Below are 288,358 nucleotides of genomic sequence, written 5' to 3'. Positions count from 1 at the left end.
ACCTATCCTACCTATGTATTCGTTTAATGTGACTTTCGTCAAAATATTACACAGGAACATTACGATCTGCCTGATCTTACGATCGGCCTACGACATATACAAGGTAAAAACCTGTGATACGTAAAACACGTAGGTAATCAATCAGTTGATAGATCTATTCACTAATGTGTATTCTAATAACTACCATATTGTAATTCTTACCTATCGAGATTAAATATAAAACTAGGGATGTAACGATACCGATACCGATACCGATATATCGGCCGATATAATCGGCAGGCCGATATATCGGCATCGCCGATTTAAATTCAGCCGATATCACAGTTAGAAAAGCGCGCGAAACGAATGACGCTGCTAATAATTTGAATAAACTTTGTTTCCATAACAAAAAATCTACCTAAAGTGAACTATAATTACCGATTTGGATTTACTTTTGCATTGATTGCTTGATGGTTACCTAAATATACTTTTTTGACATTTAGATTTTATTCTAGAAATTCTAGACTAGTATTTTTTATACAATCTTTTTAATGTTTGACGATCCTTTTGTGAAATTCTTAGTGTTAAATTTGATATGTATAATAATCCAATTTTATTATGGAATAATATTAACATCAATAAATTGCTCTGATAATTAGATTAAGATTAATTACGATTCATAAGAGCTTGTTGCTAGGCCTACATGAATAAAGTATATTTTTGATTTTGATTATATGTTTTCTTTGATTTGGATTTGGCATTTTTCTTTATTAGTTTTACAATTTTTCACACCACAAAATCCAGTGTCTATTATACATAACTAACATAAGTATTTTTTATGCATATTAAGTATATAATTCCTTATTTATTTGATTTATTAACTATGTACACACTGTGCCATTGATATCGGTATCTGTATCGGAATCGCCGATTATTTACTTCAAATATCGGTATCGGTATCGTATCGGCAAAATCATGTATCGTTTAATAAAACATATTGGTAGCGAGTGCTTGTTCGTACTGGAGCACTACCGAGTGTCTCTGAGCGCAACGGACCTTCTTAAGTAATATTACTTAAGAAGATTGTCAGTGGCCCTCCTTGCATACAAACGTATTAGTACCCAGTATTCTCCTTGAAAAAAGTAACGGCATATTTCTCGTTTAATTACCACGCAGGAAATTCTTATTGAGCAAGCAAGTTCTTATTGAAATAGTATCATACGTAAGGTACAGAACTCTCATAATAACAAACATTAAGATTGCTACAAAAAGTGCAAGATCAAAACTCAAGCGTTTACGGTGTCGCTTATGGTACCATGGATTTTAACGCATCGTTTCCCAGTCATCTAAAACGTCAGCAAATAGACTAACGACGACAAAAACCGTCGCCCGATTGTCCATTAACACAACTACTGGTCCCGTCACCACTATAAAACTTTATTTTAGCCTATGAAATACGTTTTAAGGGTCAATTTTCTGTCCGTCAGTGGGAGGTAGGTATACTTGGCCGAAGGTCTTAATGGGGGACGAAGATGTCACAGTGCGGTTTTCAAACCGGGGGTCGGTTTTGAACCCCAGCTCTTAGTTATTGATGAGTATTTGAAATTTATCTACCGTCTGCCAACAACCATGCTCTGCTGATCTGCTGAACAGTGTCATTCTATTTAATAGAGTAAACTTCAAAAATATTTATCATTATTTTTGACTGAAACTAACTTATTCGAGAGTAGGTTAGAAGCATGCGTTACCGCTCGGCTGCCGTTGCTATGTCTGCGTCTATCCCTAATATTTCCGTAAATTCCTCTCGGCAAGTACACAGCGAAGCTAAACAACGCGCTCGAGGCGACGACACCGAGGTAGCGAAGTTGTGGCTAGTTATGGGGCAAAAAGCTATGATAATGACAGAGTCCATTGCGAAGGGCGAGCCGCGCTACGCGTGCCGAATAACGATGTCATATAGACTAGGAAACGCGTAGAGGGACTAGTTATCATAGTTTGTGCAATTGTTATTTAGTGTATCCAACCAGTAGTAGCAGAAAGTTCATAGAAAATATAACCCGTTTTGATTATATGTTATTTGTATTATTTTATTATACCGTTCCACACTAACTATAAGACGTTACCCGACGATATTTACTGGTGTAACGATTTACTGATCATGCTAATAAATATTTTCTAATGGTATAAACTTTACGCAAGAAATTACATAGGAAATTTGATACAATTTGCCTTTGCCGAATCTGTTATCGCTTGACGCGTCTACAGCTCCCTATGGCTACGGCTGTTGTAACACCCCACTCAGCGACCTCCGGCAGCAGTGGAAACACTGGAAACACGTCGACATCGTTCGGGGGCACAATACATGGTATTACCGCTCGCAGACTGATCTCCGCTGCACAGGGCAAAGTACCTATGACTCACGTTAGACCGGGCCGTGTCCGGGCCGGAGCTTCCGGCACATCGTTTTCTATGGGATGCATCACTTGATCGCCTGTTATGTCATAGAAAAGTAAGCGCCAGAAGCTCTGGCCCGATGTAACGTGAGTCATCCTTAATGTGGACGAATGAATAACTTACGTACTCGTACCGAGCGTAACAATAGTTATTTAGGACACAAGTGTGAAAAATAGGAAATTACCAATGTAATGAGTGACATGAATTTTAAATCGACACGAGTTGCGAATTGCCTATTCGCACGTGTATCTTACAACGTTTTACAGTACATAATATGGCCCTTTAAATTTTCGACGTATTAGTTACGTAATGTGCTTAATATAGCACCTGATGTCGTAATGTAGCACCAGATGTACTGTAATAGTACATTACGATACAAGTGCGAAAAGTAGGAAAAATAGGAATTACCTTTTCGCACGTGTATTGATTGTACAACTACAACGTTTTACAGTACATATGGCCCTTAAATTTTTTGACATAGGCACGTATTGTCCTTAATCCCGCCCTAGTCGCACCATATGTACTGTAAAGGTTATATAGTCTCCATAAGATATATCGGAGCGCCTTGGCCGCTCAACGCCGGTTCACAAATATTAATCTGAGCACAGCCTCTATTATCAATTTATCAATATACATTACAAGTGCATGTTCAGATAGTTTTGTGCCCCTTCGGCTCTTCGATATATCTGATGGCGACTGTACACAAACTCACGCGATCTACTACCGAAGTTGAACACGTATTTGGAAATCAGTCCTCGAAAACGGCTCCAACGGTTTCAAAGAAATTTTCAATACCTACTAATAATAAATTCGGCCTAGCTAGGTTTCATTTACAAGTCAAATCGTTTGCCTGACAGGGCAAGAGGATGAAAGAAAATATATATATATGGTTACGAGATATATATATTGGTATAGAGGTACATACTCGTATATGTAAACTACGTTTATTCATATAAACTATTGATTGTTTGATTCTATGTATTTACATAAACTGTTACAGGGCATCCAGCATCTGGCAGTAGCAAAAACAGTATTAACTAATATACCTACAAATGTACTAACATAATTATGTAAGAGTGAGATAGTTTAATTATTCAGATCCGTTCTAGTGGCAGAGTTGGTAGACCGAAGAGTAATGTGTATTACAAAAAGCTTTATACGACACACTCCACACCTGAAAAGTGTAGTAGGGGTATTAATATGCTTAATGACTATTATTAAAATAAATAGATAATGACATTTTACGTCCGTCTACCACAAATTCACGATTATAACTAGGCAGTAAACGAAGAATCGGGCAAACACGTGAAAAGATAATATAATTTTATGTTTCCTCTACCGCTAACGTAATGAAACTATTTTTATTGCAAACAGTAATAATAAATTACACTTTTGATTTATTAGTAATTAATGTTTTTGACTGCCTGCTTGCTGCCCAACTTGGGGATCCAGGAACGTCAAAAGCATGAAGCTTTTGTGCGATATAATCTATTTATAGAGTGTCGAGGAATAACGGCGTTCCGCTTTGAGGTACTTAACATTTTGCTTTCTCTTGTAAAACTTATGCACTCTACGTTTGTTTTACATTAGGTATACAATTACACAATAGTTCCCTGAAATATATTCGTTTAAAATGATATCACTCGTTATATACCGTTGTTTATAGAGTTTTGAATGTTTTCAATTACTTAATTTGAATTTCAATTGTAAGAAGGTTGGTCATATTGATTTTGTTCTGATGGTTAAGTCCTGTAAGCCTAAATATTATTTTGTAGGTATCACGTAAAAAAAAATAGTAGGTACCTAACTGTGTCTGTCAAGATCAATAAAAAGTCGACAATCTGCTGCTGAAAGTGGTCGTGTTTGACGAGAATTGTTAAATGTTTTGCTTAATTCGAATACTTACAAGTGGTATAAATGAAATAACGTCATCCATCATCACTTTAATTAAAACTTTTTATATTATAACACCTTTAATTATCAACTCATCCGAGATTCAGTAGCAGATTATATAACATTTTCGATTGGAAATGGTTCCAATGTTTATAATTAATAAGCAAACGCCATTTGTCACTGTCAATGGGCACCGGAACCAATACAGTTTGTAGTCACAAGATGTAAAGCCGATTCCCTGGAGGGCGACATGTTTATTTTCCACCACTGAAAGCTTTACCGGGAAAGGAGTAAAATGAAAAGTAGACATGGGTCCGATAAATAATTGAAGGCTTCGATAGAGTACCGGGATTCCCAGGTCGAGCCACGCCCGCCAGGATCTTGAGGGAGCTATCCTTCACGCCTCCCCTGCTACTGAATTATTCCGCAATAACACACTTGTTATAGACGTTTCTCGAGGAGTGATACTTTTATGATTTACTCCAACTTTTATTGGCACTTAAAGAAAGTATAGGTACGATTTATTTCCCGTTCAATATAAGCTCCGGACTATATCATTTTTTGATTCTGAACAAAATCTCTTACGCTGTTCGGGGCGCGGGCGTCACACCCCATAGATTTAAGGGCGTTTTGGTATTTGATCGCAATATTTCAGTCATTCCGCGTCGCGTGGGGTTTGTGCGAACTCGAGTACTCATGCGAAATCAATTTAGTTATTTTTTAGTACAGAGAGTACAGATCATATAGGTACGCATTATATTAGATACCTTTATAGACGTTGTTCCAATGTATAGGCGAAGTAGACATACCCACAGGACGAATGGTCACTAGGTTATTACGAACTGAAGGTTTTTATAAAAACGTAGGTACACGTTACACGCTAATATAATGTAAATTTATCTCTACAATAATTCGCATAGAAAAATACCACATATGTATATATAACCGTATTATTATAATGAGTATTATATAGTATTTAAATATAGGTAATCGAAAATATGAAAAGGCTTTAATTTTGTATGTTCCTTTTTTGTTATAGGTACTTACCTACATCCAGGGGGCTTATGATAATTTCACGCGGTGTTAAAGTGACATTTACAATACAATGCAATACAATACCATTCATTTCTCACATATAAGCTTACAGTATATAGTTTACCAATTCGCTTACACGATAAAATAGAAGATAATACCTACACATTAAAAGATTATTATAAATTAAAAGAAGTAAAACTCAAATACACTGAAAACAAAACAAATAGAAATATAAAGCAGATAGGAAAACAAAATAAAAAAAGCGGCATAGCCTAAACAATAGGTAAAATTAAATATTAATTACCATTTTTTTAACTTTTTTAATTTGTTTACTTGCTTCATCAGTATCACAACTAATTGTCTTTACCCATGTTAACCATATAAGCGCAACGTAGTTGTACAAATATGCTTAGTCCACTAAACAGTTTCAAGATAGCCGCTAATACTCGTAAGTAGGGCTCGTTCATTATTGAAAGTTATGTGTTTTAGTTGGATCAATAATGAACAAGCGGTTTTGAAACCTGTGAGGCGAGCTAGCCTTGGAGTAGCGATCGCAGAATCGGGGTTGCGGTGGGGTGCTGCCGTTGACAACGCAAAGTTTACGATTTCCTCGGATGAGCGATAGACTTTATGGTGAATCAATTTTTTTCTTGGCACTAGTTGTCACGGATTTGTTCCCCTGGACATAGAGAAATAAGTGGACTTCCTTGTACCTACGGGATGACAAATCGCTGGCCCAATATTACAGGGTTCTATGTTTCACTTTTATCGAACTGAAATTTGAACATTGTCATAGTGACAATGTTCCAAGTCGAATTGCAACTATCTTGAAAATGTTACATATAACCCTGTAATATTGGGCCAGCGAAATGCTATGATAAGTCACGTGACTATTTCCATGTTACATTATTTAAGTTTCAATCGGCGCTTTCTGTTAAGGACTTATCGAATCTAACTACTACTTTTGGCACATTCAAAATGGTGCAGCCTATTTCCACCGAGATTTGTATCATTTAATGTTTTGGCCGGGCAGATTATCCGATATTAAACAGGCCCGGTGCTGACGCGTATCAATCTGCAGCGCCGGCCGCACTTCCATTTACCACGGTTGTGTTCGGTAATGAATATGCTGATGCATTTTCCGCGTCCAGTCGAGTCCGTCGATTTTAGCCTGCCAATCATAAGCAAAATCTGATAGTTACCTTTACGATAGTATAGGTTTGGTGAACACGCTGATCATACTATCAAAGACACAAAATAAAACCATTAAGGCCACTTGCACCATTCGCTAACCCGGGGCTTACCGGTTAAACCTGGTGTTACCATGGTTACCAATACAATTTGACACTGTGTTAACGGTTTAACCGCTTAATCCCGGGTTCGTGGGATGGTGCAACTGGGTTTTAAAGGTTGTATTTATATCCCAGATATCAAAATGATGGTTTGATACCTCCAAAATTGGTACAAAAGCAGAATGATTGGGCAGTAAATTGGCCAATTTATCGAACTGTTTTTTGTATCTGGAACATTAAAACACGGCTTACCGATTATTAGACGACTAAACAGAAGTTATTATGGTTCACTATAGTGGTTGAAAGTTTGATTGTAGACAATTGATTTTGTAGAGTAGGACCACGCTGAGTTTCATGCCAAGTGCTACGTCAAGTGTGGAGCTTATAGAGATGTGTATGCATTCTTGCTGCCAAGTATGTGCAAAGTTACCGAGGTCAGAGTATAATACGTTTGTAAACAAAAAATAAATTATTTACTAGATTTAGTTCCAATATAAACCAACTTGTACTAAAAATCCTTCGCCATCCGACCGAGTTAAGGGGCAGAGGGCTGTGTGTAGATAGTAGAAGGTTCGCAATCATCGACTATGTTGTCATATTATTAAATCCGGAAAATTATTTAAAGAAGGGAAATTGTGTGTATATTAGTGTATTGATGTATTTATGAATCAGTGCCCATTTATTTCTTAGGCGCTTTGTCACAGATTCGACTTAAGTATGTTTAGTGTACACCCAGCCGCAAATTGCATGCTCACTTTCATGCAATTTTGCAGCTCTGTGTAATTACGTGGAATGTCACATACTTATTTTAATTACACTTACCAACTACCCAACTAGCCACTATAGTGACTCGTTGATACTACTCGTATGTATATTTTACTAACATGAAAACAATCGGTCGATCAACAAATCGTATGTAGATTTATAGACATATCATTCATAAGGGAAACTGCTGCTTACATACACAGTTCACTTTGTTTAGCGTCGAAAATAAAGTACCTAAGCGTGTTTTTGTGTTGTTAGCATATTCCGTGTCATACCGTGATGTATCGTGGCAGGATCCGATCGGAAATTATACGAGTGGGACATTAAATTTCTGTATACAGTGGTTTATTGACGCAGTAATAAAATCGACGTCTCCGAAATGCATGATTCGTACGACAGTCACGCAGTTATGGGGCTAAACGGTGTCTCTGAGAACACATTTCACACTAAAACCTCCGTGGGCTGCCAGCGATCGTAGATACCGCTTTGTTTTATGCCTCTGAATTATCATCGTCTACGGCTTGTTTATAGTCGCGCTGATATTAATATTTCTTTATACCGACGCCGCACGCACTTCTCCCCTGTGTTACACGACCGAGGACTAGATAGATAATGCTAATTCCAATGACTATCTCAATACTAGAGTGGGACATGTGCTTTAAAAACGGGTTAGTTTTTTTGACCAATTAGATTCTTTGTGGCGGTGTCCTTTGTGACAAAAACAAAACGACGCGAGCAAATCCATTAATTAGGAAGAAATACGACACGTTCGATGCCCCATTATAGGCAGCCCTTTGACGCTTGATTAATTCCGACACAAAACTGACCTATTACAGCTAGTCGATAACGATCTTATCGATTCAAAGGACCGCTACCCATCTGCCGTCGGCCGAGACCATAGAATTGCCCAAATTCTTCTTGAGGAAAACAATAACTGAGAGGCGCAAGACGGAACGGGGGCAGTGTCACGTAATAGCTCTGGCTTCCGGTGCGTTTATCAAAAAATTTATTTGGGCATTCCTAGCGCGCCCGGGCCGGCCGTACCGGGATGTCGGCGTTTAATTTATCTATAAACCCTGTGATACATGGCCTTTGGCCGTTAGAGCGCGGCAGATGGCTCGCAATAACCCAACGACCAAACAGCGCGGATCACCAATTAACTGTTACTATACAGCCTACTGTTCTAACGAGTCAAATGAGCTTGCTTGAGGGAAATTCCGAAGGATAGGCTACTAAATGCGTTGTACCTGTGAATAAGAATCACGTAAGCTTATAATCCCATACAAGTATCTATAAACCGCCTTCTTATCGCTAACTTTAATCATGTCAATTAGATACAAACTCAAGTTTGTCTCCCGCTGTACAAGATTGGTATCCGCGACTAACTCTTTTGCAAGGTTAACAGCTTACTGGATTATAAATAGTTGAGGATTTAGTTCACACGTCTTAGAAGTAGCATTTTACAGTCCCCAGTCAAGTAGTTGAAAGCCCTTTAATCGAAACCCAACCCCTCTTAATGGAAGATGTAAAATTAATTGCAGATTTTATTGGACACTGCAGATAAAACAGGTCATGTTCTAATGTAACTTGGTTTTATGTGATAATTGCAAATGACTACGAACTGCATACAAACAAACAAACCTCAATTTTGTTAGTAACCTTCTGAACTGAACCGACTCGTTTCCTGAAACGTCCAACGGCGGTGCGGTTATTTGGCCCGCGTTTCAGACTAAAACCTCGGGTAAAGTTGCCAGCCGGCCTGCAGTTGCAGTCCATCATGTGTATCGGGCTTTAGTGGAAATGTCCAGAGACGATAGACTCCACGCACTTCCGCTATGCCAATGATTTACGCGCGCTCGCCGAGTTTGTGGCGTTCAAATGCGTGTTGTCCGATCCATTGTCCGGGGACGTCCAATATGGAAGGATCATTGCTGAGTTATGTGCAGGGGTCGCGGGAATAGGGTTGCCAAAAATATTTATACGCATTTTTGGCCGTTAGTTCGTTTCTTTTAAATCTATGATAAGGTTGGCGGCGAAAAAGATGGGGACTAAATCTGTCAGGGTTCATGTTTCCTGGGCACATTTTATTGATCAGTTTTGTAATAGAATTTTAGAGCTGTTCACCAGCATTGCCTGAAGAGTGTGAAATCAGATCCTTAAGACGGGGTGAAATTCCGGCGGAACCAGTTTTAAACGAAACTATGGGCTCGAGGGTGTCCTTACTATATACCTATTGATATAGAAGCATACCTGGTTAGCCGTTTATGGATCTCTAAAGTAGGCAGTTGTGACCTTGGTTTGATTAGAAGTTTTAGAGTAAATTAATTAAACTTAACGTAAGCCAAATAGGTATTTACAATTGGCAACCCTAGGGCGTCATAATTTTCGATATCTCGTCATAACGCAAGGGGTTGCTGAGTTCAACGCTTTGTCAACATTTAATCTGATTTCTAAAGGTGACGTCCGAATGTTTCCGATATTTCGGCATTGTTGCCAGATTTGCTTTTTTTGGAATCGAGCATGAATGGGAGAGCCTGTTTGTTTCCATTTGAATGGCACAAGGATGTCTTTAAGCTGATCATTCACGTTTTATTGAATTCAATTATAAGCATGTAAGAATTATGAACAGTTTTGATTTACAAATACTGTAACAAGCATGCTGATCATTCATAGATTTAATAAAGATGCCAAATTTGTATGACGATGTCTTCTAAGCTCTAGTTTAGGAATCTAAATAGATAGTAGGTTAATAAAAACCGTAAAAGTTTCTCCGTTATGAAAAAATGCCTGGATTAATTATAATATTATTAAATATATTCTTTGATTAAATAAATAAAACCAGTTAAAATGAATTGCCTATATACATTAAAACCCGCTTCTAACCGATTTGCAAGACCGAAGTGATCCCATAAGTACTTATTACTCCAATTTTTTGTACGGAGCACAAATTTCCTAATTTATAATTATTTTTCTTCAACTTATATAAATAAAAGTGAGAGATCGAACGCATTACTAAAACAGTGTTGATGAGCGTTCAATTAATTTTTTTTAAACATTGACATTATCACACAAATTGACTAAAATGAATGACGGCATTAGTAAATATTTGTTAACAACGCATTCTTAAGCGTAAAACATTTCACATGTACGAGTATGTGCAGATGCAATCCATTTTAACTCTTTAAAATAAACTCTTCATATCTAATAAACGTCTTAAATCTTGAGAATTATGTATTTACTCACAGTGGGACCTGCAGGAATTTCAGCGTCTCACCGGCTCACTGGCGTCAAGTGTGCCACACGATTATGAGCCTTGTGTTTTTCTCAAAGCTAACCGAAGCATAAGCCACATTTTCACACTACATGAACGGTTACTCACTCGAATATAGCTCCTAAAGCATCAACTTAAAGCATGAGTCATATCAAACTTCGAGTATTAGGACTAATTAAAATTCTCACGCCAACCACTTATGCTGTCATCATCACTATTCCGTCAAGCAACACAATTATTGTTTATTAGTTTATTTTTTATAACAACCACTTGCACAATACAGTTTCGTAGAACGTTTGACATTCTTTACAGAGTCCAGACTCTTGAAAGACGGTAAGTAGATATATTTTTTACAAATTGTACCTACATCGATGAAAAAATACTGAAAAGCACGCCAAACTCTTATTATCTTATACAGTGAAACCTGGTTAATTGGCACCTGGATAAATGGAAAACCTCAATAATTGCAACCAAAAGTCCGGTCCCGGTCCCTTGAGACCAAAAGCCCTCTATAATTGAAATTATGGAACCTCTATAATTGCAATTTAGATTTTTAGGGCTTTTCGTAATTTTGCCTCTGTAATTGACCACATCGCAACTAAAACCTCTATAATTGACACTGTGATAAAAGAATCCGTTATTTCTGCTCTTCTTTTTACCTCTATTATTGAAACTAGTCTTACTTATTACCTCTGTAATTGAAATAAATTAAATAATAGACAGCAGAAACAATATTTCAATAGCAATGATCATTTTATTTATATCTTCATCCAGAATTCAATTTATTTATTGGGTTTTATCGCAGCCTGTAGTAGGTGAAATAGTTTTGATTAAATCAAAAACAAAGTATGCTTTTTACATTCTAGTAAAACTTTCTTCTACAATTCAAGGGAATGTTTTAAATCCAAATGATTAATAAGAAAATAAAGTAGTAATTAATGTAGTGTATATAATAGACCAGAAACCCAGAACGTAAGCGTGTAAATCTACTTTCAATGGTTATTTGCACCTCCATAAAAGAAATTTGTCAGAACGCAACCTCTATTAATGAAAACCTCTATAATTGACACAACGATTTTTTGAACCTCGTTAATTGACACGATATGCTTAAATAAAAAACCTGGTTAATTGACAAAAAATGGCCGGTCCCGTGAGATTGCAATTATCCAGGTTCCACTGTAGTTTCCTCGGATTCGGTTTTATTTTATTGGAATACGGTAAGGTAGGTAATTCCGTTAATTCCAATTTCCAATTAAATAAATTAACATTCCATTAAAATAGGCTTAAGGTTAGACCAAGAAAAGTCTGCACCGATTTTGATAGCCCACGCATTGCAAGTGTTATTTTAAACGTCAAATTCTATGAAATTATGACGTATAAATATCACTTGCACTGCGTGGACTATCAAAACCGCTACAGAAACTTGGTTAACTCTACAATGATCATAGAAAATAGAGCGGCTCGGACAGTGAAAATTAAGGTAAAGATAATAGGCACCCAGCCTAATAAAATTTTGTGTATTTGATGGCATCCCAAAAATGTCGGCCCTCTTATTATGCAAATCGGAACTACCTACCTACCTTTCTTTTCGAACGAAAATACGACGAAACGCGTCGAGAAAAGGTAGGCAGTGCCCTTCGTCATGACGGAGCTAATTAGCTTAGTGATCAAGAAGGTTAATGTGCATATTAGTTCCGTAAAGTGCATTTATAATGCTTTATAGAGCGAGTCCAGTAAAAGGCCGGGCTTTCACAAGGCCCTTTCATATGTTTGGTATGTTACATTTCAAATGGAAAATACGATTATTGTATTAAATACCTGCGATAATAAGAATAGTTCATACATTTCTGTTTATACAAACGGTAAGTTAAGAGGGGGCTAACAGTCGTGCCACAACTTTTGTTCCTTTCTTATTTCCAGGCTGTATGCCTCTTCTTAAGTATCAATTTAAGGTGCATTAGGTTTAGCCAGCACAGTTTTTGAAAAATCGTCGCGCTTTTTAGATCACAATACGGTTGCCAAAAAATTATTAGCAATCTTGAGTCCTTTCTTTAGTAACTTCATCAATTCGAAACCTAATTTCTTGACTTTCGCTCGATAGAAATAAATTACGAACATAGGTCTAAAACGCACCTTAAAAAGTTGTATAAAATTTTGCACAAAAGATACAAATATGAATATTGCTTCTAAAAATTCTAAATATTTTTTATCGAACTCATCGATTACTTTTTTTCTATAACTTACAATTTGTTTTAATTCAAAAACATGATATCGGCGATCCCGAGCACTAACTATGTTTCTTGGAATTTATGTAACAAATTTAATTTGATTTTCCAGCAGCTTCTCAAAGCAGCTGCTTTGTGATGATAAACGGACTATTTCGCAATAAGGCCCTTTGTCCCCTCTGGGGTTTAAGTCAGGTGGCAGTTGCATTCATGAGAATTACCTTGCTTGCGCGAATCCCTCGAATTATGTGGTCATTGCGCCCCAGAGGTGCTACCGCAAAAATCGAAATTCGCAAATTGCGGGCATTTTTCTCTGTCACTCTTATTACGCCTTCATTGGAGTAAAAGAGACAGATGCCCGCAATTTGCGAATTTCGATTTCCGCGGTAGCGCCTCTGGACTCCTTGAAGATTGAACCAGGACAGCGTGCGTTATGCCTTGATCACACTGCACTAGAGGGCACTGTAATCGCTACGCGTGATCAAGGCCTTAAGTTGAGGACATTTTTTAAAGGCCGTGTTTACTTTAAAGTAACTTTTCACTAGTGTTTGGGTTGCAAATCGGGCTTTCTTTTAGGATGCCTAAAATGTGGAAGTCACCAAAAATCAACCTTTAAGTTTCCAAGCAATAAAAAAAACCAATAAACTTACAATACTTATTAAATTTGACTAATTTTGTTGTGAATATTGATTTCATTGTTATAATTAGATTAAATTATTACTCTATTCTCTATACTCGCAACTAGCGCATATATTCTAATCTAAACTAGGTACCTATAATACATATTTACTGTTTTTTTTACCTAAGGACAGAAAAACTATTAATAAATATAATTGTGGACCGCGAAGTACCGTACTACAAGTACTTACCTGCGCCTGTTCTCGAGAATGGTCGTGCCACGCTCTATTGGGATCGATCTAGCATCACTGACAGGACTATTGTCGCCAATAAGCCTGACATCGTGCTGATAGACCGATCGCAGCGCCGGGTCGTGCTCGCCGACGTCACCATCCCCCATGATGAGAATCTCGTGAAGGCCGAGAAGGACAAGTCCAGCAAGTACCTAGACTTAGCTCATGAGATTACCGCCATGTGGGATGTTGACTCGACGATCATTGTTCCGATAGTCGTGTCAGCGAACGGTCTCATAGCGAAGAGTCTCGACCAACACCTAGAGAGACTCTCGCTGGGTGGTTGGATCAAGGGTCAGATGCAGAAGGCGGTAATTTTGGACACGGCGCGTATAGTACGTCGGTTCCTCACTCTGCGGCCCTGACCACCGGCAGCTTGGGCCCTGCCCCGCTGCCGGCGGCACCCTAGGTTAGGTTTTTTTATAATGTGTTTATATGTATTTTTTATTGTTTTGTAAGTGTTTTTATATTTTACTTTTATATTCATATTATAAAAATACCTAACTTAAGACGAAAAATAAATAAAGAGATTACAATATAATAAACGCTGCACCAAAACAAAAGCCACAAAGAACAGAGTCTGAAGGTAATTTTCATGCACGTTTTCCTATTGCTTAGTGGCGCCGGTAGATGTCGCCAGAGTTGCTGTGCACCGGCGCAAGCCTTCTCAAACATTAAAGGGCACGACCACCTTTCACGACTTCTTTGTAAGATTTCCTGATGAGGTTTTTTGTTTATTTTGCTGTAAATAAACAGATTGTTTTCATAAAGTAGGTACATACCTAACACTAGTGACAAAAATATTGATAAGTATTACATTTCGTTATAGGTAGCGATAAGTACAGATGATATCTTAGTAGGTGCAATTTGGAACCGCCAATTGTAAAAAAAAAATTGTGCTCAAAATATATAGTGTATTTTTAGGTATCGTTATTAAACAGTTCATGGTAAATTCTAAAATAAATATATCCTTTGTAAGTAGGTACCTACTATAGGTACCTGATACAATGAGCTGCGAGGTTTACAGTTCATCAAAATACATTATGTCACAAAACGTGTTTATAACAAAAATTAATGAACGGGTTTGAAGAGTTACTGCATGTACTTAATTATATAAATATTTGTAAGATCATAAAATTAAATAAATAAGTTGATTTTCCGGAAATCAATTTTCTGTATTTGTAACTTTCAGTTCAGCAGTATAAGTGGCTGCGTTCGTTGCTTCAGTTAAGACAATGGAATCATGACATAGGCCGCGTAAACGGAAACTGTTTGAATGTCCATTATCCATCGTCCAGGACACATTAAACTCTTATCGTAAAATCAAGACGCTGTGGTTTGTCGTAGATATTATGAAAGGGCGCGCAGTAATCAGCAATTCTTGTTAGTTACGACGTTCGTTTTACGTAAGGGGTGTAGGAAGCATGAAGCAGTCCCCGCTGGAAGGTAGGCGCAAAACACCGAGCATCTCAGCGCCAATTAAATCGGCACAAACATCCTGTAAGCCGAGATTATCGTATCGGAACAGGCATCGGGGCCTACACTTCTCTCACACCGAATAAATTAAATAAAAATCACATATAAAATGTCATAAGGGCACAAGTGTAGATGCAGCACTTTTGAAAGTGTAAGAAATTAATTAGAAATAAATTTTAAAACGAACGGCCTTTATAGGTATACCAATCTATTAAAAAACTGTAATAAATGCATAATATGCATGTAGAATTGATACCTAATAAAGTTTCTTTGTAATAAATTCACATAGAGTTACATATTTATTGATTAATCGCAATACGAATTCATATTAAGTAAGTAGTTACCTGTTTTAATATTAAAGCCTAGTAAAATAAGTTGAGTAGGTGTTTATATGTCGTACCTACACATGTCGTATCGCTATTGTTTATTCCCAGTCGCCATAAAAATTAAATAGATTAAGATAAAGCGGCGCTTAATCCTTTGCTGTTTGAAGTGCAGAAATAAATGAGGAATCGTCGAGAGTGTCGACACGACGGAGTCCTGTGCCACTCATTAACCAGCTCGCCGGAACATAACGCACCGTCGACACACAACGGCACACGGCGACACCCGCCTCGTGCTTTCCACACTATCAACTAACTTATCTTAAACCCTTTTGCTCAGACATAAGGTCCATCGATGGCCAGTTAACTGTGTTGCTGTTATTACACACATGCGACCTTATTCCTCGCAACCAACGATAACGAGACGCCAAGTGGGAATGTCATTATGTAGTTTTATCAAAAACAATACCAGAGGTGCACTAATTATAAATTTATACTCTGACACATGCTGATATATTATTCCTTGGTTCTTAGCATAAAATATTATGATAGATAATAAAATGAGGTAGCATTTGGCGAGGCTTGTAGACGTATAATTAGGATTACTACTTCACTTAAAATGGATAAGTAATACTCGTACTTTTCATAAATTCATTTTTGTACCTAATATTACGCCTACTCTAAACCCCGGTTTATGAAAATTTCTTGATGAACAAAGTCAGTAATTTAAATCACTGGTGTTCAATGTCCCGTTCAATAAAGGAAACCCAGATATGATCTTAGGCTAACGAAAAATATAATGATGAACAAACAACCCAAGTAGGTACCTATGTCACTACTTAAAGAAGACACTAAATGATCTCACGGTAACGATAGTTTCGCATCAAAATTACCACAACCCGGACAAATAGCATGTCGGGCCATGCTCAGTGTAGCGTACTAGGGGAAAGGGGTCGACCGGCTCTCCATACAAACGTATTCCCCGCTTTCCTCTGGATATTGACGTTATGGAAAACATTTTTATAAAATTAGACGTTTAGTTAAAATTACAAAATTAGATGTTTGAGATGTTGTGATATTAGTGAATAGATCCCATACAAATTTTGAAAAGCTCCTAACTCTTATAATAATAAAATGTATGGGAAACCGATTGTTGTTTTTTCCTTTTGGAGCGAATATTTACGAAATTATTGACTTTATCAAAATATGGTTTTCCTAGATTCCTATTATTTTTCGAAAGATCTATCCAACGACATCACACACCACAACGGGAGGGACTGGGACGTCAGAATACACAGGAAATGATATGGAAAATTAAGTAGCTAAAATAAACTTATGATGCTAATAAATAAATAAATAAATATTATGGGACAATCTTAGGTACACAAATCCACCTAGACTCACATGCAGTATCTACCTAAGCTCAATAAGGCTTTTGTTGTGGGTACTAGACGACGATATATATATATGATAGATAAATACTTAAATATATAGAAAACATCCATAACTCAGGAACAAACATTTGTGATGAACACACAAATAGATGTCCTTACCAGAATTTTAACCCGGTACCCCCCCGGTCCCGGTACCGGAACCGACTAAGTTTAATATTGTGTTTAATGAATGTGATAAAAACAGTGGTTTCTATTAATCTCCATCTTTTACGACCGATTCTCAAAACATCGAATGTCATTTTCAAACATATTTATATGCGATTAAGTCCCGATTTGGTGAATAAAACAGAAAATGGAGTTACAATTACAGATATTTTGGAGCATATCGTTCCATCGGATATTTTTGCAGTACGCACTATAATAAAATCCTAATCAAATCAATGAGTCATTATTTCGGGGTCAGTCCGAGCGCTGTTCCGCCGGTGTGAGGATGCAGGGCAAGACAATGATCGTACAAATAGGGGTTAGTCACGCGAGGGTAATCAGCGATCGGCGATGTTTCGTTGCCACAGACATACTTAAGCCGACCACTGACTAACAAACCCCCGCACGATTTCGGCCTGTCAGTTAGAACAAAAATTTGACAGTCGCGAACAACTGACCGGCCAATATCGTCCGGCGGACTGTTAGTCAGTGGTCGGCTTTACATGTGGTTGAAAAGTTGCCCAGCTCTACCACTTAGACGATTGGTGAGGATGTATATATAGTTAAGTACATATATACTTATTAAAATATACCTTATTCGTTGATCGAATTAGTCTTTTTTACTATATAGGTACTATACAGTGGTAATAACTAGTGCCCACGCCAATTCAAGGGATTAGTTGCCAAGCGGACCCCAGGCTCCCATTAGCCGTAGCAAAATGCCGGGACAACGCGAGGAAGATGATGATGAGGTCTAAATACAGTGGAATCTCGAAATCCTCGTTTAACACGAAATACTCGTAAATGAGCGTTTTCCAAAAAAAAATGTAGGTACATTTCATTCATGTCTTCAAAATATTGACTTCTTGGGCTCATTTTACTCAGAATCATTTGTACATTCACACCTCATACTTACATGAAAAAATGTGTCCCAAAATTTTGTATGAAAAATTTTTTTTCCAGTGCGTGGCGTTCATACAAATAAAAAAACTTTTCATACAAATATGTGACGATCTGGAAAGGAAACCTTCAGCATTTCGCGACAAAAAAAATCTTCTACTTTTTCGTAATCAGAACACGATACCTAATGTGCCCTTCAACGGATCCCCACTATTTTTGTTACACTTTGTAGGAAAGCCATCTAAACTAAAAAGGCTGCAACGCGTGGGGAATTTATACGCAAAGTATGTGCATTTACGTAGTCTATTTGATTATGTGTCTGTGCACGCCTCTCGCCTTATTTATGTTACGTCCATATCAGACGACAGTTTTTATTGCCAGCCGGTTATAAATTATAATTCATACCGTGTATGCACAAACCAATACTATTGGTTGTTAATTAAATTTGCGCTTTATTAAGAACGCTGATTTAGATTAAAAGTGTTTAGTTTGCTGAGGTCATTTACTCATGGCTCATGGCCACTGATGGGTAATAAAGGGTACCTACTTTCCTCCTTACCACTCCCTTGGCTGAGGCTCCCCATATTCAGGTAAATTAGTTCATTCGTTCTTGGGGAAAAAACTACATATTTATTATTTATTAAAATATAATATAAAATTCAATCCATATTTCACTTGCTCACGGCATCACGCGTGAATACGAACGGGTGGACCAATTTCGCTAATTCTTTTTTTTTTGTGTTTGTACTCGTAATTTTCAGAAGGTTCCTATGAAAGAAAAAATTAAGACTTTGCAAAAAAAAATTATAGATATTGGTGAAACGAAGTTCGCCGGGTTATCTAGTTCAAATTAAAAATCAGCTTAATTTTACTGTTGGGCTGGGTCTGGGACAGTAAACATGTTAATAAGAATTGTCCATCGGTAGGTTGAAATTTTAACAAGGCACCCAATTTTAATAACCAGTATATTTCTACTAGGATTAGTAATCGGTAACTCGTGGCATTTAGGTAGCACTTAAAAGATTAGTGATGAGCACACATCGGTAACTCGTGGCACTTGACAGTTTCTAATAGACTAGTGATGTGACAATGTTCTTCCTATACGAGTCGAGAAAAAGAAACCACTAAAAAAAGGAATTAATTAAACTAATCTTTTAAGTGCTACCTAAATGCCACGAGTTACTGATGTGTAAGGATTACCCTTCTGTAATGGTGAAAATTTTGTTGTTCGGAACTTTATTTGCAGGTACCTATCTGCCCCCTCTTCTTCTGGGTGCTGAAGAAATTTCCCTCTATAGTCTGTATCTTTAAGTATTTAAATAAAAGTAAACATAATCTACCCTCAAATGGCTCCTTAAGCCAGTTGAGGGTAGATGAAAACATTACATGATCAAATAATGTAGGTTAAAGTCAGGTCGTTCAGTGACTGATCCGGGCGGTTTTGTATTTGGTTGGTTAACCAATAAATGTTATAACTACCCGAAAATGTACAAATTGTTTGTTTACTTTTATTTAAAGATACAGACTATAGGATATCACAGATATCAAAGAAAGATAAACTCTTGCCTGACCGCATGTTGTCTGCCTTTACATTTAATCAATTTTTTATTTTATTTTCTTTTGCATCTATTTACCGAGGTATGCCAATAAAGAGTATTCTAACTAGAGATGGGTCGCGGGTATTTACCCAATTTACCCACCCAGGTAAATACCCGGTAAATACCCATCTACCCGGTATTTACCCGTATCTACCCAAATGGACGGGTAGATTCATTTCTTGTTGCACATGTCGATTTGTGTTAAAGTGGAGATATAAACCGAGTTAATGGCTGTAATTATTGTGTCATTTAAAAAGAAATGGTTTAGTTGCAGTTGCAGTTGTAACTAAGGAATTTTTAGTACAATTTTAATAAATATTAAAAAAGGCCGTCATAAGAGTATTTTTATTAGACTTGAGTAAATTATCGTACTTATACGTTGATAATACACATTCCAACTTCGGTCGGCGGGGGGTGCGGTTGGGGGGAGGGGGGAAAAAAGTGAACTTTTTCATATTTCTTGGAATCTGTCATTAATATCGAAAAGTGTTGTATGTACAAACTAAAGTAGACATAATTTTCTACAAAAAAGGTTATATACATTTTTGTCCTAAAACTAACTGTGTTTGACTTATAAGCTTCACAAGTTGGGATACTGCACAATTTTTTTTTATTATCATTCATAAGTATTCTTTATTTTCATCATTCTAATGTATATTAAAAGCATTTTAAAACATTTCCGGAAGCCAGGGAATGATTTTACACGATTTTCATAATTGGACTGATATGTTAAAATCGAACTTCACCTCATAGCAACCTTTTCGTAATTAGTTTGAACATACATTTTATGTAACATTGTAAAAAAATACTTAAATTAATCTTATTTATACTCACATACCATTAAACACATCAAATTTAGAAGAAAAACGAAAATACCCGCGTATTTACGCGCGGGTAGGTAAATATCGCAGTCCGCTCGGAGTGCTCGTATCGGAGTCCGCTCTCGGGTATTTACCCGGGTAGTTACCCATCTCTAATTCTAACACTTTAAACTCTCGCGTTTTGTACACATATTTAATTACACAAACGCAATTATATCGCGGTAGACCCGTGTGTGTAATTAAACAGTATTCTATCTATTTATCTCTTATTATCTTCTCGAACATCTTAGAAAACTCTTCTTTTGCTTAGGTTAGGAGTTAAGTTTGCTTTGATAAACCTTATCCTCGTAAGGTACTTTAGCAACCTGGATACATCGCTTAGGGTGCCAGCCGTGTGTAATCTATCAGACTGAACTTTATTGTCAAATTATCTAAGACATAGATAACACCGGCCGGTAATAGCCACCCCTAGGACCTAAGGGTGGACTTCCACACTCGTATCAGGGGCCTTTATTCAAACGAGCTAGTGATACAATCCTCTTCATAACTGCATGATAGGCTTTTTCGTCATATTAAGGCAGATATGACAATTTTGACTAGAACCTGTGCAGGGTACCTTTTCACCGAGGAGATAGACAAATCGTGTCTTTTCATTGGTGATCATATTAGAATCGTTCAGACATACCAGAATCGTTAAGATAGTACATGTCTATTCATTTGCGCTCCTACCAGAATCGTACAGACAATACAGTCATGTCTATTATTTACTCGTAATATTTTTCTTATTTACACATGATGCATGTTAATTATAAGATGTAATGTTTTGAAAAGATGTGTCCCGCCGAGTTTGTTGCCGGTCCCATTGGGATATTCTCCTCCAATTGAGGGGGGATTTAAATCTTCTCAAGGCAGTCGAGGCAGAGGTGTAGGGTTGGAGCCGTTGTAGCTTTATTTGACGTTCATAAGCGCATAGTAATATGCCTACTTTCATTTGCGATCCTACGAGAATCGTTTACACAATACATGTCTGTCATGAGAGCTAATAATGAAACAACGGATAATTTCGGTGTCCTCTCACGGTAACCTATCTCGGTATACCTTCATATCGGTTTGAAGCTTGTTCTTCTTACGGTAGGTGAAAAATAGAAAAACTTTCCCCATCTCTCCCCTTTTTGAAATTAATTTAATCTCCTAACCTAATGCAAGTCTGCAAGTGGCTCCCAAAGTCAAAAAATATGTTATAATTAGGCACCTACTTACCTTCATTACCACCTTTATCATAATTCGGGAGAAACAGGCACTGTTCACAGTGGCTTATCAATGTTCACATTGATAAGCCAGTTGCATTGCATCATATTAATTAAGTACATTAATTTGTAACAAAGCTAAAAATATTTACTTTTATGTTAATCTTTTTACGATAAGTTCACACAACCACGGTACCTATGTCTAATTAGCAACCTAAGAAAAGTAGAATAAAAAATAAATAAAAATAAATAATTTAGCCTATATACGTCCCACTGCTGGGCACAGGCCTCCTCTCAAGCATGAGAAAAGTAGAATAACCAAGAAAAATTATCATTACAAAGATATACAGATTTGTATACTAATGGTCTGCGGCTAACCGGGGTAAGCAAGTAATTGCATTATATATGGCTTATGCCTTCCTATTACATTTGTGTGTTAATTACGTAGCCAAACAACTTTATGAGTGCAAGAAGCGTGCAGTAAAATAAGCAAGAGATCAGAGGAATATTATCGTCTCTATTATGGGAGGGGTTATGCATGAGTAAGTTGAGGATGTTCCATAGATGATCAATTGAGCATGCACCCGAAAAGCAGCATCCGTGCGTCGTAGAGTGCACTCAGAACGGCGCCCGCGCCGCGGCCCTCCCACCGGCGATCATTGGCTCTCCGCGCGCCGCCTCCGCTCCTGCGCACTCTACTTCAAAACAACTCCATCCCGTCAATAAACAAGTCTTAAAGTCCATTGTCTCCGCACCATTATGCCGTCACGTCGAGATGTTACGCGTACCCGTCATACATCTAATAGAAATAAAATAACACGACTAGACCTCTCCGTGCCACTCATTTAAGTTTCCGTTCTTAAATAAATAATGCAATTACCAGCTTCTGTGATAGAGATGACTCACGATCTAAAGTATCAATAGTAATTTAACGCTCGAGGGACGCTTAAGTAGCTTCGATGAAACCCGAGTGGCCATTGTCGGTTTGATGAACATTCCGGTTTCACAATGGCGCCGGGAGATTTGGATAATTTTATTTAAACATAGTGCTATACATTGAATGCGCTCGTTAAAGGGATTGACAAGCGGGCTGGGGCGCTGGCTGGCGGGCCGGGTGCTCGTACTCAGAGGCGGCGTGAAATGTGGTGACTGTGGCGCCGCGCGGGGCGGGGGCGGCAGGCGTAGCGCCTCCGCGGGAATAAAACCATCGGCCGCCGCCGACGCCCGCGCTTCCCCAGAGCAAAAAGTCGAAGACGGAACGAGGCGACAACCACAGAGGCTCGCTTCGACGCTGCCGCGGATAAAATCGACATAGAATTAAAGAAAAATACAAAAATCACTCATTGTTCTCATAAAATGAATGTGCCGGGAGTTGAATGTGAGGCTTTTTGTGAAAATATTCTCATACTTTTAAATGGGATCTCGTGTGGCGCCTTCTAATGATTCGTCCTTTTTGCGCCGGCGCGCCGGCCGCGCCCGCGATGCTAGGCTCTGGTGTGTCCGTGCATGTCACCACTTTAGCCTTTTTGCTTACCTGTTCCCGATGTAAATTAAACAGTTTAGGCGGCATTGTTTTCAAAAACGGGTGGAATCGAAAAGGAAATATCTTACGACCGCCCTGCTTGTGCTCATTTAACAGTAGGCAAAGGTACTTTGTTAGTAGGTATCTATACGTACTGTATATACCTGCTATAATAAGTAATTAAAAAAAATTTTTTTATCATTTCTCACGCTCTGAAAGTGTTCATTTTTCTAACAAGTGTGTTCTATTCTTGAAAGTCTCAATTTTACTTTCCCAATAAAACTACAAAGGCATCATTTCATCCCTTGGTTACTATTGAAACGTATATTCCAATCCAACCCCGTAATACATTTTTACCAGTATCCATTGCACGTTTTATTATTGCTGTCATCAACTTATATGCATAGAAACAATTTAATGGAGGGTTATAAGTTATAAGTAATAACTGCTTTTCTGAGCATTTATTTGTTTAGTAAATAGGTACTTACGAGAAACCTTAGAATCATTGAGGTTCAAGATAATAGCTACTCGTAAATCTGTGACCACCGCAACTTCTGATTGAGTCTGACTGACAGTGAAGAACGTCCGAGATTCATACTCATTACTTAGGCACGGACATTGCATTAAGTATTTATTTTATAGGTGATTGAATATGTAGATATTCTTCTTATACACATCGATACTTTTGGGTATTATTCTCGGAGTTTCAGGCGTGGTACGTTACTTTAAATATTTAGGAAGATTCCAAGATAAAACGGGGAACAAGATCTAATGACCTAATGAAGGTGAACGTTGAAGGTAAAATTTCCATTTTCCATATCGTGATTTCTATTTTGTCACCGTTTCCATTAATGAATATCATAAAATGTCAACTAAATAAAACAACAATAAATGTGTGTTTGCTTGACAAGATTTATACCCATGAATCCAGTATAAACATTACACAATGTCCGTCGAGCAGCGGCATAAAATATTAGACTCATCACAGCACGTCATAAAATTCTCACCTGCCTATTTATCCGGCGTACACAAACGTTCATTTGTTTGTATTCCATAAACCCGGCGCAGTGTCGAAAGTCGGAATAAATAATGAAAGGCGTGCGAGAGCGCGAGTCGTGACACCTACTCTTTCACTAATGGACCGGCCGCTAAGGCATTGTGTAGTCTAATCAAGATCGTTCGTTAGCTGCTGCCTTTTTCACTGGTCATATGGGCATACATATCTCATTTATTCTAGACATTGCTAAGTTTGGAGAGCGTATTCAAATTGACATTCATTTTACAGCGGATGGTGTGAACTCAACATGGCTAAGAGTATATTAGGGATAGCACCATTGTTATCCTAGAGAGTAAATCATTTTCTTAACAACAACTTAGAAGTTTAATTTTATTCACATGTTCAAGGGACTGTAGATCTGAGTAAAGGCATATGCTTTTAATTTCAACTCAATACCTCCACGCGTTTCCGAGATAAAGGGTCTTGACAGACAGACGGACGGACAACAAAGTGATCCTATAAGGGTTCCGTTTTTTCCTTTTGAGGTACGGAACCCTAAAACTGAAACAACCTTGAAAAGCAATCGTTAAAATCTATTTAAGGTCAATGTGGCTAATTCCGTCATAGGGACTATTCCGTCCACTAGCGTTTTTCTCGAACAACGAACAAAATTGATAATTTCATCGACAATGCAGCGATTGCTTTTAGTTTCAGCAATCGAAAGCAAATGGTTTTTTTTCTCCTATTGAAAATCAAAGAAATATATGCTCGTGGACGAAATAGGCCCTATGACGGAATTAGCCACATTGACCTTACTTGTCAGATAGTATCACATTTATAAATTGGCAAATCAAAACTTTAAAGGCAAGTTTTTATGGTTAAACAGACCAATAATCAGGGTCCAAGTTGAGGAATTATCTACTCTTTAAGGTAATTTGGTATCTCAAAGTGTGAACATAAATACGTAATAAAATGCAATAGATATGCATAGGTATGGGACGCGTCCTGACGACATCGCTCAGTTTATTTCACAATAACAAAGTTTATTAAATATGTAAGAATATATATTTAGTTTGCAAGGCTGTGCTATGCAGATCTAGGATATCCCACTTGATCTGTGAAGATATCCATAAAAAAGTAAGATCAACATCACTAATCAGTTTGATACGTTTTCAGTTATGGAAAACTAGCTGCTAACTAAATGAATAGAATTGAGTATATATGTAGTAGTTAAACCTTGAATAAGATACGATACCTACGAGTATTAGCAATGAAAGTATAGGTATTTTACGGAAAATATATCAGTATGTAAACAGCTTAAAATTGAATTAAATTGATGACCATTCTCCTTCAAAACATGACAAAGATATATACCTTATAATCATTAGAAAGCGGATATTGTACTCCGGTACGATAGCTCGAGAGGCCACACAAGAAAACAGTAGGATCAGAGTTTTATCTTAAATTGATTGAGTTAATCTCAAAGCGATGCTTTGTCGTTTGTCGTTACGCGCGGGGTCTTTGTTGGGGGTACGAGATAGTGGAACAGTAAGCCATTACCTGCATTTGACTCGCGCGATACTAGTTCCTGTTTAGATAAATACTTCTTATTTATTAGTAGTTTCGTTTTGTAATGCTATTGATTAAGCCTCGCCTAGAACAAACGGAACGGTCGCTGGGTGCCCTCGCCGATGTAATTTCGTTGCGTGACATAGCAAAGTAAGTCAAAGCAAGAGTTCGACTTGTTACCCTAATTTTATTTTACTGTATTTTTGTTTCAGTTTTATGTCTGTGTTGGGTTTCATTTTTTATGATTGCCATAAAACTTGGTCCAATAGCCTGACTAAAGTACTTACCGTGCCTACTTAAGCGAGCGCCTCATTGTAAGTTGCACGTAGTCGTACGCGCGGCGTCGTCGGCAGTTACTCCTCCCTACTTTTAAACTGTTGACGTCTGGAATTTCCCTGACTATAAAATTTAATCAGGTTTTAAAAGACAATCGGGGCCGCTCCTCGTAATTTATTACGCTGGTTAATAAAACGCCGAAAAAATCTAGAAAACTGGATGGATTCTCCCACGGCCGCTTAGGCGGACATTTTATCGTCGAATATTCTACCCCGAAAGTGGCTGTTAAATTTCTTACTGTTGCCATTTTATTACGCTGCCAACTCTGAGCCGAATGTGCGACTAAAAAATGTAAACAAAAAATAGGCGCCACCAAGAGAATCTGGGCTCGATGTACAGCAGTCGAATCCTTAATATCGTGTAGAATATTTTTTATGCGTTTCTTTTGGAGGCCGGGATCTTGTGTTAAAATACACACCTAAGTATCATTAGCTATAAACACAGTTCTTTGTGTCTGCGTTTGGAAGAAATAAGGGCAATAAAGTGGCTCGATTGAGGTACTGAGGGAATATTTGACTAGTATGGAGACGGATTCCGCAAACTTGACGAAATTAGTTATCACCCTTACTCGAACACTTACCTTGACCTTCGTTTTTTGGCATGGGTCACTTAGGAAATATAATCCCAAGAATTCATACAGGCACTAGGTTTTATGAAAGGACTTTCCATCTCAAAGGGGAAACCATGGGATTATTACAGTTTCCTGGCAATGTTTTCTTTCAACGAAAAGCGACTTGAATGATGTTGACGTTTACCGGTTCCAAAACGCTCATTGCTACGAGCCGGGTTTCGAACCTGTGACCCACTGACCTTACCACTTACTTAACATACCTTTATTCACCTCATTAGGTAGGAATTCTAAATGTTGTTTCTAATTATTTATGGGGGTTAAAAAATTAAGTTCCACTCTGAATTCAACAATTTATGAAGTTAACTAAACTTCTTTATTAATACTTACGCTTACCTTGCGTCTTACTTGTGTGTAAAAATACTAAAAAAATGTATAGTGACTTGGAAATAAATATATGTATGTACTAGGTATCGCACAGTTTGTTAACAAACTATTCATTTTATGTACCTAGGTACAGCATAACACGAATTTAGTAATGTCAACATAGCATGGTGCGCGGGAGCACAGTTGCAAGCGAGCCGCCTCCACACAATGTACCCGAGACCCTATGAGCGACAAAGGAGCGCCTACGCAACCGGAAGAATGAATATCTTGTACAGATGGGACATTTCTTCGCAGTAAATAATCATCGATTTCCAGTTTTTTCAATAGAGTGATGCATTGTATGTAAATGACCCCTAGTTTCTAGATACTCTTAAATTAGTCTTTGAAGTTATTTGATGCATGGTTGATATGATTGTTATTGTCGAAATTTTCTGTGTTGTCCAGCCTATAATAATTTATTTTCGAAAATGAATGAAATCGATGAAAACCCTATTGACTGGTTTAAAAAGCTAAAGGGGGTTGTAACACCAATTACTGATGTTTCATGTTCCAAAATGAAATCGTTTTTCAAAGAAAATATATTTTTATGGTGAAGGTGACGGTCGGATTCCGATCGCAGGTGCACTATACTTTGGCAGTATTGCAGTGCGACAAACAAATGAAATGGTGCTTTTTAATAGGTTATTTCATCAGATAGTATCTTCAGGATTGTATGAAAATTTGAAAAGTTATTGAACGGAGAAGCCAAGCATGTGAAGTGATTCAATTTCTTTGGTCGCGATTATAGTCTTATCACTGGCGTGAGTAGATTTCCGCTTCTGAGCGCGCTTAGTCTCACCTCAGTGCCAGTGACCCCCCCGCGCCGCGCCTGTTTTACTCTGGCGCCTTATTATGTTACCTTTGTTTTCAAATTTAATTGGCTCTTCACAGATAACTTATCTTGATAATAAACGGCGACCAATAAACCGGGGGTCGAGAACAGGCAACTGTCCCTCAAGATAAGATTGCCTGAATGACGTTTAATACTAGCTCTTCTCCGGGCATGCGTGCTGTACTGTTAGAAATCAGAGATAATGAAGTATCGATAAGTTCAGTGTCACTGTCATGGTGCGGGGCGACCCAGACCCAGTGTCTGTCGTGCTTTATGTGTAGCGTAGCAGTGTCAGTACTAAACATCGACTGAGAAACTTTTTATTGGATAAACCATTATACTCTATCAGTGAATACATACAGGTTATTAATAGGAATACATACAGGTTATAATAAGGACACAGATTATTTAAATTCACTGTAGGTATTTTGACATCACAATATTTCAGGACATTATTATGCTCTTTATTAAAATACTATTTCGTTTTTAATATTATCATCTTTTCGCTATTCTAATTACTTCTACTGTATTGACTTTGTAATTTTTCTTGTATAGGTACCTACTGTTTTTGACGTACATATTTATTTGATGTTTAATTATTTCTTTTTGACGATAATAATATGTATTCATGTAAATTGACTTAGCTTAGCAATTTGTAATGTACTTAATTTATAATTTATTTCCTGGTGCAAAGGCTGTCCATCGCAATTCAACGGTAACGCAGCGAGTGTGATGGGCACCTTTGCGCCGGGGGTTGCGCGGGGAGGTCTCTTTCAGTTTTTATATTGCGTGTTAATTTTAATTTTATTCTAACTAGCGGTAAGAAAAAAACATAGTTGCCTCCGCTCAGGTAATTTTTATTAGGTAACCTAGCTAGAGCCTAGGCCACCATTAGAAATGAATATCAAATCAAGGTTATCGCTATACTTACTGATTTGTAAATACCATGACTTTGTATACAAACAAAAAATGGTCAATTTCAAAATTCACTTTAATAATTTCAAGTTATGGTATCTTGTAAGTACCTAAATCGTAAATGATGGTTGCTCTAATAAAAATACTTAGATACTTAGCAATTACGCAGCGTATGAAAGATATAACTGAATAAAACGTAAAAACGTAAACGGTAAAAACGGGACCCTAGTACTAAGACTCCACTTCCGTCTGTCTGTCATCAGGCTGTCCAGGCTGTATCTCATGAACCGCTAGCTATCACGGTTCACAGTTGAAATGTTCACAGATTAAATATTTCTGTTGCCGCTATAACAATAAATACTAAAAAGTACGGCACCCTCGGTGGGCGAGTCCGACTCGCACTTGGCCGATTTTTCTTTTAACTGTAGCATTTATTAATAGTACATTATTGTCGAGGCTCGGAAGTAGCTACTTGCAGGCTGAGGATTCGTTTTAAACGGACGACCTTGGGAGTCCGTTTAATTGAATCCGAAGCCAGCAAGTAGCCTTCCAGCCGAGTCATATATAGTGCTTTTCTCAAAAATGGTGCAAGAAATATAAATATCATAGAAATATTTTACAAAAGCAACGTTCTTACGTATATATTTTTACAGAAAAAAGTAGAAACAATTGAAAAAATTTGCTTTGCCGCCTTTTTATTTTTTTATTAAAAAAATTGAAATGTATTTTTCTGCCGAAAATACGCCAACCTATTTGACACAGCTAAATAGTCGCGGTACTAATTATCTGTTTGGCTGTTTAATGGGCCTGTGCCTTCGTTTGATATGGCCATTTCAACTTTTAAAAAGTTTGGAACTCGACAAATAATGGAATTTGTATGCAACATTGCAGTCCCAAAATCGACACTGCAATGTTTTTAACTTTTTAATTTGTGACTGACCATAAACTACGCGCTTCGCGACCTATTTTTTAAACGGCAAAGTCGACTTTGCCGTCCATTTTTGAGAAAATATATTTCTTCTACTAGTCGACTGTAATTCTTGAATTAAGATTTCTTATACCAAACTGCAATTGGGTATTTTTAATGTATTGGGCTCCCAACTCAACTATAATATTCATTTCGATACAGTTTAGTCAACTATAATGAAATTGACCAATCACAGCTCGCCGCGATCAAGAGAACGAAACAAAACCATAGCTCAAATTAACTATTTTAGGTTGTATAGTAGAAACAATTGGTTCATAAGTCAGAAACGCGCATGTGACACCCTAATATAGCAACATCCATAGACTACGATGGCCAAAATCGAGAAACCAACTGTCAAAAATTAAATTAAGCGCGGAGCAAGTACCAGGGCCTCATGAGTTACGAGAAGGTGTCGTTGATCAGCCCGACGTAGGGCGCGGGGCGCGGCGGCCGGGTCGCGTACCAGTATGAAGGTATCGCGGCTGTTCGCGAATCTTAGCTGTATACTTTTGGTTTGGTTTGTTTGTATGATTCGACTAGTTTAAAGTATTATTTTTGTTGACTAGTAGTAAAAGTATTGTATACAATAGTGATATAATCAAGCTTTTCAATCTCGTACCTTACTTAGGCAACTCAGCAAGCTTCGTTGCCTAAACACGGTACTCGGCTGAAAAACTCTCTATTATATCACGATTGTATAAAATACTATTTTGGACTGGATCGAAAGTAAGTGTTCATCAAATTGTTTTAAACTACGTATCCGACCTTAACGCCCAGTGTTTTGCTTAATGAATGAACTCAAATATGTAGAAGATACAAGTTGTCGATTTTCGAAGGGTGGTTGTGCTCATTGACCTTTCACTACCATTGTACTGTGTCAAAATTAGTTATTCCGTCACTAATTAAATATGTATAAACTTGTTATTCGATTATGTAAATCATGTTTTTGAACATACAATCAAAGCTAATTTAAATTGCGGACACCATTGTTTGACAAACCCAAGAATTATTTTTAACAACGAAAGGTTGCAAGTGTCAACTGAATGATGTATTTTTTACACACATTGAACGTGTAGCGACAATCACGTAGGTACATGAACTACATCACATCTAAAACATAGGTAAAAAAAATGTCAGGCGTCGTTAAACGATACGGGGACGTAAAAAATCAACCTTTCTGGCAATTTATGAACGCTTTTAGCAAAAGGTTTGCTGTTTACAAGACGTCTTTTATTTAAATCTTAATTTACGATTTCTCATTTAACAACATAAAGATAAGCCTTCCAGAGACAGCCTCAGTTGACTCCGGATGAAAAAGCGGACCCATTAAAATGGTCTAAACGGGAACTGTACGAGGATCATAGGTATCTAAATTAATCACAGAAGGGTCGCCTTTAACTTTTTTCATACCGTTCCTAGTCCATTCATTCAATGATTTTTCTGATACGGATACGATCGGTCGTAGCTATACGGTATCACTCTACCTTGACGTAAAAAAAACAATATAAATATTTCCGAACGAACCCAAACACATGTCCAGGAGCTTATTTAAAGAAACAATAGGTAGAGACATTCTAACAAAAATTAGCCGAACTGGAGGCAATGGGTGGGAGCCATTGCCTCCAGATGTCTTCATTGCTGTCAGCGGGTTTAGCGACGAAAATTGCAAACCAAGACTTTCGGCAGCGAAATGTGAGCGGTATGTAACATTCATGTTCGCTGCAATCAATCAATCAATCAATTTATTTAATTCAGACCCTGTCCATAGTGTTAGTATACATTCCCTTAATATTATGTTAATTACTTAAACCTATACTAAAATTATAACAAAATTAACAAATTATACTATTTAAATCATAACAACTTATATACTAAGCCTCTGGAACCCATATGCACATCGTCCCAGTGCTTCCAGAAGGCGCAAGCAGGTGACTCTAACACTAGGCGCAAGAGGCTGTTGGAACTGTCACGCACGCGACGCATCAATGAGGCAGTTCTATTGCGTATTATCGCACCGAAGCTGTCAGTGTGCGCCTCCGCGAACATACCGGACGCGCTGCAAAAACGAGGCAGTCCCAACAGCATCCTGAACCCATTGTTGTACTGGACGCGCAGGGCATTGAAGGCTCTTTTAGTATAATTTGTCCACAGGCTGCAGGTGTAAAGGGTCTGGCAAAACGCTTTAAATAGCGTTACTTTGACATTCCCATTACACCGCGCAAACCTGCGAGACAACATATTACAACGCACCGCCAATGCCCTGCGCTCCCTCTCTATGTCTACGTCATCGTGGAGATTATCGGTCACCCAGTGTCCGAGATGCGACCGAGGCGCAGACAGTTAAAAATTGAAGACAACTGTCAAAAAATGGATTCCGGATCCAAAATATCCAAAGATACGTAAATAATACTGGCGTTACCGATATTAATAACAAGGAGATCCGTTGGGCCCCCTCACTTTTAGCATCTCAATACAAAAAGCAATTGCTGAACTAAGTCCCCACTCAATATTTGGTACCTCGATGATGGGACCATTGGAGGTAAACCAGAAGAGGTAAAGCTTATTTTGCTTTCTCGTCTTAATGATTTGGTTTTAGAAGTTAATGCGTCCAAATGCCAGTTTTTCGCTTGCGGGTGGAGTCATCTTCTTTCCTCCCCTCCTTCTCATCGATATTGCCTGGGCTTAAGGAACTTAACTCCAACTCTTTCATCTTGCTCGGAGCCCCTATATTTCCATCTGCAGTTCCCGAGGCTCTGCTAACGCGCAAAGAGCTCTTCCTGCTTGCCGGCGAACGCCTCAAGGACATCAATTCGCGTGTAGCTTTGGTTCTCTTACAAAACTGTTGTGCCATGCCTAAAGTAGATATAACATATCTTATGCGTACGGCCGGCCCCAGTAATACGGTTATTTCTGTTGCTTCGATGCCACCATAAAGTTAACAATAGAGTCCATCGTAAACATCTCGATGAACGAAAACCAACACACAAGCACGTGGCGTGTCACGGTGGCCTTGGTGTGCGTCGTATTCAGGATGTGAGCCTGCCGGCCTTTTTGGTCTCGGGCCATGGGGTGGCAGACCTTATTGCTAATATTGTACCTAAAAATGGCGACAGGGTGTGCATTCCCTATGGCGGACGCCTTAAGGGAATGGTTGCGCATCGACTAGGGAGCGACTGTGCCAGAGAACCCCAAAATACAGCGTGCGTGGGACGACACCCGCTCATTATTGCAATTGACAACATTATTGCGAGTACCACGGAAGTAGACCATGCGAGGCTTCTGGCAGTGTCCCAACCAGAATTAGGGGCATGGCTGCACGCGTTGCCTTTGCCCCAATTGGGCACCTTACTCGACGGCAAGCTGGTTGAAGAGAAAAGCCGTCCTCCAAAAGCATGGATATTTCTTAATCTTAATAGCTTTACTTACGCAACATTCTGGGTACTTATCGCTTCTCCTTGGCGAGAACTGGAGGTATATCACACTTTATTTAGTGATTGAATTTCTCCATGACATGCTCCCAGACTGCAGACTGGTCGACTGTTTGGAATTTCATACGCGATATAATCCGTTTGACCCTTCTTTGCATGGTGGTGGACATTTCCATCATAACATTGTCCTATGAATTAAAGGTAAGTTGGAGGTGATTGATGTTTATTTTTAAGACTGTCAACTTCCGATTTTTTACTTAAATTTATTTATTATAAATTTATTTCAGTATTTTATAAAAATTATATTTGTTTTAAGACGAAAAGTCGGAAAACTTGGCAAATTCCAAAGTTGATGATTTTTAGTATGTGAATTTGGGCGTTTTTTTCGGGGTTTTTTAATTGTTTCATATTTAAAAACAATATACTTATCACAAATAGTGTACCATTCTGATGGTAGTAAGATTTTTCATATAGCTCTTACTGAAAATAACATATTTACATAAATATGAATTAGCATATATTATGCAATTAATATCGCAGTTAATATCGATGTTATATTTTTTTTACAATTTTTCCCAGAATCAGCAAACATTTACGAGACACGTAACTATATTTATTTCGGGCAAAAAGTAAAAATCATGCAAAGAAGGGTTAAATTGTATTATTTCGTTGTATGATATGTAAGTAAATTAAAGAATATATTTAAGTAACCAAAAAGGAAATCGGCTGACTTGAATTAAATGTGAATAATACTTGAAGATCCGAAGAATTACCAGACTACATTATGTTCATAATTATACTGTCGGCACTGTCCTGCTAAATACCTAGCAGCAAGCGAGTTGCGGCACTGCATATACATTTAAGAGCCCATCAACGTGCACACTAGCGCCACTGCTAAATAATCGCGATTATTTAAATTTAACGACAGGTATTTAAAAAAAGGGGGCCGCTACGGACTGTTTTGTGTATTTATGTACCTTTTGAATACATCCAACTAGTTTTTATGTTGCTGGATTCGTCGATCATAACTCAAAACAAAAAACCGGTCAAGTGCGAGTCGAACTCGCGTCCCAAGGGTTCCGTACTGCACACATTTTCGAACGAGCGAGCAAAGCGAAATTCATAAGTACCTACATTCAACTGTTCATTCAATTTTTCCACACACGGCTGGCTATCTTTAATTTGGTTCGAAGTTCGCAAATTGCTGGCATCTCACTCTGTCACTCTAATTACGGTTTCGTTGGAGTAAAAGAGAAATCCCCGCAACTTGGGAACTTCGGTGTTCGCGGTAGACCCTCTGATATAGGTACGGCAGTTCAGCCTTCTCATTTAGCTACTCGTACTTAAACCAATTATTTTTCTGTTTGAGCACTAACCTCCTAAAGCTCATCCTTCGACCTTGCGTGGAGGCACACCTCTCTTGGATGCTTCAGGACTTCGGCCCAACGCAGAGCTCGGCCTTCGACCTTCGCACTAGCTGTCCACACCACGTTTCACGTAAATCAATTGCGATTGTGGCCCTGATAGAGCTTATCCGCAACTCTTATTCTTAAGTGCGGCTCACGCTTAATTGCAGAAGTCTTATACGTTTTTCCAGTAATCTATAGGTATCGGGCCCAATCGCTTAACAAAAGATAGAACAAACTCAACGATCTCCTATGCAGGAAGCATGCACATGTCGGGGGCTCCGGGCCTTCGACCTTCGCATTCAGACACTTGTACTATAATTGTTCTGTGTTTGAACACTAACCTCCCGCAACTCGGCCTTCGGCCGTGCGTTTCAAAAACCTACTGGGGGATGCTTCGGGCCTTCAGCCCTACGCGTAGCTCGGCCTTCGGCCTTCGCAAAAGCTGTCCACACCGAGTTTCACGTAAACCATTACGGCTGTGTCCCTAAAACAGCCCAACCGCGTTTTTTTTTCTTAAGTCCGACTCACGCTTGACTCTAGATTTCTAATAGGTTTTCCTGTCATCTAGAGGTAAAGAACTATTATGTGTATTTTTTTCAAAATTTTAGACCCAGTAGTATCGGAGTTAAGGCCTATTTTCTTTAATAACTTCCAAACTATTACATATACAATTATAAAAAAAAAATATTTGAGATCCTCAAAATAAGCCCTTTCATTTAATATGTAACACGATATAGTTTGCAAAACTTTGTTTTTTAATTTTCTCATTTTCCCCCTAAAAGAGCCGTTTATGCTTAAAATTCATTTGTTTTTATTACATGTCCGTCTTTGGGTCACAGACTTCCATATGTGTACCAAATTTCAACTTAACTGGTCCAGTAGTTTTGGAGCAAATAGGCTGTGACAGACGGACAGACAGACGCACGAGTGATCCTATAAGGGTTCCGTTTTTTCCTTTTGAGTTACGGAACCCTAAAAACGGTCGTTTTAACTTTGGACGCATAGTCAGTGATAACGTTTTCATTAAATATATTTACTTTTGGTCTCAGTCATGCGGTTGATTCAGGTCAATCAGATGCCTAGGTACTTCAAAAATGGGTCGCTTCAACTACCTATTTCTACTAAACTTAATTACTTAAGAATGCATATTAGATAAAGCTCGCGTAGGTAATATGTACCTATATAGCTAATGGAAATACTTACCTATTAATATAGATGTAGTTAACATGATTTTTTTATACAAACAGTCTGGAAATAAAACCATATTTGTTCCTGAATTATGATTGTTATCTATGTAGGTAATTAAGTATTTATCTGTATACGAGTAATATCTACTATATTTATAAATCGTTGTCTAGTAGCCACAACACAAGCCTTATTGAGCTTACTGTGGAACTAGGTCGATTTTCCCATTATAAGTATAAAATTAATTTTATAGTACATATGGTCCTATTTTCCCGCACTAGTGCGTAAAATAGCACTTTTCGTGCGTAAGTATGTCAAAAGTTTAAAGGGCCATATGTACTGTAAAACGTTGTACGATACACGTGAGAATAGGTAATTCGCAACTCGTGTCGATTTAAAACACTCCCTTCGGTCCTGTTTTAACTTATCGTCACTCGTTTCGAATTTCTTCTTTTCCGCTCTTATATTGTAAATAACTATTGCGGTACATTATGGTGCTACTTTCCGTGCCTATGTCATAAATTTAATGGCCATATGTAGGTACCTATTGTAAAACGTACAAATCACGTGCGAATAGGTAATTCGCAACGAGTTCCTACTTTCCGCACCTGTACCGTAAATAACTATATTACCTTATATTAGTGGGAAAAAAGCAGAAAAACATTAATCGGCGTCCCACACTTACAAAAGCATAAGCAACAATGCGTTGCCAATACTTCACTTCATACAATTAACACCTTTTAGAAACAAGTTAATTTTTCCTAGATATACAAATACATGATCTGATTTATCTTTTCTAGACCTCACAAGTAGTATAATCTTTAATTACCGAAAAAGATAAAAAAAATGTTTTACAAATTTAATAAGGACAAAATATATAGGTATAATATACCTTGCCGTTTCTGTCGTTTACGTTCAAATTACCATAATTAGTTTATAACATAAAAAAGAATGTATGGTCAACTACAGCAGTTACTTACCTATTTATGTAAGGCACGTGTTTAACCGGTCAACTAATTAATCGAATTTGGGTAGTTTAAAATAATAGAAATGGGTACTAAAATTTATAGTTTGGCAACTAAAACGGAGCCTTAAAATATATCAATATGAGTTGTATTTTAATACCGTTATAGCTTTTGTTTATTTTTAGGAAGGTACCAAATATTTATTTGGCAACTGAATTATTATATTGGAGACTATTTATGAAGCACATTTTAAAAAGAAAACGGCTATGTATTAATTTAAAAATGAAGTTATTTTAAAATATTTTGTTTGGTCACTACACGGTCAACCTAACACGCTCCTCCTCGCTTCGCTCGTCGTCGCACCTAGCTTTTGACTCTGGCAGAACACAGTGGTAACTATTGAAATTAGTAATAAAAAATGTAAAGACCATTAGGCCAATAAGTGTTTCATGATTAGGAATTTCGACTATAAGTATAGTAAGTATAGTATTATACGTAAATAAATTAGTGGATTAGGAAATTTGACAATTTAAAGTAGGTATGCATATGTTTAAATTTAAATTATTAAAAATGGAGTATTCAAAGCTTATGTATAAAGGTATCTTAGGTATTCTGTTTATGTACAAAATATATAAACAACCAAATTTTATGATCGCTTAACAGTATTAGTTGCCAACTTATTATTTTAGACGCCAACCTATCAATTCAAGTTCCCTATAATTTTTTTGGGTGGCTTGATTATGCTGCCAGTTTTTTAATAATACGATGCTTAAATTTGAGGCTAATATAAATTTATTGGTGCTAAAATATTAATGCACAGCCAAATTATATTATTATATGCCCAGTGAAAGTTCCTGTTTAATATTTTAGTTGCCCGGTTAATAATGAGCCTTTATGTAACTAGATTAAAGTGATATGCTTAAACAAACATACATTTATAACTATAGTTGGAAAAAACATCATTTTCGACTTCGGCAACCACCGTGTATGTAGGTACATGAAATAAATCCAATATGTCAAACAGTTGTATTTACATTTTGAAATGTATTCACAGTATTTGTTAGGCCGTTTCAAAATCGGGTGATAAATGTGATTGCCGCGAACAATGTTCCCTTCCGAAGCGGGCAGTTAGCCGGCGGGTCGCGACCCGGTGCTAACTAAATGCTCATTTGAATTGCCAACTATGAAAATTATGAATATTTGCATTGTTATTAATCCGACAGTAGTCGTTTAATTTTAATGCATAATTTCACTTTGTTATAAACAAGTATTGTTTCGTTTGACGCGCTAGTTTTGTTACGAGGTTAAGTCGAGGCATTCGCACCTGACGGTACGTAGGTACGTACCTATCGGTATAGGCATAGAGAAATATAGTAAGAATATAATGCTCACTCCATACATCAGTTTTGATTCCAAAATGACTATTATTTTCGCAGTCGACATCAAGCATCGAGTAGCGGAATTATCATACCTACCGCTACTTGATACTAGGATTCTCTAGTGTCGCGACTCACGAAAATTGTATTGAACAACAATTTACAACTAATATTCAAAGCAAAAGGAAGTGAAAATGGAGTTCCGGTTAATCCGGTTATAATATTAGCTAAAAATTGTTGAGCATTAGATTTTTCTGTCGTTGCAATGCAATATCTATTGTCAAGAGAGCAGTACTGATAATTCCGCTACTCGATGCTAAATGTCGACTACCAAAATAATAGTCGTTTTGGTACTAAAACTGATGTATGGAGTAAGCACTCTATGTATTGTTTTTCTCTATTGATTATCGCACTCGACTGTCGCATTTTTAAGCCTTACGCTGTTTGTTTCGTAGATCAGAAAGAAGTTATTTACTTACAACATTAATCTGGGGACACGGTAGTGCCTCCGCCAAGACGAGCAAAGCGAAGCGCAAGGGCACTACCTACCTTTTCTCGAAGCACTTCGTCGTTTTTTTGAACCCTCATAACTTGGGTTTAGATTATACCAGATAAACAAAATTATAGGAATATGATGTCCATAGTGGACTTATTAAACATAAAAATGTTTAATTGCATAGCTCTTATACTTTAGATTTTATTAATAGGTATCTAAAAAACCCCGATTTCGTCACTGACTCACTCACTCGCTTACTGTTGATCATCAAAACCTCTAGGGTACTTCCTGAAGTCCTAGGAAGCTGAAATTTGGTATCTAAGATAGTAGTAGTACACAAATAACAAAAAAAACAAATAATAACCGCTGAACCGATTTAGTTAAAATTTGGTATGTATGTAGATAGTTTTTTTAATGGGAAATGGTGTATAATAGTTTTCAACCCCAAAATCACCCCGTAAGGTTGAAAAGAGGCTGGAAAAAGGGGAAAAGGGGGTTGAAGTTTGTATGGGGAATCAGTAAAAAGCAGATTGTATAAAAGATGCCCCCTGGTACGTATTTTTCAGGATTTTTAAACGGTTTTATTTAGCTTGACCCCGTATATACCTAAATTCTTTGTATATAAGTATGTCGCAGTTGGATCGTATAATCCGCCGTATTACATTACGGCTAGCCGTTTTCGAAAACAGGGGCGTTTTGAAATGCGGCGGTTTAACGATTAGCCGGATTGAATGCGGCTGAATGAGAATCCGCCGGAATGTATTCGGCGCCATACGTTCTTCAACACGGCTAGCCGTAATGTAATACAGCGAGTCATTAGCCGCCGCTTTGACAGGTTTTAGTTCCCATTTTTAATACTCGTGGCGCTGCCTGACATAACAACAACAAACTATGAAAAACGCTGGGGTGTCCATCAAATCTTTTCGGTTTCGGTTTGCCCTTCGGGCATCTGAAGCTACCTAACGAACCTAACCTACCTACCTATTGATTTAGTGAGACGTCCGTGAAAACATTACACTTTGGGGAAAAAAGCATAGCATAGGTAAGCAGCAAACCGCCCAGAAATAGGAGCCCCGCAAAGCGGGGCTCCGTCTATTTAAGTTGTGAAGGAAATGTTTTGGAAAAGAAACACATGTAGTGCGGTGGGACCATGGTAAAAATAAATTAAATTGCAAACATTGTCAAACTCCGGTTACGTAGGCGACCGAAAGAACTGGTCACTCTACAATCTAAATAGTAGTACGATGCGGCTTAACGTAGGCCGCCTTATTGAAGAACGTATCGCAATGACAATCCGGCTATTCGTCGAACCGCCGCAATTCATAACGCCCCTGTTTTTGAAAACGGCTAGCCGTAATGTAATACGGCGGATTATACGATCTGACTACGACATATATGTACATATATATATGTCGGGAATTGTGGGCGTATCATACTATCGGCAGCACATCAGAACCTTCAATAGTGGATGACGAGGGCTTTCAATGAAATACGATATTCAACTCAGTCTTTACTGGACAAGACTCATTACAAATCACAGCACACGCATAGCACACGTTACGTTTCTTAAATTTCTTATCTTAAGCAAACCAGTGGGTTAGACCCAGAAACCGCCACAGACGTCATCTTCTCCCGTTCGATCTCATCGTGCTTCTTCTGAAGATTCATTGACAGCATAACTTCAATTGTTCTGGACTTCAATTGTTTTAACAGCGCACTCTATGACGTCTTGGCAGAACTGCGTCGAACGCCACTCAGGTGTACGTTACACCCTAGTTTGCTCTATTTGTCAAGGTTTGCATGATAAAACGCCTCTTGAAGGCGACAGATGGCACATTTCAGCCATTCTCCGACATATATATATATGGATCTTCAAATCTTGCAATCGATTTTTCGGCCACTTCTAGTTAACCATTTTGATGAAATTTGGTATGCGTATCAAGTCCCCGTGACAATGACTTTTTATAATATTTTCAACCTTGGATCTTCAAATCCTGATGCTGCAGAGACACTGCTTACCTTACCCGAGAGTCGTACAGACTTGCTAATTTAACTATATTATTGTTGCTATGAAACAAATCCTTAGTGACTTAATACTGACCTCGTACTCTTCAGTTCTGATGCTGCAAGTTTACTGCCTGCCTTAACCGCCACGATTGATAAAGTTCTGATTTCAAAGTAGAATTTGAAGTATTGGACAGGGGCATTTGCATTTAATAATGACCTCCAACTCTTCAGTCGTGATGATGCAAGATTACTGCCTGCCATAACCAGATACTTCTCCTGACGTTACAATCCTGGCAACTCTCTCATTCTTTTAACATGGAACTGTTGAATCTGTTTAGTAACGTCGCACATGACCACAAGCGTAGCGAGTGGTTAAAAAAGTGGAATCTTGTGTGTTGCGAGGGTTTCAAGGCACGAGAGGAAAACAAACTTTTCTGCCCTGATGAAACACAAACGAGACGTTTTCATCACACTAACGAGAGGCATTATACTAGCTGTAAAAGATTACAAATCTAAATTAATGCTTTTAAAACTTGTCCGTTAAAAACCATCATCCATCCATCCATCCTTCCGGTTAATATGAGCAAACAACTAGTAATTTGCACTTTAGATTAAGGACTGATTGACACACTGTTTTCAAAGAATAAAGAGAGTCTTTTCAATTCGGATATACTGAGTAGGTAATACATTTTATTTCAGACTAGGTATTCACTATTCAGAGTACCTTTTATCGGAAAATATTTGTATTTTTAAAAAGTATTTTGAAAATACCTATTTCGTATTTTGTATTTTAAACACAAATTCAAAAACTATTTTGTATTTTGCATTTGAAATAGTATATCAAGGAAGTATTTGTATTTTGTATTTAAATACTTTTTATAAAGTATTTTTCACATCTCTAGCCATAACCGACAGATATGTGAATGTGCCAATTTTAAAGTATGTAGTGCATTAATTTTAGGTAGAGGCATTTATGTTTCATATTGACCTACCAACTATCAGTTCTGATGCTGCAGACTTACTGCCTGCCTTTAGCCCCAGGATAGAATAATGTTCTGATTTCAAAATAGGATTTAAAGTATTGAGCAGGGGCATTTGCATTTAATATTTACCTTCAACTCCTCAGTCGTGATGATGCAAGGTAACTGCCGACCATAATTGACCGGTTGGTGATTGTGTAAGTTTTAGGTAGAGGCATTTATGTTTCCTAATGAGCTCCAACGCCCCTACGCGGTAGCGGCCCTACGCGGAGGTCGGGCTTCGGCCTTCGCAATAAAGACACTTGTACCATTGTTCTTTGAGCACTAACCTTCCGGACGCTTCGGGCCTTCGGCCCTACGCGGAGCTTGGCCTTCGGCCTTCGCAAAAAAGACATTTGCACCATTGTTCTGTGTTTGAGCATTGAAAATACTAAATAAAATACTAAATACGATTTTGTCCCCTAGTAAGATAAATAACTATTCTCATCTTGCAGCGGATGCGCAATCTAAAATGTTTATTAACTCGTAATGCTACTATAAACTTAAAACTTTTTTATTTTAGTCTGAGAAATAAATTCGATTAATACTTAAATCACTGACATAGTGTCGAAAAGTGGCGTTTAGAATCCGACTCGAGAAGACTACATTGCTACACCCGTCTTGCATGATTACTGTCCAGAAAGGAGCATAGGAAGTATATAGGACTCCGATTAGTATAATAATTGTTATTTTCTAGTTTTTGGTACACTTTCTTATTAAAATAAAACCGTTTAACTTAAAACTTTTTTAACTTAATTTTATTAATAGTAGGTACTTAAATCACACGCGCAACCCTTTAAATTAGGGGATGGAAGCAACTTACAAAAAGAAGTGAAATCCCACCAAAACATTTCATGTAAAGTGTTGCCAAGACTAGGCGCATAAAGCTTTTACACTAAAAAGTTATCAGATCCCGTAGTAGGTACCAAGACTTTTACTCTGTCAGTCCTAATTTTATAAGCTCTAACTGTATAATGCCAACATCTTGGTCAAACAGTACGGCTTGGCCGTTTCGTTGCAGTCACATAAACACTCCCTCGGTGGACTTGTTGTACAAAGTAGTTAGTAACACTGGTCATTCAAATTCTGAAAGTGTCAGATTGTCCATATGACAGCAAAGAAAAGGCCAAGCCGTACTGTTTGACCAAGATGTTGGCTTTATACAGTTAGAGCTTATAAAGTTAGGACTGACAGAGTAAAAGTCTTGGTACCTACTACGGGATCTGATAACTTTTTAGTGTAAAAGCTTTATGCGCCTAGTCTTGGCAACACTTTACATGAAATGTTTTGGTGGGATTATGTTTTTCTTACAATGGGTAGTTAATGAATAATGTTTTATTATTTCTCTCCTCCGATTTTTTTTTACGTGTTGCATAATTTTCATCATCATTTGTAAGTACTTAAGCGTCGGCATAACATCAATACCCCATCTATTTACACCTACACACAAAACTAGCCTTTGCAGGCTTTGTATGACGAACTCACACAAAAGCCGTCCTAATATAGTTCACTTTCGGATCCGCGGCTACTTTTTGTACACAAAGACATAAAAATTGTAATTAGACGAGCGGAGGCTGCTCGAAGGTGATAAAAACATTAATGAGACGTAATTAACACAAAATAGCGCCAGTCTAGAAAGGCGTGCTTAAAATAAATATTGTTAGATAGAAGAACACGGTACAGTAGTATACAATTTCCAATACATTTGTATAAAGAAAATCTCACTCAAACACTTAAGCGGAGTGGAATCGATGAGAGGAGCAAAACAAACAAGTCTCGACACAGACAGCAGATCGTTTAATCAGTCTGTGCAGACACGGAGGGGGGCTGCCACTAAATGACCATCCCTCCTCTCCGTGCCCGCGCCGTGTCCGCAAACAGCGTGCTCGGATGCGACGCGGCCGAGGTATCACTAGAACTGGCATCGATAATACTGACGGCACTAAGCCAAGCCGAAGACGAAATTAGCTTACTAGAACAAAGTATTTTATTGCAGACTGTGCTCTTCTTCACTGACGACTTAACGAAATTAACTCAAACACGTTACGTGTTTTTTTTATTACAGCGACCTTCGGATCCTCGGAACAATGGTACAGTCACCTGCAATAATATATTACACAACGAAGGCAGCAAAAATATCCGACCCGAACTTATTTGTAGAGCCATAAGAGCGTGTCACATATTTTTGCGGCCTTCGAACAGTAACATATTATTGCAGGTGACTGTACCTATGATAAAATTGCGTTGTATGTTAAATTTCAACACATTTCGATTTCGACATTTTTGTCTTCGAAAAACGGTCCAATGACTGACATTTATCTGACACCTATCACTGAAAGTTATCACTTTTCCAGCCTGCATAAATCCCTACACTCTATTACCTCCGCCCACAGCTTTGAATATCATCCAGTAAACAGTAAAGCTAATATTAAAGTATATTACTTGTATATGTTAAATCAAAGAGGTTACAATATTTGACTTTCGGTCTGTACAGTCGAGTCGCTCCCAGCACAATTCCCGTGGAGTTCGAACACAAAGAACTGACTTATACCTAGGTACCGTAAAACGAGGACACCGATTCACACCTATATATCAAACCATAGGAAACATGAAGCAGTCATTTATTATATTACCAAAAATTGGCGAATAATCACTGAAATGGTGCAAAAGCAGAGGGGCTACCGCGAAAACCGAAATTCGCAAATTGCGGGGATCTTACTCTTTTACTCCAATGAAGGCGTAATTAGAGTGACAGAGAAAAATGCCCGCAATTGACGATTTTCGGTATTGGCGGTAGCCCTACAGATTGGCAGTGTCTGGTATCAATTAGGTCTACGGCGCGGCCTTCCGCTACACTATCCGCGCCCTACCCGCACCGGGCGGAAGCCTCCCGCCCGGACTCATTCTTGCTTCTGCCTTCTTTTGTCTTGCCGCACCAACTTGTCCTCACCCTTCGAGAAACTGTTCGTCTTCAACCCTAACCCCTACAAACTTAAAGAGATAATTGATAAAGAAATAATACGCTAGATTAAGATATGCTCGCGTGCCGAAGCCAAACTATGAGTAATGTCTGTTCAATATGAATTCCACAGAGAACTGATGTGCACTGCACCGCAAGTTTAGCTGGTCGGATCGGAGCATACATCAAACGCGATGGAGTTAGACGGGCGAGGCGGGCGGAACCGCGGCCGCGAGCTAGCAGGCAATAAGCGCCCTCCCCGCGCAAACAACCAAACACCCACGGACCGTGAGGTCTACTCATTTCGTATGCAATTTTATTCATTATTTGTAATCTGCTTCAATCGAATAGGGACTCGGTATAAATCACTTTTAGGATTTGCTCAATAGGACGTATGTAGATTGACGCTTTCAGTGTGATATTTAAATGCGATGTGTCTTTGAGGCAGTAGGTGCAGCGCTAATAAAGCCTTCCACGAACTCGATATGTATGAGAGCCGACCTCAGAAACTCATTTGACTAAAACAAATAACGCTCACTTTCTTTTTATTTTCTTACGCGAACCTTTTTAAGATGCCGATGCGTCTTCCCATTTTATTTCAATCTGTCGTTCAGGTTATTATACAGTGACGTGTAGTTATGGAGCCGGCGAGCACACGTGGTGATATCAAAGGGGACATCAAAGGCACTAAAACGAGATTGTTAACATTTGGCAGCTCTTAAAATTCTCAAAAAAAAATTAGCGCAATCTCATAGCACCGATTACGGCGTGGCGGTTCGCAAACATCTGTTGCGGAATGAGTTATAGTCACCGTTCATTTGGTTTTAAATGCGCAATTTCTAAGCATAAAATTTCGAACAATGGGTTGTTGGAGCGCAGCGTTCGGAGTTGATGGCGGCCGCGGAGGGTTCGTTCGTTCCACCGTCCACAGCTCCACGTCAACCATGTTCATCCCTTCACGTGTAACACTGTCCAGTCTAACTCCAAACTATATGCGGATAGGTTTACATTTTTATGCCGACTTCGTATGTCATGACTATTGACTATATTTACCGTAGAAAACCAAAATAATTGTTAAAAAAACATTATTGTCTAGAGCTACTCTGTATATTTTTGACCTCGATCCTGCATAGTTACAATGTGAACTTCTGTTTTGTACAAAAGTATAAATATAAACCCACGAAAACACGTCATAAATTAAACTTAAGGAAGCCATTAACATCCTTAAGTTTCAGAGTACAGATGTAAGAATACAGAATTCAGTTGTTTGTTACTTTATTATGTAGAGATTTAAAAAATTCGACGACCTGTCTGGCCTAGGGACTCTGCCTCTGAAGTAGATGGTCCCGGGTTCAAATCTTGGTAAGGGCATTAATTCGTGTGATGAGCACGGATATTTGTATTTATAAACATGAATGTATTTATATATTATATACATATATCGTTGTCTAAGTTTCATCAAACGGGTAAATCTTAATACTTCTATTAACAATCTATTGTTAGTTCAATTAAGGAGTGGATTTAATATTTATTTAAATTATTAATGTAAAACAAAGCGTTTTTCACAAATATTTACAGCCTTCTCTAAAAATAACTAGTTTCTGCAAACAAAATACTCTAAAAGTCTCTAACAAAATAAAAGAGCTAGATTTTCGATTTCCAACGCCTGTCAAATACAATAAGGCGTTGATACCTACAATTTGTCCCTATCTGTCATTTTATCACATTGCTAAGTTGTATTTGAATGATGTAGTTACTGTAGTTAGTGACTATCTCCACTGTAATTTATTAGGTAAGTACAGTGTATCTAATTAAAAGATAGTCGAGCCGCATCGACGATGAATGACTTTTGCCTTTACCGACACCAGTATCTATTCTATACATGTTTCTAGAGTTTTTAGTCCTATTCCAGTAATTTAAGTTCCTACCTACCTATCAACGATATGCCAGGATCTACTCATATACTTCGGACACCTCTCACGTCGCTCCTGGGATAGCCTGAAGAGAGTTATTAAGACGGATAAAGTTGAAGAGACCAAACCTCAGGGCCCTTCTACTAGATGGTGTGCTCAAATCACTGCACCTACCTATGCAATTAAAACTGCACGAGGCCATGCGCTTGGCGAAGAATAGAAGCATTTGGAGGAACCTGGTCTTCAAAAGAAGGACATGATGTCACGATCCTCAGCATTGAGGGCCCGGCTGAAGAAGAAGAAAGTACCTACTTCCAGATACCTTGTGATAACAAATGTCCAAAAGTATTCAAAAAGGCAATGATGTGAAGCAATACGAAACGACTAGTAGCCCAGTAAGGGCCACACTAGCATCTTTTGAGCGCCGGCGTCTTGTCAGCGCTTTGGAAAATGGCGCCGCTGCGCAGTTTTGCGCCGATGTTGCGTCGACGAAGAGCAGCCATAGAGTTGACTAGACGCCGACGCTCGGGAGACGCTAGTGAGGGGTGGCTCTAACGGTTTAAAAAACATCAAATAGGTAATCATTTATAATAACCATTTTTTTTATCAAGCACCATTTTTTACGGATTCTTAGAAATAAATTAATAAAGGTAGATACATTCATGTTGAAGGAAAAAACAGAACGCTTATAGGATCACTCGTGCGTCTGTCATTCCCATTTCCGTCCCCCACCCCCTCTCCGAAACTACTGGGTTTACTAAAATTTTGAAAAAAAATCATAACAAAGTTCTTTACCTACCTATAGATGACAGGAAAACCTATTACACATGTGCAGTCAAGCGTGAGTCGGACTTATTTACTTAGTTTTTGTTCCGACCCCTACGGGTTTTTTACAGACATTTCATTCACGCTCCACATAAAAAAATACGTTGTTAAAAATTGGGTAATGTACGGAACCCTTGGAACGCGAGTCCGGCTCGCACTTGACCGGTTTTTCTTAGATCAAACCACTCTTGGGCCTGTGCATGCACAACACATTGTGTAGGTACCTTGTAGGTACCATGCTAACATTTAACATTGTTTAACAATTGTATCAATCAATTTTAGTGCGAGCGTGATGCACTAAAACCCCACATATTTAGTAGTAAGTACTGAGCTTTTTTGTAAATTTATAAAAACCGGACAAGTGCGAGTCGGACTCGCCCACCGAGGGTTCCGTACTTTTTGGTATCTATTTGTTGTACTGTATCTATTTGTTCTAATTTCAACTGTCTAGCTATCACGGTTCATGAGATACAGCCTGGTGACAGAAAGTGGAGTCTTAGTAATAGGGTCCCGTTTTTACCCTTTGGGTACGGAACCCTAATAATAGGGTCCCGTTTTTACCCTTCGGGTACGGAACCCTAAAAATGAAGAAAAAGACGTTTGTTAGGAATGAAAGATTAGGAAGCTATACATATTTGTGACCGTGACTGTACCGAAAACATTAATAGTTGTAAATAGGTAGGTGACTGAATGAGTCGACGCGTGCGTCCGGCACGGCGGCCGCGGCGCGAGTGCGCGCCGACCGGCGCGCGACGCCGGGCCCAATTGGTCGCCGCCGACCCGCCCAGGGGAGGGGGCCACGCAAACACTCTCATACTCACCTAAGATAATTTATTTTATGTTATACCGTTTGAATATTTTATATGTGTGCGAGTTTTTTCGGTCGGTATGCGTGCAGTGTGAAATATTCGCGCGATAAGAAAGAAGAGGGGAACAGATCGATTGGGAACGTTGCGCTTTTTATTTCGTTAATCTGCGGTGTCATAGATTGACCGACGCTTGTTCGAGTGCGCTCAATGGCAGGACGTCACAGCACACTAGGTATAAGTTATACAGTTATAAACTTAATGAAGTAAATATTAGCTTTATTTACTTACATCTCCAGTTTTTTATTAGGTATTTAATTAGGCTCTTTTATCTATTCTGAAGATTGCTACTAAGTTGATACTGAAGTGTGTGGGCTTCGTTACGTTGTAGAATTGCGACTCTATTAGACAAAGTCACTGCGTATAGTGAGTGAGCCGAAGAGTCAATGAACTAGAGCTCTACAATGTAGGTAGTCGGCCTGTCTTGTTGATTTCTTCTACCATATCATATACATATTCATTATCCATCAATATCATCATCATATTCATTAATATTATGTACTAACTTTGGTCTAATTCACATTTACCTAAGTGCGTACCTATTTAATAAGACAGTAGCGTGGCGAAGTCCCCAGCGATTGTAGCGCTTAAAAGCAGATTTATTGCTCATCACACGGAAGAGATAATTGTTTATAAGTACCCATGTAACTTCGGGTATGGCAAGATTAAATTGGCTCGCTTTCAGGGACAGAGGTATGCGTACACATCCACACACCCGTGCCTCCGCTCCCCTCTACAATCGAAAAAAAATTACAAATGTCGTGGGTTACCTTTAATCAAATGCAAAGCTATCATTAAGTCGACGCTTCGACCGACTAGCTCGTTGTGCGCATCGTCACTGTTAATTATCACAATAAATATGTATAAAATAAAATAAAAGAGACCGCTTCTTACCAATACTAACAGAAAATACGAGAAAAGAAAGAGAAGCTTTAAAAAAGGAGTGCATCTACCCCCACCTCCGGGGCCGAAGTGGGGGCCGCCCCGCCGCGGGCGCCACCCACCGCACCGCAAAAATCGAGAGCGTCGTCAGCGCGCGGGGTCAAACGGCGACGCCAGCGTGAAAAGAAGGAGCGGTGAGGTGCACGCACACAGGCAGCAGTGTGCGTGTGCGCGCCGAGCGGGACGGTTGACGGCAGAGTGAGACCGCGGCGCCAATTACTATCACCTGGCGGGCAGCTACCGCATTACCCACTGCCGCCGCGCGCGCCACCACGCGCCGTGCACCACGCGGTCCGCTCCGCTCCCGACGCATCGATCCGGCGCCCGGCCGCTCGGCCAGCCTGCACCGCCGGATGCGCCGGCTGAATCCGCGAGACATGACACAGTGAAGTGTACGGACAGTGACGCGGAAAATACGTGGATTTTTTTTAATTGTTCAAAAAAAGTGAAAAATGACGTCCCAGTTCGCCTTCCGAGGATCTCCGCCCAATCAGGTATTTACTCAAAGTTTTACACAGATTTAACAACTTTATACAAAGTAGTTTCCAAAAGTTATTTATCACTGAAAAGTTTTGATTCAACTCTTTGCTGAGCGATCTTGGTTAAATCTGTCTAATAATAAACAGCCTGTGTTGTGGTATGCTGACATAGTTACTTAAGTTAAAATATATTAATACAATCTGGATTGTTAATTTCACCCATTCAAATAAAAAATCTCAGTTTAATTCGTTCCAATGTTTGAAGAGGTGTTATGTTACACGATGAAGTTTTATCTGTCCGAATTCTCAACACTAAGTTTCATGACTGTGTAAAACCACCTGTAAAACGGAACTAGAAGTTTCCGTTATTAGATACCTAGATATCGAGCGACTGGTTCACTAAATAAACACAAACATTTCATCTCAAAATATACAAGTTTTCAACTCATCGCCCAAATAAATAAACATTTTTAATTCCAAGTGAAGATTCCGGCAGAGCTCACGCTGTGCCTGGTATAAATTATAACGTTTACAATTGTTCACTTACAAAACAGTATTATTTTAATAATCTAGCACGTATAACGTAACAAATTCTCTTCTGTATCCATCATTGTCAAACAAGTTGTTTTTACACTGCTTACCTTAATTAGTAAGTTAGAAACATCCAATTAGCAACCAAGGGGAATAATGGCAATTGGATTCTGAGGAGAGCCGTCTTATCACAATCACGTTCCTATTGGTTTTTAATTTTAATTATGACTAAAATTAATTAATTTTACTTAGATATTTTCGCTATCTTATACATTCATCAATACATAGATGAAGTTATTAAACACAGCTTTTTGCGCTTATGTAGAAATCATAAGCAACCATTTATTTTAAAGTGGACTGCATTCTAGTTAAACTGTATATAGGTACCTACATTAAATTGTTTTAGACTTATGATTTTATTATAGCAATTATCTTCTAGTATTAGATCCTATAAAATTCATAACAGTAAACGATATTTAAACATCGGTGTTGTCAAGTTGTCGTAGGAAGCAATTAAACTATCAACCCGGCTCTCCGCGCCAGCTGGGCCGCGACAGATTTCATCGACGACTTTTCACAAAAATCGTTATAAAATTATAAGAAGTTTATATTAGAAACCGTCCGTTTTCATTAAGTGGAAACGTTAAAATTAGCGCTAAGTACTATACCTACTTAACTTTTCCTATTACCTATTAAACCTATTAAAAATTCATTACTTTTGAGATTAGGTCCTTTGAACCCATTATAAAACACCGCAACCTGCACTAAAACAAAAGTACCTATGCGTGAGTAGGTACCTACGTACCTACCTATATTGCATTGTAAATAATTTGCTTTAGATTTAGACATTTGTAAACATGTAGGTAGGTTACATGAATACCTAGATAGGCATGTGTTACGAATACAGTAATTCTAAACATAATTAGGCATATTATAATTTATTTTTGTGTAGGTACTAACATTTAGTCATGCATATGCTATAACTATGTATATATGTATATATAAATTATAAACCAATATTTTTTTTACAAACTGATATAGACACATCAAATGACCACACGCTAGCATTTAAAAAAACGCTACTATGATCGCGACATACAAGTTACAGGAAAATCCAATATAAAACAATTGACTCACGCGTTTCGAACATGAACAAACGATTGTGAATTTTCACGTTGATAAACAATTACGACAATACAATGTATGCGATTAACGCTACAAGCCGAGTGGCAGCGTGATGGATGGCATTGTGCGAAACTTACTTACTTGTTATTACCGATCGGGTAATTGGCACTGCTATAGCGATTCACGTACACCATCCGGATACACCGTATCTGAGGCTGGATGACTCAACTTTGACCCATACTGTTGCTAACGACTCTCCTATGTTGGTTAAAAGGGTTTAACCCGTTCCGTTGTTAAAAACATGCGTCCTGTTTTCAACTCTTTTATAGGTACCTACCTATGTAAGGTAGGTAAGTACCGTAAAACGGGGTGAGTAGGTTTCGCGGGGAGAGTTGGGTTATGAATGGGGAGAGAAGGTTTGAGAGGGGGGTGAGAAGGGATTTTAAGGCTACTGCTACAAAAATAATGTATTCCAATTTAAAATGGGGCTATAGTAATACGCATAATAAAAAAAAATGAATCGATCCAACAATCTTCCAAAATCACCTTTTTGTATGAAAAACCCTCTCACCCCAAATACGAGGCACTACGGGGTGAGCTGGGTTTTCCTCTTTATCGTCAAAGTTTTCACATGTAAAAATAAAATTTTATCGAGGTTTGAAAGTCAAATTTCACCCAACTCACCCCATTTTACGGTAAATATTGTCCAAAAAAACAGTAGATAACTACCTAGGTGACCTAGGTTTAGAAGCGATATTTACTTTATACCTGTTGTAGCATTCAAGAATGATATAATAACAAATTATTGGAAGTACTTAACTGCCATGAAACAGATAATTCTGTAACGTTCTAACACCCAAGAACCTTGAAAACCGGTCACTTGTAAATAAATTCTAAAGTGGCCCGTTTTCTTTACTCTTAAGGGTAGGTAAATTTACATTTATAAAAAGTTAAAAAATCGGACTTAATCTGTTTCAAAATTGCATAGTTATTTATTTCAATTGTATAAAATACAATTTTTACTTTTATTACTTTCGTGTAGGTATTCTCCTTTGCTCAAATTTTTGACGAAGTTTTTTATGGGTAGAGGTACCTACGATATAAATTATACGAGTTATAATTATTCGGTTTCCTCGTGTAGTTATAAGTATACATTTTTATTATAGGTAGGTAGAGGAAGTATTCCATTTGAATTTTTAAATTCGGAAATATTTTAAATATAGTTCGTTTTTTTAGTATTACAAAGAAGGTAAGCGATCTTGACATGTCTTTTTATTAAAATACACCATTGAAAAATAAGTCACACCAAATATGTTAGAATTATAAATCATATACGATCTTTTACATTATTTTGCTTTCATAAGTAATATAAACTCATTTATTAATGCGTTTTTCAATATTTTTTTTATAAAAAGACACGTCTAGGTTGTTTACATTATTTCTAATGTTAAAAAAAGAATCTATATTTAAAATATTTCCGAATTTAAAAATTCAAATGAAATACTTCATCTACCTACCTATAATAAAAATGTATACTTATAACACGAGGAAACCGAATAATTATAACAACGTACTCCCGATCATATTTAGAGACAAAAATGTCCTATAAATATAAACTTTTTTTAAATTCGCCTAGTTTCAGAGTTAATTACCAATTTAAAAAAAACAAGTTTTTATTGTTACATAGTACAAAACGCCTTTTTGATGGCGATGTTGCTACTATGGGACGTAGTCTAAATATCCTTATTGTTAGATGTCAAAAAGTGACAAGTAATACTTTACGCAATAACTAGGTTTTACGAAAAAAAAAAGTTAAAATTTACCCACCCTCCCAAGTTTACCCATAACATTTACTTTTTATGTACAAATACATTAAAAAAAAATGAAAAAAAAAAACAGAACAAAAAAAATATGTTTTGGCGAAATTCACCTATACTCATATTACAATTTTTCCTTTTTTTTGACAACAGAAATGCGTCGTTAAATCTCTCGCATTCCTCGTGAGCACGTTGTATAATATTATAAGCAGGGATCGTACATTTTCCAGCGTTTTTGGTGCACGAAGTGTTGTTAACGGAATTGGTATAAATAATTTCAACCCTAATGATTAATTAGCGTCTATTACGTTGATATTAACCTTAATTTACCATTTCAGTTGAAATTATCTATACCAATTCCGTTAACACCACGCGAATCGATTTGGTGCAGCGGAGTGGTGTTAACGGAATTGGTATAAATAATTTCAACCCTAATTATTAATTAGCGTTAATTACGTTAATATTTACCTTAATTTACCATTTCAGTTGAAATTATCTATACCAATTCCGTTAACACCACTCTGCTGCACCAAAAATGCTGGAAAATGTACGATTACTGATTATAAGTAGGTATCACTTTATAATAACGACAAAAAAAAATAAAAACTTTATAATCGTATCCTCAATAATACACACAATAAACAAAGAAAGATTCGTGTTGCTAAAAAACTTTTCAACCTGTAAAAATTCATGAACAGTCGACGGTATACTGAAGAAATGAAACGTTGTCAAGTTGTCGAGCCCGCCCACATCGCCTACACGTTGGCAGCTCTCCGCAGCTCCGAGGAATAACGTCCTACTTCATCATAAGACTCGGCTAGTTACAGCGTTTACCGCTTATCGGTACCTCCCGGCCGTAGGCTAAACGCATAGATCATAATCTACGTGACTATTCGATGATGTCCATTCGAACAAACAAATGAATTGACACATCTATGCCATACTTAGCTCTAATGTATGTAGGTACATTATGTATAATAGTAGGTACATAGAAAACTGTCCTTATCTTACGTGTCACATTGGACGTATTGAGATTATGTTCTATAATTTAATGTTATAGTATTTGTTATGGGTCTAGAACAAATTATATCACGTACCTACCCATACAGTCACGGCGTTTAACTGATGAGCCATTAGCGATTTCTTTACATTGGACATTTTATGGCGAAAGAATTGAACAATTACTTACCTATAGGTATTAGCTTAAACGCTAAGCGCTACTTGCACCACCCCACTAACCCGGGGTTAACCGGTTAAACCGTTAATCCAATGTAATTGTACTTGTAATCATGGTAACTGCAGGTTTAACCGGTTAACCCCGGGTTAGTGGGATGGCACAAGTGGCCCCATATGGTTTAATAATTGATAACCGTGACCGTACCACAATGTGAAGACGAGTGTTGTTTGTTATGTCTTGGACACCTCAGTAGACAATTTTATCAATATTATACGAGTATATAGTAAATATTGTACCTATAAAGGAAACCTAGGTAGTTAAGCCAAGTTTCAGGAATCGTCTGCTAGATTTTATTCTATTTTTTCTAAACGATATATTTATTTCACTAATAAAGTAAATATAAATATTACATTACATTATCAAAATATGGCAACAAGATTATGTTATTTACATTCAATGCTTGACGAACAATTTGGCACCTCTAACTTATATTATAAGTCTATACCAGTATTATTAAAATCACGTTTCAAGTTAAGCGCGTTTTCCCTAGCTAAAATTATTTTTCCTGAATGATTTGGTCCAAAAGTTCCACGTTGACATATAGAAAGAAATAATAAATAATAATAAAGCCTATATACGTCCCACTACCGGGCACAGGCCTCCTCTCATGCGGGAGAGGGCTTAGGCTATAGAACCCACGCTAGCCCAATGCGGATTGGGGACTTCACATACACCTTTGAATATCTTCGAGATGTATGCAGGTTTCCTCACGATGTTTTCCTTCACCGAAAAGCTAGTGGTAAATATTACATGATATTTCGTACATAAGTTCCGAAAAACTCATCGGTACGAGCCAGGATTTGAACCCGCGAGCTCCGGATTGAAAGTCGGACGTCATATCAACTCGGCCACCACCGCTTTTTGAAATACAATTTAAAAATAAATGCCACTGGAAACTATTAATAAGTACCGACTTAAACATTGTTTAGTCAGTCAACAGTTAGGAAAGGAGTACAGTCAGCATGAATAGTAATGGGTGGAACAACGCACCAAAAGAATCTACCACTCTGGAATACTTTTCCAAATAGAGATACTCTTTCAAAAGTATCTGTTACAATGGAATTGTTCTATGTATAGATAGATACATCTTTTTGAGCTATTAGAGAATGAAATATTTTTTCACACCACCTATTCGGAAACGAGCTTTTTCTTCCCTGCTAGGAGGGATCAAAGTGGCACTTTTCCTCCCTGCTAGGAGGGATCAAAGTATCACTTTTCTGTTCAAGCACACTATTTTTAAATTTTTTAGTACATTATTTTTTAGCTTAAATAATCTGTTTAAGCATCAGATTGTGTCAACACTAAGATTTCTTTATTTTCCTCGTAGTTGATGTGAAAAGCAGTATGTGTCACACGGTATCAAAATGATTTCGTCTTGGGCGTTAACACTTGAATCCCTCATTACGCTCAGGATTCAATGTACGCCCTTGACGGAAATATATCATTTTGATCCTTTGTAACACAAACTACTATTGACCATTAGTCTGTACATAAGCGAGGCAAGCAATTTTGTAACATGTTATTAAGTTACAAATAATAGTATAATAACTCCCGAGAGTAGCGATGGATTCTAAAATAGAATCCTGAACGTAGTGAGGGATTCCAGTGTTAACGCCCAAGGTGGAAATAATTTTGCTACCATATGACACAAACTGCTTTTCACATCATTCACCTATGAGGAAATTGTTTTGTTTCAAAATAATATTATTTACCTAAACCAAAAAAATAGTATGAATAAAATTAAAAATAGTGTCCTAGAACAGAAAAGCCATTTCGATCCCTCCTAGCAGGGAAGAAAAATCCCTTTTTCGAATAGGTAGGTGAATCCCAAAATATTTAGTAACACCAGTTTTAACCGGGGAAAAGGCTTGTTAACTTAAATTACAAGCATTCAATTATTTTACTTTCGATTTATTTAAATTCTAAAAAGGGTTCTCTAAGCAATTTACAATAAGTATTTATCCTCCTTTTGACGATACAATTATGGAAGCATCGCGATTTTACATTATACACATTGAGAAGATAAAATATAAAGTGGTAGGTATGTACTTATTTATTTTTCTTACAATGTAGTTTTTTAGGGTTCCGTACCCAAAGGGTAAAAACGGGACCCTATTACTCCGCTGTCCGTCTATCTGTCTGTCTTTCCGTTTGTCTGTCTGTCACCAGGCTGTACATAACTCATGAACCGTGATATCTAGGCAGTTGAAATTTTCACAAATGATGTGTTTCTGTTGCCGCTATAACAACAAATACTAAAAACCCATACAACAAACGTGATCTTTTGCCGTTTTTGCGTAATGATACGGAACCCTTCGTGCGCGAGTCCGACTCGCACTTGGCCGGTTTTTTATTTAATTAAACGGTCAACAAGTATATGTGAACTCTTATAGGATCATTGCGTCAGTTTCCCGTCCAGTGCCTGTTTCTGTCCACTTGGCGTAGTTGCTAGAAAGAATTGCGTATCATTTGAGTATACAGGTAGGTATATATTCAAATTATACGCATTTCTTGAATATATAGGCATATATTCAAATTATACGCAAATCTGTAGCAACTACACCAAGTGGACGGAAACAGGTATTGGACGGTAAACTGACGCAATGACCCTACATATTGAGCTGTAGTTATCATGTTTGGGATAAATTATTTTGTCTTCATTGTTAAGATGAAAGTGGAGGACCCGTGCAAAATCGCCTTTTCATACAAGCGTACAAATTTACCTCTCTGAATATTAACATTATTGAAAATATTTTGACTCAATTTGTTGTATATCAACCACAGCTCTGCCCCTACGTTTGACTTTTTTCGACTTTTTAATTACCTATTTCGAGAGTTAGAAGCATTAATAAATTTATATGCAAGCTGTTTTTCACTCCTAATTCTTACAATAATAAAAAATCGATAAAAGTTAAACGTAGGGGCAATAGCTATGGTTAATATAAGGTAAACGAACTGGTGCTCGACTCGGTCCCAGTACATGTCATCTTGAAACAAGTCATTATCAATAGAGGTGACAGCTAGGTGTCATCTATTGCATGGTCTAATAAAACATGGTCTTCTATTCCCAGAGTCACACGGGCCTACGTCACAATAACATTGCCACTTTATTTCAACATAACATGTTACATGGGTACATTATACCTATGGTTAATAAGTTAAAATATTTCTTTATAATTTTATAATTTTCATTTATATGTATTTTATCTTAGATTTTACAATAACACGTCATTTTTAATTATTCGTTAGCATTATCTTCCGATTCACGAAAGAAATTTCAGACGTTCGGGTAATTCTGTTTACATTACTGGCAGCACAGGATAGCGCTGTCACATTTGACAATTCGGATCTAGATAACTTCATGCCCTGACCGTCATCCTTGTCGAACGCGTGTTAATTGTTATTTCCTTCTCGCTCAGTGTCAGCAGTCGCAGTGTTTTCCAAACTTTTCACATCGTAAGCTTGGTAATTAATGTGTAACTGTGAATTAGTTTTTCAAACGTTTGTCTAGTATAGATAAATAAAGTTTAATTTAATACATTAGATTTGTTTTATTTTACTATGTTTCTACATGAATAACTTAAAATTAATGCAGTTAAAATAATTTTCACCGTTGGTTAAAATTCTCCCACATTTTAAAGTTTGAGAACCTGTAAACAGCATGATGACGTCGGCCCGTGTCAGTTAGGTCATACGCGAATCTCGGAATAGAGTACCAGGCGGAGTATATTATTATACCATGATCTATTGGGCATTAGCATGTCGAGCACTAGTACGTTTACCTTATATCAAATTATGAAACAATATTTTTCATAATGTCAGTATCCAGAGAGGAAACTTTACTACGTTTGTATGGAGAAGCGACCGTCCCCTTTCCTCTCAAATCTCATTTAAAGGGTTTGGCATTAAATTCAGATTTGGTAAAAACTGCAATGTATAAGGACAAGTTTACTCGTAAATTTAACTGCAGTCTTGCACAGATATTAGTTATTTCTCTATAATGAAGCAAGTAATGGAACACGATTAGGAATTAAGGCAAATAAGGGGAAGAGGGTTGTGTATTTTCAGCAGCAATACAAGTAGGTAGTACCTAGTTATTTTAGAAAGGTAACTTCATGTTTCATTTACACCATTATTTTGTACTGTAATACATATTTTTTAGGTATCGTCAGTAGTAGAAGTTGCTATACGAGCAAGGTGTTCGAAATTAACTGAATACTTAGGTACAACTTTATCATCAAGAGACTAAGGAGCGTGCGTATATACATATGTCATTTTGAACATCCTGTGGCCCAGGGTGTTCAAAATGTATATATTGTAGGTACCTACTTAAATTTTATTACTCAACGCTACATCAATATAAATTTTACCCAACAAAACAAAATTATTATACTTAGTGTCTTTTTAAATGTAATACATTTATTGGGTCTTGTTTAAATGACAAAGTTATTTTTGGTAATGACTTTTGGCGCAAATGAATCGCGAATGACAACCTTCTGATGTGTAAATTTGTACGGAATAAATAGTAACAGTTAAAAATTTATAGATTACTCTACCCGTCTAACTATCAAGCAAATCTTGTCAGTAGCAAAAGGCGGCAAATTTGGAAAAATCGCGGTTTAACTGTGTTTTATCTGTGGAATGTGGATCGTGAATGACAGCCATTTTGTTTGTTTACATTTTGAATCGTTGCTATTTCAAAAGAAATTTCTGCTGTCACCATTAAATACCAATATATTAAATAAGATTGTGCATGAACTTAAGCAAAGTCACGCTGCCTACAATGTACAATCATACTCGTTGATCGTAAATATTTGTAGAATTTGAGGTTATGATAATTACATATTTTGGTTCGATGTACATTGCTGCTTTTCTTAGCGCAATACCTACTGCTCTTTGAATGTTGCTCTACTTCACTTTACTGTACATTGCTACTGACATACTTTGCTTGACAGACTATAATAACAGATAGTGTAGGAGTAGCAAATTATGATGACGTCACGTTTCTCTTTAAGTTTTTCATCATGGCTTTGTTATTTGTCTGATGGCATCAAGTGCTACATGTTCTAAGTTCTAAATCAAGATAGTTAAGTTTTATGTAGGTAGTACTAAATTTACATTTTTCCCGGCAAGATAACTAAAAAATAACTAGCAATAAATAACTCCTTATAATAGTTAAAGTCAATCAAATAAATAACTTCCTTCTATAGTTGAACTCGTTACGTTTTGCCTCAATGAGTTTTACAACCTCGCGTCTTAAACATATTTTTACATGTTAATGGCGAGTTGGCGAGAGGTCTAAAGGATTAAAACGATAGCAATTTAATATGTTGTATTTCGTGCTCCATCTCAAGGTTGTACGGCCAACAATATTGTACCTAATTCTCGGGCAGAGAATGCCTGCGAGCTCTTAGCCGATACAAAGCAGCGGGGGCACTGAATGGAGCGCAAAAATGTAAAGCGCGCGCCGTCCGCGCTGCCCGTGCGAATATCCACTATGTAGGTATCCAATAAATTCATTATTCCCCAATCGTTCCCACATTATCTTTGAGTGGTTAATTTATTGGCAAATTATTAGAACCGGTGCTCACCCGTATTTGCTCTGTGATAACGGTTTATTAAATTTCATGGCTGTCGAATTAATATAGGACTCGTCAGACTTATCTGTCAATTACTTAGTTCGGGTCATAATTAAAACGGTGAAATCCTAAGTGAGTAGTAGTCGAATGTTAATAAAGATAATGCCCGGCAGCAGGGTAGTGCGTGCGGGATCTACTTTCACTATCTTGTTGATAAGAAGCCTCATGCGAGGGACGCACTCCCTTTACAAAGGGGATTATCCTCATTATTTCCGAGCTTTCGCCTCCACTACTGACAACACAATATTTTCTTGATCTTTAACTTCTCAATTCCCTGTTAGGGGCGTCATTATAACATAATAAAGAGTGTCTAGATCTATATAGCTCTGGACGCAGGGGACGGACGACGTGGGATACATTCCAGTCCGGCGATTTGGGACACATATTTGCATGTGTGAAAACATCTCGGTTCATTCCGGACCTGGCATTGACTGGTAGCTCTGGAGTAGTTCGCACGAGGCAGGCGACCTCGTAACACAATCATTTTATAATAAAATTTGCTAATTTACATCAATTGAACCCTTAATCGAGTACCTAACTGAAATAACTCACAAGTGATTTTACATACGAATAGATTTTTTGTCACTGTTCTCATTTTTTATCTTTAGTTTTCGGATATTTTTTGCGAATGGGTTCGCGAGGTTTACATCTCACACTTACTTAGGTATTAAATATTAAATTGATACTTATGGTTTTAACAGATATCAAGATTAGTTCTCAGATTTTTACTGAACTAGTCAAGCAGAGTTGTTTTATTTACCTAGGTATAACTTGAGCATTTCGATAACAAATTGTGACTTTAATGTGATAATCAATGTGCAAGTGATTTTTACTACATCTATTCTTTGGAATAAACCTACCCTTGCATGCGTTTTCAGGAATGCAAGGATCTTCGACGTGTTTTAATTTTCTTTAAACAGCAATTAAGTATAAGAATGGGCAGTAAACGCTTAATCGCGTTCTGGGCAGGGGCATGCGCGGGCGTCGGTTTACTCGCCCAATTAAATGTATCATTAAACTACCATATTGTACTGAAGTACGTTCAAAACCCTAATACTTTCTCACCTCACCCTTCAGACGTCTCATCGACTTAGAACCGCACCAGAAACGTTTCGATTGAATTCATTCCCTTTCTTTGTTACGAGTTTTATAGTTTTGGCACCCAATTTTAAATATTGAATGTGAAACGTGAAAATAAATTGAATTTATGTCGTTGGGAAGGATTATCGTTGTAAATTAATCTTTCTACATCTAGTACTACCTATAGAAACTCGAGGTATCTTATGTTCTTCCATCTGAATAATTATAACACCTATGTATGTATGTTTAAAATATTGTTCGCTACGATAATGATACTTGTTTAACTGAAAGTGCAATGCTTATTTAAAGTTAAATAATCACTCTATGTCGTTACTTGCTGATAACCTGCTATTTGTTGTAGTATATGTATACCTAGTTAATAAAGACTCGTATCTGTGCGAGTTCAATAACAAATTTATAAACATTTTAGTGGAGGGGTGACCTTAAGAACAATCTTTTAAAAACTCGCTTTATATTGGTCCTCAAAAGCCAGAATAATACGTTTACCGAGCAAGACTATTATTCTGCCACCCCTTTGAAAAAAGTAGTAAGTATTCGCCGTAAACAAAATGGCTACCATTTGGCAGCCATTTTGTTGTTGTTATTAATCGCTGCCTACTTGAACTTAAAAATAAACCGTATATTGTGTGATTTAGTTAAATATTATATAAATTTACGCGCGTATTTAATGGTTATGTTCCAAGTGTGGTAAGCGCACTAATTACCTACGCCAGTCAAATCAAATGCAAACATAGTAGAGATCACTTAAAATTTGATTAAAGGTGAGCGCTTTTCTGCTAGTGCTGAAGTTCACATTCTGTCTAAAACTAACCAACATGTTCCATTAAAACTAATTCGATCCGTCAGTTTACTTACTTAAGCCAGACTATTTAATTTATCTGGAAGCTTTCAAATGCTAAATGCGACTTCCCCGCCGCTGGGCTGTATTTTCATTTGCGAAACAAGCTGGAACAAAAGGTGACAAAGTTGTTTTTATTTGGGTCACACGACTCGTCAGGCTTGCTTACCGAGAGTCGGGTTCCAGATTAATATTTTGTGACCGACTTTACACCGCGCGCTGAGTGAATTAAGGCGAGCACAGAATGCGAACAAAAAGTTTTGATTGATTTCATTATGCATAAATACCTACCTAAAATACTTATTTCCTACGGAGGTAGAACACATTTTAAAATTAAAAATATTAGAATCAAAACGATGTCAATATGCACTGATAATCTCTAGAATTAGCATTTGTCTTTTGGTCTTGTTTTGCAGGCGACTATACCGCGAAACCTTATTTCCTAGAATGTGATGACTAGTCACGTGGACTTCACTGGTTCGGATTTGGATATATCTGTCGCTATAGCAGTCAACGTTAAAATTTGGTAATTTGGTGCTCACTAGATACACAGCTTAAACATGCTTAGTAATTTGAATGGTTGTCAAGTACCTAGCTGTTGGAGTTGAGTTATTCAGTATTTATGCCCGGGACCGTGGCCCGCCACATATGCCCAGCCAACAGGAAGGCAGCAAGTCAGTATTATGACTATGAGATTGGTATATCGTTAGGGCCTTTCGGATTTGGACGCGTCCTAGGCCCAACACGCGTGCTCGGCCTCGGAACACGTAACCGGCAACAAAACCAAACACTGTTCATTTAACTTCATAATGAGCCCTGAACAATCTTCGTCATTTTTGCAGTTCCCACTCGACCGTCGGTTCTCAACTGACCCCTTTTTGTTCCGAATCGTAATTTAACGATTGGTGGTGCTCTTTTTTCAACTTTAATAAAGTACCATGAATAAGTAACCGTTCGTATGGTGAGCTATTGTTCTTTATAATGAGTCAAAGGTTGTGCAAGTTTCTTTTGTAGAGAATGTTATATGATATGGGCTTAGAGCTCCGCGGGCGACCAGCGTAAATAATGCCATGTTTAACTTAGGTTGTGCTGTAATTACTATAAGTACTTCTATACAATAATATATGTACCTATAAAATAATGTAAATCGTTTCGTGCAGTTCAGTTACGTCTATCACAATCAATACGTTTTAAAAACTTCGCTATTCCGGCACTTGCAATGACACGGTTGTAAAACAAACCCCCGAGGGCTCAATGAGTTACATAATCACACGTAGCTATTGTTTCGAAGATGGAGCAGTGCGACACCGAACACCCGACACCTAAGATCGCACCGGCGCCCCAACCGGCTCTCCCTAATCAGATACTTAGGTGAATGAGACCCTCGCTTCTCGGAAACTTTAATTAATTTCTCCGAAATGAAGGGAGTGCCGTTCACGCGGTTAGTAATATTTTGTAGTCTCTCGTTACGTATACGGCAACGGATTGAGATAGTGTTACACACACCGACGTCGCAACCGGCTCAGCGCGTGTGTGTTCGTGCGACACACCGTCCATATTAAGAGCCCTTGCATTCATACAATATATACCTAATATGAATCTTTTTACTTTACAATAGGGATTAATTTGAATCGCGCCAATGAGGACGGACATGCGATGCCATAAGGCATTGCGTTTATAATAAGATATTTCGCGTTCAAACGCGGGAACGAAAAGATCGTGTTTAGCAGTTACATACGCGGATGCTGCGAATTCTAAGGGACGGTATATTTATGCCTCGGCGTAAGGCACAGACAAGTATGTGCTGGCCAGAGGTCGTCCGAGACGGTATGCGGCGCGGCCATATTCCTATATTTACGTGCCAATAATCATTTTGAAATATATATAATGTACATATATCTACTAGCCGCTAATTCCGTGCGTACCTAGTTATTTATGATCAAGCGCGGGAAGATACGCCCGGGTTGACAAACATTACGAACTCCCGAAGTCGACGCTCGGCGGCTGTAATACACAATAAACAGCTATTGAGGCTCGTCGCGACCACAGATCTGTCAGTCTCGCCCCTAATCAGACGCCACCGTCGTGGAAGTTTATTATATGAACTTAAAATAGGTACACATGTAGGACAATTACGACGTGGGCGCATCGTCCCGACGGATGAGGTGCCTACATACCATTAGTTCACACCTCGTCGCCGCGCGACTCACGGGCTTATGGTTTGCCTCCATAATCTGCCACTTCTCTTCATAAAAGAATTAGTAAATGCCTTTACTAATTAGTAAATTCGTAACTTCGTCAATTTTTTTTTTCATTAAATAGTACTTACAAGACAAAAAATGTATAACTAACAGTAAAACTATGCAAGTTTTGAATACAGAATGTTACAAATATAAGTAAATAAATACAATAATATAGGTAAGTATAAGTAGGGGAGACCGAGATGAGTTGTGACAGAGGAGAGTTGTGACATTGTCGATTTTTTGGAATCTAATAACTGTTAGCGAGCTCGCAACAGTGTGCGTTTGTTAGCTCGTAACATGAACTAACAAACGCACGCTATTGCGAGCTAGTTTTAGTTAATAGATTCCAAAAGATCGACTATGTCACAACTCTCCTCTGTCAAAACTCAGCTCGGTATCCCCTACTAAATATAAACAATAAAATAAATAAATAAGTACGTATATGGTTACAAATACAGTGGTTGACTGGTAGAGAATGCCTTATGGCATTAAGTCCGCCATTTGTACTTATAATTTTATGTGCAATAAAGTTTAAAATAAATAAATAATAAAATACACAATAAATACGTCCATATAAATAAACACGAATTCGAACTAGAAAACTAATAGATATCAAATTAAGGAGTAATATTTAGAGAAAATCAGAATTGATGGAGAAGATAGGGATGGCCTCACGAACACCGGTAACCCGGTTCATAACTCAACAGCGTCGACAGTGAAGGAGTTTTTTTATGCATGAGACTTATTGTTCGCAATTGTCAGAGAAAGATTGGCGCTAGATCGTAAACGGTGACCACTGCCAGCAGCCAAGGGCCTAAATCTCTCTGAAAGGTAAAGTCGAGAAGCAGGATTAATAAGACATTAAAAAGCAATGACAGGAGATGCTCATCTCTACGATGCCGAATAGGAAGCCAGCCAAGCTAAGTTCGGAACTGGGATACGTGATCAAACTTAAGCAGACCGTAACTGTTAGCTAATACAAATGTTTTGCAAGCCCCCGAGTTTGTCCAGTAGTTCCTCAGTAAGGTCCAAAAAAGTAATATCACCGTAATGTATTAAAGGGCAAATGGGATTTGCATTTTAGTTGGAGCCGAAAGAAATTTTGATAAAGGGAGTGTACTCTCTTCCCTCTGTGTGGAGGGTATTCTCATATTTTGTTAGTTTTATTAACTTGAACAGGATATAGTTTAATGTTACGGTTTCCTATTTAAACTTGTCGTGGTTATCCTAATATGGTGGTTTATTTAATTAATTTGTAACTATAATTTCCCTGTAGGTAAGTAACGTTTTACTTCTGTAAGTGATTGTAAATCATTTATAAAGTAAACATTCCCATTGTTAAAATCATAAAATTTACGATCTGTCTTTCCCGGACTAGACACTTCACCGTGCCGTATGAATTTTGTGACTAGTCACCTAGCTTGTGTTTATTAGTAATAGTTTAAACAAAACGTATTTAAAACATCCAATACACTATTTCTTCTAAACGTAAGCGTTTTAGAGTTCTACATCCGAACAGTATATTTTCAGCGTCCGTGTGTCTCGCGCGCCATTCACACATATCAACAATATCCGGTAAATTCCTCCAAAAATATATCACTTCCATCAGGTGAAATAATTGCTTAACCAACTGATATGTAAGTCTCAAAACGAAAACTTAGCAGGAGAGCCGTTTTGGTTTTTATGGGTGTATTTAACCCGATCTGGGTATATAAGGTCGACAATAGGTCCCTTGTTAATTTATTTATATAGGAATCAAGTGTCAAACAAAAACATTGTCACTAAACAGATATGGATGAAACCAGGGCCTCCAAAGCTGGAATTGAAACAGCGCCCTCTGCAATTTTTTTTTATCCCTTTGCCCTCTTATTCTTTTCTTTCGTATATGACATCCGTTTCAGTTTATAATTTATATAAGTAGTAACTAACTACTTAGTATTTCTACTTCAAATAATAAAAATTCAAATAAGTACATATGTATTTGCATAAAAATCATTCCATTGGTTCCCTGTTAGGTAGATATGGACATAGAGAAAAAAACTGGTCAAGTGCGAGTCGAACTCGCGTCCCAAGGGTTCCGTACTGCACACATTTTCGAACGAGCGAGCAAAGCGAAGTTCATAAGTACATTCAACTGTTCATTCAATTTTTGCACACACGGCTGGCTATATGTAATTTTGTTCGAAGTTCGCAAATTGCTGGCATCTCACTCTGTCACTCTAATTACGGTTTCATTGGAGTAAATGAGAAATCCCCGCAATTTGCGAACTTCGGTGTTCGCGGTAGACCCTCTGATATACGGCAGTTCAGCCTTCTCATTTAGCTACTCGTACTTAAACCAATTATTTTTCTGTTTGATCACTAACCTCCTAAAGCTCATCCTTCGACCGTGCGTGGAGGCGCACCTCTCTTGGATGCTTCAGGCCTTCGGCCAAACGCAGAGCTCGGCCTTCGACCTTCGCACTAGCTGTCCACACCACGTTTCACGTAAATCAATTGCGGTTGTGGCCCTGATAGAGCTTATCCGCAATTCTTATTCTTAAGTCCGGCTCACGCTTAGTTGCAGAAGTCTTATACGTTTTTCCAGTAATCTATAGGTATCGGGCCCAATCGCTTAACAAAAGATAGAACAAACTCAACGATCTCCTTTGCAGGAAGCATGCACATGTCGGAGGCTCCGGGCCTTCGACCTTCGCATTCAGACACTTGTACTATAATTGTTCTGTGTTTGAACACTCCTCCTTAGAACCTCCCGCAACTCGGCCTTCGGCCGTGCGTTTAAAAAAGCTACTGGGAGATGCTTCGGCCCTTCGGCCCTACGCGTAGCTCGGCCTTCGGCCTTCGCAAAAGCTGTCCACACCGAGTTTCACGTAAACCATTAAGGCTGTGTCCCAGAAACAGCCCAACCGCGTTTTTTTTTCTTAAGTCCGACTCACGCTTGACTCTAGATTTCTAATAGGTTTTCCTGTCATCTAGATGTAAAGAACTATTATGTGTATCTTTTCAAAATTTTAGACCCAGTAGTATCGGAGTTAAGGGGGGGGGGGGGGTGGTCATTTTTTGCCTATTTTCTTTAATAACTTCTAAACTATTTCATATAAAATTATAAAAAAAATTTATTTTAGATCCTCAAAATAAGCCCTTTCATTTAATATGTAACACGATATAGTTTGCAAAACTTTGTTTTTTAATTTTCTCATTTTCCCCCTAAAAGAGCCCCTTATGCTTAAAATTCATTTGTTTTTATTACATGTCCGTCTTTGGGTCACAGACTTCCATATGTGTACCAAATTTCAACTTAACTGGTCCAGTAGTTTTGGAGCAAATAGGCTGTGACAGACGGACAGACAGACGCACGAGTGATCCTATAAGGGTTCCGTTTTTTCCTTTTGAGTTACGGAACCCTAAAAATGCATAGAGTGCTCACTCCATACATCAGTATTAGAACCAAAATGACTATCATTTTCGTAGTCGACATCTAGCATCGAGTAGCGGAATTATCAGTAGGTTGACAATAGATGTTGCAACGACCGAAAAGTCTAAAGCTCAACAATTTTCAACTAATATTATAACCGGATTAACCAGAACTCTATTTTCAACTCCTTCTGCTTTTGATTTAGTTGTAAATTGTTGTTTAATACAATTTTCGTAAGTCGCGACACTAGAGAATTCTAGTATCAAGTAGCGGTACTGATAAACGATACCTAATATTATGTACTCGTACATGATCCGTATATTCTTGTTTGATCAAAACAGTTTGAATAGGTACCTACAACGTTTTATTATTCATTATATTAGCAACAGGCATAATTAGCCTGATTATTATAAATAGCTTTACAATGCCTAGAACGTCTCTTGTTTTAAGTTTTATAACAAAACATTTTTGTATTGTGTATACTAGTAATACTCGAAAATCATTGAAAAGCATTTCTATGTTGGTGGACATGAGACCATTAGTATATAGACGTAGGTATAGGGTAACCATCGTTAATATGTAGATAAAATTAACAATACAAATTTATCGGTTCTGTTTTATGACAATTGTAACATGCGGCCATGATACTCATGATCAGTGATCGTTAATTTTCCAGCAATTTTGGTGCAGCATTTTTGGTTAAAAGCATCTGTATGCCCTACTCTAGGTGGAATAGATATTTAGGGTTAATAACAGTTATATTAATCTTAACCAATCCTCTCCCTAGAAAAAAATTGAACAATATCCTTTATTTTTACTATGCTGCACCAAAATTGCTGGAAAATTTACGATCACTGCTCATGTTGCAAATACAGGATATTTGTCTCAATAAATTAGTAGTTTATTTACTACCTCTATGATAATTCTACACCGAACAACAATTTTAAACGAGCACGTTCAGTATATGACCCGCAAGGTCTGGTCAATAATCCGGGGCGAGTATAAAATGCAAAGGTGGTAACACGGGTTATTTCCGTAACACAGTCATCGATTAAGGAGCGACAGGCTGGCAATAAAGGCTGGCCGGGAACGGGATGTTTTGAATCGCCACCGATTTAATGGCACACGTAATAACCTATAATTCAAATTTCAATACTCGCAACGACACGAACAGTTTTATTTCACATTTCATAAATAATTGATAAACTCGGGCACTTGAGCAGTGATAAAGGAGTTGAAGCCGCCTGATTAATATGAAGAGCTGGTGCGATACAAGCACTCCAGCGCGCAAGTAGGAGAACCTTCAGCTGCCATGTTGTTACTACATTACTTGCCAATAAAATAAAACTTTATACCTACCAACCAAGTGGCATACTGTCGAATATTTTGTCCGTATAATTTTTCGTGTTAGGTTAGGTTAGTGGTAATAAAAGTTGCAGTACGTACTAACGTATAAGAAAAATCGTCATCATCATCATCATCATCATAATATCAGCCAGAGGACGTCCACTGCTGGACATAGGCCTCCCCCAAAGAGTGCCACAATGACCGGTCTTGCGCCACCCGCATCCAGCGGACAAGAAAAATCGTACCTACAGCTAAAATGTATTGTTTTAAATGACCGACGGGCGTTTGTAACCAAAGTTAAAGTAGATTTTACTGTAATGTATTTTTTTTCTACAAGTTATGATCAATATTTTTGGGTATTACAAAAGCGTAAGATGCAAAAGTAAATAAATACATCTTTGACATCTAGACACCTACTGTAGTACTTTGTATATACAAGCTACATATTTGCCATAAATTATACCTTCGTTCTAACTCTCATGTTGGCAGAAGTTAGACGAGTGGGGTAGTTATGTCAGGCCCATCAAAAGTGTAGGTCCGATATCAAGTTTAAGTTTAAGAATAAGTGTCGACTAACTTTAGTTGCAAATATAGTTCACGTCGTGATTATGAACACCAGTCTATTTCGGTGTTTATGGGTGTCGGCGTGTTTGGATCGCCCGAAGGGGTATTAAGCACTATAAAGTGCCAGTTATTATTAGAAAGCAATAGCTAGCACATGTTTGTTCCTTAGCAAAGGTCGTAAATATCACAAAACAATCCGCAACAACTTCATTAGTGAAATCAATGCGATGCCGAGAATGATTGAAGACACACAAATCGGGTCGACGCTGTCGAGATAAATTAAACATATATTTTTCCGATTGCGATAAAAATTAAAAGGTGGCGGTAAAAGGCCGTATTTGTGTGGGCGATGGAGCGCGGCGAGCTCCGGTTGCTCGCAAAAGAGTTGCAATTTTATGAATGAGTTGTTTGAATGAAACACTGTAATAAGGCGACGACGGAGCGCGTCGAAAAGCATGTGTTGAAAATTCAACTCCAATCGCCATTTCAACTGCATATTAATATTTGGGGCGACGTAAAATGTATCGAAAGTCATAAAACACGTACCCAATAACCGTCAATTCTTTATCGATTTGAAAACCAGCAACCTGTGTCGCCATTTAAAACTTTGCAATGAGAATAAGAACTTTGCATTCATTATAATACCTTAGCTAATACATTTGCAATCATTGAAGGAAGTGGCTCTAAAAAACTAGCATGATATCCTTAAGGCGGAGCTTGAAGAGCTAGAAAAGCATGACACAGCTTTTTCATGTCAGAAAATTATCGAAGCAAACTGGATGCAAATAGCGCATAGTGACCTAAAGCGAACATGACAACACGAAAAACGAACAAGCTGAATATGACGGTAATAAGCCGGTTTAACGCATACGCTGACTAGAAATTAGCTCCGGGCAATTTGTATAATGGTGTATTCGCAATAATGTGACCGGGTATGTCCAAGGTGAAGCTCTTGTACATGTATTTGTACTTGTTATAAGTACCTGTACACAACTTCGGAGGTATAACATTAAGTACATACCTTTGATGCTTGGAATAGTATATGATTGTCGAGCCGGTAATGCGTAAATTTGCAGGCGGAGTAAGTATGTACATATTAATCTTAAACGGTCGATCTTGTTAGTCCGTTTCATATAAATACGAAGCACTGCAAATGCCATTAGATACAAATGAGTGAAATAGATTTTTCTCAAAAATGTAGCAAAAATAAAAAATATCGATTATTCTAAGTAATTTTAAGTATTAAGTATTGGGTTATTAGGAATATTTCGAAAGGCTTATTATTAACCGGGCAACTAAAATATTAAATAGGAAATTTCATTGGGCATATAATAATATAATTTGGCTGTGCATTAATATTTTAGGGCCAAAAAAAAATATAAGCATCATATTATTAAAAAAAATGGCAGCAAAATCAAGCCACCCAAAAAAATTATAGGGAACTTAAAGTGATAGGTTGGCGATTAAAATAATAAATTGGCAACTAATATTGTAAAGCGATCATAAAATTTAGTTGCCATCTAGTTGTTCACACCTAAGTAATCAACTATAGTCATAACTGAGCATGTCGTTTCAGCTAGATAGGATTTTAACACGACAGCAGTTAAATTTAATGAATATTGGTCACTTTTTAAACAAAACACCTCAAATTAATTTACCAATACGAGTACGCAATGGTCAGTATACTTATAGTCCAAATTTCTAATCATGAAACGCCTAATGGCCAATATACCATTATATCTTTAAATTTTTAATTACTAATTTCAATAGTTACCATTGTGTTCTGCTACAGGCAACAGATAGGTGCGACGACGAGCAAAGCGAGGAGGAGCGTGTTAGGTTGACCGTGTAATGACCAAACAAAATATTTTAAAAGAACTTCATTTTTGAATTAATAGATAGCCGTTTTCTTTTTAAAATGTGCTTCATAAATGGTCTCCAATATAATAATTCAGTTGCCAAATAAATACTTGGTACCTGCCTACAAATAATCAAAGGCTGTAACGGCATTAAAATACAACTCATATTGATATATTTTAAGGCTCCGTTTTTGTTGCCAAACTATTATTTTTAGTACCCATTTCTATTTTTTTAAACTACCCAAATTCGATTAATTAGTTGACCGGTTAAATACGTGCCATTTCGAAATAGATATGTAACGAAAGTAAAAAAAAAAACAGATGAAGAGATATTATAGGATTCCTATTAGGTATTCCAAATTACGACCAAAGTATGCGCTATATTATTTAACCTAGTTTCATCTTACTGTATTATAAACAATGAAAATACACAAGGTTTAACGCCAGCCCTTTAAGAAGTACCTATAATTAAATTAAGAATACCATAAAAAAACGATTCAAGTGTATTTTACCCACATTGCTAACAGATCACCGACCGATAAGGTCTATTATGAATAGCCGACACGTTTTATACCTTTTCTGTTTCACTCGCACTTTGTAACGAAGACGGAATACAGAGTGTTCGTTTATTTTTAATGCTTTTTTGTATGTAACGGCAATACTACTGCGCACTTTGAACTAACAACTTAGATAAGACACAGTGATCCCTATAGTATAGGAGATAGGTTATATCGAGGTAGAGTTAAGCCAAGAAAAGTCTGCAGAGATTTTGACAGCACAACGCAGTGCAGGTGTTATTTTAAACGTCAAACTTCTGACGTATAAATAACACTGGCACTGCGTGTGCTGTCAAAATCTCTGCAGACTTTTCTTGGTCTAACTCTACATCATTTCATACAGCCACACGTATGTTGTAGTATTTAAAAAAATGGTAACTTATCATGAATTTTCGGGAATGTCTTTTGACAGTAAGTTTGTTTACCCTTTGTTAAATAAAAAAAATAGAATTTAAAGTCATGCCAATATTAATTAGGTAATATCATTATAATAAAAGCTATCTTTGACTCTTTCTTTTTTTGACGAACTTATATTATAAGAAGATGCATATTTACTCGTTTTCTTATTAGATTCAACAATGTGACCCAGTTAAATTCTTATTGGCCAACTCAGTAAATAGGACACAATCGAAGAACTTCATACTTACAGACATTACCTACGGTTTTATTCTACGTGAAAGGTTCAGGTGCCTGCAACACCTCAAAATCATCAAATACAAGATGCAGGTCGCATATGTATATTATGTATGTATATTCTGCGCCAGTTCATGATGTCAATCCATGTTCCTATCAATGTAGGTTTAATTTTACTGGCTTAATAATAAAAACACTAATCGGCGGTTTCTACGACGCAAGGTCACATTATTTACATATTCTTTTAAACAAAATCAGAACACCCCAATGATCCAGTAAATGATGAAAAAAAAACTACAAAATCCACGAAATGAGTAAGTTTGCTTTTGGCTACCTCCTGTAGATGTGACGACGGCCGTGAACGAGGCCAGCGGACAACTTTTATAATATTAATATGCATTCATTATCATTATACACCATTATTACGTATTTATCTTCACATTGCTGCTTTGCGGGCATTAGAATACGGCTGGCGGTTCGCTTTCAATATTTATTCTTCCCTAATTCTACCTTCATTAGGGAAGGTGTGAATTTCTTTAAGGCATTATGCATTTCGAGGGTGGGCCAATTCCGGCGTTATCGGCGCGGATATCTCGACAGGATGCGGTCGAAATAGACACTCGCGATCCACCATGTAATTGTCCAATTAAGTCACAATTTTATGTAAATAAGTTTTGATGGAAAACAATTGATCTCGTTTACACGAGGAAAGGTGCGTGCACGGGCTTAACGGCTCACAGCGGGAGTTGACTGACACTTCATTAAGAGAATACCCGGCAGGATTATCTCTCGCGAAAGTCACATGTCGGACATAGAAGAATCACGCGCGGCTGCTCCGACCGCACTTATCTAAGATCGTCGGAAACACATTAGGAAAAAACGAATGCTTAGTTAATTAATTAGTGTTTTCCTATTCACGCGAACGGGGCCGGCACGTCAGTGCGCAATTAAGGACGGATCACACGGCACTCGGTAATGCCACCACCACATGACAGATTGTCACTGCACCTACACATATGACTGCTTGTGGAAAGCTAATAAAACTGTTCTACATTCTTATTTTTATGTCCGTTTTGTGTAGTTTGACATTAAAATCGCATCTTTAACAAGTTACATAAGTGTTATGTGCTTTTTATTGACATGTTTTCGTTAAAGCTGTTTTTTCTCTGGCATCGGATATAATCTGTCACATGAGATTTGTTTTGAAATGATCTATGTATTACATCTGCTTATGCGTTTTGAACACCAACTTGACAATTGTGATAAATTAGGAACAAAAATAAAGAAAACAGTAGTTATATGTGTAGTTAATAGAATATTAAGCAGGTTTTTCCTTAATTTTGATATTTACTTGTTTTTGTTATTACAAAACTGTAAATTCCCAAGCGGATGTAACTAAACACTATTCGTCATTTCCCAATGGAACATGTTAATTATACTCGATTGCTGATATTTGTTATTATCGAAGGTCAAGCCCGATAAGTAGAGCGAATGGGATTATAAATTAGAATTACCTATGAATAATCTATGGGAGTGTCTTATTTGAATGGACAATAGGGTATTTGACTACTTGTCAAATCAGTTTCTTTTTTCGATCTGTCAAAACGATTTTGCTCCTATGGAATTTATATGAAACACTAGCTTGTGACGTCATATGCAATCAAATTACCTACTCTTTATAGTTTTATACGGGTTTTTTAAATATAAATTATGTCTAAAAATAACGTTTCTCTATTAATCTTCTGGTGCTTTATTCGATGCATGATGTAAAATAATTTATTTTAAATACAGTCAAATACCCTATTTTAATTACGATATTATTAGGAGCTTAAAATTTAAATCACAAATGTCTACAACTCAAATCAAGCCTGCGTCCTATCTACTTGAACGTTCAAGCAGAACGTTTCATTTAATTTCATTTCATTTAAAACTTGTCCTATACCTATTATGTTACATATTACTATTCCTTGGGTTTCCAGTTACGCTATGAGATTGGTTAAAATCCGTCCAGCTATGTTGTCATATTGTCACCTACCAATTTACCAATATCTCTTATTAGTTATTATAATATTACCAATATATTTTTTACAGACATACATAATTCATAGACGCGCTACAAGCCTCAGTTAGCTGTTAATCGTTTGTCTTAATCTGTCATTTTGACTTACATAAGTATTCGTAAAAAGGCTTAAAACATAAATTAACTAATTGATCTTGTAAGGTTTTATGAATAAAAGGTTATATTGTCCTTTGGTTAATAGTCTATGAGAAGTTAAATATGAAATGCGGTACAGGTAATGGGATTTATCCGTTTATATAAATGTGAGTTTACAAGTGGACTGGCAAAGTAAAAGATATAAATTTTCGTTGGCTATTGGTCAGGATGCGTAGCCAACATGCCAATCGTTTACGTTCCGTAGCGAACGGAACGCAACCGTCACTGTCGCACTATTATGGAAGAGTGATAGAGAGACACAAAGCGTTTCGTTATGGTGGCGCAAACGATTGTTACCTTGGCTAGTCATCCAGGTGTCTGGAGCTGCTTGGCGATGATAATCCAGGGGCAGTTACCGCCGACACTGAGCGAGCGACCTAAAACGGCTGTTTTGAGCGACAAAGGCGACTCGATGTGATGCGATACTATATGACACGATTCGTCCGATGCGTATGTGTATATGACATTTTACAGTGATATCGATTTATCATATCTTGTACACATCGCGTCACTTTTATACGTATTAGTTTTGTCGCTAGGACAATGCCTTGTTCGGGGTGAAACGGTATCAAATAACTATTCCACACTGAAAAAAAAACCTGGTACTGGTAACCAGAATCTGGTTAGCTGTACTATATTGTCTTGTTGTATATGTGACGACAGGACACTTTGTAAACATAACCAGACCATTCTTGTTAAATTAAATTTGTTAATTCTATGAAGTGTATAGTAGTGGGTATTAGACTTTTAGTAAACCCAACTAGCCGGTCTGTTAATGGTTACTAAATAATACAGTAACATATACGTTCCTGTCCTGTTGTTATAACAAGGTATTCAGTATATGTAACTGAACGATTTGTGCGGTGTACTGGTTTTATATTGTTCACGTTACCAGAACGCACTGTGCTAATGGGGCTTCTAAGCGAGCCATATGTTCACTGCAATATGTGGCCGGCAACTATTGGTGTCCTCTTACTCACATGTTAGAGAGGGACACTAATAGTTGCCGGCCACATATTGCAGTGAACATATGGCCCGTTTAGAAGTCCCTTCAGCACAGTGGGTTCTGGTTACGTGAACAATATATATTATTTATTATTTAAATTTATTTAAAATTTAAATCAGGCAACAAGGCCCATATTACAAATACCTTACAGACTAACATACATATATATATATATTATAAACTTAAAAACTAAACACTATTTATGCGACAAAACGGCGTGGCTCCGTTGAACAATATATAACCAGTACACTGCTCTTCTAGTAAATACAGACAAGTTTTTAAGCACACTTATTTTTTTTATTTTATTGATCAAATAAGTAACACAGCATTACAGTAAAACCAAGGCACTGTGACACTACAAAAGAAAAAAACATTTTGTCTCCACAAATAAAACAATAGACACAAAAATGACATACAAATTAAACATTGGATTTGGGCGACGACGTATAACAGCATGGCTCCGTAGCGTCGTCTGACTCGGCGCAGGATTCGGCAGGTTGCCCCGGAACCGCCGAAACACCACACCCTTCGGCCAGAAGTCCGCGCTTGCGATGGTGTCCTGCAGAGGCCGCGGCACGCGCACTACAAATGAACTGAAGTGCACATAGTGACGCGACTGTAGCTGGTGCACCCTCAGCGTGTAGCCAGTCTTCCGGCGGACGTACTCCACCACCTCGTCGGCCCCGGCGGAGTAATGCAGGCGAGACACGTAGAGCGCCTTACTCGGTGTCGCAACTCGTAGGCCAGAATTAACCGGCTGCGCAGTGCCACACAGAGTTTTACGAGGCGCCCTGCGCGCCTTGCGTTTCCTTTCCACCAGTGTGAATCCCTCCTTATCCACATCGGTGCGGGAGGACTTTTCCTTAATCGGAGCCCGCACATTTCACTGTGTCAGCAACACGCAAACAACACGCACTTATACTATACACTTGTACTAGTTTACAATAAAATTATGGACAGGATCTACGTAAATAAAACATCGACCGGCCGGAACGTAAGACGCTGGCGTAATGGCTGCCGTTCTGTGACTTGCGCAATTCGTTTCTCCGCCCCCCGCCAGCCGCGCATACACCGTGGTGTTGGCACAACTGTTTGATTCGTTCAGACTACAATGCATTATAGTAACCACAACATAATAACTTGTAACGTGTACACTCGTATCTTTATTTTTACATATCAATAGTTAGTGTTACGATGCATATATTAAACGAGACAAACGTTTAATATTTACAACACTTGCATCTTTACATATACAACGAAATTGTAAGCAGTACTAAATTGCATTTAACTAGAATTAAACAGTGATGTTTAAAAAACAAGTTTTACACGATACAAAATTTTTTGTTATTACTACCGGATTTTAGTAGGTATAACTATATTTTTAATTACTATACGTTCTGGTAGTATTGTAGAAAATTATTTTTTTCGGTGCAAAAGTTAAAAGTCCCGAGATATATAGCGATGTAACAGAAAGCTAGACGAACAGAGTCGCACCATGAGGGTTCCTTTTTGGTACGAAACCCTAAAATAGTGATTCTAAATCGGCATTATTAGCACCTTGTGAATAAATTAATATTCATGTTTCTATGCAAGCCAGGTAAGCTTTTGGCTATCAAAATCAAACAGCCTCTAAAAAAAGTAAAAACATTCTTTAACCGATTTAAGACACTTAAGTGATCCCTTCGGTGCTCCATGAACAAAGTTTTGTACGGAGCACTAACAAGACGAATTAGACGAATTAAGTTATTGCTCACGCGCAGAGGTCAACATTATCAAGACTCCTGGTCCTATTTGTTGGGACGTTAGTTTTATGATTTGTTCCAATTTTAAGCACATTTCTAGGAACTTATTTCTTGAGCAGTTAGGTATATAATGTCGGTACATCCACAAACCTTTCCGCATTAAAAAATAGTGAACTAAAGCCGCATGTAAAATGTTATCTTACGCATTCCTTGTGTTAAGGAATCCGTTTTATTAATAAAATAACGGAACCTCAAAGGCAGAACACAGGTCCAATTGTGTGTCGCAAGAAAGCGTAACACAGATGTAACATATAAAAATATGTAATAATTAACCAGCGTTAGCTGAAACAGTTGTTGTTAAACAAATATAAAAATCGGGCCGGTAATAAATCAGTTTCATGGAAAAAATCGGGACGGTATAATCGCGTGGTTTTCTCATGCCGAGGAACGCGCGCAACCGCCGTGACGTACGCTTATCACCAGCTCTATCAATTGTCATGCTTCTTCATTAACCGACTAGATATGAGCGGATTAAATAGGCGGAATATGGTCTAATCTGTGAGCTTATTCTAGATTCTGTAATTAATAAAGAATATCTGCCTCAAAGTGATAATGTCTATATAGTCCGTGGTCTTCACTTAATTATACGGCAAATGATGATGATGGAATTTCCTTTTGCAGAGTTGCTCCATTTGTCTCTCAGATTGATTTAAGAAGGGGAGCCAATCGAATTTTTGATGCAAAATTTTGACTTAAGGAGGGCTGCCCCCCAAAATTTGTAAAAAAATAGTTTTGCCTTGTAGTCAAGTTTGGTATCATTTTCGTGTAATTTAAGGATGCTGAATTCATTTCTGAACTTTAATTTATACGTTTTCATATAAAAAAAATGAAAAAATTAAATTCTACTTTATGATTTTTATCTAATAAAAGCCAATATTTTTTTAATATTAATATGTAGATAAAAAACAATAATTTTACGAAAAAGCCCTATTATTCCTCATTATAAGAAGTATACACATAGTATATGTATTTTAATAAGATGTGTACAAAATAAAATAAAATGTTGAGTTACTTTCGACAAAAATTCAATTGAATAGGATACGTACAACGATATGGTTTAAACTATGTCATTGTGTATGTATGGACTTGAGAACAAATAATACGAAGTAAATTGGTACTAGAATGAATATATGTATATAAAAAAAAACTGTTTTACTACAATGAACAATTAGTAACTAAATAATGTATACTTAATATTGATTATCTTCTATATCATCTATGACTGTTCCGTTGTATATTACACTGCAACAAATGAAATAAAAATAAGTGTTAAAAGTAATACACTCAAGAGCAATTAAAATAGGTTTCATCATCATCATAATTCTTAAGAACCTGGCTCTTGTCGGTGGAGTAATCGCCATTCCGTTCTTCTCTCTGCCACTGTTTTGAGCTCCTGATACCTCACTACGTTGATTTTCTCTTTGGCCTGGTCCAAATACGCACGATTCGGTCTTCCTCTGCCTCTCTGTTTTTCTTTTCTGCCTTCAATTATAGATTGTACGTAAGTATCGTGACGTATCAGGTGCCCCAACATGTTTCCCCTTCTGTTTTCAACTGTTCTCAGCAGAGATCTCTATTCGCGTACCAAATTTAGTACTTCCGTGTTAGTTTTCCTCTCTTTCCAGCTTATACCTTCCATTCTTCAAATGGGTTACATTGTATATTATTTCCTAAAAAGATTTTGAGAAGCTATGTGAACAAAACATTACCTGTAATTGTCGCAGGATCCTCTGCAGTTGCATAAAAGTGTGCATGGCAGGCCTTGTTTTATGCAGGAACATTGACCTTTATAGGCTTTCTTGCAGCCACATCTTGTTATTTGGCTGATGGATTACCAGATATAGAGCTGGGTGGTCCACCTAGGCTTCCAGACTTCTCCGGTATCTGTCCAGCCCCAGTCCGCCGTCCATAATTTATGATTTTATGGGACAAATCACCTCCTCACCCTAGCCCACCGCACCAAAAATCAAGATGGCTCCCCTTCCTAAAATGGCCTAAGGATCCTAAAGACTCACTATGCAAAAGGGGATCTCATCATCATCAAAAGCCATGAATTGCATAGCTCACATCTTTGTATCCTATTTAGTGAGCTTGTGTTCGAAAGTAGGTCTAAATATATATTTTTTTCATCCGGAGTTATCAAATTAACATATTCATGTTTATACTTTTTTTAATGAGGAATAATAGGGCTTCTTCGTAAAATTATTGTTTTTTGTCCACATATAAAAATTAAAAAAGCGGCTTTTATTTGAAAAAAATCGAAACGTCGAATTAATTTTTTTCTTTTTTTAAAAGAGTTTTATATGAAAACGTATAAATTAAATATCAGAAATGAATTCAGCATCCTTAAATTACACGAAAATGATACCAAACTTGACCACAAGGCAATTTTTTTTTTTACAAATTTTGGGGGGCACCCCTCCTTAAGTCAAAATTTTGCATCAAAATTTCGATTGGCTCCCCTTCCTAAATCAATCTGTAAGTAAGTCAAAAGGAGCAACTGTGTAAAAGGAAATTCCATCATCATCATTTGCCGTATATCGCACTTTTTTGTCGTGAGCGCCACGGACTAATACGATCCATGACTTATTTCCGGTTGTTGCAAATTCTATGAGATTAAAATTCGTTGTACTTTGATGTGACCCACTTCAATTGTCAGTGCATAAATGCCGTCTGAACTTTATTGTTGTCTATCAATCATTTTAAAGATTTTTATTGGGGAGTTGCTTTTACACTGTGGATGAAATTATTGATAATTTTTAAGATTTAGGCATGTATTTCAAACACAATACCTGTATTGTTTTTATGACTATCACTATGAAAATTAAAACGCCTAATATCTAGTAGGTAAAAAATAATATCAGACGTGGTCTAAAACATTGCAATGTCAGTTGATCTCCTTCACATTGATGTTACATATACAATAGATATTTACTTTACTAACTAAACGTGCTTTGCCTATCCCTTTTGGGAAATCAGCTACGAGTATGAGTGAATGTAGAAATTAAATAAATATTTTAATGAGATGTTATGGAGAGCACCTCGGTGTCGGCGAGGCCAGCCCGGGTAGGTACCTGGGGACCGCTCTGCCACCACGGTTAGTCAAGCGACAAACGTGTCATCGATATTTTTTGCCCGACTGATGTCTTTAACGAAATTCATGTCATTGGGTCCGATTTCTTTTAGATTAACATTTTTTTACGTTATTTAACAAATAGATCGGTCCCTTATACGCTCAAATATTCAGTTACATGGTTTAACACTTAAAAGGGCTTAACGACTCTAACACATCCTGCGGGTTACGATAAAAAATACGACAAAAAGAGAATACTTCTCGTGTTTGTTTTTTAAAAGATGTCTGCTGTAGATAAGGTGCAGCGGCACTTTAATCCTCGAACCGTCTGATATTTGAAAAGGATATGATGACAACTTTTTTGTGTTCTTTATCTAATAAGCACCTATAAGTGCGCAACCAATACTTAAGTCAGCGCGCGGTATCCGACCGTTTCCCTTTAAATACTTACACTAATTAATCGCGGTTAGATAATGACAAAGCTGCAAGGAACGCAAGTTCATGTAGATAATCGAGGAAAACTGATTTAACGTAAAGTTGGGGTAACGATAGTAGGTAGTAGGTACCTACGAGTACTTAAAATTGTTATTCATTTCATTCACAACTACAGGATGGGTCCGAAGAATCCGCCCAAAGAGGTAAAAATGTAATATGTCGCTTTTAAATTCCGCTATGTGATGTGGCAAATCTGCAGGAAAGAATACTGTGAAAGCACTAGGTACATAAAGCTAGCTTTAGCTTTCACGGGTTCATTTCGGTTTTCAATTGGTTGACATTTTCAACATTGATGGTCTAATTTTGTTGTTTTGATTTATAAATGTTCTGGAACATTATAAATAAATCCACATCGCATAAGAAAATAGCACATATTTGTAAACGGCGCGCGTGATAGGTCTCGCTACGGTAAACAATTTATACTACTAACAGTGATTAACTCGATTGATAGGTAATTTAGGTACGGTTTATGTATAAATAGCTCCTAAACTACTTAAGGTTTTTTAGTCTAACGCACGTTACTTCTTCCTACAATAAGGATTCGAATTGTTCTGAAACATCGACACTGCGTGGGTAAATACTTGTATTATCGGTTTAGGTATTAGGAACTAGCTGCGCTCGCGACTCCATCCGCGATAAATTTCTCAATCATGGGTAAAACATTCTTAAAAACAGTATTGAAAATAAAACGCAAAAGAATAAAGAAAACAACTAACTGACAATTTTTGTCTACGTTTTGTCTTGCTTACGTGTTTTGTATGGCACATATTTAGAAATTCTTTTTAATGCGTTACTATAAATGAGAAACAAAAACCTACTAATTATTATTAATACTTTTTTTTAAATATGCCAATACAACTAGAAAAGTTTTTTACCTATACAATACAGGTCATGAAAAGAAGGTAAAGTTACTCTGACTTCTCAAATTAAGCCACAGCCGGAAAGATCTCTGTCAAATTAATCAACAAGAACAGCCCGACAATAAAATTGGTACTGGACTGGTACACACGCAGCAATCACAATGGCCACTGCGCGGTAAACAATATCAAGTATTTAGGTACTACAGAAATTATGTTCTTCCATTCGACAAATAGATAGGTACTCGTATCGTTTGTATGGATTGAACCCTTTTAAGCACCGGCATCGTTTTCAGCTGCGTGCTCGCTTCAGACCAATATGATTACTATTGTCATGACCTTTAAGTCGAACGAGCCACATTCAAACTGTAGCCGTAGAACCCGTCATGCACACTGTTAGCGAGCAAGGATTAAACACTATGTAATGCAGGGTATGTTATGTAGGTAATTCAGGGATTCGTCGCAGAACGGCTTCGGGATTACCTCTATAATACCCTGAACACAACAAATGTTTTTAGCCTCTGAGTGATAAGAGTGGGTAAACTAGTGTTTAAACTGAAGTAACTATAGACCAGGAAAAGTTTGAACGAGTGAATCGCAGGCGAGGTAGCGGGTGGCATGGCGCGTTTAGGGAGAGAGTGAAGCCATACTCCGGGCACATGGGTCAGCTTAGCGTAGTCCACCCTCACAGTCAACCGCGCCTTTACTTTACGCCTTACGTCCACAAGAAACAATGCTCTTTGACTTATTAAACCTCCGCGTCGCTCACAATCACATCCAGTGCTGCTATTACTTTAAGTTCACATCGACGGAAATTATTTTCAAACATCAATAAATCCTGGAAACATAACAGCAAAGGGCACAAAAGACGTATTAATTACGATTTTCTTTGAAATAAATTGACAGAGCGTTGTATCATAAGCGGTCGGGTGGCATTTCTCGGTTCCTAATCCCATTGAAGTTACAATAAAATCTCGGACAGCCGGGACCATTTTTCATTCGAACGACAAATATTTAGAAAGCTATTTATCCGCGTACGAGTCTGCACATTGGATAAAGGCCGTGGCGCATTGTGCTCCGACAACCGCCGGATGTTTATTCTGCGACCGCGATATCGATTCAGGTAGGCCGGCGAATAAATCTATTACAACAATAATAGCCTATTGTTATTAAATATGAATTCTTCAAAGGATATTAGTTTTGCTTCCACGTCTAATCTAATTTTGTCACACAGAAAAGGGTAGAGAATCGTCTGACGATGTGAGCGGCACGCCCAGTTCCCGACGTCCCCTTTGCATACTCACATTTAATTCACATTTACTATCCATCAACGGGAGCTATGCTAATCGCATTGTCTATGCTTTCATCAATACAGTTCAGCCGTTGGCTCGTTCGCAGGGTCATAATAGATTTTGCACGTAACTAAGTCAGCATACCACGCCCATGTCAATGTTTGTTAGCGTTACATCTGCCTGTGCGACTGTCGCTTTGCGTTAGGAGGCCTCCATTAACCATTATTGTATATGTGTACTTTGATCGTGTACTTTTGCAACAGCGAATGTGAAAACGCGCCATAAAGGCATTTCAAAATTTACAACTTACAGAGCACCATATCGACAGCCTCCAACAGTCCGCCGCCGGCGACGGCCGGGATGAGCGGCGCGGGCGGCGGTGCGGCGCGGCCCGGCTCGCCCGCGCCCGCCGCGCCGCGCTGCTGCGACACCGGCCGGCCCATCTTCCAGGACCCTATAACCGGCCAGACGGTCTGTTCCTGCCAGTACGAGTTCCTCAACTACCAGCGGTTGGCGTCGGGCGTGCCGCTGTCCATGTACAGCGCGCCCTACTCGGACGCCGCCGCCGCCACCGCGGCCGGCATGGCCGCCTACTTCCCTGCCCTGGCCGCCGACCAACCGCCTTTCTACACTAACGCCGTTAGTACCTTTTGTTTTCTCTTGTGCCTTGGGACATAATTTCACTTATCGAGAGTTATTAATTCCTTTAAAACAAGGCAGTGTTAGTTACAATAAAAAAATACTCGTTTTATAACCGGGTGGACCTTGTAACACGAGCAAATAATTAAAACATACTTATTGTACTCCAAACGATAAAACTTTTGGTTAAATTTTTAAAATTATGAAGTCTTAGACTTCCTATTTTTCATACACATTAATTATTATCTTCAATGTAGGTACGCTATCATCATTGTCATTGACGTTGTTTGTCACGCTTTAAATATAAAATTTACAATAGGACATTGCGTCTTAGTAATATACTATAAAGTGTACTAAAAAAAAAGTTGCTGAACAAATGTTCAGTTTCAGGAGTACAGCCTACATTTATTGTTCCTGTTACAGGGCCCACCCGGTATAGGTATATCGTGCGTGAATTAACTATAGGTAGCTACACTAGGTACGTTTGTTTTCCGCGGTGTTTGCTAAACCATGTTACCTAAGTAAGGACCACAATACCTCAAAGCAGGCAATCTTGACCTGGTTTGTGTTTTAAAAAATCCATGTTATTCAACTTATGTCCGGGGTCTATTAAATAATTTTCCTCCTCATACTTCTTCAATTTGCGTCCATATACCTACATCTCCATTCGATCATCTCTCTCTTTATAAAATTGTGTCTGTAAATTATGCATAAACACAATAATTACAATGTTTACATTTCAGTCAAGATGCGAAGGTAAGATCACTTGGACGAACTTGCTAATATCTCTTGTAATGTTAATTATTAACTTCTATAATATCATATTAATGTTCAAGAAGAGCTACTTTATTGCGACGAGCGCGTTTAATATATATTAGTTAGTAAATCCGGTCTGTTTTATCATTTGTTTTATACCTACCTATTTGACTTACTCAAACACCCGAGGATTTAGTTACGAAGTAGGTATCAATTGATCAGAAGTGTTGTCAAGCGATAGTTTCAGCATTATCATCAGAATAGGCATAGGCGAGCAGGCTATAACGAAATACATACATAATGAAATATGCAGCGTAACTCGCTGGGCACTTACTTTACTATTAATTTATGCTCACTTACATATAATTTACCGCTGAGATGTAATTTACGAATTTGACATCGAAAGGATACGTTATTAGGTACAGTTATGAACTAAATTACACAATATGTACGGTATTATAGAAAATATTCAAGGGTGACATCTAATTTGATGCATTCCTTCAAAGAGCTAGGTAGGTACTAGAGTGAACATGCAACAAATATTAATATAACCTCAGTCGTGTATGTACAAGATTTCTTGTTTGTAATAAACAAAAGTAAGTAGGACCATTTTAACAAATTACTCCGCTGCAAGTTTAATATTTTCGTTTTTAGTGTATTTTTATCTTGACGAAGAAATTGCGGCTATATACCGAATAGAGATAGATTTTTGTTCTACTAAGACATAGAGTCTTAGTAGAACAAAAATCTACGTATCGTACGTTATAAGTGCTATTGGTTACAATGGAAATGGTGATGTATTTTCCTGATTATCAATAGAGATAGAATACTAAGTAGTATAATTGACTGAGCGTTTCAGGTTGGGCAGAAATCCTTGTGTATGCCCGGCCACTCCGGATATTCTTCTCTGCAGGTCGCATTATTCAACAGAATCTCGTGAAATTTTGTGAGCAGATTTGATAGTTAAATAGATTTTTTCTGTTAGCTCACAGCTCACAGAGCCACTAGTTTAACATGTATAGCCAAATCTGTTCGAAATGAACTGACCGATGATATACCTACATATAAACATAACAAAGTTTTAAGTAAGTACCTACAACACATAAAGCTATTACCAAAAGGCAATTAGTTTAAGGCGCGTTAAGCGGCCGCACGGATAATGAGCGGAGAACTACCTCAAACAAGGAAGATTAACCTCGAAACCGTACAAGTGGAGGTTCGGCAAAATGGCTCAAAACAGCTACATACGCACGTGCTACATGTAATACTATCTACATAATAACTACATAACATACTTTACAAGATGAATTTAGCTTTTCGCCGTATAGCACATGTAAAAACCTAATAACAGTTGCAAAAACATTAATTATACGTACTCAAGTAAATTAATACATATTACGGTAAAAAGAAAAAAATACTAGTAAATATATTGCCTATCAGTTTAAATCGATTCGTATTAGCGTTCGCGACCAGTCCCATAATCCGATAAAGCTGTAATTTTGTCGAAATCTTATTAAGTCTTAAAGTAATTATGTTTAAAGAAGCCCAATACCGCGGGATCAAGATATCATCTCATTCTGTAAGATTATTAGTATCTAAAGCGCAGCAGCTTACCGGTTATCATTCATTTCACTCTTGACACCTGCAACAATAGGAATTACTGAAAAATAATAAGGTTCGGATGTCAAAATAGTTTGTTTTTTAGACGCTGTCGTCCTCGCGCGCTAAGTACCACCGCGGGGACGACGTGTACCTTATAAAGCTCACGTATAAATTAGAATAATCTGATGATGTATGACCTTTTTGTCCGTTATTTCATAAAAAGTTGTATCAAGCTCCATTCGGATTTAACGGCTTTATATGTTCGACGATTCCTTTATCACCGATTAGGTCTTGTTTTCATAACATCCTGTTTTAATTTACTTATTAAATGCAAGCAACATTATTTATGGTTGTAAAACTTATAGGTCATTGCATTTAAACCCGATAAATCTATAGGTATTGGTGTTATTCTAATATTTAGTCACTATAATAAGTGTAATAGGTTCATGAATACCATTGCGTTTGAATGAATACAGGAAATTTTAACGGTGTGTATTAAGGGCCTAACAAAACGTCCTGCAACTTGAAAGTCAGCACCACCGCTGGTGTTATACGAAGCTTTAAGCTCGAACCCGTGTGTGGGTAGAGACTTTGAATGATAATGATCATAACAACATAAAAGTAGCCACGGTGCGTAATATATGGCGCGTAGTAAAACTTTTGGAGGAAGGTGTTAAAAGGTGGGGCCGTGAACGTGTCCCGGCAGATGATTCAATCATTCATGGAGATATGATCGTATATCATCGGTGGCGAAAGTGTGAGCTTGCTCGCTCCTTGCTCGCCTTCAATGGGATCCTGCCTCCGCGTTTTTTTCACGCCTTTTATTTTGTCTACGATTCATTATTTTTTTACTCTTTAAGGGTAGTCTAATGTTATGTTTTTATAGCCTTTTTTTGTACTGTGTTGAATTCGTTGTCAGATTATAAAATGTTTCTATGCCGTCTTTGTAAGGGCGGGTGGTGAATACTGTAAACAAACATAAATTATCTAATCTCTGAAAACAACTTATTATAGTTATACGATTTTGATTCGATACCTACTTAGGTAAGGTATTAGTAAGGTTCAACAAGGTGAACAAGAGTGAACTAAACATAATTATTACAAGTTGGGATAATGCGCTTAGTAATCGTTTTGCATTTTGTAGGTAGGTACTAATTATCCGATTTACTTTTAGCATGGTATAATAATATACTCCGCCTGGTACTCTATTCCGAGATTCGCGTATGACCTAACTGACACGGGCCTACGTCATCATGCTGTTTACAGGTTCTCAAACTTTAAAATGTGGGAGAATTTTAACCAACGGTGAAAATTATTTTAACGGCATTCATTTTAAGTTATTCATGTAGAAACATAGTAAAATAAAACAAATCTAATGTATTAAATTAAACTTTATTTATCTATACAAGACAAACGTTTAAAAAACTAATTCACAGTTAGACATTAATTACCAAGCTTACGACGTGAAAAGTTTGGAAAACACTGCGACTGCTGACACTGAGCGAGAAGGAAATAACGCGTTCGACAAGGATGACGGTCAGGGCATGAAGTTATCTAGATCCGAATTGTCAAATGTGACAGCGCTATCCTGTGTTGCCAGTAATGTAAACAGAATTACCCGAACGTCTGAAATTTCTTTCGTGAATCGGAAGATATTGCTAACGAATAATTAAAAATGACGTTATTTATTATTATTATTATGAGCCCATATTGTCCCACTGTTGGGCAAAGGCCTCCCTCTCATTCTTCCACGTATCCCTATCCGCAGAAGTCTCCCACCAGTATCTGTCAAAAGCGTCAAGCTCGTCCCGCCATCTCCGACGAGGTCTACCGTGACGCCTTACAATTTGTGGTACCCAACGGGTGGCTGTTTTGGCCCACAGGTCTTCTGGCATACGGCTGACGTGTCCTGCCCAATCCCATTTGAGCTTGGCGGCAGTTTCAGCCACATCAGTTATTCCAGTTTTGGAACGTAGTATTGTATTTTTAATGCGATCGGTTAATTTCACGCTCAGAATACTACGTTCCATGGCTCGCTGACAAACCTTGAGTCTGGATTTCTGAGCCTTTGTCAAAGACCAAGTCTGTGCTCCATAGGTAAGGATGGGGAGAATGCACATGTCCATGAGTTTTCTTTTAAGTGATATAGGTAGGTTTCCCTTCATGTGCTCCTTCATGGACCAAAAGCTCCTCCAGGCATTCTCGGTCCGTCTTGCGACTTCTTTGTCTTGCCGTGCCTGGAAGGAGACAATTTGGCCCAGGTATATATACTCATGGACATATCCTACTTCTCTCCCGTCCACTTCTACTGATATTGGTGCACTATTGGTCATGAGCTTGGTCTTTGACATGTTCATTGATAATCCAACCTCAAGGCTTGCCCTGCTTAGGTCCTGCAGCATGACGCGGAGCTCCGTAGCTGTAGATGAGAACAGGACAATGTCATCGGCGAAACGCAGATTGGTTAACTGCTTTCCGCCGACGTCAATTCCTTTGTGTTCCCATCCTGCCGCCAGCTTCCTGAACACCTGTTCAAGGGTGCTGTTGAATAACTTGGGTGACAGGGGATCGCCTTGCTTGACGCCTTTGTTTATGTTGAAAGACGGTCCAGGAGACTGTAATTTGATACAGGCGGTGCTGGAGGTATAGATGTTGCTGATAAGGTGTACATATGTGGAATCTATGCCTTGGTTCTGGAGTGCGGAAAATATGGATGTGTGGGTTATACTGTCAAAAGCTTTACTATAATCTACAAAGGCCAAATAAAGAGGGATGCGAAATTCATGGTACTTTTCAATGATCTGGTTCAAGGTTTGCAAGTGGTCTGTGGTAGAAAGTCCTGGTCGGAACCCGGCCTGTTCGGGAGGTTGATTACTATCTAATTTGCCGGCGATACGATGTTCAATTACTTTAATAAAGGTTTTATAGAGGTGCGAAACAAGGCTAATGGGTCTATAATTATTGATATCCGATTTATTTCCTTTCTTGTGTAGTAAAATGATGTTTGAATGACAGAACTTTTCGGGAATATTGCCTGATTTTAAAATGGAGTTGAATAGATTAGTGATATGCGGTAAGAGTGTAGGTTCTCCTATTTTCAGTACCTCAGTCGTAATGCCGTCCTCACCAGGGCTTTTCCCGTATTTCATCTTTGCGAGAGCAAGATGAACCTCGTAGCCAGTAATGGGTGGGATGGAATCAGGACAGGAGTAATTGAGAGTAGGTTCAACAAAATTTTGGTCGGAATACAACAGTTTGTAAAAGCTAGTACAAATGTGTGTTACTTTCTCCCGACTTCCTTGTTTTACGCCTCTATCATCTTGCAAGCAGGTTATCCAAGTTTTGCCTTTCGACATGCCCTGTTTAGCAATTTTTAAGGAACGATTCTTCTCCAATGCTGTCTGTATTAATGTGTTGTTGTATTTTCTAATGTCGCTTCTAATGCTCCGCTTTACTTGTCTGTCAATTAATTTTGTAAAATTTAAGATAAAATACATTATAAATGAAAATTATAAAATTATAAAGAAATATTTTAACTTATTAACCATAGCTATAATGTACCCATGTAACATGTTATGTTGAAATAAAGTGGCAATGTTATTGTGACGTAGGCCCGTGTCACTCTGGGAATAGAAGACCATGTTTTATTAGACCATGACTTTTAGTTGATATCTCTACCCTACAGTGTTCATCATACGTGGTTATTATAGTTTAAAAAATCCTGAGAAACAAATAGTTAAGAAACGCTCTGAGGTAAAATATTTTATAGAAGAAAGGATGTTTCGTAAAACCTTGTGTTTTCCTTTCAATCATTCACACCTTTGCGTGTCCATTAAAACATTTGACGGATAAACATTTGTGTTCCATAAAAATAAAGTGCACTATTCTAATGTAAATGGTTTTATGACTACGACTCATTATTTTTAATGTGACCTACCTGTTGGTAGCATGTTCTTTTGATAATACATATATATTATTTATCTATCTTATATGTATAGGTACCTATATTTACGATACCAACTATCACGACACCAGTATTGCATCTTAAGTGCCGTTTATCTTTAATACTTACCTACCTCTTTATTTAATAACTAGGTAGTGTATATTGGATAGACAGGCTAAAATATTAACTAGGTCCATGAATAAATAACCATTAAAGTCAATCTTTATAAACCTACTATTAATGCTTATTAGATATGTATAAAATATAAAGCTAAGTACCTATGTCATTACATATGGGTAATTCTTATTCTTATGCATTTTTGTGTAACACGTAAGAATAGCATGTATTTTTGTGAAAATAAGTAAACTCTATATCAATATACTTAGCAATTTACCTCTAGTTTTAGGTCAACCTAAATGTATTGTGCTAAGAGTATTAGAAACATATAAAAAAAATTACAAGTGCGAAATGTCACGGACCGTGTTGTGTGACTTCCCCAGATTTTGAAATATTTGTTTTATTATTTGAAAAAATATGAAGTGATTTTGCAATAATTTATATCAAATATAACACACTAATCCTTGTTCTACAATACTGTTTAAAAATTGTATGGATTTATAACGATTTTGTATAATTTTAAACAACATAAATTTTGTGATTAGTTTTCGCGTCACCACCGCGCGTGGTGGCATAAACATGCGGTACTCGGTAGAAAATTATCTTTACTACTGGCAGCCTTATTAAAGTTTTTTTATAACAGCAACACTGTGTTGTCAGGTTTACAAATGGCTGAAGGGAGAAGTTTTGTCGAAAATTATTTATTTGTGTTCATTTGAAAAAACGGTCAACCTTATCGCGTCACCGCCGTGTTAGAGTTTTAAAAGTAAGTTGCAGTTTCACGTTATTGTTTGTAACATAAGATATACCTCATACATTGCAGATTAAGCTAATTATTTAACATTTGCAAAATCAAAGGAAATGTTTATGTAATATCGAACATGTTCAAAATTATCACGACCGTGGCCTCAAAAATCAGTCACCGCCACGGACTTTTGAGTCCACGTTCGTGACATATAGACACGTGGTCGTGTCATTCTTAATTCGTTTGATTAATTTAGGAGCACATGCACTTTTCAGAAATGCATTTTTATTAGCTACAGATCATTTGCTATTATTGCCCGACTGACAAAACAAAAAAAAATGTTTTTCGCTTGTATGTATGTATGATGTGTATCGAATTCTTTGTCACGCTCTACAGCCTTTATAGTTTGACGGATTTCAACGTCTGAGCTGTCATTAGATTTGTCTTAGTCATAGGAGTGACTTAGACTATGTTAAAATAACTATATAAATCAAAATAGCCGAGTTGGCCACCAAAATGCCGAAATGTCACGACTGAGGGACACTTTGTCACAACCGTGTTTATGTACTTACTCATTTTATTTACCTTTCCTGGGGGTATTAAGCTCGATCATGTGAAACAAAAAATTGCTTTTTGTATCTACTTACTTTTGATATATGTAATAATATGTGAAAAATAAAAACGTTTATGAAAAAAATATTTTTTGGACACTATTAAAAAAAACAACACAACACAATTCAAGTTAATTCAGTTAATTTTAAAATTTATATCCGAAATAAAATGATTTTGATTTTGATTTGATTTAAGAATAACCCATATGTGACCTCAGAATATCTAACTTAGCCTAGAAAGTAATGTCGCCTTCATCTAACTTTTGTTAAGACCAAAATGTGATTTTGTTAACTATTAGTACCTAATAAGTAACCTACCATAAATAAATAGGTAAGTATATTAAAACTGTATTTTTTATTACTTATGCATAATTGTTTAAGTATGAGTTTTCAATGGGAAAAATTATCCTTTATAAACAATTTAGAGTATATTACTTATATGAATGCATAATTATAATCATACTAATATAAAAGTAGGTAAATTTCGCATCGGTACCTGCTTGGTATAGATTTGCATAAATCGGCGAAGTCGCCAAGCCGCACAACATGGCGCGTTACAATAAATCCCGAATGCAGAATCGCGTCACGTCACGGCTTAGTCCGATTATTTGTAGTAACAGAAAACTGGAATTATATCAGAAAGGTCTAAGCAACAAAGAGCGACAGAGCGCCTGGATTACGCTGTCGTACTTGAGTAAAATTTATTATCGGATTTTCGATTCGGCCACCAATGAAGTTGTTGGACAACAAAATCTTTTGATAGATTTATCCTGGCTGACCGCATTAAGAGTCGCTCCTGAGTTATTTTAATGCGTCGCTATAAATTTTTGGACCCTCAGTTCCTTTGTTACTGTCAGAGTTTTTACGCAATTTCTTTGATAACTTGTACCTACCAATTAAACTGTATTCGTGTTCATATAATTTTTAATGGTTTTAAGTATAAGATTAAGTATATGAAAACATGTTATTATTATTATCAACCGTTGTTACACTTTGCTAAATAAATGTTAGCCTTAACATGAGTACCTATACGTACCTATACATAGTTCGTTTTGAAGGTAAAAAAATGCCACACGCGAGAAGTGACGAAACTTACGAGTAAGTAATCTGTACCTAGTTATTAAATTAAAGTAGTTAACCCGGTGACGGAACTCTAAAAAGGTGCGTTTGTCTCGTAGATGATTGATGCTCTCATCTTGTATCTGGGCCCATTAGCTCGTATAATAGTTAAGACGAGGACTTTAAGCGATCGATCAGGGAATCAATCCGGCGAGGACCCGTAATGGATCGCGCTAACGCTACCGGAAACGATGTTTTAATAGATTCACTTCGGACTTTAAACCGGTTAAATTAAAGTTTTTGTGTTAAATGCGCCAATGTTAAGCATAAGTAAATATTATAATTTGATTTTTACCGCTTTTTATACCGCGGCTTAGATTAATAAGATCAGCCTGTTGATTAAATATAAGTAGGAAGATCATGTAGGTGTTACAAACGCAGTTTTTTTTTACAGGCTGCGGGTATCGAACTGAAGGAGAACTTGGCGGCTAGCGCTGCGAGCTGGCCCTACCCGACCGTGTACCACCCCTACGACGCGGCCTTCGCCGGCTACCCCTTCAACGGGTGAGTTCTTTTATGTATTTATGTAACGAGATAGCGTCACAATCCGTGACAATTTAGGCACAATTGCGAGAGTTCATGATTGTGCAGTATTCATGAACCTATAGCGATCTAAAATGCACGTTGCTCGTGGGCCTCTCCTGATTTCTAACTCCCAGTGACAGTATCGGGGAGTTTGGAGCCAGGCATAATTAATTTTTGAGCGGCCTCCCACCGGAGCATCGCCGGACAGTATTGAGCTCTCGCCGTACGGACATAAGTCGCCGTCGGGTGCATTATCGACAGGATAAACGTCCAAATCTATGAAAAAGGAACAAATGACGATCGACGCGTCCAAGCGACCCGGGCCCCGTCCACTGTCACTTCACGTGTCCGGCCCACGTGTTACTCTCTTTATCCCATGCACTACGTGGGGTCACTCCAGAACGAAATCGCATTTGCTTGTTTTATGGCGGTACCTCAAATACAGGCATATACCTACTGTACCAAACCAATAACTTTAGTTATCCAGTTACTTAACCAAACAAGTACACAACAAGCACCTTAATTATTACAGTAATTTTAGGTACCTACCTACATTCCTACAAACAAACAACCAACTTAATAGCAAACAACGTTCTGACCAGGGTGCCTAGCCAAGATGCCAATCGTTCGCTCCGAGCGAACGAAACGGTAATCTCGCTATCACTATTACATATTAGTTCGACATAGAGACATTAGCGTATCGTTCTAAGCACCCAGCCCTCGTATATTAATTAAAATAGGTAATTCTGGTTGTTATAATTTACATGAGTGAAGCCTTAACTTATATCAAGTAAGTAGACCCATCACCTTCGTCACTTCGTGAGATCAAGATTGGCTCTGTAAAGTACCCCATTCATCACTGAGCTTTATGTTAATTAACTTTTCTAGTCTTTTCGTCACTTCTCATAAATCGAGGCTAGGGTCAATCACTGTTGTACTTATTGCTATTTTTTGTACGGGACACAACTAAGGGCCAGTTGCTCCAACCAGATATGACGGACTCATCAACACCACTCAGCAGTAAACTACGAAACATCACATAGGCAATAAAAAATTGCGAACGCTTTAACGGTGACAGTCGGTTCGATGCAACCGATCCTAAGTTACTAACTATTGCAATGTGATTTTTACCCTGAATCGAGTGTTTTTAGATTCAACCGTAAAAATCAAAGGCATCAGAATTTCCAAGGCAACGTGTTAAAGCGATAAGTAAGCACTTTATCATTATTATAACGATTGATACAGTTAATCAGTGCCCGTATTTATATGTTAGGCGATGTAGACAGGACGCTTGTGTAGGCAAGCTGATAGCGGTGAATTGAAAAGGTAACAAAACATGAGTTTATTAGATATGAATGTTGTATCAGATTGGGCCAGTTGCCGCGTACCTATCGTATGTGCAATGCGCAATATACATCTGTTTATGGCAACGTATTATTTTCCTTTAGATTGCAATCAACCGATTTTCATTATTATTTTAATGATTCGTATAACAAATCACTCTGGCTTAGTAGTACCTACGCTGGGTAGATTAAGGAGGTTTGCTGCCGAGAGTTAATTATTCGGGGTCACCAACATGCTTGGTGGCTTGTTTGGTGCTAACCAACTATCAGTGCATACTAACTTGCAAATATTCTGTTCCCATATCACAGCTCCTAGGTGTATTGTAATCCAGTTTGTAACAGAAGCAGTGATTAGTTTTGATAAGAGACAGCAGTCGAGAAATGACGATAGCTGATGGACATTAACAGCTGTAGTGATAAACGGATACGGATTAATTACAATCAATGTGTGTCCGATCATGCCGTATAATGCAAAAAAGTTGTAATAATTAATTTACAAAACAATCAACTAAAAAAAATGTTCTCTTAAGTAGTGTTAGGATATTTTAGTAACTTCGTCAGAATACATAACATCCTTTAAAGAGCTAATTTATTTGCATTTATTACTCATAAGCTGTAGAACAAATCTAGTTAATATTAGCCCGTTCATATACGTTCATATTTACTTCTTTTTTTTAAGGCCACAAATTACATGCTCACACGATCATACCATAATATTACATCCATAAAACAATTGTCGTTCATATCTTCGTAAAAACTTATGAAAAAATAGTTCTCATGCTTTTTCTATGGCTAACCCGACACCCTAGGCAATTACAATTCATGTAAATATAGAAAAAAGGTAATTATAATTATCCATGAAGTGTAATTAACGATCTTGTCGTATAATGTGACAGACAGTGAACGAACAGTTCTTAGTTTCTGCATAATATACTTTTTGTTAAAGAAAATTACAAGGTACCTAAGTATCACTTTGTTCTTGTTGTTAGTACATGACATGGTTTCTCACCATCTCATAACACAAGGCAATCCTTACTCTGTATCTTTAGGTATTTAAGTAAAAGTAAACAAACTTTGTACATTTTCGGGTAGTTATAACATTTATTGGTTAACCAACCTAATACAAAACCGCCTGGATCTGTCACTGAATGACCTGACTTTAACCTACATTATTTGATCATGTAATGTTTCATTTACTCTCAACTGGCTCTCCTGAAAAGCTAGCCTGCCCATTCAACCAAAACTTTTCAGCAGACTCATGAATTATAATAAAGAATAATTTATAACACGTATAACTAGTACAGGACTCCCTGTATTTTAGGCATAACTGTCAAAAACATTATTTCGGTAAATATAAACTTTATCTCAAGCCCAGCTCCGTATGTGTTTACATCTAATGGAGCTCTAAAATTATATAGGTATATGTACCTACAGGATGGCCAAAAAATAAGTGCATTCCCGTTGCCAGGGAGGTTGTGGAATTATACTGAACAACTTTTACTATAGGACCAACCCCAAAATATCGAAAAAAAAATTGGCTGTTTCATACATTTTGGTTGGTCCATTTTCTATGGGAGGGTAAATTATTTTTTTTCCGATTTCGGGGTTGCTCCCATAGTAAAAGTTGCTCAGTATAATCCCACAACCTCCCAGGCAACTGGAATGCACTTATTTTTTGGCCACCTTTTATAGCTTATAAAACCTGTTGAAGTTTTCTAAACATAAATATTAGTTGTTATTTTGAGATCATTAAGGAGCAGAATCGACGGGGGTAGTGTATTAATTAGATAATAGATATAAGATCGATTCCAGCGTCACAAGCCCTACAAGTAGTCTACAACACAGTACAACCTCTCGTCTGAAAAGCTAGCTTGCCCATTCACCAAAAAGTTATCAACAAAAAATTGGTAAGCAATACTATAGATAGATAACCAACGTGCGTGTAGACTAGGATACCCTGTATTTTATAAAAAAACGGTGTAATTATTTAATCACGTCTGTACCTGAATATAAAACTTATTTTCAAGACTAGTATGTTTTTACATCTAATGGAGCTGTCACTTGTAACCTGTTGAAGTTTTCAAAACAAATATTAGTTGTTATTAAGAGCTCATTAAGGGGAGGGATCGATGGGGGTGATTTATTCGTTTTTAATTGCCGCTGCACTGCGGAGCCGTCTTCCCTGAATAAAGATTAACGACGCATGCACTTCAGCCACCGACTGAATACCTTAAATTAGAATCCCCTCCGTAATACTCGGATTAGACGAGTTTGTTTTTCCCGTGTCAAGTAAGTGAAGTTTAGTCAAATATGTATTAATGAATAATATATTGAATCTGCTATAATATAGTTTTCATACATAAAAATCGGTCAAGTGCGAGTCGGACTCGCGCACGAAGGGTTCCGTACCATTACGCAAAAAACGGCAAAAAAAATCACGGTTGTTGCATGGGAGCCCCACTTTAATATTTATTTTATTCTGTTTTTAGTATTTATTGTTATAGCGGCAACAGAAATACTACATCATCTGTGAAAATTTCCACATGTTTAGCTATCACGGTTCATGAGATACAGCCTGGTGACTAGAGTTTTGCCGTTCTCGAGAACGTTCTCCGTTTTGTATGGGGAACGTTCTCGCTCGAGAATATTTCCCATAGCAAACGGAGAATGTTCTCGAGAACGGCACAACTCTACTGGTGACAGACGTACGGACAGACGGACGGACAGCGGAGTCTTAGTAATAGGGTCCCGTTTTTACCCTTTGGGTACGGAACCCTAAGAAGGGTTAGAGCACAATTTCCCGGTGGGGAGCATTTTGCGGTACTAAAAGGTACTTAAATAAAAGTATTAAATGTGACTTCTGAAAACACATCCAATCGAAATAGAAACACTTTAAAGCGCAAACATTTAAGCCACATAAGTAAAAACAAACTAAAAACTCCGTACTAAAATCGAAATAGCTATAGGTAAGATGGATCTTTGCCGCTAGCATAAATTCTGACAGAAGAAGTAGCCGTCAGGTGAATAAAAAAAAAATTAAGGTTTCGAGCTGTTTAGCCTCGCTAAAATTCTCCTTTTTAATTTATTAAACAACAAAACTAACCTATTAAGGGCCACTTGCACCATTCCACTAACCCGGGGTTAACCGGTTAAACCTGAAGTTGCCATAGTTACCAGTAGGGCTTGCAATATCGGACGGTTTCCAATTCCGGAACTGATTTTCGATATTGGGTCCCAATTCCGGAATTCCGGAACTGGTTCCGGAATTAGGGTTAATCATTTTTATTAGATTTTTAAGTAAAAACCAACAAAAAATGTGAAATTCTAATACTTTACGTATATTAAAGAAAGTATTGTTTTAGTGGAATTTAATTTGAAGTATTATTTATCGAAAAATATTAATAAATTGAGTAGTCTTTGCACCTCTTATTTTAGCACCTTATTACAATGGTCACTTTTATTCACTTCAATGATACGGCGTATTTATTTGGGGAAACTACGAATGCTGGCAAACCATTTGCTGCCTAATTTTATATAATGTCTAAATATAACGGCTTCGTAGCCTACCTAGTGGCTCTTTTTACGAAGATGAAGGTCCTGATGGGGTTCCGATCTCAGTAAGGGCATTTATTGTGTTAGGGTAAGTATAACGATTATTTGTTCCTGATGAAGTTTAAACAAATAACTGTAATGGCTCATAGACTTAATGCAAAACAGTGCTTCACATACTTAAACGTTACGGTTTCCAAGTTTGGTTTTTCCTTACTAGTTCCTAATTCAGAATATAATGTGCTGCTACACTACAGAATCCGAAATCTTTGATTGAGGAATCTTTTTTCTGAATTGAGAATAAAATATTAAATTGTAATTCAAAGGTTTCGCGTAGGTAGGATTATGGGATTTCTGGGCAAGTAAATGAATGACTTTGCTTTAGCAAGTATCGACAGTAAAAAGATTCGATGGTTAAGTTAATGAGGCATGTTAATGCATGCTGCTAGACTTCAGACTTTTGTCAGCCACGGCTAATAACACACACCAGCATAGTGTAATTTCTTGGCAATTTTCAATAGATAACGTATTAAAATCTAATAAAAGTACTTAAATCCAATTCCGGAATTTTCGATATTCGTAGTCTCAATTCCGGAATTGTAATATCGAAAATATGTCCGAGATTCCGGAATTTCGAAATTCCGGAATTACGGAATGCAAGCTCTAGTTACCAGTACAATTTGACACTAGGTTAACGGTTTAACCCCTTAACCCTGGGTTAGTGGGATGGTGCAAGTGGGCCTAAGTAATGTTCATAATCTGTATTTTTTATATTTTATTATAGATTTGTATAAAGTTATGTGATTTTACACAGTCACACTGTACGTGAGATAAAAACACTATAAAAATCCCTGAAAGGGATAAGTTCGCCTTTGTACTAATAATGTGTGTTCTTTCATGTTTTATGTTTCTTTTTGTACAATGAAGTATTTTACTACTACTACTACTAAAAATTACCTTAATTAAATAATCTTAGACCGTCGCCTTAGGTTCCTGGGATTAAGTTACTGAGCGGACCCCAGTCACTCCAAGTGAGCCGTGGCAAAACGCCGGGGCCGCCGGTATTTTTTTTATTACAACATGGCTTGTAAGCCACCACAGAACAGTGTACTGTTTGAAGCGCTACCCGTAGCTTATATATATGTCGCAGTCGGATCGTATAATCCGCCGTATTACATTACGGCTAGCCGTTTTCAAAAACAGGGGCGTTTTGAAATGCGGCGGTTTAACGATTAGCCGGATTGTCATTGCGACACGTTCTTCAATAAGGCGGCCTACGTTTAGCCGCATCGTACTACTATTTTAGATTGTAGAGTGACCAGTTCTTTCGGTCGCCTACGTAACCGGAGTTTGACAAATGATTGCAATTTAATTTATTTTTACCATGGTCCCACCGCACTACATGTGTTTCTTTTCCAAAACATTTCCTTCACAACTTAAATAGACGGAGCCCCGCAAGCGGGGCTCCTATTTCTGGGCCGTTTGCCCCTCGGGCATCTGAAGCTACCTAACGAACCTAACCTACTTACCTACCTACGCTTTTTTCCCCAAAGTGTAATGTTTTCAGGGACGTCTCACTAAATCAATAGGTAGGTAGGTTAGGTTCGTTAGGTAGCTTCAGATGCCCGAAGGGCAAACCGCTCAGAAATAGGAGCCCCGCGAAGCGGAGCTCCGTCTAGTTAAGTTGCGAATGAAATGTTTTTTGTAAAGAAACAGTCCGACGAACTTCAGATTTGATGGACACCCCAGCGTTTGTCAGGCAGCGCCACGAGTGTTAAAAATGGGAACTAAAAACTGTCAAAGCGGCGGCTAATGACTCGCTGTATTACATTACTGCTAGCCGTGTTGAAGAACGTATGGCGCCGAATACATTCCGGCGGATTCTTATTCAGCCGCATTCAATCCGGCTAATCGTTAAACCGCCGCATTTCAAAACGCCCCTGTTTTTGAAAACGGCTAGCCGTAATGTAATACGGCGGATTATACGATCCGACTGCGACATATACATAAGTACCTACTTGTATTTCTTGGGGTGTCATAGAAGAAGCCCATAATGTAAACTTTAAATCGAATAATAAAGTTTTACCCCCTTATTCATAAACGTTTACTAAAGTTGTCAAGCCGATAATAATCGTTCCTCCCTTTCCGACGTATTGGTATGATGGAAAGGGACAAACGATTATTATCGGTTTGAAACTTTAGTAAACGGGGGTTAATGTTTAAATAAGACCTTGTATAAGTCGATCAAACTTATCACTGTAAGCAGCCTTATTTATAACAATTACAGTTTTTACAGAGATGATTAGTGTTTCAAAACACGCAAAGGTCGCTAGAAAATGAATCGATTATACATTTACCACACAAGTCCCTTTTAGCTACGGGTCACAAGTCGTGCCCAAATTCAGACCAGAACAGGTTAGTGGTATGGAACAATGCGGGGTCTAATACATGACTTGGTCTCTGTAAATTAAGTTTATTCATAATTTCAATTTAAAAAACAAGAGATCTGCATGGTCCGTTTGTGAATTACTTAAATAAAAAAAGGAGGAAATCCTTGAGATTAATGTTTTTCCCGTATTTTTACCCTTGATATCTGAATAGACCAACATGATTTTTAACTTGTTAATTAATTTTACATAAGTAATAAATAGAACGTGCATGTCCTTATTCCGATCGACCCTGCTGTTTTCGTATTTTATTAACGGTAAATCTAAAAGTGCAACAACGACTGATCTATTTTCAAGTCCGAAATAAGCTGTCGAAAAAATAACAAGCGTTAAATAACACAATTAAAACGTCATAAAATATGTGGTGGGGCGTCTTTGGACTAATAACGAGGTAATACGAGGTTCAGGACGGCTCGGCAGGTGCGCCTGCGGCTGCTAAGGGTTGCCACTGCGCGGCACGCTGCTTAATATTATCTTTACTCGCGACTTTACCGAACTCGATAATAGCATTTCCATACTAACTTCCAATGCTGTAATTGTTTTACATAAGGCTGCTTAACCCCTACGGGATGAAAAGCGGGATCTAAAAAAGTGTCCAGTGGTATAATACCCAGGTTAATATATGTACCTACTAATTTTGTACCTAATTCCATTTTTGACTTATTGTCCAAGCAGGGCCTATTTTATAAATAAATATAAAAAACAATTTCCAGCACCGGATGGATGCAATAATTTATTCGAAAGCACATTATATTTTTTAACTTACATTTTACTACTTTAATAGCAACTCCTTAATTCGGCACTTTCGACCTGCAGTTAAATATATTCTTACGACGTTATTGTCAGTACAAATGAATAACACAATGGGCTCCTAACAGTCTAATTTTAACAATATTATATGTATTTACTGTTCAGTGGCTAAAGAGAATAATGTTTCTTAAACAACAACTTGTAAGTTTTTAAAAATATATAAATTGTTGTGGGGTAGTCATCACACGAAATGAGTAAACTATCCAAAATTATAATAACTTGAAAAATTCAGGCTTTGCCAGCCCTGACGCCTGATACCTATCTCACACCTTAATCACTCCCTCCAACAATTCGTAGTGATATTTACTAAACACACTCCAAAACGGACAGTCAATGAGTGTAATTAACTATTTTCGAGCCCAAACACCTCACTTGTCGGGGGTGGGTATCAAATTGTTTATCGGTTTATAAATATTATACGTACACGGTAGAAGGTTATGGTAATTTAATTAAATAAGTTGAATAGAAAAAGGTTTAATAATATACCTATATTATTACATGTGTACCTACACATGATGTGTTTTTATAAACTTGAGGAGGGATTTTAACTTTAACTACTATTTATTTGTATACTTTGTTTCATTCTATAAATATAGTATAGTGGACAAAGATTTCTCCATATAGAAGTAGGAGTACCTTTCGTCCCGCCTTCGTATCTAAGTAGATATTAGGTACTACGTCCCTTTGTTTGATATTAGGTATCTGATGTTTCCATGATTATAAGAATGATTATCACTAAGTAAATGGGCAAAATGTGCCTAAACAAAGGTTAAATAGTTCAGACTAAAATATATTCTATTAAAAGGTTAAAACATTATTTTAATGTTTTTCTTTAGCCTAGCCGCAATCCTATTAACAAAGGAAATATTAATTTGCAAACTTTGGTACATAGCCGTGCGGTAACTCATTTTGGGCTACGAAACTTTGCCGACCTGAACTCACTATACATATATACTGGTATGTATTCAAACATTTTTTACGATGGAGACGACTACCTACTAATAGTTTTCTACACTGAACTGAATCTGCCCGATTCACACAAAACCTGTCTAATTAGTATTTTAGTGGATTTTCATTGGGATTCGAGTGGGTTTTGGAGGTTTTAATTCTTTCAGGCATTTTTAATTAGCTAGCAACAAAGATACAGGTGTTTTAAAAAGTAACTCAGTTACTACTTAGAATTTTTATCGTCGTCTAGTACCCAACAACACAAGCCTTATTGAGCTTACTGTGGGACTAGGTCGATCTGTGTAAAATTGTCCTATAATATAAAAAGAAAAAAGAATTGACACAAACTCGCACGAGTACCTAAAGTAATTGCCGCCAAAGGTTGAGGCTAACAAATAAATTATACTTTAATTGATAACACGACGAGAAAACCTGCCAGCTATACCAACATAAATAATTTACAACAAAAAGTCTACTCCCTTCTCGCTAACGTTTCACTCGACGCTCCATAAAGCTCGAGGACGGTCAAGAGGCAAACACTCCGCTCAAACATATTTAAAAGCCTTAATTACCCTCCGAGGCAACAAAGCCCTCAGTTTGTAAAATCGTGTCGGTCCATCTTCATCTGTTATAATAAAGCGGCACTTCTCCGACAATTAGCGCGAGGACAACCGGCGTGGCACCTCGCTCGCAAACAAACCCTCTTCGGACGCAGCACCAGGGTGTCACCCGGAGGAACGCGCTCTCACTTCGCTAGTCACTTTGTACACTTTGTACAGGAACACATTCCTTCATAGCTGTAGCCTCGAGTAGGTCACTTAATGTATAGTGTACGATGATTGACTTACTTTCAAGTGCCTTTATTTCACACGTTCTTGTGCTACTTCACTGACGTCTAGTGATATTTAAGAGCTGACTGAGATCTGAAAAGCGTTTTACGGGTGCGATAATAATGCGTCGAGATAACAACTCCAATCCGAAGGTGAAATTATGGGCATCAAGATTAAGAGCTCTTAAAAAAAAAGTTATACCAAGAAAAGTCTGCAGCGATTTTGTTAGCCCACGCGGTCCAAGTGTTATATATACGTCATAATTCATAATTTCATAGAAGTTTGACGTTTAAAATGACACTTGCACTGCGTGGGCTATCCAAATCGCTGCAGACTTTTCTTGGTCCAACTCTAGAAATATGTTGACTACTGGACGATTTAGCCTCATGCATGACTTTCTTTTAATTGTTCTAGTCATTAGTGTCATTACTCATTATTTATATCGTTTGAACACCGAAAAAAATAAAAACACTTTTATAAACCTTCCCATAATATTAGAAAAAAATATATAAAATGTTGACAACATTTTGAGCGGTTGAAACGCTCATAATTTATGGTGCGAATTCGACAGAACTAATGACGTCACTCGCTGTGAACGCAACTGACGTTTGCTACTTAGTGGCGAGTCAGGTCATAATGCCATCTCTTTCACTCTTGGTTCGTCTTAACAATTTGTTGAAACAAGTGACGTCACGTGCCATTTCGACTAATGGCGTTGCGTTTCGCTCACTAGCTTTTCGCGGGCAAATTTTTGTACTTTTTATTTATTATTTTAAGCAATTAAATTATAATTTTATAACGGAAATGCATTTGTAACATGATATAACGGCAACCAACACCCGAATAAAAAAGATTTCGTTCAAATATAAACTTCACGCAGGAGGCTAATTGAAATAAATATTGCCTTGTCTATTGTCCTAAGTAGAATGAAACAAAGAACAGCGGGAATATAAGACGAATGGCTTATTCATATTCATACTATCACTTTTGATCACAACTAATAGAATTTTATATATTGTTGACAACATTGTACGAAACTAAAACGGGTTTATACCTAACTACACACCAGTATTTACTATTCATTTACGCATTGATCTACAACCTAATTGAAAATGTGAATAGGTATGCAATTTGAATCGTAATTGACATGTTCCAATATATTCGATATTAAAGTAGTAGTATATTTAACGTTAGATACAAAATACATAAATGCAGACAACAGAAACAAAATATAATGTAGAGATATTTATTTCTAAATTATATCAAATAGGTACATTAAAATTAATTATAAACTAAAACTTACACACACACCTAATATTAAGTCTTCCAGGTCTGCCCCTGCGGAAGGGTGCCCTGGCTACATTCCCAAAATAATTACTAATATGTACGATATATGTAATTAATAATAAATAAAATATAATTTCCAGTCTCATCTAGCTGGGTTCTAATCGGCTACCATGGAAAGATATAACATACTTAATTACTTACTAGTTTTTGCAATAAAATGTTTGCGATTTAGTACAGATAAAATATTGGTGGGGTAATTCACCAGTAACTGGCCACCCTAAACTAAAAATGAATTCTAACTATTCACCTATAAACAGAATTCATTCTAGTATATGGTGGCTTCGTTATTGAAGGATGGCCAGTTATTGAAACCTTATACTAAAATGAATTCTGTTTATAGGTGAATAGAATTCCTTTTTAGTTTAGGGTGGCCAGTTATTGGCCGTGGCGAGTTACTGACGAATTACCCTACCGTTTTTACTATTTTGTGGCTTTTATTTTCCTCGACATCGGAACATCATTAGATGTCACGGATCGATCGATGCAAACATGATTGGGTCAGCCGATTTTAGCGTTCAGCTAGGACAGCGGGCAAAGGAAACCAATATATTATTATGAAGATAAATGTATCTTTTCCGGGGCCAACGAATTTAATGGAGGCGGACACTGGACGGTCCCCAAGGCGCGCCATAGGCGGCGTGCCCGTTACCCGGTCGTCACCGTCACCCGGCGCGCCGTGACCGGTGTAACAACCAACGCCGACACTTCCGCTCCTCACCGACATAATTACAAACGGAAAATTCAACTACTCACACCATATAAGAGTACGTAGACGAATTTCGTCGAAGCAAGTGATAATGCGAGAGAGCGTCAGGATGCCCGGCACGTCCCAGTCTATTTGGCCTCCGCCCGATATTGTGCACACAAAGTAACGATTACTCATACCGGCCGAACTTTATTTATGACAGGAAGAAATTGCGATTGTATTCTTTTAATGGTTATAACTTCCCAATATGACACGGCGCCTGGCGACCTGTTTGCGTTAGGCATTTGTGTAGTTAAATTCATTTAACTTTTATCTTTCTACATTTGTACATAAGTACCTACCTATAGAAAAAAAATATTACATATAGAATTCAATAGATAACATGTCACATTTTTAACTAAACACAATAAGCCCAAGAGAAATGGAAAAGGGTCACTTTCTATGGATATTTCTAAAGTGAACCATCTTCACTGGACTTGGGTATACCTACCTTGTATATTACATTACAGAGGACTCAGAGGAGAAATAATTATCTATTTGCCAATACATCTAGAACATAGAACCATCATGTTTTTGCTCATTATTTCCCGATTCATTACCTGAATACATAAAGCTTCGTGATCGACTTCTACAGTCGCTATCAGATACATATATCGAAAAGGCCAAATGCTCAAAATTATCTTAACACACGCCTTCAGAATAGAGTCGAATATAAAAAACAGTAATATACAGTAACACCTATTTTTTGTGATTTCATGGTTGCTCTTAAAAGTAAGCTTGCGATCCTTGAAATATTGATGCTACTACTCGTTTTCCGTAAAACTACATATCACATACCTACGTGAAATAAGATGGAAAAGCAGACTCAGCGATATGGTAACTTTTAAGGCCGAGCCACACCGGCTGCGTGTGCAGCACGTGTGCGTCGACGTAAGCGTAGACGTGCGCAGCACCCCTGTCACACCGGGTGACGCGCACGCCACGCAGCGCACGCCACGCATTGTGCTGTACACGTCACGCAGGCGCACGCTGCAGCTCAGTCATGCGTGTAGTAAAATAAAATACTCCTGCGACAGTACCTACATCATGTTATTATACTCCCGTTGCAAATGGAAGCAGCTCACCTAATGCCGCCATTGCAATAGAGGAAAAAATGTCTCATATTTGAATTGAGATAATTGAGAGTACATAATATTATTCACCGACGCACAATAGTTCACAATACAACAACCTTGTTTTCCAATAGTATCGTTAGTACCTAACATCGATTTGTTCCCACAGCCAAATAATTTTTTTATAAGACGTATTTTTTGTAATCTTTGTGCTTTATGTTGTAAATGTCATTCGTATTGACGAACGATTTTAATTAGTTTTTCTTTTATCACTGAATCCATATTAAAAACCAGCACGCGCACCGGCTGAGTTGTAAATAAATACAAGCGAGCTGCGCGTGTACACGCACAGCACCTATGCAGCACCGAGCTGTGCGTACCCGAACCTGCTCGGTTTGTCCTCTCATAGGGAACGCAGTTAAATACAACGTCATCACTGCACGCAACGAAGCGACGTTGCCGCTCTGCTGCGTGCACGCGTGCACGCAGCACGCAGCCGGTTTGTATCGTCGGAGCTGCGTTGCGTGCAAGGCACGCGTACGCGCACGTCACGCACACGTCACGCAAGCGGTGTGTCCTCTCCTATGAGTTTTAGTATTCTACAACGCAGCGGGACGCGTACGTGCACGTGCACGTCTACGCACACGCATCCGGTGTGGCTTGGCCTTTATAAGTAATATTCTAACATAGTGCGTAACTACATGGAGTAAAATATCAAAAATTAAAATCTTTATTTTATAACATGAGATCTTAGGAATAATAAAAAGTTAAATAGTTCATGCCCTTTATATTATTTACTTATCAAGTTATCACAGAGCGCCTACCTACTACAATGAGCATATACTCTCGTAATACGACTCGAGATCATTACTTGGCAATAATGACAATACTAAATTAGTAAGAAGCACAACCGCTCATTTTATTTATTCACGTTTTCTACTCATGTTAATAACAAATATTTAATAATGAACACTAATATAAGCTCTAGGAGTTTACATCGGTGGCGTGGTATTTCAAACCTAATAAACCGTCTACGTGTGGTAACTTTGCGGTCTTCGCTAACGCTTCATAAAGCGTAAGGTGGTGGTCTGGTGGTAGTGCTCGACATGCTAATGCCCAATAGATGACACCCTGCTGTCACCTCTATTGACAATGACTTAAGTTTCAAGATGACATGTACTGGGACCGCGTCGAGCACCAGCACCACCACCTTAGTCTGAAGACGGTAGTCTACGCTTACTGTGAATTTAATAGAAATAGCATTTTTGTACTACATGGGCCATTTTATTTAAAGTTGTCCCCTACACTTTTTTCCAAAATTGGGATTTTTATGTTATTTCTACTCAGAATCATGAGCTCTTTTGATTTTAATTGGAGAAAAAAAGTATCCCAAGATTTTCATACATTTTTCGATCTTTCCATTCCGAAACCGCCATACAAAGTCTATGAAAAAATGGTTACGGAATGGGAAAAAAACCTTGGGACACTTTTTTTCTCCTATTAGGATCATAAGAGCTCATGATTCTGAGTAGAAATAACATAAAAAATACCAAATTTGAAAAAGAAGTGTAGGGGACAACTTTAAATAAAATGGCCCACATACTTAATCACTTTAACCGCTCTATTTTCTGCTTCACGAAGAGCGGTGCATAAAATAAATAATCGATTGTTAACTAAGGCATGAAAGGCACCAATTTCTGCCGGGGTAGCTGAAATGATGCCTTTCACCAGAGTTAAACACTCTACTTTTCATTTCGAATACGAGGAAAGTAAAAACCAACATGTATATTTTAAAAACGTACCTAACTAAGTATACATTTTTAAAGTATTTCTTGAGGGTAATTTCAATTAACAATTTAGGCAAAAGTATCGTTATTTGTGGAATGGAGAGTTAAATATCAGAATGGAAATTTTATAACAAATATATTTATACCCAAATTTCAATTGCTTATCGTAAAAAAATATAGAAAGCTTACTTGGAACGTAAAATGCTCTAGTGCAGAAACGTATCGTTTTTGCACACCTTTTAGAACAACAATGACATGAGACATTTCAGAGCAGAGAATGAAAAAGCCTTTGCTTTCGGTAAAAGCTTAAAGTGCGAGTAATATAAAGAGAACCTTTAGGTAAGAATAAGACTATTTGTCAATCTCGCCCCCGGGGGAAATCGGGTCAGGTCAGCCCGCTTCACTCGTTGTCAACGCTGAGTAACCACGTACGATATACGAAACATCTAACACATGATAAAGCTATGAACAGTAATTCATTATATCATTATTAATTTTGACGTTACATACCTCTGTGACTTTATAAAAAACAAATATAATAATTATACATTACGTCAAGTTTACTAAAAATACTATATGTCGTTCCATACTCATGAAACAAATGACTATGCTTCTTTATTTTCAATTGGTAAAACAGCTTTTAAGAGTAGGTACCTCCTCTGGTAATTACGGTTACTACAGTGCATTACACTTTTAGAGCCTATAAATGAGCCAATGGATCCAGTCTAGCCCCGAGTCAGCCTCGTTGAAGTCAAAAAATAAAAGTCTATAAGCAGTGCCGCCATAGCAAACTGTCCTCGTAATTATTAACGCAATGTCGTCGGCTAAGTGCTACCAAAGCAATTGGCGGGATTTCTGCATAAACTACATTACCGCGCAATTACCTAGGTACATAGCTACCCAACAACCTAGGTAAAGTAACTATCCATTATGAGGTCGAGGAAGGGTGATGCGTCATCACCCGCGATTCGTAACGATAGGTACTCGCCGTTGCATTCAAAGGCTCGCGATCCTGTGTGGCCAACGGCGGCGCGTTCCGGACATGATGTCATCGGAGCGCTCGCGACTTGTCCTAACACTGTGCCACCGCCGCACCACACAGTTAATCGAGGATACGTGTATAGACAACGATTTACAGCACAAAATGCCAGTCCTCCCGTGTATTACCGATCTATAGAACAATAAAGGGTGCGCGCGGACGCATGCCAATGAGCGGTATCGTATTCAGGTAGCGCTTGCGCGCCATTAGTAACCCGGGCCGGGCCTGGAGTAATTGACCGACAAGCTAATTTCATTCTAGGCGCATTGGACGCTTCCTCTTTCCTTTTTCCTATCGGTCAGCCGCGCACGAGACTCATGCTTCGCCACGAACCTACGTGCTGATGTCATTCATTTAAATTTTTCCTGGTTATGATTTTAGAAACATGAATAGCCCCCGTCCGTAGATAAGACGATAAGCAATAATAAGCATTAGTAAGAAGTAACGTACCTAATATAAATAAATCAAACTCAAAAAGAACATTACTGGGCCCAAATTGGATGCGTGTTCACTTTGACTGAAACTATAATGCCTAACTCTGTATCTTACTAGTTGTTGTGTTACGCCGTCTACTAACTATCAATTAGTCGTTCTGGTTGTGTATCGGTTTGACCGCCATTGTTGTTAACTAGTGGTCGGCTGTTACTGATGACAACACGAACTGTTTTGGCAGAGATAGTGTCTTACACTCTGCCTACACCATGTTTTGTCGAGGCCCTGATAACCTTAAGATATAAACAACGTTTAAGATCAACTACTGAAAACCGCAGATATTCTAACTTACGCCGATCGGTATTCGTATATTGGCTAATTGGCTGTCATCATATTTAACGAAGTTCTACATTTTGTTACTCTTTCATGTCCGTTATACGTCTTTGAGTAGTTTAAACACAGTGAAATATATTAACAATGTGCTTTTTAACTTTAAGATTTGACTTTTAAAAAAATGATAGTCTAATCGGCTCTGCTTCCGATACTGAACAAACTGATTTCTGGTTTTTAGAAGCTAAATGTGTGTAGTTTCTAGAAGTTAGTAATAAGTTTCTTCCTCGAGGAGCCAGACATAGCCTGACGATGGGTTTATTACATAATGAGTACTTTACACCTAACAGTGTTCCAAGGGTGTCGCCAGCTGATAGCCGAGAGGGGGCAGGTTAATAAATATTAAATGGATAATAGGAAAAGTATGTATTTTGTTGATTGCCTTGCATTTGGTACAAGATATGGTTGCTGTCACCAGTAAATATCAAATTATCAGCGGCAGTCAATTGTTACCAGTCAGAGTAAAAATAAGTTTGATGGTTGTTAAATTTATAGATCTGCTCTATATTATTGCCATTTTTGCCATTTATTTGATATTGTCCAGTACATTTAATTTAATGTAATTTATTTTTGTAATATTTGGTAAGTATAACTTACCTATATGCATAATATACGATAATTAATCGTATTTCCAATAAGAATTGAGTAAATTGGTTGATTGGGATCCAAAGAAAAAATCTATCGCTTCTTTATTATGGAGTTATCTAAACTCATAAAATAAATAAGTAAAACGAGTTATATAAATGGTGTTTTACCGTTTGTAGTAAATTTGGTAAAGTAAAAATACTATATATCTACATAATAGGTAGGCTGATATTCTTGGCACCTGACATTTAATGATCTTTAAATTTAATATAGTCTACAGAGAGGTCAAGCGTCCATTTAAGTCCAAGTGGACATTTCTATAAATATTTAAACAAATTCTACTCTCAACCCCTAAATAAGATATTTTAGTGTTGGACAGTCAGTATCTTAAAATGGATGAAGTAGGCTACCTACTCTGAGGGCCTAGATATCGGCAACTACTTATGTTGATTCCATTTACTTCATAATGACCTTCGGATTATTTTGAAACTTTAGAATATAACTATTCGAGCTAGCTAACGCTCTGCAGGCCTGCTTTAAATATACAGTGAATTTCCATGAAATGAAATGTAGTAAACTGTTTTCAAAAATTCTGTTATGTTTATTTCATTTAAATGTTGTTGTAATCAATCACAGAGACTGCTGATGAAACATGTTGCACAATTTACTTTAGGTCGTGTTGTGAAACAATGCCTCCTAGAGGCATAAAATTCAATGTTCACAGAGATATTAATAATATGTCAGCAATAAAATGAGACGTGACCCGAGATAGCAGAGGAATCGTGGTCGCGACACTTAATTTTCACTAGTTTATTCGTTCCACATTAGTCAACTTGTGAGGTCCCGTATCGGCGCCGGCGCCGCTCCCGCGCCGCGTCCCGGGCTGCGCTCCGCCCGGGCTGCCGACTGACGCTTGATAAATAACATCTCTTGACATCTTCCCAGATGAACTCTGTCTGTCCCTGGTCACCGTAAACAAATACATTTAAACTGCGGAACATTAATTGATAAGTAATTGTTTCAAATATCGCACACGACGAACATATGTTTACTTGCGTACATCGTAAATTCAGTTTATGATGCAGCTCACGACAATATATTCTTTAAATACACTTTGGAGATTACTAATTATCTTCAATGTTGACATCAAGAACAGTGTGACCGCCCTGAGCTCTTAAACTTTTAAAAAACAAGAACTTATCATAATTGCTTCTCCCGGTAATATTGTCTACCGATGTTGATTGTTATTCACTTATTTCTCTTTTATTTAACGTTATATTTTAACACAATTTTATGAATACAAAGAAAGCGTATTTATATAAAAGGTGGAAAGCGCGTCACTACAATTTTACATTTACAGCTGAACCTTACAGCCTCCTTATCAAATACTTTTTATGTTTTATTGTGAAAACGTAATGTTCTAGGAAAATTTTAATGAAATATATATAATGGTTATATTATTGATATTTTTCGAAGCATAACCTGTAACGACTATATGTATTCTATTATTTATTTAAGATTCTTATCTTAAGGCTAGATATGCCCACCCCGATAGGTGGTATTTACGATTTGATTTTCAGCGAGCTAACTTTATGTAATTCTAGATCGGATCTTCACTAGCGACAATACGAAACGGTTATACGAATAGGTAGCTTGATAAATATAATCAAAAATAGCACAAGTCAACCTGGACGGCCTTGCCTTCAGGTGATATGGCTAGGAGGAATATATATATAATATACATCTGTCGGCAATGCGGTAGAAGGAAATAAAATGCAAGAAGCAAGTGCGGGCCGCAGCTCGTTATAAATATGATCGAATTAATAAAGCCTGATATGATAGATCGCTTTTATCTTTAATCCGGATAACAATAGGCGGCTAATGCAATGGGAACTTTTAGCTTTTCTTCCTGTAACTTTAAGAATATAAATGTAATCAAATAAGCGTTTTTTGGCCTTTGTGAATGAGAAACAAAGACTCAATATTAGATAAAGGTATGTACAGTTATTTCATTGTTTACGGAGTTAAAGGAGATCTAATTGTTGATAAAACTAGTCAGTTTTTGAAGCGGTTGATCGATCCCCCGTCTCGCGCCACCTTTGCGGGTCACGTTTCTCAGTCAGATTACGCTGCCAATAACAAAGGTGCAGCTGCTTTACAGCCAGTAAACACATACAAAGACAGATTGTTACTTGAATTAATTAACTGTGCGGACGACATACATGCCCACTATTACGTTATCAGCTCGGACGTCGGTCGGGTCAACTAACAATTTTAACAGAAAAATAATTTGCCACAGATAATGACGACAATTTATGTCTTGTTTTTTTTCATTTAGTTATTCTGTATTCATGCTTTGTTCTTTTATAGTTCATTTGACCAAATCTATTATTGACAAGGTATTATAAACAAAAACTAATTATTCTATATTAAATTTTATCAACTTTCCCCACCCTAAATCTAAACGAACCTAACAAAATACCATTTCAATTGATAGGAACAATCCGGCGCGGTAGGTACATACATAAGTTTTGCCTGCCTTTCATTTACCTCATATTTGTAGCTATGTGTGAAGCGAACTCGTTATTTGAAACTTCAAATCAATGCAAAAAAAGTAGTGATCGTTTTTTTATTGTCTACTCTTCTAGAACGTCTTTAGTTGCCACAGTGCAAAGATGATGCGTCGTCGGAAACACCACGCTTCGGTTGCACTACCAAAATTTCAGGCTACACACCCTTCCCGCGCGTTACTTCTACTACTTTCCCACAAACTAGTCATCTAAATTATTTCCAAACTCTGCTTATAATGTTTCGGGTTTTATTTACGTTTTAGGCGGAAACATGAGGCTCCCCCGTAGTTGTTCTATAAGGGTTTTTATGCATGGTGCTGACCAATTAGTCGCCGGCTAGCATGTTCAGGTGGCGAGTATCGCTTGCGCGACGCGTGCGGTTGGCCGTAATGGCGCTTTGCCCGCTCATAATGTGTTTTTGGCGTGCCGCGCCCCCGACCGCCCTATCTACCCACCAATATTTAGGGCCTGTATCGTACCTTTTAAAACTTCGTCCATAACCCCGAGATTGGTCGTTGCGTGCGCCCATTCCTATATTACGAGGCAAAATAATTAGCTTTATCTCATATCATTTTTACGAACATAGTAATTTACTTGTAGCATGAAAGGCAATGTTTGTTGGTTTATTTTTCCATGTTGGCATAACATGTTTCATAATACAACCGTGTATGTATTTAGTTTTTTAATAATTAGTGCTAATACCATTTACATAAACTATCTACATAAGTACGTTTCCAGGCTCAATTGATATATTTGTTTTTGAAAACGTTTCACAGTTAAATAATTTACGGCCGTACGGGTCTGATGGCCACATTATCTCAATTTGTCTGTCCGCGATAGTGCGGGAAGGAACGAGTTCTGCCAGTAACACGATCTTCCCTCATATGACACAGTCCCATGTCACTTTTAACACAAAACCTGTCGGCGTGTTAACTTTTTTTCGAATTTCTAGTCCATAGATTAATTTGTTGATCAACCTACTGGCGTGTAAAGAAAACGGTGTACATCTATTACCTCTCAAAATATCGCACCGTGTAACTCTATACCGGCGACGGTGTCATTGGTTAAATCGAAGTGTAGTAACATTATATCCCGAAGCCTTTAACCTGCGTCACTCCCCCGGCGGCATGATCACTCATATTTAAACCTAAGTATAATATTACACTTTTAGTTATTTGTCCCGTAAGAGCCTGCCTCTTAATTTCGAAAGGTTGCAATTTTATTCTTAAAGCTGCACCTGTGTATAGATACCGATTAATTCAATTTGCGCTCCTTGTATACATATTAGGAACTAGGTACTGTTTATAACAAATAAACCATGTAGAATCTAACAGCTAAATTTAATCAGTGAATTAAGTACTCAAGGTTTGAGTTTACTTAATTATCAGGGTGTATAAGTGTTTTGGAGGGCTCTCTATTGTTTCCCAAATAGTTTTAAGTCATAATGAATTGTTTGTCCCAATTTTCGTTAGTCATAATTGGTTTTCTCAGAAACGCGTAACTTTTCAGGATTGCCATAAAACAAACCTAACCTAACCTATCTATAGAATAACCTTACGAAAATCCTGAAAAGTTAACGGTTTCAGTTTTATGACTAACGATAATATGACAAACAATACATTACTACTTAAAACTTTATGGGAAACAAACGGACCCCGTTTTGGAGTCCTCTCTGTAGATATCCGAATGCTCGTGACGTGTCTCCTACATTTTAACGATACAAAGATACTCCGCTTTTTCCAAACGCAAAATAAGCGGATTTGCGTTTTTATGAAATGGCTCGGTTGAAGCGTTTCATGACGATTATATCAAGCCACTTCCTCCCCTCTCGCGATTAAAATCATAAAAAAAATAATTTAAACGTCCAAATTAACCGCGGATGCAATAGGTTTAATATCAACAACTTTAGGTAGGTACCAGCAATATTTTTGTGTTTATCTCATTTTTATGAGTTTAAGTAGGAAGCATGAGGTGGTGGGTTAGATAGGGATTTAATTGAAGGAGGAGTGAGGGTGAGAAGGGGAAGCCGCAACGGCCGGGGCGCTGCGCCGCGCCGGGGGAAGGAAAATAATAAAAAAATGCACGCTTTGCGGCGGTATCCCCCGCGAGCGCGGATGCTGTGAAAGTGGCACGCCGTGGATAAATGAAGGTTTTTTGTTTGTGGAATACGCCTAAGCTTGGCGTCGCTCCACTTTCGTATTGTCACTTCAATTCTATGGATGTTAGTTCATTCATGGGGCCCGCTCCGACGCGAACGTCATTAAATTTAAGTCGCCTTAAAGCGGTGTTTTACGGTCAGATAATCATTTAACGTGAACTAACTTTCTATTGAGCTACTCTTTCATAACGCCGCAGGAGTTTTTGCACTCGAAGTTAGCTCCTAACGAAGATATGTGTAGATTATGATGTTGCAAAACTTTATTCATTTATGTTTATTTATAAGGATTTTAGTCGATCGGGGTGAGGAGTATTATTAAGTCAACAACGAGCTTAACAATGGGTAGTACGAGTTGATCCGCGGCCGCAGAAGGCACGGATCGGAGCCCTGGCACGCGGGCATAAGACTCAAAACAGAACGTGGAGTGCAACGATAAGGGGCGATGCCCGTCACTTATACGATTTAAGTGACAGTTTTATTAATTTCCCATACAACTCATCCCCAGTTTCCACCCTACTCTATTTCCGACTGTTGCATTGGCGGCATATGGAGCCGGCAGAACGTTTGCACTCCACAACAAAAATGTTTTAAAATTTGAAACAATGTGTGGCTATGACAAAGTCGAGTTTGCAAAATTGAATTTAGTATAAGGCTGTATTTTTGTATACCTAGATACCTACACATAGGTAGGTATTTAAGTAGTGTAGTAGCTATTAGGTATGCCATATTATTCTGGTATGAAGTTCATATTGCAACTTTGAACTTGAAGATGAATGTTTGGGCGTAACGAAAAAAATAGTTAAGTACATACTTGAGAATATAGTAGCTCTCCTGAAATCACCTTATAATAGAATTAAAAAATATATATGCAGTGTTGACCATTTGTATTGACTTAACGATAATATATTAATTCATTAATAATGCTTACTGAAGCCGGATGGCGATACGAGAATTGCATCGTAATAAAGATAGGGCAATTCAAATAAGGGCGCACGGTCCAACAAATGCGTGCTGCTGGCTGTGTCTAAGATAAGCCGGGCTTAGCGCTGGCGCAGCAGTCGATGGCTTATCGCGATTTCAATTATTATGCCGGTGCTCTCATTGGGCAGCGGCGAGGGTCCCGCCCGGCGGTCTCGAATACTGTTATCTTAAATCTCGCCCAAATCAGACTCTGCAGTTTATGCTTGATTGTTCCCATAAAAAAATTAAGCACCTCGACCGGGGTGAAAATTTGCGTGCCTGTCTTCTTATCGAAGATTGGTGACGCTCATAATTCCATTACGACATAATCAGTTTAAAATTTAATCCTTATTCAATACTCTTTATTTTTAACAGATACGGAATGGACCTAAATGGAGCCAGAAGAAAAAATGCTACACGAGAAACGACGAGCACTCTCAAGGCGTGGTTGAACGAGCACAAGAAGAACCCGTACCCGACGAAGGGCGAGAAGATCATGCTCGCCATCATCACCAAGATGACGCTCACGCAGGTCTCAACGTGGTTCGCCAACGCGCGCCGCCGCCTCAAGAAGGAGAACAAGATGACGTGGGAGCCACGGAACAGGGTCGACGACGATGACAATAATAATGATGACGACGACCACAAGAGCAACGACGGAAAGGATGTATTAGGTATGTATTGTAAGCTGTACCTAAATCAAACCCACGTTATGTCCCAATTGCACGGCGAAATGTGGGAAATACTAAAGAATGCACCTTTAATTAAAATGTAAGAATTGAAAACAATGTAATAAATTTTGTTGTAGATGGGAAGGATTCTGGAACCGGTTCGAGCGAAGACGGAGACCGGCCACGGCAAAGGCTGGATATGCTAGGACAAAGAACAGAGTCGGAGTGGTCAGAGTCGCGCGCCGACAGCGGGCCCGAGTCACCGGAGCCGTATGAGCGGCCGTTGCACCCGGCCTACCAGCACCTGCCTTCACGGGCGCCCCCCGGCAGCACGCCCGCCTCCGCCAAACCGCGAATATGGTCACTGGCGGACATGGCGAGTAAAGACGGCGACGCTCCTCCGCCGCCACCGTCCGCCTCGGCCTTCTACCAGTCGGCGGCGGCGGCGGCGGCGGCCGCGCGGCTCGCGCACCCGTACGGGCGAGCCGAGTTGTATCGCGGGCTGTACCCGCCCGCCACGCCGGCCGACGTGGCGCTGCTCGAGTACTCGCGGTCGCTGGCGCTGGCGGCCCCGGCGCCCGCGCCGCCCGCGCCCTCGCCCTCCTCATCGTCCACGTCGTCGCTGGCCGAGCCGCCGCCGCCGCGCGCCTGACCGCCGGCCCCCCGCCCGCCGCTGGCGCACCGACAATAACCACGACCCGCCGTCGCCGCCGTGCCGCCGGTCGCCACGCAACCACGCGAGGGCCTTCTCACCTGTAAATAAATCTATAGATTAATGTTATAAATATGTATACATACATTATACATGATAATAATAAATGTGCACCGGTAGAGAAGCTTAATAATGTGATAGTGGAGCGGAGGGGCCACCGGCCGCTCCGCGCGCGCCGCGCCGGGCCGACTGACCGACAATACTAGGTGCTAACCAGTTGGACCTTGCAACAAACACGTTGATGTATTTATATTCGGAGGTGGTTAAACAAAGTGATCTATAATTGAAGAATAGGTATTAACATGTGTTACGTTTTTTTAGATAAAATAACACTGTTTAAACTTTTATTTGTACCTTTGTAGAGTGTAAATTATTATTTTCAAATTTCTCCCATATATTTTAGTGCCTAGGGGCGTATTCAGAAACGTTAAAAATAATAACAATAATGTACTTATGCAACATGCGTATTGATATATAATTCATATTAATATTAAATTTCACGTTTCTAAATAAGCTTCTTAATTACGTCCACTTTACGTCTATTGTTTAATAGTGTTTTAGATAAATCTAACATCGCATTTTAACTATTTATTTTACGAGGTCAGTAGCCTTAACCTTTTATATTAAGTTTAAATAACTACCAGTACCAGATTTGTTGAGAATTTTCGAAATCTGAGTAATTCATTTCTAGTCAGAAGACTATGATCGTCTATGTTAAACATAAATGAAATTTCATTATTGATGACGTTTCATTTGTCGTTAGAGTGTCGTAAATATTTTAACATACTGTAGGTACATACATATTTAGTAAAGAGTTTAGACATTAGGAGGAGGAGCGCGGGTCGGGGCCACACGCTCGCCGCGCGGCTCGACCTGAGCACTGAGCAGCCCCGGGGCCCGCTGACGGAGCCGCGCGCAGCCCACCGCGACGCGGCCGCCGCCTCGCGCTAATCCTGCACAAGTATTCCGTTCGAAAATACTAACTAGAATTTGGTCTCTCCGAAGTAACTTGAATTTACATACGTCTAAGATGGCCTTGTATTATTGTATGAACGTTGATCGATGGATGGATAGTTGTGTCCTCGTTTTATTTCCTTAACACTGTAAAATATTTTAAAAGTAGAGACTGAAAGTCCAAAATTGAGTCTATAGTTTTGTACATACTGTCCCTGTTGTAAGTATATATTGTAATGATAATGCGAATATTTAAGAGAGGTAAACGCAATAAATTTTCTGTATTAGAGGTCTCTTTGATGTAAATAACATTACCTGCAGTCGACACTGTGAACCCTGAGAGTTAGTTGTACATAAACAACGAAATAGTTCTCTAAGCTGAGATGGATAGATTCGGATCCGAATGGGACTCATTGAACGAATGATTCACTGCCCGATTCGAACTTTAAGATACGTCAAATATTACGGCTAGTTACGATATGGATTAGATATGTCAGTGTCAAAAGTGATGTTTTTGTTTGAAGAAACGTCACTTTTGACACTGACATATCTAACCCATATTGTATCTAGCCGTAATATGTGACGTATCTTAAAGTTTGAATCGGGCCGTTAGTCAGTTGAACATTATTCTATGTATATTTACACATACGTATATGCCTTAAAATTATGTTGTCAACACAGTTAAATAGAAGTTATCTTGAATTCCTCATAGAAATAAAATCCGATACACGTCCACTTTGGAGTAGGTATCCAGTAGTTGTTGAAAATGGCAACTAGTGATGTGCCATTTGTGTGAAAAAATGTGAATGAACGACGTCTAATCGCCATCACATAAATTTAATGACTAGACGCGGCAATTAGAGCGCAGATATATATTTTCTTGGTAAAGGCCGTTTCCTAGTTGGCATATCAGTAATGTTACTAGGTATTTACTCCTCGGGATCTACTGCATTAGTTCCATGTTACTTGTTAACTAAGCTGGCACAGGTACGTTCTTGAGCAGGTATATAAATCTGTCTGAAACATATTGTAAAACATCGAAAAATAATTGTTGTTATTGTTGTTTAAGTGAGCTCCCATTTCTATGTTTTAGTTTTAAATGCAATATAAGTTTTCGAGTAAGGCTATATAAACTGTGTTTTGTTAGCTTAAATCTCATTGAAAACCTACCCCAGAAAGGTGTGTGAATAGATGCAATAAAATTTAATACAGAAATATTATAATTGCTTTTTATTTCTTTTTTTTCTGCTAGGAAACACATATTATGACCTTATTATCGCAAAGGAAGGTGACACATCGTAATTTAGAAATTATGTAGGTATGACGATTAACTTGAGGTCCGTTTCGAACATAATATATGCTCCAGTTTATTCTGGGCCCAATTATTTATTAAAATCAACGGTGATTGAGGCTTATACATATTTGCGTTTAGATTGTTGGAGAAACCAGATTAATAAATAAGTGAATAAATAACGTCGGAGATCTCGAGTTCAACCGAAACACAAAGCTAAGGGCTCGTTTAGACGATGCGAGAACTCGCATGCGAGTTTCATTACATTGCGAGTTTTGATCGGTCGGTTGAATTGGACGTAACCAACAGTCCGCAATGTAACTCAAATCGCATGCGAGTTCGCGCGCCATCTAAATCAGCTCTAAGTCTCAATTATTGCTAACTTCATTAAACGTATAAGATTGCTCGCACATTTCCACAAACTCAACAGAAACCATTTTAGCTTAGGAAGTCGCTAATTATAATTTACTGCACTAAAGTACCAATTAGTACGATACTTGTCATCCTTTCGTTAAAGGAAATCAACTTACGTCGTCATCGTAAAATTAGTTTCCAGTTGTTACTCAGCCAAGTATACAAGAAAACGCATGCATATGCTCATTCTACCAACATTTAGTTGTCTTCCTCCTGCTACTTCACGCACTAAAGTTTGCCCAACGAATCGTGATTTGTATTATGTAGATAGGCTCAGCTCAGCACAGACAGTATTTCACCCGCAAGACAGACTACCCGTCTTTTTCTAACCGTATTAATGAGAGAGGGGCGGGAAGTCTAATTAGCGGGCGAAACGTTTTCGTGGCACTCGTGGCGCTCCTGTACTAAGCCTTCTGGGCCTTTATACATATTTCAACAAGCTGTAGCCCGCCTGATGTTAGCAGCCACCGCAGCCATGAGCACCTGCAACTCTAGTGGACGACCGTAGATGCTTAAATACAAGGACTCGACCTTAGGAGCACTAGAAACGTTACTCACCATCAGGAAAACAACACTACAGAGTAAGTAGCAGTGCTATTATAAAATAACACTCTGTACCTATTATAAAATAACATAAGCAATGGGAACGATAAATAAAGTCCTCAAAACGAAGCTTTACATCAAAACAATAATATATGCTACCAACGTGACAATTTCATACAGATAGATTTAAATAAAATAAAAAACCGGGCAAGTGCGAGTCGGACTCGCGCACGAAGGGTTCCGTACCATAATACAAAAAACAGCAAAAAAAAAACGGTCACCCATCCAAGTACTGACGCCGCCCGACGTTGCTTAACTTTGGTCAAAAATCACGTTTGTTGTATGGGAGCCCCACTTATATCTTTATTTTATTCTGTTTTTAGTATTTGTTGTTATAGCGGCAACAGAAATACACCATCTGTGAAAATTTCAACTGTCTAGCTATCACGGTTCGTGAGATACAGCCTGGTGACAGACAGATGGACGGACGGACGGACAGCGGAGTCTTAGTAATAGGGTCCCGTTTTACCCTTTGGGTACGGAACCCTAAAAATATACGTTGTATTATACAACTGCTGCTTACTCGTAAAACACTATTATTAAATATGATAAATGTAAATATTAAGAGCCAATCTTACACAAATCGAGATAGTTCCATGCACAGGAAGATCGATAAGCCCTTGTGTTGTGGGTAGGTACTACTAGACGACGATATACTTAGTAGGTAAGTACATACATATATAATATATGAACATAGATAGATATAGTTAAAGGGTCTCTATTGTTTCCCATAAAGTTTTAAGTCATAATGAATTGTTTGTCCACATTTTCGTTAGTCATAATTTGATTTTTCTCAGAAACGCGTAACTTTCCATAAAACAAACCTAACCTATCTATAGTATAACCCTACGAAAATCCTGAAAAGTTAACGGTTTCAGAATTATGACTAATGATAATGTGACAATCATTACATTATGACTTTCAATAATTATGTCAAACAACTTAAATACTTAAGAGGGAAGTATACCTAGCTACTGACAAAAGGTACTTTTTCATACAATTTCTATTTCGGCAGCAACTAAATCTTAACATATCACTTTGATTTTGATGTCGATCGCTTAAGCATAATATAATTATTCTAGGTTTATAGGTTTCGCTTTTTTATAATATTTTTTTTGGAAGTATTGTAAATTTAAAAAAAAAGGTAAACCTATAGGTAACCTAGGTTTTCATTGCGTCAATAACATACTTAAAAATCATGGACAATGGAAAATGTTTAGAAGTGGAATAACGTTATCTCTTTTTGTACGGACGATCACGTGTTATACTTTCCTCTTAAATACATATAACACGTAACCAAAATGGTACGCTGTTATTATATTATGTATATGAAATTCTCACTGTTTTGTTTAAGATGTTTTTTGTTTGGTTTTTTTGTTGTGTTGTGAGTCCTGAATTTGACAGCTGAAGATGGAGCTACGGCTAGCGATGTGACGAGTCCACTTTTTTCAATTCGAATCATTCGAATTGATTCGGCCGCTGATTAGAGTTGACTCGACTCGCCGGTTCGCGTGGTTCGCGACTAGGTCACGGGCCGCGGAGCCGCAAATTCGAGTTGAGACGGCGAGTCAAGCGGCAGTTGTTGTACCTAAACAGAACCTTCAGGGCACCGAATTAAGGTTTATTTTTGAATGGTCATACTAGCAGTGAACTCGACTTGGAATGGCGAATCAAGCGGCAGTTATTGTAAAAAGAACCTTCGAGCCACGGAATTAAGGTTTATTTTTGAATGGTCATAGCACCAGTCAACTCGAATTGAGACGGCGAATCAAGCGGCAGTTTTTGTAAAAAGAACCTTCGGGCTATCGAATTAAGGTTTATTTTTGATTTTTTTGGCCTTAAGTTTATTTGGCCTTAGTGGCAGTGTGACAGCGTTGACTCGGCTCGGCGATTTTGTTTTAATGTTGACTGATTCTATCCTTTATCTCAGACAGTTAGTTTAGTGGTAGAGTTGATTCCGATTGCCAATAGTCTTCATTCGAATCAATTCAACGTAGGTTGCTTCGAGTTATTCGAATCATATAACTCGACTCGCCCATCGCTAGCTACGGCGTCACATATTATTGGCGTGGTAATTGCGTGTCTTATCCAACATCAAACAAACAACCAAAATGACTGCATAATGTACGGATTGTACGGAGTCGTAGAGCGCCATCCACACCTGCTGTCTAATTAGAAGCACGAATTTTTCATAAACTGTAGGTATCTACTGCATATAAAAGGTACAATCCTGTAACATAAAAATAAAAAGATTTCTTACAAATACAAAAATACAAATACAAATACATATCTTTATTTCGCTTTAAAATGTGGTACAAAAAGATGTTATAAAATTATATCGTGGTCACACACATTCCACCAGAAGCTGGCATGCAAAACTATTCTATAAAGTACATAAAAACATTAAAAACATTTTTTTAAATATTTGATTAGTATACCTACTAAGTAAGTGTAGAATAGACTAGATATTTGAATCATATCAATTGTTGATGAATTTACATAACTTTCAATTTAATTGCATTTAATATAATTTAATATTTTACTAACGCCCATATTCCAATCACTGGAAACAAGGGGAGCAAACGTGAATAAATCAATCAATTACCACAATACCAGCTCATCTAGCCATCTAATTAGACATCAAAGGCCTCGATGGTGAACTCTTTATTATAGAAAAGCACGAAATGTATGAAACGTACGTGCCTGTAATTGGGCCGCGGCGAATAGATAGGTACCTACATAAATCATTGAAGTGGCGAGCTTTGATGTACCGTGTCCGGCGTGACGTCAGCGGCTAGGGTTGTCAAGGTTCGTGGATATCCAAGCAAGAAAGAACGACAAAGGATTCTTCTAATATTTTATTAAGAAAAAATCTAGTCTTATATTACTAAGTTAAGATATTCGAACACGGATGCTTTTCACTTCCTAACTCATAAAAATACTCATGTAAGTTTTGTACGACTAATTGTTCGGGTGTCATTTCACGCCAGAACTATCGGACTAAAGTTGCGTTATTCATTCATTATAATTCTCTGATATATGGCTTGCAACCCTGACAGCCATGTCTTACATTCATTATTTGCTCACGTATACTAGATGAAAGGCTGCCACAGTCTAAATAAACAAGTAGTGTGAAGCACAGCCTGTGACAATGTTGTAAGGGACACACCAGAGTTGTAATAGAGTTCATGAGAACCGATTACTTTTATCCACCGCTGGAACTTAATAGAGTCCACGATGTTTTAATAGCATTGCCTCATGAGTGATTTAAAACTTTATGTTAAATGAGGTTGTTAATGTATAAAATTATATCGTGGAAAAACTGACATTCGATGAATCCGAGTGAGATGAAAGGCAGATACAAAATACTAACGCTGCTCTTTCATCTATTCAGTGAAGCTGTAATGAAAATATTCTGAAAAATGAACGGATATGAGCAGCTTGCTCAATAAACAATAATAAAAACATTTGAATCGCTTTATTTTGATGCGAAGTTTTAAGTTTGATCATTATATTTAACAATCAAATTAAGTGACGAAAACACCGAATAAAATCTTTTTGATGTGGGATTGGAATAAAACCGTTATGTTAAAAAAATACAGTTTCTGTTTATGTTGCCAAATGTGTTCTGACGCTGGCCGAACGTATCCTCACACTTTTTACATTCACGATGGGTTTGATTCATTTGCAAAAATTGTAGTGTCGACCAATGCAAGAACACGCGTTTAAATAAATAGGTATACTACTGCTACTCAATTTAAAGAAGAAACTTGCAAAATACATCACATAAAGCATAAAAATAACAAAAAGCTTTGGATCATCATGGAAACATTTCATCCGTATCATATTACACCCGTAGTACACAGTCACAGCAATACAAAATAAATAAATAGGTAAGTACTCAATTTAAAGATACTTAAAATGATTGGCTTTTATAGATATTTTTTTGACAGACAGCTTATTTTTATTTACTAGCTGTTGTGCGCGACTTAGTTGCTAGGTAGGTATTTAATAACAAAAACTATTTAAATGAATGAATTTCCATAAATACCTACAGATGGTTCTAAAACTTACGACTAGCATACCTAATATTAAAAAGTATAAATTACTTTCCTACAAATGACTCTCATTCCGAACCTCACTATCAAGCTAATTGACTTTATGTATATCTTTTACAACAATTGATCAAAAATCGCTTGCCTTCATAAGAAGTAAACTACCTAGCATTTTGCTACAACAACGTGTGTATGTCCTACTCGTATAACTACCACGGCAATGGCATATTTGCAAAAAAAAATTGCTTTTCGTTGTTCATTGTTTGGCTTTCTTTTATTTGTAAGTAATTGTCTTGCTATGTAGATAGTTCAACAGTGTTCTTAACAAGACGTTCCCAAGGCCAATCAACATTTTTGTACGATGCGTCATGTCCGACTATTTACTTCCCATTTCAATTACAGTCTCACGAGGCAATCACCACTCATTGTCACCTCTAGATGCGCGCTTTGTTGTATCTTTAACCGTCTATAACGCCGTCGTTCAACTCCTATAATAAAGCTATCAAAACGATTCATATATTAAAAGCAAATTCTAACGTCACACCACCAAATGACTTGAACATTTCATTCAAACTCGTGAGAGCGATATGTGCTGACCGACAGGACAGGACGGCTGGTAAAAAGCCTCAAGTTATTTTTACAAAGGCTCTCTCAGAGCCCGTGTTGTGTAAATAGTCCAACATGTTTCTACAACAAAGAAAACTTAATAGTCGATGACGGGCAAAAGTTAACGTAACAATCCAAGCACTGATTGCCCATAATTCCGTGCTCTACAGAAACTTCTTAATATATCCCATTTTTCCGTGAGTCAAGTCCAAGTTTTGATCGCTCTCGAAAATTTGTAAGCTATGTTTCTGTTTAAAAGATTAGCATAAAACATGGTTATCTATTGCATACTTGGTTACTAAAGCGTTGTTCGAACATCCGATACAGTCCCCTGTCGTGCAAGGTAATAAAGACCTACACCAATTTGAATTACAGGCTATTTTTCATTTTACGTTTAGCACGAATCCTTGGAGCAGGAATTCTGATTTCGTAGCGGCGACTGCTATGCCATCTAAAATATTGGACATCTCCATCTTGCTTGGTGTTTTGCTTTTTCTTTAGACACGAACAATGAGTCGGGATCGTCAAGGGAATGTATGCATATTTTAAAACGTTACTATCATTTTATATGTACCTATGTAGTAAGTTATATTTTTTTAAACTAAAAAAATTTTTTTTTTAACCTTATATAAATTTCAAATGACCCCTATAAATTTTCAAAAAATAATAGGGTTTAATAAAGGGGGGTACTTACCTAATGTAGGAAAACAATAGGGTCCTGATTATTATTATTTTTTATTTGCGATAATTTAGTTCTATTTTACAGGCACCTGCCGCCATAGCAGAGGACGCTGGTTTGATTCCAGCCTGGGGCACTGGAGGCCTTTGTCACTTTTTCTTAGTATATGACATTTATATGTAATGTTTACCTAAACCATGATTGTACATTTATAACATTTAAGTAACAATTTAAGCGTATTATGATTGTTATAATTTTTGGATATTTTTCAATGAAATAAATTTTATCTTATCGTATCTTATATCAGTTTAGCATTATTACATTTAAAAAAACCTATTAAGGTCATGTGGCTTACCCCACATACCTTCGAGACATAGTTTATTTTGCGTGGGGCAAGAGAAACAGTATGATAAACCCCCATAAGTGTTTCTCTTCCCCCAATGTTTCTCTTATCCCATCTATTTCATTTCAGCTACGTCAAAATCAACCATTTTTTAATAAGCTACATCAAAACCAACTTAAATACACCATAATTAGTATTCATGGGACAATCTGATACCGCCTATTTCACACGATCAATAATATGTCGCGAACGTATTCGATTCCTGTTATGATAACATTTAATTTCTCTTGTTCTCTCGTCGATACAATAGGAAAATAAATTAGAGACGAGGGTCATCATATTAACATTTAGGTAGAATAAAAATTGTATAGGTATCTCATGTGGCAGGACGATTCGTGCTTCCTAAGGATGGCAAAAGACTTAATCTTTGGCGTTAGCTTCATCGCTTATCACATTCAATAAGTTATATTTTATTATCGTTTTAACAAACGTGGTTAAGATATGACTATATTCTTCTTTAATAATGTAATGCATAGTATTACAAGAAGGGGTATTCTTTTTATAACGTCTTTGTATTTTCATCTATATTTTAAGTTTTATAATATATTATAAGTATTAGTTTAATTTTTAAGTAGGTTTATTTTAATTTTAGTTTAGTTTTTAAATCTTTAATTCATAGTTATTTTTAATGTATTTTTTTTATTACCAATTTTGGAATTCACGGGCCTATAAATCCCGGTTTTTTGATAGGCTTGCGTGGGGATATAGATCCAACACGTAAAGCTTTAATGTCATGTCATTACCAATTATTGTTAAATTATTGTGCAAATATCTAAATACATACATAATTATTTTAGACCTAATATTGTAGCGTTAATGTTTTTATCTTACATAGGTTAGGTTGGAATTATTTCAGTAGGTAGGTAGGTATTATACTGTATAATGCGCCCGAAAAATATTTTCCTGCTTACTTGCGAAATTTTTTATGTAACTGTCGGACAACGCTGTCGGAACCAACGATCATAGTTGCATACCTACTAAATTACTTCTGAGTCAGAAGTTTTGACATGGTTGTCCTCTGTTTTGCTACAGAAAAAAATAGACAGTGATAGGTACCTACTTAATGAATTTTTTCTCACATTACACCTCCTTCACATAGTTTGCTGTGTAAAGATTTTTAGGTACTTAGTGCAAAGTGGCCCAAGCCCAAAGCTGTCAACTAAGTATCGGGGTTTTAATTAAATTAAGTACCTATCTCTAGAATATAACTAGAACAAGAAAAGTCTACAGAGATTTTAACAGCAGCGTAAATAACACTGGTACTACGTGTGCCGTCAAAATCTCTGCAGACTTTTCTTGGTCTAACTCTACTTACTATTTTTACTCGGGTATAGTTTTTTTTCCCGTTATTGATTTCTCAGGGCTTGCAAGATGCCCTAGATCGGTTTTGCAATTAAACAAATGCGCGATGCAGTAGGCCTGTTCCGCTCCTCGGAGCGAGCCGAGCTCAACCCTACGAGTGCAGAGCGGGCTCCCACCCAATACTACGGGGCATCTGAATGATTGCTTGTATTATTTTTTGTGGACATACCATGTCATCGGAACGATTGTGGTCGGTTCCCTATGATTTATCGATGTCCATATTACAAATACGACACAGCATTATGCGATTCTTTATTTCTTCTTTAAACCATATTAGTATTCCGCCAACAATCCTGAGCAGCGTTGGTTTTGTCATACCGACTAAATGTTATTTTGTTGGAATTTCAAATAAACAATTGTTGACTTTTTTCAAAGGATTTATTTATAATATAATTAATGCGGGACTCAATCAGCGCTGGCGAAGCGAAGCTGGCATATTTAGAGCGCTCATGAATTAAAACCATAACATTATTTCTTTGTTATTTAGTTTCAGATATACAACTTAATTTGTAAGCCATAATTAAAACACTGATGAGGCCAAAGTATTATCAAGTGCGATTAGATGTTTATTAATGGAATCTCATTGATTGACATGTCACTTTGTTGCAAACGTGTAGTGCAAATACCTGTGTTGGGACGCTGCAGAGCGTATGTTCCTGTGACATAGGATTTAATTTATAATAATTTAGTTAATACGCACCTGGCTATACGAGGATAATAAGAGTACTACTTAACTTTACTATGTTCTTACTACTTACTGAACTACTTACTTACGGGTACTTTTGATTGAGATTATTTCAGTATATAAACCTCATAAACTACCTACATATACAACTTACTTCTGCGGAGTTTTTTCTAATGTTACGAATACGGTCTCCTAAAACCGTATTACTTTTAAGTAAGTACAGAAAATGACAAAACTCATAAATATTTAAATTCGAACCAAATTATGGAAGTACCTACTTCATGCTTGCAAGTCGTTGAAAAAGTACGTACGAAATGCATTTTCTTCATGTTTAGTAGAAATTAAATATTTTGTAAGCCCCATTACACCGTTGTAGGACTTCAGCGTGCAGGGTATGTAGGTATAGGTCGCTAAACAACGACAGATCACGCGGGCTGCGATAAATCACCACTCGACGCGCGATCTCCCGTGCGTGCTGCCAAAGACCCGCCGTGGACCACTTGTGCGGGTTCACCGAGCCTATTAATCGATTGTCCTTAATGTTAGGATTCTCTGCGACTCTGCGTACGTCACACTTGGCTATTTACTACTTAAATAAAGGGGCGACACTTCGCTGCAACCTCACCGAGAAGAAACATTATTTTAGTAATTACGGGGTGGCCCAAAATTACGTTAACAAACAATTGGACTATTGTATGTTAATACGTGTTTTACAAAAAGGCGTCCAAAATGAAAACTACAATAATTTAACTAAAACTAAACGTATTTTCTTAAAAACATTCTCCTTTCATTCATACGCAGACGCAAACGTTTGTTAAAATTATAAACAATATGCAGTAGTAAGCATTTTGTCATATTTATTTGCCGTACCGTAATTATAAAAATAATGTTTAAAAATAAAGTTTGGTATCGCCTTAAAAGTGGAGATGCTTTATGTTCTTTACATGTATTATCAAGTTTCTTAAATATTTCAAGAATTATCTCCATAACTCAATACCTACATCGAGAATTATCAATGCAACGAGCTTTTCGGCGCTTCTCTTCACCTCCTAAGTCCTACGGGCAACCTTTGGAAGTAGATATTTGGACAAATAAGGATAGGTATCTAATGATACATAACATCGAAAATGCAAAAAAGAGAACTATCGGGCAAGATTATGAATGGAAACTACAAAAATTCCGAAATTTTTACATGGAATTGTTTAGGATAGAATATTATAATATAGGATAGAATATTAAAAATATTTGGCGAAAAATGGATTGGACGCTATGGCCCTAAACGATGGCCGCCGAGATCGCCGGATCTAACATGTTTAGACTTTTATCTTTGGGGGGCGATCATACTTAGATCATGTGTGCTGAAGTCTTTGAAGTCGATTATATCGAAATGTTAAGAAACAAAATTATCGATGGATTTAATATTATTCGGCGACAGGATCTTGGCGCAGTACACCGTAATACGTTGTTATGCTATGAAACTTGCAGACGAGCAAATGGTCAGCATATTGAAAATATCTTCAATTAGATCTATCTAATCGATTCTCCTGATACCCTTTACCAAGGTACGCTTAATGCTGCTAGCACGTACAGGGAACTACACACAGCTCACTGGCTAAACCAGACTCAATGCAGACAGGCCAAACAAGCCACGCCTGGCATCAACGGAAAACTCACAAGGACGTTCCATCTACTAGGGAAGGTCCAAGTGGTCCAACTAAACATGACGTGCCTCACAGACGATAAGTAGTTCATATTCGTAGTTGCAATTTTTGTTCATTAGAATTAATAGAACAAATCCAATGGCATTATTTTTTTAATGTTGATATCTACGTACAACTTACATTTTATATTAAAGTCCGCCACGAGACTAGTGTGAATAATAATAACTAGGTAGGTATTTCCTACATTAACAGCAAAAGAATACCCCAAATAAATTCTTTAATTTAGAAGTTATAAAAAAACTGATGGTAACAAACCGTCACGGGGTTGGTACGTGCTCTTCGCGTAGTTTCGTGACTTTAAGTAATACGGGGTTACAGGCTAACGTCATCACTCAACACTGCGTTATTAGCTCAACATACAGTGTCATTATCATGTTAACAGGCCCAATACAGAATGATTCAAATAATTTTATCTCAAAGTTGAAATGCATGACTGAATTGAAGTGTTACTTCGCAGACGGAGCATTTATAAGTCGCTGTCGACCTTTAGGTAATGCAGATTTCGTACATTGGACAGGTAATAACCCTAAATGGGCCAATTACACACGAAACCAACGTTAAAGATCCAATACATGGTATTTTATAACAAAAACACAATAGTATAATACATCTGAAACTAAAATTATCAATAAAAAACCAGAAACAATTACGTAGGTAGCTTTACGTCCGCAAGTAACATTAAATTATGCTTAATTACATATTTATTTTAATTAAACGCAAACATCGTCATGTTAAAAAGAGAAACAGTGATATTATAATCCTCATAATTATGCTAAATCGTTACACGGGTCGGAATAGAAACAGGGCGTGAACTTCCAATTTTCATTATGCGCACTTTGCGTTGGAAAGTGACCCTAAATCCGCGCATCCCTGTGCAGATAACTGTTAATTTGCATATTAACGAGAAACTTTGCATGGGAAATACTGAAAAATTCCGGAGGTTGAGTGTGAACGGGCAGGTGGCCGGACTAATGCCGGAATATTTCTCAAATCCGCCGCGGCCGCGCCGGCCGCTTTCCCGGCGAATTTTGCTTCACGGCGACTTGTTTCCGTTGATGGCTTTCCGAATCGACTTTTATTTCCCTAACCATCTCAAACGCGATTTGCGAATACAATGATGATCATTAACGTGAAAAATACCTTATTGTTAGTAACTATAAGGCCTGGTAAAGAAAAATTCCTTGGAATTTAAGTTAGTATTATATAAATTACATTCTGTCACGTACATCTAATATTTTTTACTGTGTATTTACATGTTGTTTTATCCATATATTGGTCGTGTAATTCTAAACGCAAGTTTTCTTACTGAAAATTGATGTATGAGATTCTACTTAGATTAGTTTTGTTATATCGAGTCATTCCACTAAAAAGTAACGCTAGTCACGATTTAATTGCGTTGCGAGCAAATTTTGAGCGTCAGTATGTCCCAGTAAAAAAGGCAACATTTATCTACAGATCAGTTATTAGCACTTTTTGCATCTTGAATGAAATAGTCGCTCGCGTTGCTCATGTCAATGTTAATCATGCCTAAGTTCAAATCTCAAAAAGTAGAGAAGTACCTAGGTACCCATAAATACTACAGAGTGGATAGAGATAAATGAATCCATGATTACCTACTTAAATAAGAACCTTAATCGATGAACCACTCTCTGGACTCCTAGCAAAAGAGCGTTTTCCTTAAAGTGTTTAAAGCGCGATGAAGAGGCTCGGGGCGTGTGGATAGTAATTACGTGAACAAACAGGGAGACCGAATGAGCCCGAAACGTTATTAGAAACGCCTCATTAGGTCTTTAAGCTGAGATGACAGCTCTATAAATAGTAGACAGGCGTCTTCTGTGTGTATACATTTTTTTCCGCGGGGAAAAAGTCTCGTTCATAGTGAAGGCGTGATGACAAAACATCTGTTCGGTGTGGGAGCCTTCAGCCCGCGAGGCTACCGAGACACTGCGCGGACGCGGTTAATGCGATCGCCGATGACAAATATAATCTTTGCTCTAAAGCGCGTCGAATTGACACTGTTGTTATTCCGAGAAACGGAAGGATTTATTTTTACTCAAAGAGCTAAATATTCAGGTGAAAGATTTCTGAGAGGGCGTTGTTTGGTCGCCTCGTTAAATCTGTCGACGGATCCATGTCTTCTTCTGTTTAATCGCGCCAATGATAGGTACAGAAAAACCCGACCGGATTTCATTGCAACTTTGATATTCAGCTCAAAGCAGAAATAACATTTATGAAACCCAAACTGCCGCGCTTTCCAATTTTGTATCGCGAGCTTGTTGTAATAGGTACCTACATAATAGGTAAGACTTATATTAACATACTTAATTCGCAATAAGTACATAAGCGCAGCTTTAATTCGTGATCAGGTAAGACATATGGGAAGAAGATACCTAAAGAAAACTACTTACGTTAAGCATAGTATTTGTTAAGGGTGTATTAGTATATATGTAGTTTTGATACTATTTACATTATTGTCTATGTCTAGTTTTAAGTTCTTTTTCTACTTTTCCATATTTAAAATACTGAAGTATCTGTCTATTCTATGTTTGTAACGTCAGTGCGCAATAAAATCTTGTAGTAACAAGTCAACTGCTTGTGTTATTAATTTTCCTCTCTCATCTATCGAAGCCTCCTCCTTTATAGTATTTATATTGGTTACTCAGTATCAATATTTAACCCGTACTTTGGAGGTACTTTCAACATTCTAAAGCAGATGAGGGTAGGTCACATTTCACTAGAATTTAAGGTTACCTGGGGGCAATTTTTGAATTTCGAGCGCTCGATTTCTCGCACTCGTCACTCGAAAATCTGTGGAAAACATCGAAATGCTATTTTAGAAATACGAGCGATAGAGAATGGGAATCTAGTGGTATTGACCACTTGTTTTCAATTCTAATAGTAGAATTTAAATGCCTAGTAGTGGAGATATTATTAAAAATCGGCTCCCTGGTCTACTAATGTACCTTATGTCACAAAAATGATCTTGACGCTGATATACCTAGGTATATTGTAGGTACATTTTACCAGACACCTTCTGTGCATGTACTGTGTTCCCAATTAAGGTAAAGGGCCCCTGTTTCGGCAGGTTAAGGCTCTTGAGAGTGAGTTGAGAGTTTGTATATTTTTTTAAATATTACTAAGCATATCAATACCTTGAAAGCTTTTGAATAAGTTATATTAGTTCTTTGTTAATAATTTAATGTATAAACTGTAGGGTTTTAGTTGAAACTTTTTTTATATGAATTTTTTCGTGAACCTCTTATTTGGCTCCCATTTCGTGATACAAATTTAGGTCAGCTCCTAAGTTCGTGTATTCGTGTCCCCTGTTTCGGAATAAAGTTTTCTTAGAGTAATTGGTGATAATATGCGGATAATCATTTTAAACATTTAACGGTCTTACCTACTTACGAATAATTGTAAGGTAAAATTAAAAAAAATATAAAAAAAAAATGTTAAATTGAGAGCTAGCTTAAAGTTTTTTGTACTCGTCGACTTTAATGGTTGAATTAAGACTTTGTAAACCATATGGGTACTTTAATACTTGATTAAAAGCCAAACTACATATATAAATAAAAGAAATATTCTTTTTTTTTTATTTAATAAATACTTAAAAATAAAAATTATTTACAAAAAATTATTTACTATCTTATACGTTAAATATAAACATACACAAAAATAAATCAAATATATTTAATAATAAATAAAATTGTGCTGGTAGTTAATATGAGAATATACGTGGAATATACCTTAAATTTTTTAACTCGGGTCACATTCAAACTCGTTTTATGAGAATTATAGTGAAAAAAACATATACCGAATTTCGCTCCTACGAAACTTCATGAAATACATTAATTGTTTTCTAATTTATTTTTTTAATTATCTTCGTTGTTATATTTAAAAACAAGCACTCAAAATGTATCTAGAAAATCCTTGATTCGTTAGTGGCACGAAATAGGGGACACACGAAAAATAAAATGACCGCTATTTCGTGAGTCGATTAATTGCAATTTTAAGTTATTTCTATGCATATATTCAAACTTTTTTCTTATCAAATCAATTACTAAGGAACCCACAGAAACACTCCCAAAAACTTTTATTCGAATGGGTTTAGCTTTTCCTTCCTATAAGCTTAACAAGTGAGAGCGCGCACCTTACGCCTAAAAAAAGTGCACGCATACAACACAGCTGTTCGCGGCCGTCTGATAGTTTCGACCGTCGTATTACTCTCAGTTTAATCACTAAAATATTGGTTATTATTTTATTGAAGAGATTAAATAATACAGATTTTTTTCATATGTATAATTTGAATAAAAAATATTTGAATTCCTTATTATTTGCGCCAGAAACAAAACTAACGAAATAACGTACTAACACGAACTTGGGGCCGTTTACCTTATTATTAATAAATTTCAAAGTTATTCCCCTTAGACGTCATAATGTTCAGATTCCTTTTTAACACTTATGGGGTTGAAAATTTGTAATATTACCTCGCTTTAAAAAAGGATGAGATTTGTGTCCCTATGGAAAATTTGCAAATTTTGAAATGGGAGACAAGTATAAGTAAACTAGCAGCAATGTTGCTCAAAACTTTATCACAACTAACATTATAACTGCTGTGTGAACGAAGTCGCGGGTGCTATAGGTATATTAGGTACTTACATATATTTCCTCTATAGTCTGTATAGTCTGTGTAACGTAGGTTAAAATTAGGTCCTTCAGGGACTGATCCAGGCGGTTTTGTATTTGGTTGGTTAACCAATAAATGTTATAACTACCCGAAAATTAACATATTATTTGTTTAGTTTTATTTAAATACCTAAAGATATAGAGTATAGTATGTTATTATCACTATTGAGGTGAAATGTTGTAACTATGTGTCGCACGAGCCCAAGTCGCACGTCGTCCTATTGAGTTTTGAAATCATTCGGTTGCACGGGACTCAACTTTGTATAATATGACCAAAATGAGAAACTTTAAGTGTCTTTAAAAGATCTTGACACATAAAATGTACACACACTCAATAACATACGATGAAAATATAATTTAATTTTTATGACCGTAACTATACAACACACGTTAATAGCATATATAGGTACCTGATGTTCACGAATGCACTTTCAAGTCAAATAGGTAGGTATGTCACAGTTTCTCAATTATGTCTACAATTTTGACTTCAATTATGTTAAAAAAAGCTAGAAATGATGAACGTTTTATTAAAAGCCAAATTACGACACGGCTCCCCGCCACGAACCTAGCTGTATTTCATACACGTTAACAGCTGCTGTAAAGTAATTAATACACGCTCGCCCACTTAATTGTACACATAAAGAAATCTCTATTTTTATTATAACGATCTTGCTTACATTACTTCCTTATTATCACGTTTTAGACATTGTATTAAATAAGCAGCGCTAATTATGAACGGACTCTTGATTACTCTGAGAATGCGGTTCCCGAAATGTCTGAGGTCGATCACCATTGTTGTTTCGTGTCGTCGCGGTAAGTTTTTGCACCTAATTACTTAATACGTTATGTTAGGTGTCAATGTAAGGTCCCATATATATTTATCGTAAATTAATAAAATCCAGGTTAGAAGTGTTTAAAAATACTTATAGAATCGTAGGTTTGTTTCACCTGATCAATTAACTAGATATTACAATATTTTTCATTAAACTCTAATACTTATTAACTTGACTGAGGCATACAACTGGACGGATTTTTTAAAACATTGCGTTTTTTTGTGTTTGTATTGTGTGTGTTGTGATTGTGTTTTAAACGTAGCGTGTATAAGGCTTGCATTGAGCAGACAAACACGGTGAATATGAAGGATCTATAAAGGAGGACACCACAAGCGTTAAATTTGTACACTAATGTAATGTAGGAACCAACACATCTAATTACTCTTATGAACAATGCTCAACACCGCCCGCAACGGCTGCTTACAACGACATAAAGCTTAATGTATTCCGGCAGCCTAAACAATACAAGCATTATTAAAATGCGTATTAAAACATATCTCGAAACTGAGGTCGTTCACACCGGTTCAGTTCCTATAAAACGTGGTGTGCGACCGTGACCGTTTGCTCTGCCGTGTGCTTTAACTTCAAGTGTAATCCTTATGAATATTTGCAAAATGAAATCACTCAACCGTTGGATGTTTTTTCTTCTCCATATAGCTAACAAGTGTTAATATTGTCACGGGCCAAGGAGTGTTCGATTGCTCATCATAGACTGGCTGAACTGAACTGGCACGGCCTTCCTTAGCACCACGTGCGATGTGGTGGTAACACTTAACATAACAGCTTCGTTCGTTAAAAATTGTCTTCGTAAGTAGGTAGTTACAAATCCGCTGTACCATTTATTTACAAGAGTGAATCCGTCTAAGAAAAACTAGCGTTCAGAATTATTAATGGTTTGTTTGAATGGTGCGTCACGGGGCTCATTGTTGGCGCGCACTCCGTCCGGATGCGCTCGCTGACACTAATTATTCCCATAGTGCCTCGAATGATAGATTGCCCTGGACAAATCACTTCTAACTTCTCTCCCAACGACTAATAAAAAACGTCGTGTGATTAGTTTTTTAAGACGGCCCACCGATTGTTAGGGAACGTGGGCTGTGTCGTACCGTTTGTCTAAAAAGGCAATATGTTATGTGAAGAGCCGAGATGTCCGCGATGCTATCTTACGTAGACTTGTGTCAGATTAGTAACCTTAATCCTATTCAAAATTATACACACTACCAACAAAGCACCGGTTGGCTTTAATGTTCATTTTTAAATTTTCGTCATTCGCGTTTCATAATAAGGGTCAATACTGTCATGCATTTAGAATTCTTACATTCTGTGTTTATTGTGCTTGACTCAGGCTTACATATGGTCGAACGCTAGTAGCAGGTGAGTCGGTAATTAAGGACTCCGTAACCAGTGTCGTCTAATTAAACAGTAATAGGTACCGACATAGGTTGCCGTCGCCTTGGTATTAATGACTCCTGCAGAACAAACACGCCGTATCACCAAAGCGGGTTCGGGTCAGACCATAGGGGTAGGTACATCATATACATAATTATGTAGAGGAAATATATATATGTAGCCAAGTCTATCAAACCGATTTTTGTTTTGAAAAGAACAACACCGCGGCTTATAGGTACGAGTAGATCCGAGCAACGATACCTTAACGTTAACCTATCAACCTCAAACAAAGTAACTGAGATAACGTAACAAATCGCTTCGATAACTGTGATACTAACTAAAACGATACGCCCGCCGAGGGTCGCCGAGAAATATTATCTACAGCTTCCATACAATGCGACATAATCACTCCAATTTAATCTCTATTCCGTGGCTTTACGTGCTTCACTATTTGTCAAGGTGCCTAGTCGCCTGTTTGTGTGACTTACGAGTACCGAGCGGTTAGAGTATAATGACATTTTAGTATTACAACACTTTATCTACACGAAACGAAAAGTCTCGAGATAAGTTAAACGCCAACTGTATATTGTTTCAAAAAGTCGACAGTCGATGTAATTTGTTAACGTCAGCGGGACACGGCAGCATATCTGCGGGCAGACGGACCGATCTGACGTAACCTAAAAATACTCGCTGCTCCAACCAGCTTCAACTATCTGTCGCGCCGATTCAAGTAGTAAGATTTATCTTTTCTTAACTAACAGACACGTAAAAGCTTTGATGCATTGTTTCCTTAATATAATTTGGTGTATTAAAATGAGACCAAAAAAAACCAATGTCAATATGAGTTCGACCGATAAATCAAAAACAATTATTTTAAACAATAGTTTTATATAGTTTCGTTTTATATATCAATCACCGTAAAGAAGCGTACAACCTCCTATAATCTAATTTACAGAGCAGTTAGGGTGTTAACACCTGTTACCTGTAACTCCTGGGGTGTCATTGTGGACCCTTTAGAAGATTTTTCACCACACCAGCAAGTAAAAACTGATGAGTAATTTCCATTTTATCTACAAGAGTGGCACAGCAATTTGATGCAAATGTAGAGTACTTTTATAGCAAGGAAAGACGGTGGCAACCTCGAAAAGCTTTTTGTAACCGCAAAGTGGATGGGAGTAGGCCTGGACGTGGACGCAGTCCAATACGTTGGTCTGACCAGATCCGCACCGCTCTTGACTCCACAGTTCACATGGCTCTACACTACAGACAGAAACAGATGGAGAAAGATGGTAAGAGAGAAAGTGGTACGAAAGGGAGGTCACGACCCTCAATATTGAGGAATACGACGCAAGGAGGGGGAAAGTTCTTTTCCTGAATTATGTGTTATAATTATGAGTTTTTAATGATATTTTGGAAACTTTCCCTTGCTCTGGTAACTATCAATATTAGCAAGAGCGCACAACAACTTTGCCCCCTTGTAAAACAAATAACTATTATACTTCAACAGAAATTACCCGTTAGGCCGAGTAAATGCAAATCCTAGAGAAAAAACAAACGTGCGCGCCCATTGAAATATAAATAGGTATGATATATCGCTGGCCCAATATTACTGGGTTCTATGTTTCACTTTTATCGAACTGAAATTTGAACATTGTCATAGTGACATTAAGTCGAATTTCAACAATCTTGAAAATGTAACATAGAACCCTGTAATATTGGGCCAGCGATATTACGAACTCCTATTACCGAAGGGAATGGTGACGGATTTCAAAGTAGCGGACTAATAGCGGTACTAATAGTAGCCTATGTAATTCATAAGCAAAGTTATCACCACCAAATACCTACTTAGGACCATGCTCAGTGTTGAGTTCCGTAGTTGCAAGTTCATCCTTTAAAAGCGGAGCTTTTCGTTTTATACCACACTACCTACCGATAGATAGAGAGATAAGTAGGTTACTAACCTATTTATGATAAGTTTTACGGGAGGTAAGGTAAAATTTGTTTGATAGTATGTAAGTAGATACCTACTTATTAAGCTAAAATGTTATTAAGAAATAGTTTTCGCAAAGGTCACTTGAAATTAATTATTTAAATGTGTTTTTATCTATAAATGTGAGAAAAGAGAACTTTATATTTTCAGTTTTACACATAACAATTTAAGTATAATACTTCAATTTAAGGTAATAAACTTTAATTTTAATAACAAAACTTCCGTGAGCGTTTTTCGACATAAAATACGTGAGTGAACTTAATATATTTAATAATAAACTGTAGGTACTTTATTGATTTCCGTTATTTGTACAGTGTATTCTTTCCGCGTAATTAGATTATGTAAATTTATTTGATCGTTTACCTTCATCTGTTTTTAATCTGAATGCTGCATTAACAAAATAGATGTTCATAGATAGATATCTGTTTACCAAAGTCGACTCGCCGCCTACGGTTCCGTCTTAACTTTGATTTTCCGTCATAAATCTAAGCCTACTGATGTCACTGATTGTACGTGAATGCTGCTTGCGATTATCGTTAGACAAATTGATACCTATTTACTCAGGCTATTTCCATTTGACTTAAATTCAAACAGTAACAAATTGAAGTGCCTAACTTTACAATAAATAACAATTAACTATGTTCCAAATATAATTATACCGATTATTTTACACCCAGTATAAGGCTACTTTTACCTAATTATTTATTTAAGGTACATACGGGTGTATAAAATAAAATGACAAAAAGTTTCACTTCAATGACATGAAAAAAAGTAAAATGTATAATGCCATGTAAAATACAAACCAATAAATATCTAAATCTGAATGGATTATTAAATTTTTGATACCAAAGGTGATAAGGTTAAAATGAATCCTTTTATTTTTATATCATAATATATTTTTATAACATAATATTGGGGTCTATTGGGGTCGTTGAAAGCCCGCCGAAGTGATACGACATAATTGCCACTCATTTTATTGAAATATGTATGTATAGTTTTAAATAATTTATTAAATCTATTTATAGAGCAAGGTACGCGTTACACGTAACATGAAAAGAATATAATGATATGTAAACACTTGCCAATAAAAAATTGTAACATCTTTTATATCCTTTTTTAGTGTAGGTACATAACAATTTTAAGACGCTTTGAAAATACTAATGAATTAATAATATTACTACAGTTTGTCAAAGGACTGTCTCATTTCAATCATAGACAGAGAGTATCATACTATTTTTGTCTTACACTAGTACTAGCAGTACTAGCACCCAAAAGAAAAGGATGATTATAGTTTTCCTGGTTCTTACTGACTGACAAATTGGTTTGACCAACTATACTACCTACTACTTACTAGTACCTACTAATGATAATAGATTGTATATCTTCCTATCTAATTCTATTTATGAATGTTGATGACTAGCAACTGTCACATTATTGTGACATACCACTGTAATTATTTTCCCGTATTCTTAACCCTTTGACCATTATTTTTTTATAGCAATGAATCGAGAACTTTAACGAAACGCACATCATGAATTATTTTTTTTATGATTTTTGAGAAAGAGAAATATATATATTATTTCGTGGTTTCCGAATTATATAAGACGGCAATATGTTTGCCGCTATCAGCCAAGGGCAGCAAGTGACAAGACCGTCATGTCAGTTTGCCGGGGGAACTACGGGTGGCATGAAGTATCAAAAATGAATAAATTAAAAACCAATAGAATGATACGAAATAATTAAAACCTTTATTTAACTTAAAAAGATTTGTTTATTCTATTTATAATATTTTTAATATATACTATTATATGTAGGTATTGTATATTATTTCCAAGTAGGTATTGTAATCCCAGCAAAACTGTGGATAGGTTGCTAGCATGTAATAATTTGAAGTATTGAATTAAGCTATTGCTCCATATATAAATCAATAACAATAGTAGCCAAACCTACCCTTTCCTTCAATAAACACCAGACACTTAACGGATAGTGGCAAATATATTGCCGTCTTCATTTTTTTAAATTATCAATAACAGTTTTTTTTTTTACTTTATATCACCAAAACTTGTCTCTGACACTAGAGAATTGTGACTATCGGATGAATCCAGCAAAGAAAATTTTATTTACAAACATTTTTGTTCAAATGTAGGCAATAGTTAAAAATCTAAGTTTGGGCCTAAGAATCATCATTTGACTAGGGATGGAATAACGTTTATCTGCTCTCATTTTTTTCGTAGATTGGTACGAGTATATTCTCTTATGCAAACCAAAATTTATATTAACTAACAACACGTTCATTGATAATAAAAGAAATATCTCAGTTGTATGACGGCAAATATCTTCACGTTACCCACTAAGGGTTAAGCAAAACATGATTTATTAATTTTCCCGGAAATAAATATTAAAGTATAGGTATTTGCAAAATGAATAGCTCAGTAATCTTTATAACACCCGGAAAAAGCCATAAGGATTGTGTATATACTGATGGATATAGGTATAATAATCCAGTAACTTTGTCTAGACTAAACTGCATACTCACTGCACTTACTTACCCTACGAATACAATTTCAATAAATTATAAATTTTGAAAGGTTTTACCTCGGAAACTATTAAATGTACAGAGACAATTCTAGTCTCGTACTGTAGCCAATCTATAGTCCACTTTAAAAACGCCCTGAGAAGGCACTATCAAAAACTAGTCCTTTAGGGTCCTGTAGGGTATAATCGCCCAAATCTAAAAGAAAACCGAAATTTTCGCGGGTTTTTCGATATTTGACAAAGTTGCGTTCGGCGCTCGAAGTCACAAACTTGTATTATTCATTGGGCAAACATCATAAACACGTCTGCAAAAAATCAGAACTACCGGATTTAACGCAAACGCGAAATGTATTAAATAACTGTATTATAAATACTTTATCTAGAAAAAATCGAGATGGCACAGAAGATGGAGATGTGAAAAGCGAATAAATCCACAATTGTAAGGTAATACCTACTTAACATGTCATTGTAATTTTCTCTAATAAAATAAGTAATACGAGTCGTCCATTTGTATTTCAAACCTTTGTATGTCAAAAATATCTTAAAGAACCGAAACCTGTTTAAGACGAACATGTACCTATGAAATACTCTCTAAGTCGATACTTTCCATAGGATGAAAAATCGTTAACACGAACTATTGACATTCATGTTGTCGAGGTTTCACTGTATTTTCGAAAACAATTTCACACATCTCTCAAGTAGTGGCTTAATAGTTAATAAAATTTTAGTGATATTACAGTATTCTCACGTAATCATAGTTAAACAAATAGAGCGGGCTCTTCCGGTCCAACCTAATCATAAAAACAAACAACTTGAACGTCCCGTCGTTAAACGCGTAGGTCTACCTATATAATCATTTATTCGTAAAAAGATTATCCCGATCATCCTCTAGGCCTAATTCCCTTGGCCCTACCCTGATAACTGTATCGCGGGTAGGTACTCTCATTTTCAAATAAGTAAATTAACGTGGAATTGAATTAAGTTTCGTCCCGAGTTGAGATTAAAGCGATTTAGTGAGATTATCCGAATGTGTTAAATGTCGGCTGTTGGGTTGTTACGGCGGGGCGCGGGTCAGCCCCATTGTTTAATTATAGATAGTGCATTGGTAAAAGCCGCAGCGCGTGGACGTTTTACTGCTCATATAACTCTATCGTTATTGTGACATAAAAGGTAATACGAAATGTCATTGTGTTAATCTTATTTAAATCCACGGAGACCGGAAAACTGAAAATAATTGGTCGCTTGAACCCCCATGCATAGGTAGGTCATCTAGTCAAAATTTGTTTTAGATACCTAGATGTTATTATTAATTTACTTAATACAATATTTAGATTACGGTCGATTAATCTTTGGCAAAACAAGATACCTAATAAATAAATACATTTAAAAGTATAATACATTATCCCGACAAACAAATAAACAAGGAATTCAAAATAAAAAGTAATTTATTAAACTTAAAATTGGTTTACATACTTATCCCTACAAAATAATACCCCGATTGTCGCCATATTGTTTATTTCTTACCAATTTTCACGCCTTAAGTTACGCTCTGTCAGGAAAATTAAGACAAGTCTGTTAACATACACATAGCATAAAATCGTCAAAATCGGCCCACGCGTTTGGTATAAAGAGTGCCACAAAGGAACAAACGTACATACACACATTGACTGCGTTTGCGTTCATTGGCCATCCTTTGCGTTGCGCTAACGGATGAAAATGAATTACAATAATTTCTTGTTTGCCCCCTTGTTTGCCAGTCCGACTATTCTATTAGCTAATTTGCTCCTGAAAGTAAAGGCACACACAACACATCTTTTTCGCTATCTGGACATTTATGGTACTCTAGTTAACAATGTAAAACATGGATTATTTCGTTTAGTTGAAATTACCCCGCAGTCGAAATTGTCCCGCTGCATCTTATTTCATTTATTTTACATAAACACTTTAATATCAACAGTTTTTTTATTTTATTTTAATCTGTTACCAACAGTCAAAAATACATTTTTACCTGTAAATTACAGGGATTAAACCGATAAGAAGGTCAAGCGTAAGTCGATCTTACGGAACAATGTGTAATGTACGGAACCCTCGGGGCGCGAGTCCGACTCGTATTTGGACGGTTTAATTTTTCAAATGATCCAGTGTCAACCATTGTATTTATAGGTGAATAGAATTCATTTTTGGTTTGGGGTGGCCGGTACTGGCGAATTACCCTGTGTAGAAGATGTAGACACTACAAGTAAATGACAGCAAAATTACAGTTTGCTGCCGCCCGTCTACTTTTTCTCAACATACCTAACTTCGTATAAAACTTAGCGAGCCCACGCTCCTTGCTTAGGTACGTATTATTGTATCTGCATAAATATATTATTAAAATTATAAGAAAAATATATACCAGATCATGCAATTCCACCAGACTTCTTAACCTTTTCGCCGCCACGTCAATGAAGTAATAAAGTGTCATCAGCGCCATGTCAAAAATCGCTCGTATACAAACCTGACCAAAACTACGACTTGATATCAAGTCGTGGCGTGTGGGGCACGAAATGTTCGGACTTCATATTATGTCAATGGCGGCGAAAGGGTTAATTACAACGCTTATGTTGCATGTTTGTAAATACAGGTATGGATTTAAGATGACCGGTTGTTGAATCCCCCAAAAACAAAATACATGGTAAATTGAATTTTTAGCGTACTATTACACATTTACATTATATAACAATTGAAGAAGGACTGCAGTAGTCAATAACACATTTGAGAGAAAACGTTCACAACCCTACTTCTTCTTAAAACAAAATATGTCAGTCTGCCACAATAATAAATGTCGAATAATACTTAGGTATATTAATAAGTTATGTTATTAAATCGCGTTTAGTCATTTATATACCTATCTAATCTATGTGCATCCCAAAATCTGTTTGTCATTGGTGGTTGTGATAAAGGCGACTGCTGTTTTTCACAAAATAAGTAAATGGAAAAGCAGGTTATGTGAGTGTTATACATACAATATCTTCACGAGATTAGCTGCACAGCGCAGGAATTAAGAACGCAGTCGCTCATATGAATGAGCTGTCTTCTCGCCTAAAAGCATTTTGAAAGGTCGCCATCATTGAAATCCCTTTGTATACATATGTGCTCCACGCTATTGGCCCGACGGCGCGCGTTGCCAAGTCAACATCAAACATACGCCTGCGCCGTGTCAAGTTCTTGCACCGTGCAACTTCAACGCAACATCTCTGAGCACATCCCGTCACAGCTCGCAAGTCAAACTGCCATTAGTGACAGTGTCAAATTTTTTAATTTATTTACATCTGTTTACTTTCACTGTTTTTGTATAGGTAGTTTATCATTCTAAATAAGTTATTTATTATATAAGTGTGGATGCAGTCTTCAACCCAACCTGGCGACAGCACTTCGACTAACTTCACATGCAGCCATTGTACTAAAAGTTGTAAATCCGTAAGAGGGCTTAATATACATTTTACGAAATCACACAGAAATTGCGTCACTCAAAATATCACTCCTAATAGCACCACCACTTCCGCCCCCGTACCATTGACCACTAGCAATCCAACAGTTCCATTCCATCTTCATCTCAGTAACTTAAAACATAGTATCCCAGTAGTTAAAAGAGTCCCGCGTGGCGCCAGAATCACAGTTGCAACCCATCTTTCCAATCTCATTGATTCATGCGTAGAAAATAATAGCATCGATGACTGGCACAATCTATTCCTGTTCTCATACCGCACGCTTCACGTTAATGAAGACGACACCAACACCTCACTTACACAAAAAATTAAAAACAACTGCTCTAATCAAACTTTTCCGCCCTCCGCAGCAAACACACAAAGGAGCCCGGGACTATTTAACCGCCGAAAGTATATTGAAAACAAAATCAGCGACGGAGACTTAAAAGGTGCAGCCCGTCTCCTTTTTTCAAGCGAGTCGCTGTCGCCAGACAATCCAGACACCCTTCAGGCCTTACAGACTAAACACCCTCCAGCTCCTTCAACCCCATATTTTCTCGACCCGCCAACGGCTAGCCAGGTATGTCTTCAAATCAATAGTAAAGAAACCCTCGAGGCCATAATTTCTTTTAAAAATGGATCCGCACCAGGCCTAGACGGAATCTCACCCCAACATCTGAAAGACCTCATTTCATATTCAACAGGCGATGCTGGCGAACAGCTACTAAATTCCATAACAAAATTAATCAATAAAATGTATACAGGAAACATTAACCCTGATATAGTCCCCATTCTTTTCGGCGCCAACCTTATCGCTCTAAACAAGAAAGACGGAGGGGTGAGACGTTAGAGCGTCTCGCATCCAAATTAGCAGTCCGGCACATAATATCTAAATTAAAACCTCATTTCGAACCAATACAACTAGGATTTGGCACCAAAGGGGGGTGCGAAGCAGCCGTACACTCCCTGCGCACTTACCTCTCTAACACGACGTCCGAGGTGTTGATCAAAATTGATGTTAAAAATGCCTTCAATTCAGTAAACAGAGACACCCTGCTGACAGAAACAAAACATAACATACCCGAAATTTACAACTATCTCCTTCTATCCTACGCAGATCCTACAAAATTATTATATCGCCAAAACGTGCTTTCTTCAGAAGTTGGCTGTCAGCAGGGTGACCCGCTCGGGCCGGCAATATTCTCTTTGGCAATTAACCCTATCATCAAAAAACTAAATTCTAAATTTAACGTGTGGTACCTAGATGATGGAACCCTAGGAGGTGACGTAGATATTGTCACTTCCGACCTGTCCACAATCAAGACCGAATTTAGCAACATCGGCCTTGAAATAAATTTTAGCAAATGCGAACTGTACATTCCAAATTCCATCCCTAATCACAACAATATTGAACAAAACTTCAACACCCTAACTCCAAACATAAAAACAGTTAACAACGAGTCTCTTTGCCTCCTAGGGTCTCCTATTTTCGAAGAGTATTTTCCAAACTATATACAAAATTCAATTTCCAAATTCAAAATCTTTTCAACCCGCCTTCTTGAAATAAGTCCTCACTACGCAATTACAATTCTTAAATTCTGCCTTTTTGTCCCTAAATTGACATACGCCATTCGCTGCAGCCCTATTTGGAAATTCGAAAATATTATTTTACCTTTAGATGACCTTATTAAGTCAAGTTTGGAATCCATTGTCAATATTCAGCTCAGCGACGATTCCTGGACCCAAGCATCCCTACCCATCCGTCATGGTGGGCTAGGGATCAGAAAAATTTCTAGTGTATCCTTGCCAGCTTTTTTGTCTTCAGTCCACAGCTCCGCAAATCTCATAGGTAAAATCCTACGGGGACTTCCCTCAAACTATGAGACTGCGGGCTTGGACGAAGCTAAGAAAGCTTGGTCAAGTGCTTGCCCGAACAAGGATTTCCCAACTCATCCAAATTGTCAAAGGAGCTGGGATGACATCATGTGCCAAATTTCAGTGAATTCCCTCCTAAGCCGTAGTACAGGCCGCGAACGGGCCAGACTACTGGCTTCGGCGTCGAGGGAGTCCGGTGATTGGCTCCGGGCTTATCCTTCACCGAACACCGGAACCTTCCTCACGCCGGACACTCTCCGCATCGCGACCTGTCTTCGGCTTGGAGTCCGCGTCTGTGCTCCACACAGGTGCCCCTGCGGCAGTGAAGTCGATGAATTAGGACACCACGGGCTATCCTGTCAAAAAAGTGCTGGCCGCTTTTCAAGACACGCTGCACTGAATGACATAATCCGGCGGTCTCTTGCATCCGTCAACGTGCCAGCTCTACTGGAGCCAACTGGCATGGCTAGAGACGACGGCAAGAGACCGGACGGTATGTCCCTGGTTCCTTGGAGTTTGGGAAGGGTGCTAGTGTGGGACGCTACCTGCGTTGACACTCTGGACCCTTCCCACCTCACGGGAACCAGTCACCAAGCAGGTGCGGCGGTTAAAGCGGCCGAAAAGCTCAAATTCCATAAGTACAGGGGTCTCGGCCCCGAGTATATTTTTATGCCATTTGGGGTTGAGACCCTTGGCCCGTGGGGTCCTAATGCCCTACATCTTTTTAAAGACCTTTCAAAAAGGCTTATCGATTTCACTGGTGACCGAAGAGCTGGCAGCTTTCTCGCTCAACGTATTAGCTTCGCAATACAGCGGGGAAATGCTGCCAGCGTCCTCGGCACCATGCCAAAGGGGCCCAATTTCTTAGACGTATTTTAATTTTATTTAATTTTATTTTATTTAGTATTAGTTTTTAGTTTTAATTTAGTTTTATTTTATAGATAAGTTAGTTTATTTTATTTTTAATGTTTGTATCTACCTTATAAATAAACATTAAAACAAATAGTTTAAACAACAATTATCACTTTAATTACCTATGCGTTGCACATTTTCAAACTAATTTATCTACGATAGAGCTAATTATTTAGTTAAATTTAACAAGAATCTAATTGCTATTGGATGAGTCAAAGAAACAGGTAAAATTTTATTTATTGATCCACCGATTGGCTTCAATTGAATGGCTAAGAGTAACTTAGTTTTTATTTCTTTTTCGAGCGGGGACCAACTCCTGGCGTGTTCGCTCGGTAGCTATCGTAAGGCGCGTAGAGATCGACGCTGATAATTGAAGAAACGTTACGACTGCTGAATCTTAACACCGATTTAAAACTTCGCCGGAAAAATTAAAAGAATTCGATTCGGGATTGTTTTTCTCTTTGCCTCCTTGACTCGATTTAGCAGATAAGCGTGTTGTGCGCACACTTTATGTTCCGATTGCACGTGGTGGTAACCTGTGTAAAAGCCGTAAAAGTGTGCAAATACGGCAAAAACAATAAAACCCATCTACTTAAATAGAGTACATTTTTAGCTAATGTCAGATGGCTAAAGATATGTATAGTAAACACCCCTATAATGGACGTGGAACCGGTAATGGGACATAAAACCACAAATCCTCTAAAATAAGTATCTAAAAGTAGTTTATCAACACTAGCTATATTTTATCATAAATAAGAGTCCTAGAGCTGTGTCAGTTTAATTTTTATTAAATTCGGTTATTTTTTAAGAAATTGACGTCAACCCAAAAGTTGTCGTGTCACTGAAAAAAAAACGCATAAATTAATATCGTTTTTCCAAACTTTTATTTAACTTGCCCTGTTAGTTAGTGTGGGCAGGGTTGGGCAGTATTTCAATTACATGTATTTGAAATACATTTTAGTATTTTGTATTTGTATTTCAAATACTACCTGGAAAAGTATTTTGTATTTGGTATTTCAAATACTGCACTCAAATGTATTTTGTATTTCAAATACTTTAAGCTTCAAAATACATTTCTACAAAATATTTTTTTTTATTAAATTCTATGATCCTAAAATGGAACGTTAAATATAATGTACGACTTGTACGAGGGCAAATATGTAGGTACAATGCGCGAGCTATTCTGCGCGGAACTTTTCGTCAACAGCTAGGGAATAGGGTCATTGCAGTAGTTTCTGTCCATGCTATAGTTTTCGACCACTTGACAGATTAGCAAATAATATATTTCATTTTTAATTTACTATTTGCGAAATATAATTTTTATATGTAGACAGATTTTTATATGTTTAGCTAAGGATTGAAATCAGTCAAAATTAGTGCAGCAATGTAGGTTTATATTGAAATTTCGTCAAGTGGAAGAAAACTAGAGCTGGACGAAAACAAGCGCAATGACCCTATAAGTTTTTAGGAAAGGATATTCGTTAAAAAAACTAAATGATTAAACAAAAAAAATGAAATGTATTTTGTATTTGAAAGACATTATTTTAAACACTGTAAAGAAGTTTGTATTTGGTATTTCAAATACTTTTAAAAATTTATTTTGTAATTTGTATTTGTAATACGTGGAAGCCAGTATTTTGCCCAACCCTGAGTGTGGGTCAAATCTTGGAAGCTGAATTTGAGCCACTTTCCGATTTCCGATTGAGTTGAAATTTTGTATTTAATTAAGGATGCAAATCGGATGATAATGCAATATTATGATAACATGGACCTGATCTGATGATGGAGACAGGAGGTGGCCATGGGAACTCTGCGATAAACGCAAACTAATTGTGTTTGGGTATGTTAGAATTGTCTCGATAGGTATTAGTTGGCTGTGGAAAGAAAAATACATTCAGCGATAAAAGCTTACACCAAAAACTGTTTTTTTTTGCCAAAACTTATTCCCTATTTCAATATTTTATACTGATAGAGCAATGTCCATTATAGGGGGCCCATTACTGGATCCACGTCCATTGCCGGGGTTCCATTACTGGAGCTTTGGTGTCCATGACTGGAGAAAAAAAACATAGTTTTAATTTGTTAAGTATGTCGAAACTCATTGCAATATCTTGGATACAACACGCCTGATCGAAACATGAAAGACGGATAGGACATTCATCTTTTAACACGCTAAGCGGTAGACCATTTACATGTATCAGGGAAATATCACAAATACTCCAAAATTCCTCTTAAATGTCCCATGACTGGTGCTGTTACCCTATTGTTTAGTAGCCGATAATGCAGAATTTATAAATATACAACGTACCTATCGAATTTTGGAAATAAAATAAATGTAACCCTGACTTTAATTACAAACAATTCAATTTCCATTATTCGTGCACAAGACCTTAACGTTCCGAGTAGCCAAAAAATGGAATACGCCTGTTATAAAAGCGAGGGAGTACCGGCCTGAACAATAATTCACAAAAATTGTGAGCAGTTAACGTCCTCCGTGGCCTGAGAGCGACATAATCATCCGCAAAACTAAATTTAATGCTAATAGCACTTTTTAAAATAAAAGCTCAGCAGGGTTGGGTGCTTAGTGGCATTATTTAAAGTGATTTTAATTATGTTGAGAGCAGATGACAGCGGAGTTCCCTCCTCTTCATTGTACGAGCCAACCGCTCGGTCGTAGGCGCCGTTGGCGGCTTGTTATACTTTAAGGGACGTATGTGCGCTCATTATGCCAGTTCCGAGCTCAATACCTCTACCTCTAGTTTTTATACAAAATATTAATGTTTATTTTTTTAACCTATGTCGCATGATGCCCCTGATACAGCCTTGATTCAATTAGGTACATTATGGCAAGGGAGAGAGTAACACTACACCGCTAGGTTAGCACTGAGTGTGGCGTGTCTCTAAATCCTACGAAGCCAGTAAATCACACGAAGTCACACAGTGGAGGGTTTTGCAATCTTTAATGTCGTCCGCGTCGTGAAGCGCAGTTTGCGCTGGGTTCGTCATTATGAAAGCGGAGTCGTTATTAGCAAGTATGGCCGGTTCAATTAAACGTTAAAAGTAGATATCATTAGATTTAAAAACGAATAAAGTATAGTCTTATTGTTTTCTTTGATTTTATTTGCATCTGGGGCTCGGTTTGTTACCTACTAAGGAGAAAAAAATCGTTTAGTCTCGAAATAATTTTAAATGCCCGTCTGTTACTTCTTTACGCTTAAACTGCTAAAACGATAAAGATGAAATTTGATATTTGGTATGGATATAGTTAGTATAGGAATGAAGGACAGGATAGTTTTTATTACTCATAATTGTCATTCCACGCAGAGTCGCAGACGAAGTCGCGGACAGAAACTAGTAAATACAGTGTGGGAAACGGCTAACCCATCAGATTTTAAAGGAGTGTTCCTGTCCTGACCGCATTTAGAGACTAAAATGTTGTTAAATGTTTTCTGAATTCGGTTTTGTTTTAGAGATAGGTACGTAATGACAATTCTTGTAAAAATGTTTTTGTGTGATATTTCACTGAAAAACGCCTTTTTGGCTGCGACGCTGCCACTGTGACTTGATTTAGTTTAGACATACAGTAAAGGGCCATAAAGTTTGCACATCGGAATTTCGGCTTCGTAGAGCGTTGTCTCTTTCATTCTCGTTGCCTCCAATATTCTCTTTCTAAATACCGATGTGCAAACTTTATGGCCCTTTACTGTACCTACTGACATTCATTGAAGTTTTAAAGGAAATTAGCAAAGTTAATTTGTACATTATAAAAATCTTTACTTACCTATTTGTTGTTTTTTTTTTCACAAAGATGTATAAAGAAATAACTTGGCATAGGTATGCAAAAAATAAAAAACAATGAAACAATTTTTTTTTGCCGAAAGGCCATAGTCGGTTTTCCATAGTAAGTTGGCCCTTAAGTCAATTTGATTCGGTTTTTTTTTGTGAGTACCTCTTATGGTGAAGGATATTTTTGCTGAGTATCAACATCCTACTAGTGACAGTTTTTGACTTATGATTGTATTAATTTTTTTCTTTAATCTATTGTTTTTCTGGATGTATTCAAGCGATTTGCTTCATTTTTTTTAATAGTGTTATTTATTTAGGTATGCATCGATACTCAAAAAACGAATACCAGTTGTCTTATAAAAAAAGGAAAAAAAAAGTAAAACAATAATAAAACTTTTTTATGTCGTGGTGAAGTAGTGACACCTCTAATTTTTTTTATAGTTGTAGGCCAGACATTGGCCTACTACTTGCCTAAATATCAAAATTTTCCAAACGGTACTTCCTGTCAAAAATTAGCAATGTGTGTCGTTAAGTTCTGTACTCAATCGATGTTTTTCAATGTAGTATACAAACTCTTCGATTATGTTTGCGATTTCTTATCAGGTTGTCGTATTTAAGAGTAAAATGCCAATGACAACTTAATGTTTGTATAGGCCAATGTCTGGCCTACAAAAATAAATATTATAAACACAAATTAGAAGTGTCACTACTTCACCACGACAAAAAAAAATGATTTATTTTTGTTTTACTTTTTTTTTCTTTTTTTTATAATGACATTTGGCATTGGTTTTTTGAGTATCGATGCATACCTAAATAATGAACACTATTTAAAAAAAATTAAGCAAATCGCTTGAATACATCCAGATTCCCGAAAAACAATACATTAAAGAAAAAAAAAAAAAAATCATAAGTCAAAACCTGTCACTAGTAGGATGTTAATACTCAGCAAAAATATACTTCACCATAAGAGGTACTCACAAAAAAAACCCGAATCAAATTGACTTAAGGGCCAACTTACTATGGAAAACCGACTATGGCCTTTATCAGTGATATTAAAACGACATAATTTCATAAAAGTTTGACGTTCAAAATAACATTTGCACTGCGTGTGCTATAAAAATCGTTGCAGTTTTTTCTTGGTCTAACTCAAACATTTTTGCTCCTTATGACCTCAGGAATACGTTTCGGCCAACGTGATGCAGAATAGTTTGATTTTGATATCAACCACTTCCTAACTTCGAAGTACAAGTGCGTTTTTTTTCGTCCTAAACTTTAGTCATCGTTTTCTCCGTTGTCGCTTTTTCACTCGTGCAACATAACACATTACAAAAAAAAATTAAAAATTTTAAAATTTAAACTGTTTATTTTTAAAAAAGAACAAATATACAATCAACTTAGAACTAATCTTACATTTTTAAGATTATTAGAACTAAGGGACAGACAAAAAAACTATTAGACATAGGGACTCCATTATTATAGTTAGCTTGTTATGTAGTTTTAGGAACTACCAATAACTACGAGGGCTGTTTGATAAGTACCCGTTTATGAAAAAAATAATCAGTTGTTTTTGTATATATGCATTTATTTTTCTACATAGTCACCTTTTAACTCTATACATTTGTTCTACCTATATTCAAGCTTCAATAAACCATCCAAAAAGTATGATTTCGGAAAGTCATTAAAATAGGCCTCTGTGGCGGCAATGACTTCGTCATTTGATCGAAATCGCTTACCACCGAGCCATTTTTTCAGGTTGGGCAACAAAAATAAATCGCATGGGGCCTAATCTGGAGAATATGGGGGGTGAGGCAATAGTTCGTAGCGTAACCGTGTTAATTTAGCCACACAACTCTGGACGAATGAGCTGGGGCGTTGTCGTGATGAAACAGTACTTATTTTCTTTTTTAAATGGGGTCGTTTGTCCTTCAACACAGCGTCAAATTCATCCAATAAAATGGCATAGTACTGCCCTGTTATCGTTTTCCCCTTTTCTAATCCCAAATCCCAAAAAACGGTCGCCATGACCTTTCCAGCCGATGGGATGGTTTTTGCTTTCTTTGGAGCATGTTCACCCGGTAAAATCCACTTCTTCGACTGCTCTTTCATTTCCGGGGTGTAGTGGTGAACCCATGTTTCGTCTACGGTCACGAAACGACGCATAAACTCCTTCGGGTTACGTTTGAACACGGTCAAACACTGCTCCGAAGTAGTCAGTCGGCTCCGCTTTTGCTCCTCCGTGAGTAAACGCGGCACCCACCTCGCCGATACTTTCTTCATATCCAATTTTTCTTCTAATATGTTTTGTACCCGCTCGATTGAAACGTTTACAACATCAACGATTTCTCGAAGTTTAATTCGGCGGTCGGCTAAAACGATATTTTCAATTTTCTTTACCATATCGTCTGTAGTCACCTCAATTGGGTAGCCTGGGCGATCCTCATCAAAGACGGTTGTTCTCCCCCGCTTAAACTCGTTAAACCAGTATCTGACGGTTGTCATAGAAGTAGCACATTCATGGTAAACCGCTTGCATTCTTACTTTTATTTCATTACATGTTTTTCCTTCCAAAAACAAGAATCTAATTACAGACCGATACTGTTCTTTCTCCATTTTTACAATTTTATGTCCACGCTTTCACTGAATCGCTGTCAAATGAGAAAAAAAAACAAAAGAATGCTGTTTTTTTTTATTTTCCCGCCTCTGAATAATGGCTTAACACGGTGGTATACATATTTTCGGAAAGTGATATTAATAGATTTAGAAAACGGGTACTTATCAAACAGCCCTCGTACATATCGCCAAAGTAGGACGTTTTGCCGGCCGCTGACACAAATTGTATGTGTGTTAATTATAATATTAACATGTCGCTACAGATGTGGTGCATAATTGTTTTTCACCGTACTTTCTCGGAAACGTTCGTATTTGTCATGCTACTTCAGTCAACCTCAGTACGTACTTCTTGTACTGAGACTGACTGAAATAGCAAGACACGTTCGTACGCTTCCGTGAAAATACGATGGAAAATAATTATATAAGTACACTACAACTGTAGGTACCGGCTTTTTACTTATATGTACCAGTGTACCTATTACCTACCTGTAAATCAACAATCGTACACTATGCAATTTAAGAAGCTTCTTTAATACAGTAAAAGTAAAAGAACACTAAAACAGTTCGAATAATTTGTGAAAAAAGTAAGTAGCATTATAAGATTATAAATTTTATAAATAAATAAATAATTGTATAACACAATAATATAATATTACTAATCCCGCCAAATAAACAATTGACAAATGATCAAACGAAAACTTCTAAGCCTCAAACACGGCTCTTAGGTCAGCAGACATGCCATTTGCGGAGTTTTTGAAAAGCAATCCCGACAATGTTTGCCAGCACTGTTTGTCAAGGGGATGACCTTAGCTGAGATGTGACGGGCCTGATCCGCCGGCGTTGATATATCACACGAATGCAAACAAGAGGGTACGTTCGCTCGGTAGGTAAGCCCACACCGGTGTGGCTTGGATACATTTTGGAACACTCTCACTGAATGATTGTGCTATTTGTGTCTACCGAGAGAAAAAACGCGGTAAAAATAGTGAGATCCGAGGTCTAACGGGCATCGCCTTTTATTACTGTCAAGCTAATTAGGTACTATATAATTGCTGGCACCTACAGAAATAAATGCGCACAACTTTATACTAGATATTTTATAAACTTTCCTTTTACATTTTTAAACGCATCATAATTAAGAACAAACAGGAAGATGAAGTACAGATTGCGCTTCATAACTGATACTCATACTCATGCTCATCCCTACCCTAAACTCTTGAGCCTATAATGATTTATAATGACCCCGGAATATTGTATGATGATCTCTACATATGTATAAGGTCATGTGTGGTAAGACAAACATCGTTTATTTTTCTCAAGGCAAGAGAATGTGGATTCCCTATAAGAGTTTTCTTGCCCCAGTGTTTCTCTTACCCCACCTAACCTTACCTGTAACGCAGGACTTCCTTTACAGCGCTATAACTTTTTCACGCCACTGTTCGGAAATGTGGCAATAGATGGTCTAAAACCAAGCTGGAAAGTAGGCAATAGCTGTAGCACCTGAACCACCACTACTACAATGTTTCATTGTTATCATCATCTGTCATTGGTGACGGTTCGCTACAGCAATGAGTATCATTTAAAACATAAAAATCAATAAAAGGTCTTTTTGGCCCAACTTTTTCCTTCAAAAATAAAATTAGGTTATTTATAGGACCAATTTCTTGTTTAAAAAAAAAGAAATGTCAAAACCATTCAGTTCATTTTTTTTTACAATTATCCATTCAGTTCACGCTTAAGGCGTTTTTTACTTTTGTAGCTGTTTGTGTTTTTTTTTAACAAAAACGCTTCTAAGTTTAGAGTTGGTTTGAAGCCAATAACAGAAAAACGCCTCTTAAAAGTGATAAAAAAGTAAAAAAGGCGGGATCTGAAAATACTTACTGAATTGGATAGTGTTAATTGTGTTTGACAAAAAATACAAGAAACACGTATCTACGCTCGCTATAAAAATGAGTTCTTTTAGTGAAGAAAATAATATTCTTACGCTGACGCCTACCGAAATTCAAGAGACAGCACAGGCAGTGGCTAGTAATTTGCTACCAGAGAAATCGCGGGCTAGTACTTATAGTTATGCAAATGTTTTCTTATTTCCTCGCAGTAGTCGTGAAAAGCACTATGTAATGCCTCGGCCGGAAACGCTAAAGATGGACTCGTATTATTTGAGGGCCTCCACTAACGTGTCGGCCCTCGTCCATCTTTTAGCGGTTTTCCGTCCTCTCCTTCTCCTACAATGTACTATTGTTCAAACTACTACTACTACTGTACTGTACTGTTATACAATACAATACAATACCATTTATTTCTCTCATATAAGCTTACAGTAGTTTACCAATTCGCTTACACGGTAAAATAGAACTTATGACACATTAACAAATTATAAATTTAAAGAAGTAAAACTCAAATACAGTGACAACAAAACAAATAGAAATATAGAGCAGATAGGAAAACAAATACAAATAGCGGCATAGCCTTAAACAAAGGTAAAAATTTCATATTAACTATCAAGTTCAGTATGGTTTAGACAGACATGGTGGTTAGGTATATGTATTAATCTCATTGCTCATATGCTTTGCATAGGAACATCTGGTTTCAAAATTTCCATATCTCTACGGTACTTTATTTCCAATATTATTGGACTTCATACACTCCGATCGTGAAAAAAGGCACAGTTAAGAGTTACAAAGCGAGAAAGAAGCTTTCTTCAATAAACTGATTTTAATGATGCTCTAAATGTTGTTTGGCGGTTTTAAAAGGCATTTTTTCGTAGCACGAACGGAGTGCAGAAGCTTAATCGTTAGTTGCTCATTATTTGAGTTGACAATGGAAGGCGGTGCACAGTTAGGCATTAGAAAGGCCGAGCTTTCGCTAATGACATCCCGACTCGCATTATGCCCCCGACATTTTTACTGAACAACTCTTTGTTCAAGCCACGTTCAGTTTATGAAGCGCTTAACTACCATGTCTTTAAATGTGTGTGGATTTTCGTCGTTTGATTAAGTCTTTGTAGTACTCAATTTTAACGTAGAATATGACTCTAGCTTTAAAATGGTTAAAGTAATGAGTTTCTGTGGGGACTGTGGGTCGATAACGGTTCTTAACATCACAAAATTAAGAATCTATCATTAGGCACTCGTTTTAATGCTAATAAAAACTAACTATAGTACTATGGATGTTTTTAAATTGTCTAAGCGCCACTTGCACCATCCCATTAAGCCGGGCTTAACCGGTTAAACCTACAGTTACCATGGTTACCAGTACATTTGGCACTGGGTTAACAGTTTAACCGGTGAACCCCAGGTCAGTGACATGCTACAAAATGGCGTTAAATGTCTTAACCTTTAAAATTATTTTTTTTCATATGAAAAGGTAATACTTTATGCAGTTGTCATATGGTATATTTTAATACGGAAAGCCACAATTATACATACTTATTAATGTAATGTGTCTCTAGGCGAGATAACGACTCCATAGAGCTACTGGTCGTACAAAGAAGAGTGGAGGGAACCAGATCGCGCGGCAGATCACCTATGCGCTGGACTGACCAAATAAAATCCGCAGTGGGAAACCGCGTATCTGACTGTGCCAGACAGTCTGCCAACAGGGAGAGATAGCGGGAGATCGTGCGAAGAGCTGTGTCCGCCTCTACTACCGATGCGGACGCCTCAACCTGACCACGACCGCTCAAGAGCGATACGACAGAGAAGGAGAGATTAATGTAAGGTTAAACTTAAAGAGTGTTGTCTAATTTTCAAGTTTCATTAGAACTGTATTGAAATAAAAAGTAAAATGAATAGGTACACCTATTGGTTTTAATTTAACTAAGTTGAAGCAATTCAACCGATTTGTAATTCAACATGTTACAGAATGTTAATAAACAAGTTACTTACCTATTGGATGGTTTACAAATAAAATGATAAATATAGTCAAGGTCTCTAGGATCTAATAAATGCATTCGATTAACTAACAAAGATATTCATTGATCATATAATAATAAATATGAATGTACATACATGTATAATTATTGTTTCACAATGGAATCAAAAACACATAAATAAAGTAAAATAAATATTTTATTCCGACCCATATCTAAAGTTTATAGTTTTGATCTAAGGTTAAATCTAACTTATATTACCTAATTAATTTAAATTATATCTAAATTATTTAATAATCTATCTAATTTATTTTTATTTGAATCAGCGGACCTCCTCGTGAGTCTAGGCCTCTCCCAGTTTGCGTCAACTCTCTCTGTCTTGAGCCTTGGTGTGCCAGTTGCTCGGGACGTGCTTTGTTATGGCTCCTCTACACGATGGGCCAACGCCGGCCACTCCAAGGGACGCAGCCATGCGGTAGAATGAGTTAGCAATATCACTTGCTCCCTCTAACGCATAAATGCGTCCCTTGGAGTGGCCGGCGTTGGCCCATCGTGTAGAGGAGCCATTATATCCTTTAGGACCACTTGCACCATTCACTAACCCAGGATTAATGGGTTAAACCTGGAGTTACCATGGTTACCAGTACAATTTGACACTGGGTAACGGTTTAACCGCTTAACTCCGGGTTAGTGGGATGGTGCAAGTGGCTCTTATCCACCTAGTCTGTGGTCTCCCTTGTCTGCGTTTGCCTGGTGGTCCTTTCCAGAGCGTGGTTCGCTTCGTCCACCTCGTATAAAGTAGCCTAGCTACGTGTCATGCCCATTTCCATTTCGACGTGTTGCCTCCCTGTCACACTTACGTACAAATTTACAAGTGCGACAGAGAGGTACCACGTCGAACGTGGTTCGCGGTAGGCCCTCAGGGCATCTACGATCTTGGTTTTTTCTTTTATTTCTGAGTGTTTTTATTATCTAGCCGTTTTATGTTTAATATGCTTCGTTCTTGTACTCTCTGGCAGATACCAATTTTTTGTTTGATGGTATTTGCGTATGTCCAGGTTTGGCATCCATAGCTGAAACATGGTAGTAAGCAGGACTCTTAAAAAAAGAGTCAAAATAAACATACCTACTTATTGTTAACAGAATATTGCTTTAAATTAGAAAAATATTTGTTAAGCCATCCTTTTAACGTCTGATTAGATGTTAGAATATATGTACGCTGCAGAGTTAAGTGACCCCTCCTGCATGAAATTTGTTTACAGGGGGTACATATTGCAAAAATAATATAAATCGACAGTAGAAAGAGAAACTTATGTCGTCATGTTGTATCTCTTTTTTGTATTAGCTGTGTAAACTGTGTGTAATTTATTATTTCGGCTTATTTTATGTTTCTTTCCTTTATGTTTCTTTTTTTTGTCTGTTACCTTCCGTGATTATTTCTCACTTGATGGTCTGATCGGAAGATCAGCGCTGGAAGCCGCCAGCAACATGCTGAGATGGGGCCATTTCGTGACACTTTATTTTCACTATGTTTTTTCTGTCTGTGTGTCTACGAATAAAGAACTATTCTATTCTATTCTAGAAAGGTATGGCACCTGAAGCGTCATTTTCAGTGGAATAGAGTAGGTATATGATAAATAAGTACCTATCTGAAGATTTTTGGTCGGTTAAAGGATCCCTAAAATTCGACATTTTTGTAAGGATTTAGGTACCTACTTGCGACAGTAAATTTTGTAGATAGAGTAATGATTCGATTTTACTTATCAGTTTATGTAATAGCTTTAATCGTAGAAAACATTATATACAACAGTAAATATCAAGGTCTAAAAATCCTCAAGCTGTATGGTACCTAATGTAGTATATACCCTATAATGGACGTGGAACCGGTAATGGGACAAAAAACCACAAATCCTCTAAAATAAGTATCTAAAAGTAGTTTATAAACACTGGCTATATTTTATCATAAAATAGAGTCCTAGAGCTGCTTCAGTTTGAATTTTTAATAAATTCGGTTACTTTTTAAGAAACTGGCGTCTACCCAAAAGTTGTCGTGTCACTGAAAAAAAAATACCACTAAGAATTCTTAACAACTTCGCTAAAAGAGGCGAGTTAATTTATTAAATTTTAATTAATTATTACTTGATGAAAACTAGAATGTGTTTTGTTAATTGCATTTACCATGAGATAAGGTATACAACACACTATGTTGTGACTCCACAGATGTAAAAAAATAGTGGTATTTGGCCCAATCCCATTATAGGAGCTGTAAAACTGCATACCTCCTATGATGGGACAATTTACATAATGGTGCTTGCCATGCCATAATTTCATGTTTAAACAATACAGAAGTAAAATGTAGTTACGAAATATGTCAACCAGGAGGTATGCTCGGACTTCGGATAGATTAATATCGTTTTTCCAAACTTTTATTTAACTTGTCCTGTTAGTTAGTGTGGGTCAAATCTTGGTAGCTGAATTTGATCCATTTTCCGATTTCCGATTGAGTTGAAATTTTGTATACGTAATTAAGTATGCAAATCGGATTATAATGCAATATTATGATAACATGGACCTGATCTGATGATGGAGACAGGAGGTGGCAATGGGAACTCTTCGATAAACGCTAACTAATTGTGTTTGGGTATATTAGAATTGTCTCGATGGGTCTAATACAATAATAATTGTCTGTGGAAAGAAAAATACATTCAGCGATAAAAGCTTCTAATAAATTGATTTTTTTGCCATAACGTATTTCAATGTTTTATTCTGATAGAGCAATGTCCATTATAGGGGGCCCATTACTGGATCCACGTCCATTACCGGGGTTCCATTACTGGAGCTTTGGTGTCCATGACTGGAGAAAAAAAACATAGTTTTAATTTGTTAAGTACTTATGTGGAAACTCATTGCAGTATCTTTGATACAACACGCCTGAAACATGAAAGACGGATAGGACATTCATCTTGTAACACGCTAAGCGGTAGACCATTTACATGTATCAGGGAAATATCACAAATACTCCAAATTTTCTCTTAAATGTCCCATGACTGGTGCTGTCACCTTACGTCTTGTTTTGTAACTTCGACCTTCGAATTTTAATAACCCATTATTATGAATGATGTACCTATTTGACGACCGGTCTGGCCTAGTGGGTAGTGACCCTGCCTATGAAGCCGATGGTCCCGGGTTCGAATCCTGGTAAGGGCATTTATTTGTATGATGATACAGATATTTGTTCCTGATTCATGGTTGTTTTCTCTATGTATTTAAGTATTTATATATTATATATATCGTTGTCTGAGTACCCACAACACAAGCCTTCTTGAGCTTACCGTGGGGCTTAGTCAATTTGTGTAAGAATGTCCCTATAATATTTATATTTATTTATTTAATATTATTTATTGCACAAAATACTTAACGTTACCGTAAACGTTAAATGTATTTATCCGATACGATACGTAGCCTATAAGACACATTTAACTAACGTCGGATCAAGCTAACTCTGTGCCGACTTAGTCGCGACAAAGTGTGGAGTGCCATAATATGCCGTCATAATTACATAGATGTTTTATATATTAGTCATAAACGGGTACAAAGATGGTGACATTTCCACACTTTGTCAATGCAAAGTCTATGTAGAGTTAGAAGTTACTCGTGAGAGAAAAATTATTTCTCGTGGCTCGTAGCGCCATCTCTGGACGGCAGGGGCAGCTGGCAGCGCATCGCCGCTCTCCCGGTCCCGGTGGGACTTGTTAAATGCACCAAACCCGCTGGGCGTCAATATTGACACAAAATCCTACAATTTCGACCGCCATGCACACAATAGATTTATAAGATAAACACAGAGTAAAATGTCTGTAAATAGGATTGACAACATTTTAATATATGGTCTCGTGTTTACTTTGGTTCGGGCGCACCACTCTGTTATGCCTACATGCGTTAATGCTGTACCGTGAAATCATTGTTTTTTGTAGACGCTCCGGAGATTAAATATGAATAAAAGGACAAAAGCTCTGAACGTAAAGTATTTTTTACAGTCGAGTTGACTTAGTAAGCCTGTGGGGCTTTAGCGAGGCAATGTTTCACGCTCCGTTATAATTTTATCGCACGGCTTTCCCACAAATAGAAATTAAATGTTCTACAGAAAACTTTTGTAAGTATTCGATGCGGAAGGTTTTTTTCGGCGTTCTGTTTAAAATCTATACTGAACTATTGATTGCGGCTCATAGGTAGTTATTAAATTTAAAATGACAAGCCAAATTACGTGTTCACTACAATGAATAAAATATATTTAGAGAAAAAAATACAATGATACCATCCAATTTGGGACAGCGATAACCATTTAAAATCGCCATTTGTGCTGTCACCATTTGACATAAAGGATGTAGATTTAAAGAAATGACATTCAAGAGGCTCAATATTATTTAAGTTGGTTATTATGAAAGGGTATACACCTGAGCAAACTCTATTCCGTCAAAGAGCGGATTTTAACAGTTTGGTGTTTACGGATTACGCTATTGACAAACAGTTCAAAGCAGGTAAGTTTAAATAGGACATTAATGCTATTTAGGAAAATCCGGTTACATTTTTTTTTGTCATGCCTATTTCATAATATAATTTTAATTGATTATAGAAAATTCAACCAACCAAACTCTAATATTGTACCTACATAGGCAAGTACCTATATACAGACTCAATATCGAGTAATGTAGCATCAAAGTAATGAACTCCCAGTGAATGCCTATAAACTCGTTGTTTGTCGCTCTCTATTTGTTCAAAGTTGACCCGACACCGGCTAGGTCCCGTTTAATGAAAATGGGGCGGTTTTGTAATGATCCCGCCACGGGAAACTTCCTTTTTGCTACATTCCTCCGTTGTGTTCAAACAATAGCTTTACTCAAGTTTCTACAGAGGTATATTGATGAGAGGCCTGCGTAGAATAGCAGTGGTGATCTTCATCATCAAAATAAACGTATTTAAACAAGCCTCGTATTTTATTTTGAATGAATTGTTTTTTTTACACGCATCTCTAACGCTTTATATAACCCTCACGATAAGGTTTTTTTATGTAATTAATGTTATTATCTTATGTACCTAATTTAACGATGCGTTGCAATAAATTATTGATTTATTTATAAGAGCTCCTCCATGGTATTTAGGCAGATCAGCTTAGTTTTTAAAAGAGTTGATTGGTGATACATATTTATTAGCTTCTGTCGTCACTTCTTCTGCGTCGTATAATGATCATTGATAAAAACTATCCTATATCCTTTCCCGGGCCTCAAACTATCTATACCTACTTATACCAAAATTTTTCTCAATCGATTCAGCAGTTTAAGCGTGAAGTGTGACAGACAGACAAAGAGGCAGAGTTAATTTCGAATGTTTTATTTTAAAGAGTTTAATTTTAAGCCGTAGATATGGCCTAAATTTAAACTCTTCAAAAACAGCTTCTTTACGAAATAAAGTTAGTACTTGGCACCATTACCGAAGTAATAAATTCGTTCTCAAACTAACAAGCCCCCGACAAATAATTCCGGTTCGGCGGCGGGCCCGCTTATATAATAATATCCATTTAATGTACATTGAATTTCTCGTGTTCGCAAGGAGGCCTACACGAGTGTTTATATTAACATACAAAGTTTAGGTGCCACGGAGAAACGAACCACCCTTTTAGGTGGTGTTATTAGTATAAGCAAAAGACATAACTTCCCCCTCGTACAGACGTGTTGTGCATACAATGGAGTCGGCATTGATTTTGAGTTTAATATCACCCCTTTTGCCCCCGTCGTGCATTGTTGAACGACGGCGGTGTACAAACAGAGTGACATGAATTATCATGACGGGTTCCTTTTCATTTAAGTAACAGTCGTTAATCAGGGACTATCTTTGTATGTAGGTAGGTAAAGGTCATGTAAACAGAAACTTAAAAAAAACCGGGCAAGTGCGAGTCGGACTCGCGCACGAAGGGTTCCGTACCATAATGCAAAAAAAAAAACGGAAAAAAATGCAAAAAGAAAACGGTCACCCATCCAAGTACTGACCACGCCCGACGTTGCTTAACTTTGGTCAAAAATCACGTTTGCTGTATGGGAGCCCCACTTAAATCTTTATTTTATTCTGTTTTTAGTATTTGTTGTTATAGCGGCAACAGAAATACATCATCTGTGAAAATTTCAACTGTTTAGCTATCACGGTTCGTGAGATACAGCCTGGTGACAGACAGACGGACGGACGGACGGACGGACAGCGAAGTCTTAGTAATAGGGTCCCGTTTTACCCTTTGGGTACGGAACCCTAAAAAACTCAAGAGATTTCTTGTAACTAAAGCTATGAACTAGTATTATGATTGTTACTTAACTTAAACGTATGAATATATGATCGACACCGATCAAAAGACAAACAGAAAAAGCAGCGATTATGGTGGTTTTCAAACAAATTTTTCCCTTAAGAGCGCTATTACATTTCGGCGTTGAGCGAGTTTAGGTATTTTACGCGCTGCGGCAGGCCGTGCGAGCTCAGTACGCCGATCCCTTCTACCACGCTCGCACTACAATGATGGATTAAACATTCTTGATCCTTCGCGAAGCATATTGAAATCAACCATAACAACACTAACTGTACTTAACTTTTAAAGTTCTAAAACTGTTATTTGGTAAGTACGAAAATACTAAATGCAGTGCAAATGTACATAGGGGCTGTTCATAAATTACGTCATCTATTTTTGACGATTTTTGACCCCCCCCCCCCACCCCTCAAATCATCCAAAAATCAAGCTTCGGATGAATCTGTTTCCTCCTACGTCATGTTACCATCATCCGATGTCCAGACCCCCCCCCCCCCCCCACTCCTCCCATTTGAAACGACGTAATTTATGAATAGCCCCATACTTGTATGATATGTACTTATGAAGGTATATTACTCGAAAGAAATTATAGGTACCTACTCGCTTATTTACATGTTTCGTCATTGCATTTGGTACCTATAGGTTGTAAAGTTTGTATCAACGAGGGTTTAAAAACGAACTGGTACTGAGGATCTGATGATGATTAAGGTGGTCACGGATACCAATCAACCATGTAGTAACATGATTAGGCTCGTTTGATTCGTCTCAACAAGATCTTTGACACTGAAGATACACAGGGTCTGATGATGGAGCTGGAAGGTGGCCACGGGTACCAGTCTATCATGTAACTAAACAACTTCGTGTTTGGGCTCGTTTGATTCGTCTCAACAAGATCTTTGACACAAGACAGTACTCAGGCTCTGATGATGGAGCTGGAAGGTACCATTACCAATCAACCATGCAACTAAACCACATCGTGTTTAGGATCGTTTGATTCGTCTCAACAAGATCTTTGACACTAAGTGATACTCAGAGTCTGATGATGGAGCTGGAAGGTGGTCACCGGTACCAATCAACCATGCAACTAAACCACTTCATGTTTAGGCTCGTTTTATTCGTTTCAACAAGATCTTTGACACAAGATAGTACTCAGGGTCTGATGTTGGAGCCGGAAGGTGGTCACCGGTACCAATCAACCATGCAACTAAACCATTTCGTGTTTAGGCACGTTTTATTCATCTTAACAAGATCTTTGACACAAGGTAGTACTCAGGGTCTGATGATGGAGCGCGAAGGTGGCGACGGGTACCTGTCTATCATCATCAGCTCCATCATCAGACCCTGAGTAGTATCTTGTGTCAAACATCTTATTGCGACGAATCAAATGAGCCCAAACACGAAGTGGTTCAGTTACATGGTAGACTGGTACCCGTGGCCACAGTCCAGCTCCATCATCAGACCCTGAGTACTAACTTGTGTCAAAGATCTTGTTGCGACGAATCGAACGAAGCCAAACACGAAGTGGTTTAGTTGCATGGTTGATTGGTACCGGTGACCACCTTCCGGATCCATCATCAGACCCTCAGTACTACCTTGTGTCAAAGATCTTGTTGCGACAAATCAAACGAGCCCAAACACGAAGTGGTTCAGTTACATGGTAGACTGGTACCCGTGGCCACAGTCCAGCTCCATCATCAGACCCTGAGTACTAACTTGTGTCAAAGATCTTGTTGCGACGAATCAAACGAGCCCAAACACGAAGTGGTTTAGTTGCATGGTTGATTGGTACCGGTGACCACCTTCCGGCTCCATCATCAGACCCTGAGTACTATCTTAAGTCAAAGATCTTGTTGAGACGAATAAAACGAGCCCAAACACGAAGTGGTTTAGTTGCATGGTTGATTGGTACCGGTCACCACCTTCCGGATCCATCATCAGACCCTCAGTACTACCTTGTGTCAAAGATCTTGTTGCGACAAATCAAACGAGCCCAAACACGAAGTGGTTCAGTTACATGGTAGACTGGTACCCGTGGCCACCTTCCAGCTCCATCATCAGATCCTGAGTACTATCTTGTGTCCAAGGTCTTGTTGAGACGAATCAAACGAGCCTAAACACGAAGTGGTTTAGTTGCATGGTTGATTGGTACCGGTGACCACCTTCCGGCTCCAACATCAGACCCTGAGTACTATCTTGTGTCAAAGATCTTATAGAAACGAATAAAACGAGCCTAAACACGAAGTGGTTTAGTGGCATGGTTGATTGGTACCGGTGACCACCTGCCGGCTCCATCATCAGACCCTGAGTACTATCTTGTGTCAAAGATCTTGTTGAGACGAATCAAACGAGCCTAAACACGAAGTGGTTTAGTTGCATGGTTGATTGGTACCGGTGACCACCTTCCGGCTCCATCATCAGACCCTGAGTATTATCTTGTGCCAAAGATCTTGTTGAGACGAATCAAACGAGCCCAAACACGAAGTGGTTTAGTTGCATGGGTGATTGGTACCGGTGACCACCTTCCGGCTCCATCATCAGACCCTGAATACTATCTTAAGTCAAAGATCTTGTTGAGACGAATAAAACGAGCCTAAACACGAAGTGGTTTAGTTGCATTGTTGATTGGTACTGGTGACCACCTTCCGGCTCCATCATCAGACCCTGAGTACTATCTTAAGTCAAAGATCTTGTTGAGCCGAATCAAACGAGCCCAAACACGAAGTGGTTTAGTTGCATGGTTGATTGGTACCGGTGACCACCTTCCGGCTCCATCATCAGACCCTGAGTACTATCTTGTGTCAAAGATCTTGTTGAGATGAATAAAACGAGCCTAAACACAAAGTGGTTTAGTTGCATGGTTGATTGGTACCGGTGCCCACCTTCCGGCTCCATCATCAGACCCTGAGTACTATCTTGAGTCAAATAAATACATATAGAATGTCAGGTCGTTTCAAATATTTTTAATCCTGTCCGGTAGTTTATTAAACTGTACCATTATAAATTATAATACTATAAAAACGGTGCTAGGATCAAAGTCTCTCGTTGCGGTTTACACGCACACAGTATAGCGTTTTACACGGCGCCCGCCGCACACAATGATAAAAAACCTCGTCGTCGCCGTTGAAAATGTGCGGAGCCGACCGACACACGTCCTGCCTCTACAAGCTCTGCCGCGGCACTGAGCTGGCGCAGCGCGCGTCATCGGTAATATAGAGTAGTTTTCAAAAAATTGCCAAAAAATTATAGTAGAATTTCATAAACACTAATGTATACCAACAGTATAAGCAAACGTTGCAGATTGCTTGAGTATGAAAATGACTTCGATATTAAGTAGATTTTCGTAGGAATTGACACTTGTTTCGGAGAGAAAATCGAGTTCGTTTTACTTTGATTTTCTCTTTCTCAAAGGTATGTAGGAAAAATATAGTTTGATATGCATAAAGTACAGGGTATTAGTAATACAAAATAGCCAGGTTTAGCAGAGTAAAATTCTCAACATTTCCAAATAAGAGCTCGCCATTCAGTGCTTCACGGGGTTTTTCGGAAACGACCATCAGAAAAAAAATCATTACTAATTTAATAAGTCCTTTTTCTAATATTTACAACGACATTTATAAAGATAAGAAGACGCTTTTACTGGAACAAGTACTCATTGTTTCTAATAATGAGCGCAAAGTCCTGAATTTCGTCGACTAGTATCATCAATTTTGCATTATTTCGACTTTTCTTGTAAGAGCGCTCTTAACCGCTCGCAGCTAAACGGAAGCTACATCTCGCCTACATCGTATACAAAAATCTTACTCGTCTCATGTAAATACGTACGCGACAAAGTCTGAACACTGCCGAATTTCTAAAAGGCAATCTTATCGAAACGGACGACACTTTAGTTTCTGGTTTGATTTCTCTTTTCCATCTCACTCTTATAAAATGAGCGCGAAGGAGACAGAGCTACGGCTTTCAGTCAAATATTCGGTAATACTCGTGAATAGGAGTGAAAACCGTCAGCATCCACTTACATGTGTCGGCGCGAGGGGTAGTCACACTGGGCGTACATGTGTACGTTCCTCCTCTCTTCTTATCATAAGGATGTGCCATAGACTAGTCAGTGTGGCCTCTACCGTATATTCGCGTGTTCCACCCACATTTGTATGCACATTACAGATGAGACGGCGTGTTGCAATCATATCATAGTGTTAAGAATTTTGTACTTTGTTACCTACTTTATATCGTTATTTCCTATACAAATATGAAAATATAGAATTTAGAAACTACATACCACCTAAATTAGTACACTGCGCAGTAGCATTGTACGACTAGATATTAGGGTAGATTTTAAAAATCGTAGGTACGTGCTAAGGCCGTAATTTTATGAGCTTATATTTTACACGATTGGAATTTGTATCGTAAGTCGCATAATTGAGTGAGTCGCTAGAGACTAGAGGGGAGCGATATACGAAGTCAGACCAAGCTAACTGTGCAACGAATTTGACGTGACAAAGTGTGGAGTGTTATAGATTAGGGTTAGGATTCTCGTGGAGAAGAAATGCAGTGAATCCGCCATTATATACTTTTTGTAACTGAACGAATAACTAAATGTGAAAATATCATTACATAAAAAGAGTCAATTATTAAAGGTCAATTATTAATTTGACGTTTTTGGTTGACCAAAAACTCCCTGCACTGCAATTAACTTTTATCTCATTGGCGTTTTTAGTCGGTCTATTGTCTTCGATGTAACAACAATTTTGCGGTGGATTGAACCATATCAAGAACTTGCATATAGCGAAGAGAGCAATTCTTATATTGTTCGGAATATCTCCCCTTCCTTGCCGTATCCGGCAATGGCGACTCCATCAACAATTTTTATCCGGATCTTGAAATGCCCTAATGTGGCTCGCAAAACCAAACTTTGTCTTGAAGATGCGATCACAGGATGCGCAATGGAGTTGTCCAGTCGAGTTGCGGGTGTACGTGTAGGAGGGCTTAGGTCGCGTCTTGTAATGTACGTCTCAAGCAGATGTAAAAATATTATGTTCTAAAACATATTAATAGTACTCAACATCGACTGAACTGGTCGCAGTTCAGTGGATGCCGATCCAGCATGACTTTATTTATTATTTTAGCGATTATTAAAAAATAAGATTCGCTTTTTCCGATAGTAATTTATGGCTACAAATATAATGACCACCAAAAAATACTTTGGTACCCTAAATAAAAAAATTATGCTTACCAAAAAAAATTACTGAACACCAAAAAAATAAGGCCTAAAATTACAAAAGTACCACCATTTTAATTACGACTGCACTTAAAATTGTATTCGAATACCAAATATTTTGAATGATCACCAAATCTTGAAGACCAATTTAATGCGATATTTTCACCTAAATAAACCACTATGATTACCAAAAAATGTATACATATTACCAAATAAAGTAAAATGATGCCAAAATTACTAGCCCCTCCTGCTCAACCCCCCGTACCCCGCACCGCATACCTACCTAACCTAACCTACTTTTCTAGTAGCATACTGAAATGCTACTAGAAAAGTAGGTTAGGTTAGGTTTGAAGTGCTATCAGTTAAGTGGGTTAGGTTAGCACTGCGACCCGTAGAGAATTAGATTTGAACTGCGACCCTTACAGAAAAGAAATGCTACTAGAAAAGTGGGTTAGGTTAGGTTTGAACTGCGACCCTTACAGAAACGAAATGCTACTAGAAAAGTGGGTTAGGTTAGGTTTGAACTGCGACCCATACAGAAACGAAATGCTACTAGAAAAGTGGGTTAGGTTAGGTTTGAACTGCGACCCTTACAGAAAAGAAATGCTACTAGAAAAGTGGGTTAGGTTAGGTTTGAACTGCGACCCTTACAGAAAAGAAATGCTACTAGAAAAGTGGGTTAGGTTAGGTTTGAACTGCGACCCATACAGAAACGAGATGCTACTAGAAAAGTGGTTTAGGTTAGGTTTGAACTGCGACCCTTACAGAAAAGAAATGCTACTAGAAAAGTGGGTAAGGTTAGGTTTGAACTGCGACCCTTACAGAAAAGAAATGCTACTAGAAAAGTGGGTTAGGTTAGGTTTGAACTGCGACCCACACAGAAACGAGATGCTACTAGAAAAGTGGGTTAGGTTAGGTTTGAATTGCGACCCTTGCAGAAAAGAAATGCTACTAGAAAAGTGGGTTAAGTTAGGTTTGAACTGCGACTGTTACAGAAATAAAATGCTACTAGAAAAGTGGGTTAGGTTAGGTTTGAACTGCGACCCATACAGAAACGAGATGCTACTAGAAAAGTGGGTTAGGTTAGGTTTGAACTGCGACCCTTGCAGAAAAGAAATGCTACTAGAAAAGTGGGTTAGGTTAGGTTTGAACTGCGACTGTTACAGAAATAAAATGCTACTAGAAAAAGGTGACGAAGTGGATTAATTAATTTAATAGGATAACGATATATTAAATATTTGCACATTTTTAATTAAAATGTGGTTACAATTGTGGTGGTCATTTACTATTTTTGGGTTTACAATGATTATTTTGGAGTCATTTGCTTTAATAGGATAGCTCGATTTAAAAATTTGGTTAATATTTTACATTAAAATGGAGTTCTAATTTTGGTGCTCATTTACTATTTTTGGGTTTACAATGATAATTTTGGTATCATTTTCTTTAATAGGATAGCAATATGTAAAAATTTGGTTATCATTTCGCATTAAAATGGGGTTTGAAATTTGGTAATCATTTACTATTTTGGGTTAATAATGATTAGTTTGTTGTCATTTCCTTTAATAGGATAGTAAAATGTCATAAAATTGGTAATCATTTCACATTAAAATGGTGTTATAATTTTGATGATCATTTATTATTTTAGGGTGGTAAAATAGATTTTTTTGGTATTAAATTTTACTAAATCTGGTGATCAGTTAAATAGCAGCCGTAATTTATGGCTCACTATAGACGAAACACTTGATGCTATTGGCAATCCTGTCGTAAATGTAATTGTGAGATCTTTGGAAGACACTTTACAAATACCCTATTTATTAGCATGTAAAGTCGTAGGGGAGACCGACGTGAGTTGTGACAGAGGAGAGTTGTGACATCGTGGATTTTTTGGAATCTATTACTTAACTAGAAACTAGGTCGCAATAGCGCGCGTTTGTTAGTTCAAGTTACGAGCTAACAAACGCACACTGTTGCGAGCTAGCTAACAGTTATTATATTTAAAAAAATCGACTAAGTCACAACTCTCCTCTGTCACAACTTACCTCGGTTACCTCTTAAATAGTTAGAGTTAGACCAAGAAAAGTCTGCAGCGATATTGATAGCCCACGCAGTGCAAGTGTTATTTTAAACGTCCATCTTCTATGAAATTATGACGTATAAATTACACGTTCACTGCGTGGGCTATCAAAATCGCTGCAAGCTTTTCTTGGACTAACTCAAATACATATACTTTGATATCAAATGTCAAAAAAATATTTTTGAAATCACCTCACCGCATCCGACTTTTTAGGCAATATGCTCCGAATATACCATCACCTCCGAATATACCGCCACCGGAACCAGTAATCACTAGATGGGGCACCTGGTTAGAAGCTAGTTTTTACTATGCTACCTACTTTGAAGACATAAAAAAACATATTTCAATCCATGAAAGAACTGAACTCACATGAATAAAATAGAATAGAATATAATCATTTATTGCATATCACGAACCAGTTATAAAGGTGGTACATATTATTGGGTTAGTTTGAGTGACGCCCTGTAAGGACACAGCAACATATACCTATAATAGTATTAGCTTAACAATTTTAATATTTACATTTACAATTTTCATTACATATAATGAGATCATATTTTTCGTTTAAGTAGTATTTCACACTATAAAAGCACTTATTAATAAGGAAGATTGTTAACTTGTTATGGAATTTGTTATATTCTAAGATTTTTTTTTAAATTCGGAAGGTAATTATAAATTTTGATACACATAAAATGAGGGCTAGATGTGACATGGAATTGAAACTACGAAATAAGTTTGAATGTGTATTAAATAGAAGTCCAGACTTCGACGAAGTGATAGACATGGTTGATGTTACAGTTAAACAGCTTTTTAGGTACAGTATCTCCCATAAAATATTATATCGTTGTACCAAATACATGTGCCGTTTTCAACCAAATGGTTATCAATATCAAATAATATCAATTATCGATTGTCAATAAGACGCTATTTGCATAAAGTTTCAATTTGAAATCAACCTTATCGACCACCGACAATGTGGTACTTTTAGTTCAAAACGTCACATATCGTCGGCTTAAGTCGCAAACCTCGTAACTCCATTTCAAGGAAATTAGTAATTGCTACCTGGGACAACAATACTTAAAGACTAAAATATTATATATAAAATACTTGCGACTTAAGCCAACGATATACCGGGTGTGGCCTGTAACACGAGCAAATAATTAAAACATAGAATGTACTCCTCAAACGGTAACACTTTTGTTCAACAACTTTTAAAAATTATGAAGTATTTAGACTCCCTATTTTTCATACAAAATAAATATTATCTTCAAAGGACGCCATCGAAACGCCATATCATTGTGATTGACGTTGCTTGTCATGCCTTAAACATAACAAAATTCGCAATACATTGCGTGTTAGAATAAACTTTAAAGTGTATTAAAAATCAAACCACAAGTTTTTTTTTAAAGTTGCTGAACAAATGTTGGTCAGTATGAGGAGTACAACCTACAGTTTAATTTTTGCTCATATTACAGGCCACACCCGGTATGAACTGGTATAGCTTAGGTACTTACCTACATAAGAACAACATCAGGTGAACATAATATAAAGTAATGACAAAATCATTTTAAAAACCTAACAATCAGTCTTTATAAATACACTATGTACTATGTAAACTCTTATTAGTAACGTGGGGATCCCTAATGTACCAATGTAAGCACTTATTTATATTGCTAAGCGTTATTGTTTGGTTTAGAAATCCTTCTAAGCCCTCTGAGCGTTTACCATTACTGACTCTCGGCTCATTGAACTCAAATTGGGCTCGGCTTTATAAAATCCCTTTCCTCCCTTTTTCATTTTTACGAGTGGTGCTACGCCTCCAGCGGACTAATGAACGTTGTATACTTGTTTTGGCTTTTGTTTGGTCAGGTAACGATTTTGCATTAAGTAGTATAAAATGTGTTTATAATTTTTATTTACCAAATACTACTAAAAATATATTTTTTTGTTTTCAAAGACTCAGACAGTAATAAAACATATACCGTTAGGTTAGGGTTGCCATACGTCCCGGTACGCCGGGACATGTCCCGGTTTGAAGCATGGTGTCCCGGCGTCCCGGCCGATAAGCAAATTGTCCCGGTTTAAAAATCATAGTTATTTAGTAGGGGGCTGGACTTGGTAAATAATAATATTTATACAATAAACACGAATTGTTTTGCAAAACTGCGTTATTTATAAGTTAAGTTTACCTTTCGTAGAAAAAACATGTTTTCTACCTGAACGCTTGGCAGTTATTTTCTATGTCGTGCCGTGTGTGTATTTTGAGTATTTTTGAGGTTTGGATTGGACGCATAAAATAAAACATAAGTGAATAAACTAAATAATCTTGTTTTATGCGTTCTTCAAGCAGTTCTTCAAGCAATTCGTAACTGTGATAATTGGTACAATATGGGAAAAATAAAATGTTCATTTTTTGGACGACTACACAAAAGAGTGGTCGTTTATTAAAAGATTTTGATGGCACACGCAGTGCAAGTGTTATTTTAAGCGTCAAACTTCTATGAAGTTATGACGCAGTGCAAGTGTTATTTTAAACGTCAAACTTCTATGAAGTTATGACGTATATAACACTTGCACTGCATTTGCTATCAAAATCGTTGCAGACTTTTCTTGGTCTAACTCTAGACATGATAGGGAAGCTTTCTGTTCGGTTTATTGACGGATACTCAATACTTTAGTTAATGCTGATTTCGTAAAAAATATTATTTTTTTATCAATATTTTGTATAATTATCAATTTATCAGAATTAACACATTCAGCGCCAGCGCATACTACGCGCAGCGTTCCTAGCCGATAACTTGCATTATTCGTTTTGTAGTGAAAAGCGCCTACGAACAGAGAACCCGACTGGCGGGTTGCTGGCATTGAATGTCTGTGTTAAAAATTGTTTTGTGTTAAGGCAAGGGCTAAACTTTTAAAGTTACTTATTGTTGTAATAAAAGTTCTTTTTTTTCTAGCTTTACTACTTTTTCTTTTTTAATTCAGGTCCGTTGCAACAAAAATAATAAGTTAATAACTATAATCTATAACGTTTTTGGCACTGTTTTGTCAATATTATAAATGTAATTTTTTCAATGTCACTTTTTTGTAATAACGGTGTGTACCAAAATAAAGAGAAAAAAAATGTCCCGGTCTGAGTCCCCCAACTTATGGCAACCCTACGTTAGGTGCAAAACGGACCTAAAGTAAATAAGTACAGTAAGCTGCAGAAATACTTAACTGACCCCCCCGCAAACAAATTTCAATGCATTCTACTATATCAACATATGATCCGCTATATTTGGTCACTTTGGCTGTCACTATCTATTTGATGCTGACTGTACCTACGTATTTATGCGTAAGAAAACTTTAATATCGACGGTTAGCGACGAGCATCGTTTCGTGATTCATAAGCACCATACAAGAAGGGCCTACGGAGAATAAATCGAATCGTGTGGTGTTCAGGGTGGTTGCATCTTAAACAAAATGTACACGAGTCTAGGCGAAGTCAGCAATACTTTAAACTCTATAAAGCAGGCATCGAAATATATTGGCTGCGTATTTACAGTAGTTTTCACTATTTCATAAATGTTCAGTTTGTAGGACAATAAGAATGTATCTAGGTAATAAAAATGAAGCCGATTAAATAAGTTCGTTTTAATAACTGAAAATTCTCATAATAGGTATGTACCTACCTATTTATCAATTCAATAAATTTAAGCATTAAAGCCCTAGAACAGGGAACTTTTTTCCTTCAAAATTAAGTTATGAATGTATGTTATATTTAATTAGTCCATAAGTTCTGTCAAAGGTTTTTACTGATAAATAAGTTATACGTATACAGGGGGGCGATTTTTGAATTTCGATCGCTCGATTTTGTCACTCGAAAATCTGTGAAATACGGAGAAATGCTAATTTGAGAAATACGAGCGATAAAAATTGGGAATCGAGTGGTATTGACCACTAGAGGAGATATTATTGAACGAAATACACGAAATCGAACGGTTCCCAGATTCCTCATTATTCGTATAGTCTGTCCGATTTCTAAGATCAAGTTCGCCATACATTTTCTATGGCGTACTTGATCTTAACAAAATGGACAGAATATACATATGATTTATAAGCTTATGGTTAATTACTTACAATATAATTTAACGTAATTTGCTTACGCATACCGAATAAATAAGGAAGTCTGAAAATCTCTACAACAGAGCAACAAAAACCATTTTTTTTTTAGGTTGGCTATTAGTGCTGTTACTATGGACGTAGATGAGAATCATCTTGTTCGCGTTATATTATCCAGTTACGCAAAATTTAAAGTGCGTTATAAAGCGCGCATGATTGTAGGACACGGTGCATGACGAATGGCGCGGCGATGCTGGCGACACATTTCACTTAGGGGAACTTTTAATATTTTGTAGTAGGTATGTCACTAATTGCCTTGACAACGCATTTACGAATATATAGTTGAAATGCGAACTTGGTGCAGCTTATTCTTTAATTACAACGGAGAAAGGGTGAAATGTAAGGGCGATAGAGCGCAAAATTTATGCAGCAGCACATTTGCCGCTCTGTTCGATTCACTTAATCAAAATCAAAATTATCTCACAGACTAAGCATGTCCTACATAATTACAATGGTTTTATGGTATATTTACATTAAGACTTGGGTTTATAACCAATATGAGCAAATTAGGCTCGCAACAAAGGAAACATCCCGTTAGAGAGCTACACAAATGTTTGAACGGCCGATACTCTGCCGGCCGCTAATGGAAAAAGATAATGCGCCGATAGAGTATATTGAAAGGCAGTGTCGGTGTGTACATTTGCCTTTAATGTCGTATGATTAAACATGAACCGAGGAGTTTATCAAATTTTGGCACGCGTTTACTCGGGTGTGGGGCGCTAGGTGTTTGCAGACCGCGCATGCAGCCACTGCTCTCAGATAGAGCCGTCAACGTGTCGAGCTTGCGACAACACTGACTGATTGCTTGATAAACACGCAGCAAGAGTAACAGCTTTTATTATAATATATAACGTAAAGTTAATCATAATTATGTTATGTCAGAGACTCTCGGACAGGGAATTTTACTTACACCACCGTCGACGACTGCAATTACCTAAGTAGGTACATTTGTTACGTACCTATAACATGTACTAAGTATCACCAGAGCCAAGGAACCGTGAAATTTTGTTAACCTAGTGTATTCCATATTTACCTTCATTAGCCAGAGTTTACAAGTGCACACACAATGCTGTTGAGATTTAACCTTTTACTGGATAAGTTTCGCCTTCAGCATCAGTGTATTGTTAATTCTTGCTGCAACTCTATATACAGACAACACAAAGCACCGCACCGTTCATATCCAGAGAGGCCCGGGAATCATAAAAACTTCCTGACGATAAAAGGAGAAGAACAATGGAACAGCCCCCACGTCTGCTCACCAAACATTGACGACATACTCGAGGAAACTAGAGTGAATATTGCATTGGAGTTATCAAATTACAACTTCACAAATTCAGCGGCAAAAAAGCCGCAGGAATTACTGCTGGAATCGGGGGGGGAAGCCTCTACGAAGCCTCGTGTATAGGTATCAACGTGGAGGTAGCCCGACATTCCTAGGTGATATTTTGAATGCTGGTGAACGTGCCCCAAAGAAGGCGAAGACGAAGGCGGTTTTCTGGGATGGCGAAGGAATCATCATGATTGACTACTTGGAAAAGGGGAAGACTGGCAGTTGTTATACAGTACTGGATAAAAAGAATCATACACTAACATGAAAAGTATAGGTACTTTCTTATACAACTTCTTTTGTGAACTTCCCTTCGTGTTGGTAGAAAACGTATAGCACAATTAATGAGCTATATACAGGGTGTCCCTAGCCATTGGACAAAGCCGAAATGTACATATGCCTAATGATTGACTACTTGGAAAAGGAGAAGACTGGCAGTTGTTATACAGTACTGGATAAAAAGAATCATACAAACATGAAAAGTATAGGTACTTTCTTATACAACTTCTTTTGTGAACTTCGCTTCGTGTTGGTAGAAAACTTATAGCAGTATTAATGAGCTATATACAGGGTGTCACTAGCCATTGGACAAAGCCGAAATGTACATATGCATTAAGGTATTTAGAACCAGTATACAAAGTATCATAACAATCGGTGTAGCAGTTAAGAAGAAATTAATAACAAATTACGATTTATTTACTTTGGAGCAACCTGTATGTGTTAGTAGCTCCTGAGGTAATAAATAGTATGAAACCTTCTTCGACCGTTTTGATCATCTTTTTTATTTATGACATTACTAAGATTATGACTTGTGACAAATGTCATCATTGCCGCACATTTTCAAACAAATTGTCAAAAGCACTGCCAACGATTAATACAGTATGTTTCTTTTTGTTGTCGATTATTGGAAATTACTTTTGTTTGATAATTTATTTTTTTATCTTTTGTTCTAATTAAAAAAATATTACCGTTAGAGCATTTCTGAGAAGTAACCCTACGTGGGATTTCAGGGTTTGTCCAATGGCTAAGGTCACGTTGTATATTATTATATTTTCTTTATTCAATTAGGGTCTTAGGTTAGGATTTTACAATGTGAGTATAAAAGTAAAATATAAAAACACTTCCAAAACATAACAAAAATATATAAACACATTATAAAAAACCTAACCTAGGGTGCCGCCGGCAGCGGGGCTTGGCCCAAGCTGCCGGTGGTCAGGGCCGCAGAGTGAGGAACCGACGTACTATACGCGCCGTGTCCAAAATTACCGCCTTCTGCATCTGACCCTTGATCCAACCACCCAGCGAGAGTCTCTCTAGGTGTTGGTCGAGACTCTTCGCTATGAGACCGTTCGCTGACACAACTATCGGAACAATGATCGTCGAGTCAACATCCCACATGGCGGTAATCTCGTGAGCTAAGTCTAGGTACTTGCTGGACTTGTCCTTCTCGGCCTTCACGAGATTCTCATCATGGGGGATGGTGACGTCGGCGAGCACGGCCCGGCGCTGCGATCGGTCTATCAGCACGATGTCAGGCTTATTGGCGACAATAGTCCTGTCAGTGATGATAGATCGATCCCAATAGAGCGTGGCACGACCATTCTCGAGAACAGGCGCATGTAAGTACTTGTAGTACGGTACTTCGCGGTCCACAAGGCCATATAGAAGAGCAAGTTGTTGGTGAATAATCTTGGCTACGAGATTATGTCTGTGCAAGTACTCACCGTTAGCAAGATGAGAACAACCGGAAATTATATGCCTGAGTGACTCTCCGGGACGGCGGCATGCCCGACAGATGTCGACCGTACCGTCCTTCAGGATATATTTCCGATAGTTGTTCGTCATCATCACTTCGTCCGCAACTGCACAGGCAAAACCCTCGGTTTCTCCGAAGAGGTCCCCGAATCGTAACCAATTCACCGACGCGAGCAGGTCCACATCGGGTCCCGTGAGGGCCTTGTAGAACCGCCCGTGTAGCACCTTACTCTCCCATGCCGCCTTGCGATCCGCAGTACTTAGTACCACAGGTTTGCGCCAGTTCACGTTTGCCAAGGAGAGCGGCGTGAGGTTCCTGTCTACTGCCACCACATCACGATGCATCCCACACTCGTTGTTAAGGAAATAATTCCTGAGATTGTACACCTCGCGGTTGTGGAAATCCTTGGCGTTTAGAAAGCCTCGACCTCCACACTTCCGTGGGATGTACAATCTCATAACTGACGAGCGTGGGTGTAGCATGCGATGTGTGGTGAGCAGTGATCGGACCCTCCGATCCAGGGCATCCAGCTCGGTCTGAGTCCACCTTAGTATGCCAAAGGAGTATGTGAGGAGGGGCATTACCCAGGCGTTGAAGGCGCGCACTTTGTTGCCTCCTGACAAAAGACTGTTAAGGACTTTTGTGAGCCGACTGAAAAAGCGCTCCTTCACTGACCGTCTAATACCCTCGTCCTCAATACCCAACGACTGTTATTATATTTATTATTAAAACATTATTCTTAATCATTCTCAATAATTTCATATATAATTTCAACGTTCAAGATGCCAGGAAAACAGATTTCAATTGATGTTCGATATCTAGTTATACGTGATAGGCAAAAGCAAATTTCGTTTCGAAAAATTATCCATCTCGGTCGGAGCCGTACAACACATTTGGCAAAAACATGAAAAACAGGGAACTGTGGCGAACTTGCAAGCGATCAACAACTCTGTCGTGGCTTACGACTTCTGTGGCGACCTGACATAGACCGACTGGATGACGGACATACATATTTGGAACTATGGACATTTAAATTCAAAATTAGACATGATACCCAGAGGACAAGTCACGACAGACAGCCAGACTGTTCATGGTCCTTCAACCTTGTAAAAAACTAGACTATGGAGACTTGAAGAAAGAAGACTAAAGTCCTCGACCCGCCCGCCCGGGAGACGACACCGCGCGCCAGCCACAGTACCCTTTCGTCGCTCATCGCGTTGCCGAAGTCACCGAGCTGACAGACTTCCGTGACTGGAGGTGGGTGCCGACGGACCCTAACCTTGCCGACGACGTGACGCGCGATGCAGACGCCATCGATCGCTCAAGATGGCTGAACCGACCTGACTTCTTGACATCCCCCTGCCTTCATAATGACTTCATAATGCCAATGATAGACCGGACTGGAATGACTGCGACTTCCGGAACCAGTCACCTCGCGGTCACAAGTTATCAAGAGTGGGACGTGACTGACAGGACCGAGTTGCAGAAGTCCATAGATTTTACCAGCTACTGGTAACTAAATTGTGAGACCGACTCAGGATTGAACTGACTGCCATGACGGACTTAAGCGACGACATCCGGCCCCGCCCACGCCTCCCGCTGCCGGTGCTGTAGTGCGTCGCATGCGATGGTCTCAATCGATGAATGAGAACGTCATTCGCGCCTACTCGGGGCTACAGACGGGGGTACTAATCTATCCGCGTATCGTGTTCGGATACTTCCTCTGTCTCAGGCACTTGAACCGACCATTTAAGAGTCTCGACCAACATCTTGAGAGACTCTCGCTAGGTGGTTGGATCAAGGTCCAGACGCAAAAGGCGGTGATCTTGGACACGCACGGCGCGGATAATCCGCCGTTTCCTCTCTCTGCAGCCCTGACCACCGGCAGCTTGGGCCTTGCCCCGCTACCGGCGGCACCCTAATAAGGTTAGGTTTTTTATGCGTTGATATGTATTTTTTATTATTTTTTATGTTTATATATGTCGGACCCTGACACCAGAAAGACGTATTGCAGCGTTATAGTTCATTATTTTAGACGCCTGTATAAAATCGATTAGCAATGTTGAGCTACGTATTATTTGGTTGTAACAAAATAAATAAAGTTGTGTAGAGAGTAACGCCGTCTATTGGAGCATTGTGGAAATAAAGTTGCGTAGAGAGTAACGCCATCTATTGGCGTGTTGTTGAACTAAGATGACAGGTAGAAGGCTTTGGAACGTCGAGAGGTTTCTCTCGAGTGAGCGTAGGCACGAGTTGGCGTTTTTGTCGGTATGTTGGTAGACTGGTCGAGCAGGTTTGCCAACTTGACTGAGGCGGGAGCGGAGAGGCTCCGCCGCTGGTAGTTCTTCTTGATCGGACCGCGCTAGAGATCGGACGTACTCGTTAGCCAACCTCGTGCCTAACTCGCTACGTTCCTGAAGGTTTATACCTGAAGGATTATTCTGATAGCTTATAAAATCCCGCGTTCTTTAACCATTTAGCTAAGTGTTTTATTTCAAGTGTTATTTTGATTTCTTATGTTTCATTAGAAGCTTACTTTTGTGAAATAAAGAAATGATGTGTTATGTGTTGTTTTAACTTGTTTTGAAAAGATTTGTCCCTCTGAGTTTGTTGCCGGTCCCATATAGGGCTAAATCTTCTCATTTTAGAGGCGTAGGGCTGGAGCCGGCCTAGTTTGACTTGAATGAAGATTTAAACGGTTTCTTTTTACTTTCATATCGCTCCCTTGAGTTAAACATAGCAATTAGTTCTTTTAAACATTTAGTACTGAAGTATAGTAGGCACTAGTATGGTTAACGAGTCCTAATGTTTATTTCATGCACTGGTAGCATGGTAGCATACTGGTTTAGCTGTGAAGTAATACATCGAGATACTACCCCACGCGCCCACCGCCTTTGAGACCATCCGTATTCGACATCAGAAGTGGGATGAATGCAAAGTTTGATGTATTGCTTACATCTAGCCACCTGGGAGCGTGGTGTATTTCCGTGTGTTTTGGTGACCTACATTCCATAATCTGGACACGTGGTAATGGTAAGCTCACGTGTCTAACCGTCATTGAAAGGTGAGTGCAATTCATTATGTTATTTGGTGAGAATTATTGTGATATTGTGAATTATGATTGAGGCAGTCTAGCATAACGGTTGTGACGTGACGTCATCTCTGGGATCGTTACGTTTCTTTGTAATTAATTTTTGTAATCCATTTAAATCGAAGCGATCTTGAGTTATTTTGATTTGAAATCCATACTGTTAATTAAAACCCAGTATTAGCTATTACAACGTGATATTATTTTATCGCTCACTTGTGAATCTACCCTCAATAATTGTTTTTTTATGAAGATACAATTAATTTTTATAATCCATTTAAATCTAAGTGATCTTGAATTATTTTGAAGTGAAATCCATGTTGTTAATTACAACCAAATATCGGCTATCACGACGTGATATTATTTCATCGCTCACTTGTGCTTCTACCCTCAAAAATATTTTTTTTTGAAAATACAATGCACCGTTAGAAATTGATCCTGCTGATTTGCCAATGCATAGGATTATGTAATACTACTTTCTTACTTTACGTTACCCTGTAACGTTTAGTAATTAGTAAAATTGCTACAAATTATTGCCCGTAATGCCATGATAGATCACAAATCGTGCATACTATGAAAGCATGAGCTACGCATATGAAAATTAATGTTACAGTGTGCTGCAACCTGAGCACGGACAACTTACAGACGCCATCACACCTGTAACACAGACGCAGCTGTGCAGTATCGTCTGTTCTGGAGATTTGGAAATAAAAGGACAGGTTTCGTTCCAATTGTTTATTAGTGAATTTTATTTTCAGTGTAATGGCGAAGCATAACAGTCTAACGTAACTAATTAGTTGTCACTTTTCGTATTGGCCCATTTTACCGTGTTACTTATTTTTGGAACACATGTTTGTTTGTTCATAGAATGAAATAAAACGCACTCATTGAAGTTTAAATTTTATTCTGAGATTTTTGAAGTCCCGTATACATTGGAAACATGTTTTTTTGTGTCTGCTACATTGCATTTAATAAACCTTTGAGTTTATCCTGCTTACATGATAAACCTGATGCCGTGCTAATGATGATTTCAGTAACAGCCAGCTATGTTAAACTACATCGTGCATCTCGCCATCTGCCGCAGCAACGGCAACTGCAAGGCGGAAAGCATCAGCCTTCGTGCTTGGGTTGGACTTCACCACCACCTTTGACTGGGACGCGTGCATCATGCTTTGTTAATCTGGTGAGCAGTTCCCATTTTGTTGGGATTATTTTGAGAGGATTTACTTCTGCATAGAAGTTTTGAGCGAGTTTCTGTTGTTAAAGCTAAAGTAGAAAGCTGAGTTTCTGTTGTTAAATCTAAAGTAGAAAGCTGAGTTTCTGTTGTTAAAGCTAAAGTAGAAAGCTGAGTTTCTGTTGTTAAAGCTAAAGTAGAAAGCTGAGTTTCTGTTGTTAAAGCTAAAGTAGAAAGCTGAGTTTCTGTTGTTAAAGCTAAAGTAGAAAGCTATCTTTAGTGATTTTGATCAGTGATGTTCAGTTTCAGTTGATCAGTTGACGCTGATAGTACCAATGGTTCTGAGTAACATGATTTAAAGAACCGTTTTTATTTTCTTTTTGGAATTCGCTCTTATCATTGTTTTTGCTTTCGATGGACTGAAAGCTTGTACTTTCGAAGGACTGAAAGTACGCCCGATGGACTGGGCAAGATTGTCATGCTTTCGATGGACTGAAGGCAAGCCCGATGGACTGGGCGCTACTGTTTTGCTTTCGATGGACTGAAGGCAAGCCCGATGGACTGGGCACTAATGTTTTGCTTTCGATGGACTGAAGGCATGCCCGATGGACTGGGCACTACTGTTTTGCTTTCGATGGACTGAAGGCACGCCCGATGGACTGGGCACTAATGTTTTGCTTTAGATGGACTGGGTATTGTTTAGTGACCGCATCAGAAGTACCGGAGCATGTAAGAGGTGCACGTGGTCTGCTTTTTATGTGCAGAATGCTCTTTGCGAGGAGTAGCACTTACGCGGCTGAGATTATTACTTCTGACGAGGGTCTGGTATCTGCCGAAGGACTGGCAATGCACCGAAGGACTGTTGTTGTTTTGTTAAAAATGAATAACCGTTGATGTAGTGTTCATATGAGTAAAATTGGCATTATTAAGTCAGAGTGCTATTTATTTTAACATGTCCTACAATGATTATTATCACATTTGACCAAAATATTTTTTTTAATGCCGGATAATTTCCCCGAAAATTGATATTGATGATAATAGTAGTGATACTGTCGAGCAATGAATTAGAGCTGTTGTGATTTGTGTTTTTGATGTTTGAGATTGTTCTGTTTTCACATAATTTTGAGAGTATCCGCCAGATGGAGGCGATGACTAATGGAGTGTATCCGCTAGATAGCGGCGATGATTACTGATTATTTTTATTAAGTCGTTGCTCGATGGACTATTTTTGACTAGAGAATTGAGGATTGTTAAAGTAATTTTGAACAATCATTTTTTCTGGTTGGATTGATAACAAAGTTTGATTTTAATAGTAATTTGAGAGAGACCCAAATTGTGGGTCAGGAATGACCGAGCGATGAGATACTGTGCTGAGTATTTTGTTACAGAATCAAATGCATACACCCACACACGAGGACGTGTGTAGCGCAGGACGGCCGTGTCGGACCCTGACACCAGAAAGACGTATTGCAGCGTTATAGTTCATTATTTTAGACGCCTGTATAAAATCGATTAGCAATGTTGAGCTACGTATTATTTGGTTGTAACAAAATAAATAAAGTTGTGTAGAGAGTAACGCCGTCTATTGGAGCATTGTGGAAATAAAGTTGCGTAGAGAGTAACGCCATCTATTGGCGTGTTGTTGAACTAAGATGACAGGTAGAAGGCTTTGGAACGTCGAGAGGTTTCTCTCGAGTGAGCGTAGGCACGAGTTGGCGTTTTTGTCGGTATGTTGGTAGACTGGTCGAGCAGGTTTGCCAACTTGACTGAGGCGGGAGCGGAGAGGCTCCGCCGCTGGTAGTTCTTCTTGATCGGACCGCGCTAGAGATCGGACGTACTCGTTAGCCAACCTCGTGCCTAACTCGCTACGTTCCTGAAGGTTTATACCTGAAGGATTATTCTGATAGCTTATAAAATCCCGCGTTCTTTAACCATTTAGCTAAGTGTTTTATTTCAAGTGTTATTTTGATTTCTTATGTTTCATTAGAAGCTTACTTTTGTGAAATAAAGAAATGATGTGTTATGTGTTGTTTTAACTTGTTTTGAAAAGATTTGTCCCTCTGAGTTTGTTGCCGGTCCCATATAGGGCTAAATCTTCTCATGTTAGAGGCGTAGGGCTGGAGCCGGCCTAGTTTGACTTGAATGAAGATTTAAACGGTTTCTTTTTACTTTCATATCGCTCCCTTGAGTTAAACATAGCAATTAGTTCTTTTAAACATTTAGTACTGAAGTATAGTAGGCACTAGTATGGTTAACGAGTCCTAATGTTTATTTCATGCACTGGTAGCATGGTAGCATACTGGTTTAGCTGTGAAGTAATACATCGAGATACTACCCCACGCGCCCACCGCCTTTGAGACCATCCGTATTCGACATATATTTTATTTTTATATGCATGTTGTAAAAAACCTAAACTGAGAGTTTAAATGTACAAAGGAAAACAATATTTAATTTTGACGTACCTAGCTGGTGTTAGGCAATTGGTGAATCGAACCGTAGATTATGCACTGGGGGTACCTATATCGAGGCAGTGTCACGCATTGCGGCTCAAGGGAACCAGGGGAGCGTGAGTAGGTCTGTATCACGGATTTAGACGTCGCTCTGCGAAGCTCTACTATTTGGATATGATAATTTAGCTGCCCAGCCATAGACAAAGACACGAGATAAACAGCGACAATTCCTTTCGTCAGCTATCAATAGTGCTAAGCTGTCGGCTGAAACGTTAATCAGATTGGACTCCTGATATTTCGGGGTGTCATTTGTATGCATAGATATGTGTTCGAAAACTCTGGATTTTTTGATAATGTTATTAAAATTAAAAACTGAGAGAAAAATTTGACAGAGTTAGAGTGTTTGAGTTTATGTACTTATGAATTTTCTAGAAGTGTTCTAGAATAATGTCAATAAAAAATTTTGCCGCCATATATAGTGGGAGTCCAATGCGTGTACTTAATTAAGTTCAACACAAAAAGCTTCGCAATGTTCTTTAACCCTTCAACTGATATTATTTTTTATTATTAATTTAAAAAATTGCAAGCACGTACGATTTAGTTTTTTTTTATTAATTTTAAGCGAGAATTGTTTTTTCAATCTGTTTCCAATTCCAAGTTACAAGACGGATTGCCATTAATTGTCGGTCAATGAATATCATTAAGTACCAATTTTCATAGTGCGGCTGAAACTTTGTAGACAATGATTTTTTTTATATAAAATAAGTTATTTTAATGTTTAAAAGCATTAATATGACGTTTGAAATATGAGAATTATGATTATCAACAAAATCAAGCGTAGGTAACCAATTTTATTTATAGATATTTTTGTTGAAATGTAGGCAATATCAAAATATCTAAGATCTTACCAAAGAATTAACAATTTACAAGAGATGGAATAACTTTTATCAGCTCTCCTTTTTTTGTACATTGGTATGTGTATATGCTGTAACTAAAATTTATATTAACTAACAACGCGTTTATTGATAAAAAAAAAATTATGTCCGATTTGCCTGACGGCAAATATCTTGACGTTACCCACTAAGCGCCACTTGCACCATCCCACTATCCCGGGGTTAACTGATTAAACCGTTAACCCAGTGTTAAATTGTACTGGTAACCATGGAAACTCCAGGTTTAACGGGTTGACCCCGGGTTATTGTATGTATGGTGCAAGTGGCCCTAAAGAGATAACGAGATATAGACAATATGAATGTTCCATAAACGCCCAATAATTACTGATGTACGTTCTAGTAGCTATAGCAATCGGTAAGATAAGTTTTAAAAAGTAATTAATTTAATAAAAAAAATAGTTAAGTAATATTAAAAAAAAATAGGTAAGTAACAATTTCTTAGCAGATAAAGTCTTTCTCCTGGAGCCTTAATTTTTTTGAGATGACAAACACCGACTTACTTGAAGTCGGTGTAGTGGTGCAATATTCACAAGTCAATGACAAGAGCTCACATGGGCCCGCAAGATGCGGCGTTTCCCCACTCCGCCATCCGTCAGGCTGTCGTGCGAGCGCCACTACACGGGTCTGCACTTAGCTTCACGCCAACCCTACATGTGTCTATGGCGATGAGGGGCTAAGTTGCTACTTGTTAATAGTTATGAAGGGGCCGAGACGAGTGGTCATCCCGCAACAGACACCCAATTATGAGAGACACCGTGATACTGATAGATACGCGGCAGTTTTAATGGACCCAACGTGTGCAACTACAATCAGTTAACTAGGTATTTATGCTTCTTCCTGAGAAAACGTAACTGGAATTAAAGTGTAAGTTCTTGTAGTTAATGTATCACCCTCTTAGAAGGGTAACGGAGTAAACGGATGACCAGCGCTTTAAAAAAAAGTATTAAGTAATTAGCATAATTCGGACGGAAAATGTTAGTTTTATTGTAAGTAATTTTAGATTTTTTAGTCCGAGAAGCAGAAAGTCTTTCTTGTCATAATTTCACTTTTAATTATTGCTGACTACTAAATAGTCCTAAGTGTCACGTCGAAACAGTAGTCGTCTTGTTTATTCCCATCAAAATAATTACTAAATTTACACTATTATCAGCAATGAAAACATGTCATTGATTTAGTTGAATTGCGTGTTCTGTCCCTCACGGGTGCACGCTGCGCTCGTGGCAATGGCAACTCTGCTGATTTACTGAAATGTCATCATCAATTAATTAACGCTGCTATTTAACTGATCTCCAGATTTAGTAAAATTTAATACCAAAAAAAATATATTATACCACCCTTAAATAATAAATGATCACCAAAATTATATAACACCAATTTTATTACATTTTACTATCATATTAAAGGAAATGACACCAAACTAATCATTATTAACCCAAAAATAGTAAATGATTACCAAATTTCAAACCCCATTTTAATGTGAAATGATAACCAAATTTTTACATCTTGCTATCCTATTAAAGAAAATTACACCAAAATAATCATAGTAAATCCAAAAATAGTAAATGACCACCAAAATTAGAACTCCATTTTAATGTAAAATTATAACCAAATTTTTAAATCTTACTATCCTATTAAAGCAAATGACTCCAAAATAATCATTGTAAACCCAAAAATAATAAATGACCACCAAAATTTTAACCACATTTTAATTAAAAATGTGCAAATATTTCATAAATCGTTATCCTGTTAAATTAATTAATCCACTTCGTCACGATTTTCTAGTAGCATTTCGTTTCTGTATGAGTCCCACTTCAAACCTAACCTTACCCACTTTTCTTAGCATTTCTTTTCTGTAAGGGTCGCAGTTCAAACCTAACCTAACCCACTTTTCTTAGCAGTTCTTTTCTGTAAGGGACGCAGTTCAAACCTAACCTAACCCAGTTTTCTAGTACCATTTCATTTCTGTAAGGGTCGCAGTTCAAACCTAACCTAACCCACTTTTCTAGTAGCATTTCGTTTCTTTAAGGGTCGGAGTTCTAGCCTAACCTAACCCACTTTTCTAGTAGCATTTTGTTTCTGTAAGGGTCGGAGTTCTAACCTAACCCACTTTTCTAGTAGCATTTCCTTTCTGTAAGGGTCGCAGTTCTAAGCTAACCTAACCCACTTATCTGATAGCAGTTCGGTTCTGTGAGTATCGCAGTTGTTACCTAACCTAACCCACTTTTATAGAAGCATTTCGTTTCTGTAAAGGTCGCAGTTCAAACCTAACCTACTTTTCTAGTAACATTTCGTTTCTGTAAGAGTCGCAGTGCTAACCTAACCTACTTTTCTAGTAGCAATTCAGTATGCTATTAGAAAAGTAGGTTAGGTTAGGTAGGTATGCGGTGCGGGGTACGGGGGGGTTGAGCGGGAGGGGCTAGTAATTTTGGCATCATGTTACTTTATTTGGTAATATGTATACATTTTTTGGTAATCATTTGGTTTATTTAGGTGAAAATATCGCATTAATTTGGTCTTCAAGATTTGGTGATATTAATGATTTTTGGTGATCATTCAATATATTTGGTATTTGAATACAATTTGAAGTGCAGTCGTAATTAAAACGGTTGTACTTTTGTAATTTTAGGCCTTATTTTTCTGGTGTTCAGTAAGTTTTTTTGGTAAGCATGATTTTTTTATTTAGGGTACCAAAGTATTTTTTGGTGGTCATTATATTTGTAGCCATTAATTAATAATTACACTTCACCTGACAAGTATCGGTTAATGATAACAATTTATCGGACAAAAATGCGCCTAACTATTTGATCATAAGAATGACCATTCGGATCGGAAGTTGGTTTTGATTTCGATATGGCTTAAAAGTAAAAATAGTCAATAAATATTAAAAAGGAAAGCGATCGAACGGGTTTTTATTGTTTTTTCCTACTAAAATACGCAGAACAAGAATGCAGAACCCTTCTAATTTTTACTTACTGACGAAAAAAAACATCGAAGATGATTTTTGAGAAAGGATAAGTATGTTTATTCTTATTGGACTTCTAAGCGTCCGATGTTGTTACCCATCAAAGAGCGAACACTATCATGACCACAACTACCAAAGGCCATAGTCGGTTTTCCATAGTAAGTTGGCCCTTAAATCAATTTGATTCGGGTTTTTTTTTTGTGATATGGTGAAGGACATTTTTACTGAGTATCAACATTCTACTAGTGCCAGTTTTTGACTTATGATTTTATTTTATTTTTTTCTTTAATGTATTGTTTTTCGGGATGTATTCAAGCGATTTGCTTAAATTTTTTAAATAGTGTTCTTTATTTAGGTATGCGTCGATACTCAAAAAACGAATACCAGTTGTCATATAAAAAAAAAAGAAAAATTATGTTAAAAATATATAAACATTTTTTTAATGTCGTTATGAAGCAGTGACACCTCTAATTTTTTTTTCTAGTTGTAGGCCAGACATTGGCCTACTACTTGCCTAAATATCAAAAACATTTCTGAACGGTACTTCCTTTCAAAAAATTAGCAATGTGTGTGGTCAAGTCCTGTACTCAATCGGTGTTTTTCAATGTAGTATACAAACATTAACATTAAATTTAAGCAAATCGCTTGAATACATCCCGAAAAACAATACATTAAAGAAAAAATAAATAAATCATAAGTCAAAAACTGTCACTAGTAGGATGTTGATACTCAGCAAAAATATCCTTCACCATAAGAGGTACTCACAAAAAAAACCCGAAACAAATTGATTTAAGGGCCAACTTACTATGGAAAACCGACTATGGCCTTTTTTGATAATACCTACCACAGAAATATAAATATAAGGAGAACTGGTTTGACAACTAGGGGCGTGCCTTATTATACCTATATCAGAAATTAGATCAAAATGATCAGAAAGCATGATCATCTCGCATGTGTAAATACGACGATTTGACGATTGCCATTGCGGTATAAACACCAAAATTAAATGCCGGTTGGCGCTATGATTACCTGCAATTGTAGTAAGTACTATTGTAAATTTGAGTAATTGTGGTGTTACAGTACAGGTAGGTACTATTAAAAGTCAAATTTTAATCTCCCTGAATGAATGTAAACAAACTATTCACTGTTAAAGTGTGATGCCAGGGGTTCTCAAAGTAAGGGCTTGCAGAACCGCAGAATGAATGATTAAAAATACTGTATTTAATGACACACCATTACCTACATATTTGTTAAAAATCATGATGGATTAGATGTGTGCTCCGATTTAAATAGTTTTTAAATCGACGGCTGCCACATATGTCGGCGGCAGCAGCGCGAGATTGGCTTGGATTCAGCATGACTTTGACTTTCAGGTTTCTGATATGAAAAATCACCAGGTACCTATTAAATTATAAATTAATTTGTTTTATTTGTTGAAAATTGGATCAATCCAGGATACAGGTGAGTGACCTAAGGTGCATTCTTTTAACCTGTGAATAAACTAGGAATACCTGCAGGATAGGACAGCACTTCAAAAACCGATTTAATATCATTAAGTTCATTAACCATCTTCACCATCCACTATACAAAATTATATTATAGCCAGTAAAGTTTGAATCTATCTAGTCGTATTTTAATGTGAAAGTTGTAATTCTATTGAGACGTACAGTTAGCTGCAGAAATAACGAACCCCCCTCCAAAAAAAATATATGCAGGGGATTAACTCTGCAGCTTACTGCACATTCAACAGAGTGTACATATCAATGTTCATTGGGCGACATGAGGCTATTCTATTTTAAACAAGGTTTTGATAGAAGCATTTTTTTTGCCACTTATCATGCCAAAAGACAGGCGGCATCGAAGAAGGCTAATAGGTACCATACCTGAGTACTTGTATGAATGGGCTGTATCTGAAACATCAATGCCTCAAACGAACATTTTATGTGGAAGAAATTGAAGAAAATAGATTGTTGCAGAAACGCACATTGGTTTCTGATTTAACTATACCTAGTGCTATCCAGCACTTATTACTACTTCACACTGACAAACACTATATACCAAATTTTATATTAAAGGTAAAAATGGAAAAATTTACGCTACCCTTATTTGCGATTTATTTTTCCTTTAATATAAAATTTGTAATATCGCTCGCAGACGTATTTGCATGCAAAAAAATTGAAACACTACCTATATACTCGTAGAAATATATTTGAACTTTTGCAGTCCAATCTTGAATGTGTTCAATAAAACAAAGTCGTAGGTAATGCAGTTACAGTTGTAGATGTTTTCACTTTAATGACAGATTTAAAAGAAAACGACTAAAGGGCAGTGATCAATTTCATGGATATATAACCATAACAGAAATAAGGTTGAACCGAACTAACCGACCGAGTTCAACCAGTTCAGGTTCACCCAGTCAAAATCATGTCAGGCAAAAAAGATAAACCTGAGTTTACCATATTAGACACCTGCACATTACCCAAATCAACTTCGTTTAGTAAAAAAACTCAGGAAGATCTAAAATCTTATTGACATAGTCGTCCCTGATAAAACTAAAGACAAATGGAGCATATACAGAAATCCAGAATCATCTTCAGTGATCGGAATTGGTAGTGCCATTTCACGGGATGCGTGTGGATTTCGATGCGTAAACTTAGTAGGTATGGGTATACCTTTTCACCCCGGGGTTTCATATCAAAACTTTTAACCCTTTTGTGGGTAACAGCAAGAATCAAGATATTTGCCGTCTGACAACTCGGACATTAATAGTTTTTTCCTCAATTAATGCGTTGTTAGTTAATATAAATTTTAGTGCGGATTTGAGAATATACTTGTACCAAACTACTTCTCTTTCTAATTCTAAATAATTCTAAACTAATTCTTTGGCAAGATCAACTCGATAATAAGGTGCTTCTATTATCCACTGACAGCGTTGCGTATATGTTCAAAGCGGGGCGAATTTTAAAAAGTGTTCTACCAAAAATGAAACATGTTACATGCTGAGCTCATGCTCTGCATCGGGTGGCGGAGCAAATGTTTCCTAGTAGAGTGAAAGTGTGGAAGGGAATGTAGAGTCAGACCAAGAATAGTCTGCAGCGAATTTGATAGCCCATGCAGTGCTAGTGTTATATTAAACGTCAAACTGCTGTGAAATTACGACGTATAAATAAGCCCGTAATTACAAGGTGGGGAACCTGGCTCGCCGCAGTGTCTTACTACTCTTACTATGTAAAGTACTTCAATGAAATAAATAAAGTTTTGTCACGATTAAGAACTTCAGATGCAATTTCGATTAAAAAGGCTAAACAAGTGTTAAAAAAACGCAACATTAAAAAAGATTTAGATTTTATTCATGAAAATTTTCATATAATCGAGGTGGTCTTAACTCGTTTACAGGAACGTAATACCTATGTCAATGGTCGATGCCTTAATAGATTTAGATCAAGTTAGGATGGTCATAAATTGGTCTAATAGTTTACCCGTAGAATCCAAATTAGAAGCGGTCATGGCTCGAAATCCGGATTTAGATACTATAAGAGATTACGCAGGACGTATTTCAAAAGGAACGGCATCTGATTTTTGCCCCGCTGACATCCGTAGAGGTTGAAATGTCATTTTCTGCATACAAATGGATATTAGACGTCAAAAGAAATAGATTGACAAAAGAAGATATTGAAAAACTAATTGTTTGCTATTATAATTTCATAGAAAGTAAGGAATAAATTGTAAAAAAAAGTAAAACCGACTTCAAAAAGAATAGAACAAAATATGTTATCTACACACATATCATAAACCAGAGATGATGACTTCAAAAGAGTATGGCGATATTTTTGCCAAAATCTTTTTTTTCTGAAAGCTATCTTTCCATTCGCAAAATTTACCAATCGCGGTTTTTTCTGTAGCATATTCTCCGGTTTCTTTTTTCCCAGTAGTAACCATCCCATTCTCATAATTTCTCATTCTCTTTTGTTCTTAAAGCCCCGTTTCTGTTCGTATTGTTGCCTTCAGACGGTTCATTTTTTGTTCATTTTCTAGTTTCATTATTCATCTTTCACTCAAAGTGAACCAAAAATGAAAAGTGAATTCATAAGTGAAAGAATCCAACAATGTTGGATATTTTCATTCGGCATCTTTCACTCGCACTCCGAATGAACAAAAAATGAACAGTGTGAACACAGAAATGAACGTTCATTCGGATTTTGCATATTTTTTCCCGAATCCTGTGGGTATACTACCTACTATCTAGCTAGACAAAGATAACGTAAAAGCAATAAAATGGTGTTCAAGTGGAACGAACAAAGTAGGATATATGGTAATTCTAGGTACTCTGTATAGTGTATAGATATCCCAGAGTTCCAAAACAATCGCCAGTAGCAAGGTATCGCAGTACAATTTGGAGTTTTATCCAGCTAGGTATACTGTCTCTCATTAAAGTGTTTTCTTTCGCTATTAACGGACCTATTACTAATAATAGAAGTTCTACAAAATTACTTTAAGTCATCCGCAAATGATTGCAATACGATTTTGGATCATCATCGGCTAGTTCTCTCAGCAATGTATTCGAGGCTCCAAATAAATTTCTTCTTGCGATCCAAGGTCGCAGCCATTACCAACGACGCTTTCTTTGCATCTTGTTTGTTAAAATCTTTATTAAATGATCACAAATTAAACTTATACCAAGATGCACAACTTCATTCGACGCCATAGTGAAAGAAAAGAAAAAATGAATAATCTTTCCAGCAACCGTGTGAACGTGAAATGAAAGGAAAATGAAACATTCACTCGAGTGAACATTCATCCGAGTGAACCTTTGCTAGCACTGTTATAGCGGCAGCCGTACGACCCGAATTTCATAGAAACACTGCAAATCAATGTACAGGTTAGCCATTTGGCACACGTATACTAGAGGACAAAAAAAATTGACCCGCAGTTCCTAAAACAATTTGTGTGTGTGTGCGAGTGCCGAGTCATTTTATTTTTTGTATGGAAAAAAAAATTTTTTTTTTAGAAACCCATCGTGTGTGGTGTTGTATGAAAGGGCTTTTTGAGGCGATTCTAAAAATGTACCACATCATTACATTTCAGCCATTTTTTTTTTAATAAATAAAAATAATTGTCAAAACATACCTAGTTTGGGCTCCTTCAGATACGATATGGCTGATTTGTTTTTTGTACAATATACCTGATATCCTCATATCTAACCCCAAAAAACCAATTTAAAAAATTATTTCATTTAGTATTTTTTTTTTAATTTTTCAATATTACATAGTGACACAGTACTACTTCAGTACCTATTTTACGAGTCTTATGGAACTGTACTGCAGATACGGTAAATATGAATCATAAAATGATACGTAATATCCATATATCTAACGGGAAATACCTCTTTAACCCTTTTATTGCGCCTTTTCATTAGTTGGTAAATTTTGTTTAGTTTTTCATACAAAACTATACCAGCTGATGAAAAGGCGCAGTAAAAGGGTTAAAGAGGTATTCCCCGTTGGATATATGGATATTCTTCTTCTTCTTCCCCGGTCCCTCATTGCTGAGGATCGCGACCATGTATGCTACGTCTCCACAGTGTGCGATCATAGGCCATATGGGTCACGCACTGCATGTTGCCGCCAACCACCCTCTTCACAACATCAGACCATCTCGTGGGTGCTTTTCCTCGCGCTCGCTTGCCCTCTATTTGGCCCAAGATAATCTGCCTTTCTAGGTCGTGCTTTTTAGACCGCATGATATGACCAAAGAAGCTGAGTGCGTGTTCTTGACATTTTGTAGAGAGCCGTGTGGTGATCTTCAGCTCCTCTAGGATAGACTTATTGGTTCTCATAGCTGTCCAGGGTATGCGTAGGAGCCTTCGCCGACACCACATCTCAAAAGCGTCGATTTTTGCCCTGTCGCGACTTTTCAAGCTCCATGTCTCGGCACCGTAAACGAAGATCGAGAATACCAGAGATCGGGTCAAGCGCACCTTGGTTGAACGACGAATACTTCTGTTCCTCCATATCTTGTCGAGGTTCGCCATTGCACTTTTTGCCATGCCAGATCTACGGCGTATTTCGCCAGTGCAGCCACCGTCACAGGTTATCAGCGACCCGAGATACACAAACTCACTCACTTTTTCATATTTACTGAGTGCATCGGTGATGGGAAGTAGATTGGCTCGGTCTACCACCATTACTTTCGTTTTGGAATGGTTAATCTTAAGACCAAGCCTAGTACTCTCAACCTCAATTTTCTTCAGAAGAGTTGCCATCTCCTCTTCGCTCGATGCCACTATCGTCGTATCGTCTGCGTATCTCAGATTGCTGACCCTGTGTCCACCCACTACGATACCGCCTTTCCAGCCGACTTCCTCATAATATGGTCGCCGTACAAATTAAAAAGTTTCGGCGACAGAGCCTTGACGAACGCCTCGTTCTGGATGGAAATTATTTGACTTTTCACTTTCCAGTTTCACGAAGCTCGAACCACCGAGGTACAAATTCTGCACCAAAAAAGTAAGGTATTCAGGCACGCCCATCTCGATCATCACATCTAACATCGTACTCCACTGGACGCAGCCAAACGCCTTAGCGTAATCAATGAAGCACAATATCAGTGGCGTGTTAAACTCACGACATTTCTCAATGAGAAGTCGGACGTTCAGGATTTGCTCGCGAGTTCCCTTACCAGCCACAAAACCGGATTGTTCGCTCGGTATCTGGTGATCAACGAAGGAAGAAAGCCTAGCGTTTATAATGCGAAGGAGTATCTTGCTTGCATGCGACATGAGAGACAAAGATATGGATATTACATATCATTTTATGATTAATATACACCATATGTGCACTACAGTTCCATTAAGTCTCGTAAAATAGGTACTGAAGTGGGACTGTATCACTTAGTAAAATTGAAAAAAAAAAAAAAAAAACTTAATGAAATTATTTTCAAAATTGCTTTATTAGGGTTAGATATGAGGATATCACGTATCATTTGCGATATATTGTACAAAAAAAAAATCAGCCATATCGTATCTGAAGGAGCCCAAACTAGGTATGTTTTGAAAATTATTTTTGGCTTAATTTAAAAAAAAATGGCTGAAATGTAATGATGTGGTATATTTTTAGAATCGCCTCAAAAAGCCCTTTCTTACAACACCACACACGATAGGTTTCTAAAAAAAAATTTTTTTTTTCTCATACAAAAAATTCAATGACTCGGACACACACACAATTTTTTTTAAGAACTGCGGGTCAAAAATTTTGTTTTGACCTCTAGTATGCGTGTGCCAAACGGCTAACCTGTACATCGATTTGCAGTATCTTAAAGTGAACAGGCTAGACTATTAGCACTAGGTGTAAGGTGTATAAGTAAACTTGGCTTTACAGTTTCTAAAACTTAGGTAAGGCTTATCTTATCGAAAATACCTCGTCAACAACCACTTTAGATTGGATTTAGCAGGATCTACTACAAGTAGGTACTGAAACTATTTAGTAACATTCAGGCCGTTTTTCAACAAGCGACATTGACTTCAGTCATTATAACACCATTGTAATTAATATCTTCATGTTTGTGAATCATTAATAAAAACATGCAGTCTACCAACGAGGCATCATCTAGTTTGCAGACAAATTTCCATTTTATGGAGAGCAGTCATGGTGGAAAGATATATATATAAGACAACCTCCACATAACTATTGGAATTGCAACTTTGACAAAAAGTATGTAGCTAAGTACTTATAGATTTTACCAAAATAATATTGTTGCATCAAATTTCTTATCTGTTAAAATGTTGTAATAGCTTCATTACTATATCAAAATCGGTATGGTAATGACATTCAAATTTCGAACATCTGAAAGAAATGAAATGTCAATTGCATACAATTTTGACAAATCTCGCATGTTAGTTGGTATCGAACGATATGGCAATCGACCCCGACTCAAGTTAGTCTCCGAATTAAAAAAAAACTACGGATGCGTGACGTGCGAAAGTTTTCATTTGCCGCCATTTAACGTACAGTTTATCTTTTATTTAGTTTGCAAGTAGAGAAATAATTTGTTATGTTGTTTTTAAAGTAACTATAGCAAAAATTTCGTGTAAAATGTATGATATTCGGAGACGCCACCTCATATCCGCGAGTTCCGCCAAAAATGTCGGCTGTAATATGAGGTTAGTTAGGTTATTTGTGATCTAAGACAACCAGCAAGCGGAAATATTAGAGATACCCCTAATTATCTCGATTCTCCGGTCCCACCTGCAAATCCAAGTCCCAAGAAGATATCCCGCCGTGTTGAATTCAGATCACACCCAGTGTATGAGGCCTTAAAGGTAGGAAAACGGTTCCTCTTCAATGTGAGCTATGTAAGAAGAAGACGCTAATTACACGAGTTCTAAATTTCAAAATTAGTACCTAATTAAACTTTTTTTTGCGTTCCTCTAAATTTGTCCATGGATGTAGTTACCTAGTTCGAATCGATTTTGTTTTTAAATTTTTTTAGGCTAGTGTTAAACATTCCCGCACCCGACCCGATGTAGGTATGGTCCTAACATACCTCTCTAGGTAAATCTAGGCCCTTAAGGGGTGAATTTTTGGGTGCTTCTGAAATATTATATGTGCTCTCGTTCGTGTCCTTTAATGCTCCTTATTTTTTATACAGGTATTTAATGAATAACCTAAATTAAGGAGGGGTTCAGTAAAAAAGTAGCAGTGAAGTATTTGCAAAATTTTCAATTTTTTGCTAATTATGAAGCAGTTTATTTATTTATTAATATGTAGATAAAATACTATAAAATAAAAATACCGTCATATTTAAATGTATAAGACTTTGAGTTTTCTCATTTTCATTGCAATGTACCTTATTTGTAAATTTTTGAACAACACAATTTCAAAATCATCATTTGCCGTTTTCTACAACACCTCATAAATTCTCTAAGAAGACGCTGTTTAAAAGTTTTAGGTGAGATGTCATATAAAAGGAGAAAACATGAAATCGTCCTTTCATTTTATACGATTGTAGGTACCTATTTAATTTTACAAAATAGTATATATAGATCACCACAAAATAGCACTGCTTAAAATTTACCACAAAATAAAATGAAAAATCTACTTAAGAGCCCATCAACGTGCACACTAGCGCCACTGCTAAATAATCGTGATTATTTAAATTTAACGATAGGTATTTAAAGTTTTTATGTTGCTGGATTCGTTAATCTATGCTCCAAAGTTAAACGGCCGTTTTTGTTTTGAGTTCATAGATTGACGAATCCAGCAACATAAAAACTAGTTTGATGTATTCAAAAGGTACTTAAATACAAAGTACAGTACGTAGCGGCCCCCTTTTTTAAATATATTTCGTTAAATTTAAATAATCACGATTATTTAGCAGTGGCGCTAGTGTGCACGTTGATGGGCTCTTAATGTGCTGCTACTTTTTTCCGAACCACTACTTAGGTAGGGGCTTAAAGGAATATTTGTAAATGAAGACCATCATTATAGTCAAAAATATATTTTTAATAATAAAAATAACGAATGACCTAAATAAATTGTAGGTGTGGTAAACTGACAATATGCGTCTAATAAAATAAATTGTTCTATAAATTAAATATAAACAATCTTATTAATCGTAACAAGATATTGAAAACTCAATATAGTGCATCATTAAAACATACTTGTAGACAAAAAATACTAAGACGCGTTTAGCACTAAAGTGTCATTCTATGGAACTTGAAACTTGAAACAAACCGCCATATTAAAATTGTCTCTGAATGTCAATTTACTAGTGACTTTTGTTTACATAGTTAGCAAGTTCCATAGAATGACACTTTACGAACAAATTGTAGCTGCTAATTAGATAATTAAGTAGATGGCGCAGTACTGTGTGATACGTTTTGTCTCAGCCTGACAATTTGAGGGCAACAGTGAGCGAAACAATAATCAAAATTGAATGGACTATACTTATAGTGTCATCATATTCAGCTTATTTAAAACTACGCGTCTTGGCACTGCTTTATCTATCATACCCGATGACGATTTTGATTTCAATTAAAAGTATGTAACGTATGCGGAATGAAATTTTCACAAAGTTTTTATACAAAATTTTAAGAGTAAATGATTCGATATTTAAAAGTTGATATTATCTTTTGTTTTCTGTATTATCTGTCAAAGTGTTGTACAAATCATTCGCTTGTAGGATTTGTGTAAAAAACTATGGCAAATCTCGAAGAAAAGCGTCGAAAAACCGTGTGATTTTCGCGTCACATCCAGATTGCCCGAAGTCGAGGATTGTTAAACATTTTACAGAAAAGGTGGAGAGCCGAAGGCCGGTTTATAATATATTATCATCCTATTCTCTTCGACATACGACTACTAGAAAACCAGGTTCGGGCAAAGTATGTTCTTGTGTGAAAACAAATACGGCAGGTTGGGTAGCTAAATCCTACAAGAGACCTCGGAAAAAAATTTAACTGTGATGGCAAAACAGTGAAAAAGTATCTACTACATGATATGGGCATTGCGAAACAAGCAAGAAAAGTAAAACCCACCATGTACGAAAAACCAAAAACTTACCCAGAAGAACAGACTTACAACTTTGGTCAAAAACATATTCTATGCAAAAAACGACGTAGAATGCATTATGGATATGGATTCACCTTAGACGGCAACGAATGGCACAGGGTAACTTTTATTTCCAGAACGCCAATGACCCAACTGAAGAATCAGTAAAATATGGCTGGATACAGGCTCTAATTATTATTTTTTTCAAATAAATAATATTCTTATTCTTAATTCGATAAATTTAATTAGAATTAAACAAAACGCCAACATCGACTTACACAACAGCCATGGATAAACTGCCAACAAATTGACGAAAAGCAGCACGCATGGGGCCAAATTACTTTTTACTTTAAAATTTGTTAGTAGATTGTTTTAAAAAGTACATAACATTATCGTTATATTAAACATTTTTTTTTATTTTATAAGGTTACACAAACATTGTGCATAATTTCATTCCGCATACGTTAAACCCTGACTATACTATTGTCATCCACGAAGGCGCGCTCAACACCTTCTCAACATGTACCTGGTACCTAAAGTAATTGTAGAAGGGTGGAGCGCGCCATCGCAAAATCATCTATAACTAGAGATATTTTCTTATCGCTCAAGAGGAAGAAGTAGGTCTAATAAGCATCTAATGTTCCCTCTATTCAAATACAAACAAAGAATTTGTTGTGTGTGATGTGTGACCCTTTGATCCTCTATCTACGTATTCAACGTATACGGAATTCCATCCATTTGGCCCACCGTTTGTCAAACTGAAACGGCATACAGGCTGGGTCACTTAATACCTATCTTCTTAGGCCTCCAAAAAAAATTTTGGGTATCGGATTTTCACTATATCGACGGGAATGTAATGGCATCTATTTATTTATAAAACTACTAAGCATGTATATGGTTTTAAAAATATGTAAGTATGCGAAACTTTGGTAACTTTCCCTTCTCTACTTAGTTATGCTTGTTTTTTTCATTTGCTATTTATTCCATCTAGATATTTTAATTTAATTTTCAACATATTGTGTAAACGTCAACAACCCAATACTGTTACGAGGACATCTACTACTCTTTTCTTTCGTTAGAAACCTTATCATTTTACAGCCTGCAGTAATCTCAGGACTATTTTACAGTCCGCATTAATTTTACTTCGACGACAGAACGTTGACAAGACAATACATTAATGTTTTTACATCCATGCCTTGTTCTGCTCTTCCCATTACCCTGATAATGGCTATGGGCCCGTTCAACTTACCTTGCATGGAGCATAACAATTAATTATTATTCTTAAGCACATATTGTAATTGTCATAAGTTGCGCTTTAATGAACAAGAAAATTCATGAAAATCACATAGTGTAAAAATCCTGTGCTTTGTTATGAGCCTTTTTCATTAAGCTTTATTAAATCTTTGGCTGCTAGACCCTTTAATGCAGGGTTTCTGGTGTATATCGCAAAGGTTGTTGAAAATGAGTGACACCGCCTAAGTAATATTTTTCAGACAGTTCATTAACTTGACGATTCTAAATTGGAGACAGTTTGATGCATAAACTACGGCGACTAAAACATATGCAATTCGAATATATTACTTAGGTCATTGAAAGTCCAAGGCCATTTTACGCCGGCCCTACATTACACGCGGTTTAAAATTTTCAATGTGCGCATATGTAATTTTAATAACCCTTTTTTTAATGAATATTCCATTTAAAGTGCGTTTTTTGTACAACGTTACATGTATCGTTAGACCGTTTAGTTTAGTACTTTAACGACATCACTGCGGGACTAGACCAAAAGACCTTACAAAGCCTGCTTAACTCGTATCTGACAGGTATATCAATATTGCCAATGAAAAAAATATGTTTTAATAATTACTTCGTTGATTTGATGGGATGGATGATTTAGGTACTTACCTATATATTATACCCACATGTAGATGAAAAGGGAGCTTCGCCCTCTCATTCCTAGGTATTGTGTATTTGCACTTGACGCCTAAGACATCTAATACCTGCATACAGCATGATACTTAAATATACATATTTGTATTACCTAACTGATAATATAATCCATTTTCACTCCATTTCAACTTTACCTGCTTACTTACTTATATTATTGCAAATATACCTAGTCACTATAAGGCGATACTTAACTAATATATTATCAATATTAACGTTCAACAATGTATAAAATTTTACACGAACAATGAATTATCACAAAAATATCAATTTCAATTCCAATATAATATTAATTTTGGTCCCATCCTAAAGACCTCTCAACTGCCATTTTCCACTGTTTATATCTCATATCACGTTCGTCATCTGTGATACGTGGAACATAAATGGTACCATCGGTCATAGGTATAGGTGTGACCGGTTTAGAAGCGTCGACTCCCCAATAGGCGACTTGCGCTGCGCCTAAGGCGGTGCTCTCAGTGAAGCCTGCTCTGATAACGTTGATGCCAATTAAATCAGCCTGCATTTGCATGACCAGTGAATTTGACGTCATACCGCCGTCCACCTGGGAAGAAAAACATTCCTTAAGGAGGATAAAATATATGTCAAATGTCAATTGTGTTAATCAATAAATTCTATTAATAAAAATCGGTTTTTAATTGAACATTATGGTTAAGTTATACGTGTAAACTTAACCATATGGTCAAAATGATCAATTAAAAAAGGTTTTCTTGAATTCATAAAACAATAATATGTTAAACTTAGGAAAATATATTATTTTAGTGATGGTGCAGCTGCACAATACAAGAAGAATTTCATAAACTTGTGCAATCATGAGAATGGTTTTGGATTAAAAGCAGAATGGAATTTTTTCATCGCCTCTCACGGAAAAGTCTTTGGGATGATGACCGCACATTGTGAACTGTACAAGTGTCCAAGATGAATACTGCCCCGGACGTCCGAAAACCATCACGACTCCGGAAATGGTCTCCAACGTACATGATATGGTTATGGCAGATCGACGACAGAAGCTATCTGAAATAGCTGACACTACAGGTGTCTCGAAAGATTGGATACCTACATTATTATCCTTAGTTAGGAATTAAATATAAAAAAGTTATCCGCTCGTTAGGTGCCGCTATTGCTTAAGGACGATCAAAAGAGATTTTTAATACAATTGCTCAAAAAGTTTAGTTTTTGTAGCTGCAAATCGTGCGTAAAGTTTGATTTTTTTACACTAGTGCTAAAAAGTAATCTGATTGATAATTTTTAAATAAATGAGTATTATTCGAGACCCGCTTATAAATGACCCACCTGAACAACGCGCGATTGGGAATAAAGGAGTATTATGCGAGACCCAATAGTATTACTTGAATAACGCGCGATTGAATGAAGCTGTCTTTCGTACACTGCACTTAAGAATATAAATGTAATTAATTAGATATATATCAATATAAAGAAATAAAAAAAGATTCATGTTTTTTACTTAATATTATGTTCTTAAATAATAATACAATTTCTCTTTAATTGGCATAATGCTGACAACAGAATCCACATTGAAAAAGATAATGGCAATTAAAAGTAAAACTTTTTTATTCCCTTCCCGCCTTTTTTATTCAACATCTAAGTGATTTATGTTTGTAATTGCCATGTACGTCGTACGTATCATAAGTTATTAAATAAAAATGAGTGATTCAGACGATTTTGGAGTTAGTTTAACGCCACCAGATATCAAAGCAAAGGCATCCGTTGCAAGTGACAGTATATTACCGGAAAAACGCGAAAGCATTATACATTGCTGCCTATGAACATTTCGTCAACTGGAAACGAGAAAAGCAAACCGTATCATTCTCGGAAAACGTATTGTTGGCGTACTTTCTTGAATTATCTGAAATATATCAGGCACCAACTATGTGGTCAAAATACTCAATGTTAAAAACAATGATAAAGTCAAAAAACGATGTAAATATAGGTAGTTACACACAATTGACTGTATTTTTGAAGAGAAAGTCGCAAGGATATCAAGCAAAAAAATCTAAAGTACTGACGGCAGATGATATTGAAAAATTCATCAACGAAGCTCCAGATCATCAGTACTTGGCAACAAATAATAATACAATGGTATTATTTTCGTAAATGGACTAAAAAATAAATAAAACTGTCTCTTTTAACTACTGTGCTTTTTATATCATTGTAGTTTTTTCGCAATTGTATTAAAAAACGTTATATATTTTTTTTAATTAGAACTTCATACATTTAGACAAAATATTGCTTGTTTAAGGAGACTCGACTCAATACAAATTAGCCAACGATGGCGTTTCGGAACTAATACCGTCGCGGCATCTGTCATACTTCCGTCTACATAAACACGCTGCTGCGACGCCTCTGCTTTGTGATTGGTTGACCATCACAATTTTTTTTTTTTACAATTGACGCCCAGGAGATTTTCTCTGCATTGGAAAACTTGTAAAAGTGTTAAAGTTTTTGTTTTGTGAGTGAAACTGTGAAAAATACTAAATGTAAATGAGTGACAGCGATGAAAATACCTATGTTGCTCACTACTGCTTAGGAAACGTTATTAGATTGAGTGTTTCATTATTCATTATTCACTAGTAGAACTAAGTATTGCATTGGGTTAATTTTGGTAACACTATATTTTTGACTCCTTTCCCGAAATTACCCCAATGCACCTTAAAAAATGAACGCAGTAGTTTTTCATATTAACTGTTTTACTATTTCAGTTAACTTGAGTAAAATAAGTCAGATAGTAGGAGTAGTAAGTATGGTATTATTGACTACTTATTTTAGTTATTTTAGTTAACTCGTAGAAAAAGTATTGTATACAATAGTGATATAATCAAGCTTTTCAATCTCGTACCTTACTTAGGCAACTCAGCAAGCTTCGTTATCTAAACACGGTACTCGACTGAAAAGCTCTCCATTATATCACGATTGTATAAAATACTATATTAGTAATTCAATCAAACTGTAAACCAACTAAAATTATTATTGGGTTACTATCAAATTTACCTTATCGCTAAAGGACAATATAGCTCAAATGTCTGGATTATGTTATGTCTTTGTGGCAACATAGACATGAATGCTAAATGCCTCTTTAGCAAAATGTCTGGATCTTAGAATGTTACAATTTAAAATGATCTAGCAGCAAAACATCTTTATCTTCGAATGTCTTTATTACTTAATAGACATAAACGCGAAATGGTCCGGTAGCAAAACGTTTGTATCTTAGAACGTCTTAGTTACTAAACAGTTAAGAAGCAAAACGTCTGTATTGTGTAATGTCTTTTTTACTCAATGGAACAAACGCCAAACGACCCGTTAGCAAAACGTCTTGATTTTAAGATGTTAAGTGTTGATATGACACTTGATAATTAAAACCTTCCCGCACAATCGATTATTTACATCCTGGCCACTTCAGCATAAGAAGTCTTACTTATTGTCATAATTCAATGTCAGTGAATGTTAATTCATGCAATTATTGCGAATTTCCGTGCTGTAAAATTATAGAAATATACGATTTACAGAATTATATTGTGTGCTACGGACGATAATATGGATGGCGATGACTTTTCCTTGATGTTTATTGAGAGTCAAAAAGGAAAACAGGTATTGATACGAAATGGTTATAGATACAATTGTGCTTCTTTGAATGCCGGAAGGACTTCACTGTGGAGATGTAGTAAACGAGGGGAGTGCACTGCTTCTGTGACTCTTAATGCTGCAAAAATAGAAATCATAAGGGAGAGTAAGCTGGGCCATTCTTGAAACTCTCACACCGTAAAGAACCAAATTGATTGTGTGATAGATAAATGAAAAAAAATGGCCCGTACACAATTTACTCCCGTTAGAAAAATTATGGAAGAAGCTTTTATTGAGTCGGATCTTGATATGATACCCAGTTTTCATTAAAAAAAATACATTACACCGTGCCAGGAGGAATTTCTTGAACATGCGTAAAACAGAATTGTCTTGTATAAATGAAATAGAGCTGCCTGAAATTCTTTCTAAAGATTTTTTTAGTTGACGTCGACGGCAATGAGAACAATAAACTTTTCTTGTTCGCCACAAAAAGATGCCGAGAGATAGTGAAATTTATGGTTGATGAAAATACACAGTACTTAGGCGACGGTACTTTTGAGAAACCCGATCTATTTCGTTAATTATATGCAATGCACGTGGACATTGACAGTTGCACGAAAAGTACCCACGTTGTGCCATTTGCATTTGCGTTGCTGCCCAATAAATCTCAAGACACCTATGAACGCCTCTTTGAAATTATCAAAGACTATTTTGAAATTAATATCAAACATTTCAAGTGTGACTTTGAGATTGCACAACAAAATGCGAGTCAAGTGGTGTTTCCCGGTTCCATAGTAGCCGGTTGCTACTACCACTATAATGCAGCAGTGTGGAGAAAATTTAGGAAATTAGAAGTATCTAACTACGGAGAGTGAAGAAATAACAAGGCTCACACTAGCAACCTACCGCTACTACCAGCAGAGGACATAGCCAATGTTTGGCTATGTCTTTGTGAGCGAGCACAACGCATGAGTATTTTAATAGGCAATGGATTTTAAGAACATCCCTTAACAAATTAAGTTGTTTTGGTCAACGTCACCGTACCAACAACGCTGTTGAGGCATCCCTCAACCTCTGTGCCGGTCTGTGCCATCGCACAGACGATATAATACTAGGGTGGGGCCAAATAAGACCATGATCGCATATACAACGTGTCCCAAAATTCAACGATAAGCTGGCACGAGAAGATGGACCTAATCATGACTACTCGAGGAAAAAAAGAAAAAAAATTATCTCAATTTATTATGGAATTACACCCCTAATGGTATTTTTAACGACCATGTCTACAATTTTTTAAATATTTCTATTTTTATTTTTGTATCGGCAACCTAAGTAGCCCTGCTATCCACCACAATCCTTAAAAATACCAGAATACATGTAGTTTTTACACAAAAATTTATCAAAGTTAGTTTATCCTTAAAATTTTAACTTTCAGTCCACTTTCACTCATCGTGGTGTACAAAAAAAGTACTGACACTACTATGGCAAGTATTTTAGAAAGTTGACGCAATTAACCAAGATTCCAAAATGGTATAATATTCTAGGAAAACTAGGCACTAAATAAAAAAAAATAGAGTAAATGTTGGAATTGCCTGCCACCGGCATTAATACAGACACGACATCGCTTTAAAAATGATCGTTTGATTAGTCGTGCATATCTTCTACCATTGATATGATCCGCAGCCTGTGTGATTCTTTGGCGAAGCTCGTCCAATGTTTCAATGGGTTTTGAGTAGAGTCTGTCTTTGAGACAACCCCAGTAGAAGAAGTCCAGGGGGTTTAGGTCGGGCGAACGGGGTGGCCATAAGATAGGACCAAGTCGCCCGATCCAACGCCCTGGATACTCTTGATTTAAGTATTCTCGCACATTACGGGCTATAGTGAGATGGGCAACCATCATTTTGAAGCCACATGTTTTGGTAATAATCACGTAGAGGCACGTCTTCTAATAAGTCGGGCAAGTCGTTTTGCAAAAAGTTCAAATTAGTATCGCCATTCAAGTTTCCTTGTAACTGAAAGGGCCTAATTACTTTTCCATTTAATATGCCCGGCCATAAGTTAATCTTAAATTAAAAAAAAAAGTACAGTGATCCCCACACTAGGCTTAGCCTGTGACGTGGGGATCTAAGCCAAATACGATTTATTATTAAATCTAGGTACATTAAAATTAAAAACTAAGAATTTTTATTAAATGGCTGTGAAGTGAAAGTGTTTATGTGAAGGTATGTGTGTATGTATGTGAGTATGTATGTATGTATGTACGTATTACCTACGACAAACAGAAGAGAAGAAGAGTAGCCGTGCATGTTATTCAATTGATATTGGGATTTGTCTTGTCTCATCAGGTGCGGATTTTCATTGCTCCAACTATACATAGTTGGAGCAATGAAAGATGGCTATTTGAATCTTCACAACTTACAACTTGTGAAGATTCAAATAGCCATCTTTCTTGCAGGTTGATTCATCCGACCATAGAAGTTTATCTAAGAATTGGGGATCTTCCCTGTGCTTTTGCAGCATCACACGGCAAAATTCGACCCGTAGTGGATAGTCCCGCGGTAATAACGTCTGCTCACGCCTGTAGTGATATGGGTGAAACCTGTGACGTTTTAGAATTCGATGAGCAGTACTTTTTGGGATTCCCGTAGCTAGTTCTATGGCACGTACCGAGGTAGTTGAATCGTTTTCTATTTCATTGAGAACCACTTCATCGCGTTCCAATCTACCTCTTCCATCAATTTAAGATTAACTTATGGACGGGCATATTAAATGGAAAAGTAATTGAGCCCTTTGAGTTACAAGGAAACTTGAATGGCGACAGTTATTTGAAATTTTTGCAAAACGACTTGCCCGACTTATCAGAAGACGTGCCTCTACGTGATTATTACCAAAACACGTGGCTTCAAAATTATGGTTGCCCAGCTCACTATGCCCGTAATGTGCGAGAATACTTAAATCAAGAGTATCCAGGGCGTTGGATCGGGCGACTTGGTCCTATCTTATGGCCACCCCGTTCGCCCGACCTAAACCCCCTGGACTTCTTCTACTGGGGTTGTCTCAAAGACAGACTCTACTCAAAACCCATTGAAAAATTGGACGAGCTTCGCCAAAGAATCACACAGGCTGCGGATCATATCAATGGTAGAAGATATGCACGACTAACAAACGATCATTTTTAAAGCGATGTCGTGTCTGTATTAATGCCGGTGGCAGGCAATTCGAACATTTACTCTAATTTTTTTTTATTTTGTGCCTAGTTTTCCTAGAGTATTATACCATTTTGGAATCTTGGTTAATTGCGTCAACTTTCTAAAATACTTGCCATATCAGTACTTTTTTTGTACACCACGATGAGTGAAAGTGGACTGAAAGTTAAAATTTTAAGGATAAACTAACATTGATTGATTCTTGTGTAAAAACTACATGTATGCTGGTATTTTTAAGGATTGTGGTGGATAGCAGGGCTACTTAGGTTGCCGATACAAAAATAAAAACAGAAATATTAAAAAAATTGTAGACATGGTCGTTAAAAATACCATTAGGGGTGTCGATTTTCATTTTTTTTTTGTAATTCCATAATAAATTGATATATTTTTTTTTTCTTTTTTTTCCTCGAGTAGTCATGATCAGGTCCATCTTCTGGTGCCAGCTTATCGTTGAATTTTGGGACACGTTGTATAAGTACTGCAGCACTGAAACATGAAGCTAAATGGCAAGAAAAGAGAATTACAAGTGTTCTCTTTGAAGCAACAAGAAGAAAAAAATAGTAGATTGTACAACAAGGGCATAAAGTGACCCATTTTTACGCGAGGCAATTTTTTGGTCTGAGCGAAGCGAAGACCAAAATAGTAGACGAGGGTAAAAATTGACATTTATGCCCTTGTTGTTCACTCTGCTTTTCACTTCGATTGCGAGGAAAATAAATTATATTTTTCACGGCAATTTACACCACGAAATTGTCGTAAAGCGAAAGAACATAATACATAACCAATTCCCGCCAACTAACTTTTAATTTTTTTTTTTTAATTTTCAACATGTGATCAGAGTTTCAGACGCTTGGTTTTCTGAAAAGTCAAACATTTCGGAGCATTTTTGAACGATAATCGACTCCTATTTTATGTGATTTACTAAATTTAATGACAGAAAATACGAATTTCTAATAAATTGTAGCAAAAGTAAAATAATATAACAAGTTTTGTCATCTACACAATTTTATTGCTCAGTAAAATTGTGCAATATGTTTTAACTGTTTGGCTGTTGAGACCGATTACCTTCGTCTTAGAAGAAAATTTTACTTTTATGCTCTAGAGCCTAAATTGCGATTTTATGTCGTCTCCACACGACATAAAGGTGCACTTTTTGAGCATGAGAAGTGAAAAAATATTTTTTGATAGAAAGTGTAGAAGAGAAATGAAGAAACTCACTGAAAAAATTATCACCGCATTACGTTGTTTAAAAAACATCAGCGACATTATTTTGACTAAACAGATAGTTTCTCAACTAAAGGAGTAGATGGCCATGTTTCTTTATTTTTTATAAAGGAGTAGTTTAGTTTGTTTTAGTTAGTTCAAGTTAATTCAATTATGTTCAATGTTATATTTATAAATAAAATATAATTAATACAACTATAAACATTTTAATTTTATTTATCCATACTAGGCTGTCCTTACGAGCATTTTGTAATATTATAAAATTAGTAATGCATATAATGTAATAATTAATCTAATTGCGGACACATTATCTGTAAAAAATGTACGAACATCGCTTCTGATTGATTAAGAATCCCTAATTTTGAGACCTCTAGAGTCTTATGTTATCTGGAATGGAGTATAATTAGTATGGAGAAATCCAAATACAAGTCGGCACGAGTTAGAGTACCAGGAATTACCTCAAATTTACGTTCCGAGTGTGATGGGATAAAACCAATGTTTATAAGGGGTATGCATTACTAACAAATGAAAATGTCAAAATAAGGGACACCCCTAATCCAAACTAATATTATAAATGTTGCCTAAGGACCGCGCCAGAATGATAGTTGACAACTTTATGATCATATAAGTACTTGTTTCTGCGTCAAAGAGTAAAACTTTTTAGTTGTTTATAAAGGGCAGTTAAGTGTATTTTTTGACAGTGACAAATACCAGTTTAAATATATTATCAAAATGCATTATCAAGATGGGACGAATAAACTTAGAAGTTCGCAAAAATATTTTGGACGACTGGTGCAAATTGAAGGGTATGCCGTTCAAAAAACTCGCTAAAAAGTATAACGTTAGTCCGTCAGGCGTACACAAATTAATAAAAAAGTTCGGTGAAACTACTAGTTTACAAGATCTGCCTAAGACTGGCAGAAAGAGAGGTACGTGGGACACGTCACTGGAGAAGAAAGTGACGCGGAATGTTTCTACAAAAACCGTCCTTTTCGGTACGAGACGCCGCGAAAAAAGCCAATACGTCGCCTTCTACGATTCAGCGAATCAAACTCAGGTGTAACTTAAAAATATACAAAAAAACAAAAACGAGATGATAAGCAGACGGCAGCTGTCCGAAAACGTAGTAGAAAACTCTACGATGTTGTGCTAACCAAAAAAAAGCTATGCATAATAATGGACGATGAAACATATTGTAAGTTTGACTTTAAAACCTTACCAGGACCCCAGTTCATCACTGTACGGCTAGTAAAATGGTTAATCAAAAGGATAAGTCTATCTGTGTTGAGAAATTCGGCAAGAAGATATTAGTTTGGCAGGCAATCTGTCAATGCGGGATGCGGTCTAAAGCATTCTTTACCACAGAAAACTTGAACGCCGAATTATATCGCAAGGAGTGCTTGCAGAAGACTTGGCATCATGCCATTATTCTAAGGTCACACTAGAATGGTATAAAGCCAACAAAGTGGACGTAGTTCAAAAAGACATGAAATCGCCTAACTGCCCCGAAGTGCTCATATTGAAAGATACTGGGCTAAGATGAAGCGGCACCTACAAAAAAAAATGTAAAATCTTCAACGTCAGTCAATGACTTCAAGAAAAAGTGGAATAGGGCATCAGAAAAAGTGACAGACTTGGTCGTCCAAAATCTGATAAATAATATAAAAAAGAAAGTCAGATTGCAAGCAAAATAAGTTTACAGTGAATTCCTAAAAATAGTGTATTAAGGGGATGTTAAAGTTTGGTTTATTTTATGTTATATTTTTATATATTAGGTACTCAATGAAAAATATGCACCTTTCCAGTTGTCCACTATCATTCTGGTACGGTCCTTAGCTTTAACTCTGTGGTCTGTTACATATTTGTATTGTAAACACATTGACACATTACATTTCCAGACGTTTTGCTACTAACTCGTTCGGTGTTCACGTCAAACTAATAATTTTACATTCGACGAATTAGGTATTCTAATTATACATACTAATTTACCTACATTTCATGACGTTTTGCTACTAACTTGTTCTGTGTTCATGTCAATCAATTAATTTCACTTTCGGCTTATTAGGTATTCTAATCATACGGACTATTTATATTTCCAGACGTTTGGCTACTTATTCATTCTAATTCTTAGCCATCCAGCTAAATTGACTCTTTGCTGACCGAGTATTCTACTTTCATGTCGTCCAGCTGAATTGACTCTATGCTGACTGTGTATTTTACTTTTATGTCATCAAGCTGAAATGGTCGTTTAGCGATAAGGTAAATTTGATAATAACCCTTATTATTTACTGGCACATATTAGCTATCACTAGCTGTCAGAATTGCTGAATGATGAAATTGATGAAAAGTATGTATGCATTAAAAACATAAAAGAAACGCCAAACTTAATAAAATTCGATATCAGGTCTCGCCACAGGAATGCTAAAACATACCGAGTATACATTGACTACGCATCGAATAGTACCGAAGTTGAAGGCATACGAGGATATTGCTGTGACTGTTCAAATGGGGTCAGGACAATTGGATGTTGCTCGCATGTTGCGAGTGTTGCTTATTATTTAAGTCATGCCAGGTTTCTTGCTATAATACTACGACCTTCTGAATAATATTATTATCGAAAATATTTTCTACAGGTGAGACAGTGGTCGTCATTAATATCGATATGGAATGGTCCTAACATTTTTTTCTGTCAATGAGCCTACAATAAATTCTTATTAACTAATTCCTACTAATTCTCTATTTTCCTTGTTTTTGACACACATTTGGAATAATAATACTATTATTAAATGCAACGATACCATAGCAAATACATTTCATTTGCAGCTGACGACAAAATCAAGAAACCTACAATCGGACGGAAGAGCAATCCTCTTCCTGTGGTGTGACCACTACAGACTTAGACGGGCTCTTATCATTTTCCACTACACTACAGTAAAATACGTATGCTTTTTTTGACATGACGCACCATATTTGATAATACGCTCTTGCTAAAAACACTGCCAATCATTAATACAATATGTTTCTTTTTGTTGTCGATTATTGGATATAACTTATGTTTGGAAATGTAATTTTTTATCTTTTGTTCTAATTAAAAAAAATATAACGTTAGAGCATTCCTGAGAAGTAACCCTACGTGGGATTTCAAGGTTAGTCCAATGGCTAAGGACACCCGGTATTATATAAGTACTCACATCTCCCTTAACCACTTTACGGGTTAACACGACAAAATCAAGAAACCTACAATCGGACATTTCGATATTTTCTACAGATGCTAAGTCTGCATACGTCAACATTGGTAGTAGTACTTACATCTCCCTTAACCACTTTACGGATTAACACGCGGGACGCTATCGGTCATAAAAATCAGTTCCTGGCTCGTAATCTATAAAGAAAGCTCATTTTGTAAAACCAAAAGTAGCCGGTAGAAATACCTAAGTTCTAATTGCCAGCATTATGAGAAAATAAGAAAAAAATCATACTTTTCTCAAAAATCACAAGAATGAGAAGAAATATAATAATGAAACCTAAGATTGACGATTTATCCGACTACCATAACCTGCTAATAAAACCAAATAAATCAGTTTTAATCTTCTGTCGAAAGATGGCAGTAAATGTACTGCAGCTACATAATTTACCATGACAGTAACTCTCTATTTCAAATTCTCTTTGCCACAGGCTATTGTCAGTTCAGTACGGATACCGTATTGCTCTGTTTTGGAGTGCAATAACTCCAGCCGGACAAGAAATATCACACATGGAGGGATTTCATATCATCACTATGTATTATTTCATTAATATTTCAATATTTTCTAGTTTTGGTTTTTCGCTACGATTATTTGATTGTTTAGTACAAAAATCAACTTTATTTAAATGTAATAAGGTTGATATCAACTTCCTGAAATTATAAAGGATTAGTCTTCGCTAGTTTTTACGTATGGGCTATTAAGGATTTTCTACACAGCACAGAACTTGGCACCCATATAGATCTCAATTATTTAAGGACACATATTCTTAATATTGAGCTCTCATTTCACATTTATGTTTTTGTTGGGATTTCCTTTACTGTAAAGTTCAAATTATTATAATGGGCGAGGGCTCATAATCTCTTTCGAAATAAGAAAATATGGCCAATGATTCCTTTAGATAGCGTTGTGTTTAAATTTGTAGTAGTGTACGTGTTGGCGACATAGGTTTCCATACTAATCTAGGCTCGGGCCGCTTCCCGTTCTTTCTTTATTTTATTCCGTAGTTGTGCTACTTGTCACTGTTCTTAATTTATTAGCCGTGTAATCGGGTGTACTTCGGGGCACACGACTGGTGGGAAGGCTTGCGAGGAACTGATTATTGCACTGAATTTGTCGAGTCCATGAATTCGCGTCTTCAAGCTGTAACAGACAACCTATCCCCATACCTAGTTGTATACTAGTTTTTTGTCGCTGAAGTTTCGTTTTCTTGGAAGAAAAGTATCTTAACTTTGTTTCATATTAGACGTGCGCGCCGCGCCGCCATTCATACGCGCCGCCGCCGCCGACTCGTCCACTCGGCGCGCCGTTGCACGGGCAACTGAGCGTTTAAGCCCGATTCGGGTGGATAATAGTACATTATTGTCGAGGCTCGGAAGTAGCTACTTGCAGGCTGAGGATTCGTATTAAACGGACGACCTTGGGAGTCCGTTTAATTGAATCCGAAGCCAGCAAGTAGCCTTCCAGCCGAGTCATATATAGTGCTTTTCTCAAAAATGGTGCGAGAAATATACATATTTTAGAAATATTTTACAGAAGCAACGTTCTTACGTATATATTTTCACAGAAAAAAGTAGAAACAATTGAAAAAATTGGCTTTGCCGCCTTTTTATTTTTTTAATAAAAAAATAGAAGTGTATTTTACTGCCGAAAATACGCCAACCTATTTGAGACAGCTAAATAGTCGCGGTACTAATCATCTGTTTGGCTGTTTAATGGGCCTGTGCCTTCATTTGATATGGCCATTTCAATTTTTAAAAAGTTTGGAACTCGACAAATAATGGAATTTGTATGCAACATTGCAGTCCCAAAATCGAGACTGCAATGTTTTTAACTTTTTAATTTTTGACTCACCATAAACTACGCGCTTCGCGACCTATTTTTTAGACGTCAAAGTCGACTTTGCCGTCCATTTTTGAGAAAAATTATTTTTATTCACAGCAATTATGCAACATATAAAGAAAATTGCATGTTATTAATAAACAATCTGTTTATTTTGTTGTTTTTCTCTTCTTATTTACCACACCAAGATGGCAATTAAAGTAAACTATTGAACAACACACTTACGCAATAAGTCTAAACTATGTATGTACAAGAACAGCGTGTGCGTGAGTATAATGCTAGTGAAAAACTATAAATAGTTATTTTTTGCAGTTTTTAGTAGGTAATACCTAAATGAAAAAAAATAGCTACACGCCGGCGCCGCCGCGCCGCGCCGACCTAAAATGCCGGCGCGCCGCCGCCGGCAAATTTTTGGTCGGCGCGCACGTCTATTTCATATACAGGGTGTCCCTAGCCATTGGACAAAGCCGAAATGTACATATGCATTAGGGTATTTAGAACCAGTATACAAATTATAATAACAATCGGTTCAGCGGTTACGAAGAAATTAACAAATTATGATTTTTTTACTTTGGAGCAACCTGAATGTGTTAGTAGCTCCTGAGGTAATAAATAGTATGAAACCTTCTTCGACCGTTTTCATTATCTTTTTTATTTATGACATTAATAAGATTCTGACGTTTGACAAATGTCATCATTGCCGCACATTTTCATGCAAATTGTCAAAAGCACTGCCAATGATTAATACAGTATGTTTCTTTTTGTTGTCGATTATTGGAAATAACTTTTGTTTGATAATTTATTTTTTTATCTTTTGTTCTAATTAAAAAAATATTACCGTTAGAGCATTTCTTAGAATTTCAGGACCCTACGTGGGATTTCAGGGTTTGTCCAATGGCTAAGGTCACGCTGTATAAAATAAAGACTTAATAGTTTTTGGTTTTAGTATTTTTTTAACACTTTAAACGAGAATATATGTATTCTTATAAATAAAAATAATGGTCAAATCCATTAATTACAGTGTAATTTAAAAGATATATTGATATCCTGGCATCAGCAACTTTTAGTGACAAATGTGTTTCATTCAAACAAATTTCTTTAGTTAGTTCCCGATTCGCCGGATTCCTGATTCGCCGGATTTACTTTAGGACGTGACAGGACGTCACAATCCGAGTACATTAGAATCCGGCGAATCGGGAACTAACCAGCTATCACGCTTGTAAGCCGATTCTAATCTGCCATTCCTATAAGAGAAGTTTGCTTGACGTTTTCAGGACTATAGACAGGACTGTTATAAGGTACCTAAACCGTAGCAATGTAAGCTTCCGAAGAAATCATGATTGGTCATTGGTTAACCGAGTTTTGTTATAAAGTAACCCCTTTAGTACCTACCGTTTTGTAACTAAAATTTCGTAACCAGCTACAGACTGGGAATCAAGATTCCCAGTTTGTAGCCGGTTATGTATTGGGCCAACGTGTTACCGTTTGGTAACGAGCTACAAAACAGGAATCTAAAATTCCCTGTATGTAGCCAGTTACGAATTGGGCCAGAGTGGTACCGTTTGGTAAATAAGTTTTGTAACTGGCTATAAAATGGGAATCCAAAATTACCTGTTTGTAGCTGGTTACGTATTGGGCTTGCATGGTATCCTTTGGTACGACATGGTTGTGTTTAATTCATACTTTTCTGATTATAGGCTGAAAAATGACGAATTTGTTCTAAAGTGGAATTGCGAAGGCGAGACATTTAAGACCACCAATAATAGCTTGGAAGATTAAACAGATTTGTAGGTCGACAAAATTCACCTTTACCGGAAATATTGAAAACTTTGCAAAATGAGGCAAAATTTTATAATATTTCAATATCAGATCTGAACAAAAGGTTTACCAACCGTGGCTACGAATCGGTAATTCAAAAGTCCCATTTTGTAACCAGTTACAACCCGGGGTTTATTTTTCCCGTATCGATGCCGGTTACCAAACGTGGTTACAAATCGGTAATGGAAAAGTCCCAATTTGATGCCAGTTACGAATTGGTATTTCTTTCCCGTTTCGAAGCTGGTTACCAATTTTTAGTTACCAAACGGTACTGAAGGATAGTAACCGTAGCAACATCAGCATCATTGGCCAACAGAGTTTTTCCGATATTATCCTTGTACGAGTTCGGGTCCCAATTTACATTTCACGACTAAATTAAGAACAGTGACAATAAGTGGCTCAACATTCTTTACAAACAATTTGATTCAGAAATAGATATGCGCAAGAAACCAGCACAGGCGCACTGCACCAAAAAATAAATAGGTACTACATGATCCAGGAATACACAGGAAGCTGAAATTATTGAAGATTTCATGGTTACATTACATGATTAAATGATAATAACCTTCAGTAATTGTAGAGGTATACCACAGTCCTCGTTCATGGCGTCCAAAATATCTCTGACTTGGTAACATACAGCCTCTAGAGCTGCTTTGATTATGTGTGACGAATTTGTGTCCTCAGTAATGCCACAGATCACCCTGAAATTGAGAAACGTTACATATTAAAGATTGTTTAAAAAATGCACACCACTCATACAAAATTGAGGTGCCTTTTAGAGCTTATATCAATTTTTTCTTTTAATTTAACTTTCAATGCAATTCTGTTTCAAATAGAAAATTGCGCATTTTATTACGATTTAAGTTGTAAACAGGCTCTTGTTCTCTAAATAAAGGTTCAAATATCAAAGTTCGGATGAAAAAGGCTTATTTCTTCTTTCTATTCCTTGGCCGATATTCGACAAGACAGTCTCTTGCGTCACGCGGTTTTTCTATATTGAATGCTTTCTATATTCTATTCGAAAAAGTTATGTTGATGAACAAGAAGCTCAAACTAAATAGAGACACCATGCCCTCCTAGATCAAGACCAAAGTGTACCTAATTTGTTAGCAGATGAGTACCTACTGGTCCAAATTATTCCCAATAATAAATAATGTAGAGGAAGCTCTGTTTATAAATATATTTCACTTCTACTTGTGCTACCTTTTCCAAATGCATGCGTTGAGCCGTGAGCGCATCTTTAGCCTGCTCAAATTAAAACAGACCAAAGAAATAGGCTTAATACAGAGACTAGGTTGAAATTTCCCTATCCTGTGTAAAGGAAGGAGCAAAAAGAACGCGAAGACATGGCTAAACCCGCGACCGCGAATTGCGTTCGATCGTCCTAACGACTAACGACCTTTTATCGAAGCGAAACAGATCCTACATCTGAGCATCTGTTCATTACGACGTATAAAACTAACAATTTTGGTGAAGAGAGCTTCGCATCCTGCGAGGTATATCAACAGTTTAAACTCACAGAGCATTTTACCAATCTTATTATATTATATAGATGCGAAGGTGATTACCTACCTCACTTGCAATGTTGCAATACATTTAGGTACGCGCAAGCCAGTGTATTGTGGAAAACTAAACCCAAACCCACCGAGCGATGACTACGAGTATCCATGCAAAAAAGGTAACCCTGATAAGATAAGAAAAATCAGTCTAAGTCGTATAGACAGGATGAGAACACTACCTGTCAGTCATCGTTTGAAAGAGTAGTTGTTGGCATTGTCGCGGATCTGCTAGCAGACGCAAAACAGGTGGAAGAATGCAGAAGATGACCTACCTCGGGTCATCAATATTGAAATCATTGCTCAAGGCCCAGAGCCGCAAGAGATTTCAATAAACGAGATGGCCGAGGTAATATATTTTATATTCTATTACTATACAACTGATTAATCTTTTATAACTCCAATATATTTTAATCTCTTTTAGATTGATGCCCTTGCCCTACTACTCGACCTACAAAATGATCATAACTATGCTTTAGTTCCAAATGAGGTAAAATAACAAAATAATTAAACTTATAACTACCTTTTGTCTATTTTACATACCTATACATAATCATGTTTTTTTTATTTTTAGGAGCCGGAACGTGAATATAACTAACAATGTCCCCTTATTTAAGGTAATTATAATAATGTTGTTAGATTTAATCACAGTCAAATAATTTTGTACCTAATTAAAAGAAAACCCACTTTTGCAATTATAATATTAGCATATCCGTTGTTAAAGCCACGCACTAAATTTTTTCTACTAATTGATTTAATTTCATTCATTCATTTTCCCGCCCGTACCCTCCATTCTTTGCTACTTCTTGAATGCGATTATTGTGGTTGACGAATAAAAACTTATCTTTTGTGTTAAAAACAGTGTGTCTTTCAAGTTAAAATGGATGAGGACGAAAACGTGTCTACGCCTGAAGAAATATCAGTGATAGTCCATGGTCTAATAAAACATGGTCTTCTATTCCCAGAGTGACACGGGCCTACGTCACAATAACATTGCCACTTTATTTCAACATAACATGTTACATGGGTACATTATAGCTATGGTTAATAAGTTAAAATATTTCTTTATAATTTTATAATTTTCATTTATAATGTATTTTATCTTAAATTTTACAATAACACGTCATTTTTAATTATTCGTTAGCAATATCTTCCGATTCACGAAAGAAATTTCAGACGTTCGGGTAATTCTGTTTACATTACTGGCAACACAGGATAGCGCTGTCACATTTGACAATTCGGATCTAGATAACTTCATGCCTGACCGTCATCCTTGTCGAACGCGTGTTAATTGTTATTTCCTTCTCGCTCAGTGTCAGCAGTCGCAGTGTTTTCCAAACTTTTCACGTCGTAAGCTTGGTAATTAATGTGTAACTGTGAATTAGTTTTTTAAACGTTTGTCTTGTATAGATAAATAAAGTTTAATTTAATACATTAGATTTGTTTTATTTTACTATGTTTCTACATGAATAACTTAAAATTAATGCCGTTAAAATAATTTTCACCGTTGGTTAAAATTCTCCCACATTTTAAAGTTTGAGAACCTGATGTAAACAGCATGATGACGTAGGCCCGTGTCAGTTAGGTCATACGCGAATCTCGGAATAGAGTACCAGGCGGAGTATATTATTATACCATGTGATAGTCCAAGTTACTAAAAATTTGCTGCCTTCAAAATCGCAACATCTATACGAAAAGTCGTATTAATAGTTCATGGCATGGAAATCTGAGCATAAAAGATCGTCATTTTCAGAAAAAGTGCTGTTAGCTTATTTTAACGGTCTAATGGAAAATCTCAAGACGTCATCATTGTGGGTGAAGTAGGTATTCCAAGTAAAAGTCTATGCTAAATATACACCACCAAACGGATATCTCCAAATATGTTAAATTGTTAGTTTTCCTGAAAAGAAAGACAATGCATCGAATGACGCTTATCTTTTAATCAAGGTAGGTTGTTGTTTTACGAGGCCTGCCTTTTAAGTTCTGTCGTTTGCAAACCTCCCGCAATTTTATAAAAAAAAACTAGTATCATCGTAAAATATTTGAATTTAGAACTCGAAAACAAATGAATGACTCGAGATCAGCCGAATCGTTTCAGAACAGCGTCGGTTCAAAGTTGACAAGTCAGTTGTGAAAATGGAAATTACGAAGGAAAATTTACGTGCGATAATTTTTTACAACTTCAAAAGAGGTTTAACGCGTCTTCAGTGCTTTGAAGAGTTGACTACTGTTTTTAATAATGAAGCACCATGGCTCCGCACTGTGGAACGTTGGTATTTAGAATTTCAACGTTGTTGCTCTAGTTTTAGTGATAGGCATCGTGATGGTCGACCAAAAACAGCCGTGACTCAGGAGAACATTGATGCTGTTCGGCAACTGATCGTCGAAGATCGCCATGCGACTTACCGTGAGATAGAAGCTTCATTGGGTATTTCAGGGTGAAGATCAAAAAACGGCTCGCGTTAGATGGTATCGCAAAACTCTACGAAAATTCAACCGAGGAAACTCTAAACACGTTTACGACATTATCAGTGGTGACGAGTCTTGGATATATGCCTACGATCCGGATTCTAAACAGCAGTCGACTGTTTGGGTGTTCCAAGATGAGCCAAAACCGACCAAAGTAATACGCTCACGGAGCACTTAAAAAAAATGGTCGCCACGTTTGTAGCGAAAAGTGGCCACGTTGCCACCACCGTGCTAGAGGATCGTAAAACGGTCAATGCTGACTGGTATACCAATGTTTGTTTACCAGAAGTTATCAGCGAGTTCCGAAAAAACAACCCCCGACGTCGTATAGTACTGCACCACGATAATGCGAGCTCGCACACCGCTAGGCAGACAATAAATAATTGAGTTTTTAAAAGAGCAAAACGTCGAAAATCCACCCGCCGTACAGTCCAGACTTAAGCCCCAAAGACTTCTTCACTTTTCCAAAAATTAAGCAACGACTTCGTGGTCAACGGTACCGAACACCTGAAGAAGCGGTTGAGGCATACAAAACGGCCATTTTGGAGACCCCGACTTCGGACTTTAATGAGTGTTTCGAAAACTGGTTCGAATGAATGAAAAAGTGTATTACGTATCACGGTGATTACTTTGAAAAACAATAAATACCAATTAACACTTATATTGTCTTTAGTTTTACCAAACGACAGAACTTAAAAGGCAGCCCTCGTACAAGTAATAACTAAAATTGTGTTAATATATGTTTATTTTGTTTTATTTTTAATGTGTAGTTTTTTATGCATATGCAATGTTTGTGTTTAAATTGATAACTACAATGTTTGCTGTTCTTTCTTGTTACAGGTTGCAGTAATATTCGGAATCATCATGGGTGTTTGTTGGAGACATGACTTTTGGCCAGATGGGCAAAACCGTGGCAGCATATTTTAAGCTTCCACACCCGGAACTTTATACGGGACATTGTTTCTGTAGAACATCAGCCACACTCTTAGTTGACTCAGGTGGAGACAAATCTTCTTGAAAAAAGACATGGTGTCTGGAAATCGACGGCAGTATACAAAGCAAGACCAAAGTATCAAATCTACTTATGAATACAATAGAAAAGACACGGCCACAGAAGGAAACCGCAACTTATATACCAGAAACTGAACCAGTAACCAATATTCCAGCAACTGAATCCCAGCAAAGCAACATTTCTCCGGCACCATTAGAAACAGAACCAGCTCAAAGTTCATCATTATCCCAAATAACACAACAACATTCTCATATCCGCATTAACACTTCAGCATCAAGTAATGGGCAAACAATAACTATCACACACTACCATACAAAATCTGCAGTTGCACTTCCATAAATGAAATGGTTCCTATCTACAGTTCTTAATTTTTAATGAATAAAATAAAGCAATTTTTTTTGGTTTTAGGAGGCATTAGGAGGTTAAAATATTATTTATTGCTAGAAAGGCCATGCCAGGATAAGCTAAGTGAATCTGCCCCCAGCGAGTTTTGGCTTGTAATTTTTTTCGATGATGTGGCTTTGGATTGGTAACAAGTATGCAAAATTTGAGCCCCCAAAAGTTTATAGTTTAAAAACAAAAATAAAAAACGAAATATGATCTTTTTTCAATATTTTTTTTTCTAGTCAGCCGATTTTGACATGCGTCACGTATAATGTGCATATAGTAAAGACAATTTAGTATATGACATTAATTATAGGATATATTGCCATACAAAAAAGAAAAAAAAGAATACAATTACTTATTTCAAAAAGAAAAAAATATTACTTTCACGTCAGCGACTCCTCCAAATTTTTCACCAAAGCTAGCCTCCTTAATAAGTTACAAAATGAATGTATTTACTTAATTTTATCTGTGGTAGAACAAGGTGTTTTTTTTTAATTGAATACATCACTCTAAATTTTCTATACCCGCTCGTCAAAACTACTCGGTAAAAACTCTTTATAGAAACGTGCATGCTTATAATGATGAACACTGGCCACGTATAAAATAAAAATTAAAAAAAATGTCCCTTTTTGCCGGTTATTCACATGAACTTCGAAAATTTATCGGATATAATCATTAATTAATAATGGATTACAGGAAAGCAATCCAATTTGTTTTTTTTTGTAAAAAGTCAATAAGCTAAACCTCGGAGTAATTAACAATGGAGCCGCCATTAACAGGCGTTCCCCTCTGTCGAAAATAGGCGGCCAATGGTCAACCACATGTCAACCATATGTATGGACTGACGTTTATCTGACATGACGTACCTATACATTTGATGTGCCCCTCCCCCGCAAAAAACGGCAGACTATTTTGTACCGAAAATTTTAGACATGGCGTCTCCGTTGGTTATATCCTCTAAGAGCTAAACAGTACCTATCACTGAGGTATTATGTAAACTAGAGAGTCGACATCTTGAACAAAATGTTTCCGCACTTGTACGTCATCGACCACTGACGAGATGCCACACATGTACATAAAATAAAAAATATAAAAAAATGCCTTCGTGCGTGTTGAAAAGTTGCAACAATAAGCACAATAAAATATAATAAAAGCGATGGAATAACATTTCACCGGTAAGCAATCGAATAACTGTTGATTTACGATAATTTAGTTTATCACGAAACGTCACTTTCGAACATTCGCGGCTGGAAGCCATTTTCTTCGGCGCAAAGATTAATTTTCTCAGACGTGACACATTGGTACCTACGAAATGGTTGTATGTATACGTTGTTGGTTAATTGCACAAAAGTTACGAAATATACTAGCAAAAAGCAGAGCTTTGTAAGGGCTCGCGGAGTTTTTCTACCTAAATGTACCGGATAGTCTGTTCGAGATCCTGAAAACGGTGAAAAATAAAGATACTACTCCTAAAAAACGTGTGATAGCTCATTAGATTCGTCATGATGTCTAGAAAAATGTATTCGAAGCGTGTATTAGCATACAAAAAATTTCAAAAGTTATAAACAAAAAAAGGGGGGGAAAAGTAGTAATTTTTATTTCCCCAATATCTCAAAATAATATTTAAGAAACCAAAATTAATATTATAAAAGAGGAGGATATTTCCAATCAAACATTCCCTACTAGCAGAACTGTATCTCCATTATTTATACTTTTTATTCAACGCTGAACACAGCCCTCCGCGCTTCATTTTCGAGAAACGCGCGCGACGTGAAAAAACGATTACGTAACATTAAACATAATTTTTAAGGTATTACATATTAATTGAAAACTACACGGTGTAACACGAGGAAACCGAATAATTTTAACCACGCATTTCTAAGGTCAAAAGAAGGAAAAAATGTAATATGAGTTTAGGTCAATTTCGCCAAAAAAAAATTTTGTTTGTTTTGTTTTTATCAATTTTTCGAATGTATTTGTACATAAAAAATAAATGTTATTGGTGAACTTGTTACTTAAAAATGATTTTTACATTTTTTTTTCGCAATACCTTCTTTTTGCAAAGTGGTACTTGTCTCTTTTTGACATCTATCAATAAGGATATTTAGACTACGTCCCATAGCAGCAACATTACCATCAAAAAAGCCTTTTATATTATGTAACAACAAAAACTTGTTAAAAACAAACAATTAATATTATCTCTGAAACTAGGCGTTTTAAAAAAAAAGTTTACTTATAGGACATTTTTGTCTCTAAATATGATCAGGAATACGCTGTTAAAATTATTAGGTTTACTCATGTTACACCGTGTATAGTAAAATTTTCTCGCTTTCTATAACTCTTCTCATATACATGCTTAATAAGATCACATTATACAAGTTTTCATAACGTTAATACTTTGCTTAAAATAAGTTTTAGAATAACATAGAAAATTGCACGCCGCGCGCTTTTCCCGAAAATGAGGCGCGGAGGGCTGTGTCCAGCGTTGAATAAAAAGCATAAATAATGGAGATACAGTTCTGCAAGTATGGAATGTTTGATTGGAAATATCCTCCTCTTTTATAATATTAATTTTGGTTTCTTAAATATGAATACTTTTTGAGATATTGGGGAAATAAAAAATATCTACTTTTTCCCCCTTTTTTTGTTTATAACTTCTGATATTTTTGGTGTGCTAATACACGCTTCAAATACATTTTTCTAGACATCATGACAAATCTAATGAGATATCACACGTATTTTTAGGAGTATTATCTCTATTTTTCACCGTTTTCAGGATCTCGAACAGACTAGACCGCGACTTTGATCCAATTCGAGGCTTGTTTCATGTTCGATCGAGTGGAGTGGTACGTAATAAGTCCGTCAAGGCCGTAACACACTATCGCACCGCACCGCGACATTGGTGCGTCGCACCAATAAGTGAGAGCGGGAAAGAGATGTCTGTTTCTCGCTCTCACTTATGGGTGCGACGCACCAAGGTCGCGGTGCGGTGCGATAGTGTGTTACGGCCTTTAAGAACGCAACTATAAGTGAGAGCAAGAAAGAAATATACTAACCGGACCCCGATTGCTGTCCGGTACGTCTGTTTGTGACAGCTTTTACTTTGTCCATTAAAAACGTGTCCAGACGACAAAATCAAATTGCCAATATCATCCACACGTAATATACAATTTCATAAGCGCTTATTACATCCTACACGGTCGCCCAGTACTTTTTGTAAGGATGCCAACTACTACACTAGGTACTGCCAGGGTTCAGCATCACCTCTGTCTTGGGTACTACTCTCCTAAGTGCTCATCAATGACCAAAACATAATGTGCCTTTGTTGCACCAAACCTGAGTTCCACTAGGAACTGCCAGGGTTCTGGGTCATTTTGTTGAACAGCACGCCGACGTTGCAATTGGCGTGCAGTCGGCGTGTAGTTCCCATACAAGTTGCAGTCGTGTGTCGGCCCTAAGTCACTGAAGTTTGTATTAATATGCTTATCTTTATTTATAATTTTAGCAGTTCCAAGTAATAGTAACACTAAAGGCGCCATTCATTAATTACGTAAGACAATTTTTGCCAGTTTTTGACCCCCTTTTCCCCTATGTAAGAAACAATAAGAATAGGCTGACCCCCTCCTTCTCCCACCCCCCTATATTACCATATATTACGTAAGAATCTAAAGAATGAGTACGTACGTTTGGTTTGTTTTAGTGTTTATTTTTCAAAAAAAAAATTTACGAATGTGATATTTGTACCTGTACAAAGGTACTTGAGCTCGTTTAAGCTAACTGCACCGTGTTTCATAGCATATATAGAGTGTGGAAGTATTATTATTATGTATTTTAAACGTCATAATTACATAGAAATTAAATAAGATATGTTCGATCCCCCTCCACTCCAAAATCGTCTTATGTAATAAATTAATGGCGCCAAAACTGATTCTCGAACTGAAAATACCCGATTTAAGTTTGCTAACACAACATGACTGATCAGCTCATCAGCGTCACAAAACATACGAGTAAATTGACCTCCGCAGTGAATATACAGCAAGATTGATTGTTCTTAATTAAGTTTCTGTGATTAGGTATTCACAGAAACTTAATTGCTAAATTGGGAATCAAACCAAGCGAAGCGAGGTGGGTCTGAATCCAAAATTTTAACCCACTTTTGTATTCATCGTTGTTAATGGCGTAAGCGCCATCGACATTATTGAAATTTAAAACACCACATAGGTATCGTTGTCTGAGTACCCACAACACAAGCCTTCTTGATCTTACTGTGGGGCTTAGTCAATTTGTATAAGAATGTCCAATATTTATTTATTTACTACTAACGCCATCTGTTAGAGAACTAAATAATTAACATTAGCACGAATGTTAATTCATCAATCTGCCAACAGATGGCGCTAGTAGTAATACAAAGTGTTATTACTTTATTTAATTTTTTTAGGTTTATAAAATGATATTTTTATGTTTGATAACACATCTAGACATGAATTTAAATTACTATGTTAAATTTCAAACCTAACAGTGCAGTAGTTTTTCCGTAAAGTGTACCACAAGAATGCATAGTTCGTCGAATAGTGATAGGGCTCGCTTCGCTCGCCCTAATAATTTTCTCGTTATTTGTTGAATTTTATAGTTATAATAACGTATTTTATAATATATTTATGTTACATTAAGGGTGGTAAGTGCAAAATTGTTACCGAGAATCAAATAGAAAATGTGATGAATCGTTTAAAAAATTAATTCTGTGATACAAGTATGTACTTAGAATATTGTATAGAAATAATATTTTAGGAAAGAATCCTCGTTTTTACTATATATCGCTTGAATATTCAAGTTTGCATTTTAGTGGTTGTTTCCATTAGAAAAGTTGCTCGGTATCACCTATATTTTCATGTCGTATAATATTGCAGGTCATTAAAAAATAACCCGGTACGTAGGCAGAATATGAGCAGTTGTCATAACAGTTTCGCCTCTGGCCTAGATACCCTTATTCTTCACCTTAGTGACGGACGTCAAACGCCGAAAATGGCGGACACAATTTGTTCGAGATGCCGACTCTAGTTATATACCTCTATGTACAGTATAGCAATGGAGTCTGTGCTGAAAGCTATTGACCAGAAATACGACTTTTTTTGCAACGATTTGTCATACTTTGAACAGGCAAGTATTATTTCTATGCTTTACAAATTATACAACGATGTCTTTCGAGTCATACAGAATAATACACAGCTAATAGTTAACATAAATATATTTTGATGTCACTTATCATGTTTTCAGATTGAAAATATGCGTTACACGATATATTGCCTGCGGTTACCTCATACGATATACGTGGAAATGTTCTTTACAAAACTTCCGAACTACACCGTCTCACTAAAGGAGGAGGGAATGGTGGCGACAGGCTTTTGTGAGGACTGTTGTCGGCTCTACTGGTCTGCTGAAGGCAATATAGCAATATAACACATGAATTTTGGACAATAAAGTTCATGTGTTTGAAACTAGTTTAAAGTTTCAAACACATGAACTTTATTGTCCAAAATGCACCAATGAACTATTCTGCCGGGACGAAAATAGTGATCTGTACCTAGTATTTGTTACTAATAGGATTACTAGCAGGAATCTGTATGTTTCATTTGTAAAATTATTGGTATTCAGGTAAATTCGTAGTCAAAGTTATGTTTACACTTTCAACCTTATTTCATTGCAATAATATTTTTTTCTACTCATCGACTATAATCCGTGTATTACAACTTCATATTATACAACTCTATAACCTCACTCTTTTTAACGTTGGATAGTCTATGGCACTTCCGACTCAACTAATATAATTGTATCGGGTGTTCTGCCTTTTCGCAGAACTATTTTTGGCGGAATTTCATTTGCCAACCAACATTTCGCCGACGTTTCACTTTGACAACTAACGATTAGCAAATTTTTGTATGGCAACGTTTCAATTGGTAGAATTATTGTAAAGCAGATTATTATAACGCCTCTAAACTTTTGGGAGACTTATCATTTGTCAAATCTTTCACTTGGTCGAACAACTCTTGGACGAATAACGTTTCGTTGGAGCTACAGTTCGCTTTTCATACATTAGGCAAGTTACAAATAAGAAAAAGATACATACCAAACAATCAAAAATGGCCGAGTTGTTGTACTTTTTATAATGTATATTTTAATATTTGAAGCCAGTGGCAGCGAGCAAGCGAAGCGAGCGAGCAAGACCTTCCTGGGCAGAGCCGACTTGGATATGGTTAGGTTAGAGGACTAAGGCGGGAGCTTTGCTCCCGCCTTAGTCTTCGAGGTTATTTTTTTTTTTTCAACAACCCAAAAAACGTAATTACACAGCAACTTTCGGGTCAAATATCTCGGCCATTTTTGATTTTAGAGGAAAGTTTATTAAGAAAAAAGTGATTATATCAACAAAATCATGTAAATTATTCTAAGTGTTTTGAAACCCCCATGTTTTTCTCATTTTCTCAAAAAAGAATTAAAGTCCCAGAAACGGCCCCCCTTTGGTACAGTACAGTCTGACCAAATGAAACAATTGGTAAACAATAAACAACTAAGTGTATATTATGCCAACTAAAACATTCTACGACATGAAAGTTGGCATTTTGAAAATTGGCATTATAAAACACAGACCAAACGTTTAGTTGGTAAGTGTGCGGTTGGCAAATGAAAAAAAAAGATTTGAAAAGTTGGGAAATGAAAATTCGGCGAAATAAAAATCCGCCAAACGTGAGTTGGGAAGTGATAATCGGCCATACCATTTTCGGCAATAAATAAGAGAACCTTGTATCGATATATATCGGTTTAGTCAATTACAAAAATTTTGAAATTAGAACTTCATACATTTCGATAAAATATTGCTTGTTTAAGGAGACTCCACTCAATACAAATTATACAACGATGGCGTTTCGGAACTAATACTGTCGCGGCATCTGTCATACTTCCGTCTACTTAAACACGCTGCTGCGTCGCGTGGTCGCGTCTGCTTTGTGATTGGTTGGCCAACTCAAACTTTTTTCACAATGGACGCCCACGAGATTTTTTCTGCATTTAAATTTGAAAACTTGTAAAAGTACGCCGCGTTCGCTCGGCGGTGCGCGAACATCTACCCTGCAGCATTAATTTACTTACCTGGACTCTATTGCCCAGGTAATAAGGGTGACGACATTTTGACTAAAATACCAATATCTCAGTTCTGCAATGGAATTCCGCTTTGTGCCCATAGAACGAAATGTAGTACATAGAAATACCTATCTAATGACCAAACTCTCATTTCTATTGGTTATTGGACCAGGCTCCATACAAAGTTGCCCATGGTCCTATGATTTTTAGTTTGCTAGTCTAAGTATAAGAATAAAAACATTGTACACGGTGTCCAATAAGGTTAGGTACACATCTTTTTACCTTAGCTCTAAAGACATGTAAAAACCGGCCAAGTGCGAGTCGGACTCGCACACGACGGGTTCCGTACCATTATCTATAAAAACGGTCACCCATCCAAGTACTGACCCCGCCCGACGTTGCTTAACTTCGGTCAAAAATCACGTTTGTTGTACGGGAGCCCCACTAAAATCTTTATTTTATTCTGTTTTTAGTATTTGTTGTTATAGCGGCAACAGACATACATCATCTGTGAAAATTTCAACTGTCTAGCTATCACGGTTCGTGAGATATAGCCTGGTGACAGACAGACGGACGGACGGACGGACGGACAGCGGAGTTTTAGTAATAGGGTCCCGTTTTACCCTTTGGGTACGGAACCCTAAAAAGTATGTTGACGTTAACAAAATACAATCACTTCAAACGTCCATGATGAAACTGTTTCGTGAAACGATTATTAGAAAATTTTGCAATGGCGACAGCCCCGGTACAATTTTTAAGGCGTTAAAACCCCGTGGAATTAAATGCAATCTAAGGACTGTTCAGTTTACTAAGCGGATACTTTTACACCTCTTTTAATCGGCGAATTTAAAATCAATTGACGTACAGCTCATAACAATATAATTATCAATCCCTTATTTATCAATTGCTACATATTTGTTCCCATAAGGTCAAATAGTTTTCCCGAAGGAGTGCACAAATTTGGAACATAGCAAGTTAGTTCTGCAATTAGGATGCACAGGCTAGTTAGTATTCACTGCGAAAAATCGTAAATATGTACAAATTTTCCAAGTTAAACGTGAATAAAATAATTAAAACATTTGGAGAGCATCATTAGCAAGGCCAGTTCACTTCCTAAGAAAGTTATGTCCCCGTAAAATTGCGCATGTGTGCGCCTGAAGCTTCTATGTGTGCTTTGGCCTCCTAGAAAAAGTTGCCAGTAATAAAAATAAAAACATTTTTCTACAGCAACATTGCTCCCAACTTACTTGCGCACAACCAAAACACTTAAAACTTAATTACACGCGATTAAGTTTTATAATGAATATTTGCTTCCAACTGTCTTTATCAATGTTCATAAAATATATGGAGGGTAGGTACGTCTACCCACCATAATAAAAAAAAATATTTGTCAATGACTCTCTCCAACTGCCGTGGTTAAAGTTCATAACGAAAATTGTATTTATTATATCTTTAAATAATAAATACAACGTAGCGGTACTACCACTTAAGACTCTGTAAGTCTGTACCTACATGGATTACAGCAATGCACATAGAAAATGTGCTAATTGCGGAGCAATGGCTGTTGAAGATACATATTTGAGTGAAATTCACAGATTTAGTGGGTTCAGAAGAAACCGCGTCATAACCCATCTGGAAAGCGTATTAATTAACCGTGAAGAAATGTATGAATACAAGTTGGAAATCTGTGTAAAATGCCGTGTGTAAAGTGTACCTAGTGTATCTGTGTGTGTAAAGTGTAATAGGTAGGCATGCCTAAAGTTATTTGTATTATACTGAAAACTTTGTGAATGCGCTTTATTAATGTCTATTTTTTTATTAAGTTGTCAGGGTTTAATTTTCAGAGTATATTTCTATATGTAAAACATTTTTTAATAAATAATACAATGTTATGAACATAAATATGCCTTTTATTTAAATCAATTGATAATACCACAAACAAGGGTTTACTTGCATCTTTCATATATTTCGTGATATGAAGATAACAAATATGTTTATCAACAGAATTACTACCTACCAATACCCGCCAGGCTAAACCGGTTGTCAACTTTAGTTCCATTGGTACACAACGAGGGCGCCACTAGTATAAACGTATAAACGGTTGGGGACATTTTTTTGTATGGAGTTACCGTTCTTCTCCTAGTGAGTATTATATTCTTTGATCATTAGGCTTGAAGATTTTACAAAATCCCGGCACAGAAGCGGCCCGGCCAATCCAGAAACCAAAGTATTGTCATGCGGCTGTTAAAATCAAAAAATTACTTATCGGTTCGCGAAATTCCTAAGACAGCAGGAATTAGAGTAGGCACAGATTAAAATATAAGAAGTATATACAATAAATGGACCCATAAAAAGCAAAAAATGTCCAAACGAATTGCAGAGCAGCGAAAGCAATCGAAAAAAAGAAGCGGCAAACTGTACTACATTTTACATTAAGATAAAGGCCATGCCAGGATAAGCTAAGTGAATCTGCCCCCAGCGAGTTTTGGCTAGTATGTAATTTTTGCGATGATGTGGCTTTGCATTGGTAACAAGTATGCAAAATTTGAGCCCCCAAAAGTTTATAGTTTTAAAATAAAAAATATAAAACGAAATATGATCTTTTTTCAAAATTTTTTTTTTAAGCCAGCCGATTTTGACGTGCGTCACGTATAATGTGCATATAGGAAAGACAATTATATGACATTAATAGGACGTAGTTAAAGGAAAAGGATCCAATCCACAAAATTACTAAAACATGAGTTAAGTATACCAGAGAGGTCTCCGAGGTGTATATTTTGATTCAACAAAAAGACGCCCCGATTAGACAGTGTTTTCATATTTTAATCAACACGGGATACCATCCCACACGTATGACGGGGTAAAATAGATATCCATTAATAAAAATCCATAACGTATGGTGATATTAGATCAGTTACATAATAGATTCACATTAATTTTAACAAAAGAAATCCAACCGGCGTGGATCATTTTTAAGAAAATGCAATTCTCACGTTTTTACTCTTAATATCAACAACGAAACGGATCCAATCCATTTGGATTTTTTTTGAGAAACTAAATTAAGTATGTTTAAATCTTTTAGATATTCACCATAATAGATTCAACTCACTTGGATCAGGTTCATTGTGTTGCTGTGAATCTTGCTTTGGTGTCTTAGTAAACAATAGAAACGATCCAATTAAAATATAATGTTTTCAATTCTAATAGCTTTATTTTTATTTAAGTTTATAAAGCAGCCTTTATTACGATTTTTCCCGTTAGTATTGTCTTGAATCATATACGAGTACGTATAGCCGGCTAAACAAGTTTGTTAGTAGAAAAAGACGCGAAATTAAAAATTTTCTATGGCACATAACCCTTTTTGCCTTCGAGCAACACGGAAGGGAGGCGGCATTCGCACTATTTCCCCTCTGCCGAGGTACAAGATTAGCGCGTCAATCTAATCTAGCGCGGGTAATAAAACTAGTTGCACTTGGATTTTTCACTAGACCGAGTCCAGACGCGCGCGTGAACACTGCTGCACAAAAATGCCTGTTTGCTCGGTTTTTTGTTATAAAAAGAGGTCGGGGACATCAAATTTACAAAAAGAAAGTGTTACATTTCACATGTAATATTTTTTTTTACATATACGTTTAATTACATTCAAACACAATTATTATATTTTAGTCTCATGTAATTGTTGGATTTATCGATTTTGCTCGCTCAGTACAAATTGCGGATCGGCCGAGCGACAAATCCGACTTCTCATCTCTCAGAATACAATAACATACTTCAACGAAAATGTGTTAGTGTGCGTGTTGTGACACTTGTCACTCGTCCGTACACAAAAAGAGATCGAGGTTTGCAAGATTTGTCTTTGACGTGTGTCATTTTCTATGTATTTGTGTCGTCATTACAGATTGGATTTTGTATGTAAGTGTGTGAGAAGTGCGACTGTGTGCACCTTTCCCCCCGCGAAAAATGGCAGAAAGATTTGTACGGTGAGATATCGCTTGGGCCCCTCCCTTCCGATGTGTCGGAAGCCGGTGTTGCTCGAAGCTTTTTGCCTACATTTTTTAAATTTGCCGCTCTTTTCTACTGACAGAAATGGCTTGACAGAGTATAAATATACTATCGAAATAAAAGTAAATTAAATAAATAATTCAAATTACTTGGATCTTTTTTTTATGTAATTGACACTTCAACTTTCATTGAGCAAGAAAAACAAAAACGATCCAACATGCGTTGATCGTTTTTGATAAATAAGTATGATTGACGGTTAAAGTGACATTAAACTATGTAAATGGATTCAAAAGATATGGATCGTTTTTGGAAATATATTAAAGTTTTGTCTTTACGTGACAATGCAAAATCAAAAACGACCCAGCGCACATAAAGCATTTTTAAGAAAATGGTTATATTAACAATGGCAAACCAATTTCAAAGTTAGATTAAAAGAATCCACCGTATCTGTTCAAAAACAAAACATAAAGTATGATTTTATTTTAATTTGTCTATGGCCAAACTGTCCTGGCAACACCTTTTTTTCTTCAAGGTCCTTCTCGAACAATCATGGCCATCACATGTTGTACGGCTGCAAATAATTTGTATTTTTATAATAATAGATGTATGAAAAGTGAATTCTATGTTTTATTTTACAACAGTATCAATTAATAAATATTGAAGTAAGTATTTGCAAACATAATATCATATGATATTAATTTGTTTAACAAGTTTTAAGTCTTAAAAGGCTATCCGTGGTAATCCAGCGTGGAAATGCAGCGAGCATCATGGGCACCTTTGCACCGGGGACGGCAGGGAGCGGTATTTTTAAATTTATAGTTTTAATTTTTAGTTGTAAGTGTTAGTTGAAATTTGTATTATTATGATTATTTTGCCTTTATATAATATTCTTTTATTTTTGGTGTACTTGCAACACTGTTCCTGTTATTGCGTCATACTGCGCATTGGCAGCACGCGAAAGACGGTTGTGCATATTTTTTCACTAAGACTTGATTCTATATTCAAGAAGTGGTCATTAATGTGCTGTGTATTGCGCGAGAGTGTTCAAAAGAAAAATGAGGAGGGTGGACCGGATTTTTGGAGCTCTGGGCGACACAACTCCAAAAAATAAGTAAGTATAAAGATAAAAATGGCAAGTAAAAGTTTCTTACTTAAGTAAGTATATCAATTTATAACTTATTTCTGTATTCGACAGCGTTGTTATAATTGCTTTATTTTGCAGGTAATATTGATAATACAAAGTTGCTTGAGGATAAGGCATGCCATGACGAGAATGTATTATTGAAAGTAAGAGGAATAAAGGTAAACTTTATAGTTGTTTGTCCCTTTCAATAGACCAATAAATTTTATTTTGTTGTATTTAAGCATGTTTAACAAGAAAATTAGTGACGTATTTGGCATGCCATGGTTTAGGTACCTACTACACATTTTAATGAGATAGGGCCGGTCGTTCATCAGTTAGCCACAAGTACACAAAATATCCAGGCGAAAATCTAGTGACGGCACAAAATGTTAATTTACAAGGTTAATGTTATGAATCAATATTTTAGTTACTTTCTTTTAGTTTTAGAGATTGAAACATCGCTTCAATTTGGTTTTGCATTATTTTTGCTGATGATAACGGCTTGACATTCTTGTCGAGGTTACTCACGGCTAAAAAATGCAGTTCAGACATCGGTAAGTTAGTTACATGTTAAATTTAATTACACTATAAGTGCCCTAGCCTTGTAAAGTAGACTCAGCGAGTGATACAAATCCAAACAAATTGCGATATGTGTGCAGAATCCTTTTTTCTTTTTCAGTGCCTAAGGAAGTTCCTATTGAGGTAGATTCGACATGCAATCAGGGTCAAAATGGTCAAATTCTAAACAATACTTTTAGTAAGTAATGGGTTAAAGAAAATATATTTATGAGTATTGTTACATGATTTTTCCTGTTTTAAATAAAGGCATTGCTTTTTCTTACAGCTTGTGTCTAACCAAACAACTGGTACCAACACCAGTATAACCAACAAGGATCCAAGGCAACCAGTGGTGGAAATGGAAAGCAACATTGACATGAATGTTACCTAATATCTATTTGTTTGGTGGTTATAGCTTTACCTTTACTCTTTTTTTCAATGTTGAGCTCTTGAAACTCATCGTCTAAATCGGTTTTCATGAAAACTGCAGTCTTGTCTTCCTTCTTTAATAAAATCCCTTTCGTTATCAGCCAATTAGTATTTTCCTTGCTCACAAAAGTTTTTCTGTTAACTATCATCTTTTCAATATCCTTACAACCCAAAAAGTCTCGCTTTTTCATTTTATAAACCTTCAATAGGTTCTTCTTCTTGCAGATTTTCTTTACTTTGATGTACTCGTCTCCAGTATATAAATATATATTCTTTCGTGATATTTCAGTTGAGTTTCTATTTTTGAGAAATCAGTGTCATTAGGTTAGAGTAGAACGTATGACCTGATTCTAGGTAGTTGAGAGTGATGGTCTTTAAAGTTGGGTGTGTACTTAGGGTTACCTTTAACATAAATACAATTTTTATGTTTCTGTTTTGCCCTCCACAACAATCACTCTACAATGACAGGTGCTTTGGAATCCAGTTTATTTTGAATAAAATGAATTAAACATGACCCAACTTCTTGGGCTCCTCGTCCGGCTTCCCATTCAACCCACGTATAACAGTGCTCGCAATCGTTAGAGCCAGCATGTATACCACAATTGTACAAAAATAGCTGTCTTTTATAGAATACAATATTGGTTGGTATTCTCGGCAGAGGAAGAGTTTTTTCTAAATCAAAAGTCAGGCACACAAAAGTCTCATCAATTTTTGCTTTTCTTAACTCTTCATTCAAAACTACTCGATTTAAAACTCTTTATAGAAACGTGCATGCTTATAATGATGAACACTGGCCACGTATAAAATTAAAATTTAAAATAATGACCCTCTGTGCCGGTTATTTTTAATCGAGTAGTTTTGACGAGCGGGTATAGAAAATGTACAGTGATGTATTCAATTAAAAAAAACACCTTGTTCTACCACAAATAAAATTAAGTAAATGCATTAATTTTGTAACTTATTAAAGAGGCTAGCTTTGGTGAAAAATTTGGAGGTGTCGCTGACGTGAAAGTAATAAATAAAGTTTTTCTAATAAAAATTTTTTTTGAAAAAAGTAAATGTATTTTTTTTTTCTTTTTTGTATGGCAATATATTCTATAATTAATGTCATATAATTGTCTTTACTATATGCACAATGCACATTATACGTGACGCACGTCAAAATCGGCTGGCTAGAAAAAAATATATTGAAAAAGATCATATTTCGTTTTTTATTTTTTATTTTAAAACTATTATAAACTTTTGGGGGTTCAAATTTTGCATACTTGTTACCAATACAAAGCCACATCATCGAAAAAAATTACAAGCCAAAACTCGCTGGATGCAGATTCACTAAGCTTATCCTAGCAGGGCCTTTCGTTGCATTTTAATGGACAACGGAAAATGCGTATAATGTTGCTGTAGTACGTTACCAATGGCCCCAATGCTACCATGCCGTTGTAGAAAATCATGTATTCGACAAGGAGAGTAACATCAAAATTGACCAATTCGTGAAGAAAGTCCTTGTCTGGCAGGCAATTGGTTCTGTGGCCTTAAAATGTTTTTTCTGTTTTGCGACATGAACTTTGGTTGCGACATTTACAGAAAATAATGCATCCAAAAACGAGTACTTTCCGTCTATCAGACGCATAATCATAATGTCACCTCTTAATTTTGGCCTGGTTTGGCAAGTGCCCACTATGCTGGTCAGACAGTGGAGCTACTGAATTTGAAAAACATTGATTTCGTTCAAAAACAGTCAACTCATCTAATTGCCCGGAGCTCCACCCCATCGACGGGTACTAGACCATTGTGAAGATGCACTTAAAAAAGGGTAGATGAGAAGCTAAAACATTGGAAGAATTCAAACTAATGTTGTTTGATGTGCAGGCACTTGAACGGCGCAACCGGGTAAAAGTTCGAAAATGTTACCGATGTTATTATATTATTTATTGTTATTTCCATTAAAATATTTTGCGTTGGTTTCCGTTTTTATTATATTTATCTAAATAAAGTGATTCCAGATTTCCAGAACAGAACCGATACAGTAGTCAAGATTGTAAGAGAGCGACTTCGACGGAAAAAACACCGCTCTATACGAAAATTAGCTGCTGACCTGAATATATCAAGAGGATAGGTGCACAATATTTTGAGGGTGGATCTTGGATGCCATGCTTATAAAAAACGCAACGTACATGGGCATTTCCGAAGCGACCAAGAAAAAGAGAGTGCAATGATCTAACATAATACTCTTTAATGGCACGCAGGTGACGAGTTTGTTTTTGCTGGCGAGAAACAGTTTGTGACCTCATAATGCCCAAAATGATCGATTGTGGGCACCACGGATAGAAGATATTCCGGACAGCCAGAAAAATGTTCCTAGATTCCAGAGCTCACCATCGGTCATGGTGTGGGGTGCAGTATGTAAGAGGGCTAAACTACCTTTAGTATTTATAGATAAAGGTGTTAAAATTAACGCATTTTACTATAAAACCGAGGTTTAGGAGAAGATTGTTGCCCCAAATTTAAAATGTATGTTTGGGAATGAATATGATGTGTTCCAACAAGACGGAGCTCCTTCACACACGGCAAATGCTGTTCAAGCTTGGTTTCGGGCTACCTGAATGGCCACCTAGTTCTCCAGATTATTTTGTATGGTCGTACATGCCTTCGAAACTACATGATTATAAAATCATAAACCTGGATCATTTCAAAAAGGTTATCGAGCGTATTTGGGACGATATGCCAATGGAAATGGTGCGTGCTGAGTGTGATTCATTCGAGAAGCGTTTGAGGCTGGTAAAAAAGTTAAAGGTGGAGGTATTCCGAAACATTTGTTGTAAATATATTATACAAGTGTGCCATTAATAAAATGTAATTTTAATTGTAGTAACTATTCGTACTTTTATTTTATTCAATATTTGTACTGTATTCGTACTAGGATTTGCTCCCGGGAAATACCGGAACCGAAAGTTCCGCGAATTCCCGGGATTTAGAGCCAAGCAAAGAACCGGGATTTCAAAAATTCCCGGTACTTTCTTGACTAATATTTCCGGTACAATATTAAACTGTTTTCTGTTACTTAGCATAATAATCATGTTTTTTAAAGAAATATAGGTATTGTTTCAATCTAAGGCTGACACTAATACTTTTACGGCAGACCATACCATATATTAAAATCAAAACAAAAATAGTCAATGGGTTTGACAATGCCAATAATTAATATTACGTATTTTGAAACTACATATAATATTAACTAAAAAGACTATAATATTACCTTTTAATTCAAATATTTTACCACATCTGTAGTGTGCACAGCTATGCCGCATCCATCCATGTCGCGGTACATTATAACTCGTGAACATTCATACTAGTTTCGTTATCTACGCTGCAACGCATCTGAACAGGACGGTCGAAACAACTTGTTCTCTAAGCCGCTGGTAATTAATACTTGTTACAAACGATTTCTACCCACTTTACCATGCATTACAAAAATTATAGTATTTATATAATATTGTTTACATTTAAATTAACTAGTAGTTCGCCCCGAACTGAGAACTCGAGTGCAACTTACTCGTCAAAGGATCGAAAACCGCGTGCGATTCAAATGTCAAATACTAATATTATGTTTATTTTATTTCGTTTTTATCTTGCTAATTATTTTTAAATCTTACATTAAAAAGCAATATTATAAATGTATAAACCGAGCACTTTCATTTGATACCAAAGTCGACCATACTTTCTTGCAAATAAAATTACCAGAATTGCAAGACCCCTCACAAATAGCTTTTTAGCATTGTAAGCTCTTCTAGCTCAATAACATCTTGATCAAGCCTGCTCATAATTTAATGACTAAAATATAATGCCCTCAACTATACGTTCACCCAATTTCATTTAAATTAGAACAAATTTACTTAAGTTATTGTGTATCAAACTATCCTCTGATAGTTCAGCTTAAAAACATCGAAATGCCGGGACGTGCCCCTAGACAGCCGTGTGTTCCAAGTTGAATGTAAGAACTTCACTTCGCTTCGCTCGCTCGTTCGATTAGTGCACGCTAGCCTAAAAAAGTGTTGTTTTATAAGTGTATCTCATGTAAGTGAATTTTGTAAATTCTTAATGAGATAATAAATGTCTTAAACCATATAATTATACGGGCGGCATAAGTGATTCTACGATAAATCATTTTATACGAATAATTAGTTATTTGTATACTAAATACGAGCAAAAACTAGAGAGAATTGTGTAATTAATAAAATATTCATTTTTGTTCGAATACGAAACTCTCATTGATAACAGAACGCTGGCGAAAATGATTAATTAAATTTCACGATACCGCTAAATAAATTTTATATTTTATACTGTACTAATGTTTAGAGAATTCATGATCGTTTTATGTATTTTTTTCGAAAATTGAGGTAAAAATTTAGTTTTGAAAGCAGCCCCGAAAGTACCGAAAATACCGGGAACTCCCGGTTCCATTTTTGCCTGGTACCGAAAATGCCGGTTCTTTTAAACAGTACCGGTTCTGGAATCCCTAATTCGGACTTATTGGACACAGTATATGTGTTAAACAATTTAATTTAAATACAATGATTTTTCTAATAAATACTCAATTGTTTGTGTTTTTATCCTCCAACAGAAGTGTCTCAGATTAAATGTACTATTTAAAATAGGGAGAATAGGTAGATACCGAAGGTAGAAGTCCACTAGATGACATGAAAAATATTTGTTAAATTTACAATTTTATTTCAAAGTGCTTGGTTGTAAAAAAAGATTGTATGCAACGTTGTTTTACAGAGTCAAACAATACACGTGGCGTCTTTATTAACAATTTTCGCCTTTTTTGACCTCTCTTAAACAACGGTTGCATAAAATACTATTACATCGCGGAGTACGGTGCAAGCACTTTTTCGCACTTTTTCACAAACGGTATCCAGAATGCCCAATTCCAACACGGCAATTGATCATCTCCTACAAACAAAATTTGAGTGACTATGGGCAATTTACAGTCCCAGTTCATGCCCAAGGTAGAGGTCGGCGCCCAAGATACTCGGAGGAGTTTCGAACACGGGTGCTTAGGTATTTCATCCGTCCATAGATTAGGAATCCTCTAGACGGACGGAGACGGAACTTAGAACAATTATTACATGAAACCAATGCTGCCAAAAATACAGGGGAGCGGGGGACGAGGTGAGCGAGTCTCGTGCCATGATTGGTCCATTCAAAGACACGTGGCCGTCAGACAGAAATATCTGCCGGTCGCTAGTGATGTGACGCATTGAATAATTACATTGTAAAATCACGGTCAATAATGTAATAATATGCAAGCATGTTTTGAATGCTAAGTTGACTCGTTTTTGCGAATTGCGAATATTTTTTATACAGGTTGACTTATTTATTTATTTTTAACTTAATTACACATCAAAAAAAGGTACAAATGGTACATTCTCTATCATAGAGCCAAACATAGAAATGTCAAGGTGCTTCAACTTGGTAATATAAATACTTTGTTGTGGCTATGTTAATGACTAATGCCTTCTTTGTACGTCGTAAGTTTCCAAATAAATCAATTATAATAGAATAATTAAATTTCTAAAATGCGGTTACCCTATCACTCGATGTTACTAATCTAAGTTAAAATTTTCTTTCACAAGTGACAAGACACTTTTTAACAACATACTTATACGTTATTTTTTCCATATATATGTGTCAGTTATTATTATAACCACCCAAAGATCATCATCTTCCTGGCGTTGTCCTGGCTTAATGCCATGACTAAAACTAGCCTGGAGTCCACTGGGCAACCTAATCTCAAAGATGCTTCTTTGATTTTAAACGCAGTTATGAGGTCATGCATACAAAATGAAAAAAATAAAAAACATGGTGGCTACAAAAACTGCCAGAAATTGATCGAGCACCCTCCACCTAGGTCTGACCGTTTGTCTGGGCCGTCAAACATTTTTCTGACCCAATCCTGTAGACCAAAAGTCGGATTTTTCTAGAGGTTACCAAACCACCTTCTATACGACCGTACCAAAGTCAAATACCCCAGACCCCAGGAACTCCACTATCTTTACTGCCCTTTACACCACAGAATTCAAATTACTTACGTAACACTCACTGCTCTTACTACTTCCTCCGAACGCTGTCATCCTTTGACTAACGGCAACCTAGGGCGTAAACAGGAGCATGAGCCTGAGCATGATGGCGATTACAGAACCCCTAGTGTAAATCTCATTCGATAGCGTGACGTACGTTCGGGTTTTGTCTATTTTTGTATGGGATTTTGAACAGCGCGCCAAGCAGGACGTTTTGGAGAATCAAAATCCCATACAAGATGACACTTAAGGGTTGCCCCACATATGTCGACGGCTGTTTCGCTCTTATTGGGCGGACATAAAGCTTTTTCCTATCGGCTTTTGCCGAATGCGCGTCGATATATCTGAAGAAACCCTAAAGGGGTTTCTTAGATGTATTTTAATTTTATTTAGTATGTTTAAAGTTTTAATTTCGTTTTATTTTATAGATATGTTAGTTTGTTTTTTAATATACCATACACAACACGAGGGACTTTTTTGCAAACGGGGAATTGTTTAGGCTACGTACTTTATTATTCAATTACTAATCACGCACAAGTTGGTGTCTTCAAACAGGCCGACGTGGTAAACATCACTCGCTTCCTGGAGAGCGCCAATTGCAGGCAGCAGACGGGGCGGTAACGATGGGGCTTCTTCATTCCATCAGTGCTTGGCGCCGATTTACGCGCGGCTTTGGTGGCCAACTGTTTACGAGGAGCCTTTCCTTTCGTGGATTTACGCGCACTTTAAAAACTTCGGGTTAATTATCAAACTGGTTACAATTACAAATCTGGTTAAAACAACCCGGGAACACAACCGACTTTTCAACTCAAAAATCACAATCCATCTGCCTAAAAACAACTTCAATCTTTTCTTTCTCGAATATTCCATAAAAATTTAAATTCAAAATATGCGCAAATATGCTATACAAGTAAATTTGAATCCAGCTATCGGCACCCTTTCGCGTGCTTCCACATTTGTCCCCTCACCCTTTTTCCCCTGAACTTCAAGACCACCTTTATCCTCTTTCCTGACTGAAATTCAAGACCGTAATATTTTAAAATTTTAACGATAGTTTTCCGATTCCAAATTTTTTTATAACCAGTTAATTATTTGTTGTGTATTTTGTGCCATATTTTTGTTCTGCCATTTATCATTTGTTAAATATCTGTGATCCGCATATTAGTATCCTCAAAATTCAAATAGCCTCATCAGACGGGCGTCATAAATAATCGGTTTTAAATTTAGGTATCATTCACCCAATGAGTCAACCATCATCGTCTACACTATTCGCATCTCATTAATTCATTTTCTTTTCCAGCTAAATTTTCAGCCAAATCCTTTTTTTACCTACTTGTTTACCCCTTTATGCGGAAGGCCCCAAGTAACATTTTAGTCCTATAATTTTAGTTTTTATCGCTAAAAGCTTGTATAGACGTCGTATTAAGGTTTCAGAGGTGACCACCTGTCGTATAAAAGCGCTTGGCAACACCTTTTTGCTCTATAGGCTTATACAGCTAATATATTCTATAAGCAATTGATGTAAAGGTTTATTTCATCATTTTATAGAGCCGTTATAGGCATGTACTATAACAGGTTCAAATATAACCACTATAGAGCAATATTACTGTATAATAGTATTTGGAATCACTTTTATGCAACTAATTTGCGCTATTAAGGTTCCCTGCCAAGCCGCTATAGTTTTGTGTTCTAACAGTAACAAAAACCCAACTATACAACGATTTTAGGATATAGTGGCTTTAGAGATCACTGCTATAGTTCATAGTACTTTAGTAGTTTGCGCTATTAAGGTTCCCTGCTAGCCGCTATAGTTTTGTGTTCTAACAGTAACAAAAACCCAGCTATACAACGATTTCAGGATATAGTGGCTTTAGAGATCACTGCTATAGTACATAATACTTTAGTAGTCATATGAACACTATTATAGAACTGTTTTGCTCTATAGTAGCGTTTTTGGGACATATTTATAGCGTTAAAAAGCGCTTTAGTAGTTTTTAAATCCCTATTATATCTCATCGCTGTAAACGTCACAATGACTCTTTTATATCACAAAACTGTTGTATAGTGGTTTTGTTTTTTCTTTTAAAAGACAACAGCGTTATAGTTGAGTTTTTATGTCTTTTATAAACCGAGTTAGATACATAAAGGTAGAAAACGACTACTTGTAAATGATAAATTTCATCTGTAATGGCTACTTATATCTTGCTTATATAAGTTCAGGCCTAAGCCACATAATGTGGTTCCGTACAAAATATTTTTATATTTTAATGAATTGATAAAAAAGACCCCAGTAATATTAGTGACTGTAGGTGAGATTTATCATCAATGATTTAATACAAGCATAAAATCGTGACGATTTAGATATTTATCGACATCCATTATTAGCACATTTTTTTTACCAATCACACTGAAAAAGGAAACAACAGTAATGACTACATCTAAATTAAAAAAAAAATCCTATATCTTTCTAAAGAGTTTGTAGGTGTAACTGGGTCACAGCAAAATTCTTTTGGAACCCTAATTTTAATCATGATGGCGGTGAATATTTCGTTGTAAGTTCTATAGTTAGCCTATAACAGCGTCGGATTTACTTCTTGGCTGTATAGTAGTAACTATGGTGAATATCATAATATTTTACTAAATTATTTTATTAAAAACATAAATAAATCGAGGGGGCATTTAAAATTCCTCATTAAACTAATACTATTCTAACGGCAAAACTTCCGTCCCATATACTTTTTGCACTAAGGACCGAATTATTCGACATCTAAATGGCGCATATTAATATAAAGTCTTTACTTATCACCATTTTACTTAGTACCGTTTTTGTGAAGTAAACACACAACAAAACCACTCACAACAGTTGATGGAAAACTTGATAGCAAATTTCGTAGTAAAGGAACTATGAATTCTACAATAGTATAAAAAAGCACTATAATACAATTACAAATACTACTATAGTATAAAACAAGCACTATAATGGAATCTCAAATGCCACTATAGTATAAATTAACACTATAATGGCGTTACTGACAACAAATTAGCACAAAAGTGATCATCACATCACTTTTATAGACCTAAAACGTCACGACTGACACTGCTACAGGTCTACTATATCACTGAATGGCACATAAGATGCGCCATTTCGGCTTTATACAATCTTCTTTGGTCTTTTATAGGACCTTAGGTGGTATTTGGGAAACGTTCTATCGACTACTATAGAACCACAAATTGTTACTTGGGGCAGACAATTAATATTGTTTAAATTAGTTAAAACTTTTGAAATAGTGCTTTTGTATAAAAATAAAATTTATACAGGGTGTAAAAGCAAATTGATTTTTTTTTTATAATAAGTGTTTAAATTATACGTGTTCTGCAAATGAGTGATTGTTTTACTGCAAAATGGCCCATCAACGTGCACACTAGCGCCACTGCTAAATAATCGTGATTATTTAAATTTAACGAAATATATTTAATAACGGGGGTCAAACTAGTTTTTATGTTGCTGGATTTGTCAATCTATGCGTCCAAAGTTAAAACAGCCATTTTTGTTTTGAGTTCATAGATCGACGAATCCAGCCACATAAAAACTAGTTTGATGTATTCAAAAGGTACTTAAATACAAAATACAGTACGTAGCGGCCCCCTTTTTTAAATATCTTTCGTTAAATTTAAATAGTCACGATTATTTATCAGTGGCACTAGTGTGCACGTTGATGGGCTCTTAATATTACCAACCGTTTGTGAGATACAGTTGGTTAAACATTAGTGCAGAAAACTGTACGTTTCAACCCTAGCAAGTAGGATCCGATGACGTCATCAACTCATCAAGACTTATTTCAAATTGTAGTTATCTAAATAAGACCTTATTACTGACGTCATGTAGTAAAAAAAGTTAATGACAATGACGCAGTCGTGTCACTGTAAAGTTGACGGTTGCTTGAGTCATATCATAGGCATGGTATGTTGAAATTGTAGAGTATGGTATGGTTAATAAAAAGATTTAATACAAAACAAACTAAAAATGTTCCTAAATGATTTTCTTTGTTACCACATTTTACTATTTTTCAAGTTTCAGCACTCTGAATGGTTTTGACGTTTTATGCCAGAAATGCAAAATGTCAGATTCGCCTAATGCCAGATTCGCCTAATGCCAGATTCGCAAATAGCCAGATTCGCAAATAGCCAGATACGCAAAATACCAGAAAAGCAAAAAGTCAATTCGCAAAATGCCAGATTCTCAGAATGCCAGATACTTCCCCATATATCGGGATAATTTTACACAGATCTGTCTAGACCCAAACTAATAAAAGCTTCGGCTTGTAAGATGTCACAGCACAGCGATACGATACTGTCAGTGTCAAAAGTGACGTTTTTGTTCGAAGAAATGTCACTTTTGACACTGACAGATTGGTATCGTATCCCTGTGACATCTTATAAGTATTGTTCGAATTGGGCCGCTTGTGTAAGTACTAGGCGTTGTAATATTTATACAGATAGATAAATCGGGTAAAACCATTCAACACCCTCTCTGCAAAACTCTACCCTATTACCTTTTTCTTAATACCAAAATCGCATAATCTGACAGATGGATTTACCCGAGTTTGAAGTTAAGCGACTCAAATACTTGTATATGTATAGAAAACATCCATAACTCTGGAACAAATATAAGGATTCCAATCTGAGATCTCCAGTTTTGTATTTATATATTAAAAGTTTTGTATAATTATTTAATTTGCAGGCATTTTCAATAAATTAATAACAAAGCATAGTTAAATGCGACCTATCTGCATTAAAACATACTGGCCACTTTATTATGTCAAAGTATTGTGAACGTAGTTTGTCTATTTTTGGTTTTGACGACTAAATGTCATTACAATTAGAAGTAAGTTAAAGAATAGAGTTATATAAAATGGACGAAGATTTTGTCTTATAGAAAATCAAAAGGAAAACCCAACTTTGTTGCACAATGGATATCGTTTTAATATGAATGCGAAGAACAAAGACGGCACCACCAATTGGCGCTGTACGAATCGGAAATGGTGCAATGCATCTGTAACAATTTTGTAAAAAATATTTTTTTTACCACAACATACGAGTGCAAGGTACTAATTACAAGCAAGGTAGATGTTACCAAAAATTTAGATTCCGTGCAAAATATTTTCGAAGCAAAATTCGAGTCATTGAAAGAGGAAACTAGCATCGATTTAAACCCTTTACCAACCTTCAAACAGGTAAAATGGACTACGGTCGTATGGAAAAGCGGTCCTCCGATTTCCCTCTTATTGGTCCAAATCTCGTATCTCATTTTACTACCCGGAATTTTGCCCAATAGGAAAATGTCAAGTGAAGAATCAATCTGGCATTCTGAGAATCTGACGTTTTACAAATCTGGCATTTTGCGAATCTAGCTATTTGCGAATCTGGCATCCTGCTGTGACATTCTGCATTTTGGGCATAAAGCGTCAAAACCGTTTGTTCGATGATTGATTGAATAGGTACTATTAAAAAGGTGACATGCTTTGACATAACGTCACATATCATGTTTAAAATGCCACAATTAGATGCTAACGGTTATTTGAATTTAGTCTTTTTATATGCGGAGTGCAATTATAATGCTGCCGAGGCTTTACGCCAATACCGAAACAGATTTCCACTACCTTATCCAACCGGACATAGGACAATACTTTGAACTATGGACCGTGTGACTAACAATCGTCCTATCGTACCACGAACGGGTCAGGACGACCAACGTAGAGGAAGCGTTGTTGAACATACAGTTAGATTTGAGGAGAGGAGAGTGCTACGCTACTTCGATCGTAATCCTAGAGCTAGTTCAAGACAAGCGCGGGTTGACATTTTGACAAAATATTGAGAATAATATAATATATATAAATCATTCCAAAATATAGAGAATATTAAAACGTGCCCGCCGTCACCCTTTCAAAATTCAAAAAGTTCAAGCTCTGCTACCTAGGGACTGTTCTGTCCGAGAAGCTCATTGCCGGTGGCTTTTGCAGAGGGTAGCGGATGCTGGCGAGTTCATCAAACGGATTATTTGGAGTGAAAGTTTGTTCACGCGAAACGGAATGTGGAACAGGCGTAACGAGCACATCTACGCAGAAGAAAATCAATTCGAATATCGTTACACAGGACACCAATATCGTTGATCGGTCAACGTTTGGGCGGCAATTCACGGAGATACAATAATAGGACCCATTTTTCTACCTCCAACCCTAAACAGAGAGGGATACTTGAACCTTTTTTTTCAATATTCCTTTTGACGATAGATCTTGGACCCAGGCTAGCCTACCCATTAGGTTCGGCGGCCTGGGTATCCTAGGCCAAGAACGTTTGGTCTATAAACTGACCCAACACAGACCTGCCTGCCAATCCCTGCTCGCAGAGGCAATGGGACGAGCCGCTGTGTCAACTAGTACGGAAAAACCTTTTACATACGTCAACTAGTTCGGCAGACCGAGCTCGTCTCCTTGCATCTTGCATCTTGCGGAGTGCGGTCTGTGGTTGCAGGCGCTACCCTCTCCAAACATAGGTACTTTTCTAGATAACACCACCTTCCGCCTGGCAGCTAGCTTACGTTTGGGGCCATCAACAAACCAGCCACATCGCTGTCAATGCGGCGCCATGGTGGACATACTGGACCACCATGGCCTCTATTGTGTCCGGAGCGCTGGTAGAATCCCCCGCTACGCCAGCCTCAACTAGTCATCCGGAGGGCCCTTGTCAGTGCCAAGATACCCTTGAGCCCAATGGTCTGGCCAGGGTCGATGGCAAGCGGCCTGACGGAATGACGCTGGTGCCTTGGAGTATGGATCGGCCACTTGTCTGGGACGCTACCTGCGTAGATACCCTGGCACCGTCCCATATTCCAAGCACCAAAGTTGGTGCGGCCGCATCCTCAGCCTAAAGCCTCAAACGTCGCAAATATGCGACACTAGGTAGTAGCTACATATTTGCGGCGTTTGGGGTGGAAACCCTGGGGCCGTGGGGACCCAGCGCGCGTAGTTTAAGTTTCTTTAATCGCTTGATCATAGTTTTTTTGTCGCAGGCTCCGTTTCTTCTTCTTGTTCGTTTTATTCTTGACATTATTTCCTATTTTAAGTATGTCTCATTATCTGTTTTACAATATTGTGTTATGAGTTTTGACGCTAAGTAGATTTTTAGTACCATTCTGTTTAACGTTTAGCAATAATGGGTTATGACACTTGACTCATTTTGCGTTAGAAAATGTTTTTTTGACATTTCGCAATAACAATATTTGTCTATTAAATGGTCATCAAAAAAATTTATGATGTTATATGTTAGTAAAATAGTATCCTCAACAACACCAATAATGAATGAACACATCATAGTTACAAAAATTCAGAAATTGTGTACAAGCTTGACAAAAGAAATAGTTACATCTTTAAACACGATTATCTCAAAATGGCGAATATGTGGGTTGACACAGTTTTACTTAACTACGTCCAATTGTACAGCTGTAGAATTATTATCTTCTAGATTTGCCACTGGCCGAAAGGCGGCGTGTCTGGTTCCAGCAAGATGGAGCATCAGCTCATTCCGCAGCTGAAGTGCGTGAGAAATTGAATGACATGTTTGGACGTCATTGGATGGATAGGCAGATTTGGGCCACGCCGTTGGCCACCTAGGTCTCCAGACCTAACTCCACTGAATTTCTTTTTATGGGGCACTTTAAAAGATATAGTGTACCAAGGAGGAATACAACACCGCGGACGAGATGAGGCAAAGGCTTACAGTTGCCTTTGAAACACTCCACAGAAGGAATGTCCGGAACCTAATGTTATTAAAGGTCCACCGTCATACAGCGTGCATAAATACGACATGGCGGTACTTTCGACCATCGAATGTCAACTCAAGTCAATTTAAAGGCTGGTGTCCACTAGACTCGCCGAGGCGAATCGAATCGAATCGCAATAATTCGCCTCCTATATTTTCTATGCAACTGCGTCCATTGACGAAGAGCCGCGGCGCGCCGATTCGAATCTACCGCGCGCATTGCTCGTCAGGCGAATTTCTGCGGCTACGCGTTTCGACTCGACTCGGCGCGCCTCATATCAGTGGACGCGGGGTAGCGGATGAGTGATGACGGGTGGTTTCGTTTTTGAGTTTAGGTACTTTCGGTTCTAGGTTCAAAATGAACGAAGAATTATTAATATCTCTTGTCCAAATATATCGTGAACTGTACGACTATGAAGATAGTCGGTACCATGATGAGCAGCGTAGGATGAATGTATGGGAGGAAATAGCGGGAATAATGAACAAGAAAAACGGAACATATTTACCATAGGCAAAGAGCTAGTCGTTCTTCCGGTTCAATTGGCCTTCTAAATCTTGTAATTTGTTTCTTGAGTTCAAGTATATCTAACAATTCTTGAAATTTCTGATAAGGCATACGAAAATATTGAAAAAATTTAGCAGGGTCGTTTTTGAGATCTAAATATAAATGGTGAAATTCGCCGAAGATATTTCGCTTCTTGTTTATATCGTATACCCAGTGTTTGTGCACTCGTCGCTTTCTTGTTCTCTCGCACTCTTCTTCTTCAAAAAGAATTTGAAACAATAGCCTTTCTTCGTGCGAACTATCCATCATCGACAAACTGTACAAGCACGACCTCAGCACAGGCTCCCGTGACTTCGACTCGCTTCGATTCGTCTGTGATGAAAGCACACGGAAAAAATGCGACTCGATTCAACGTGGCTCGATTCGACGCGATTCGACTTTAATGGACGCCAGCCTTTAAATGTAAATAACTTTGTAGAGTTGTCACCGATATACATATTTTTTTTTTCATTTTATTAATTTTGTTTTTCTTTTAAATCCGGCTTTACGATTGTAACAACTCGATTATAGATCACTTAGATAACACTATCCTTTCAGCTCAGTCTCTAGAAATGATCCAGCCTGTACACATATATTGTAGATTATGCCTATAGGACAATAAATAAGTAAATAAATCAGTACTAAGAGTACATAGGATGGTTTTTGTCACTGAACTTATGCGTGAAGGAATTGACTACGGAAGTGGGATATGGAAGTACAATAAGAAGGAAGTACTTCTGCACAGACGAAGTCGCGGGTAAAAGGTAGTGTAGTTGAAAGGCTACAGCTGAATACAGTTTAACCCCCTTAATTATAAAACTGTACAAGCCTGAATAAGATACCTAATATTTTATCCCTTTCTTACAAATACGTAGGTACAGTCACCTGCAATAATATGTTACTCTTCGAAGGCCGCAAAAATATGTGACACGCTCTTATGGCTCTACAAATAAGATCGTGTCAGATATTTTTGCGGCCTTAGTTGTGTAACATATTATTGCAGGTGACTGTACCTCAATCAGTCAAAATGACAGATAAAGACAAACGATTAATAAAATAACTATACTCTAAATCATAATTAGATTCCAAAAAAAGTAAGGCAATGTTGCCACTGCAATAATTTGTCTGTAAAATAGTAAATTCCTTTTTATAAATAAATACGCTAAGATAATTTATTTATTGGTAATTTTACTCCTACGATTTAAAAAAAGTACTTTAATTTACTTATTTTTACATAAATACAAGACGCGCTAGTAAAAAGTGGCAACATTGTCTTACTTTTTTTGGAATCTAATTATGATTTAGAGTTTATGTAATTGAGGCTTGCAGCGCGTTTATGAATAACGCCATCAATTGCTAACGGCTCTCCTGTTGACTGAAACCTTACTATTTGTGGTTATAATTTTGCGTAACTGTACTTTATCTATAAATTAAGAACATAGATTTTCCGCGAGCTAGCCAGCTAGAAGAAAAGTGACAAAAAGGAGCTATAATTTTTGTAAGTGCCATTTGCATTATTCTTTTTGTTTTTATGACTAACTTAAAGCTCATCCATGAAACCAGCTCTATGATGTACAGTCAGCTGTAGAGCGGTGACCCGCCTGCAAACAATTTTTTATGCAGGGGGGGTCACCTCTCTGCAGCTGACTGTACCTTAGACATATAGGTAAATAACAGTAAAATGTCGAGATATTTCTGCTTAACTGAACATTGAGAAGTTTGGTAGGTACGCATTGACAACGATTATAAGCTAACAATAAGACCACAATTAGTGACATCACAACAAATGAGATCTTTCTTGAAATCGGACTTTAACATTGGTTGTCAAAGCAAAAGCGAGGAACATATGCGAACTACAAAATGGACATTCATATTTTGGCATACACTCATACCGACAACGAACAATGCAAAATCAAGAAACTTTTACCACTTTGGTCAATAAAATACTGCCGGTTGAACCCTTTTTTTGATGTTTCCGGATATTGTTTATTTATGTTTTATTTATTTACACATTGAAGTTAATTGGAAGTCATCACCATCGACAATTATTAATAATATTTCATAAGGCCGGTGGGGACTGCCGAGGTATAATCTTCAACAATTTGCCCTTTGAACCGCAATGGTATTGAAAATCTTTATTCTTCAACTTAGGCATATTATGCAATGCACTAGTGAATGGAATAACGTGGCACGCACATCCCGATCTATTTATGCGTGTATGTGTAGCTTTCACAAAAATTACAACATGAAAAAAACAAATGGAATAAAACGAAATGAACCAAAGAAACTACCGAGTTAAAGCATAAAAGACAGCAATATATATACATTTTGACCAAACCAGACCTTAACACTAAAACTAAAATGTAAATTAGTCACATTTTAGTTTTATTAGAGTTTTAGCAGAAGATGAGAACAAGACAATCAATTAAAAAAACGACAGTAGAAAAACTTATCACAAAAGAAGTCAACGGTAGACCACCCCAAAAATTTATTATTGGTACTATTACATTGTTTGTAAACAGTCCTTAGAGCCAGTTTGATGACAGAGCCGTGAGGAGTCAAAGTCCAAATAATGCTGCATACATTCTTTAACATAATTGAGTTGCGTTGTCTCAGATATACGAATAGGAACGTATTAGTAGTCACTGGCTGTGAATAGCAAAGTACACACCTACCGGTATTATTTAGGTGATATCCTGTGTGTTTAACCTGACACAAAACTTAATGGCACGAATTACTTCCCAACGCCAATAATTTATCTATAAATTGTGTTTACCAACTGCTGATATAAAATGATTTTGCAAGCTGCAGTGTTTAGTCCGTTATTAGGTCGATTATAAACGATGACAGTTTTCTAGTTAAAAAAAAAAAGTTGACTTAACATCACAGCCTCGTTCACTCACAGATACCTACTACTTGTTAGAAATCATTTCACGCGGTAAAATGCCGCGTCGCGTACCTAGTAGGAAGTGTAGTGGTTTATTTTTATATATTCAATAGATCCTCTTTCCGACTTCGTCTGCGTAGAATTAGTTTACTTCTATAGTAAATTCCATCTCCCATAAGGGCTGATATTCTTAATTAGTAAAAACTAATAATATATTATTATTGTATGTCTTTCCCATCACGGAACAATGGTGTTCCGGAATTTGGGAGGCGTGCGCGGAGCCGAAGCCAACACGTAGAGGCCCTTTTGACACTTTAATGAAATGTAAGGGGTACACCGAGCGGATGCTGCCCTTACCCGTGTCATGGGACGCACGCAGAGGCAGCACCCGCCAGGATGTAAGGGCTATTGAGAGTTGATGGTATCTAAAATGAACTAGGTTATTGGGTGAAAGCGATGGACTAAGTACTGAGCTATGGGGTAAAAAACCGGACGCCTGCCTAATAAAACGGTATGCAGTTTTAATTATTATTATTAATAATATTTTATTTTAATAATATATTCTCTTTATTTATTTTTCGTCTTAAGTTAGGGTTTTTATTATATGAATATAAAAGTAAAATATAAAAACACTTACAAAACGATAAAAAATACATATAAACACATTATAAAAAACCTAACCTAGGGTGCCGCCAGCAGCGAGGCAAGGCCCAAGCTACCGGTGGTCAGGGCTGCAGAGAGAGGAACCGGCGGACTATCCGCGCCGTGTCCAAGATCACCGCCTTCTGCATCTGACCCTTGATGCAACCACCTAGCGAGAGTCTCTCAAGATGTTGGTCGAGACTCTTCGCTATTAGACCGTTCACTGAAACGACTATCGGGACAATGATCGTCGAATCAACATCCCACATGGCGGTTATCTCGTGAGCCAAGTCTAGGTACTTACTGGACTTGTCCTTCTCGGCCTTCACGAGATTCTCATCATGGGGGATGGTGATGTCAACGAGCACGGCCCGACGTTGCGATCGATCTATTATCACAATGTCAGGCTTATTGGCTACAATAGTCCTGTTTGTGATCATAGATCGATCCCAATAGAGCGTGGCATGACCATTCTCGAGAACAGGCGCAGGTAAGTACTTGTAGTACGGTACTTCGCGGTCCACAAGGCCATATAGAAGAGCAAGTTGCTGGTGAATAATTCTGGCTACGAGATTATGTCTGTGCAAGTACTCGCCGTTAGCAAGATGAGAACAACCGGAAATGATATGCCTGAGTGACTCTCCGGGAAGGCGGCATGCCCGACAAATGTCGTCCGTACCGTCCTTCAGGATATATTTCCGATAGTTGTTCGTCATCATCACTTCGTCCGCAATTGCACAGGCAAAACCCTCGGTTTCTCCGAAGAGGTCCCCGAATCGTAACCAGTTCACCGACGCGAGCAGGTCCACATCGGGTCCCGTGAGGGCCTTGTAGAACCGCCCGTGTAGCACCTTACTCTCCCATGCCGCCTTGCGATCCGCAGTACTTAGTACCACAGGTTTGCGCCAGTTCTCGTTTGCCAAGGAGAGCGGCGTGAGGTTCCTGTCTACTGCCACCACATCACGATGCATCCCACACTCGTTGTTAAGGAAATAATTCCTGAGATTGTACACCTCGCGGTTGTGGAGATCCTTGGCGTTTAGGAAGCCTCGGCCTCCACACTTCCGTGGGATGTACAATCTCATAACTGACGAGCGTGGGTGTAGCATGCGATGTGTGGTGAGCAGTGACCGGACCCTCCGATCCAGGGCGTCCAGCTCGGTCTGAGTCCACCTTAGTTCACTCCTCTCCTCCTCCTTCACCGACCGTCTAATACCCTCGTCCTCAATACCCAACGACTGTGACATACCAAGGTATTTATAGGTTTCTGATTCAGAGATAGATCTGAAAGACATTGTCTCAGAGAGTTGTAAATTTGTTGAATCTACAACCCTCCCCCGATGTACATGCATAACCGCACATTTATCGACACCAAACTCCATGTTGATGGCACTACTGAAACCTTCGGTGGTTTTCAGTAGCTCCGACGAGTCTTGGCTATTTGGTGCAAATTATTTGAGGTCATCCATGTACAGTAGGTGAGAAATGATTTCACCCTCTCTCCGAAGCCGGCAACCTAGTCCCAAATCCTTCAGCAGGGTACTGAGGGGATTGAGAGCTAGGCAGAACCATAGGGGACTCAGACTGTCGCCCTGAAATATTCCTCGCTCAATCCTTATAAAATCCTGCGGGTCAGGGGGGTCATCCCCGCCTCCTGGTTGACGAAGGACTGTGGTCCACTGCCTCATACACGCGCTTAGGAAGGCTCTCAAAGCTGCATCAACTTTATACAACTCTAAGACCCTCCCCAACCATGAGTGAGGCACCGAATCATAGGCCTTCTTGTAGTCAATCCAAGCGGCTGAGGGCCCCCTTGTTCCGCCGGATTTGTTGGCAGATGGTCATGTCTATGAGGAGGAGCTCTTTAGTACCACGGGACCCAACCCTACATCCATTTTGAGCGGAAGCCAGAATATTGTTTGCGACAATGTGCGCGTTGATTTTTGCTCTCAAAATGGATGTAAGGAGCTTGTAGAGTGTAGGCAAGCATGTGATGGGTCTGTAGTTTTTCGCTTCCGTGGTACTACCGGACTTATAGAGCAGGTAGGTGACACCAGTTGTTAAGGAAGGTCGAGGGCTTGTTGAAATTGTGCTGCCAAGCGCGAGTGCGAGCATCGGAACCACTTTAGCCAGAAGTTGTGCAATCCATCCGGTCCAGGACTTTTCCAATTCTGGGCCGTGCGGATGGCACAACTGACGTCATCCGGGCTGATGGTGACTGCCCCCATAGGTTCGATGGACTCGCACTCACGCTCGACAACACTCATCCAACCCCCCTCGGTATGTCCAACAGGCATCGACCAGATGCTACGCCAGAAGTCAGTCATGGCAGTAGCATCCGGCGGCTGCGTGTCGGACGTACGAAGGTTGGTTTCCTCCCACTTTCGGTACACCTTCCTTTGGTCACTTTGAAAAAGGCGATTCTGCTGGAATCGATCCACACGCTCTCTGTAACGGCGAATACGGTTTGCCCATGCATAGACTTTCTGCTTTAGAAAGTCGATGCGCTCTGTGACATTGGCCATGTAGTCGCGGGGCCTGATATCCGTCCCCGCGAACGCCTGGTTCACAAAGCGCATTACTCGGGGGCGATTGTTGCCCCCCCTGAAGCAGATTAGCTTTGCGATTAGAGTAGTAGAGTAGTTAGTATAATTAATAATATATTAATATATAACAATATATTAATAATATATTCTCTTTATTTATTTTTCGTCTTACGTTAGGTTTGTTATAATATGAATATAAAAGTAAAATATAAAAACATTTACAAAACAATATAAAATACATATAAACACATTATAAAAAACCTAACCTAGATTGCCGCCGGCAGCGGGGCTTGGCCCAAGCTGCCGGTGGTCAGGGCCGCAGAGTGAGGAACCGACGTACTATACGCGCCGTGTCCAAAATTACCGCCTTCTGTATCTGACCCTTGATCCAACCACCCAGCGATATATTATTATGATGAACATAAGATAACTTACCCTCTAGCATCCTGCCTCCAATAGGGCGCATACAACCCGCTAAAGGCAGGAACAAACACAACACTGCCGTTTTCAGATGCGTTCTCCGCAAGTTCTTGCGAGTCCTTGGCACTATCCAACAATCCTATATTATCTTTCAACCATCCCAACGCAGCGCCGGCTATAGCAACCTAAAAACCAATTACCATCAAATAAGTTTTTGCCAAAAAAAATAATTTTTGGTACCTACAAGCTTTTATCGCTGACTGTACTTTTCTTTCCACAGGCAACTAATACTTATCGAGACAATTCTAACAACCCAAAACACAATTACATAGTTTGCGTTGTTTTATCACAGAGTTCCCATGGCCACCACCTGTCTCCATCATCAGATCAACTCCATATCATCTTAATTTTGCATTGTCATCCGATTCATTGTCTGTATGCTAAATTTCAGCTACATCGGAAATCGGGAAGTGGGTCAAATTTAGCTATCATAATTTGATCCACTCTAACATACCTACTAAGAGTAACGGGCAAGTTAAATAAAAGCTTGTAAAAAAGCAGTATAAAAGTATTCATTTCAAATAAATTAATAAATCGAAAATGGAAACTAACCGAACCTTCTAGTGCATAAACAGGTGGGTTTTTGCTACCCAACTGAAAAGCAACAGTAGTCAGCAAACCTCTACTGGAATTGACTCGAATGTCACCCGTGTTGTAAAGCACAAAACAGCCTGTGCCATACGTAGCTTTCGCCTGACCCCTCTGTAGGCACATTTGACCTACTAAAGCGGCTTGCTGATCGCCTAGGCAGCCCGATATTGGAATGTCCTTGAGTGGTCCGTCAGATATGTAACCATATACCTGAAATATTCGCAATACTATCTTTAAACCCTTTTCCAGGCATAGTCCTAGCGACCACTTACTCGCCAATAGAATTTCAACTTTAGGAATCCGATTTAAGGTTCATATTCGATTGGTCTTTCGGGAAAAGTTACTTATCATTAAATGAATCATTAAAGCTGCATAAATTATAATATATTTGCATTTTTTGGAAAAACCTTGTAGTTTGGTGCGGCCTGGAAAAGGGTTAACAACGAAATGCGCATAAACATATAACATGTTCGTGACTCTACAAACAAGATAGTATCAGATATTTCTGCGCGTATCGTTGTGCAGTATGGCCAATGGCCATTATGTTATTTGTTCTGATTTGTGACTGACCAATCTCACTACAGAATGTTGTCATAATAATTTTAATTTCACTTTTCTTAATCAAAATAATGCCAAGAACGTTAAGGACGCGAAAGAATTTCGTACATTGACCCCCTGTTTCTATCTCTATCGGTCGGTCAATGTACAAAATTCTTCCTTAGACTCCTTACTTTAGTAAATGTGAAAATGTTTCAAAGTGGCTAAGGAATCAAGTTGTACAATCAATAGTACAGTCACCTGCAATAATATGTTACTCTTCGAACGCCGCAAAAATATGTGACACGCTGTTATGGCTCTACAAATAAGATCGTGTCAGATATTTTTGTGGCCTTCATTGTGTAACATATTATTGCAGGTGACTGTACATTGTAAGCAGGTTTTCCTCAACACTATTGATGTATTGTTATGAATAAGGACTATTTTACCTCTGAACTGGATTTAATTTCTGGCAGGACCGGACTAGTGATTTCAAAAAATTTCAGCAGCAACGGATCCCACTTCAAGTTTTCGATGTTCATGAGCATTGTTCTTGAGGCATTTGAAACGTCAGTTACATGCTTTCCTCCATTAGGTCCGCCTAAAATGTTATAAAAGATATAGGGCCAGTTCAATGTACCACATTATAAGATCTGGATCTACTATTCATTAGGTACCTATTAACTAAACGTCAATAAACGAATGGAAAGTTTTCCAATCTAAGTATATAGATTCTTAAATAATTATTTTGCAAGAATAGCGAAAATGCTTAATTGTTTAATGGTTGGTCTGGTTAATTATCACTAAGGATAAAGCATACACATGGGTACAATTTATCTATGGTGATAAAGCAGCAGAAACAAAACTACAGAAATATCAGTCTTAATACATTCGCAGCGGCATTTAATATAAGCCTTATCATGTCATATTACTGATAACATATCAGCTTATATAATACTATTTAACTGTCCTCTGGTTAATTTTAAGCAATTGCACTCAAGCAAAGTACACAGATGTTAACATTCTTATTTGGGTAAGAAATGTTACCAAGTTTTAGACATAACAAAAAAATACGCCACAATATCCTAAAGTGACCACTGCAACAGGCCACAATTAATCATCATAATCACAACTTTAAATCATACTTCTTTATAATTAAATGTATTACAATTATTAAAAAGTCAGAAACATACCGGTTAAATTCCAAATAATCCAAGTGTCCACAGTACCAAAGCAGCATGTGCCATTCTTCATAGCCTGCTTAACTGAGTCCACATTATCAATGAGCCATCTCAGCTTCACGGCACTGAAGTATGGGGACAGTGGTAAACCACACAGTGGCTAGAAAAATGGACAAGTTTTAGTTAGAAATATGACAAGAAAGTACATAAATTATGACACATTGCAGCAAAGGTTATCTCCTAAGGTGTTTCAGGCAGACCCTGGATATATATAATTATTGTCCCTTTTTTTTATGAGCATTTGAGTCCCACATCGACCAAGGAGGTATCTATTGTCACAGCCCTTTAAAGTTCATTACTAGTTAATGCCAATTGAATCCAGAAAATTCCTAATTCTTTCAGCCATAATGTTCTGTACCTCATAGGGTTGCAATAATTATGTTCCGCCCTAAGTAGGTACTTCTTTTTGACATAATAAGTGGTCCACTGGTTGCCCCTTACTATGCTTTTTGTCGGAAACTGAGTGGCTTGTAGTTATGTTAATATATAATTATGAGTGTATACTATACATATGTATTTGAATTTAGAACAAATTTTGCTAGAATAGTGTGCGCTGAACTGAATAGTATTATACTAACAGCAGCCATGTAACATCACAGAAATGTGTCAAGCAAACTAACTAATTGCATTGGTACAGATACAGTGACCGTGACAAAATATAGCACAAGGTTACATTCAAAACCTTTTCGTTAAAAATACCACCTGTTATTCTTTTAAAATATTCTCAATGCCAACCTAAAAGATGCCAAGTTAATTATCTAGCAAGTTTCTCACAGAGAAATGCCATAAGCGTTTGAGTTTCAGGGAAATGCCATCATTACTGTTGAGTACTAGTAGAGTAGAAAAATAAAGGGTTAGGTACTTCTACAAAACCAGTCTGGATTTGTCAGGGACGCAATCTTGAGTGCTCCCCCGAATTATGGCAATATAATAGTTTAAATATAAGGAAAATGAGTACTCATTACAATTCTACAGACCTCAACTTCGAGTGATTGGTTGATGGTATGTGGTATTAGGAGGATGAAGTTCAAAGGTAATGGCAATGGTTCTTACCTTGTCACATTTTGTATTTATTAGTGATCTATTTAGACCAAGGGTGCCCCGTTAAGGCAAAAAAGTTATCTTATTACATATTGCTCATCTAGATGTACACTGTTTTGCTGTAATGAGGCAGAAGGGTAAATGAGTCGCTTAACTTCAAACTCGGGTAAATCCATCTGCCAGATTATGCGATATTTGCTGAGGGTCGAGTGAATTTACTCAAGTTTGAAGTAAAGCAACACAAATAACAAGACTATAAAATTTTACCTTAAGATAGTTCTGATTCCTAGTCTTGTTAGGCACTGTGTCCAGGAGTTTATCTATGGTAGATGTTGTTCTCATGTCAAGCCACACTATAGCATTGTACAGTGGTTTTCCAGTATTACGATCCCATACTATCGTAGTCTCTCGCTGATTTGTCACTCCCACTGCTAATATATCCTAGAAATATCAAATTAAGTTATACTTGGCCTGTTTACCACACACAGTATTAAAGAAGCATTTTTTTTCCTTCTACCAAAATGAATAAGGCACAATATTAAGGTTATTAATAGTTTTATTATGAAATATCCATGTGGATCTGGAGCACTAAAGCTTGGGGCAGGGTGTAGTCTGTTGCCCCATAATGAAAGATAACTGCAACAGCCTGTAATAGGTACAACTGAAGGTGTCTTGTTTCTGCATTACATAGTTCCACAATTCCACATGCAGCAATGAAAACATTGCATTTCAGTAAATAGTGAAATCAATTTATTTCTTCTTAGATGTCTTTATCTTATTATTTATTAGAAATACAATTGCACTGTCTACATGTATGTAATAAGAAATAATGATGTGCCCAAGAAAATGTTAAAATAGAATATTATGTTTATAAACGGCTAGGTTCGGTTAAATATTTGTACAAAAAATATACTGATATACCTTAGCTCTTCCGCCCATTGCTTCTAGTTTCTCGACTGCTTTTTCTACGCATGTTGTCACAACTTCAAGAATGGCCATAGGATCTTGTTCAACCCATCCTTCCTGAGGAAAATGCTGATCCAATGACTTTTGATGCAACGCAACGACTTCCGAAGAGTTAGCTTTGAAAATGATAAATCTTGCGCTAGAGGTGCCCTCGTCAATGGCGCCGACGAGAGGTCCGAATTTTCCGTATTCACTCATTTTCACGGCGGTTTTATATCAATCTTATGTTTCCAAATGGATCATTAATACCGTATGACCCTTATCTAATACGCGCGAGGATTATCACAATAATAAATTCTAACAAGATTCTACAGATAACAAAATTATTATTAACGTTATCCTGTTTGACATGACAGTTACTGAAAAAATCTTATATCGTAATGTATTTCACTTAATAACGAAAAGTACTTTTCTACTGATCGCTTGGTCAGTTTTGAATTGTTACACAAGAAAGTGAAGAAAGTAGAAAATAAATCAAAGGACACAAATTTCAACATAGAAAATAAGAAGTCAACAACAACCTTCGACTCATTCGAATCAGAGGGGCTACCGCAAAAACAGAAATTCGCAAATTGCGGGGATCTTTCTCTTTTACTCCAATGAAGGTGAAATTAGAGTGACAGAGAAAAATGCCTGCAATTGACGGTTTTCGATTTTCACGGTAGCCGTCCAGGGCTGTTTCACTTCACTTAGAACTTCCAATATGAAGTATGGGGGGCGTATGTCTTGTCAAGGTATCGAGAGATGTCGCCGGTAAAGACCACAATTTTACCCCTCCGTCACTTGTTTTATTTCCTGCGGCAACATTTCACGGTGCTCAGCGTTTAGTTATACGCAGAAAAAAAGCAGTGCGGTAGTCTGTTACGGCTATCATGATAAAAAACGTATAGAATTTTATGTAATTAATGTTTTGGTATTTATGGTCTGTGAAAAAGAGGCAAATTTAAAAAATATAAGCGCGATGGGTTATCGTCCCATAGACAATTTAAATTCCGCGTCTTTTTCTACTGACACAGTTGTTTGACCGGCTATACTTTTGTTATTTTTGCTACATATAATCTTATTGTACTGGCATAATGTCACTGCAATGAAATAAAAAAAAGATTACCTAACCTGTCTTTCAATTGTCTTTTTGACTTTTCACTTCTCGTGTAACCTGATTTTCGAAACTGATTATCTGCATATCGTTTTTAGACATTTCTGAATATCGTTACTTGATTTTTGGGTTTACGGCCAACTCGGCGGCGAAGCGAAATAGCCGCATCGGAAAAACTTTGTTGCAGCAACTCTCGTAAGTAAAATATCGAGCGGGAAAATTTAAAATAATAGTGCTAACAGGGGAGTAGCTAGATCAGTGCCCCAAACGCGTTAGTTCCGCGTAGCATTATTCCCGGTCGCATTTTTCTTCACTAGAGTTTGTTTTCGTTCATAGATGTCACCATTATTATGTGTTCACCGGCGTTCCTTTCTCTAATAGAGTTTTCTTCTAATAGTTTATTTTATAAAAAGCATATAACACTAGTCGGCATTTTTCTAGTCGCGTTTTATTTTATTCGATTCATGTTTCACACGCAAAATATCACCATTCGCATGGGTTGACAGGCGTTACCTTCTCTAATAGATGTTTTATCCAACATTTTCTTATGCAAGAAGCACTTTAATTCTAGTCGATCTATTTTTTTATATTTTTTATCTTCACCCATACTGTAAGTCCTCTAAAATGCGTTCCAAAACCGTAGGCAATGACCATCTTTACGCTAAAATCTATACTTTAATGTTAACATTACAGTATCGAATGGATTGCGTAATGGATGCAACTGTACGTAATTAGGACTTAAAATACTCGTCTGATCTTATTATGAAACATAAAACCACACTCGTATTTCAAGGACCCTCACTACGTAACAGTTGCATAAACTACTATTTTTCCACTCAAATTAATTGTACATATGTACTTATTATGTAACTTTTTGCATAAGTAATGAAATACTTGAGATTAAACACAGGTTTTAATCTCTGTAAAATGTACTTCAACCATACTTCAATATTGATATATTTTACACGTTGACAATAATCAATCATTGTTATGTCACGTCATCGTAACTTTGTATTTAATTCTATTACACGTAATTAATAGTGATACTACGTTCAATTTACAAAATACAAACAATATTTGTCAAAAAAATGGAAACTTATGATGGAAAATCGACGCTGGCGGTAGTAGCCGACAACTCGAAAAAATAATTTGAGTTTATATAATAGGAGTACTCGGGGGGGGGGGGGGGGGGGGCAGAATTTTGATCAAAGCTGGTTACCGGCACTATTTAAAAATAAAAATTGTAAATACTCATAAAACATTAACTATTTCAAGGGGTGGCAAAATGTTAAGACCTATCTTAACAGGGAATAGATAAATAGGTATAATACCTACTTGCCTACGCCATCTAGGTTAGGGCTCTCAAACTTCTTAGATATTAGACATAAATCACCAGTAGACAGCACCACAGTTCCATAATATGTAAATAAGGTGACATCTACCGAAACTCTTATGTACTAGCATAATTACTCAACAACTTAGTTTAGGTATGTCAGTAGATGTAATAGTTCATAACTAATCAGTAGTGTGGCGCTGTACGTAGCTATATAAGGACCGACTTAGATTTATATAAAATCACTTTTTCCAATCAGCCTTCTGCTTAACATTAAACCTAATGTAGTATATTCCCTGCTTTTATTTGGCCGCCATTACCTCCACGCTGGACATAATGGCACACAGACAGAATAAAGATTCTTCTATTTGGGTCTGCTACACAAAGGACTTTTGCAATGGGTCTATTAAGTTAAATGGCGAAGAAACTATTATCATGAATGAAACCCTACATTGCTGTGTGCCTGATTTCCAGAGATTGGCCGTAGAGATAAAGATCATCGCCTTAAAAGAAAAGGAATCCACAGATTATCGGCCCATACCGTTGCTGTTTAATGAAGAAATGGAATCACTAAAAACGGAAGAGTATGCTGACAAATTACCCACGTTTTTTAATAAAAGAGACGCGTTGTATAGAGTGCGGGCCCTACGAACTTGGAGCGTTGCGAAGATGTCGTAATTCCGGAAAAATTAACAGAAAATTTATTTTATTCGGCGATGATGAAATTTTAATATTTAAAACGACTCATTGTAAACAATGGATTAAAAATATAAACACATATTTTTTAGATGGAACATCCAAAAAAGTACCAAACCCTTATGTCCAACTTTGCTTCCTAATAAGCGTCAGAAAACTTATCACAAGGTATTCCAAATTATTAAAGAAAAATTATCAAATATTGACCGGAAAATGTTTAAAGTTGACTTTGAGATCGCAGCGATTAACGCACTACGGGCCATCTACCCATCCGCGGCCATAGCTGGTTGCTATTTTCATTATAGCCAAGCAATTTATAAGGTATCGTCTTGGGTCGTCCCATTCATATTCGTCAAGTTCTTAAATGAGTCCTATTCTGCTTTCGTCACTCATTCTACATTCGTCACAATCGTCGCGTCGGTGGCTTTCAATGTAGAATGAGTGACGAAAGCACAATAGGACAAATTTAAGAACTTGACGAAAAACGAATGGGACGACCCAAGACGACACCATTTATAACGACATGAATTTAACCGAAAATCGTGAAGGATGTCAGTATTTGGCAAAATGTGTAGCTTTAGCTCATTTGCCATCAACAAAGATTCATGAAGGATGGTTTTGTATAACGGAAGAGTATGCTGGGAGAATGCCTAATATTGACAGTTTCAACACCTATATGACGAAATTGACATGATCAAACTATTCTCCTGTTATGCCCAACGCCACAGAACTAATAACGCTGTAGAGAGCTGGCATAGAAAAATGAACGGCAGGATCAATACAACATATAATCTGTTGTACCTACTTTATATCCCAGCTAAAAAACGAAGCAAAATTAGTGGACCTCAATGTATTGCAATGTGAATTGCAATATGATATATACCACAAAAGAAATAAAAAATATGCCATAACGTATGTCAAAATTGAATCAATAGTTCATAAGTATCTAGAAGGAACCATAACACTGGCGGTGTGTATTATGTTATTTGTACAACAAGAGATCAAAGTTTGATATTGCTTCGAGTGCTTATTTTGAGTCCCGTGCAAGCGAAAGATTCTAGAATAGAATTCTGAGCGTAGTAATGGACTCAAAAGCGCACGAGATGTAAATAACTTTGATCTCGTGTAGTACACAAAATTTTTCACCTGAGCAGTGAGAACATACCTATTAGACAACTTGAAAAATGTAATCCTTCTTCATCACTTAATAGCTATTATGCATTCATGTTTTCTTAAGATATAGAAACAATTAAGTTTAATTACTGCAATCGAACACAAAAACAAAAAGTAATAATCAATTTCAGTAAAATAATATGGAAATTTATAACGAACATCAACTGACACTTCAGGCGACAACTTTTTATAATAAAATAAAAAAATTGTAAGATACGGTCCGAATTGCGGATACGTACTAATTGTCAACTATAGTAAAAATTCTTAAAAGTAAAATAATTCATTTTGCGTGATAATCTGTGTATTTTTTGAGTTCATTATTTTAATTGTACAATAAAATACCTAAAATATAGTATTTTTATCAGTTTTATCAAATCTTGAACTTTATTTATATGAATAATTACTTATTAAGTATTCATACTCGTACGTGGTTTGGAACGATGCGTTCTGAAGTTTTTCGGGGGTCTATTATAAACCGTCAATATACCGTTGAATGTCGTTTGAACTTTTTTTTTGTCCGTTTCTTTTTGCTAACAGTGTGAAAGGGACAGAGATAATAGAACCCAAGTATTTCGAACTTGTATTAGACCCCGCATGTTGAAATGACATTTGACTATAAAGGTCACTTGAATGTCATTTTGTCTCACTCAGTGAGCAAAATCGCATTTTGCTCACTGAGTAAGTGTGGGAAAGTTAATTATGTATATATAAATATAAAAAGTGTTCAAGATATTTTTTGTAGGAAATTTTATGTAGATAATTTATTCTTAAAAACCTATTTTGCTATGGGACACCGTATACGAGTTATTTAGAAAAAACTAAAAAGGGACTTTAAAATTGATTATAATAAATTTTCCCACTGCTTTGTCTTTTTAAATATTGATCCTAGCGAAAAGTGTTCTAAATGTTTCTTGTAGGAAATTTTATGTTTATTATTTATGTATAAGATTTTTTTTGTTATGAGTCATACTTTACAAATTAGTAACGAAAAAATAAAAACAAGGAGCCTTAGAATTTATTATAATTAACTTTCCCTCTTTATTATCTTTTTAAACATTGGTCCCAGCGAAAAAGTGTATTGAATCTTTTTTGTACAAAAATTTGTGTAGATTATTAACTTTTAACAACATTTTTTGATATTGGCCACCGTTTACGAGTTATTTACGAAAAACTAAAAAAAGCGACCTTAGAAGTGATTATAATTAACTTTCCCGCGTTAATATCTCTTTAAATATTGTTCCTAGCGAAAAATTGTACCTACGGAATCTTTCTTGTAGGCAATTTTATGCAGATTACTTATCTAGTAGAATATTTGTGGCTATGATCCACCGTTTAAGAAATATTTACGAAAAACTAAAAAAAGGGACCTTTAGTATCAAATATCTCACTACCGGTCAAGAATTCGATCAAGCAACCGGCAAAATCGGATTCAGCGGGGTCTAATTAGGTTAAAAAACCCGGTTCCCAAAAAGTAATACAATTTGCCAGTCAAAATCGAATTTAACAAAAATAAGACCAGTCTATTAAACGTTTATCTTTAAATTAACATAATTCAGTTTTTCCTTTTGAGATACAATCCCCTAAAAATCTGCGAATTACAAAACCTTCCTGTGTTATCTTCGTAATAACTGACGGAATTTAAAATTACAGGTGAGCGCTCTCCTTCCAACAAGACAAAACCGAAAAAAAATCCTTTCATAGATGAGAAAAAATCCTTAGAGCAGACAGTAAAAAAACTTATCGCTAAAAAGGAAAAGTTTCGTTTGTGATTGAAAAAAGAATTAAAACTGTCAGAAAACAAAAGTTTTCAGAATGCATTGAGACAGTTTTCAACACTAGCTGCACTGTTAACAGTCATGCAATTTCGAGAAATTAGTAAGAATAAGTTCGGCCCTAGATTTACACAAGCCCAGAAGATAATGGCACTAAGTCTCTACAAAAGAAGCCCGAGGGCATACAGATAGCTAAAAAACATTTTTGTACTTCCATATGGCATCACTAAGTTTAAACAGATTAATATCAAGCTTTTTTCAAAGCCTGGCATCAATGAAAACCTATTTAAACAGTTAAAAGAAAAAATTCAAAACATGAAACCAGACGACAAAATATGCTACTTTTATTCGATGAGATGTCCATTGCTCCACATTTTGATTATAATATTATAACTTAAGAAAAGATTCCATTGCTGGTTTTGTCAGTACAATACGAAAATTATTCAATGCTTTCCAGTGGGTTGGTATTTGAAGGCGGTTCCTTTTTTATAAAAAGGAATAAAATTAAGTTATTTTGGTTTACTTTTTGTTTTCTATTTATTATATATTTTTTAAATCGCACTATACGAGTAAGTAGGTGCCACAAAGTCAATCGCTCAAATTTATGGCAACCGCGAGTTTTCAGTTCGGGGCCAACTACTAGTATTAATTTAACTATAGAAAGAATAGTTTTATTACCCTATTCAACCATGAACAGAATTAAAATTTCCCTAAAAAATTACCCTTGTGCTAGTTAGTTTGACACTTTCCGCTAGATGGCGTAGTGCCTCAACGCTGAGTGTATATACTCTATATCAGTCATGAATCTAATCTCAGTATATTTATAAGTTACCTACTCTATGAAGTACACGTCCAGATGCATATTTAGGTGTGCACGCAAACATACATCGTTAGTTACGGATGCAAATCGAAGATAGCGCAGCGCTTTCAAATGACTTTCCATAAAATGCTTGAAGATAGCTCTCTTTTTCTAATATACTTATTAAGTATGTTGGACGTTGCCAGGTTCGGCGTAAATTAATGAAATAACTGCGTTATGAAAAGTTGTAACAATACGGTTCACTATTATAATCATGCTTTCAAATTCACACATTCAATTTTGTTTTACAGATGGGCTAAAAACAAAATCGTCTAGCACCAGCTTAGAAGAATCAATCTCACTGCGCACAAAAATCAAGCAGCTACGCACGGAGATATCAAGGCTACGGAAAAATCAAAGTCATTTGCAGCGAGGCTGGCAATTGCCGAAGACTTAACAACCAATCTTGCATTCCATGCATTCCAGGACATTGTCCAAAACATATCAAAACCAGCTCGACTTTTTATGCAAATGCAGCAACAAGCGAAAAAAAAGGCAAAATGACGACGCTTCACTATTGAAGAAAAGGTGCAGTCTGGAATGCTATACATTCATTACATAAATATTTTACGCTGCCATCTATAAAGGCCATCTACTTATAAGAAATTACAAATTATTTACTAGACCAAATAAAACTTCGTCCGGGCATAAGCCCTATAATTTTTTTTTATTAAGGAAACTGTTGCGACACAGAACTTATCTGACCGTTTATGCAGCCTTATGTTCGATGAAATGTCACTAAAACCGCGGGTGTCTTAGCCTAAGCGCGCACCACGATTTTAGTTTTTGCGACACGATTTTAGAATCGCGCTGTAATATATCGCAGAAAATTCACTGCGCGCACTGCGATGAAAAAGTCGCGGTTTGTTCATTCTCAACATGGATTTCGTACCAGTCGTTTGTCATGAAACGTTGTCTTTAATATGTGATCGCTGTATGACTTTGAGTATTTATACCACAAAGGTGATCTCCTTCTATTTCCATAATTAAATGGTCAACATCTAGCGTCTTCAGCAGCAGGTTCCGACATGTTGGCGCTTGGAGAGCGATATGCCGACTGAGGTCCCCGGGTGCGATTTTATTATCGCAGTGCGCGCGGGGCCATACAACTCCGTATGCCGCAATTCACTTTGCGACAATCGCGTCGCGAGCAGTCGCGGAAAAATGTGACAAATCACAATTTTAAAATCGCTGCGATTTTTTTGTCGCATATGCGCGCACTGCCATATAAACACATACGTTACATTTCTGCGACTAAATTATCGCGCGACAAAAAGTCGTGGTGCGCGCTTGGCCTTATAATGCGCAAAAGGATAGAATGGAAGGCTTTGCTTGCAACAGAGATAAGGCGTTTGCTGACCACGCCTTAGCGTTTATGGTTAAAGGCAGGGACACACTTATCCCACGTACCTACGCAACGTTATGCAATGCATTATGACATCTGAATCCTGAAATTTGTATGCTTAGAAACGTACTTGTGATGCGTTGCGTTGCATATGACAAGTATGTTTCTAAGCGTACAAATTTCAGGGTCCAGATGTCATAATACATTGCATACGTTGCGTACGTGGGATAAGTGTGTCCCGAGCTTTATAGGAATCAAACACAATTTTAAACAACCCACTGCCTACTATTTTACGTCAGGTTTGAAGAAAATTTAATTAAAAAACATTATTGTGGAGGTTATCAAACACGCAGAAAAATCCAGTCTGATGGAGTCACCATATGATCATTTTCAAATAAATGTTTACGCAAAACGAAAGGCAACAAACAACATCTATTACAACATTTAGGTACATCGGCTTTCAGACATTATTGCAAGAAACCGGTGCGGCCCATGTGGTCTAATTCCCTAAATGTCCAGTCTGTCCGTTAGGTCTAATTCCCAAAATGTCTATTCTTCGAAGGTCTAATTACCCTAATGTCAAATATGTCCATTTTGTCCATTTCCACTAGCGTCCAGTGTTTCGGATAGGTCTAATTCCACTTATGTCCGATTTTTACATGCACAGTCGCCATCAGACATATCAGAGCGTCAAATTGTGAAAATAGCATGGTTAGATATTTATGACTGCCAGCAGTTAAGATATAAATGTTATTTGCAATGTGCAGTATTTATTGAAATTAAGTCATTAATTAATTAATTAAGTCATGCTCACAAATATATCGACACCATGGCCGCTCTGAAATACTGATGGTGACTTAGCTTTTTCGCAGTCTTTTTTATGCCACATAAATAAACAAAGTTGCGGCTCGAAATTAGTTTATTACTAACATGCAGGTGCACCGCCTCGGTAAGTGGTTGATGATTACAAACTTTTTACACGTAATAGACACCTACTGGCCACTTGAAATCATGAGTGTCAGTAATATGCATCATTCCAATTCCAATAATCGATTTGATATAATGTCATTAATGTCAACCTAGTCATTTCATTTGCATTTCGTGTTCGTCAAAAAGATGGGCGATGTATATTTTATAAAAAGTAGGAAAAACAAAGATGTTCTACTCTCCGCAAATTACAAATACACATTAAGTGTCGTTAATAAATAAGTTTTTGGCAAAAATTTCATTTTTGATTTGGCTTTTATCGCTGACTGTACTTTTCTTACGAAAGACAACTAATACTCATCGAGACAATTCTAAAAACCCCTAACACAATTAGGTTGCGTTGTTTCATCACAGAGTTCCTATGGCCACCTCCTGTCTCCATCATCAGATCATCTCGATGGTACCATAATATTGCATTGTCATCCGATTTATACATGCATGCAAAATTTCAGCTCAATCGGAAACCGGGAAGTGGATCAAATTTAACTTGCAAGATTTGATTACAGACCGACAGACAACGGGACAGGTGAAACTAAATAAAAGCTAGTAAAATGGCACAACATTATGGCGATGCTGTAACAGAGACATATGTAGTGCCACGCTTACGCTGCACACGAACATAAAGAAAATTATTCGCCAAAAAAAACATTCATGAGAAGGAAACTCTGAACAAAACGAAATTGATAAAATTGTTGATAAATGTAAATAAGTTTTTGGCAAAAATTTCATTTTTGGTGCAAGCTTTTATCGCCGACTGTACTTTTTTTCCACAGGCAACTAATACTCATCGAGACAATTCTAAAAACCCCAAACACAAAGGTTTCGTTGTTTTATCACAGAGTTCCTATGGCCACCTCCGGTCTCCATCATCAGATCAGCTCGATGACACCATAATATTGCATTGTCACCCGACTTACGTATATATGCAAAATTTCAGCTCAATCGGAAACCGGGAAGTGGATCAAATTTAACTTGCAAGATTTGATTATACACAGACAGACAGACAACGGTCAGGTGAAACTAAATAAAAGCTATAAGTATAACACTTTACATCATTTGTCTGTTGACATTTGTTAGGACGTCAGTCTTTCCGTGACCACAGCTGGTGCAACTCAGCTGAAACGTCGGAATTAAAGGAAAAAACAATGAAATTATATCGCGGTAAACCCGTTTGTGTAATTAAATATGTCTAAATAAAAGCTTGTAAAAAGACGCTTGTTTCGATTTCGGTCAATTCAAAGGATATATGAGGACAATTTTGAAGGTCTAAAAGTAGAAGGAAAATAAGTGCCGCTATTTACTTAAAAAAATGCCATTTACAGGGCCAGAAAACGATTTTTAGGTGTTGAAAAATTATCCCACAAAACTGTGGCGGACGTGAAAATTTCAGAAACCATGACCAATGATTTACTTGTGTATGAGGATGGACTTCAAGACAAAATCATTGTCTTTTCTTCAGTTCTAGCTAACAATATTGTGCAGTAATATGATGGGACTTATTACGGAGATTCCACGTTATTTACAGTTACTAATCCATTTTGCCAATTGCTGACATTGCACATTGATTTAAAATCAAACCTCACCACTACGAACATTATTCCGCTAATCTATGGGCTATTAGCTGATAAAACGGAGAAAACATACCGTCGGTTTTTTCAAATAATCTAACAAATGTTCAACTTTAATATTTCCAGATACAAGTGTGATTATGAGCCAGCTCCCATCAAAGCAGTGTCGGAAGTGTTTGAAGGAGTTCATGTTAGTGGATGTTTTTTCCATTACAATAAGAATGTATGGGCCAATGCAAAATTGATAAAAGTCACTAAATGTTCTGCTCAAAGCCGAAATATGGTCAGGTTGCTATCTGTGCTGCCGCTTGTGCCGGCATCAAGAATACAAGAGGCGTATCACTCAGTTTTAGCCTATTGCGACGTTCAGCCTACACCTGATGAAAGTGATGAAATAGTTGCCTTTAAGAAATATTTTCTAAGGCAGTAGAACCCAGAGAAAAAAAGTCAGCTATTGAGTTGCACGGACAATAGGCATCGTACAACGAATCAATTAGAAGCTTGGCATCGTAGGCTAAAAACGAAAATACCGAAGAGTCCGAATTTCTATAACTTTTTATATCGTCTGAGGAAGGAAACTGCCATAGTCGCCACACTTGGCAGGCTTTGGAACTCAAAATTAGGCCTTCGGGAGCAACTCGGCCCATACACGACTCAGCCCGCGGGCTGACACCTTTTATTTTGTCGGGGGATACTCGGCCCATTAATTTGCCGTGGGGTCTTTCCAGATAGTAAGTAGTATAATATAAATGATATATACCTCGAGGTAGTAAAAGCGTAGCATATGAGTCATATGACAGTGTTATGTTAGGGTTGGCGATTATGTTAAATCATTTACTTACTTTATGATACATATGATTTTCAGTGGAACTAATTTATTTTAATGGCATAGAGAGAGAAAGAAAGCATTGGGACATTATTTTGTTTTTAATTTGCCTATGCACCTCTATATTTTTACACTCGACTATACCAGACTACAATATCCTTCAATATTTTTTAAATGGGCTGAGTCGACCCTATAGCGGTGGATAGTGGTCAACTGAGCCCGCGGGCTGAGTTGTGTGCGGGCTGAGTCGCCCACGAAGGGAAAATTAGGTGGCACTCTAAGCAAAAGCAAATGGATTTTTAGAGGACCTGTAGGGGAATTGACGATGAGGGAATAGACATTCGAGGAAAATAGGGAATGGACTTTCAGGGAACAGACATTCGGGGAATAGACGGTTGAGGAATGGACATGAACAACAAGTGAATTAGACCTAATGGACCGCTCCGGGGGAATTGACGATGAGGGAATGGACATTCGGGGAAAATAGACATTCAGGGAATACTTAGACATTCAAGGGAATGGACTTTCAGGGAACAGACAATCGGGGAATAGACGGCTGAGGATGGACAATAAGTGAATTAGACCACTAGGACCGCTCCGCAAGAAACGACATAAGAAATAGCTAGAAAATGTGTAGTCGTAAATATATGACATATGTCATTGATCAATGGCAAGGAATTATTTTATAATGGACGAAAGAGGATGTTTTACCATGGTTTTACCTACTTACATAGACCACGTGTACTCATTTGCTAGGACTACTCTATTAATATGACATGAAATAGTAAATATACGTTCGTTTATTTATTTTTGTTGGCATGACGCACCATGATATTTGAAAATGTTTTTGAATGTATACGTAGTTGACAATTGTGGTTTGTCACGTAATTTTTTTGGTAGTTGTGTCTCCGCTAGAAGTGGCAAAAAATGAAGCGAAAAGAAAAACCAGTTTTTTTTTTATCTAAGTTTAAGGACATGAAGGTCTGTAAACATATTCATTAGTAACCCCATTATATCCTCCTCAATTCTGACTTCATTTGGTTACCCTCGCTTGCTTGGTTTAGCTATAATTACAGTTTAGAAATTACCTTGACTTATTAACATTTTAGTGAATAAATCTGAATCAAAAGAAGATCGAAGGCTGATATTAGGCATAGGCATACAGTGATCTCAGGTCCTGCCATTACTCCTCCTAAAAGTATAACCAAATCCCTCTTGGGGGCCACTCTTGTTAGCTTAGCCTGCTAGACCCTTTGAACTGTTTATTTTAAAGTTTGTCATTTAAAATGGGTCCATAGCCCCCGATAGGAATGTACAGCTGCAGAAATAACAGAACCTCCGGCATATAAATATTTGCAGGAGGGCAACTATCTCAGCACTGTTGGATATTGGTGATGGTTATTGTCGTTAACTTTGGAAGTTATGCTCTAGTACACATACATTAGTATAGGTGCAATACAATATCAACTGTTAAGTTTTTTTTCACCACACCAGCTCGGAAAGGCTTATTTTGCACTTCAAAAACTGATAGCAAAGTTGCATTTTATTCACATGTGAGGCAAAGTAATCAAATGCAAAGTTTGAGTTGATTTCTTATGTTTTTGCTGGTAGAATTGACTTTTAAACGATGATTTTGGATGATAAATATTTAATAACATTCATTTGGATTAGATTTGGTTTGATTTTGTTTGATATTTTACATTTAATATTTGCTTCGGGTTGGTGTGGTGAAAATTTTTGTGTTTCACTTGGGGGCAAATTTTGTTTAACCCTCGTGCTTTGAAACCCTCGCAACGCTCAAGATTCCATTTTTCGAACCACTCGCTATGCTCGTGGTTCAATTTTGGAATCTTTCGCTTGCTCGGGTATCAATATTAGCACGAGCAGTTAAACAACAACTTTGCCCCCTTGTAAAACAAATAACTATTATGTACCTTGCGTTATTTACTTACCTACTTTTATAAATATATGTATATCTCTAGGAACAAGAGATTACTTTTCTTTTTAATTTTGAGCTTTATGAATGTATGATCCACTCCATTGCTAGCCGCTACTACTGCAATATTTTTATACTAGGTAGTCCTTTTGTTATGATTATTTTGGATGTATATAATTACATTCTTGTTGGCAAAGTTGGCAATAAACCATTTAAAACAAGGGTTGGTAAAAATGTCTACCAAATGTTGACCAACTAAAATATTTAAATTATAACTTTATTAAAAATTATAAACTAAGAATGAAAGTTCCAAACAGACCCGCACAAGAATTGTTTTACTTTGTAAAATAAAACATCTTGATACTTCACGACTTAACCCAACAAAAAAAAAATATCAATATGGTACAGTCGGTTAAATAAAAGCTGCCAAGGTGCTCAATAATATCTGAACATGATATAACGTTTTGACTATAGGGGCGTGTTCAGATATTTGTGGCAACTGTATTACCGATTTCAAATCCTACTTGTTCAATTTCAATCACCAAACACAAGCATTTTATTGACTACCTACACCTACAGTGTCTAAAAGGTTTCCTTTCCACAGATTTGTCTTAGTTCATCAGGGCTTTAAAAGATCTCACAATTTGAATTTGGACAAAAGAAAAAGTTTTTTTTGATAATTTAATTTTGGTGTTGTAAATTCTAGTTCTGTTTTTTAGAATCTACCTACCACTGGAGTTTGGGAGAGTTAAGAAAATTACTTTATGTAGTGTTGCAACCTCATTTCGTAGTTTATCATAGAGAACCATCAACGGGATTTTATATAGGTATGTCATGACTGACTTTACATTATTGTCAACGTGTATAGAAAACTATTAAATAAATCTTAATACTTAAATATAATATGTAATTTATATCAGTGGCGACGACGATTAAAAAAAATCGACACAAAATGGACAGCGAACAATTTGACAAATTCCTTGCATGGCAAGCTACACAACAGAAACAAATCTCAGACATAGGTATTACAATTGACCGTAGTTCTGTAGAAGGCGACCAACTTTTTATTTTTGTCAAAGTGACTTACACCCTAACTCAGAAGCTTTGGTCGCTTTCTGCATTGATAAAAAAATTGAGTTGGTCGTTTTCTGCATAACTACGGTCAATTGCTGCTAACGCAACAGCAAAACGCAGCTACCGCGACTCCCACACCAACAATGTCTGACTTTACATTATTGTCAACGTAGGTATTTATAGAAAATGATACTTAAATATACCTAATATGTAATTTATATCATGTAGTACAGTGCTTTTGGACTGAGTCAAACTGCCCAATGGTGAATCAATATGGGATCTATACAACTTAGCAGTCTTTCTCCCTTCGAGCAACACGGAAGGGAGGCGGCATTCGCACTATTTGCCCTCTGCCTAGGTACAAGATCAACTGATCTAGCGCGGGTAATAAAACTAGTTGCGCTCGGATTTTTCACTAGACCGAGTCCAGACGAGCGCGTGAACACAGCAGCAGAAAAAATGCCTAATTGCTCGGTTTTTTGTCGTAAAAAGAGGTAGGAGACATCAAATTTACAAAAAGAAGGTGTTACATTTCACATGTAATATTTTTTTTACATATCATACGTTTAATTACATTTAAACAATAATTTATTTTAGTCTCATGTAATTGTCGGATTTATCGATTTTGCTCGCCCAGTACAAATTGCGGATCGGTCGAGCGACAAATCCGACTTCTCATCTGTCAGAATACAATAAAATACTTCGACGAAAATGTGTTAGTGTGCGTGTTGTGCCACTTGTGACTCGTCCGTACACAAAAAGAGATCGAGGTTTGCAAGATTTGTCTTTGACGTGTGTCATTTTCTATGTATTTGTGTCGTCATTACAGATTGGATTTTGTATGTAAGTGTGTGAGAAGTGCGACTGTGTGCACCTTTCCCCTCGCGAAAAATGGCAGAAAGATTTGTACGGTAAGATATCGCTTGGGCCCCTCCCTTCCGATGTATCGGAAGCCGGTGTTGCTCGAAGCTTTCTCCGGAGTAAAGTTGTGAAACTGGTGACAGTTTAGTATCGAGATATAAAACAAGATGTGCCTCAAAAGACTGAAGAACGCCTCAACTCACTTAAATATCACTACAAAAAACAAGGCAAATGCGATGCGCAAGTAGACGTGCGCGCCGGTTGTAAAAAATCAGACGGCGGTACTCCACAAAAAAATCCACGTCGGCGGCGTAACGCCTTTTCGATTTTTCAATTTTACAATATTATGACGTATTATGAAAAACCACGCTTAAACAATAGTAGTTTGTGTTACAAGTAGTGTTGTTAAAAGACTAGTCTTGAAGACTTTTAAACCTTAAAGACTTGCAAACCTTGAAGGTTCAAACTTTGAAGACTCAAGCGTTAAAGGTTTGAGCTCAGAAACGGTTCAAAACCTTAACGACTCAAGCTTTTTATGAGCTCTTAAAAGTAAGGCTTTAAGACTCGGGCTTCATAGAGAGCTCAAGCTTTAAAAACTCGGGCCTATTGAAAGCTCAAGCCCCCGAATCTCGAAGGCCTGAGTCAAGCGTTAAGAGCTCAAACAACGAGCGTTATAGGCAGAAAGTATTATTGTGTATTTATTTTTAACCCTTAATTTGACGGTGTCCGGTGTGGCGGTCTACCTAGTATTTAGGGTTCCGTACCCAAAGGGTAAAAACGGGACTCTATACTAAGACTCCGCTGTCCGTCCGTCCGTCCGTCCGTCACCTCACTAGGCTGTATCTCATAAACCGAAATAAATTTAAATTTAATATTTTAATAGCTGAAATTTTCACAGATGATGTATTTCTGTTGCCGCTATAACAACAAACTAGTTGGTTGCTTGGTGCGCGGGGCCGAGGGCCCCGCGGAGCGCGTGTTGTTTGTTGTATTGTTGTTGGTTCTGTTGTCGGCGCTGTAGTTTTCGTGTAGTAGTTTATTTTGCAAATGGAAAAAGAAATAAAGTTGTACTTTTGCTAGGACGAAAAGATCCGCATGCGAGCACTCCATTGTGACGTTTTTATCGAAAACCTTTTAGAGCAATGTTTACAAATTACCTTTTAATCTACAAGTGTAAAGTGTCTCCACTTGTAACAATTCCGCGTTTTATTTGTTAATATATTGCTAGCCACGCTTACGTGGCTTGTTCCAGGTGACGATGGAGTCGATGAACTAGTATTGGTAGCATCTGGGGAGTCCATAACGTCTATATCCATATTCACATCCAGAAACAGTAAATTATTGTAGAATCAATCAATTGATGCGTATTTCTTCAAATAAATTAACTGAGTGACATAATATTATGCACAATGACAGTACGATTTTGTCTCAAGTAGGTGTGATGTTTGATAGATAGTAAGAAGAGGTTTTACTAAGATTAGAAATACAAGTTAATATCTATGGCTTAGTACATTATGAACAATCAGATGTCTTTGCAACCTTACCTTTAATAACTTTTCAAATATTTTAGACAGCGTAGGTAATAAGAATATCGGTCTATAGTTTTTGGGGACGCTACTGATGCCTTTTTTTGTATATCGGCAGTACTTTCGCAAGTTTTAATTGATCAGGGAAGACACCTAATTGGAAGCTGTTATTATAAAAGAGCGCCAGTGGTTCCGATAACAAATCAATGTTATCTTTAAGTACGCCTATGGGTATCTCGTCGTGTCCCGTTGAAAATTTCTGTTCCATCTTTTTTACGATCCCAAAAACCTCTCGTGGGGTTACACTCTCACAACTCATGGACTGCTTCACCCTTATTGAATTCTGCCTCGGGATATGCATAGCAGATGTAATATCAGCGGTTGAAATGCCTTTACTATCATCAAATACACTTGAGAATATTTCGGCTTATTCTTGAGCATCTTCAACAACCTTGTCTGTTTTGAGGTTTAATTTGGCATTTGACTTAGCCGTTGTCCTCTTGCTTTGTCTGTTTATAATTTTCCATAATTGTTTAGTTCAGTTGTTAGCTTTGCTTATTTCAATACTTATGGCTTTTTTCTTAGCGTATCTTACTACTCTATTATAGATAGATATCTTTTACGATATGCATCAATTAATTGAATCATTGGTATTGTCTTTATCTACGCTATTTAAAAAGCGTTTCATTTTACTTGAGATTTTGATGCCTGTGGAGATCCATGATATACTAGGTTTATTTCTAACCATTTTCGTTCTCTTTTTCTTGAAGCATGAATCAAATAGGCCACTAAATTCACTCAGAAAGTTATTAACGCCAATATTATTCCAATTGTGCTGTGATAATCCTTGTCTAAAGGCAAAGTTGTTATTCATGTTCAGTACACGGCGTTCGGTATAAATCACCGGGTCGTCTCTCTTGCCACCCGAGCCTCTACCATCAGTTTTAACATTGACATAACGCTCACGTCTACGTAATTTACTTTCTGTACATCTCGCTTGCACTATTGCTCGCATATGCGAGTACGAGCGAGATGCATAGAAAGTAAGTTACGTAAACGTGAGCGTTATGTCAATGTCAAAACTGGTGGTAGCCGTACAGAACAATCTAATACCATTTCACAGCACAAACCTGCGTGTCCGTCAGCCAAACCATTATGATCGATCCAAATGTTTTCTATCTTGTCTTGAGGTATATTACTCAAAATATTGTCAATGCAAGACTCGGACTGACTTCTTTTAAAGGTAATCCTTAATGAGAGGAATAAAATTGTAACATTTGAGCAAAGACTGAAATACAATAGATTTTATAACATTTTTATGAAGATCAATGTTAAAATCCCCACAAATAAAATAATACAACTCTTACCAATAGAGAAATCAAGCAACCGTTCTAATCTTTCAAGGAAATTGGCTAAATTGTTATCGCTAGGACTCCTATAACAGCTAATTATAAGGACATTAGTGTCACAGTCTTTAACACCACACACTTCAAAACTTAATACACTAACTAAACCAGTTTTTTCCCGGCTAACTCAAATTTGGTTAAAGTAGACAACTTCAGTGAATTTTGAATAAATATAAGCGTAAGTTCATATTATTTAATAAGGTGGTTGTAACATGATGTAATAAAATATTCAATGGATACATACCTTACAAACTTAATATAATATACCTACATAACTACCTCGAAACAAAACATAATTAAATAACTATCCTACAAAACTTAAAAACTAAATCTAAAAATAAATAAAACTAATCTTAAAATAAATAATTACAAACTATCCCCCTGCGGAATGGTGCCGTAGATGCTGGCAGCATTTCCTCGTTGTATCGCAATACTTATTCTTTGTGCGAGGAAGCTGCCAGTGCCCTATCCCACAAAACTTTACAAGTGTACAATTCGACAAAATAGTTAAATTGTAAACAAAAAAATGTACCACTATAATTACAAATATGTATTCGTTACAAGTCTGCAGTATACAAATATGTCATTTTTGTGAAAGCGTATCATAAAGAATAAAGGTAAGGTAAAGGGCCCCTGTTTCGGCAGGTTAAGGCTCTTGAGAGTGAGTTGAGAGTTTGTATATTTTTTTAAATATTACTAAGCATATCAATACCTAGAAAGCTTTTGAATAAGTTATATTAGTTCTTTGTTAATAATTTAACGTATAAATTGTAGGGTTTTAGTTGAAACTTTTTTTTATATGAATTTTTTCGTGAACCTCTTATTTGGCTCCCATTTCGTGATACAAATTTAGGTCAGCTCCTAAGTTCGTGAATTCGTGTCCCCTGTTTCGGAATAAAGTTTCCTTAGAGTAATTGGTGATAATTTGCGGATAATCATTTTAAATATTTAACGGTCTCACCTACTTACGAATAATTGTAAGGTCAAATTAAAAATAATATGAAAAAAATGTTAAATTGAGAGTTTTTTGTACTCGTCGACTTTAATGGTCGAATTAAGACTTTGTAAACCATATGGGTACTTTAATACTTGATTAAAAGCCAAACTATATAAATATTTTTTTTATTTTTTTTATTTAAAAAATAATTTAAAATAAAAATTATTTACAAAAAATAAATTTACTATCTTATACGTTAAATATAAACATACACAAAAATAAATCAAATAAATTTAATAATAAATAAAATTGTGCTAGTAGTTAATATGAGAATATACGTGGAATATACCTTAAAAATTTTAACTCGGGTCACATCCAAACTCGTTTTATGAGAATTATACTGAAAAAAACATATACCGAATTTCGCTCATACGAAACTTCATGAAATACATTAATTTTTTCTAATTTATTTTTTTAATTATCTTCGTTGTTATATTTAAAAACAAGCACTCAAAATGTATCTAGAAAATCCTTGATTCGTTAGTGGCACGAAATAGGGGACACAAGAAAAATAAAATGACCGCTATTTCGTGAGTCGATTTATTGCAATTTTAAGTTATTTCCATGCATATATTCAATCTTTTTTCTTATCAAATCAATTACTAAGGAACCCACAGAAACACTCCCAAAAACCTTTATTCGAATGGGTTTACCTTTTCCTTCCTATAAGCTTAACAAGTGAGAGCGCGATCCTTACGCCTAAAAAAAGTGCACGCATACAACACAGCTGTTCGCGGCCGTCTGACAGTTTCGACCGTCGTATTACTCTCAGTTTAATCATTAAAATATTGGTTATTATTTTATTGAAGAGATTAAATAATACAGATTTTTTTCATATGTATAATTTGAATAAAAAATTTTCAATTCCTTATTATTTGCGCCAGAAACAAAACTAACGAAATAACGTACTAACACGAACTTGGGGCCGTTTACCTTATGTCACGACAGCTACATAATTGTACAATTGTTGATTTGTAAATATACAAGCGAAAAATTGTAATGTTACAACTACAAATATGTAACAATTTATTTTACTTCTTTAATGTTGAAGGTAGTTTCACTTTATACGCAATACGCAAGAATTACATCAATTTTAATTATTATTTATATAGTGATCTATCTACGAGCATTTACATACCAACTCAACCAACTGACATTACAATGGATTTGCAAGCTAAACTTGTCAACAACAAATTTACCAAAATTTAAATGATTTAGGAATAAAAACCGGCCAAGTGCGAGTCGGACTCGCACACGAAGGGTTCCGTTCCGTACCATTATCTATAAAAACGGTCACCCATCCAAGTACTGACCCCGCCCGACGTTGCTTAACTTCGGTCAAAAATCACGTTTGTTGTATGGGAGCCCCACTTAAATCTTAATTTGATTCTGTTTTTAGTATTTGTTGATATAGCGGCAACAGAAATATATATCATCTGTGAAAATTTCAACTGTCTAGCTATCACGGTTCGTGAGATACAGCATGGTGACAGACAGACAGACGGACGGACGGACGGACGGACGGACGGACGGACGGACGGACGGACAGCGGAGTCTTAGTAATATGGTCCCGTTTTACCCTTTGGGTACGGAACCCTAAAAATGGAGAAAGATTGGATATACATAAGGGACACTATGTGGCAAAATTGGAAAAGGCGTAAGATAGTAAGCTCAATTTCAATATATGCATTTTTTTATGCAGTACCTATGAGTATTTCGTAAATTAAATTAAAGCTAAGTAAAATTGGGGTTATATATGTATAAGTATATGAAATTCATGACACCTAGGATCACTATCACTGCTACTTGAACTAAATATTTCATGGTAGGTATATGTACAAAGAGTTGGAATCGCTAAATATGATAAAATATACTGCATTTACTAGTATTCGTACAGTAGCAACTGTAGCAAGAGGGTGCGACACACGTTTAGAGAATTGTTAAATTGTAGGTACAATTCTACATATATGTATAATTATTACTACAATTTAATGTAGCATAAAACAATTGTCAGCTACTAATTTGTACATTTTCCGGAAAAGATATGTAGCGTTTGTAAAGTTTTGTGATACAATAAATTGTAGACTTGTCGATACAATTTACATATTTGTATGAATTTTCCACTACAAATTTGTTACTTGTATATTTTGTGGTACGCACATTTGTATTATTACAAATTTGTAACTTGACACTTGTAAAATTGTAATTGTAAGTTTTGTGGGATAGACCACAGATCTACGGTCACCAGTGGCGTCTGCTATCCTTTTGGATAGATCCTTAAAAAGCGTAGACGCGTTCGGACCCCACGGGCCAAGGGTCTCGACACCAAAAGGTACGAAATCGTATTCGGGGCCAAGACCCCTATATTTGGTCTTTTTTAATTTTTCGGCCGCCTCTGCTGCCGCGCGGCTTTTGCAGTAGTGCCGTGGAGATGAGACGGGGACGTGGAGATTTGACATTATATTTATGTAATGTTTTTTTTGTACATTGAGATCTGGGATCATTATCGTTCCTTTGGGATTTCGGAGTAGCCTTTATATTATGCAATTAAAGCAATCTTGGCAAAATAACTCAAAAAAGTTGACTTCATTTTAAGAGGGATTGTCATTAGAGAGCCCACACCTACAGTCTTCACAAATTGATTTGGGTATTACTCCTAGGTGAACAGGTATACACCAACTGCACATTGCATCGTAGTAAACTTTTCTTTTCAATATTTTTGGTAAGTTTAATGACAAAAACTTATTATGGATCATTATTATCTGGAACAATAATATGTATAAAGAATAAAATTAAATGTCATTTTGTTTTCTAAACAATAAATTACAGTGGGATATACTGACTCGTTGACTATCTGGTAAATCTGGTATACAAATGTTATACTGAACAACTGAAATATGTACGTGTTCATCGCCTTCAGGATAAAATTATAAGTTACATAGTTCATAAAGACTGCACATTTTATTTGAAGGCATTTTCACGAACGCTTCTTTCCTATAGTTTTTATGACAAGCCATCATTATATATTCTTTTTTAATATTTGGAGGATATTCAGCCAGTATTAAAGGAGTATTCCTGACCATTTTTAAAGATTTAAATGTCCGTCTGTCACCAGGCTGTATCTCATGAACCGTGATAGCTAGGCTAGACAGCTGAAATTTTCACAGATGATGTATTTCTGTTGCCGCTGCAACAACAAATACTAAAAAGTACGGAGCCCTCAGTGGGCGAGTACAACTTTGATCTCTCCTAGCAGGGAAGAAAAGTGCCACTTTGATCCCTCCTAGTGGGAAAGAAAAAGCCGTTTTTCGAATAGGTTCAATAGGTGATGTGAAAAAGAACTTTATTAATTATTAAGTATGTACACTGAAAAGATGACTCAATCACTACTCTTGACAAAAATATTTTGTTTGTAACTTTCATAGTTGTCGTGCACAAAATTTTGTTCACCCTAAATGGACTCAGCCGTCCCTGCTTTTGGCTGTTAAAAGCAATCCAGCACCGAAAACACTCTTTCGCTCGGAGTGCTGGTTGCTGGAATGCTTAACAGAGCCTGTGCTAATGATGACAAATGCGGGTAGGCAGATTGTCTGGTTTGCCAGTAGGACAAGATGTGTCAGTCTTCAAGTTCCGCAGAATCAGTAGTCGCTAGGTATTTCCAAGTTTCCTGGTCAACAGCCTTTTGTCCGGGTCTGCCTAAAACGCACTCTGACTAATTCGCGTTATGCCTAAATGTCATTTGAAATTCGCTGTTAGACTATGTCGGCTATTGTCTAATTCTTATATTACCTATTTCGCAATCTGACCCAAACGTAATACGCCTAAGTCGCTGTTTGTCCATTTCGCGTTAAGTCTAATTATCAGTTAGCCTAAAACTCGTTACACCAATATCATAAATAACGTATTTAATATATTTCTCCATACGAACTCCTATCACATTTTACCTCTTCACTGGCCACTTGAAACTGAAGTATTGTTAATCATTCAAAATTACAGTAATGAGTTATAACCACTGAAATATGAAACCTATGGAAGTGAAACGTCAACGAATAATGCGTGCCACTGTGACGTCATCTTAGAACTAAACATGGCGGTTTTAGTGCTGCCCAGAAGATTTTTACTGTTGCTAGGTTTTATCGATACATCGATACCTTTTTAACGTTCTCGGCTCATTTTATTTAAAATACTAAGTATGTATTATTTGTGGAGTTTATGTTTTAATAGGAAGTAAGTAAATAAATAAAAATTCTTTATTAGTATATTGTTATGTGAAAAGATACTTTGATTTAGTAAGATGTGTGGAGTCTAGGACAATTTCGTGCTTCAAATTTGACAGGTAAACGAGATGACGCTGTACTACTCAATACATATTGCGATTTTTGCGGTAACACTGATTTTCAAAAGTTGACGTTTGACAACTTAGTGACCGCATAACACATGGCGCAGTACAGCGCCATCTGTTTTGGATGTCAGAATAAGTGTACGTGTTTTTCTTGGACTTTACCTCTCCATTACAATCAATTTTGTTGTGTTGCTAACCCTAAAGTCTGTAACACACTACCGCACTGCACCTCGACCTTGGTTCGCCGTATCTATAAGTGAGAGCGATACAAAATTCAAGCTTATTAAGCGACGGGTGAAAAAAAACAAAACACCTTCAGAACATTTTTTTATTACAAAAATAAGGAATGACTTCCGCTCTTCAACTTCTTCAACATTTATTCAGCAAATAGGCCACAAGGGCATTTTTATACGTCAAAATAATAACAATACATTAACCATTTTATAAATTACAACTATATGTATATGGTCTCTTAATGTCGAATTATATAAAAAAACTATAATAATGATATAAAAAAGCCCGCAGGGCAGCTTGTGGAGTAACGACCCCACGGACCCGAGTGCTCCCGAGAGTCGGTCAGGGTCTCCATCTCCAGCTCTTTCTTTTTATGTTCATTTCTTGGTAAGCTATAAAAATGATTTAATTATTAAATTAAGATAATTTAGTTGGTTTGAAGCGGGGTAGCATGATAAAATAAGAAAATATAAATAGGCAATCATAATATATCGATATCAAAGTCGATAAATAAAGTACAACCCTAGCTGAAATGTTTACATTATTTAAGCGTAAAAATATAGTTAAATAAATCCAATCACTTCATGATCTATAACTGCACAGAAGAACCTTGCTATTTATAATGTGAAACATCCTTAAATTTCCCAGGAACATTAACAATAACCAATATTTTTCATGTAAATTATAGCGTACCTGTGTATGGTTAAAGATGGCTGATTTGGTGGTTTTCTTATGCCGCACCCTAATACACTACACACTGGCATATTCGCGACGTAATTATTTACATTTGGCTTCAATTATTTTCAATCACAAGCAAAATATTGAAAGATAATTAATAATTTTTGTTTTCACCACGACTTTTTGACAGGACAAGTACCTGCTGAACTGACAGACAATGACATTTGCGTGACTAAACATGGCGGATTTTCGGCCGCATTAGGTATTTACGTATTTTCATGGAACACTTTATGTCCGTACTGAAATACTGTCACCTTTTTTTGCTATGGGTTACAGTGCTGAGTAAAAACGAGATAGATATATATTTATGTGTGTGCCGTCAAAATGGGTGCTATTTCTATAAGCAATTGTACGTATAGAACAATATGTCTTGTCCCTATTATATAGGTCTATGGTTATAACATGACGTTTAGTGCCAATCTTTGTGTGCAGTCCGCGTTGTAGGTACCTAATAACGAGATAATTTATTTTACTACCAATGGATACAAACGAAAGTGTTGTATTTGTAAAAAATAAAAAAGGCGGCTATAATTTACTGTACAGTGGATTCCAATATACAAAAAACTGTTCTAACGTTGACGGGTCCTCGCTCTGGCGGAACGGTAACCGAAATCAATGCAGTGCTTCCATAAAAATTAATTCCAACAATGTGGTGTTGCGAGTTGTTGACCACACATGCACACCGAATCACGCGAAAAATGCAATTTCTGTATTAATCGATGCTTGTAAAAAGGATGTGTGTAAATCCTTTGGACCCGTGCCGAAAATTGTAGAAAAGGCAATTTTGAAGCAACCCGAACTGCTTGCAAGAGAAGGTATAAACAAGGCAGCTATTTTTAAAGCCAAAAAGGATTCTTTGTACAGGGCTAGACATAATTTTTTGAAAGTAAAACATACCAAATTTACTTTAAATGACATAGTGATACCAAGTATCATAGCTGAAAAATTTCTCGTTTGTGATGACGGCGACGGATGCAATAAGATTTTGATTTTTAGCTCGCAATTAGCCATGAAAACATTAAAGGCAAAATCAGACTCGCAATTTTATGGCGATGGGACATTCAAATCAGTGCCATTATTTTTCCAGCTATATACGGTACATATAAACTTGAACGAGGGCAACAGCGACACTGTGAATATTCTGCCAATAATATATTGTCTGTTGCCGAATAAGACGCAGGAAACCTACGTAAGGCTCTTCCAGCTAATAAAAAATGTTTTTGGCATTGAATTTAAAAAATTCAAAACCAATTATGAAATTGCTCAGATTCAAGCGTTAAAAGCCGTTTTTCCGGATATATCATTAACAGGATGTTATTTCCATTATTCAAGAGCTGTTTGGAAAAGAGCCGAGAAATCAGAAATACTGAGTACAGACTTAGGAAATACAGTAGCTACACTTTGTGCTAATTTGCCACTTGTTCCATCAAATTACATATCCGAAGTTTGGCAGCAAATTAAACAATTACCACAAGGTACAAATCAGGTAAAAGTGAATAAGTTTCTATATTCTTACGTGGAAAAATACTGGATCAACTAACTTAATAACATAATTAGTTGTGCTAATGAAATCCACCGAACAAATAATAGCTTAGAGGGATGGCATCGCCGTTTAAATTCTCGAATGAAGTGCAGGCCAAACTTCATCAATTTTTTGTGGAAATTGAAAATAGAATCACAATGGCAGAATCTAAAACTTAGACAAAATCTCTTTGAAGGCAACTCAAGAAGGAAGTTGGATATAGTATTTAACTCAAGGTATAACAAAAAATTAAAAAACTTGCATGATGGGGAAATTTCAGCCTTTTATTTCTTACAGAAGATGTGCGACATTAAAAAGGAATTATTGGGCCATTATAATAATAATTAATTATATAGGCGTAGGGATGTGACGACCCCATCGCCCGCTGGTTTTACCAGTGCAATCAGTCAACGCAGGGCAGCTTGTACATCCCACGGAAGTGTGGAGGCCGAGGCTTCCTAAACGCCAAGGATCTCCACAACCGCG

General features: G+C 37.1%; 2 protein-coding genes and 1 long non-coding RNA gene across 4 annotated transcripts; 2 read left to right on the top strand and 1 right to left on the bottom strand.

The window, feature by feature from the left end:
- The first annotated feature begins 48,902 nt into the window (after positions 1 to 48,902).
- On the top strand, positions 48,903 to 119,308 carry LOC134804090 (homeobox protein caupolican). 2 transcript variants are annotated; one of them, XM_063777010.1, is made up of 5 exons: positions 48,903 to 49,804; positions 83,764 to 84,074; positions 93,362 to 93,471; positions 116,881 to 117,179; positions 117,314 to 119,308. In XM_063777010.1, the coding sequence occupies exons 2-5, from the start codon at positions 83,796 to 83,798 to the stop codon at positions 117,826 to 117,828; spliced, it is 1,203 nt and encodes a 400-aa protein (XP_063633080.1). In that variant the 5' UTR covers positions 48,903 to 49,804; positions 83,764 to 83,795; the 3' UTR covers positions 117,829 to 119,308. The 2 variants fall into 2 exon arrangements, with proteins under 2 accessions (XP_063633080.1, XP_063633079.1); XM_063777009.1 differs by having other exon boundaries at positions 83,748 to 84,074.
- Positions 119,309 to 133,721: 14,413 nt separating this feature from the next.
- Positions 133,722 to 281,020, top strand: LOC134804162 (uncharacterized). The gene is made up of 2 exons (XR_010146084.1): positions 133,722 to 134,017; positions 280,949 to 281,020. It is a non-coding gene; the product is annotated as an uncharacterized LOC134804162 (long non-coding RNA).
- LOC134804071 (glycerol kinase 3-like) lies at positions 199,604 to 261,930 on the bottom strand. Its single transcript, XM_063776972.1, has 8 exons — positions 261,537 to 261,930; positions 260,883 to 261,056; positions 259,527 to 259,674; positions 258,783 to 258,934; positions 257,758 to 258,006; positions 257,161 to 257,330; positions 218,107 to 218,242; positions 199,604 to 203,174 (listed from the first exon to the last, which is right to left on the bottom strand). The coding sequence occupies exons 1-8, from the start codon at positions 261,777 to 261,779 to the stop codon at positions 202,902 to 202,904; spliced, it is 1,545 nt and encodes a 514-aa protein (XP_063633042.1). The 5' UTR covers positions 261,780 to 261,930; the 3' UTR covers positions 199,604 to 202,901.
- Positions 281,021 to 288,358: the final 7,338 nt, after the last annotated feature.

This window comes from Cydia splendana, chromosome Z (genome assembly GCF_910591565.1).
Source record: "Cydia splendana chromosome Z, ilCydSple1.2, whole genome shotgun sequence".
NCBI lineage: Eukaryota > Metazoa > Arthropoda > Insecta > Lepidoptera > Tortricidae > Cydia > Cydia splendana.
Note: the sequence above shows the minus strand (reverse complement) of the source record. Positions and strands in the feature narration are given on the sequence as shown.

What these genes read in the sequence shown, in the direction of transcription:
- LOC134804071 (XM_063776972.1), bottom strand. Translation starts at nt 261,779, where the DNA reads ATGAGTGAATACGGAAAATTCGGACCTCTCGTCGGCGCCATTGACGAG. An exon ending in AAATTAAATCCAGTTCAGAG is followed by an intron (nt 258,007 to 258,782) that starts GTAAAATAGTCC and finishes CGAATATTTCAG; the next exon opens with GTATATGGTTACATATCTGA. An exon ending in TGGAGGCAGGATGCTAGAGG is followed by an intron (nt 218,243 to 257,160) that starts GTAAGTTATCTT and finishes TCTCAATTTCAG; the next exon opens with GGTGATCTGTGGCATTACTG.
- LOC134804090 (XM_063777009.1), top strand. Translation starts at nt 49,763, where the DNA reads ATGACGTCCCAGTTCGCCTTCCGAGGATCTCCGCCCAATCAG. An exon ending in CGCCTTTCTACACTAACGCC is followed by an intron (nt 84,075 to 93,361) that starts GTTAGTACCTTT and finishes TTTTTTTTACAG; the next exon opens with GCTGCGGGTATCGAACTGAA. An exon ending in GCCGGCTACCCCTTCAACGG is followed by an intron (nt 93,472 to 116,880) that starts GTGAGTTCTTTT and finishes TATTTTTAACAG; the next exon opens with ATACGGAATGGACCTAAATG.